The sequence below is a fragment of the Schistocerca piceifrons genome, chromosome 6 (assembly GCF_021461385.2).
Source record: "Schistocerca piceifrons isolate TAMUIC-IGC-003096 chromosome 6, iqSchPice1.1, whole genome shotgun sequence".
In the NCBI taxonomy this organism is placed as follows: domain Eukaryota; kingdom Metazoa; phylum Arthropoda; class Insecta; order Orthoptera; family Acrididae; genus Schistocerca; species Schistocerca piceifrons.
In genome coordinates this window covers 401,217,956-401,506,313 of record NC_060143.1, presented here as the reverse complement: position 1 = coordinate 401,506,313, position 288,358 = coordinate 401,217,956, and the positions used below count along the sequence as shown (strand labels likewise).

Sequence of the window (288,358 nt, the reverse complement as noted above, 5' to 3'; positions counted from 1 at the left end):
ATTGTGTGACGCAATAATAAAATTTATGAGTTACACTTTATATACCCACCAATTTTTATGCATTTTATTTAAGTATAGTAAGTGTCTATTCATCCATAAAGCACCATTTAAAAATACATGGGCATGATTGCAGTTGGGTTCCCTAACATTCAAGTCTCCTGTGTTAATCAACAGGTGGTTATTGCAGGTGAATAGCCTCAGCTCTTAGATATTTATTTTGCAAGACTTCCTTGGTGTCTGATTTGACACACTGTTTTTTACTGTGAACTAGGTGTTGCAATATCATTGGTTGATATTTAGTGTTGGCATGCATGATTGCTTGCTCCACTTACAATTCCCTTTTTTCACCATCATGCTTGTCTCCACATGCTGTTTGAGACAAAGCACCCCTTCACTTTCTTGTATTGTTTTAAATTCAATTTTATGATTTTTTTTAAATAGTAACAGAAAGACATGACATAATATAAATGCAGTGAAATAAGACACCAAGAAATAGTTTTAAAATAAAGGTAAAAAGTTATACATTACTGATAGGACAAAGTGTCTGTAATTCAAGTGCATCTGTTTGTGAGCTTGGTGGTGCTCACTGGTCAGCTGCTCAGCAGACGTCTGCTCATTCAAACCATGCACAGTGTTCAAACCAGACGAATTTTGATCAATCAAGGCCTTGTACAGTCTTGGATTGGATGGCCTGTATGTGCAGTTCATATGACTGCATTATCTTCCCCAAGTACTAACTCCCTCAACATTCTTTAAAACTAATATACAATCCTTAACATTATTAAAAATATCCTTCAGTCTTTTTACATGAATGATAATTAAGGGAAGGATTCTAGATAATATTCAAGATTCAAAATTCTATGCTATTATCCTCAATTGCACCCCAGACATTAGGCATCAAAAACAAATGAATCAGTTACAGTTAGATTTCTAGTGTTTCAGTTCCAACCATAGTCAAAAAATTCACTCATTTTAGTAGTGAGAGGTACGACTGGAGAAGGACTGATGAAGTCTGTAACAGAAGTGATGGAAGAAAACACTTTAAACATCATGCATTGTCAAAGCCAATGGTGTGATAACAGAGCCACATGAAATGAAAATCCACAGGAGTGAAGGCTAGAGTTTTGTAGGACAAGAAGTAAGCAGTGTTTATCTGTTGTGTAACCCACAGCTTGAACTTTGTACTTGCAGAAATGGCCAGATGTAGTCCAGAGGCAATGACATTTTTCAGCATAAGACAGTAATTGTACACTCTACTTTCAGCATCTACAGACAGGTGCAATATTCTCACTGAGATCTGCATGTGTCTTTAAATTACTTCAGAACAGATGTTATGTTTGAATCTCTCAGCACAAGACTTCCATCTGTCAGATGCCAGCTGGGAAAAGACAGTAAAATGCTCAGAAATGTTGCCAGAACAACAAGGGTTTATTTTCCAATCTGAAACACTGTCTTTAGTAAATAGTTTCCTCAGTACCTTTGAATTTGTTTTGTACCTTATCATATAGCATGACTTCTTAATTGCTGTAAATGGGGTCAGTAAAGTCCAAGATGAAAATATGCAGTTATACGTCACACTACAAGAAATAAAAATGTATTGAATGACTTCCTCAAAACTATAGGGAGACAAGGGTCACATCTGATATGTCAGCAGCAAAAGAACTGCTGGTAGCTTTAGGATGTGATGCAAACTAGCTGATGTAGACACATCTGACCTCATCTCAGAAGTAAAACTGTTGTGGATTCCAATTCCTCCTATGATGAAGACAGCACTGAACACACTTAAGTACTTAGGTCCACTCAGAGAATCATGCCAATATCACTGCAGCCTATTGCATTTGTCTGGTGGAAAGGAGACACAATTTGAGTGTTTGCTTTGTGCAAGGCATGCAAAGTTCCATATTTGTAAGCATACCTAAGGGTAATTGCATAGTTTCTGGCTGTTAAAGTTTAATTTGCTTAGTGCCAAGTATTTTACATACAGTACTGTACCTCATCATGATCTTAGTGTGATTTAAGATGTTGTTACTGATATCAATAAGAGTTCTACATGTGTGCAAGTAAAGTGTTTTAAGGCTTTAAGGAGCGAAAAATAACAGCACAGTTTCCATTTGCTTTGTTTAACCTGCTGTTAGCAAAATACCTTACATACCTATCACATTGTTCTGCAATTTTATGTGTTTAGAATGTAGAAATTGATGATTTTATTTGAAGTTTTGTTTAATTTGTCCAATATAGAAAATGGGATATTTTAAAGCAAGTTTTTCAGTTTTTGATTCTTGAAATTGAGAATAAATCTATACAACATGATATACTTAAAATGTGTTGAAAAGCAAACATTCCATCAACAAAACTAGATATTGTTGAAGTTAGGTCAGTTTGGAATAAATGTATACCCGGTGCTGGCTGTGTACCCAGTTCAGATAAACTTCATCAAGGATGTGTCAGACAGTCAAGTGACAAAATGAAAGAAGAAATGAAAGATGCTGTGAACGATGCTCCCATTGTGATTATTGCTGATGAAACTAGGACAAACATGGGAAGACTGTATTTTCAGTTTCAATTTGGATAGTGACTGTAATATTGGAACAGAAACTCTATCTGGCTTCCTGTAACCATTTTTTGTATTTTCAGTTTCAATTTGGATAGTGACTGTAATATTGGAACAGAAACTCTATCTGGCTTCCTGTAACTATTTTTTGATGTTGTTAACACAAGAACTTATTCCCAAGCCACAGTAGATGCTTTAAAAGACTACAACATTAAATATGAAAATGTTGTGGGTTTAAGCAAAACGGACTTAGCTGGTGACATCTTCATGAAAGAATTAAAAGAGCTAAATTTTATTGTCAGTAAGGTGAAAAGGCATTTCTGCAATTTTGCGAAATGAAAAGTGCATACCTTTAGTCCCTGGAAGAGAAATTTCCTCACCTGCCAAAAAGACTTTTTCCCAATCCAGTAATCACTAGGCAGAATTCCTGGCTGCAGTACATGGACACACTTATCAACAATTACTGAAGATTTTAGATCATTGGAAAACAAAAATTCTGTCACTGAGCTCATTTTTGATCATTTAAAAAATGAAGCTGCATCAGATTTAGTCTTCTTACAGTGCAAATTTGTGAGTGACACATGTGCTAACACTGTCAGGTTAATTACAACACTAGAATGTATTATGAGTAGTGGGAAAACCTTTGCATCACCCCACTCTGCACTGTTGCCAAATTTATTCAAGGTGGTGGATCCAATATGGTGGCCATAGATGTGGCAACATCACAGTGACAAAATGGTGGAAATTTCAAATTTTTCCGGGAAAATAGGTCAACTGGGCTACCTCCACTACCTAATCCCAAACCCCTACTCCTGTCTCTCCTCCCCACCCCCTTCCCCACCAGGAAACTGGTGTGAAAATGAATCACTCTGCACTAGGGTGCTGGATATGATGAACGTAAGTCTTCATTTAAATGCTGTCAGCTCTCCCCCTTCCCCTCTCATGATGTAATCCAAGATGGTAGCCTGGGGAAAAATGGCAGGAAATTCGCTCAGTCTGTATCTAGCTGCTGGACTGGATGTACAGACGTAATTGTTTACTGTGTGTACCATATAGTCAATGTTTTATGTTGTCTTGTTGTATCTATAGAGCTGTAGCATGGGAAGCAAGAAGAGGATGTTTTTTGGTGACCAGTATCCTCTTTCTACAACACAAACTGCATGCATAGATTAACTGGGTTCTTTATTCATAGACAAAGAGCTACTTAACTTAAGCTTCCATTTGCTGTAATACAAGATCTCCTGCATAGTCCATGTTAGCTTCACTGCTGGTGAAGTACAAAGACTGCTGGACATTATGTGCAACCTGATTGAACCTGATTGTGAGCTAGAGGCTGTGACTGTGGTTCTCACTCAGCAACATGCTGGAACTCACTCGGTGCAACAGACTTGAACTAACTTGCTCTCCGGTCTGTGGCAGTTTTCTAAATACTGGTGGCTGAGAGGGCATTGGCGGTGCATTTCCTGTAAGTCTGGATTTGGCCTCTATTGATATTTTTTGCAGCCTCTATGCCACACAGTGTGCTGACACTGGCTTACACCAGGACATTTCTCCCCCACGAAATCCCACACCATTATCGTATAGTGACACTGTGAACGACAACAGAGTGGAGGACAGGACACTGGACATAGAGATGGTCCGGGAGCCGTGACTGTGAAGGACAGCATACTCCTAACCATATCCCACCATCAGGCTTGCAAGGGAACAGAAACATCCTCCAGGAAACTGTTGCCAGGGCACACGTACCGGCCTGTGGGCAGAAGTCAGCCAATCACATGCTGACCTACATCTCTTCAGGATAACAATGCGACAGCAGCAGCAACTAGATGAAGAGGACATAAGCGTCATGCCTGACTTGTTGGACCCCTTTGATGGCAGCTTCAGTGTTAGCCACTTCATTATGAATCTTCTTGTAACATAGACTACTTTGTCATTTCTGAATTAGACTGATTGTTTTGTATGTCCCCTTTTGCTTATGGCACAATTATTGAATTTAAGAATTTTAATTGTCTTGTAGCAATAAAACTCATTAATATGAGTTGTTTGATTGTTTGTCTAGTGAACTAAGTATGCAGGATTCCTTGACACAAAAACATTGGCAAGGAGGATAGGATGATATTGGCAATGAAGGGTCTCACCTCATGCCCACTATCTGCTGCTACTGAAGGGTGTCATTACAACACTGTGGGACGACCACATGGAGATGGAGCCTTTGCCTCTTCTGCCTCCTTTCGTACTACCGATGGAGCTGGACCTGCCCACGCCACAGCAGCTGGCACTGTCTACATCCAGATATGGGCCTCAGGAGGTGGACTTGTACCCTTCTGGGCATTTTCTGGGGGTGTTTCCACCACCAGAGTGAAGGCTGGATGGCGGGGTATGACTGGAAGTCTAATGGCGCCTGCAGCCACAGCTGCATCAAAGCATCCACACTCCTGATTTAAGCCCCCCCTCCCCCCCCCCCCCCCCCCCCCGGTTGTTGTGCTCCATATATGATGATCCGTTGCTTTGGGAGGGGGAGGGATGTTATGGGATGTTATGGTGTAAAGTCAGTGCCGGCATGCCAGTCGGGAATGAATGAGAAGAGACGGATGTGAGAAGAAGTCAGCCAATTGCATGCTGACTGACCCACCTTGCCATGCCCAACTGGTGGGACCCCACTTCGTTAGCAGTTTCAAGGTTAGCCACTTCATTAGGAATCTCTATGTAGCATAGACTTGTTTGTCATTTCTGAAGAAGACATTATTTTGTATGATGCCCTTCGCTTGTGACACATCTATCAAAGTTAAGAAGGGTAATTGTCTTGTAGTAATAAAACTCATTAATAAGAGTTGTTTGATTGTTGTCTAGCAAACAGAGTATGCTGGATTCCTAGACACAATAGCAGCTATGGAGGATGGCAGGGGTGAGGGAAAATTGTCCCTCCGCTCCTCCTGGGGTGCCCTGGTGGCACCAGCAGATGGCTGTGAAGGCCGCACTGTCCCATGAAGCTGTGAATCTGGGGGGGAAGAAAAGCAACAGAATCACGGGGAAAATGACATGTGTGAATCTGGTTTTGCTGATGGCACTGTGAACCATTGGGACCTGCAATTAAGTATATATAAGAACCAATGTGTTCCTGGATTAAGCCTCTTTCCCAATTCCCACGGTTGCCATAAATCCTGAAAAGAACAAGATTCCATGGCACAAAGCAATACTTGCAGACCATTGGCAGTGCCAGATGTTGTGGTAGGTGTAGTTAGTGTAGCAGTGTCCAATGGCTGCAGTCATGCAGAAGTTCTGCCAGTGATAGTCCGTCTCATGGGTGGGACCAAGATGAGGTGACAAAGAGTTGCAGTGCCTGTCCCCATGTGTGGATGGTGCAAAGCTTGGCCATCTGTTGCCTGGAAGTGTGTATGAAGCACTATGCTTCTCCATTGGACTGCGGGTGAAACAAAGCACTTGTTAGATCACGAATGCCATTGTGTTCACAAAACTGTTCAAAATCACGTTAAGTGAACCATAGTCCATTGTCCAACACAAGTACTTCTGGCGAACTTTCTATGCAAAATATGGTGGACAATGCTTAAATGGTGCTATGTCATGTGGTAGAAGCCATAGACACCATAGAGAGGAACTTGATAAAAGAGTCTACCACTATGAGCCAATGAGTGTTCCAAAATGTTCCTGCAAAAGTCAATGTGCATTCATTGCCATGGTGATTGAGTCTTATACCAAGCTGAGTATGTCTATGGCAGGGCAGATTGGTTGCCCATGCATATGTGACACTGAGATGTCATTTGTTCAATGTGGGCGTTCATGCCCTGCCAAGTCCAGTGCCAGCACGCTAACTGCTTAGTGCGAACAATTCCCCAATGTCCTTGATGGAGCAATCCCAACAAATCCTTTTGTAACATTTTTGGAATAAGCAAGTGCCATTGCCCACTGACATTTTGAACTAGAGTCACACCTCGTTATACCGAAAGGTTATGCTGATACACAAAATACTGGCGCACAACTGAGTTCTGGATACTGTTCAACGAATGAGGCCAAGACATGTGAAGGCATTGCAACAAAATCTTGAGATCTGTGTCTGTATCTGTGGCTTGTGCAGTTCAGAGTCCTAAGTATTGATTTGGCAACAAGATGTGGCAGATGTATCAAAAACAGAGTCTGGACCAATCAGAAGGGGAGATATTGTGTCTGCATTGCCATGCTTTGCTGTGGGTCTGTAAACAATTTCATACTGATACTGCAAAAGCAACAAAGCCCAGCATTGCAATTTATGAGTGGTGCTTGTAGGAACCAGTTTTAATGGAATAAACAAGGACTGTAAAGGCTTATGATCTGTAACTAAATGGAACTTCTGACCATAAAAATAGTGATTGAATTTAGTCACACCATACATAATAGCGAGAGCCTCTTTTTTGATTTGTGAGTAACTGCATTGAGGTTGAGTTAACAACTTTGAGGCAAAAGCAATAGATCTGTGTTGTGAACCAATTCTGTGCTAAAGCACAGCACTGATTCCGTAGGAAGAAGTGTTGACTTGCAAAACTACCGGCTTGGCAGGGTCAAAATGTACTAAATATCTGTCACTAAAAAAAGCATTTTTGAATTTCTGAAATGCATCTTGACAGTCTTTAGTGCACACACAAGGTACATTTTTGAAACACAAGTGATGCAATGGAGCTGCAATCTGAGCGGCATTCAGTATGAACCGATTGTAGCATGTCATCTTGCCTAGTACTGACTGCAGTTCAGACACATTGCAAGGAACCGGCAGGTCACAGATTGCAAGCAAATGAGATTGCAGCAGGTGCACACCCTGACTGTTTATCACATGACCTAAGTATTGTAGTTTGGTTTAAAAAACTTCACACTTTTCTAGATGACATTTAAGTCCTGCTTCTGACAACACTCGAAAAAGAGTATGCAAATTGGCAATGAGTTCTCCTGGTGTACAACCTGAGATAACAATATTATCAAGGTAGTTTGAACAAAATGGCACTTTTTCAGTCAGCTGTTCCAAGTAACATTGAAAAATGGTGGGTGTGGAAGCACTGCCAAAGGGCAAACACAAATATTTGAACATTCCTAAGCGTGTATTGACAGAAAACACTTTCTGTGATTCTTCATCCAATGAAATTTGCAAATAGGCATCTTGCAAATCTGTCTTAGAAAAGATAAGTCTTGCACCAAGCCTGTCCATGAGTTACTCTGGGCAAGGTAACGAATAAGTGTCAACTACCATCAGTGGGTTGTTTGTAGACTTGAACTTGACACAAATGCAGATGTGACCAAAAGACTTAGGTAACAAAACTAGTGGACTTGCCCACTGACTTGCTTGAATGGGAGCAATTACACCATTATCTTGAAATTCTTTCAATTCACTGGCTACTTTGTCTCTTAAAGCAATTGGAGCAGGGCAGAACTGAAAAAATGTAAGCTGTGCATTCCCTTTCAATGTAACATGCACTACAAAGTTATTAGCTTTTCCCATTCCTTCTGAAAATAGTTCAGGAAACTCTTTAAACAAGCCATCTACAGTGTCTGGTGGTACAAATGTAGAGACTGACAATACAGTTTCATGGATGCTATGGCCAAACAAATCAAAGGCATCCAAACTGGAAATGTTCTCACTGTCTCTCGATTTCAAGGCAGTAAAATTCACTGTCCTAGTGAGAGATTTGCAAGTGGCAGGCAAACTACACTTCCAAGTGCTGGAATTTCCTGTGTGTTGTAGGCAATGAGGTCCTCGCTAGATTTAGGAAAGAGAGGCGAGAACAGCTGTTCGAACGTGGCATGATTAAGCAAAGCTACTGAGGCATGTGTGTCTAACTGACAGTTCACACGATGGTCAGCAATTCATAATGAGACAAATAGTTTGTTAGACTGTCATTGCACAGCACTAGGGTGAGAAGGAGGCACAACCTTAATCTTACTTTTGTCAGAACCTGTTATAGGTTTGGAAAATACAACGTTCACTGCATGTACACAAGCCTGTTTTTTTCTGGGAATGGGCAAAATTGGATTTTTTGTGCCCTTGCAAACAAACTGCCTCCACATGACCTTTTTTCCACATGTGTGACACATTGCGTTATGTGATGGACAGTCTTGTCTTTTACGGTGACTAAAACATTTAGGGCAAGACTACACTATATTCACATGTCTGTGTACATGTCTACACAGCTGTCCACACAGCTGTGTATTAGCTCACTGTTGTGGCCACTTGTGATGGTCATGAGCAAGTGGCGACTTGACCCAACAAATCAGGGCCTAGTCAAACTTATCGCCCGCTATGACACCTGATTCATATTGCCCCAAGATTTGCAACACTTGAGCATGTGAAGGATCAGAGTACTTTAGGATCTCTTCCCATATTCCACTATCTGGGACAGTGAAAGTTATAGTATCCCTAATCATTAAGTCACTGTAAAAGCTGCCACAACTACACTCAAATTTACACTTCCTACTCAGGCCCATTAGTTCTGTATACCACTGATGGTATGTCTGTTCCAGCTTTTTCTGCAAGAGAAAAAACTGTTATCTGGCTGCAGCTACTTGAACTTGCTGGTCATAGTACTTCATTAATGTAGTGATTACTTCATCATAACTGAATTCGTTGTGAGATGCAGGTGAGAATAGTTTTTGCATTAACTGGAACACTTGGAACATGCAGTCAAAAGAAAGTATTAATTCACTGTACCTTGAATGCTATGAACTGCACATTGAGTTTGGAATTGTGTCAGGTACTTGAGCCATTCCTCTTCTGTATCGTTAAATTGGTGGATCAGTGGTGTGCTGGTCTGCAGCACTTTTTGGGTGTGTTGGTCTTTTGGCTTTTGCTGTTGTGCAGCCGATGTTGTGCAACCAGAAGTTGTTTTACCATTGCAAGCAAGGTAGCAATTTGTTGGTTCTGAAACTGAAAAGCTCATGTCAGATCCATCACATTTGCCATCTGCAGCTGAGGCATGGGGTCAGGGGGTGGAGGGGTCGGGTCAGCAATGGTTTACACAAATAAGCCTCCGAAAAGAGGAATTTGATTAGGTCTGTGGCTCCCCTACTGGAGTACAAGCAAGAACACAACAAAAGTTCAGCAAGCACTGAATTATGATAACCCATGCAATCTGAAATACAAGAGAAGCAAGCAAATTTTTCTTCACTGAAGGATTCTCGTCATTACCTTTTATGTCATCTCATTGTCTCTGTAGAGCTGTACCATAGAAAGCAAGGAGAGGATGCTATTTGGTGGCCAGTATCCTCTTTCTATAATACAAATTGCATGCATAGATTAACTGAGTTCTTTATTCATAACCAAAGAGCTACTTAACCTAAGCTTCCGTGTGCTGTGGTACAAGCTCTCCTGTATAGTCCACATTAGCCTCACTGCTGGTGAAGTAGAAAGTCCATTATGAACACTCTTCTGGATGTTATGTGCTACCTGATTGTGAGTTAAAGGCTGTGACAGCAGCTCTGACTTGGTGACATGCTGGAACTAACTCAGTGCAACACACTCAAACTAATTGGCCCTCCAGTCTGTGGCAGCTATCTAAATACCAGCAACCAAGAGGGCACTGGTGGTGCATTTCCTCTGAGTCGGGTTTTGGCCTCTGTTGATCTTTTTGCAACCTCTATGCTGCATGGTCTGTTGGCACCTGCTTACACCAGCACATAATGAATGAGACATCTGTGCTGGAGAAGGAGGAGTTTAATGGGTATATTAGCTGTAATCATGCAGCTGAGAACTGTGCCCATAGCCATCTGCATGGCGTTTGGAAAGAAATGATGTTTGATAAATGAATGAAGGAGACAAATACGCTTCATCAAATAATGAAGATGCAGCAGGATGGGGATAAGTTACACTTCGCAACTCATGCTGAAATGGATGTGCTGTAACTGTAGGTCATTCGATAAAAGTCCAGTTAGTCTTCTGAAGCACAAGAGACAAGACATTCACCCACTCCAGAACGTAGCCTCTTCCAGCAGGGGTGGGGACTCAGGAGTAGGGAGGACAATGGTTTCACATCACCAGAACGTAGGAGTGGCAGGGCAGCCACCTGCGCTAAGCAGGAAATAGCCACAGCCTTCCTCCTTCCCATCCCCAGTGTATGGATACTCTTTGTCATAGAACATGAACTGCTTCAGGAGTTATTAAATCTGATGTTTAATCAATGTGTGGGATATTGTCAGATACATAACTTGAAGATATCACAGAAACTAAATGTAAAACTGCCCAAAGATGGTGAGAGAGCTCTGCAGATGATCCAAGAATATTTAAACGCCGGCCTAAGTGGCCGTGCGGTTAAAGGCGCTGCAGTCTGGAACCGCAAGACCGCTACGGTCGCAGGTTCGAATCCTAGCTCGGGCATGGATGTTTGTGATGTCCTTAGGTTAGTTAGGTTTAACTAGTTCTAAGTTCTAGGGAACTAATGACCTCAGAAGTTGAGTCCCATAGTGCTCAGAGCCATTTGAACCATTTGAACCATTTAAACAATTTGTGATTTAATTACACTTTTTTCTGAGGAGTACCACCACCACACTTGAACACAGACTCTGAAAAATGATCATGACACACTTGTGAAATGATCCTTGAGACACTTCGTGCGCTTTTGTGGGAAATGCCCTTGTCTTTGAGCACAAGCTGCTTCAGGAGCTACTAAATTCAATTGAATATGTCTCATTTTTGTCGTGTGTACTGCCACATTTGAACACAGTCTCTAAAAGCATCATTACACACTTGCAAAACCATCCCTGAGATATTTTGTGTGCTTTTGTGGGAAATACCCTTGTCTTTGAGCATGAGCTCCTTCAGGAGCTACTAAGTCCAATTGAATGTGTCTGTAAATACACTCTAAAAACGATTGCTGCACAGTAGTTTGCTCCAGTTTTGCAGTGTGTACCACCACACTTGAATGCTTGAATGTCTCTAACATTTGGGAAAAATAATTACATTCAATATATTATTCTTGTAGGTAGCATCAGTAAGCAAGATAAATGACCCCAAGGCAAAGATGAAATACCTGTGTGGATACATGAGATGGCGGCTGCTGCAGAGGAAGCTGAAAGGCAGCACCATCTCACCATTTCAGTAAAGGATGAGGAAATACTTGGATGGGTGGGAGAGCTACTGGAAAAAACTGACTGAACTGCTTAATCCTTGGACCCAGAGTGGAAAAGGTGATTGTAATGCAACTGTCATCATTACAGCATGTAATTACCATTATTCTGAAATGTTGTTATTTGTTTACAGCACATATTTTTTTAAAAAAATCCTGAGAATTGTGCTTAATTTCTTTTTCACTATTCGTTTGTTACTGAGGCACCACAGTCACCATCAGCACCACAAAAGCTACCTGTCACACATGTGCCTAGAGCAGTGGTTGTGGGAGCAAGAATGAAACACACACCTGAGTGGCATGCACCGCTGTGCATAAAGCACCATTCACGGCTGCAAGAGAGGTGGCAGCAATAGCTGCAGCCACTGCAGAATCTGCCCCTCCGCACCATCGCTTACCCCCTGGCATCAATGGGTGCTTCAGTTGGAAGAAGAAGAAGAAGGAGGAGGAGAGGAAGAATAACAGCAAGAAGAACAACAGCAGCCCCCCCAGGTTGGTGGTGGTGAAGGATCCAGCATGCAGCAGTAAGAGCAGCAGCAGCAGCATTTCTGGACACCATCACTGCAACCAGGGTGTTCCCCCTGGTCCTCACTGCCACCATCTCATCCTACTGCAGCTCTGAGTGTTCACCCTTGCCGGCAATGGATGGTATGTGTGCCTCGCACATACCCTGTGCACCTCAACACTCCATCATCAATAGGATGGACCTCATCATGCTGTAGTAGTAGTAGTAGTAGTATTAGTAATAGAGATATAAATGGAATTGTCGTGTGGCTACGCCTCCCATCGGGTAGACCGTTCGCCTGGGGCAGGTCTTTCGATTTGACGCCACTTCGGCGACCTGCGCGTCGATGGGGATGAAATGATGATGATTAGGACAACACAACACCCAGTCCCCGAGCGGAGAAAATCTCCGACCCAGCCGGGAATCAAACCCAGGCCCTTAGGATTGACAGTCTGTCACACTGACCACTCAGCTACCGGGGCGGACAGTAATAGAGATGATCCTGTGACTAGCAGCAGTTCCCTCTCTCATCCTTTTAGTAAAGGAATCAGGTCAGTGACACCATACCACACTTAGAATACTTGGTGATTGCAGGACAAGCATATTGTTCACCTCCTCCATTTCTCAAAATTTGCTGATGAGCATGAGATGCATTTAAACATGCTGCTCTTCTCTGAAAGTGATAATTATCATTATGTTTGAATACAAGACACATCCTGACTTCTTTCCTCCCAACTATCAACTGGTTGTTATGTAAAGCATATTTGCTTAAGGTGCCTCAGTTATTTTTCCTCAGACAAGTTATTAGCAGAGCATCTAGTAGATTGTGCTTCCAAGGATCTGATACATGTTATTTTTCCTACTGAGGAAGACAAATCATAAAGTTTAAAAATGCTCGCCACCAGGTGCAATGCCTCCTCACTCCTGTGACTCTCTGTGAAGATGATCCCACAACATCACACACCACTTTTTCAGAAAAACCCATACCATATGCAGCAGCATACCAAACTGTATCATCCTATGATTCAAGTCTGAACTGCTATAAATCTTATGTCAGGGATAATCCTGTGATTTGGCTGCTCACTGAGCTCCAAAAACTTTCATGGAAGGTTGATAAGCTTTAAAGCGACAATTTTCCCACAACCAAATCAAAGGAGAATGAAGATTTGTATGATGACATGTATGACAAGCATATTTGTGGGCTGCCTTTAGATAGAAAAATGGAAACTCCTCATTGGGATCAGTGTCATTTTTTGGGGAAGTTCCATGGTGCAGCTCATAATATGTGCAATTTGAAGTAGCAATTACCAAGGCACATACTGTTTTTTTCCATAGTTTAAGTGGGTATGACACTCACTTTCTAGATGAGAAACACATTTCATTCTATAAGCGAATGGTGCTGAGAATTATGCCCTGCTTTGTTGAAGTGCTACATTTTATGTAGGCACCACTCCAGAAACTCATTGAAACTCTACCTTGAGGGGATATGCATATCACCTGAGCTCCATTTCCCCATGAGGAAAAGTTTCAGCTTGTGACTAGGAAAGGGTTTTCCCATACAAGTATGTGTATAATATGGCAAAATTCAATGAAACCAGGCTACCCAACATAACTGCATTCTCCAGCAACCTCATATGTGATGGCATAATGGGTGCAAAGTATCAGTATGCTGTGAATGTCTGGAGGGACTCCAAAATCTCCACTTTACGAGAGTATGCACGGCTTTACATGGACACAGATGGATTCTTGCTTGCAGTCATTTTCGAGAAGTTCTGGAGTCTATGCATGACCACATATTCTCTGGATCCCACATTTTATTATATGCACTTGGGTTGTCTTGGGATGCAGTGCTCAAGGAAAGGAAGTGCAACATCAAATTATTGACTGATGCTGACGTGCTTCTTTTCTTTGATTGAGGGATCCATGATGAACTTTCCCAATGTGTCCATAAGCATGCAAAGGCAAATGGCCCATGGATGGGTGACAGGTTCAGTGCATCCCTTGATTTGAGTTATATAATGCACTTGGATTTAAATAACTTATATAGGCATGCCATGAAACAATCACTGCCAATTGGTGAGATTTGATTGGTGCCCAAAGGCAAATGCAAGGGATTAGGTGAAAAAATCATGGGGGGTATGGCAGCTGATTCAAATGCAGGGTATGTTCTTAAAGCAGAACTCACATACCCTATTAGTTTGCATGATGATCATGTTGATTTGCCACTGTATCCAGGGCAACTATTTACACAGGGAGGCTCCTTCTAGAAACTGATGACAATGCTGGGGAATAAGTGGAGATACATTATTCATTATTGTAATCTCCAGTAGTGTCTCAGCTTTGGAATGGTGCTGGTTAGAATCACCTGGGCCATCTCCTTCAAGCAGTCCCCATGTGTGGCCATGGGAAATATTTTTATGAATTAATGAATAATTCAATTTTCAGCAAAACAATGAAAAATTTGAGGGAACAATGTGAAATTTTGATTAGAACTTAATAGGATGGGCATTATGGCATAGGAAAATGCATTGCCAGACTAAATTTTGAGTGGGTCACTATATTCAATAAGAACTTGGTTGCTGTGGAGATGGTAAAGAGTGCAGTTGAGTTTACAAAAGCTATTTATTTGGGGAAGTCCATACTAGACCTATCAAAACTCAATGTGTGCCACTTTGATTATGAGTTTGTGAATACTCATTTTGCAGGTCCTAAATCACTTTAAATGGACACAGATAGCTTCATCTATCAAGTGAAGAACTGTGATTTATGTGAAGTAATAATTACCACAGTAATGTATCTGATATGTCCTCATACATGGCCGATAATCTTGATGGTACTGCTCTGCAGAACAAGAAGGTTATTGGCATTATGAAAGATGAGGTGAATGGATTGTTTATTGTGGAGTTTGTAGGTATATGATCAAAAATGTGTGCGTATCACACATTGGTGCCACCCAGAAACAAGCTAAGGGTGTTCATTGTATGGCATCAAGAGCCCTCTCTATCAAGAGTATTTGTGGTTACTGAACAGCGGTGTTTGTGATGCTGCACCTCAGCTGCCACGAATTGTATGACGAACTAGTATTTGACTGAGAGGACAAGAGTTGTACACTGTTCTGCAATCTAAAATCGACCTGTTGCCTCATGACAGTAAAAAGGTCATTTGTGATGATGGGATAGAAACTCTCTCATACTCTCACTACTCACTTGTAGTGAGAGAAGGGGTGTCAGGACTCTGATTGAGTGAGAGGGAGAGAATGAGCGTGTGTGTGAGAGAGACAGTGCGTGTGTATGCAGAGTAGTAGAATTAATTGCAAAAACTTCTGCTATTGGGACTGTGGTAATTAGTTTCTAAGTTACACAATCCATCATAATTATTGTAAAAGGTATGCTATTGGTACTTTGGAATTTAGTTGTAGTAGTAAAAAAAAGTATCTCCACATTGGTTTTTATGGTAGATTTACATATCTGGAAAAATTGTAAACACTCTCATCCTGTGTTATTGGGAAAAAAAAGAAACTCTCAACCAGTGTTGCTGTTGTAGTATGTGAGTTAAAAGTATCTCTGAATTGGAATAGCAGTGTAAAATTGTACCTCAAGAACTATATTGTACCTTAAGAACTAAACTGTACTGCAAGAACTGAATTGTAATCTGAAGAACTGAACTGTATTTGTGTGAACTGAATAAAAGAAAAAAAATTGTTACCTTACATCTTTATTGTTGTCATTATTTAAGGAAAAAAACTATCCCTTACTGCATTATGTATGTATGTATAAAGGCTGTGTATGATACAAATATTAGTTTTTCAGAAGTTGAGTGTTATTAAGAAGGTGAAGCTTAAGACACAGAATAATAAAATATATAGAACAGTTGCATGGATTTATGTGTATTGTGCAACATGAATTGGATTATGGGAGCAGGAGACACATGACCATGTCCACTTCTACAGACATATAGTAAACATATCCATAATTATATCTCCTGGCTTGAAGAAAACAACAGATGTAGTATCTTGATGAAACAGTATACTATCAAAATGGGAAGAGAGTGAAAATAAATCATACACATATCATGAAGCAAAAATTCGTTTATTCCTCATCCAAATTAAAAGCAATTTTACATTTTCATAAGCAGACACTACACCTATTTTCACAAATCTTATTCTTCTTCTTCTTCTTCTTCATCTTCTTCTCCTTTTTCTTCTTGAGTCAGTGAAGAGCAGAACACCTCTAGGATTCCAGGTCTTGAATAGCAGCAAACTTGAAGAAACGATGCATCCTTGAGATCTCCTTCTCCTTCATGTAGACGATGGTATCCATGTAGTCAAATAATCAAAGCAACGTCACCATATATTTATAGGGTATGCCAGGATCATTACAGTGAAAATTCAATGGCAGAAACATGTTAAACACTTCACACTCTTCCACGTGTTGGTGCACTTCACATCCTTGAAAGACCTCAGTGATTCTGTGTTTGCTGAGAATGTCTCCATTATTCCAGCATCTTCTAGGTGCACTATGTAAGCAATATCTTTAACTTCGAACAGAGTATGCTCATCATCATAGAAATCCTGAACACCTACAATGATGTTCAAACCTTGAGATGCCATTGTAGAATGCTCTGAGTATGGCGCAGCACCTGTTCATTTATACAGCTCGTTGCACAACACTGATGCTCAGTCACATAAAACTAGAGCATATGTTGCAGTGTGTTCTGGAAAATTTGCTGAAAATTCAAATTCAATTTGTGCATCTATAGGTCCAGACTTAATTATCTTAATTCTGTTTCAAGCAGTCTATTACAATGATTGGTGATAGCTCCTTGAATTTCCCTGGACTGAGTAGACACCCTCCTTCTTCTTCAGGACATTCATAGTTAGAAGCACAAAACCTCACATATATGTCATATACTAGGTGGTATACACTGCTGTTGTAAACTGTCATATGGGTAGAATTCTGAATTCAGGTAGACTCTGGCATTAGTTTACTTGCAGTTGTCAAATGCAGTGGAATCATTTGCTATATTCCCTCCCTTATCAGTCTCAATTGCAAATCTGATGAATCTAGGAGTCTCTAGCCGTGAAGGGGCTTTAATTGCACATGTTTTTCTACTTGCAGTCTGTATCAATGAGAACTTGAAAATCTCCCAAGAGCAGAATGTTAGTGATAGATACATACCTGAATTCAGAACTTCTAAAAGCTTCAAACTCTCCTCATTTGATGCACTGATGTGGGGCATTTTCCATATTATCTTCCTGATTGAGATTATATTTACCTCTTGATCACCTCGAATGTATGAGTTATTACCTATCATACTCTGTACCACAATGAGTTCCTGTTTAGCATTCATAGTAATCTGCCTCATGACCTCTAAGTAGGCCATCACCTATTTTAGAAGTATGCATGCAAAAATCATTTGTACTCTGCAACTGCTCTATCTGCTAGATCATCTATGAACCATCCTGCATTTTCTAAACCATTCAGATCTGTGGGTGATGCAGAGACACATGTTCTAAGTATGATATTGCAGTAATATAGGCACTGCAATATCGTACTTAAAACATATGTCCCTACATCTGCGACGGATTTGAATGGTTTAGAAAATGTGGGATGGTTCATAGACAATCTGGCAGATAGAACAGTTGCAGAGTACAAATGATTTACTGCATGCATACTTCTAAAATTGCTGATGGCATACTTTGAGGTCATGAGGCAGATTATTATAATGCTAAACAGAAGCTCATTCTGGTGCTTAGTATGATGGGTAATAATTCATACATTTGAGGGCCTCAAGCAGAGAATATGATTTCAATCAGCAAGATAATATGGAAAAGTCTCGTGTCAGTATCTAAGATGAGGAGAGTTTGAAGCTTTTAAATGTTCTGAATTCAGGTATGTATCTATCACTAACATTCTGCTCTTGGGAGATGTAGATTATGATCCAATTAAATGTATTCACAATTGTGAATAATGACAACCATCAGCTGCAGAATGGAATGAGGACAATGAAAGTTTTTCTGGTGCAGAACTCAAAGCCGGATTTCTCACTTATTGCAAGCAGTCACCTTACCATTTGGCTATCTGTGCATGACTTGTGGCCACACCAAAACTTCCATATGTTGTCAACTATGTGTCTAAGACCTGGACTTGTACATCCATTATGTAGCCTATATTCCTGTACAGATCAGATGTTATACTCGAAAGTCACTAGCTGAGTATTGGCAGAGAAATACGGTATTGCAATATCTTATTTCTCTGCCGATACCAGGCAAGTGACTTTAGAGTACAACTTCTGACCTGTATGGGAATATACACAATGGATGTATGAGGCCAGTTCATTGATGCTTGGTTGATGACATATGGAAGTTTGGGTCTGGTTGTCAGTCATGCACAGGTAGCCAAATGGTAAGGCGACTGCTTATGATAAGCGGGAAATCTGGGTTCGATTCCTGGTCCACCACAAATTTTCATTGTCATCATTCCATTCTACAGCTGATGGTTGTCATTATTCACAATTGCAAATACATTTAATGTATGTTTTAATGATTGATGTTATGCTAACATTGCACTTTGGTCGAGCTCAGATCCAATATTGAGTTCATATTGTGTCTCTTTAAATAGGAATGCTGAAGTGTTATGTTTAAACTTGGATCCCACTACAGCACTGCCATTGATTTTCTTGAATGATCTCTCCAAATAAGTGGAACTCTTGCATGGAAGCATCAGCTCTTCTTGGTGCTCGATGACAATCCTAATTTCATCATTCTTGTTAAATGTGGTTGAAGCATAAGGTTTATGTGAGAAGTATCCTGACATAATTCGCTCATCATACTCTGCTGGACTAGTTATGTTGAGTGAGGATGTCATTGCAGGGTTTCAAACCAACTGATTTAAGAAACTTGTAGTTCACAAGCGTTAACAGTTTGTAGTTCGGCAGTGAAGTGGCGTAGTGTGAATTGTGTACACTGGTTTTATACTCTACACCCATCCTGCCTTAGATGTAATTGTACAAATATTTCCTCAACACAAAAGTCAATAAGTTGATTATCCTGATCCACAATATGCAACTCCAAATAGTCCAATGTCCGAACTGTTACTGGAAGGTATATTTGCATTGGTGAGAGTCTCAAGAGTCTTATCTCCCATTGCAACTGAGGGCAAGAATCCATAAATTGTATGAACAAGACTTTCATTGAAATAGGAGTTCATTGCAATGTTACATTCAACTTAGATTATGCTGACAGGCAAGATGACCACAGTCTGATCTGAATTGTAATATTTACTAGGATCCTTCTTCATACCTGTTCTTTTGTGAAACCCAGAAGGTGCCCTACTGAACCTTTCTGATTAAAGTCAATCATTGCATTCACTGTGCTCATTTTAGATTTAAGTGTATTGATGTTTGCACATAGCTGTGTACCTTTTCCAGACTGTTTTAAGACTTTGTTTAAATTGTCAACATCGTATGCACCAGGTTCTATTTCCATGAGGTCTTTTTCACCATTAATATCCAGATGCAAATTGTTGCTAGCCTCACTGATATTTGGGATGCTGTTGTACATTTCCAGTTCACCAATGCAATACTCCATTCACCAATGCACAAATTAATGGGCAGAAAGTAATTTGCACATAATGAAGATAACTGTTCCTTTAAAGTCAAAGTGTATGACATTGCTTCTGAACCTCAATTGATGAAGGAACCTTTAAAGCTCTTCCTTATATATTCTTCTTCTTCTTTGTAATTGTCAAGAGAAACATGATGCCTAGATATCCACAGAGGTGTGTATTAAAGTCTTGATAGCACTCAAAATTATAGAACACACATCTTCTGTGAGCGAAGTATCATTGTAATTCTTCTGGTGGTTGCAGGTCACCAAATGAGCTAAAATAGTAGATGGTATTTGCATTTTTCATAATGGTGCCAGGACCTCCAGCAACATCTAAATTCACAATATCGCATTCACCAGTTTTCCATACAGTCCTCGGTAATGATCCTGTGTGAACACACCATGGAATCTTGGAATGTTGGCTTTTTTTCTAACAAACTTAAGAAGACCAGTATTCGTGTGTGGCCAGTATTGTAGGACTGCTAATGGGCTTTTTCTTTATTTATGAATAGATCAAGTGCTTTCCTGTATGGTTTCAAGTATAGTTTTTTTTCTGATGGCTGCAGCTTCCATCATGTGGTTACATCTTCTTGCTTCATCTAACTGTGCTTGGCAGTTTTGTGCATTCTTGAATGTTTGCACAATAGTTGCAGCACCACCAGTTATGGACCCTACCAATGAGAGAGCAGAGAGGGCTGGGATGAGGAATGGAAGAAAATCATAAGACTTCTTGGGTATTGGTAGAACCCAAGGTGCTTTTACTGATCCTCTTCTTGTTCCTGCACCTTTGTGCTTCAGGGCATTTTAGCTGCATACAGCACTGTCAAGCTACAATTCTTCAAACACCTTTGCTTCCCACCCTTCTTCTCCTTCTTTCTCTTCTTCTTCTTCTTCTTCTTCTTCTTCTTCTTGTTCTCTCCTAAACCCAACTTAATTTTTCCTCAGATGGTTTTACCAACTGCAAATGCTGCAATGCACTGACCATACCAATATCCTTTCTTCTGTGTAAAAATATATACAAAAAAACTATGATGCTTTAACTTACCAAACAAGAAAGTGCTGGTATGTTGATAGACACATTAAAAAACACACAAACACACACAAATTTCAAGCTTTCACAACCCAAGGTAGCTTCATCAGGAAAGAGGGAAGGAGAGGAAAAGACGAAAGGATGTGGGTTTTAAGGGAGAGGGTAAGGAGTCATTCCAATCCTGGGAGCAGAAAGACTTACCTTAGGGGGAAAAAAGGAGATATACACTCGGGCACACACACACACACACACACACACACACACACACACACACACACACACACACATATCCATCCGCACTTAAACAGACACAGGCAGACATATGTCATAATTAAAGTTAAACTTTCAAAATGCTGTAGAAATAACATCATTTGTCAGATTGAGATCAAATTGCAAAGGAATATTATTGGAAAAGGGGGAAAACGTATGGTAGAAGAAAAAAAAGTAAAGTGAAAATTGATCAATAGATGGCACTGAATGTGTCAGAATACATAAATGAAAACACTTGTCATCTGCATGACTCACTGAAGTTGGTATGAACACACAGGTACATGGCTTTTCCTCCTTTCACATCTGCAACATTCACCATGACTGTCTCAATGCAGGATAGTGCTCTGCTTGCAAAACTGTGTTACAAGAATGATGATTGTGCACACATTACTCTGCAGAATTTCCAGGCACTGAAGGGTTTGAAAAAAGGAGTTAGTCTGATGACTGCTGTGGGTCTGGGGAAAATGTTTCAGAAATCCTAAAAGATGTTTGTGTGTGTGTGTGTGTGTGTGTGTGTGTGTGTGTGTGTGTGTGTGTGTGTTTGCAACCTGGTGGAGGGAGGAAACGAATTGATTCAACACCAGTGAAAGCAGTGGCCACAGCAAAGTAGGAGGAGACGAGTGGTGGTGTGCATGGAGAATTGCCCGAACCTTGGACATACCTATGATCATGGTGCATAAAATCCTTCTTTGCTCTCCATTTAATATTACCCCTGTGCATGAGTTACTTCATGTTGACCTGCCAGCAAGAGAGACATTTGCTTTAGAATTTCTTGCTCACATGGAAGTGGACAATGACTTCCATCCCACAGGATATGTCAATTCACAGAATTGTTGAATATGGGCAATGAAAAATTCACATGCAAATCAACCAGTACCACTTCATCCTGGAAAGGTCACTGTGTGGTGTGGGTTTATGGCATCATTTATCATAGGGCCATATTTTTTTGAAGAGATAGGTGCTTCCAGTCCTCTTACCCATACCATCACTGGTAAACGGTATGAATGTCTTTTGTGCGATCACGTCATTCCAGCTCTCCAACAATGGGATCATTTTTATGCAAGATGGTGCACCTTCACACATTCCAAATCCAGTTAAGCAGCTGCTGAAGTGCCATTTGGAAACAATAGAATTATCAGCCACCATTTCCCTACAGCCTGGCTCAGCTGATAACCAGATCTTAATCTGTGTGACTTCTGGCTGTGAGGCTATCTGAAAGATGTTGTGTTCAGTGTTCTGATTGCAAACTTAGCTGCATTGAAGGCATGCATCATACAACATATTCTGAATGTGACCTTGAAAACACTTCGATCAGTTGTGGACCATACTGTTTCTCAATTTCCACTTGTTGCAGAAAATTCTGAATGTGACCCTGAAAACACTTCGATCAGTTGTGGACCATACTGTTTCTCAATTTCCACTTGTTGCAGAAAACGGTGGACAGCATATTGAACATGTTTTGCACCAGTCACACAAAAATTAATAATCTGATTTGATTTTGATTGATGCTTTTTATGTGGTTTTTGGCCTCAGTACATTTAAAATCGATGTGATTGATGCTTTTTATGCAGTTTTTGGCTCCAAGACAACTAAAAACCATTGCGATCTATGCTTTTTATGTGGTTTTTCCCCCAGAACAATCAAAAAGTGACATAAGTGATGTTTTGTATGAGATTTTTGGCCTCACAACAATTAAAAACCAATTTTTCCCATCCAATGTGATATGACCTTGCCATCATGGACGGGCTTACGTAACTATTAGTATCACACTGGTGTACCCACGCACAGTGACTAGTATGGTTTGTTTAATGTCAAAAGTACACCTTAGGCACTGTTGTATGATTCACTTGTCATTTGTAGTCAACCACTATTAAATTACGATGCTTACAGCTCCATCTATTGCTACATTTTGTAACTATTTATTTTTCTTCTGCCATACGTTTTTCCCCTTCTCTGATAATATTCCATTGCAATTTGACATCATTCTGATAAGTGGTGTTATTTCTACAGTGGTTTAACTTTAATTATAATCTCCCTGTATATATAGGTCAAATTGCAATAGAATATTATTGGAGAACGGGAAAACGTAAGGCAGAAGAAAAATAAATAGTTACAAAATGTAGCAATAGATGGTGCTGTAAGTATCATAATTTAATAGTGTTACACAAACACACACACACACACACACACACACACACACACACACACACACACACACAAACACAAACACACACACACCACATATTAAAAGTAACTTCATTGTTCATTTTGACAACGACTGCTGAGGGGTGTTTGAGGCAATTGTCTGCTGCTGCATGGTTATAGGTGCAGCATTGAAAATAATGATATTAATAAGTGTAATATTTGGACTATAAGGAGAGTGGTATGGAATAACACACAAAAACCATTTGAGATTATATATACACATTATTTATTTAATATTGTACAATGGATTCAGTATTTCAAGAAATCATCAGACTCTTTTATCTTCTTTGCACCTATATTTCCCAGATAAAGCTTTTTGGTATGCAATAAATTCTGTATGCATCTTCTTCAAACTAATGGGTACCTCACAATACTTTGGTTTTTCACACACACATTTAATCAGTTTCTCTTTACGCTCTGCATTCGTGCTCACACAAAGGTTCTGCTCCAAATCATCAACATGTACACTATGCACTCATAGAAAATTTACAACATTACTGTATGCAGAGTCTATGCTTGGCAACCAATGACTCAGTCTCTCCAATGCAAGGAGTAGCACAGTGTCTACATCATATAAGTTCATAATTGAGGTGTGCTGTAAATAATCACACTTGTCACCTGATCTCACACATAGTGCACATTCATCATACACTGTTGTAATAGATAGTGTCACACCAATAAGGTGAATTTCCTGGGGGATACGAGCTGGATAATATTCCATGGTCATCTGTTGATTGATGTAGTGCTCAGTATGACATATTTTGTCCCAGTCAAACTCAGAAATAGAACTTTAACACCCTTTGATGCATTTTCAATTTCTATCATCACATGCATCCCCAGCCATGATGTGCTGCTTTACCCACATTTACACATTTCATTAAACTGTATATAGAACTGGAAAGCATGGCCACATTTGATACCTTTGTATCCACAGTAACTGCATGCTGTCCCTGCACTAGCACAGGGATGTTCTGCTGGGATGGGTTGTTTGTTGATGACCAGTACTGTCCCCCATCTTGCTGTTGTTTATGATCACCAGTAGCATTCAAAGCACTGGAGCAGACCGTGCATCCTTGTCACACAAATTGATGAGTGGGACAGACAACAACTCCGTGACCTGCTCCAGCAAGTAGGCTATGTGTGAAAACTTCCTATACACAGCATCTGCACTCTGTCCCTCCACTACCACAGGGATGTTCTGATGCAACGGGTTGTAAGTCAGTGACCAGTACTGATCTCCATCTTGCTATTGTTTAGGACCACCAGTAGCATTTGAAACATTATGAACAGACCAGGCATCCTCATCACCCAAACCAATGGGTGGGATAGGCAATAACAGCTTCATGTCCTGTTCCAGCAAGTGGGCTGTGTAATCTACTGGATCCCATATGGTTGCTACAGGTTTGGACATGCTGGAGGTGGATGGGGAGAGGGAGAGTGGAGGGGAGGGTGTCAATGTTAAATTAATTGGGGTAGCCCAATTGACCTATTTTCCAATCAAAGTTTGAAATTCCTGCCCTAATGTCACTGCGACATTGCCACATCTAAAGCCGCCATATTGAGTTCGCCATCTTGAATAAATTTGGCAACAATGCAGAGTGGGGTGACACACAGGTTATCCCACTAATAAGGCATACAAATTTGCATGTTTTCTATTCGAGGAACTTGAGAATATCACTGGCAAGCTCTTCAACCCTGGAGTTCGTGGTGCAAAACTATATTTATGAAAGAATCCATTGGTTTTTTTTTCTTTTAAGCACATTTGTCATTCCATCAACACCTTGTTAACTGCTAGAGATGTGATGAGAAGCCTGATGTAGTACAACTTCTACTCTGTGAAAAGCTTAAATACAATGAAATTGAAAGAGCTGCTTTATCTGAAATTTGGGCACCTGTCAACAGTGTGGATGCAGAGAGATACTTAAACATACAATTTAGTTGAAGGTGACATGAGGAGCTCAGTAAAGCCAAACACTATTGATACAACTTCGATGATTGCATTCAACAGATAAATATTTGTATATAGGGTTATAATGCGTGTTAATTTGAATTAGAATGAATACTATCATATAGTGTTACAGAAATAATCAATTTCCTACATTTCTTGTTCAAAAAAGACAACTGAATAGTGAAAAAGAAAAAATCAAATTTTTAGGTAAGCATTTTGTACGTATATATTGTTTAGGGTCATTTAAGTGTATAAACACACTGAAAATTGTGAATGCTACAAAAATGTTAAATTCAAATTTCAAAATGCTAAATTTTCAAAGCTTATTTGCTATTGTCATGTAGCTCTTATTATAATCTTGTAAAACAAGTGGTATACTGTAACTAAATTTTAACTGATAAGCATTCTCAAATAGCTGATTGTCTGCTTCTCTGGTATAATGTGTACACTAGTTTTTGAATTATTATTAGCGCAGGATGATTAATAATTTCAGCAAAAATTCAGTAGGCAGTAATTTCTGCCACATATTAAGAGACTTCCTTTGTTTGTCACAGGTATAGCATTTGTAAGTGCGGATTCCATTGCAACGAGAAATAAATTAATTGTTGTAAGTGGCATTTGTTCAATCTTCATAAAATATAATGATGTGCATTACCAAAGCAAACACTTTCAAGGTCAAAAGCTGATCTACTTATTGCTTGGTGCAAGTTTAGAAGGATCACAGAGTCATTGTTGTACAGAGTTGTACAGAGTTCTTAACAGATTCAGCAATATTTCAGTCTCTGTTATAAGGAAACCTGTGTGACTTTTCCAAGTAAGCCTGGTGTCAACATAAACACCTGGATATTGAATTTTTTATTTCAGTGGGAACAGAGGGACACAAATGGACTTGAGGTGAATTGTATGTTCTTCAGTTTCTAATGAATATGACCACTGATGACTTTTCAGACACTATCATAAGTCTGGTTTGAAAAGCCCATCTATGAAGATAATTTTTTGGGTTATCAAGCTGTCAAAGAGTACAGTTATGTATATGGCAAATAACAGTGAACTGAGAGTTGGTCCTTGGCGAAGACCTAGAGATTTTATGCAGGGACCAAACATTATATTGTCTCATCAGCTTCATCTGATGTATCATATTGTATATGCCTTATATATACTGATCTAATAAATCTATGGCCTGCACTTTGTTGGTCAAAACTTGTATGGGGACATTATTGTAGCACCTAAAACATCAAGTAAAATACCTGTCAGGAAGCCTCATACTGCAAGTGATTGCAGAATCCAGCAATGGCATTATTAAGATTGTCTTCTGGGTCTCATGGACATCAAATGTGATGATGGTGCATAATTGTAATGTCCTAAGCACCAGGCAACTATCCCGGTATAAGTGTATATATACATGTGTGTGGCCACTTTATCATTGGATAATTATATATTTTTATTTTTATAATTATATTTTATGTTTTTGGTTGGGGTGGCTTTAAATATTGAGGGCTAGCATGAGACTTTTAATTAACCTATACCGCAATAACACTCGTACGGACATCGGCTGCCCCAAAGTACGTACGATACAATATTTTTTTAAACACAACGCACAATTCATTTCCTTCTAATAAATAGTTTGTGTGAGAGCTGCTATTTAGAAAAGAAAATTTGCATATTCTTACGCAAACTGTAATTATTAACATGGGTCTCAGGGGGCTACTGGTTATTTATGTACCAAACTACATAAGGATTAACTGAGATATTGTGGAATGTAATGATTTTCAATATTTCTTGTTCATGATTTGCAAGGCAAAACTGGAGAGAATCTCATCGGCCATTAGGCGGCCGAAATGAAACATACTGAACTTATTCAGTGCTGTAAATTTTGGTAACTGAAATTAATTTTAACTTCGAAATCAATGAAAGATCAAAATTGAGAAGTCTTTCGCATTTACATTTAATAACATGAATTGTCAGCGTAAGGGCCAACTAAATGCTACTAGGGGAGATGAGCTCCCTGCACTATGAAGTTCTACAAAAACTTTGTCAATTATAATTAATGGTTGTGATCATGCAATGTGACAACAAAGTCAATAATACACACTTTTGAATAACAATTTCTATTGTATTTTTCAAAATACAGGTAAAACTTACATTAATTATCAGACAGCACTACATTGGTGGCCTACCGCCTGACGAAACTAAACATTGTCTCTGATCTTCATGGCCTATGTTACACAGAGATTATACCAAAAAAACTGTGTTTTGTTAATTACATTGATATTTGTGTTTTGATAATAAAAACTTATGTTCTTCACTATTTGTTATACATCGTGCAGACGTACTTAGTCTTTAGATAATTTATCTTTCACAGATCTCATAGCAAAAACTTCTTTTCCCTTTATCCAAATGTCTATTTATGTGATGTAACGTCACATGGGCCCCCTAGTGAGGGTGTACTTAATGTGGTTTACCACTTTATGTACGGACTCACTACTGTCTTACATCACTATTTAAGTGTTCATGTTTACACGTTTAATATAGGTACATTTAATTCAATACACAGTTAATATAATAGAGGGAAACATTCCACGTGGGAAAAATATATCTAAAAACAAAGATGATGTGACTTACCAAACGAAAGCGCTGGCAGGTCGATAGACACACAAACAAACACAAACATACACACAAAATTCAAACTTTCGCAACAAACTGTTGCCTAATCAGGAAAGAGGGAAGGAGAGGGAAAGACGAAAGGATGTGGGTTTTAAGGGAGAGGGTAAGGAGTCATTCCAATCCCGGGAGCAGAAAGATTTACCTTAGGGGGAAAAAAGGACGGGTATACACTCGCACAGACACACATATCCATCCACACATGATACCTTCTCCTTTTTACCGTAATCTGCTATACAATTTTATCCCGCCTATATATACTCAATAATACGTAACCCACTTCCAAACCATAACCAAAAAATTTTTTACCGCTTTCAACACTACCGCTGCTATAAAATCCACTGTTTCTAGTTCACAAACAGTTCCTTTCACATTTTAAACAACCATTTCGGGTATATCTAATAACTTTTGCTTTATTTCCATTTCCGTTTTTCCCACATCACTGATAATTTTTAGCCGCTTCCCACAGGTTTTAACGTCATTATTTCTTCGTCAGACAATTGTTAGCCTCATTTTCATAATCTGCCACCATAAAACCACTCCTTTTAACACATTACACGCAGTTTTTTCGAAATTTTCCCGAATTTCTCCGTCCTTTAACGTGTTTTGGCGGCAACACAACCACCTAACCTTTGTGCACATCGTTGTCTACCAACCCAAGTCCAACATAGCCCAGCTGTAACCAACACCTTTTCGCCTTTTTCACACCAGATCTGACATGTGGATGGATATGTGTGTCTGTGCGAGTGTATACCCGTCCTTTTTTCCCCATAAGGTAAGTCTTTCCACTCCCGGGATTGGAATGACTCCTTACCCTCTCCCTTAAAACCCACATCCTTTCGTCTTTCCCTCTCCTTCCCTCTTTCCTGATGAGGCAACAGTTTGTTGCGAAAGCTTGAATTTTGTGTGTATGTTTGTGTTTGTTCGTGTGTCTATCGACCTGCCAGCACTTTCGTTTGGTGAGTCACATCATCTTTGTTTTTAGATCAATACACAGTTATATATACAATAATATAAATGATATATAGTTCATGTGTTTTAGGTATGTTTCGATCTCACTATAACAGGTGAGTTCATCTACTAGTTCCAACTCTATTTTTGAACAATCCAGTATCCTACAGACCTGGTACAAATTTGCTTATGCTCCCTCATTTGGGTCACAGGCGTAAGGAAAAATGGATCAGAAACCTCGCCCGGAGCTTTCAGATTGTTGACGTTCAGTCTCAATTTACATTGTTTATGCTGATAATAAGTCGATTTAATTAATCAACAAAGATATATATATATCTATATATACTGGTACATACATTATAACAAGCAATATATGTTACTTGAAATAATGTACACAGTACGTTTGTCTTGAACTATTAACTCATCTTTGCAGAAAATGTCTGTCTGTGCTTTCACATACACATATACATCACAATAAGAAATATATAGTCACTGTAATTACATATATCGTACATTTTATCCGACATAAGCAATCAGTTTCTCAATTTCTGTGTCCTTTGCACACTATATCTGTTACAAATTTACATTGTAGTCTGTGTTTATTAATACATTGTGAACCATAAATACATTTCAAAATTGCAATGAAGTAAGAGTCGTCGACGCTGGTGTATTGTTAAGCTGTCGGTGAATCGTTGTTGGCGACGACAGAAGTGTGTGCGGCAGCCTGCCACTGTTAGCAACAGTTCATTGACCTCCACTGTGACGTCCACGCAGACAGCTGATGATCAGTCAACAGGCGTGGGGCACCAGCTGTGCAGTCAGGAACACCTGCTGGCCGCTTGCCTCACACAACATGCAAATATTTGACCGCATATCTGTTCATCAGCAAAACAAGACAAATACACATATCGCAAGTGCTGAAAGAAATGTTATTAGTTTTCAAGCACTCCACAGTCATTCATGTTTACTGTTTCTGTATGCACTGATATAATGTACAAACGTATGAATTCCAGTTCTTTAAATAAGTTTCTGGCTCGAACTCACACATTTCACTACTCGCATTTAACTATTGTTTTTTGCTAAGTGATCACTACTCAGCATTACACACTGTAACTGCGGTGAGTGTACATGCTAGTACCTTGCTGTGACACTTTTCACTTCACTATATTTGGCCTGCGTCACTTCTAGCGTGCGTTTGTCGGCCCCAGAATCCACAGTTCACTGTGCGCTATCTGTAGCGTCCATTCACAGTCCACTGGGAGTATTCCATTCACAGAAACATTTTTCCACACTATGGAAGTCAGTATTATTTTGCATATTAAATTGTTTCTTGCGGAAGGCTCCACCATGTATACTGTTAATTTTATTTATCTTAGTTCACTGTACCCAAACAACAGTTTTTCACTGCTAAATACAGTCAACACTCAGTGTGTTATCACGCAGTTTACTGTTTACTTTTTCCATCACATTCCAGTTAGTGATTCAGTTTATCCATATTGCACTAACTAAGCATCTGGATAGTCTGAATTGTAAATTGGAACATATTTTAACACCTATTACTTGAGCTACATAAGAAATATGGCTCTGACTTTAAATGATCATATTTCATATGTTACACAAATCGGAGTTCCTTCTAGATATTTCTTATCACTCTGTACTAAGTGATTGATCTATTTGGAACCTCTTATTTAAAGTGTCGACCAATTGGTCTTTCTAGACTCATGAGTTCAGTAGGTTTTTCACATATGTTCTTTATATTCATTCAACACTGATTCACTGCTTTTATTGTTGCTGTGTTTGCAGTTGCCTTGCATGTATGGGTGTAACTGCAAGCGCTTCCAAGCTGGAATCTGTACAGATGTTAATTATCTATCATACCTTCAGGTATCATCCTGTTTATAGTATAAATCATCCTACTTCTCGCATTCAGTAAATGATCCACTGCTAGTATGCATTTCTGACAACCATGCACAATGCCATCTTTCATTTCCACTTTTCTGCAAAGTGCCAGTATGCGGATTCATTTACTAGTACTTTGTTTGATTGCACACATTTAAATGCATGACCTTCATTCACAACCAATTCACTCATACACATACTTAAAAATTGACACATACATAATGAGCATATACACAAAATCAAACATACATGAAATAAATCTTTACTACCTATATTCCTTTGGATCTCTTTTCCCATGGTTGGTCTTTTCGACCACGGCATAGAGTAGGTAGCACGACAGAATGTTTGATGGGGCTTCACATGCATATCAAATTTATATCCCTTAGTGATTCCTGGTTTCTCTGAGAACACTTTTACAAATTGATTTAATACTTGACTTAAGTCAGCTTGTTGTGACAGGCTTAAGTAAGATGATTCGGCTACTTATCTTTGATTTGTTGTTTGATAGTGACAGCTTCCGACTCCCAGTTGGGTTCCTGTTCATTACTGTTTTGATTAAGAATACAGTGATTGATATTCAATGTATCTGGATCATTCACAGTTACTTGGACTTTCCAGTAGCAGTTTATATACGCGTCCAGAGTCCTTATCAGTGCCAGGTCAATTTGCTGGTTGCGACAGGATAAAGTGCAGCTGGCCCAGGAGTGGTCAATTCTAGCCTTCATTTCCCGCAGCGCCTCAAGTCCCAGGATGGAAGGTACTGTAAGATTCTTAACCACAAGGAATGAGCATAATATGGCTTCTTTTTCCATGTCAATCTCAGCCTGCATCCGATTCCTTATTACTTGCACTCTGCCCCGTAGAGCACCTACGACCTTACAATTTTCCACTGGTAAACTGTGTAACTTCTTTACATGATCTATACATTTAAATAACTGCTCATTTATGCAAGAGGCACTCGCCCCTGTATCAAGTATTACTGTCACTTCTGTGCCATTTATTTTTGCTCTGAATGCAGCCTGTAAATGTTCTACCTCCTGTTGCTCTGCAGATCGCCGATCAACTATTAATTCTTCCCTCATATCGCATCTGTTATTATAACGGAGTAAATGCACACCCACATTCTGCCTGCCCCCCTCTTTAACCTTGCCGACCATCTGGAAAGGGCTTACAGAGTTGGCCAGAGTTTGATGGTCTGTCGCATCCTGCTGATACTTGGTCTATCGAGTCTGTGATTTTCACCCCATCAGTCACAGTTTGCAATGTACCATGAGCAATATACTCGTGCAGCTGACTATTTGGTGGCTGAGGTGGGGGCGGTGACATCGGAATAACGTTAACATGATTGACAGGCACATGACCTGTTGGCATGGCTTGTTGTGCCCGTCAATTCGCTGGACCTCTCTGTTGCCACTGCTCATTGTTTGTTCTCATATTTTTGTTTACGAAGTCAGGGTTTCCTCCCCCTTCGGTCCATCTCTTTGGTTATAATTGTCTCACCCCCTCCCCCCTTTTTTTTGGTGGAGACTGGTTCATGCTGGCATACTGGTTCACATTATAACCATTGCTACTCCAGTTGTTATTCACAGGCGGCCCATTATTCATTGAGTTCGCCTTCTTGTGGAGGTTCTCTCCATGCAAATATTAGTTATTTTTGCCATAACCATTTTTCGAGGGCTATCACTACCCTGATTTCTTGCTTTATTATTGCCTTGACCGTTATTTGAGTTCCCTTACTCATTCTGCCGGGCATCCTCATGTATTAAGTCCAAAGAATCTATTGTTCCCATGCACAGTTCCAGGTCAGTATCTGGTAAGTGCACTAATTTTTCTCTAATTGCTATTGGTAATTTGCCTTTTAGTATTCGTAAAACATCTCTTGCTGGCATGTGTTCATCCCAATACCTCGTCTTGTTCAAGTATCGTTCAAAGTATTTCCTTAGGTTGCCACAGCAAGGGTTAAAGGGTTCAGGGTTGTACACCTGTTTACGCAGCCTCTCCTGTACAGATCTAGACCAGTACCTGGCTAGGAATTTGCTTTCAAATTCCGAGAACGTCGGACACTGTTCCGCGATCTCCATTGCACACAGTGCTGCTTCACCCGTAATAAATGAAACCACAAACTAAATTTTTTGATGTTCAGTCCATGACACAGGTAACACATTTCTGAAACAAAAATCACAGGATGTAGGCTTTTCTTTTCATCGTTAAATGTTTGAAATTGCTGATCTTTGATTAACGATTCTTCATGTTTTACTTGTGCTACAGTTGGTAGTATTCCAGCCTCGTTTGCAGTGACAGTACCTGTATAATTCATCGGCAAGAGCGGTTTCATTCTCTCGCAGTCTGATTTTTCTACGCCACATATAAGTGGTACATTTCCATATTGCATTTTCTACCAGGTGTCATGCCAACCGATGACTGTGCCTTGAGCTCCAGCTGAGCTACAGCTTGTGTGACACAATCATCAATCTTTTGATCTAATGTGCATGAAATTTCGTCCACCATTTTAACAATATTTTTCACTTGATTTTCTAAGACACTATGTGCCTTGTCTAATTGATCTACGCATTCATCTAATTGTGTTACCTTTTGCGGAATGTCTTTGTTTTGTTCAACCAATTCTGCGACTTGTTTTATGACATCGATCTTTTGTGACAAATATGGCACTAGTGCCTTGTCACATTGTTCAAACTTTTCATTCATTTTTGCCAGGAACTGAGTGTCACACTCCTGTTCCCTGCATTCCTGTTCAAGGCGTTTCTGTCTTTCCTTTTCCTCACGTTCTGCTCGATCTACTGCTAAAATTTCTTTGACTTGTGAAATTAATGTCTGTTCGTGAATCATGCACTCTTGTCTTTCTTTTTCTTAATATTGTTTAACCATGTTCACATAAATTTACACTCACTAACTGGACACAAATATACACAGAAATCTGTTTCCTCCAAAATGTCACACACACAAGGAATACACAAAATATACAAAACACACACATAAATACTGAAACAATCTAACGAAATCTTACTAATTACTACAAATGAAGCTATCACCTATCCTTTTACACTCACTTTATGACATAATCCTTTCCAACACTTCTTGTGTCAGTACACACACAAGTGAACCTATCATTAATTTCACTGAAGTTTATCTGAAATCCACACAGCTGATTGTGTGACCTGTATTTCAAATACTATTCGCTGTCTAGCAAATTCTAGCACTGATTCACTCACTAGTATTAAGCTATAGTAAATGAATCTGACCAAATTTTCAATGTGGTAAAAGAACGTTATTCGCTTTATCTACAATATTATGACAAATTTGTGCCAAGAAAGTCAGCACAGTACATGGCCCCTGGATTCCTTCCTCTTCTCAGTTCCAGCCCAGAAGCAGATGCAGTTATACCCTTACCTTTAGTAATTAGTATTGCTTGCTGCTGAGTATATCTCGGTTGAGACTATTGTATGTATTGATTCAGCTTCAGGTCCATAAATCTTCACTGCGTCAGTCTTGTATAGGTGAAAGATTTTATATTGGGTACATGGAACAATGTTACATATATAGTATTAGTTCTTACATTATACACATCATTGCATACATATATGTATTTTTTACCAATATTTTTGTAAAATCTTTGATAAATACGACTATACCTCAGTTAATTTTATGTACTCAATATTTCTGTATATAGTGTTGGTATACAAAAATTCAAGCCCCGCATTCTTGGGCAGCACTTATCATGGTATAAGTGTATATATACATGTGTGTGGCCACTTTATCATTGGATAATTATGTATTTTTATTTTTATAATTATATTTTATGATTTTGGTTGGGGTGGCTTTAAATATTAAGGATTAGCATGAGACTTTTAATTAACCTATGCTGCAATAACACTCGTACGGACATCGGCTGCCCCAAAGTATGTACGATATAATATTTTTTTAAACGCAACGTGCAATTCATTTCCTTCTAATAAATAGTTTGTGTGAGAGCTGCTATTTAGAAAAGACAATATGCGTATTCTTACGCAAACTGTAATTATTAACATGGGTCTCAGGGGGCTACTGGTTATTTATGTACCAAACTACATAAGGATTAACTGAGATATTGTGGAATGTAATGATTTTCAATATTTCTTGTTCATGATTTGCAAGGCAAAACTGGAGAGAATCTCATCAGCCATTAGGCGACCAAAATGAAACATACCGAACTTGTTCAGTGCTGTAAATTTTGGTAACTGAAATTAATTTTAACTTCAAAATCAATGAAAGATCAAAATTGAGAAGTCTTTCGCATTTACATTTAATAACATGAATTGTCGGCGTAAGGGCCGACTAAATGCTGTTAGGGGAGATGAGCTCCCTGCATTACGAAGTTCTACAAAAACTTTGTTAATTATAATTAATGGTTGTGATCATGCAAGGTGACAACAAAGTCAATAATACACACTTTTGAATAACAATTTCTATTGTATTTTTCAAAATACAAATAAAACTTACATTAATCATCAGACAGCACTACAATGGCTGCCTACCACTGATGAAACAAAACAGGAGAGATAGTTCAATCAAAGCATTGTCTTTGATCTTCAAAGCCTATGTTACACAGAGATTATACCAAAAAACTGTGTTTTGTCAATTACATTGAGATTTGTGTTTTGATAATAATAACTCACGTTCTTTACTATTTGTTATACATCGCTCAGATGTACTTAGTCTTTAGATAATTTATCTTTCACACATCTCATAGCAAAAACGTCTTTTCCTTTTATCCAAATGTCTATTTATGTGATGTACCATCACACAACCTTAACTTTAGCAATCATTCATACACCTTTGCTACGAGAGATGATAAAGCTATTGGTTTATATGCAGAGGCATTACTAGGACCTTTCTCTCTATTTGACACTGGAGTAATGACCTGCATAATCCAAACTTATATGTAATGTCTCTATTGCTATATCTCCATTTAAGACCTGTTATTATGAACTTCACATTCTGAAGCAAATGGTAATCATCAGTTTCTTGATGTGATTGTATCCCCATGCAGTGTGGCCAGCCGGAGTGGCCGTGCGGTTCTAGGTGCTACAGTCAGAACCAAGCGACCGCTACGGTCGCAGGTTCGAATCCTGCCTTGGGCATGGATGTGTGTGATGTCCTTAGGTTAGTTAGGTTTAAGTAGTTCTAAGTTCTAGGCGACTGATGACCTCAGAAGTTAAGTCGCATAGTGCTCAGAGCCATTTGAACCCATGCAGTGTTACTGTATTCTCACTGTGGTACTGTGAAAAGAAAAAGGTGGTGGGTGGTTTTATAATACTATAAATCCTAACAGTACCATACATCATGAGCTGCTTGTGCTTGGTATGTTTTGCCGTGTTGGATCTTTAGCTCACCTTTATGTTATTTTTGATTATGTAAGGTCACTTTTATGAATTGTTCTGATGGTCCAGCTACTCTGTCCCACTGGCTTGTATGAACTTTCTCTTGTTATGGACTTGAATAGTTTGGATGGTAGTGCTGAAATACAAGGTCACAATGATTACTTTGAGCTACAAAATAAACTTCAAACTCTTGAGTTTCACTCTTCTATATTTTAAATTCTTCCTCTCTCTCAATCACATACACCTTTAACTACATCTTGAAAAAGTCTAAATCTTCAACACAATGTTATACATGTGGCCCATAGGCCTTACACCAAAGTTCCACCTTTTTTCATCAAAAAGAGATTCATCTGTTTTGAGATCCCACTGATGTTGTTGGTGGCCCCCTTACTGCAAGCCATCCATTACACTGCCAACTGGAGTGTCAAAGCATATCTATGTCCTTGGGCAGCAAGTGAGTGGCTTTTGTCACCTCATGACTTGCTGCTGCTCTTATTGTTACTGCTCCCAGACCCTCTGTACAAAATCAGGCCCAGGTGTACTGTATCTGCTTATTTATTTACTTAGATTTTTTTCTTGGAGTCATCAATATGATGGCTTTTGCAAATGTCAAGTACAGTTACAAACATAAAATACGTTTAGATCCTACTTTTACAGGTAGTAGTTAAACAGTAAATTGATGCTTGTCAAAATACATTACATATTATACATATTATACAACCAATTATTTTTATACATTATTTTACAGCTCTTAAACTTAACCATTTAAAATTCGTTGAGTGAATAGAGACACTTTTCAACTAAGAATTCTTTTAGTTTTGATTTGAATTGCTTTTTATTACAGTTTTTCATGCACTCTGGCAGTTTATTATACCATATTAGTCCATTAGTATATGGGCTCTGATCCATCGTTTTTAATATTGTTCTTTGTTGGTAGTAATTTTCTTTGGACCTGGTGTTTTGGTCATGTATCACTACAATTAGTTACTTCAGTTTCCTGTGAGACAAAAAAGTAATTAAATTATAAAGATACAAAGAGTATATGGTGAAGTACTTGTGTTGTCTGAAAACATTACAACAAGAGTCTTATAGCATAGTCCACATATAAGCCTTAACCCTCTTTTTTTTATAGCAATAGTCCTCTGATAAGGTGAATTTCTGCAACACAACCACATATATATATACATAATACACAGTTTTAAGAGTGTGAGTGGGCACCATTTGGGACAGTCGACTAAGAAGATACAGGGCATTGCTGACTTTTTTACATACAGTGTTAATGTGGCTAATCCATGGAGGTTTGAGTCCAGATGGACCACTAGAAATTTACACTCATTTGCTTCCTCTGCCACTGTGCCTCATACCTCACTTATGCATGAGTGGTGTGAGTCACCAGTTGTAAATATTAGCATCTGGGATTTATTTACATTGACCTTTAATCCTTGTGCATGAAAATACAAACTTAATTCTAGTATTCCATTACTTGCTGAAAATTTCAGTTCCTCACAATCTTTACCATGAAATAAAACTGAGGTGACATCAGCATAATTTACAATGTGTGAGTTAGTGGGATGTACAACATCATTAACATATGATAAAAAGAGAAACAGTCCAAGAATTGAGCCTTGAGGGACTCCCTCTGTCACTGTTTCATTTGTGGATTTAAAAGTTATGATCTTCTTCTCAATTTGATGTGTAAGTTTGGTACACTGTTTCCAATTCACCAGGTAGGTGGATAGAAGTTTCATTGATGCATCACTCGTATTGTATGTGCACAGTTTTTTTTTTTTTTTTTAAGAGAAGCTCATGATTTACCGAGTCAAAAGCTTTGCTTGGGTCAAGGAATATTCCAGCTGTGTGCATACTTCATTCTATATTGCTATATATTTCATGGAAGAAACTGGTAATAGCAGTGAGCGTGCTTAGGTCTTCCTATACCCATGCTGCGATTCGGTAAGCATTTTGTATCTTGAGAAAAATACTGTGAATTGTAATAGGATAACTGTCTCAAATATTTTACTCAAGGTAGGGATTAGTGATATCGGTCTATAATTTTAAACTTCTTCTTTCCTTTTTTCTACACTACTTAACATACATCACCTACCACAATCACCTTTAGCTGGTATGATTATTAATAGTGGAGCAAGGTATTTGATAAAATGGTTTGTTACACTACACCTGACTGATAAATGCCTTCTGGAAGGTTCAACTTTAACGCAGGATTGCACTCCATCCCATGTTGCAATATGTGTGACAGAGCTTCTGGGTAAATTTAGTGAGGATCATATGCTGAGTCACCACTTCCATCATGCTTGGTCTCCCAGGTCCCCAGGCCTCAATTCATGTGATTCTTGGCTGTGAGGTTACCTGAAGTCACTAGTCTACCATGTTCATCTGAGCTCAACAAGGATTTTAAAGACAAGATCCAATGGCAATTTCTCATCATACCTAGTGATGTACTGCACACTGCTGTTCACAGCATTGTCCCTTGATTACAGGTTATATTGTTATAGATTTTGCTATTCACACACATTTAATCAAATATAACAGTAATGATGATAATGTCTGGCAATGTTTGTCAACAAGATAAAGAATGCAACCTATAACACTAGACTGCATACTCGCGGCAGTTCTGCTTTGCTGTTTTTGGTATTACTTGGAAAGAGAGAAAAATTAATGGATGATGCCAATGCATTGGTTCTCGATTGTGTTCAGGAGACGTAAGGTTTGATTACACAAAGGTGGTTTCACGACTGACTTTGACCCAGATTGCCTTCACATAATCAGAATCTTTGATGAAAATACGTAAGGGACCTATTTGAATAATAAAAAAATGGAAATGAATGCAAAACAGTGAAATTTTGTAAAAAAGTTGTCAGATTGGAAATTGAACACATTAATGTCCTCCCAAATACAATCAATATACCACAATGAAGAGCGAACCTGTAACAAAGCTTACATACATTTAAAAAACCTGATGAGTTTAAAAAAAAGAATAAACAGAAATGTTCTCTAAAGTGAAGCATCAATATATTCTCAAGGAACAAAGGTGTTAAACAAATAGACATTAGCAAATATACAATAAATACGAAACTTACATTTTCATGTTTCTCTTATACATGGAGTAAGTAGTTCAACAATCATTGCTTTTGTCTGTCTGAGATTTCTTAAAATTAAATGTTCTGCTATGCGCATAAGTACATTTTAGCATCACACAGTTTACCAAAGCATTTTGCTTGGTGATTCACATGGTTTTTGACACTAAACAAAATATAACTTCTAGCGGTGCTACACAACACATCTTAACAAGTCGGCGACCAAATGTACAAAGGTAATGAAGTCCCTAGAACATTTCTTAACAAATAATGGATTGTTCTTTCAAATTTTTCGCAGCTTATTGCTATCAAGCACTACGGCAATGATTTAAATATCTTCACCCAGTGGGTCATAGTGTTTATTTGAAATATTTTAACACTGGACACACATCTTGGTGTAGGCACACATTATAAAGTATTTCGTCTCTTTACATATGCACTGAGATCCTTAAAATCTTTACAAACTACAGCCCGATGGCTGTTCCTTTCTTTTATGACAAGTATCTCATTTGCGAAGTATCTTAAATCCAATAATGCTACAAGGCATTATTGATTAATGATGGCCAATATGTTGAGCATTTGTTATAAAGAACATTGTCTATGCTAAAAATCAATTGTTATTCTAATTATTGATTTTGTATCATATGAAGAACCATATGTTGGTCATTTTGTGTACTTTATTTCTGGTTTCAATAAAATCACATGTCATTTCAAACAAGTCTATCAATTTTTACCTCTCCACCTACATTATTCCCTGAAGTATTGAATTTTTGAATGTTAGCTGACTTTTGAGTCACCCTGCAGTTATAGTCAGCAAATTAAAGCATTGTACCCTGCTTACTCTATGGCAGCTTCAGCATGAAACATAAATAACAGATCCAAACAAAAGAGAAATTATGTGATGATTTCTTTTCATAAAAGGAACAACATTTCCATTAAAGAATAGCAATGGTAGCAATAAATTTGAACTTTATTGTCACAAAATTATGTTATAACTTGCAGCTTAGGAGACCAAATGAAGATAGTGGCCACTACTGGACTTCCTTTCAACTTCCATTTGAAACTCTTGGGAAATACCCATCAGTTCTCTTGTACATATGCTCTAGGATATCTTGAGTTTTCTGTTAACCCTATATTCTTTAATTCTTCATAAAGATCATCTAGATTACCACTCAAGTAATATTTCTCTCTCTCAACATATTCTAATCACACAGGGATGAATGAGGTATTGTTAATAAGGTTCTACAAGTCACAACCGACATTACATATGTTTTTGTACTAAAACTTACTATTCATGGAAAATTTTAACATGAAAGAGACTTTTAACTATCATAGCAAAAAGGGTGTCTTGAGTGTCCAGCTTCATACCTATATTTTATAAAGCTAACTTATCAGTCATGAATAAGAGACTCCCTTTTCACATTATTTTATTACAAATACCATTTTATTTGTTTTAAAGTACTTGTTAACTGTATAATTTGATGCAGCATTGTCATATATACTAACCATGACCACTGCAGTAGTCCATTCTCTCTGCCATTGCACAAGCTGATTTTTCTAAATGAAAGTACATTCCAAAACAACAAACATATTTGTTATGACCACCTTGAACTGTGATTTACCTATTGCTATTATGGTCTAACGTGCTTACATAAACTACGAAGCGCAGTTAACATCTCAAACTACAGTCAGAAGTTAGTGTGGCCTTGGTGATACACCAGATAAGAAGTAAAGACTAGATTCTAACCTATACATTTTGCAGTTATTTACTTATTTATAATTTATATTAATATTTCTCATTAAACTTCTCTTCAACAACAGGTAAATGCAAATGTTAATATTGAAAGTTAGAAATTACAAGCATCTGATGACAATCTGATATTGTCATGAGCAGTAAATTACATTTCTTTACTTCTTTTATTTTGTGTTTGTATATGTTTATTAAGTATTTACGTTTGTCAACAACAGTGTTGTGTAAATACTGCTGTCAGAAACAATAAATGAGAAGTTCATGACGCCAAGGAAAAGAAGCATCACTCTAAAACTACAACCTCCTTCCTGGTCACCATGACCAACTATATCCTCAACCACAATTACTTATCCTCCAAAGGCAGCCTGCCACTGTGGCCAATCGGTTCTAGGCACTTTAGTCCAGAACTGAGATGCAGCTACGGTCACAGGTTTGAATCCTGCCTTGGGCATGGATGTGTGTGATATCCTTAGGTTAGTTAGGTTTAAGTAGTTCTAAGTCTAGGGGACTGATGACCTCAGATGTTAAGTCCCATAGTGCTTAGAGCCATTTGAACCATTTTTTTTTTCCAAAGGAATTACCTACAAACGGTGAAGACATCCTATCCACCTTCCTCCAGGACCTCAACAACTTCACCATTTGCTTCATCTGGTCCTCCTCAACCAAACAGGCCACCTTCCTTGATTTTGACCTCCGCCACGAAGATGGTTTCATCAGTACTACCATTCACATCAAACTTACCAACCACCAGCAATACCACCACTTTGACAGCTGCCACCCATTCCACATCAAGAAGTCCCTTCCATACAGCCTAGGCACATCTGTAGTGATGAGCAGCCCCTCTTTCAATATGCCAAGTGTCTGACTGAGGATTTCACAGACTGAAATCTCCCTCCCAACCTTGTCCAGAAACAGATCTCCCATGCCACATCTCCCCAGTCACTTACTGTGCTCTACATACCCATTGTCAAAGGAGCACTCCTTCATGACCTTGTACCACCTGGTATTGGAGTAACTAAATCACATTCTCCACCCAAGTTTTGAGGTATCTGTCATTGTGCTGTGAAATGTGAAAATGTCTTCCTCATTACTCTCCCTATCCCTCCTACAGTGGTATTTGACCACTTAGCTACATAATATATTTTTCTGTCCATACTCCACCTCTGCCCCCAAACCCTTGTCTCACAGCTCATATGCAATACACATAGGTGCAAGAGTTGTCCCATAACTCCTCCCACTACAACCTACTCCAGTTCTGTCACAGGGATTTCATACTTTAACAAAGGCAGGGCTAGCTACGAAAGGCAGGGCTAGCTGTGAAAGCCATGTGATTTACCAACTTTGCTGCAATCATTGGATCACAATCTTTGTGGGCATGGCAACTAACAAGCTATCCGTCCACATGAACAGCCATCAACCATATGGTGGTTTGCAGAGTATCTATGTAGATGTTGATGGTTGGCTCACCCAGTTGCAGAGCACCCTGCCAAACGCAATGTGCTTCACTTTAATGACTGTGTCAGAGCCTGTGTCACCTAGATTTTCCTCACCAACACCAGATTTTCTGAGTTGCACTGGCATGAACTCTCTTTGAAACTTTTCCTTCATTTCCGTTACCCCTGTAGTCAACTTTCACTCTATGTTCGCTTCCCTGATTTCTCCACTCAGGGACTGGGTGATTGTGTTGTCCTCATCATTTCATCACCAGCGTCATTCATGAAAGTGGGAGACCAGAACGAGTAAAACTTGGAAATTTCTATGGGTGCTGGTGACCATGCAGTTGAGGGCCCCACAAACCAAACAACATCATCATCATTATCCCCTCCCTTTGCCCACTCCAGTACTACACATGCATTCTATCCTGCCAAATCACCTACATAGTCCTTTCTCATTGTCTAGTTCTCTCCTTGACCCTTCCTGCTCCCACAGACGTCACTAGCATTTTCCCCCATCCTAACCAGCTCTCTCACCCCCTCCCCATGACACACTTACTCTGTACCCCCACTACCCACCCCAGCTAGACCGCTCCTCACCTCTCAGAAGCAGTCACAGTAAAGCCTTAGTTCTTAGAGACAACAGTGGCCACATTTGTATGAGTTGTGCTCATGTCAGTAAGTAAGCTTTCAAGTTATGATGGAGAATTCAGTCTGAATGCTGAATATTTCTAGCATTCTTTTCTGATGATCCTCTCTGAAATTAACTGTCTCTTCTATGCAGTAAATTTTAAAATGCAGCTTTACTGTATGATTAAATGATGATGGCATCCTCTTAGGTAAAATATTCTGGAGGTAAAATAGTCCCCCATTCGGATCTCCGGGCGGGGACTACTCAAGAGGACATCGTTATCAGGAGAAAGAAAACTGGCGTTCTACGGATCGGAGCATGGATTGTCAGATCCCTTAATCAGGCAGGTAGGTTAGAAAATTTAAAAAGGGAAATGGATAGGTTAAAGTTAGATATAGTGGCAGTTAGTGAAGTTCGGTGGCAGGAGGAACAAGACTTTTGGTCAGGTGATTACAGGGTTATAAATACAAAATCAAATAGAGGTAATGCAGGAGTAGGTTTAATAATGAATAAAAAAAATAGGAGTGAGGGTTAGCTACTACAAACAGCATAGTGAACGCATTATTGTGGCCAAGATAGACATAAAGCTCATGCCTACTACAGTAGTACAAGTTTATATCCAACCAGCTCTGCAGATGATGAAGAAATTGATGAAATGTATGACGAGATAAAAGAAATTATTCAGGTAGTGAAGGGAGACGAAAATTTAATAGTCGTGGGTGACTGGAATTCGTTAGTAGGAAAAGGGAGAGAAGGAAACATGGCAGGTGAATATGGATTGGGGGGAAGAAATGAAAGAGGAAGCCGCCTTGTAGAATTTTGCACACAGCATAACTTAATCATAGCTAACACTTGGTTCAAGAATCATAAAAGAAGGTTGTATACCTGGAAGAATCCTGGAGATACTAAAAGGTATCAGATAGATTATATAATGGTAAGACAGAGATTTAGGAACCAGGTTTTAAATTGTAAGACATTCCCAGGGGCAGATATGGATTCTGACTACAATCTCTTGGTTATGAACTGCAGATTGAAACTGAAGAAACTGCAAAAAGGTGGGAATTTAAGGAGATGGGACCTGGATAAACTGAAAGAACGACAGGTTGTAGAGAGTTTCAGGGAGAGCATAAGGGAACAATTGACAGGAATGGGGGAAAGAAATACAATAGAAGAAGAATGGGTAGCTTTGAGGGATGAAGTAGTGAAAGCAGCAGACGATCAAGTAGGTAAAAAGACGAGGGCTAATAGAAGTCCTTGGGTAACAGAAGAAATATTGAATTTAATTGATGAAAGGAGAAAATATAAAAATGCAGTAAATGAAGCAGGCAAAAAGGAATACAAACGTCTCAAAAATGAGATCGACAGGAAGTGCAAAATGGCTAAGCAGGGATGGCTAGAGGACAAATGTAAGGATGTAGAGGCTTGTCTCACTAGGGGTAAGATAGATACTGCCTACAGGAAAATTAAAGAGACCTTTGGAGAGAAGAGAACCATTTGTATGAATATCAAGAGCTCAGATGGAAACCCAGTTCTAGGCAAAGAAGGGAAAGCAGAAAGGTGGAAGGAGTATATAGAGGGTCTATACAAGAGCGATGTACTTGAGGACAATATTATGGAAATGGAAGTGGATATAGATGAAGATGAAATGGGAGATACGATACTGCGTGAATAGTTTGACAGAGCACTGAAAGACCTGAGTCGAAACAAGGCCCCGGGAGTAGACAACATTCCATTAGAACTACTGACGCCCTTGGGAGATCCAGTCCTGACAAAACTCTACCATCTGGTGAGCAAGAAGTATGAGACAGGTGAAATACCCTCAGACTTCAAGAAGAATATAATAATTCCAATCCCAAAGAAAGCAGGTGTTGACAGATGTGAAAATTACCGAACTATCAGCTTAATAGGTCACAACTGCAAAATACTAACGCGAATTCTTTACAGACAAATGGAAAAACTGGTAGAAGCGGACCTCGGGGAAGATCAGTTTGGATTCCATAGAAATGTTGGAACACGTGAGGCAATACTAACCTTACAACTTATCTTAGAAGAAAGATTAAGAAAAGACAAATCTAGGTTTCTAGCATTTGTAGACTTAGAGAAAGCTTTTGACAATGTTGACTGGAATACTCTCTTTCACATTCTAAAGGTGGTAGGGGTAAAATACAGGGAGCGAAAGGCTATTTACAATATGTACAGAAACCAGATGGCAGTTATAAGAGTCGAGGGGCATGAAAGGGAAGCAGTGGTTGGGAAAGGAGTGAGACAGGGTTGTAGCCTCTCCCTGATGTTATTCAATCTGTATATTGAGCAAGCAGTAAAGGAAACAAAAGAAAAATTCAGAGTAGGTATTAAAATTCATGGAGAAGAAGTAAAAACTTTGAGGTTCGCCGATGACATTGTAATTCTGTCAGAGACAGCAAAGGACTTGGAAGAGCAGTTGAACGGAATGGACAGTGTCTTGAAAGGAGGAACTAAGATGAACATCAACAAAAGCAAAACAAGGATCATGGAATGTAGTCAAATTAAATTGGGTGATGCTGAGGGAATTAGATTAGGAAATGAGACACTTAAAGTAGTAAAGGAGTTTTGCTATTTAGGGAGTAAAATAACTGATGATGGTCGAAGTAGAGAGGATATAAAATGTAGACTGGCAATGGCAAGGAAAGCGTTTCTGAAGAAGAGAAATTTGTTAACATCGAGTATAGATTTAAGTGTCAGGAAGTCGTTTCTGAAAGTATTTGTATGGAGTGTAGCCATTTATGGAAGTGAAACATGGACGATAACTAGTATGGACAAGAAGAGAATAGAAACTTTTGAAATGTGGTGCTACAGAAGAATGCTGAAGATAAGGTGGGTAGATCACGTAACTAATGAGGAGGTATTGAATAGGATTGGGGAGAAGAGAAGTTTGTGGCACAACTTGACTAGAAGAAGGGATCGGTTGGTAGGACATGTTTTGAGGCATCAAGGGGTCACAAATTTAGCATTGGAGGGCAGCGTGGAGGGTAAAAATCGTAGAGGGAGACCAAGAGATGAATACACTAAGCAGATTCAGAAGGATGTAGGTTGCAGTAGGTACTGGGAGATGAAGAAGCTTGCACAGGATAGAGTAGCATGGAGAGCTGCATCAAACCAGTCTCAGGACTGAAGACCACAACAACAACAACAATTTTAGCAGATACTTTCTTAAATACTTTTGTTCTTTTATTGATAGATATGAAGAACAGCATTCTACATTGAGCATTTTGAAATAAAACTATGGAGGCATAATATATTTGGCAGATCATTGCATAAATGTAGTATTTCATTACTTATTTTATTAAAGAAAAAATAAGATACAAAGCTATTTCGATATTTATTTTGGGTTGACAATACATAGTATGAAACTGAATACAATCCATAATTCAAGCTTCTTGCTTCCACAAATGCGCATGTATTGCTGAAGTCTGGTGTATCAGTTCCTATAAAAGAGAAAAAGAAGATGATACAAAAATTTTGATACCAAAAATAAGGACAAATTAGTACTTTATGAATAATCACAGGTACATTTTGTTTTACTTTTCATCCAATTTTGTGGATTATTTTCATGATTATAATACATGTGTTCTGTATAATGGATAAGTATTTCCCAACAGTAACTTTTACCTTCCTTTATCTCACCATCAGAGCAAAAACTTTTAACTTCCTTGACAGTTACCACTACAGATAACACTAAATACAAATACTACAATCAATCTCAGTGGCAACAGTCAGTTGCAGCTTATGTGATTTTAATTCTCCTCTCACATGGAATGATAGTTCATAGACTCATCTCACATTTATCCAATTATTACACCATTCAGAGGAAGAATCAACTTCCATTATCACCAGTAACATTAGTAAGTAAACACGACTACGGAATACTCACTGGCATCAATATAATTCTACCAGTTTATATATTAATTCTTTGTTTGGTGGTGAGACTATCGACTCTGACAGCAACACAAATAATTGCTCAATTTTTAATATTTGAAGACCAACAACAAATATGCTCTGCCTGGATAGAAGTGTTTACTTTTAGTTAAATCCACTGGAATCCAAAATTAAAGCAGCAAACAGCTATTTCCCCATCCTGTGTCTAATTCATGATATAATCATATGAACTTTCAACAGATGTCCCTACAATCATGTTCTGCATGGAAGGTGACCTTCCAGTCAATGTACAACCACACCAGCACAGACCTCAGGCACCTATCAAATGGGGTAGTGTTTTCCAGGTAGTTCCACACCCATTATCACTGTGTACATAGCCACAGATGGTGCAGAATGGCACAGAGAATACACCTACCAGACTGTCTGCAGTGTAGGGTCATAGGAAGAATGGAAGCAGGATAGTCACAAACTGGTGTGGCCCTACGGCTTAAAGTTAACAGTTCTGTTGTTTCTTGGATGTGGCGACAGTTAATAAAGACTGAAACTGTATCCTGAAGACCTGGGCAGGGCTGACCACATATGACATCAGAAAGAGATGAGTGTTTTTTGGCTGTAAGGGCATAATGAGACTGCCTTAGTACTGCATGGCTATTGGTATTGACATTGCAGCATCCACTGGATGCCCATATCAAGGCAAACGGTGTATAGAAGGATTTGGTGGAGTAGCCTTTATTGTTGGAGACCTGCTGTATGTCTATCTCTGTTGCATCTTCACAGAAGGGACCATCTAGAGAGGAACTGTCAACATGCCACATGCCAGTGGCCCAATGTTCTTTTCACAGATGAGTCCCAATTTGGTCTGGAGAGTATTTTTGATGGATTCGCAACTGGAGGGAATGTGGAATATGATTTTGGGACCCAAACATTGTAGAAAGAGACCAATATTGAGGAGGATCCATAATGGTGGGGACAGGGATTATGTTGACCACTTGAACTCCTCTTCATCAAATTGCACGGGTGAATTGGAACAATTAAACTGCTGTCAGTAATTTTCATGACATCTTGGAACCTCATGTGCAGTTCTTGCAAGGTGCTGTGGGCCAGACTTCGTATTGATGGACATTGTTGCAGGCTGACATTGTTAGTTTCATTTTCTGTCTTTTGGACAGTTTTTTCTGTGTGAATGTTTCTTACAAACACTACAGTGTTTACCAGTTTACATTTATGCTTTTGGTTAATAATGTTGTAGCATATATTCAAACATTCATGTGTGATACAATTTGTATTATTAATCAACACATTCCAAAACAGTTGTAGATAGCCAGTTGGCTGAAGTTATATAAGAAACATCATCCTTTCATATACATTCATTTTTCTATTTTTTGCAGTTTGCATGTGATGAGACCATCATACTTCCAAACTTGTCATCTTGACTTTTTGAGTACATGTTAACAACAAACCATCAGGATTATTCCGCAGTAATTTAATTACCATCACTGCACATTGGTCTTCCACTGTTGTCTAATAAGTTTAGTAAATAAATACAACTGCTTCTAAGTAAAAATATTGAAACATTTATTTAAGAATTATAGAGATTGATTTATCTAAGGATATTACAGAAGTGGATATTAACAGCAATTACCATGCCATATTCTCAGAATTCTGATAAATTATCAGTGGTAACCGACCAAGACAGATGCAGCAACAGGGAAGTAACTGCTTCTGTGGCATTTATGAGTTCCTAACCAGGAGCAAATTTTATTATAACATCTGTGTGCTTTAATAGTTTAGTTTCTTGAGATTCTGTGTTTAAATTTAATATCTAATAGCCACTGTTATCGCATTTTCATTTGCGTCAGAAAGTAAACTGATTTTGTGATATATTACAAGTTCCTAATCAGGGGCGAGTTATTTAGTTTCATCTGAGTGCTTGGGTAGTTAGGTTTTTTATCTGTGTATTATTAGACACATTTCCTGCATTTTTGTCAGGGTCTGCAGTAGAGTTGTGCAGCACGTGCCAATAGTCTGTTTATCTGCGTAGTGTAGTTTTCCACAGTCTTTAGTATGGACAGGGACTGCGATTGTTGTGTGCAGATGCGATCTGAGTCAGCGACACTTCGCTCTCAGCTTCAGGCTATGATGGGTCCGGTTACACAGCTTGAGGCTGCAGTGGATGGGCGCCACTGTTGTGGACCGGCCATGGGGATCCAGTGGACGTCCAGCATGTCCAAGTCCTCCAATCGGTCCTCACTGGTGGCCGACCCAGTTACTGCTTGCACTGAGGCTCACCCCTCACCTGTGGTCGAGTGGAAAGTCATGCTGGGGCAAAAAAGGCAATGAAAGATTTCCCAGGTGGTCACACATAAGGACTCCCTGGTTTTTCTGACAAACAGGTTGCAGGTGCTGTCTGTGGTTGACACTGTTGCTGAGCCAGATGCTGCCGCATGTCCTGTTTCAGAGGAAACCATTCACCCACCAAGATCTGGGCAATCACAGAGGGTGCAATTAATGGTAGTTGGGAGCTCCAATGTTAGGCACATTATGGGGCTTCTTAGGGACTTGGTTGACAAGAAGGGTAAGAAGACCAATGTGCACTCCGTGTGCATACTGGGCAGAGTCATTTCAGATGTGGAAAGGGTCCTCCCAGATGCCATGAAGAGCACAGGGTGCAGCCAACTGCAGGTTGTTGCTTACGTTGGTACCAATGATGTGTGTCACTTTGGATCAGAAGAGATTCTCTCTGGTTTCGAGTGGATAACAAAAGTGGTAAAGGCTGCCAGTCTTGCTCGCAAGATGAAAGCAGAGCTGACCATTTGCAGCATAGTCAACAGGACCGATTGTGGACCTCTGGTACAGAGCCACATGGAGGGTCTGAATCAGAGGCTCAGATGGTTCTGTGACCGTGTAGGCTGCAGATTCCTCGACTTGTGACAAACGGTGGTTGGGTTTCGGGTTCCACTGAATAGGTCAGGTGTCCACTATATGCAGGAGGTGGCTACATGGGTAGTAGGGACAGTGTGGCGTGGACTGGGCGGTTTTTTAGGTTAGAGGGTCTTGGGAAAACACAAGAAGGGCTTCAGTCACAAAGGGTGCAGGCTGAAAACAGGAAGAATGTAGATACAGGAACCATTGGTATAACAGTTGTAAATTGTCGTAGCTGAGTTGGGAAAGTACCTGAGCTCCAAGTGCTAATAGAAAGCAATGATGCTCAAATCATTATAGGCACTGAAAGCTGGCTAAAGCCAGATATAAGCTCAGCTGAAATTTTTGTGAAGAACCTAACAGTGATCCGAAAGGATAGGCTAAACACGGTTGGCGGTGACGTGTTTGTTGTTGTTAGAAGTACTTTAACTTGTCGCAAAATTGAAGTAGATACTTCCTGTGATTTAGTATGGGCAGAGGTCATTGTTGGCAACCAGAATAAAATAATAATTGGATCCATTTACCAACCTCCTAATTCAGATGATACAATTGGTGAAAGGTTCAAAGAAAACTTGAATTTGATTTCAAACACGTATCCGCCTCATACGATAATATTTGGTGGTGACTTTAATTTACCTTCGATATGTTGGCGAAAATACATGTTTCATTCCATAGGTACACATAAAATATCATCCGAAATTGTGCTAAACGCATTCTCTGAAAACTATTTCGAGCAGTTAGTTCATGAGCCCACACGAATAGTAAACAGTTGTGAAAACACACTTGACCTCTTAGCAACAAATAATCCTGACTTAATAAGGAGCATCAAAACTGATTCAGGGATTAGTGAACACAGGGTTGTCATAATGAGACTGAATATTGTAATCACCAAATCCTCAAAAAATAAGGGAAAAATATACCTATTCAAAAAAGGAGATAAAAATTCACTTTATGACTTCCTGAGAGACAATCTCCACTCATTCCAAATTAATAATATAAGTGTAGACCAGATATGGCTTCAATTCAAAGAAATAGTATCAGCAGCATTTGAGAGATTTATACCAAATAAATTAACAAACAATGGAGCTGGTCCTCCTTGGTACACAAAACAGGTTAGAACACATTTGCAGATACAACGAAACAAACATGCCAAATATAAACAGATCTAAAATCCCCGAGATTGGCAATGTTTTTCAGAAGCTCAAAATTTAGCATGGACTTCAATGCAAGATGCTTATAACAGTTTCCACAACTAAAATTTGTCTCAAAACCTGGCAGAAAATCCAAAGAGATTCTGGTCGTATGCGAAGTATGTTAGCAGCAAGAAAGAATCAATGCCTTCTCTGCGCGATAGCAATGGAGATACTGTTGAAGACATCAAAGCAGAGTTACTAAACAAGCCTTTCAAATGCCTTCACAAATGAAGAGGAAGTAAATATTCCAGAATTCAAATCGAGAACAGCTACCAACATGAGTAATGTAGAAGTAAATATCCTCAGAGTAGTGAAGCAACTTAAATCACTTAATAAAAGGAAGTCTTCTGGTCCAGACTGTATACCAATTAGGTTCCTTTCAGAGTATGCTGATGAATTAGCTCCATACTTAACAATCCTATATAGCCATTCACTCGATGAAAGATCTGTACCCAAAGACTGGAATGTTGTACAAGTCACACCAGTATTAAAGAAAGGTAGTAGGAGTAATCCACTGAATTACAGGCCCTTATCATTAACGTTGATATGCAGCAGGATTTTGGAACATGTATTGTGTTTGAACATTATGAATTACCTCAAAGAAAATGGTCTACTGACACCTAGTCAACATGGGTTTAGAAAACATCGTTCCTGTGGAACACAACTAGCTCTTCATTCACATGAAGTGTTGAGTGCTATTGACAAGGGATTTCAGATCGATTCTGTATTTCTGTATTTCTGGAAGGCTTTCGACACTGTGCCAAACAAGCGCCTCTTAGTGAAATATTATCTCAGTTATGTGGATGTCGATTTGTGATTTCCTGTCAGAGAGGTCACAGTTCATAGTAATTGACAGAAACTCATTGAGTAAAACAGAAGTGATTTCTGGCATTCCCCAAGGCAGTGTTATAAGCCCTTTGCTGCTTCTTATCTATATAAATGATTTGGGAGACAATCTGAGCTGCTGTCTTTGGTTGTTTGCAGATGCCACCGTCATTTATCGACTAATAAAGTCATTAGAAGATCAAAACAAACTGCAAAATGATTTAGAAAAGATACTTGAATGGTGTGAAAAGTGGCAGTTGACCTTAAATAACGAAAAGTGTGAGGTCATCCACATGAGTGCTAAAAGGAACTCATTAAATTTCAGTTACACTGTAAGTCAGTCTAATCTAAAAGCCATAAAGTCAACTAAATAGCTAGGTATTACAATCACAAACAACTTCAATTGGAAGGAACACATAGAAAATGTTATGGGGAAGGCTAACCAAAGACTGCGTTTTATTGGCAGGACACTTAGGAAATGTAACAGACTACTAAGGAGACTGCTTACACTACACTTGTCCATCCTCTTTTAGAGTGCTGCTGCGCAGTGTGAGATCCTTACCAAATAGGACTGATGGAGTACATCAAAAAAGTTCAAAGAAAGGCAGCACGTTTTGTATTATCATGAAACATGGGAGAGAGTGTCACAGAAATGATACAGGATTTGGGCTGGACATAATTAAAAGAAATGCATCTTTTGTTGTGATGGAATCTTCTCACAAAATTCCAGTTTCCTACTTTCTCCTCCAAATGCGAAAATATTTTGTTGACACAGACCTAAATAGGGAGGAATGATCACCATGATAAAATAAGGAAATCAGAGCTCGTATGGAAAGATATAGGTGTTCATTCTTTCCACAAGCTATATGAGATTTGAATAATAGAGAATTGTGAAGGTGGTTCAATGAATCCTCTGCTAGGCACTTAAATGTGATTTGCAGTGTATTCATGAAGATGTAGATGTAGATCATGTATAAGGTTTTAGCATCACAGAATATGGTCTACAGAAACAGAAGGTAATGAGAGCTATAATATGTATTCTATACATTTATTAATCATTGTTAATTACAAAAACTGATTTTCTAATTTGAGTTTTTATGATTTATGCCCAGTTAATGAGACGTCAGCTGGGTGAAGTGCAACTGTGTAAATTACAGACATTCTTTGGAGCTGGCCTTTATATGAATGCACAGTGTGAATTTTTAATTGCATGAAGACCAACTTCTTTGGCTTACAGTGTTGCCTGTCAGTTGACATAATTATGTCATTAACAGAAAAATAAATATTGCTTTTGATTTGCGTTGATGATCAGTTGCTGTTTAGTTCAACTGGTGAAAGGCTATTGTATTGAGCTCTTTTACATTTGTAATTTCAACTGTAATGGCTATTGCAACAACAGTTAGAAAGCAATTGGGGTGAGGGGGACAGGGGGGAGGGGGGTGAAGCAAGATTCACACTCAAGGAACGGTGTACATGTTACACATCAAGAGTTATGGTGATATTTAGTGAAATTATATATTTTAGTTATTGGACAGAAACACATCAACTGGGATAGTACAAAAAGTTTACCAGCATTTAACAAGCAATAAGTTCGAAAACTGAAACTTTGTGGCAGATTCACTCTGCCGCAGAGTGGAAATTCATTCTGGTAACAATCCTCCAGGCTGTGCCTAAGCCATGTTTACACAATATCCTTTCTTCCAGGAGTGCTGGTCCCACAAGATATGCAGGAGAACTTCCATGATGTTTTACAGTAGGAGATGAGGCAATGGCAGAAGTATGGCTGTGAGGGTATGTGACAATTCATGGTTGGATAGCTCAGCTGGAAGCAGAAAGTTTTGAGTCCCGGTCTGGCATGCAGTTTTTATCTACCTGGAAGTTTCAAATCAGCATAACCTCTGCCCCATGGCAAAAATTCATTCTGGAATTCAAAAACTGGTTTAAGTAAAATATTTATCAATTGTTCTTTGTACCAATGATCTAATTCAAATAGGGGCAGTTCATTAAATAATACTGCAACCATCAATGTATTAAGGTAAATCAGCTATTAAAAAGCAGTTGATGGGTTTTGAATTTTGAGAATCAATATCTTTTCTTTGGTTTATAGACAGTTTTTGTCAGTGAAAAAATAAAAAAAAATAAAATAAGAAAAGCGCAGTAGAACTTTTGTAGAAAAACCCACACTATAATTTTAATACACTCTTTCCCATTCCATTGAGACCAGAACAATCTGAATAGTAAACTGTTCTTAATTAAATCAGTGAGAATAAGTGGTGCCTTATCAGCATAAAACACCTCCACTCAGGAAAGATCAAACGACAACATTATATGTCAGTTGCTCTGCAACTCCGTATGTTATGAGGTTGAGTTAGGGCCAGTGCTTTGACATATTGCTGAAAATAATACACCATTCAAAGACAGAATCCTAAGAAGGAATGAATAACACCACAGGGTGTGCTTCAGTCACTTTGAAACATATATATCTATATTCACTCACACAAGTATATTGTGGAATATTATTATAAAGAAAATAGAATGGAGAACAGAGAATACAAGAACATCTGCCACTACACTCTTCGTTCACTGATTCACACATAGAGTTTTGTATTAATAATTATCCACTCACTCACAGCTACAAAAATATAGTGATGAAATTGGTCCAGAGACCATAGATCCCAGCTTGAGGGCATCTCTAAAATTAAATTATACATGGGTTTAAGGTGGGATTATATGTATTGAAAGATAATGCATAGATCAATGTACTTAATAACTATGACAAGCACTTATTGTTATTCTTAATGTAATTATTTGGTTATGATCTCCAACATTGCTTCACAATGTTTCTCTAATATTAAATTGGAAAGAATAAAATTCACAACAATGTAGTGAATCATAGAACACAATAGCAGAATGAAACACCTATTACACATTGTAGGACAAAAGTGATGGGGAAAGAAATCAACCATGACCTTATCCAGGATTACTAATTAAACTCACGAGTGTGAGAAAAAAAATACAAAATTAAAATGGCCAAACTGGAATTTAAATACTGTTGCTTTCAAATGCAAGAAATCACTGCCTTAACATTGCTCACTTCCCTTCTTGCCCTCCCCCCCACCCCAATTGAAACACATACTTGATCAAAGACACTTGATTTTGGCCAGAATTACTAGAAGGAAATGCTGAATTTCCTTGCAGTTTTTACCAAACATGTGTTTAAATTTCCCAAGCACATGTAGGAACAAACAAAATTACTGAACATTAAAATAAAGATAAGCAGAACTTATATCATTTATGATTTTATACAGATTACGATCATTTGCATATTGTTCTTCGCACAAAGTGTTTGACAGAGTGTAATAAGTATTATTTGCCCCTGAATTTGTTAATACTTCAAAGCAACAGACTACTACTTGTACAGATTAAATTTCCTTTACTTTATGTCTATGCTCACAAACTTTTTGTCAACAGATTACTGGTTTTAGCCTATAATGACCATCTTCAGATCTGCTCTAAAAGACAACGTCCTAATATACTGCAGCCATAATGGCATTGTCAAATGATAAATGAAAAATCAGCACCAGCATTGTCAAATATATATAAAAAATAACAAGTGCCACCTTTTCAGCAGCATTACTGTTCAAAACAAACTGCCATACAGTAGCCACAAGAAATGTGTGTCGTAAGTTCACCATATGCCTCTACTGTAGGCATACACAAGTCTTCAATGATTAATAGAACAACATAAAATAAAGGGGGGATACAATCGGTAAAGTCTGTAATTGACTTATAAGGTATAAGAGGCATTACATTAACAAAAAACAAAGAAATTAAAGAATGACGAAAGTTAGATTGTTAAAAAGAGGAAGAGTTAAGAGACAATAATTGACATATGCTCAAGTGTCAATATTATAAATAATGAAATAAATAATAAACAGTTTTCATAGTGCACCAAATAATATAAAAACTATAAAACAAATAGCTAAAGAACCCACAATGAAAGAAAACATACTGCCGCACATAATCAGTGACCTCTGTTAGCGGTAATGCCAGAATTACGCATTAGTGAGAAGTGGTTAGAGGAACATGACCACCAGAGGGCCCCTCATACCCTGCAGCATGCCTTTGCAAGGAAAGAATGATAAAACTCCATACCAGTGCATGAACAAGATTATCTAGTTAATGCATTATATTATATAAACAGAAAAGGAATAAGAAAATATTAGAGTTACGCGAACAAGATACGAAAATGGAGTAAATGTGTAAGGCACTGTATACTAGGTGAAACTATATATAACAGAGGCAGTCAGTGATTAAAATAAAATGTCAAACAAAGAAAAAGTAGGCAATGGGCATGAAATTGCTCAGCCAGTTAAGCAGTTTTGTTCGTTCTTCCTTTTTTGCTTTATAAATTTCAAGCTCCTTTAACAAATTAAGAGCACAGCCTTTTTCCACTCTGTGGAGAATACACATTCAGTTCTCAATGCTCCCTATAGAATGACCAGTTTCAGATAAATGCTGTCCTAAAGTAAAGTAAAAGAAATTTATTCTATATTTAGGTCACTGTTTTGTTTGCACAATGTCACAGCTTGTGAAACTTGTACAGATGTTGTGTACTCTACCAGGTAAGATCAGTTTTGCCAAATCAGCTGTAAACAAGACCACAAAAATCTCCAGGCCACTGAAATTTGTGAATCTTCTTGCTGTTGATAGTATTTCAAACAAACTTCTAAAATCTTGTGCCGATGTGATAATGGCCCCCTTGAGTTGTCTTTGTATCTAACTGACAAGAACAGGGGTATTTTCTGAAAGACTGAAGTAGATGTTAGAAGCACATGATAATAAAAATTGAGACGACCAGATGGCCTCAAATTCTGTGTCTAAGATGTGAAGGGCACATGTCCAGTCTCTCCAGTTCCAATGTAAGACTGATTTTGTAATATCCATACAGTACTTCATTTGTCTGTATAGAGCACCAGTCATATTCCAGCCAGCAGCTCATTTTGACAGTCTTACATGGGCATGCACCTTTGTAACACTACTGAAACGGACCATGGACTGAAGCACTATTAGCATCCCACATCAATAAATGAAATGTGTGGGTATTACAGATATTAAGTTCAGCAAAAATGTCATAAATTGCACTTTATCTCTTTAGTTCTCAGGTAGAGTGTTACAATCTAATGTCCCTTCCTTCTCATTTTCCCAAAATGTTCTAAGGATATAGTTTACCACAGAATACTGAAGCAGCTTTGTAAGAATAACCTTTTAACAATGGCTGTTTTAGACTGCTGTGAAATCTTCTCTGTTGGGAAAGTAATAAATGAGTTCACATATTCGGTTCTGCATGAACTAACAAGAAAAATATCTTGTTTACATTTTCTGTGATCTGATCAAGGCCCTTTTTTAGGGCTTACAATTCCACTATAGAAACTAAAGACATTCCCCAAGCATCTTAACAATATAAAGCAGAGGGCCGCAGTAACAAATGTTAGCACAGGAATAAGTCAAAATTCAGAGTGGGGAAATGTTAAATGTAGTATCCCACAAGTTTGGTGCTCAGCTCACTATTGTTATGGATTAATATAAATGACTAGCCAAGATGTTGGACGATTCTTCAGAAATGGCGATGTCTGCTGATGAGACAAGTATACTGATAAATAGGCATAATAAATTCAGACCAGACACCACCTGGAAAATAATGAACAGGTATACAAGTTCTTCACAGCAAACACTTTAACTCTTTATCAAACAAAGACTTATATAATGCAGCTCCAAAGAAGTAAAAATCCCATATAGATCCCAGAAATAGAGATCAGTGGGCACACATTTGATGAGGCTCCATGTATGAAATACCTTCGCATCCAAATTATTAATCCAATAAATAACCACCAGTATGTAGTTTAGTTAATAAAAGAAAAATAAACTCTGTTCTGACTGCTTTGCACTCAGAAATATCTCTCACTGTCTCAACTTGCAAACAGGACTGCTAGCATAATTTGTATACTTTCACTGACTTCTGTCCCATGACACAATCTTAAGGCAGCTGCAGCTAAGGCAAGAAAAATATTTATTCTAGAAAAGTGTGCAACAAGAATATTGTGAAAAGTTGATAAATGAACATTTTGCGGATGTGCCTTCACACCTAGGGATTCTTAGAGTTATATGCCAATGCACATAAACCTACTCCCTTACAGTATCTGTGGTTAACAATTAGGATGAGTTTTGGATGAATTCAGCAAGTAACAACCACAATATGAGAAGCAAAAATAATTTCCACATAGCCTAAGCAACTTCCTCTAGATTTTGAAATGGAGTTTTATAGTTCCATGCCAGTGAACTTCAGGCAGAAAACTGAAAATCCCCAAATATGCAAAAAGAAAGTAAAAGTGTACCCCATTAGCCACTCAGGAATATATATTCCACATTACTTAAATGTTTGTATTACAAAGATCTTAACTTTTCCAGTATATAGAGAGCTGATAGTGGTATATATAATGTTACATAAATGCTTTGTCAAAAGTCTTAGTTGAGAATAGGAGAGCTTTTGTAAGATTGAGCAATAAGCTGTTGGTTGTATACCAGTTGTAAACCTGTTCCAGTATTGTTCTGGTTGTGACTAATATGGGTGTGTTTGAGCCCTCTAGCAGTAGACTTGTCTCACCAGCAAATATTACGATTTTTGAAGAATTCCTCAGTGACAAAGATAAATCATTTATGTAGACCAAGAACAGGAGCCAAGCAAGCACTGAAACCTGTGGTGCACCATACTTAGTGTTTTCCCACTCTGAAATTAATCTTCTATATTTAGTATCATTTGCTAACATGACAATCTGTATCTAATGTTAAGATATGACTCCACTGGTGCAATGAGGAGAACTTTAATAGCCTACTATTTAAGTTACCCTAATAGTATTTTAGAAGGACTGACTCATCATACAAAAAAGTCAAAACAACATTCAGTGAAATTTAAAGCAGGGTTGTTAACATTAAGGGTGAAATGGGAATTCCACTGTTAAATGTAGAGGAGGGAGCTGATGGGTGGAATGAGTATAATGAAGGCCTCTTTGTCTGATGGCATGATAGAAGAAGAAACAGGAATTGATATAGAAGAAATAGGGGACCCACTCTTAGAGTCAGAATTTATAAGAGTTTTGAAGACTTAAGATGGAATAAGCAGGAAGGATAGATAGCATTCTGTCAGAATTTCTAAAATTGCTTGGGGGAGTGGGAACAAAATGACTGTTCATGTTGGTGCATAGAATATAAGAGTCTGGCATTATACCATCTGACTTTTGGACAAAAATCATCCACATAATTCTGAACATTGCAAGAGCTGATTAGTGTGAGAATTATTGTGCAGTCAGCTTAGTAGCTCAAGAATAATATGCAGAAGAATGGAAAAGAAAAGTGAGGATCTGTTAGATGATGGTCAGTTTGGCAATAAGAAAGGTAAAGGCAACAGAGAGGCAGTTCTGACATTGCAGTTGATAATGGAAGCAAGATTAATGAAAACTCAAAACACACTCATAAGATCTGTTGACCTGGAAAAAGCATTTGACAGCATCAAATGGTGCAAGATGTTTGACATTCTGAGGAAAATAGGGATCAGATTATAGTTGACAGGTAATACAAAATATTTACAACAGCCAAGAGGGAACAATAAGAGTGGAAGACCAAGAATGAAGTGCTCGAATTAAAAAGGTTATAAGACAGGGATGTAATCCTTTGCCCCTATTGTTCAATCTATACATCAAAAGCAATGACAGAATTAAAAGAAAGGTTCCAGAGTGGAACTGAAATTCAAAGTGAAGGATATCAAATATCAACAATAAGATTCACTGATAACATTGCTATACTCTGTGAAAGTGAAGAAGAATTACAGGAATTCTGAATGGAACAAACAGTCAAATCAGAACAGAATATGGATTGAGAGTAAATCAAAGAAAGAGGAAAGTAATGAGAAGTAGCAGAAATGAGAGCAGAGAGAAACTTATAATCAGGATGGTGATCACAAAATATGAAGTCAAGGAATTCTGCTGCCTATGCAGCAAAATAACCCATGATGGACATAGCAAGGAGGACATCAAAAACAGATTAGCACTGGCAAAGGTGTTATTTTTGGCCAAGAGAAGTGTACTAGTATCAAACGTAGGTCTTAATTTGAGGAAAAAATTTCTGAGAATGTGTGTTGGGAGCACAGTATTGTATGGTAGTGAAACTTGGGCTGTGGGAAAATGAACAGAAGAGAATTGAACCATTTGAGATGTGGTGCTACAGAAGAATGTTGAAAATTAAGTAGACTGATAAAGTAAGGAATGAGAGGTTTTCTGGAGAATCAGCAAAGAGAGAAATACATGGTAGGACATCTGTTAAAGCACCATGGACTAACTCCCATGGTACAAGAGGCAGCTGTAGTGGGTAAAAGCTGTAGAGGAAAGCGGTGACTAGATTACATTCAGCAAATAATTCAGGATGTAGGTTGCTACAGGAGAGGAATTCATGGTGGCAATAAACCCAATAACTCAAAGAAAAAGAAGTATTTTATTATCTACATTAGATTGTTCCTGCTTACAAACTGGAACCGCCCAATCTAGATAATGAAACACAGGAGGGTATGGATGGGTAAACAGCCAAAGTGATGGCAGTGAAGCTGGTGAGCCATAGCCTACGTGATGTTACTGCACCGGTAGAATGTAAGCGGACAAGGGTGGCCACATGCCTCACCAATACACAAAATGTGTACAGTTGGGTCACCTGGTGGATAGCCTATACTAGCTGCAACTGCCTGTGAGCAAGCTGAGGTTTGCCTGTGCCCTTTGGGACAGCTTTCACACAGTCTGATCTACACAGTCAAAGCCTCTGGCAAGATTACAGAAAATTCAAAAAAGTTAATTTTTCTTATTAGCTGAACCAGAACTGAATTTGTGAGATCATTTATTTCCTGCTCACTAGAAGTGCCTGTATAAAAGCCAAATTGAGCTGTTGTTAAAAGATTATTTTCAGAAAAGATGATACAGAATGCAGCTGTAAGCTATCTTCTCAAAAATCTGTGAGAACGTATTAAGAATGGACATCGGTTTATAATTAGAGGTCAGTCACTTATCACCACTTTTGTATATTACTGTTGCTACTTCATACTTAAGACTTTCAGGAAATGCACTGACTCATTAAAAAGCAGCTCAAGGATGGCACTAGCAAGTCACCACAAAAATTTAGTACTTTCACTAACAAACTATTCTAGCAACAAAAGTTACTACTTTTTAATGACCAGACCATGTTTGTGAATTCTCTAACAGTTGTTGTTATGTCCATCATATTGAAAACTGGTAAGCCTCTTCACCTCTACATAACTATTTTGACTGAAGCCTTTTTGCACCTGCTTACTGTACTCAAGTATGGTCTGCCTCTACAATTTTTACCCCCACACTTCCTTCCATCACCAAATTGATGTATCCTTGATGCCTCAGGATACATTCTGTGAGTCAATCCTTTCTTGTTACAAAGTGCTACAAATTTCTTTTTTCCCAAATTCAGCTTAGTATATCTCCTCTATTTATTCAGTCAACCTGTATTATCTACAACATTCTTTAAAAGCTTCTACTCTCTTCTTGTCTGAACTAGTTACCATCCATGTTTCACTTCCATACAGTGTTACACTCCAGATGAATATCTTCAGAAAAAATTTCCTAACATTTCAGTTTATACTCAATACAAACAAATTTTTCCTTTTCGGAAACACTTTTCTTGTTATTGCTGGTCTGCATTTTTTATCCTCTGTACTTTGGCCATTGTCAGTTATTTTGTACCCAAAATAGCAAAACTGAACTACTACTTTTAGTACCTCATTTCCTAACCTAATCCCCACAGGATCACCTAATTTAATTCAGCTACATTTAATTACCCTTGTTTCACCTTTGTTTATGTTCAGCTTACAACTTCTTTTTAAAACATCGTTCATTCCATTCAACTGATCTTCCAAGCCCTTCATCATCGATAGAATTTAAATTTCATCAGAAAACCTCAAAGTTATTTATTTCTTCTGTGTGAACCCCCCCCCCCCCCCCCCCCCCAGCTTGGTCACTGTACAAACTGAATAACATTGAGAACACTGCTTTCTCAACTTCTGATTTCCATTAATCTCCTACAATGATTATAACTGTAGTCTGCAAGTACTGAGACAGCATTATCAATAGCTTTTTCCAAATATATGAACACCAGAGACATAAATTTGCCTTCTTTCATCTCATCATCTACGATGAGTTGTAGGGCAAGTATTGTCTTTTGTGTTCTTAAATTTCTCTGGAAACCAAAGTGATCTTCCATGAAGTTATCTTCTACCAGTATTTCTCATAATCTGTGAATAATTTGTGTCAGTATTTTGCAACTATGACTAACTCAGCTAATGGTTCTGTAAGATCCATGCCTGTCACCACCTGCTTTCTTTGGAATAAGAATTATTGCATTCTTCTTGAAAACAAGGACATTTCACCGGTCTCATATATCTTGCAAACTAGGTTGTCCTAAGGATCTCAATAAATATGAGGGAATGTTGTCTACTCCTGGAGCTTTGAATCAGTTTTAGCTTTTGAGTGCCCTGTTAAATTCTTCCCACAGCATTATATTTCCCATATCATCAACATCAACTTCCTGTGCCCTTTATAATATGCATGGTGGAGCAATATAAAAGAAATACAATATGAATTTAAGTGCTTGCAATTTAAGATGCAAATCACTTGAAAATGACATGACATTTTCCTTCACGCACATTTAAAGTCATTTACAGAAGTTTGCAGGGCTGGCACTGGAATTCAATTAACTTCCTCCTAAATTGATCCTTCAGTTCTTGGATATTGTGTGAAGGGTCACAATTGAATATCTAACATCCTTTTCCTAATATGGTTGGCATATCAATTTGCACTACTATAGTGTATCTGTCCCCTATGATAATGTGTTCACTATGCTGTTCATAGTAGTTTACCAGCATTCCTATTTTCTGTGATATTATTATACATATTCCTGCCTTACCCCTATAAGATTTCGTGTTCATAACTCTGTAATCACCCGACCAGAAGTTCTGATCTTCCTCCTACAGCATTTTCATTAATTCTGACTATCTATGTCTTTTTTTTAAAATTCTCTATCCTACCTACCTGATTAAGGGAGCTAACACTCCACACTCCAGCCCATAGAACACCAGATTTGTTTTTCCTGAGGACAACATCCTCTTGAATAGTCTCCACCTTGATATCTGAATAGCGGACTATATTTCTGAATTGGGGACTATATTATCACCAGAATACCTTAACCAGGAGGTTACCATCATCATGAAGCCATAGAGTATATCTGCATGCCCTTGAGAAATGTCATGGCTCTATTTTTCCCTTGTTTTCAGCCATTCGTAGTACCTACCTAACAAGGCAGTGTTGATCAAATCATTAGGCCAGATCTCTCAACAATCCATACAGGTGACCCTGAGACTACTGAAAAGTCTGCTGCCCCTTTTGTGGAAGCATATTTTCATATGGCTCTCCGCAGGTAGCCCTCAAACATGGCTGCATCTAGGGTATGGCTATCTGTATTGTATATGCACCTTGCGTTAAGTTCACAGTTCGTTGGGAGCTCTCTAACAGGTGAGTTGACAAAACTGATGTCTTTTGATGGATATGCATTGCCTGTCACTGTAAGTTTACTGGATCTTCTTTTGATGGACAATTTTTCCACTATGTTTTCAGCTACTGTTAAGAAAAATCCATTGAATTTAGTAGTCAGTGATTTGAGCTGCTTGTCATCTGTTTCACTGTTACTGCTATCTGAATGTTTGATATCACTTGCCTTGCAAGTTTATTTGTATCATGGTCAATAATGGTCCAAAGTGTCCCTGCCTCATTCTTGGAATTTTGAATTTTTTTGAGCTAGGTACAAAAAATTTTTTTTTTCTCTTTTTGATGATATGCTGAAGAATCTTGCAATACTACTTTATTAAATTTTTAAATTAGAGCTAATTCTTTGTACTAAACAACACTCTCTCTTCATAGCACAAGATACTTTTATCCCACACATCAGTGACCCTTTTTCTTGGCTTCCAGTGTGAATGTCGCAGATCCCTTAATAAAGGAAACCTGATCCATAATGTTGGAACATTTTCGGGAAGAATTACATTTCTCATCTACTATATGCTCTTGGTAAACTTCTCTCCATTATTATTCATGTAAGTTCCAGCTGAATAATGAAACTAAGTTACCACTTACAACCCTAGGAAATTTTATTTTTCGTTTCTTAATTAAGCCTGATTGATGTGGATACTTTGTTGCTGATGTTTGACTATCATGATCAGATAATTTTTTTCCATGGGACTCACAGCTATTTTATTAAAGACAGTAAGATTTGAAAAGAGCTTGTTTCTATTAATCAAAGTTCATACCAGCTACTTATTTTTTGTGTGGACATCACAGAGCTAAATGAAATCATTTTACGCTAATGTTTACAAGTGTGCGTGCTTTGTTCAGAAGAAAAAAACTTAGGATGAAGAAAGGAAATACTTACTCAGGCTATCAAGCGTTTCCCTTTTGTTGCATAGAAGGCATTAGGTAGAGCATACGTTGGCTGCTTCACTGCCCTGCTGTATGGCCATAACAGTGAGATCAAGAAACTGTGCACAGTAAGTATCAAGAAAATTGAAATACTCTCATCTTAAATAATTGAAAGTCTGTTGTGAAAGAAATTAAGGGGAAAAAAGATATAAAATGAACAATGTGATCATTAGTACTGAATAAGAATAAAACTTTTTAACAAAACAAACAATGTGATCATTAATTCTGAATAAGAATAAAACTTTTTAACATAAGGTATCAACATATGTTTGGAGAGACTCAGTAAAATATGTTTTTGTTGCTTTTAGGGAACTAATTTTCATGTTATCCTTTAAGTTATAACAAGAAAAAAACAATTTGTGGATTTGTCAAGTCATAAATGAAATAGCTATCCCAATCTTTAACTTACATCTCCAGAACTGACATCTGTTTTTATTAATTTTCTATACTTTTATTAATTTTACATTAGTTTTCATGGGTTTAAATGCTTTTTAACTTAAGTGTTTTTTTACCTTACATCCTCTTTCTACCATGTTGTCAATTACTCATACATCTGAGTCAGAATACATTAGGTTGTTGTTTTTCTCTTTGTTCTTCTAACTATGAAAGAGAACCCCTATATATTTTCTCTCAGTTTTGTTAATACCTCAATATGTCTTCTCCATCAATGCACAAACATTAACTCAGTTGCTCATGGATGCATCCGGCACCTCCAATATCAATATCAATAACAGAATAAACTCTAAAACTTCTCTCTCTCCTTTACACAACTGAATTTAGAGGTATGAGCTCAGTAAATACACACATGCTATGCATATGCATTAGGGAAACCCAGTACCCATCTTGTAAATATTTTATTATATATTTTTTATTATAATAAAAGATTCAATGAACATAAAGTAATGTTATTTATATTTGGTGATCTGTACTGTTTGAGATTCATCAATACAGTATTGGTAGGCAAGTTACAAAAAATATATGGTATTTTTTTCCTGGGATCATATGAGCTAGAGCTACACATCCATAATGTGTGCAGAAATGTAATAGAAAGAAGAAATAGGTATTCACATGGAAGCATAGAACATTTTTTCTGTAGATTAATTGCATTAGAAAAGCACATGGTCATGTAACTTGAAACTGTTCAGAAAATTGTCTAAAGCTGATGTGCTCCAAAATTAATTGTATCTCTTGTGAGGAAATGGTGTTGAAAGTTATTACAGGAAAGGTTATCTGTACCTGCAGAATTAAATGATAGAAATTCCATGCAGTTGTAGAGCTAAATAAAACACTAGCTAAAAATTGTTACATTTACAGTAGATTAAAATAAGGAAAACATACAAGCACATCAAAACTAAATGAAAGTCAATTATATTTTGTTTCTGATTAATCCACACAACTATGCCAGCAGTTATTTCTGGAACTGGTGGAAAGTAGCACCAATAAACAATCTCTTTGGAACAGTCATTGGTGATAGAGAAAAATGAAAATGTAGCAAACATTTGGTACATTCACTTGCCTCAAATCAGCTTGTATGTTTGGTCTCTTTGAAGCAAGAGCCCATGATATAGCAGCCCCAGGACCCCTTTTTACAGTTAACACAGGATCCTCACCTGAAAACAGTACAGAGAAGTTCAGTGTAAGTCCTTTAGCATTTGCTACCAATTGTGCATTCAATGGAAAGAATTAATATGTATGAATACATACTCTCATGGTGATATAATTTAAAAATAATGCTCAGAATGGAGCAGTGACAACTTGACAATAGCTGGGGAGGACTTAGCTAAGACTTTTCAGATTTCTAATCACCTAACAAGGTTTTCTCACATTATCATAAGCCTGAATAATGTTAGAAATGGAAGTTGTTAATCCTTCCTCTATCTTTACTGATTACAACTGTGCTTTTTGTTTGACTTACCAATGTGTCCTACCCTCTCAAACTACTTGACTTTAATACCTTTATACTCAGTTTTTTGTACACAGTATAGAAGTGAGTAAAGAAAATGACATTTTTGCTCTTACTTTGTTTACCTTGGAAAATGTGCAACTCTTTGAAGCTCATAACATGAACATAGTACAGAACTGTCAATCTGGTATCCAACATCATTCTCTTCCCTACACATTCTTATTGATTCTAATCTCTAAGGGATACAACATAAATATGTCTAGATTACTAACCTTTAAAACAAATGAAAAGTGTCAGAACTCTGTAGATGAGAACTTGATCCTTAGCATGTACTTACTGATTGCCATTCCCTTCATGTTAGTCAGTAATAATTTAATTTGTTATTTTTCATCAGCAATTTGTGTTTTCTATATGTCTGTATTCTTCTCTTTCTTTTTTTGCCAATACTTTTCTTTCACAGCTCATGTTTTTCATCTTTACTAATCTACAGAGGCTACTTTGTTTGTCTTTGGCATGCTAGTGTAGAATGTGACACTAACTCAGCTAATTGCAAAATTCAAACATTTCACACATTTATTCACACTTGTAAACTGACTTCTGCTTGTTTCTCTATGTATGAGCAAGATGTATGTCACGTAAATTGGTTTTGAAATTCTAGATTCTAATTTTTTACACACACACCAAACATGTCAGTCATGCCATTTTTCCACTGTCTTTATGCAATTTTATAATAGCTTGTGTTATGTTGATATATCACATATTTCCTAATCATTATGAGTGCCACAGAACATTTGTATTAGATCATAAACTGTAAACTACGTTTGTGTTATTATTCAGGCAATCATTGCCTCTAATTTCAGTGTGTATCTACATAACTGAATGTACATTTTTTTGAGAACTCAAAAGCTTACGCGTGTTATGCATAACAGCTCATGAAATTGTTTATGGTGTGACATATCACCTTGGTAAAGTGCTGTGTTACCAAATGTCTATCTAACTGATGTGTCTAAATTAGTTGAGTAATTTAGGATTGCAAATGGTCTGCATGTTTTTGACATTATTTATACATGGATGACTATCGTGCATCTTCAGAGTGGGACAGTGGCTGCAGCTTTACCACAATTTATGGTATCTTCTTCATTTACTCTGTACTGTGGTGTTGGCTTGGAGAGTGGGTCACACCATGGAATGTAATACTATGTGACAGTACTGATGGCATCATCAAAGACAAGAGAAGAATCTCATTATTTGTTGGGTATGTATTCATTCTGTCGTTGTATCTAAAGTTGTCAGTTTGATGTCTCACACTGAGATTATTGTGATGTGCCCTGTAACAAGGTATTAATATTAACAGTCATTGTATTTGAGAGTATGAATACACACCACACTAATTTTAGATGTGTCATATTCAGTGGCTTCTGCAGAACCTGAAAAGTGAAATCCAAGCTTTTCAAGACTGGCAGGTGTGAATAAGTATCAAGGCGAGTGAATTAATATCCTGTAGTCATAGATCACGAATGAGCTGGTCATCTATAACCAACAGGAACACCACATGTTTCCCCTTAATCTATTCTACTACATAAACACATCGTCTAATATTGTTACCAAAAATCTTGAAAAGTTCTTGAGCAGTTTACTTCACATTTGTATACAATATACTAAAAAACACTTGGACTGACACATATAATACATAAACATACACATTATTTATAAAAGGGAAACATTGTTAGCATAAGTTTTCAAAAAATAGGGAAGCAGCCTACTCATGCCATATAGACTTCATATTCTTTCCATTGTGTGGCATCCTAGTCCACTCTAACTAGCTATGATGTCACAAATGTTACACAATACCTTAAAAGTAAAGTAAATGATCTGAAAATTTAATAGCATGTCAGGAGTGATGCTAAAATAATAATGTGTTAAGTTTCAGTTTAGTAACTCTAACAGATTTCAAAATTTGCACGTTTTATGTAAAAATCATCGGCGCAACAGGAAGGAGCTAGAAATGTCAAAATCTATATTCAGATTCCTTTTTCATTGTAAATTAATGGAAACAACATGCTGGATCTCACAAAGTAAAATTTTGGTCAAAATTCATTATTTTCTGTTTTTGTGTCCTAAAAGAACGGAAGTAAGATAGATTAAGTAAGTGATTAGATAAAGCTAGGATGTTTAGATTTAGGTAGAATTGAGATACACTATAATAACAAAGATGTGAGAAGTTTCTGAAAGGTAGCTATAAAAATATATCTGTAGTGTCTCTCCAAAGGGCAAGTTCAAAGCTCATCTATTGTGATCAGTGCAACTAAAATAATTCTCTCACCAAAAGTATTTAACCTAGCCACATCAGAATTTTATTACAGATACTTATCCTTGTGCTGATAACACAATTAAATTCAGAGCTTCATTGGCCTTCAGCGAATGAAGCAATTAATTATTTAGTAACTTGAAGTGGTGTTCTGCTAGCCCTAGTGACTAGTCAGGAAGGCAAATGTTGTCGGCTGCGCCTTCGGTGGTCCGCACCGTGGCTATATAAATAAGAGTGCTGCGAGCTAGAATCAGGCCCCAGTTCTTTTCTAGATTCGTATCAGAATGCACTCCGTGTTGGAAGCCACATCACATTTGTGCAGTTGCAAGGAACAGCCTTGGATGCCGTATTATGTAGCTTGGTATGCATGTAACAATGAGTTCGCATTGTGGTAAAGTGTTAATTGTGGAACGACTTCAGTGATTTATTATCAGTTTGCTTATGTCATATTTTCACATGTCGCCGCAGGACAGACCTTCTATCATTACTATTGTGGCATTTGATAGGTATTAACATCAAATTTTGGTGGATATTCACTTTGAACATTTACATCGATAACGATTATTGAACAGTTTCATTAGCTAGGGATAATAGGATCCGTGCAATAGACTCTGAACCACTCTGATTGTACAATAGCTGATAGTAGCATTGCTTGGGTAAACATTTGTCTGAAACTTTATTCTTTCTCGTTTTCAGAATATAGCGAAAATTGTTATAGTAAACTGCATTTTCTATGAATCCTAGACATAATGCTAAATCCTCAGCATAATGAACTTCAATGATCAATAACTTTATTTCTCCATCAGAGTGGGCACAGTGAACTTTAATTACAGGCATCATGTTTTTGCTAATCACTTTCTGGTTGCCAACACTGTAGTTAGAAAGCCTGTGTTGAGAATGGCAACAACTAGAAGAATTCTCCGTGCACCACCCCACAATAAGCTGTACATATTTCTTTAAGATATATGGTACTAGTGAGCATGGCAATGCTCCACAATTACTAGATATGTATGGGAATTGTATATTCATCCTAATATCCTTCTCCCACCTCTCTCTGTACATACTAGTAAACATCGCAATTCTCCACAACTGATAGATATGTATGGGAATTGTATATTCATCCTAATATCCTTCTCCCACCTCTCTCTGCCCACTTTCTCCTTTAGCATTCCCTCTCTTTGTCCATCACTTCCTCTTCCCACCACTGTATATCTCCTCCACCTCCTCTCTCTTACTGTCCATCTCCTGCTCTCCCCCAGTTTTTCTCCATCTCCTCATTCTATCTTCGCCTCTCTCTGTCCATTTTCTCCCCTTCCCCCTCTCTGTCCATCTCCTCTTCTGCTGTCTCTCTGTGGCAATGAGCCTTGTTTATTATTATCACAAATTAAATTTTGACCGTGAAATGAAGTCACTTAAAATAAATGGGTAACTGGTTGATATCATTAGTATAAGAGGTACAGGAGAGACCTCTCTACTTGCTGGATCTGTGACAATAGCAGCTTCAGTGACAGTATTTCTCATAGAGTAGGATTGCAAAGTTTTGGTCAATTCAGACTACAACACCGAAAATGCAGATAAAATATCCTCTGCACCATCCAAAATTTTCACCATTTAATATTCATTGATAACTTGCACTCTACTTTTGATTCTGAAGCCATATGCTGTATTACAGAAACTACAGGGTGGTCCATTGATAGTGAGCGGGCAAAATATTTCACAAAATTAGCATCAAATGAACAAAAAAGAAGAACAAATCTGTTCAAGCACGATGGGGGGGGGGAACAGATGGCACTATTCATGGCCCACTTGTTAAACTGGTAGAAACTGAATTTTATTTAAATAGGTACCCTCATTTTTATTGCATATTTGTGTAGTGCATAAATAAATGTGAATGTTTGATTTGGAACATTTGTTTCACTTTGTGGTGGATGGCGCTGTAATATTCCAACACTTATAATATACCTCATCCATTTAGATGAACAGTTGGTAACAATGTGGTTTTTTAAATTAAAACACAAAAAGTAGTTACATTTGGACTTTATTTCTGTTGTTCCAATGTGATTCATTTACTTTTGTGATCTTATCATAAATTATGGGAATGCATGCTGTTACTGTGTGAGCAACCATAATAACCCCATTAATGTAATAAATGCTCAAAATGATGTCCTTCAACTTAAATGCATTTGGCAATACACATAACAAAAGTCCTCTCAACAGCAAATAGATTGCCTTCAGTAATCGTCGCACATGCATTGATAATGTGCAGGCGCTTGTTTTCAAGTGTTGTCGGTAGATCATGATAACAAATGTCTTTCAATTTTCCCCAACAAAAGAAATCTGGAGATGTAAGGTCCAGTGAACATGCAGGCCATGGTATGGTGCTTCTATGACCAATCCACCTGTCATTAAATATTCTATTTAATACCGCTTCAACTGCATGCGTGCTATGTGCCAGACATCCATCAAGTTGAAATTACATTGCCATTCTGTCATGAAGTGAAACATCTTGTAGTAGAATCAGTAAAACATTAATTAAGAAATCAGCATATGTTGCTTCATTTAGATTGCCATTGATAAAATAAGGGCCAATTAGGTGTCCTCCCATAATTCCAATCAATACATTAACCTGCCAGGGTTGCTGATGTCCCACTTGTCGCAGCCATTGTGGATTTTCTGTTGCTGGTTTACCTTACCTCTGTTTGTGAAAGATGCTTTGTCACTAAACAGAACTCTTGAAAAAAACCTGTTATCATCTCGTAATTTATTTTGTGCCCAGTGGCAAAAACTTACACAATGTTCAAAATCATTGCCATGCAATTCCTGGCGCATACAAATATGGTAAGGGTGAAATATATGATGATGTAGAATTCCCAATTCCCTGTCAATTTGTCTGCTACTGATGAGCGAATTAGCCTCAACTGCAGCTAAAACATTTATTTGGACATCTTCATTTGTTTCAGTTCTTGGTTGCAGCTTCTTCTTTGGCTGAACCTTCCAGTTTCTGTATATACATTAACTATCAGACAAAAGGTCTTGACACTTGGGTGCTGTCTGTCAGGACAATGATCAATATACATAGACAAGCTTGTTGGGCATTTTGATCATAATAACCATAACTAACCCAGATAACCCTGACGTCCTTCTGGAAGGACGGCGTCACTCACTGTTGAAATTCTTTATTTTTGCAAATAATGCATTGTTGCAATGGACTGTGACGCATTGTTATATGAAGTAGGCAGAGTCAGTTGCGTGCTGCGACAGTCAGTTTGACTCTGTCGTTCATAGTGAGTGAGAAATGGTGTCTTGAAAATAGGGCCTATTTTACCACGGACGAACTGACCGACCTTGTCATCGATGTGTATGTATATTTTCTTTCATATTGCATCAATAATTCTGAAACTTGTCATATAATATTTTCAAGAATTAACATATATTATTTACGGGTTCATATTATGATTGAAACTTTTTGTCAATTGTAATTCAATAATTTTTCAACCATCCTTCCAGAAGGACGTCAGGGGAATATGTTGTCATTTTGTATTCACAGAAAATGATGTATACTGATGGAACTTTTGGACATGTTAGAATCAAAAGATGAGGAAATACCTAATACTGGCACATGTAGTAAGGATTATGAAACGAAAGGTATGGGGTATGGTGTGGTAATAACTTATGTTGACCAGTTACTTCCACATGTTCCATATCGAATATACTTTGATAACCTCTTTACCAGCGTTGAACTACTACATGACCTAAAAGAGAGGGGGGTCGAAGCAACAGGAACAATAAGAGGAAACAGAGCTAAGAATTGTACTCTATCGTCTGTAGATAAAATGATAAAAGAAAATAGAGGATCATATGAAGTTTGTTCTGACTCAGCATCTGGGATTTCCATTGTACGTTGGAATGACGATAATGTTGTTACTGTAGCCACCAACTTTGGCAGAGTGCAACCACTATGCTCTGGAGCAAGATTTTCCAGGGAACAAAAGGATTAGCATGCCTCAACCTAACTTCTTACACTCCTACAATACTCATATGGGAGGCATAGATCGAGCTGACCAAAATGTATCCCTATATAGATGCTATGTAAGAGGGGAAAAAGTGGTATTTCCCGATCATTGCACATTTTATAGACATTGCAGAGAAAAATGCCTGGGATCTTTACACACACAACAAAGAACCCATAGATCATCTGACATTTCGTCATCGAATTGTCACTGCAATTCTTGAAAGTAACAAAAGAGTCACTATCAGCAGAGGACGTCCTAGTAAGAGGGCAAAACTAGATTCTAGATTTGATGGAAGAGAACATTAGGTTGCTGAATTACCAACAGATGAGATAACAAAAAAAAAGAAGCAGCTGAAATGTCGAAGTTGCCACAAAAAAATTACTACTGTGTGTGTAAAATGTGACGAACCACTTCTTGTTTGTTGCTTTTTGTCTTATCATACTAGTGCATAAAATATGTGTATAGGTTATTTTCTTTGTTTTTTGTATTTATTACCTGTTTTAGCCCATAATTCAAATTTATTTGTGTTTATTTGAAAGTATAAAAACCAACCCCCCCATGAACCATGGACCTTGCCATTGGTGGGGAGGCTTGCATGCCTCAACGATACAGATGGCCGTACCGTAGGTACAACCACAACGGAGGGGTATCTGTTGAGAGGCCAGACAAATGTGTGGTTCCTGAAGAGGGGCAGCAGCCTTTTCAGCAGTTGCAGGGGCAACAGACTGGATGATTGACTGATCTGGCCTTGTAACACTAACCAAAACGGCCTTGCTGTGCTGGTACTGCGAACGGCTGAAAGTAAGGGGAAACTACAGCCGTAATTTTTCCCGAGGGCATGCAGCTTTACTTTATGGTTAAATGATGATGGCGTCCTCTTGGGTAAAATATTCCGGAGGTAAAATAATCCCCCATTCGGATCTCCACTAATTTCAAGTTGCCGCCACTCATACCTCACCTGTCATTCAACATCATCTTTGCCTCTGTACTTCCGCCTCGACTGACATCTCTGCCCAAACTCTTTGCCTTTACATATGTCTGCTTGTGTCTGTATATGTGCAGATGGACATGTGTGTGTGTGCGAGTGTATACCTGTCCTTTTTTCCCCCTAAGGTAAGTCTTTCCACTCCCGGGATTGGAATGGCTCCTTACCCTCTCCCATAAAACCCATATCCTTTCGTCTTTCCCTCCCCTTCCCACTTTCCTGATAAAGCAACTGTGGGTTGTGAAAGCTTGAACTTTGTGTGTGTGTTTGTGTTTATTTGTGTGTCTATCAACATACCAATGCTTTTGTTTGGTAAGTCACATCACCTTTGTTTTTAGATATATTTTTCCCACGTGTAATGTTTCCCTCTATTATATTTATATATATAAAACCAATATAATAGAAGGAAACATTCCACGTGGGAAAAATTATATATAAAAACAAAGATGAGGTGACTTACCGAACGAAAGCGCTGGCAGGTCGATAGACACACAAACAAACACAAACATACACACAAAATTCAAGCTTTCGCAACAAACTGTTGCCTCATCAGGAAAGAGGGAAGGAGAGGGGAAGACAAAAGGAAGTGGGTTTTAAGGGAGAGGGTAAGGAGTCATTCCAATCCCGGGAGCGGAAAGACTTACCTTAGGGGGAAAAAAGGACAGGTATACACTCGCACACATGCACATATCCATCCACACATACAGACACAAGCAGACATATTTAAATATGTCTGCTTGTGTCACACACATATGTCTGCTTGTGTCAGACCTGCCAGCGCTTTCGTTCGGTAAGTCACTTCATCTTTGTTTTTATATATATATAAAACAATGTACAGGTCTCCCATTAAAGCCAACTGTAAGAAGAAAACTTCTATGCTATGTTGTGCTGTGAAAATACATGGTTTTGTTTTCATTTTCACATTCAGTTTTAAAGATATCAGGGCAGTTTAATCATTTGACAAATTATTTCTTCTGTACATATTCTTTCTCCTTAGATGTAATTTTTAACAAAAGCTGTTTACATAACAATATGCTGTTTTGTGCTCTTCCTCTCACTTAGTTTTAACAGTAAACAGGAAAGTTGTGTTTAAGTTTCAACCAGTTATGACTAGTATAATACTACAGAACCTGTATCATCCAAAACTTTCTAAGCATGCCCAATCACAGATTAAGACTATATGACATACTGTCACTGAAGGTTTTATTTTCACAGATGCAGCCCCTGGAGAGGTCTCTTTCATACCCCATATACCCATCATCCTGAACAATTTACCAATTCATCTTAAGCAGCTTGAGTTCCCAATCAAGATTTTGTTTGCTGTAACAATGAACATGTCTACATGACAGAAAGAGGGGGAAGGAGATTGAGAGAGAGGGGGTGGGGGGAGGGAGGCGGGAGGGAGGAGCTGGACAGAGAGAGTATCTGGTGTAACATGCCATCAGATGAAAGATGTTCATGTAAAAGTATTGTTTAGGTAGTTAGCATGTAAGGAATTTTCCTCCGTGTACATGCAGGTTTGATATGTGTGTAGAGTTGGAGTGAGGTGCATGAGCACAAATGTTACCAAGGCATGACACCGACTGAGTGTCTCCAACTGCTGTGAAGGAACTGCTTATGCTTCAGCATCGTGGCTTCGTGGTGTTTTGGAATGCAGAGAACAAGAGGCACTGTCTACAGTGGCAATGATCAAAACAGTTGAAAGAAGCCAAAGGCAAATGTCATTGTCTCTTGTTCTACTCTGAGATTCAGATTGGAGATGCTGTTCTGATAAACAAGGTATGTTACCCAAATGTTGTAACTGTTTTATAAGAGCAACAAAATACAGAAGAGTTCTTCCAAAAGCAGTTACATCTTTTTGTAGTGAGTTGCGTAGATGTGAGCTCTCTTACAGCCCTTGACTCTCTGCAGTTTGAGAAGAAGACACACAATACAAGAAGTGGCACTCCATAATGGGTCCGCAGCTTCAAGAAACTATGAGAAGGTGACCATAATTAAGGTACAGCTTATCATCAGTGTGACAGATTGTTAGTGAAGGTGTTGACTCTGTTACAATCCGTAACTTGAGTTGCAACACTACATTTTGGAGTCCAAGGTGAAGGACACAGATAAGAGGCAGCATAATATGAGAGATCTTGTGATAGTATAAAGAATTTTCAAGAAATAACTGAAGACCATACAATATTGTCTAGAACAACTCAAGTAAACAGCACAGAAGGTATTGGTGAGCACATGCTGTAGTGTCACCCAATGATAAATGGGTTAATCAAGAAACATAGCACTGATGAAATGGAATATTTTGGCATTCTGATTTTGAGGTCATGAGTGCAGCAGCAATCTTGGAGATTGATGCAATAGCAACATGACTTCACCCCTCAGGGTGGTAGCCAGTCAGCTAACTATACAACAGCTGCACAGCAGCTGATCATGAGATCACTTTCCCCACACACTTTGCAGCAGCAGCATGCAGTGTGCATGACAAGGTGAGCTGTAAACAGTCTCAAGCTAAAACTTTTTTTTAGTGGTGATCTGTTCATGAAGTGTTGTCAATATTCTTTGAGTTGGTATCAAAACAGAATTATATATTTATATATATTTATTTATTGTATGCCACCTATTACACACAGCAGGGGAAACAATTTAGACAAAACATCAGAAAACCTAAAAACATTATATGAGCTGTCCAATGGCATTAAACTCAGGCGGAGAAATGAAATAGATTAGACAACTTAAAAAGACAATTGGAGGAGTTATTGAATAATATTTCAAGTTTAAATATGCAGGCATTAAAATGAATAACAAAAACAGAGGAAATAGACTCAAAACTAGATAAACTATCTAATGTAGAAACATTAATAACTAACAGTAATTAAAACTTCCGGGCTAAGAGGCCATGGTCCAATAGTAGAAATACTTCTCCCTGACATTTCGTTGCCAGCTGCGGGCAACATCATCTGAGGTGAGTCTACGACTGGCTGCTAGGCCGTGGAGGTCCTGTTTATATAGAGCGCGTAGAGGGCGCCACCATTCGTCATGTGTTGTCAACAGTAAAACTATCTCTGGCTGGCGTCATTACTCTCGATCGAAGGTAATCGATTGTCACATCTTTGGTGCAGAGTCGATCGCCATATCTTATCCATTAATTTGTTCATAGAACTCATTATTATACTGAAAATAAGTCGTGGAAAGGCAATGTCTAAACAATGGGTCGCCCTCTAAGTCCAGCCGTTGCTAATATTTTTATGGAATTTTTTGAACAGCAAGCACTGCAGTCAGCCAGAAAAAAGCCTTTGAAGTGGTATCGGTATGTGGACGACACTTTTGTCATATGAAATCACGGTAAAGAACAACTGAACCGTTTTTTGAAGTATTTGAATAGCATCAATTCAAAAATACAATTCACTATGGAGACAGAAAGTAATGGACAGATAAATTTTTTGGACGTCTCAGTAATTAAACGAGCAGATGGGACTCTGGGTCACAAAGTCTACAGAAAAGATATGCATACCGATCGTTATATTCATAAGGATTCAAACCATCATCCCAGGCAGAAGAGAGGTATTATCAAGACATTGGTGGACAGGGCTAATAAAATCTGTGAGCCAGCTTATTTGCAAGAGGAACTAAACCACTTGCGAACCGCTTTCCAGAAAAATGGGTACGCTGGCAAGGAGATAGATAGAGCACTCCATCCCAGAAGAAAAATGTCCGAAAACGTGCAACAACAACAACAACCATCGGTGGGGAAAGTTTTTCTTCCATTCATCCACAATATTACGGACCGTATCAGGAAAGTGCTGGCCAAGTTCAGAGTTGAAACAATCTTCAGACCCACCAAGAAGATTAGTGAATGCTTAAGATCGGCGAAAGATGCACGACACCCTCTAGCTACTCCTGGTGTCTATAAGATTCCGTGTAGTTGTGGGAAGGTTTACATTGGAACCACAAAAAGAAGTATCAATACTCACCTAACTGAACATAAAAGGAACTGTCGACTGGGACACACGGACAAATCGGCTGTAGCAGAACATGTTTTTGAAACGGGTGACCATGAAATAAAATTTAGTGAGACGAGCGTGCTAGCTAAGACATCGCATTATTATACACGTATGTATAGAGAGGCTGTAGAGATTTTTAAACACCACAATAATTTTAACAGGAAAGAAGAAGGCTTGAAGCTAGATAAGATATGGCGATCGACTCTGCACCAAAGATGTGACAATCGATTACCTTCGATCGAGAGTAATGACGCCAGCCAGAGATAGTTTTACTGTTGACAACATGTGACGAGTGGTGGCGCCCTCTACGCACTCTACATAAACAGGACCTCCACGGCCTAGCAGCCAGTCGTAGACTCACCTCAGATGATGTTGCCCGCAGCTGGCAACGAAACGTCAGGGAGAAGTATTTCTACTATTGGACCACGGCCTCTTAGCCCGGAAGTTTTAATTACTGAAGACGCCGGCCGTGAAAGCCTACACGCTATGATTAATAACTAAATTTACCTAAGCAGTTTCACAGTTACATATTGTAGTCCATCAACCATATTTGGTCTGAAACATGCAGAGTAGGAAATAGATTGCAGTAGTACCAGCCACAGGCAAATGTGGGTGCTATCACTTGCAAGATACAGCAAAGCCACCACAACATTGCGAGGTGAACCGAACTGTCAGTGTGGGAAAAGTTGACACAGCAGTGCCTAACTATAAGAAGGTAATCATGCACAAGGCACAACAAAGCACAAACAAGCACAGCCTGAGAGCATATAAATACGAAGTCATTCTGTGCCAAGGTCTCTCGGATTAGAATTACAGCTCTACTACCCCGGGACTGTGATGATCGCCAACTGGAATGCGTTTGTGTATTGTGGATTAACTTTATGATATGGTAGTCCAACTTGAAAACATGAGAGCTGGAGCTGGCACCACACAGGACAGCACCAGTCCTGGGAAGCAGTTTGTATGCCACCAAAGCAGGTTAGTGGGTCTTGGCCATTGCGTCACCGGCCTTTAGCCTGCTGGACAGCAGTGGCAGCAGGATCCATACCATAGCACTCTTGGCCTTAGCTAGGAGGCCGACAGGACCTGTGTCTTGCTGACAGGGGCAGCTGTGTCATGTACCACTTCTCAGTTGGTGCCATGCTCTGTCAGCATTGCTGGATAACAACACACAGGAAGCCACTGGACATCTCACCCACACTGCTGTTTCCTGTATAGAACCACAGTGGGCAGCAATAACAAAAATATTAGGAAAATTTCTGGCTGTTGGACTGGCAACAAATGGCACCCTTTCAACCCCAGGCCACTTAACCAGTGTCTGAGTATTGATATCACCTTTTCTGCACAGTGTCTGAACCTACAGCCTACAATACAGTGGCCCAGAAAATTTAAGAGTCCTCAAAATGCCTTGTTCATGGGAAAGAAGCTTGACTGCCTTGCCCTTCCTAAGATGAATTTTGTTAAAAATAAGGAACCAATGGATCTGTCACACTGTAGAGGTAACAGGAGTCACATTTATCTAGTACCTGTCAGATGTAAGCAATGTAGTTTGGAATTTCTTTCAGCACCATGTACAGAATCAGTATGAATAGTGTATATCACATGTAATCATTATGGGCACATGGCTAGACAGTGCAGAGAATCAAAGTGGCTGACAGTTAAATGTATGGATTAAGTTAATGTATTTTATTTTGTGTGTCTTGCAATTGTTGGTGTTTCAAAATGAGTATTGAGGAGGGCAAGGCTTTGCAAGAGCCAGGGATGCAAGGAATATCAGAACCACAGGCACTTGATAATATTATTGAAAATTAATGCAATTATGGATAACTCAGAGTTACATATCCTGGTAGAAGGGCAGTTGCCACAGCAAAATAGTGATTTGGCAGCTGCAAGTTTAGCTGCTCCTTTCTCTGATAAATCAATTGTGGTTGTGCAAGCTTTTTTGGAGGATCTTAGGAATTTGGAAAAGGTGGAAGTGTGGTCTGAGACAGAACTTTTGACACTAGGAAAACTGGAGAAGCAAAAGCTTATGTGAGCTCTACAGGGGATCTCAAGGATGCTGGAACATTTGAGGAATTTAGAAAGGGGTTAGTTCAAAGGTGTACAAAACAAAACAGTGCCAGACATTTAGAAAACAGTTGGGCATGGTAACAAAGAAGCATACAGAATGGTAGAAGAATTTGCAGACATAATTAGGTAGATGTATGCTAAGGGGATTGTCTGAAACTGCATTACATTAGAAAGTGAAGCACCTAAAGGGAAGAAATAAGAAACAAATGGAACAGTTGCTGTTTGTTATCTACACACATTAAAAAATTTTTGCTTCACCCTGGTTCCCAGAACTCCTGAAGACAGACATTGACTGTGGATATTGTATCACAGACACAGTCCCTTTCCCAAAGATGTAAACAACTATGCATGATCAGCACCTGTTAGATGGAGGGACTCCAGTCATTCCACCAGGAAGGAAGTACACAGCTCATGTTATCTGTAGTTCAACCATTTCTACATGGTTAATACCACAGGTCAATCACAATGGCATTGTTCCTTTGTGCCAGGAAGGACTCTCAGCAAGGGAAGTGTCCAGGCATCTCGGAGTGAGTGAAAGTGATTGGACATGACGGAGATGCATAGAGACATGGAACTGTCAATGGCATGCCTCGCTCAGGCTGCCCAAGGGCCACTACTGCTGTGGATGATGGCTACCTACAGATTATGGCTTGGAGGAATCCTGACAGCAACGCCACCATGTTGAATAATGCTTTTCATTCAGCCACAGATGTCGTGTTATGACTCAAACTATGCACAAGAGCAGGGCGGGCAGGAATCCTGCATGTGTGCGGTGCACTTAAACGCGTGCAGTTAACAGGTGTTCTGCATGCACACAGGGGCAAGCTGGCCACCCACTTATCTCCCCTCCCCACCATACCTTCTGTCCGCTCCTTCCTCTGCAATGCGTTTTGTTTCCTAGCTTGCTTTATTGAATGAAGGAATGAGATTAGTAGGAGTGCTTGAAAGATATCATGGTTTGAAAGAGTACCTATTAACTATGATATGTTTTATTTAATTATCACAGGTGGAGTGGAACAAAATAAAGTTAGTAGGAGTGCTTGAAAGATGTCATGTTTTGAAAGAGTACCTATTACCTACAAGATGCTTTATTTAATTATCACAGGTGGAGTGGAACAAAATTTCTACATACAGACAAACGCAAACAGTTACTTAAATTTTCATCACTGATGTTTGCTCTTAACCGACACTTACTAATTCGGCAAATGGTTTTCCAGCTTTCGCTATATTAAGCACAGTCTTATAACTTGCATGTACCACTGGGCTACTATTGTTGTCGTCCTGAAAAATTGAAAACAGTGCTCCATAAAATGTTAAATCAGTTAGATGAGAGACATGACGAAAGGAAGTCGCAGATCTCTCGTAACCACAGCAACTACGACAGATTTATCTAGTATCATCAGATCGCTCTTCTTAAGCTCAGTCAATTTCCCCATCTGCTCAGAATCTGACAATAAATTGTACTCGTCCTTGTGAAATTTGTTATAATGGCCTTCAATACTAAACTTCCGCTGACCAGCGAGAATACTGCCACATATTAAACATTTCGAATTTTCACGTTTTTACACAGAGAAAAAATGATTCTCCATTACTTTTTAAAAGATAGCAAATCTCCACTTCTCCTTTTCCTTGTTTCACTCTGCATTTTCCGGTTCTTGAACTACAACGTTCACTACGTAGTGGTCACTACACATCAACGTCCGCAGCTTAGCCTGGCACTACACTGCCGCAATCTGCCTGCTGTCACCACTGCCCCAGTCGACGATTGCATGCGAGCAGCACACGTGCAGCGCTGTGCGCTCATGAGGCGCATGCAACGTTTGCCCGCCCACGCACAAGAGGCTGCATGATGCACAACTTCATTCTCAGTGTCTATGGCGAGGTCCTCTTTGAAACCATGACACCATGCAGCATGGTACAGATAAGCCCAAACACATGCCGAGTGGACTGCTCAGGATTGGCATCCTTCTCTTCACCAATGAGAATCACATATATCTTCAACCAGACAATCATTGGAGACATGTTTGGAGGCAACCCAATCAGGCGGAACGCCATAGACATACTGTCCAGCGAGTACAGCAAGGTGGAGGTTCCCTGATATTTTGGGATGGCATTAGTGGGGCCAACGTACGCCACTAGTGGTTAGAGAAGGTGCCGTAATGGCTGTACGATATGTGAATGCCCTTCTCCAACCAATAGCGCAACCATATCGGCAGCATATAGTGAGACATTCATCTTCATGGACAACAATTCATGCCCCCATCATGCACATCTTGTGAATGACTTCCTTCAGGATAACAACATTGATTGACTAGAGTGGCCAGCAGGTTCTCCAGACATGAACCCTATCAAACATGCCTGGGATAGATTGAAAACAGCAGTTTATGGATGATGGGACCCACCAAGCACTCTGAGGGATCTACGCCATATCACCGTTGAGGAGTGGGACAATATGGACCAACAGTGCCTTGATGAACTTGTGGATAGTATGCCATGATGAATACAGGCATGCATGAATGCAAGAGGATGTGCTACCAGGTATTAGAGGTACGGGTGTGTACAGCAATCTGGGCCACCTCCTCTGAAGGTCTTGCTGTATGGTGGTACAGCATGCAATGTGTGGTTTTCATGAGCAATAAAAAGGGCGGAAATGATGTTTATGTTGATCTCTATTCCAGTTTTCTGTACAGATTACAGAACTCTTGGAACCAAGGCGATGCAAAGCTTTTTTGATGGGTGTATAATGTCAGTGTGGTACAATGTGCAATTTTATTTACAGCAAGTCACCATGACTTGGATGTAACTGTACTGAATATAGCTGCATAGTAGCTGAAACCAATCTGCAATGAACATATTAAAAATTTACAGCTAACACTGCCCTTCCTCCTACCTTGAATTTTATGGGAGGCTGAGGAGAGGGGTGCTGGAGGCACATACAAGGGTTCTGAATGATTTATGTGCAGCTGTCAGCAAAATGTGATGAAATTGACATGCAACCTGGCTTTCGAGCTAGATGGACAGTGTTTTCAGCCAATTTAAGGTGTTATGATGTGGACAGACTGGGCATGTGCTGAAGCAATGTCACAAACCAGAGGACAGTGGAAGTAGAAGCAGTAGTTTCAGAGATTGGTTGGTTGGTTGGTTGGTTGGGGAAAGAGACCAGACAGCGTGGTCATCGGTCTCATCGAATTAGGGGAAGGAAGTCGGCTGTGCCCTTTCAGAGGAACCATCCCGGCATTTGCCTGGAGCGATTTAGGGAAATCACGGAGAACCTAAATCAGGATGGCCGGACGCGGGATTGAACCGTCGTCCTCCCGAATGCGAGTCCAGTGTTTAACCACTGCGCCACCTCGCTCGGTAAGATGAAGAGAAAAGCTGATGTTAAACACCAGTGGGAATCTGAGGTCCAGCTATGGGCACTTCTAGTAAAATTAGATAGTGTGAATTCGTATGCAGGGTTAGATTGGGTGGTCAGAGGAATGGTAGGAAGGAAGAATTGCAGATGAAGTCAGACACAGAGTGCGTGTGATAACAGCCAGTTGGGATCTGGTGGATCATAAGCAGTGTAATCCACTGTGTATATGTATGTCACACCCTTGGGATTGGTGGACACTGATATTTGCTTGGAAAAAGTTCAGTTCAGTTTAGTTTAGAGAGTGAGCCACACATGCATGATAACTATGAGATAATTCTGGAGTTGCATTTATTGCATCAGCATTGTGCCAAAATCTATACCCACCATAGTATAGATTGTATAGGATGAGGGATAGAGATTTTATGCTGTTGGGGTCAGTGGACATAAATTTTTGCTTGTGTATGTTTCAGTTCAGACAATGTGTAGAGATTGCACCACATGTGTGTGAAAGGGCTATGATGAAATTCCAGGATTGGATTTCTTACATTACTATTGGGTCAAAATCAATCTTTGGTAGCACTTGACAGAGCTTGAAGGAAAAATGTTTCACTGTTGCAATGTCACAAGGTAAGCCTATCAAGTATGACAAACCATTTAAACTGTGAACAATCACACTAAGACTTGACTCACACAAATGACGTATAGCCTCAGGCATGTTGCTTAGTGAAGAGAGACCCTGTATGGTTACAGGAGGTAAATGGTGAATAAATGGAATCTGTGACTGCAGATAATTTCAGCACCAATGATTTAAGGTTAACTAAGGGATTGCTAGTCAGTAATGTGGTTATTCTGAATTATGGAGGAGGAAGGGTGGGGACACAAGGGGTGTTGGCCATGGACCATTACCAAAGGCCATTAAATTGCACTATGAGGAAAAGTGAAGCACCTACAGGGGAGTGATTAAGAACAAGTGGAAGAGTCACTATTAAGATTTAGGGACTTCTTTTTTCCAAAAGAGCCATTGCCAGCAATTCATGTTACACAGCACTGAATACCAACACGAAATGAACCACTGATTTACTGCAAACCATACAAAGTTCTGAGATACTTGCAGCCAATTCTGGAGGAGTTAATTGATGTCATTATTAAGGAAAGTAATAGCCCGTGGGGAACCAAAATTGTTGCATCCAAGAAATCTGCAGATGGATCTCAGAAATATAGGTTTTGTTGCAATTACAGACACCAGAATGCCTATCCTTTGCTGAATGTTACAGACACTGAGATATTTTTTAATGATGGACTTAAGAAGTGCTTACCATCAGCTATAAGTCTGAAGGACCAACTAAAAACAGCATTTTCTTCGCCATGGGGACAATCTTAATTCAGGAGGATGCTTTTTGGACTGAAGAATGAACTTGCGACACTTCAGGGCTTATTGGACAGAGTTTTCAGAGGACTGAGGCCACATCAATGCATGGTATATCCTGCTGATAAAATTGTCTTTGTGAGAATATGGAGCAGCACATACAACACCTAAGGGAGGTAGTCTGAGGCTGCTGGCTGTGAATTTAATGTTGAATATAGAGAAGTGTAATTTTGTATTGGAAGGGATGGCATAACTCCATCACATTATTAGTAATGATGGGGGTGGGACAGACCTCAAGGCTCATTAAAGCCATATGCGAATTACTGTACCGCAATTGGTGAAGGAACTACAATCATTTCTTGCAGTCACGAATCACTATAGATTCATAAAAGGATTTATGGATGTTGTCTGACTATTGACACAATTACTAAAGAAATATTCAAAATTGATTAGGTCAGCATGCTTTTGGGAAACAGAAAGAAGGTTTGACATCAAGTCTGATCTTGGTGTTTCCAAATTCCAGTAAGGAATTCATTTTGTCATGTGATACATTTAACCATGCACTTGGTTGTGTGATGTCTCAAGAAGTCAAGGGCATAGTACATGCAGTACCCTATGCATAAAGTCAAATGAGCTCAGTGGGAAGAATTACTCCATGACAGAAAATTACATGTTGAGCCATATCTATGGAATTATATGCTTCAAGTATTACTTCTCTGGGAAAAAGTTTCAAGTGATAACAGATCATGCAGTGTTGAAATAGTTGCTGCAATTGATGGTCCCAGCTCATACGCTGATATAATAGGCATTATGACTGGGTGAGTTTCATTTTGAGGGCATACATAAATCTGGAAGGGGAGAAGAAATTAAGAAAAGAAAAGAAACAGGGAAGCGAAGACAGATTAAGTAGGAAAGAAGTAGCATTAAAAATAGGTGATAATGAGCTTGAGGAATGACAGACAGTACCGAAGATGAATAGAAAATGTAAACAGTTTAGTAAGCAGTTGCAGTTAGTAAACAGAATGGTGTTCTGTGTGGATAAACTATGTTGGGGCCATAAGGTGTGGTGCCAGCACAGCTGACAGAGACAGTGTTACAGGAGACACATGATCATGTGTTAGCAGGTCATTGGAAATGTAGGTCTACCAACAGGAGAGTAGCACAGAGATACTCATGGAGGAATAGGAAGTTGGACATGGACCAATATGTACCGAACTGTATAAGGTTAGCCCAGGGAGTGGATTTGTATCAGATGAGAGTATCATTGTAGAGGTTACCTGATGTATTAGTGCCATTTCAATTGCTAAGAATTGATGTTTTAGGTTCCTTCCACAACAAATCTGCAGGGAAAGAATATGTACTCACAATTATAGACAACGTTTTGAGATATGAGGAGATGGTCATGATGGCCAACTAAAAGGCAGCAACAGAGGTGCAAGTACTAGAAAAAAAAATACATCTACATCTACATATGTACTCCACAAACCATCATTAAGGTTAGATTGTGCCAGAGCTAGTCATTTCATTTCTTGTTTGACTCACAAATATAGCAAGGAAAAAATTACTGTCTAAAAGCCAACAGTCTGCAGTAAGGCAATTTGTCAAATGGTTTCCAAACATCTAGGAATACGGAAATTAACTGTTGTTCTCCGTTCATGGTTTGTAGGAGATCATGTGAAGAAAGGGCAAGCTGAGTTTCACATGAGCAATGCTGTCTAAATCCATGTTGATTTGTTGATAGAACGTTTGCTGTCTCAAGGAAATTTATTATATTTCAAACTCAGAATGTGTTCAAGAATTCTGGAGCAAATGGATGTTAAGGAAATTGGTCTGTAATTATGTAGGTCAATTCTTTTACCTTTCTTATATGCAGGAGTCACATGCCATTTTTTCCATTCACTTCAGACTTTTTGCTGGGTGAGAGATTAAGAAGTGAAATTTAAAACTTCAGCTTTCCTTTTGCTGTCTTCTGTTGTCTCCCCAGACTGTTCACAGAGTGACTGGATAGAAGCATTCAACCCACTTAGTGATTTTATGTATGACGTGAATTTCTTGGGTTCTCTGCAAGATCTTTTGTTAAGGTGTGATGGGGGAAGACGTTGTATGCTTCACACATTGATCTTCTTACAGACACATCAATTTCTACTAACTTTTGCCAGTCAACATTTGCAAACTCTCTTTTGAGCCAAGAATGTGATACTCTGTGCTTCCTCGGTGATTTCTAACTTTGGTTATTAAACCAAGGAGGTTCCTTTCTATCCTTAATCCACTTACCTGGCACATACATCTCCAGAGCATGATTTACAATCAGTTTAAAGTTTGCACATAATCCCTCTATGTCCATCATACTGGAGCTAAATCATGTCCATTCACTCTCTAAGTGCAATATTAACAACTGCTTATTTGCTTTGTCTAGCATAAACGTTCTCCTGGCCTTCTTGATAGAGTTATTAACTTTAGTATCAACTGTTGCTATGAGCCGGCCAGAGTGGCCGAGCGGTTCTAGGTGCTGCAGTCTGGAACCGTGCAACCGCTACTGTCGCAGGTTCAAATCCTGCCTCGGGCATGGATGTGTGTGATGTCCTTAGGTTAGTTAGGTTTAAGTAGTTCTAAGCTCTAGGGGACTGATGACTACAGCAGTTAAGTCCCATAGTGCTCCCATTTGTTGCTATGATGACATCATGATCACTAATCACTATTTCTGTATTGATACGGTCGATAAGGTCCGATCCATATGTTGTGTGTGGATTGTCTAATTAGTTGTTCAAGGCAGTTTTCAGAAAATGTGTTAAGAAGTGTTTCATAAGACTGTCAGTATCATATGCAGTGAGTCCATAGATGTTCCAGGTTATACATGATAGGTTAAAATCACTTCCATCTACTATCAAATGACCTGTATATTTCCATGATACTGACTGTCCCTTGAATTACTCTTAAACTGTCACAGCAGAATTGCTGAAACTGAAGCTCAGGGTACCTGAAACGATAGTGACAGTTATTGGAAGCAACTTTACACTCTATTTGTTCATGGAAGTTAGTAAGATTTTGTGTGAAGAGCTTGAGACACGTCCTTTACATCCTCAAGCTAAAGAAGGAATGGAAAGAGAGCATAAAACTATAGGGAGTATGCTAGGATACTATTTGGACACATGCCATTGAAAATGGGATGTTTGTTTAAAGTATATGATCTCAGCATACAACTCTAAGCAGCACATGACTACAGGATTGTCACCATACGAATTTGTATATGGTTATAAGATGCCATCACCATTTGATATGTTTTAAAAAAAAAGAAGGGTTAGAGAGGAGAATCTGTTAAAGAGTTCATAAGCGTAATGAAGGTGATGTGGAATAGGATGCACAAGGTTAACACCAGGATGTTAGGAAACTAAAAAGAAGCAGCGAGCCCTACAATAAGAATGCTGCTATACAGGGGTGACCAATGGGTAATGTTACTGACTTCTTATGCTCCAAAGGAGAAGATGAAAAGTTTTTGCAAAGTATCAAGGGCCATATCAAATTTTGCAAACTACATCACCAGTGAATGTCAAGATTAAGTTGCCAGGGGGATGATAATTGTACATGTGGGGAGTTTGAAATCATTTCAAGGGAGTCCAGAAGCTATTCCAGGAATTATGGATTTGGACTAGAAGGGAAAAGTGAAAAATAATGTGTAGAGAGTGAGCATGAAGTTTTGGATGAACAACTAGATCATGTCCCTTAACATTAAGACCTATAAGATAAGAATAGATTTAGATTTGTGTTTGTTAGATTTAAGTGTAGCCTAACTTAGTAGACGAGATGAACTGCAGTGGGGCAACATGGGACGTTGGAAGTAGGAAAGGGTAATGGTTATCCCTGTTCTCAGGTCGAATACACCAGGAGACGAGATGGTATGGACCTTAGCTATGCTGCTGATCATCATCGGAGTAGAAGCATTGCTGAACCAGTAGCTGGAAAGACAACAGAAAGTGCAGAGCTACTATGAGAATTAAAACTGGTCTTGTAACCTGGCCTTAAGAACTTGCCTTACTATTTTAAACTAGCCATGGTAGAAGCAATGACCAATGGAGTAAATGGGTAGAACAAGGTACAGAGAGAAGGTTAGAACACCTAGGCAATGAAGTTACTGTTGAATCATAAAACAGAAAAGGATTGCAAAAAAGAGGTGGTTAGGCCTCAATTGTACTTGCAACAGGTTAATGCACTTCAGATGTACTCTATCTTTGATATAGTGATAGTAACAGTCAGTTGTTTTGAACAGGGGAAGCTCACAGTAGTGAAAAGGTTGGAGCTAGATCGAAGTGGATTATTAACAAATGAGACATTTTGTGAAATAATGGGGCCAACCTTCAGTCTACAAGCCACAATTTTGGGAATAGCCCATCTGAGCATTTCACAACCTTGAATGTATCATCCAGAGGAACCTATAGAGTTGTTACCATCCATGAATCAGACTATGTTATCAGACTTCAGGATCCAAGTTACTTCAGTACATAGACAAACTCATCAATGAGCAGATCTGACAAGTCTCCATGGAGAAATTGATGCAGCATATGAATCAGTACAGGAAGAGCCAGTAACAGAGGGAAACAATATTGACCATAATTTTACAAGTTACCACAGTGACACTTACTCTGTTAATTGTAGTCCTTGTTTACATGTACAAGAAACAAAACAGGAGACAAAGTTTAGACCCACCCACGATTCAAGTTCCTGTGGACTAGATTTCCAGATCCTAGAAGGCAGTAGAGGAAACTATAAGTTATGGTAAAAGGAACTGACAGAGCTTAGGATAAGTAGTGTATCAGAGAACATAATGATAAAAGCAGTCTTCAGTAAAAAAAACCAACCAGAGCCAACTGTACCAGCCACCAGAGAATTTGCCACTCTAGTTTTGCACAATGATAATCTAGTTTAGTCTTGTTCAAGAGGAGGGACATGTAGCTCATCAACCACATTTGGTCAGAAGATACAGCGTAGGTGATAAATTGCAGCAGCACCATATGAATGCAAGCATGAGTTTTATGCCTTAGAAAATACAACACAGATGTTGTAAAATTGCAAGGTGAGCCAGCCTGGGAAGGTGTGGAAACAGTTGACAACACAGCAGTACCTATGTGGAAGAAAGTGGAAGTCTTTCCATACTGGTAGCTGCTGAAGTGTTTAGCATATGTGCTTCTAGGCACAGCAAATCCCAAGCAAGTATAGCCTGAAAGTGTATAAATACCTAGCCGTTTTGTACTAAAGTCACTTGCATTATTATTGCAGCTCTACTAGCACAGAGCTGTGATGCTCAAGGTGCCATTTGGAATGTTGTTTGTGGACCATAGTTCGACTTCCCAAAAGGGCAGTCTGCCCTGAAACCATGGGATCTGGAGCCCCCACCACCTCAGGTGGGTACTGGCCCTGAGAAGCACATTGCCAGCCATCAATGCAGGGCAGTGGGTCACAGCCGTAACGTACCTGCCTGCCACCTGCAGAACAGTGCTGGGGTGTGAGTCATGCCACAGCACTCACACCCATAGCTAGGAGGCCATCAAGACCAGAGTCATCACTGACAGATGCAATTTTGTCATGTGCCACCACTCGGCCAATGCTACACTCCATCAGCATTGCTGGATGACAATAAACAGGAAGCTGCTGGACACCTCACCCATGCTGCTGCTTTCTGTATTGAATCCCGATGAGGAGCCATAATAAATATTTGGTAAATTTCTGTCTGTTTGACAGGGGCGGCATGGTGTCCTCTTGCACTCTCCCAGCCCAGACCACTTCAATACTAAGCTAGATAAGTATTCAACTAATAAATTTGAAAGGATAGATAACCAATCTCAGATATATGAGAATGTGAAAAGGCATTAGAATATATTAAAGTATTTGGTGAAGTATCTAGTGCCCCAAATACTTTGAGTAGGTTGAAGGAACAACTACAGGAACTAGCTGAACCAAAATAATGAAAAAATGTTGGGTCTACTAGCACTATCACCAATTCTTTGGGCAATATTGTATTACACCAGAAGTACTTTTTAAAGTCAAACCAAATGGTCTGGTACATACAGTTGCCTTTTTGAAGAAATTTAAGGAAGTGTTATCTAAGGGTTCGGCTGGTAACACTAAAATTAACTTTACTGTTAAACGTTGACAATGGAAAGCTGTAAATTGAAGTTCTGAATGCAGAAATACAGTTGAGTCTGTTTGAAGTAGTATTTAAGTGAGAGTTCACATGTCCTAATAATTATACTAAAGTATACGATGTTCATAAGCCTAATTTTGAAAAATATTTACGATATAATGATTATAATGATGACTATTTGAGCTGTTAAAGCAGCAGCATATCTGGAGACAGTACATGTAATAACATTAATGTGTGTTTGTGTTATAAGGTTTATGGCAATAAGTATGTGTGGCCTTATGGCTCACCTTCACATTGTAATTACATAATAGGTAAGTTGTTATGTCATTCATGATTAGTTGATGGATGACAATCCAGTAGTGAGCTCTGTGTTGTATGAAGAACCCTGCATTACATAGAAGGCATATTTTAATAATTACTAATAAACAGAGATGAAGGTGGGAAAGATTTATGATGCATTTTCTCTCTGGATTCAGAAGGAGGTTACAGTAGTTAATCTAGAGGACATTCGAAATCATTATGGATGTAATGAGCCTCACATTATCAGCCACAGAGTTGAAAAAGGTCTTTTATTTATTTTAGTTACCTTATTATACTTGCTTGGATGACTTATCTGCAGTGAAGTTAACCTTCCCCCTCCCATAAATAAAATGAATTCTTTGAAAAGTTCTCATATTTACATAACATAATGAATGTCATTATACGTTTTTGTCTGCTGTGACATAAGGTCTAGGGTCAAATATAACTGGTGGTTCAGCAGCAGAGCATGAGCTTAATGTTGTACACATCTTTTGCAGGTGCTAAGGTGTTGCTGCATATTAAACCTGTAATTCCCTTTATTAGAATATAATATTTTGTGGATACAGTAAGTGCTGAAGATTTATTTTAGTGATGTGTAAGGCACCATATTAATTTCATTTAGGTAAAATAGGAAAAATGACCTTATCTAAAGCATCACTGCAACAAGGAAAACCTATTCTTTGAGCATAAAGAACATATATTAGTGAACAATGATTACAAACTATCTGAGTAAAACAAATGCACTTTTGTATGTTTCCTCTTATCAATAATTGTTGGGTTTTGTACATCTCTTATAGGCCAGATTAGATAATATAAAATATTCAGTATGCAATGTAAGCTGTTAAGTGTACGGGTACTTATAATCAAATACATATGTTTCATAGAGGAGAAATACAGTGAATGACTAGTGACTTACAGATTGACTAGTTAACGACCAATTACTACCAATGACAGACATTTTGTTACCCAATTTCTACTGGCTGCTTATAGTGGCGCAGTTAGAATCAATTTTAGGGACCCGTGCAGGTTAAACAGGGAGGCGTCTGTTATGTAGGGCATGCCGACCACACTTCACCCTCCTGCAACTTGGTGAAGAACCCATCAGGCAGGATACGATGGGTTGGGGGATGGTATGGGAATCTGTCCTTTGGAGTCTATCTTCTTTATTTATTTGGTCCTAAGACACTTTCTTTATATTTTTATATTCCCTTTCCCTCCTCCCCAGGTGGAGTACCTGTTCTATATTCCCTCTCTCCAGAGTCATATGTTTCTATCACTGAAATCCTGTGCCACATACTGATAATTACAAGCTGTTTTCATAGGTGGAACCAAGGGGTACATGGTAACACACATAAGATGTATTACACAGACAATATTTTTTGTATGAAGCAGGGCAAATCAGGAGATTTTTTAATTGTGGTAAGATGAACATGTTAGTGACATCAATTGCTCGAGGGCTAAAGGAAGGGTGCTAACACTAGCCCTTAAAGAAGAAGGTGACATATTAATATGTACACAAAAATGGAATACTACAACATCCCAAGTATTGGCCAATGTTACAAAAGATGGCATTAGCATTATGTGTGATAAGAAAATGCTAATGATTTGCTTAACGGATTAGGAGCAAAATTAATCTAAAAAAACTCACATTATCTCCGAGAAGAGTGCACTAGTACCTGAAGGGTTAGTGTGGATACAACAAAAACATAACCATTATGGATATATTGTATCTTTTAATGTAAGAATGAAAGATTAAAGAGCTATTAAGTAGACATTTCATATATTTTAATTACAAAAACAATAAAATATAGATTAACAGCAAATGTCCTCAAACAGACTTGGGAGTCTATGTTTTAATATATGTACTGAGTATGTGCCTATATAAATGAAAGAAAAAGTAACAAATCCATATGGATATTCTCAGTACTTCTTCATAGATTTTGTTTTAAATTTTCAGATTACAATCACGTTAATAATAAAGAATAAAAGAAAATATGTTCTAATAACAAGGAAAATGTTTTTGATGAACATCCCTTAAGGACAAATGCATATGAGTGAGAGCTTTTTATGAAATACAGGGCTATTACAAATGATTGAAGCGATTTCATAAATTCACTGTAGCTTCATTCATTGACATATGGTCACGACACACTACAGATACGTAGAAAAACTCATAAGGTTTTGTTCGGCTGAAGCCGCACTTCAGGTTTCTGCCGCCAGAGCGCCTGAGAGCGCAGTGAGACAAAATGGCGACAGGAGCCAAGAAAGCGTATGTTGTGCTTGAAATGCACTCGCATCAGTCAGTCATAACAGTGCAACGACACTTCAGGACGAAGTTCAACAAAGATCCACCAACTGCTAACTCCATTCGGCGATGGTATGCGCAGTTTAAAGCTTCTGGATGCCTCTGTAAGGGGAAATCAACAGGTTGGCCTGCAGTAAGCGAAGAAACGGTTGAACGTGTGCGGGCAAGTTTCACGCGTAGCCCGTGGAAGTCGACGAATAAAGCAAGCAGGGAGCTAAACGTACCACAGCCGACGGTTTGGAAAATCTTACGGAAAAGGCTAAAGCAGAAGCCTTACCGTTTACAATTGCTACAAGCCCTGACACCCAATGACAAAGTCAAATGCTTTGAATTTTCGGCGCAGTTGCAACAGCTCGTGGAAGAGGATGCGTTCAGTGCGAAACTTGTTTTCAGTATTTTCAGTGATGAAGCAACATTTTATCTTAATGGTGAAGTGAACAGACACAATGTGCGAATCTGGGCGGTAGAGAATCCTCACGGATTCGTGCAGCAAATTCACAATTCACCAAAAGTTAACGTGTTTTGTGCAACCTCACGGTTTAAAGTTTACGGCCCCTTTTTCTTCTGCGAAAAAAACATTACAGGACACGTGTATCTGGACATGCTGGAAAATTGGCTCATGCCACAACTGGAGGCCGACAGCGCCGACTTCATCTTTCAACAGGATGGTGCTCCACCGCACTTCCATCATGAAGTTCGGCATTTCTTAAACAGGAGATTGGAAAACCGATGGATCGATCGTGGTGGAGATCATGATCAGCAGTTCATGTCATGGTCTCCACGCTCTCCCGACTTAACCCCATGCGATTTCTTTCTGTGGGGTTATGTGAAAGATTCAGTGTTTAAACCTCCTCTACCAAGAAACATGCCAGAACTGTGAGCCCGCATCGCCGAGTGTGGGAGGACCTTGATTATGGGCTTGATGTCTGCCGAATCACTAAAGGGGCACATATCGAACATTTGTGAATGCCTAAAAAAACTTTTTGAATTTTTGTATGTGTGTGCAAAGCATTGTGGAAATATCTCAAATAATAAAGTTAGTGTAGAGCTGTGAAATCGCTTCAATAATTTGTAATAACCCTGTACTAAGGTAAAATATTTGTGACTAATAGCATTGTGAAGAATGTAAGAAAAAGCATGTAAACAAAGAAGTCAAGAAACATTCATTTGAACTAGCCAGGTAAAGTCATTAGGGTAGAGAGAAACTTTGTCATTGAAAGTTGTAGATTTAAGGATAATTAGCTGTGTATACAGCTCAGATTTTTAAGATGGGATGGACCCAATTTCATGTAGGTTTGAGAGAAAGGAAGGACTGACAGACCCAGAAAAGGGATGGTCTAATCTTTGGTTAGCAAAATTCATGTAACGAATTACCTGTACCATATTAGGAATGTACCACGTACCATTTCTTTTATGTAGAGCTGTGAGGAAAGGGGCATTTGCATCGAAAAGATTAAAAAAGTATTCACACAGTGTCAGCCCGTAAGATAAGATGAGAGCGCAGTTCTCACAGAAGTATAAAGCTGTAATGTGACAGTTAGTCATGCTCATGCAGTGTTCTCCAAAGCAGTCAAAGTTTAATAGACTTAATTGATATCAAATTCTTTCTGTGAAAACTACTTAATACAGATGGTTCAAAGACCCACATAAGAGATTACACACCCTTGAGAATGTCTGCATTGAAACTAGTATCAGTGACCATGATACAGTTGTAGGAAAAATATTACTAACCCAAAAAGAGCAGCTAAAACACATATATAGATTTACATCTTCTGTAAACTAGATAAAGAGTCAGTAGTGTCAAATCTCAAATAATAACTTGAAACTTTTCTCTCTTGATATTAGCACGTACAGAAATAGAAGTTGATGTTTAGAGAAATAGATGACCAAGTACTAGATAAATACATATATGTAGTAGAACAGTTGGTGGTAGGAGGGAACATCCATGGTATACAGCAACTTAAAAGAAACTTCTACAGAAACAGTGACTACTGTGAAATGGGTATAAAACCAATCCTAGAGAGATCCTTAAGGACATGCATTTTCTGTCAAAAGAGCAGTGCATGAAGCAGAAAGCAGAAACACAGAACTCCATTTTCAAATATTTCTCTACAAAGGAAGATAAAGAAGTGTTCCCAAAGCTTAATTCTTGTAGCTCTGCGAAGATGGCTGATGAAGATGTTCGGTGCAGCTAGAATTATGACTGTCTGACTTTGAAAAGTGTGTATTTATTATGCTGAGTGGTAATGATTAAAGTATCACTCTCAAGGTCTGTGAAATGTAAAAGCTTTATTTATCAGAAGAAGCACACTCAAATATATAACAGCTCCAAAAAATGAACACAGGAGACATTACGCATGAAAGTAGAATCATCCCTGAATGTTAAACATTAGCTTGTAACAGGGAAATGCTGTAACTACGAACACATTACAATTCATGAAGTACAGCATGCAAAAGCTCAAAGAATAAACTGTCATTGCTGCTGCTGCATAGTGTTGATGGCTGGTGTATAATTGAATCTGACTGCTGCAGCAACGTAGTCTTAAGGTGTACGCATCTGTAGAACTCTGTGAGCTAGGGGCATAAGTCAGACTAGTAAGCAAGTATTGTTGACCATTAGAAAGAGGTAATGGTCCTACAACATCAATATGCATGTGCATGAAATGTAAAATTTTATCAGGCAAATCACCAACTGGTGCCTGCACATGATGTCACACTTCACTACATTGGCATTGCAGACATGTTCAATCAGTATTTTTTCCCATGCCAAACAAAATGGGAGATGAGATGTTGGATGGACTGCAGGGTGTCACAAGTTGTGTAGGCTGTCAAAGGCTTGTCTATGAAATGCAGGTGGTAGGAAAGGATGAGATCTTCCATGACAGACATTGCAATACAGCTTGACATCTTCACCAGGAACACTGATAAGCTGTAACTGTAATGCACATGTAGCACTTTTTAGGAAACTGTGGACCTTCTTGTCATTTTGTTATGCATTGGTGAGGTCTGTGAAATCAACAGGGCCTGATACACTAAGTATATTTGTGCAAACGTTTTTTTTATAATATACGAGGGCCGTTCAGAAAGTAACCTTCGGTTGATTTAAAAAAATACACCAAGTTAAATAAAAATATTTTAATATATACATCTTACAACTACATCTTTGCACTATTTTTCTACATAGTCTCCATAGCGATTGAGGCACTTATCGTATCTCTTCACAAGCTTTGAAATTCCTTCTGCATAAAAATCACCCGCTTGTGCCTGGAGCCAGCCTGTGACCGCATCTTTGAGCTCTTCGTCGTCATCAAACCGCTGTGACCCGAGCCATTTCTTCAAATGCATGAAGAGGTGATAATCACTTGGCGCTAGGTCTGGGCTGTAAGGTGGATGGTTGATAACGTCCCACTTGAAGGACTCAAGAAGGGCCGTTGTTCTGTGAGCAGAGTGAGGACGGGCGTTATCGTGCAAAAAAACGATACCGGAAGTCAGCATACCACGGCGTTTGTTCTGTATAGCCCGTCGTAACTTTTTTATTGTTTCACAGTACAAGTCTTGATTAATGGTCGTACCACGTTCCATGAATTCAACCAACAACACCCCTTTGGCATCCCAAAACACCGTTGCCATCAGTTTTCTGGCAGAAAAATCTTGCGAGGCTTTTCTTGGTTTGGTAGGCGAATTTGAATGTGCCCACATCTTTGATTCTTCTTTTGTCTCAGGGTTCACGTACTTAATCCAGGTTTCGTCACCGGTCACGATTCTGTTTAACAATGGTTCTCCTTCGTCCTCATAACGTGACAGAAAGTCTAATGCAGAGGCCATTCTTTGAGTTTTGTGGTGGTCGGTAAGAATTTTGGGCACCCATCGTGCACAGAACTTACGGTAACCCAATATTGCTGTCACTATCTCTTACAAGAGAGTCTTAGAAATCTGTGGAAAACCAGTAGACAACTCCGACATTGAGAAACGTCGATTTTCACGAACTTTTGCATCAACTGTCTGAACGAGTTCATCAGTCACCAATGATGGTCTACCACTCCTCTCTTCATCATGAACGTTTTCTCGTCCACTTTTAAATAAACGTACCCATTCATGGACAACTCCTTCACTCATAACTCTTGGTCCATACACGGCACAAAACTCACGATGAATAGCTGCTGCAGAATATCCTTTGGTTGTAAAAAACCTTATGACAGCACGCACTTCACATTTGGCGGGGTTTTCTATTGCAGCACACATTTCAAACTGCCACAAAAACTAAACTAGCGCAGGTACGACATTCACTCGACCACGGCTTGATGCCGACTGACCTGTTGAGTGCGTGAACGCACAGATGGCGTTGCTACTCCCCCCACAACCCGCACTGTGACCAATCGGAGGTTACTTTTTGAACCGCCCTCGTATCTTCTGGAAACAGAGACAGTTTTTTTTTTTTTTTTTAAATTTCTAGATTATTCATACTGGAAATGATACCTGGATGCATACCAGCCTGCAATCTTTGAGTATAACAGTGACATCACTGATGATTGTATTGTACTGCATTCTTTACCATGGTGATGGACAACATTTCCCTTTCTTCAGAAAAGAAGTGGTAAATGTCATTCTGTTCAAGTAGAACTAACATACCAATCAATTTAGACTGTTTCATAGGTAGTCATAGTGAGATACTGTGGAGATGCAAACTTAGACATGTGAATTGCTGCTGCTGAAAGCATCCGCCAACCACACATCTCAAAATAATCCACATTATTCACACCTCCCTTATGTCGTCAGTACTTAAATGACCAGTATAACTAGTGACCATAAAAAGGATGTCATTAAAATATATAAAATATGTTATAAAATTTTCCATTGTATTTATTATATTTTGTTTCCTTTGTTGCATGAAATGAGTAATATTTCCAAGAGAAAGAGAGGAAGGATCACGAAAGAGGGATATTCATGTATAGAGAATAAAAGTATATGGAAACTACCTGAAAAACAAATTATGAAAACCATGAAGAATGTTGCAAAATTCTAACTTATAGCTTACCTGGCTGCACTTTTTTCTAACAGTAGTAGTAGTATCTCTGCTCTCTCATCCTATGAACTGGAGCACTTTAAATTTTAGTAAAATAATGTATTTATTAAACATCATTTTTTGGCTGAGAATTTTGAGTGAGGGTAAATGCAACATCAATGAGTTCCAGTATATGTTTGCAACACATCACAGGAAAATTTAGAAAATTTTCTCGAAGTAATTAGGAAAGGAATATTCATTCTAAAATTTTGCAATTAGTAATTTACAATGCACAATACATGGAGCAGATGATGGTGATCTCATCGTACAGAGATATTAATATCAGTGGCAATGAGGAACAGCTGAAACAGCTAAAACTGTACAAGGCCCAGGGCTCAACATGATCCCTGTCAGATTCCAAACAAAATTTGCAATTGCATTAACTTCTCTGTGAACCATAATATATCACAGATCACTCAAACAAAAAAGTGCACCCAGTGGTTGGAAAAAAGCAAAGGATACACTTGTCTATTCAAAGGTTAGCAGCAGAAGTCATTCACAAACCCACCATTTAATATCATTGTCATACATCTGTTGCAGAATCTTAGAAAATAATCTAAGCTCAAAATTAATGAGGTACCTCCTCCTTGACAACCAGTATGAATGCCAAAAACATGAGTTATGTGAAAACAGCTACTAGTAATAAGATCTTCTTGGTCCTCTTAAAACTTTTCACTGGAAAATTATTCCTGTACTGTCCTGGGCTATGTTTAGAACATCAGACATCTAAGTTGGACTTGTGATATGTGACCTACAGGGGGTAATTTTGTGACAACTACTCCACAAAACTAGTATTTTAGAGCAGTTCCCAAATTAAAAGCATTTGAGGTTCTTTATTCAATTATTAAAAAGTTTATGAGCCAGATGTATGATTTAATGAATTAATGAGATTAAAAAACTGAAAGGAATTGAAATAGTTTAGGCATTCAACATGATTTGTTAATGTCACTATGAGCAACTACAGTTTTTTTAAAAGAAATAACTTAACACTAAGATTCAAGGCATTGAAAAAGGAAGTATTTTAATTTTAAAATCAGCAAATTTAACTATAAGCAATTGGAAGTAACATAATTATCACAACAAATAATATTTTCTATACCCTAATATTAAAAAAAATGTACTTGTTTATTTGACTTTTGAATTTTCTGCTAAAATGCTCTCACACCCAAACCTACAGAAGTCAGACACTCAGATTAGTACTACAAGTTATACATCAATAGAGTATCAACCCAAAAACCAATTTAGTTTGTTCTATGTGCTGTCATCCAGTAGAACATGCACAAACGGTAATTAAAAGTAGCACCAGAATGACAGAGGACAGGAAAACCATATCTGTGAATGATTGTATTGTAAAAGTCATGGGGGGAGTTGGTAGAGTGTAATATCATTGTACCAAGGGTTCTGGCTTCAAATCCTACTTAAGGCAATTTTTTTAACTGTTTATGCATGTAACTGTTATAAGGGGAAACATTTTCCTGAATGCAAAAGGACTTTTTGGAGTTTGTAACAATGTTCTTTTGGCAGTCTGCTTTCACTTCATTAGATGAAATTAGCAAGCTGCACATTTGTATATATAGTTCTGGTGTTCTGTCAGACATGAGTGACAGAACAGACACCACTCATGATGAAGTAGCTAATGTATTTGTAGTTTAACAGAATAAACATCAACAATCAGAACAGCAGAATGATATAAAAATTGTATCAAACTTGCAGAAGTATTATTAGTCCCATATAATGCCGTCCCATATAACACTTTCACACATAATACAGCAAAAAAAATTGTCGTCATTCAGTTTCAACCCAGTACCCCACATATGACGATCTAACACAAACTCCCCCAGGTAAGCTATGTGGACAAATTAATCACCATTATGGTTTTCCTGTACTCCACAGTTCTGGTGTTACTTTTCATTGAAGTTTATGGCCATTCTGCTGGGTAACAGCACATAGTTCAAACTAAATTGGAGTTTTGGTTGATCTCTGTCAAGATTCAATGTTTAGTACCAATCTGAGTGTCTGACATCTGGTGGTTTGTGTGCCAGTGGTTGTATGACCTTGCTGTGATGTTGTGAATCAGTAAACTATGTGCTACAAGCTACAGATCATAAGACATCTCATGTGTTTCCTGCATATCTTAATGAATGAAGTTATCTGAAAAACTATTATTCAGCTTCAAGAGTTCCAGAACCCATAGCTGGTAACAAGAAGTAAAGTACGGAAGAAACTCTTTCAACTCAGGTGTGACACATTTGGCTGGGAATTTGAGAGGAAGGATTCAAGAGCTGAATCCCAAGATCATTCGTATCAGCTGTAATCTGAAAAATTTAGCTGAATAACCCCATATGAAAGAATTACGTCTCTGTCTTTTATATTTATAAGAGTACCCACACCACATTATTGCAAAAAATACCTCTTTATATGAAATTCTTGTGGTGTGGGCCCCTTTGTTATTCAGGCACTAGGTTAGTCCTAGATAATCCTATGCCCAAATGCAGCCCTGGTACTGTCAGACTGCTTCTGAACTCCTAGAGTTATCTGTGCACTTTTGTTCACTGCCTCTAAAGAATTGAAGCTACTGAAGATAGCTAGGCTGAAGCCATTGTTCCTACTTAAAATGGAAGATAGAAGTGGGTGAGTTCAGTGTTCACTTGGTGGTAAGGTTATTAGGGGACATTTACAAACTCAAAATGGGAAATGACAGGGAAGGAAACTGATAATATCATTTCAAACAAATGTGCCAGAATTTGTGTTAAGTAATTTGCTAAAACCATAGAGAACCTAAATCTGGATGTACAGCTGTGTATCTGAACCACTTTGAGCTCAAGTGAGGGTACAGTATTTTAAGTACTGTGCTATCTTGATCACTTGTCAAATGACAGATATTTCTTAATACTTGAAAAGCTCTTCTGCTTTCACCATACTTTTTACTTCAGTCCCTTTGAGTTTTTCTTTATTCTTTACAAACTTCAACCACTAAAGGTCTTGTATTCTTCTTAGCAAAGTGATGTTAACAAGTTTTGACAAGATTTTTTTTACTTTCTACAGATATAAGTAGTGAAACTGAACTTCCAACACGGATGTCTTCTTATAGTGATAGTGTATTTACATTTGCATGTCAGTATATATACTGATTAATGATAACTAAAATAACTAAATGGAATCTTTCAAGACAATTAGTTACATTTACAGCCATGATATAAGACTAAACATAAATGTTATAAAAACTGATGTGCTGTAGATTTGGAAATTAAAGTTTTAACAAAATAAAAATTTAAATTAATAATCAAAAGGAAGAAGCAGGGTGTCCTCAGACTATCAGTAATCCATAGGTGGTATCAAGGAATGGTGGTAAAGTGATACAAAAAATACAGTCATTCCAGGTAAACAAAAAGAAGTGCTTGAGGCTAAAAAATGATTCAGAAACTTCAGTGACTAAAGAGAGTGCAAATTTCCATGTCAGTTTTGTGTGTGATATGAGGGCAACTGACAGATGATTTCTACTTGGTGTCTGCAAGTCAATACCTAGGTGCAGTAAAATGCTATTAATTCTACTCAAGATGGTGATTTCCATTAAAACCAAGTCTTTCTATGAACTTCTACAATGTCACACACAGGAATACACCTACAAAGTGAAGTTCAATAACTTTTAAAAGGTTTTGCCACTTATTTCAATGCTATCACATTAATGGATTCACTGCCTTCCTGTATCTGTAAGTGATGCCTTTATTCTATATACATGTTTATTTTATTCTGTCTATGATTCTTATTTATATACTGTTGCAATCTTCCCACCTGTCCTCAATTTCTATTAGTATCTTGATCATAATCACATTGATTAAATGAGAGGCCAAAGTTAATTATGTCTGCAAGTATGAGAGGAAGCTGAAGTCATGGTCAGGACAGAAAGCTATATTGCAGGTGCCCATTTTAGTAAGAACTAAAGGGGATCCAGTACAAACTCAACAGGGACAACCCAATCAATGAAGATAACGGCAGGACAAAAAGGAAGCTGCCACTGTCAGTTGGGAACAAATCAGTACTGAGGGCTGTTACTCATCACAAGGCACACTGTAGAATATTGAAGAAAGTAAATGCTTTATGAGAAGAGCATAACCACATCAGGAACAAAATAAATGCAGTGTGAAATACAGTGAAAGAGAATACTGTTAGAATCGGAGAAAACTGTTGGAATCAGAGATGAGGATTTATAGATAGGTTTAAGAGTAAATGATACACTGGTATCAGATGTGTGTAATGTGGTAAAGCTCTTCAACAACCACTGTATATCAGTTACTAGTAAGATGGGATTATCAGTTTGAGCAAATGCTGCACTGGAATATCAGAGGCTAATCATTCCAAGTAACAACAGTAGCATTAATGTGATCCTAGCTACACTATAAAAAGTAATGTCTACAATAAAAAGAAAAAAAAACAAAACAAAAAATAAATTAAATAAAATAAAAAATCAAAAGTAAAAAATAAAAAATATGGGCATTAGTATAGAATACTGTCAAACGTAATTAAAGAGAGTTCCTCTGAGTTTAGCAATGTTTTAAATTATTTTTACAATAAGCTATTTGTCACTGGTACCCCTTATGGCTGGTAGTAAAATTATAAATTTAAGTTTCTGCTCAAAGAAGGACATAAAGAAATGTCATCAGGCTTTCATCCCATTTCTCTTTTGTCAGCCTTCTAAACAAATTTTGAAAAGATAACATACGTGCAGCTTCTTAGCAACAAGATACAAATAGCATATTGTCAAAGACACAATTGGGATTGTTCAGGGGTTCCCATACCAAGAAGGCTACTTACAGTGAAAATGTAAGCAATTATGCATCACATTTTGGGCTACTACTATATTCTGTGATTATTCAATGATATTTGATTGCGCAAATTAATAATGTGAACAAGAACAATACACAAAGCCATAAAAATCACTTAGTGTAATCTACAAATACACCCATTATTAAGGTAGATATATTATCAATAAGCCACAAGAATCCATAAAAAATTTTCTACTAATAATTCTTGTTACAGCTAATGGCTGAATATCTTTAAAAAATATATCACATAATGTAAGTTTTGTGTAATAACTGAGTTCTATGCCCTTCAACACAGAAATGTGAGATGCATATATTAGCTATTGTTGTTGTTGTGGTCTTCAGTCCTGAGACTGGTTTGATGCAGCTCTCCATGCTACTCTATCCTGTGCAAGCTTCTTCATCTCCCAGTACCTACTGCAACCTACATCCTTCTGAATCTGCTTAGTGTATTCATCTCTTGGTCTCCCTCTACGATTTTTACCCTCCACGCTGCCCTCCAATGCTAAATTTGTGATCCCTTGATGCCTCAAAACATGTCCTACCAACCGATCCCTTCTTCTAGTCAAGTTGTGCCACAAACTTCTCTTCTCCCCAATCCTATTCAATACCTCCTCATTAGTTACGTGATCTACCCGCCTTATCTTCAGCATTCTTCTGTAGCACCACATTTCGAAAGCTTCTATTCTCTTCTTGTCCAAACTAGTTATCGTCCATGTTTCACTTCCATACATGGCTACACTCCATACAAATACTTTCAGAAACGACTTCCTGACACTTAAATCTATACTCGACGTTAACAAATTTCTCTTCTTCAGAAACGACTTCCTTGCCATTGCCAGTCTACATTTTATATCCTCTCTACTTCGACCATCAGTTATTTTACTCCCTAAATAGCAAAACTCCTTTACTGCTTTAAGTGTCTCATTTCCTAATCTAATTCCCTCAGCATCACCCGATTTAATTTGACTACATTCCATTATCCTCATTTTGCTTTTGTTGATGTTCATCTTATATCCTCCTTTCAAGACACTGTCCATTCCGTTCAACTGCTCTTCCAAGTCCTTTGCTGTCTCTGACAGAATTACAATGTCATCGGCGAACCTTAAAGTTTTTACTTCTTCTCCATGAATTTTAATACCTACTCCGAATTTTTCTTTTGTTTCCTTTACTGCTTGCTCAATATACAGATTGGATAACATCGGGGAGAGGCTACAACCCTGTCTCACTCCTTTCCCAACCACTGCTTCCCTTTCATGCCCCTTGACTCTTATAACTGCCTTCTGGTTTCTGTACAAATTGTAAATAGCCTTTCGCTCCCTGTATTTTACCCCTGCCACCTTCAGAATTTGAAAGAGAGTATTCCAGTTAACATTGTGAAAAGCTTTCTCTACGTCTACAAATGCTAGAAACGTAGGTTTGCCTTTTCTTAATCTTTCTTCTAAGATAAGTCATAAGGTTAGTATTGCCTCACGTGTTGTACATTTGTACGGAATCCAAACTGATCTTCCCCGAGGTCCGCTTCTACCAGTTTTTCCATTCGTCTGTAAATATATTAGCTGTGAAAATGATTTTCTTGTGACTATGCTTGGCTGCAATTAGAATTATCTTATGTACTTCAGTATGCATACATTTACATACTTATGCTAAGTGTTGTTAAGGCTGTTGTAGGGTGGGACAGATGAAGTGAACAAGGAAGTAGTGAGGGGACGGGAGGAACACATGGAAGGAAACAGTGAGAATAAAGAGACAAAGAGGTAGCAATGGAAGGGGACAAAAATCCAGTGCTAATGAAGCCTTGTTCTGGTGCCCATAAAATACAAATGTTAGAAATGTACTTTGTAAAATAATTATTAACATCTTCATTGTAATTCTCTTACTAAGTTCCAATTACTTGGATTGCACTGTGATCTGGACACTGGACCTCTTTGCACTGACCTTCATTACAGTATCTCAATCACTCAACACCTGAGTGCACTGAGACTGAGAAGAAAGTAGCTCTTGCAATAAAGATAGCAACCAAAGATGAGGAAGGATGTGTGTGCTATGTTTCAATGAATTGTATGATCTCTCTCTCTCTCTCTCTCTCTCTCTCTCTCTCTCTCTCTCTGTGTGTGTGTGTGTGTGTGTGTGTCTTATTATAATTATTATCATTTTACAAATTTGAGGGAGAGGAGGGCATATTTTATACAAAACTGGAATACCAGCCATTCCTGTCTAAATATTTCCACTGAGCAATGTGAACATTTAACAAACAAATATGAGGAAAGGCAAGAAAAAAAATCTGTAGCTCAATATGGGTGGCATGAGATCATCTGCAAGCATTTACGTCTGTATACATTCAAAATAAAATAAAGTAGAAAAACTATATTCAAAATTAGTAATGAGAGAGACAGAGACAGAAAGAGAGAGAGAGAGAGGGAGAGAGATAAAGAGAGAGAGAGCAAGAAAGCATGAATTCACAAGGTTATTAAAAGCAAAATATTTTGTAGTACCTGTGTTTGTGTCATCCGTTTCTCCATCAGTAATCTCTTCTGGTTTTTCTCGGTTCAGCATGTAATCTGGAAATGTAATATCTTTTGGCTGACAAACATAAATAAATGTTTGTGCAACAACAACTATAGTCACAAAGCAGTTCATAATGTACATTATTTTTCTTTTCATACAAAATAAATCTAACTACTCTGGATTTTACATTCATCATTTCAATTCTACATAGGTATTGATTACAATGAATTTTTTCTGTAAAGTGAAAATAACAGTTGAGACCATTAATCTAATCAAAACTTACGTTTAAAAACATGATCACTTGCCCTCTTCCCAATTTCAGTGAATGGTTGCTCTGAAATTAAAAAGATTGGCTCCGATTTATAATTTTTCATGAAAGATTTTATTTGCAATATGTAAAACTAAAAGAACTGCATCACTGTTTGATTTGCAGAAAGTGAAGCATGGAACACTGAATGCAAAACATCGTAATTTAGTAAATATGAGTATGTCTCTGAAACATTATGTAATGCAAATACCTTTTTCCAATAAAAATGAACTATTGTATTGATTAGCATTTGAAAACAGAACAACATACATGGAAAGTCAGTTGATAACACAATAAATTCTTCTCTTTAGAAATAAATACTCAGAAATAGAATATCGAACTCTGTAAAGGTAAATGGTAATGCTATAATACTGTTGAATCAAATGAGGAGGAAGACCATTAACAACTTTATTTTGAAGAGCAGAAAGACATATATGATGGTTGAATGAAAAGTAATGCCTCCACCTTCATTAATTGACTTTGGATAAGAATATTTTAATAAATCAAATGCAGAAATAATCCTTGGAATGTGATCATTAATTACCTGTTTTCACTTTCCACATAATCACCAGTCAATTGGATACATTACTGCCCACAATTAACAAGTTTTCTGAAGCCATCACACAAGAAGTCTACACTCTGTTTCTGCAACCATTGTCTCACAGTACTCTCAGTGTCCATCAGAAGCATAATAATGTCCCTGCAGATCGTCTTTCATTATCAGGAATAGATTGCAGTCAGACGACGCTAAATCTGGACTGTATAGAGGATGCTGTATGGTAGTGAGATTCAGTCTCTGAAGTTCTGCTGCAGTGGCGCATGAAATGTATGGTTTGGAATTGTCAAGCTGCAGGAAAACATTTCCCTTTTCCTTTCGGACCCTTGTTAGCTGTCATTTCAGATTTTGCAGTGATGTGATGTAACACTCTGAATTTATTACTGTTCCATGATCAGGGAAATCAACATGAATAACACCATCTGCAACCCAGAACACTGTGGGCATGATTTTTCCAGCTGAGGGATGCATCTTGAATTTCTTTTTCTGGGGTGAGTCTTGGTGTCGATATTCCTAGACTGACGTTTCGTCTCCTGATCATAATGGTGTACCCACATTTCATCTCATGTCACAATTGAATGGAGAAAGGTGTCACCTTTATTCCCATAATGTGAGAGAAGTTCTTGCAAATTTCAGGTCTGTGCGCTTTCATTTCAGGAGCCATCATCCAGGGTACCCATCATGCACAGATCTTCCAATAGCCAAGCAAAGCAATAATTTGACCCACATGTTCTTGTGAAATGCCGATTGTGCTTGAAATTTCTCTCTGAGTGATATGGCGATTGTCGTGAATCAATCTGTCAACATTTTGCTTGTGAAACTCCATGGTTGCTGTCACAGGATGTCCAAATCTTTGTTTGTCACACAGGTCAGATGTTCCCACCTCAACATCTTTAAACTCACTTGCCCAACAACGCACAGTACTCACATCAACACAATCACATAAACAGCTTTCATTCTCTGACGAATTTTCTTTAGGATGACACCTTCTGCTGTCAAGAATTCAATGACCTCACATTGCTTAAATCGCATTGACTGACCATCTGCGAAGGATTCCATACTTTACACTGTGACAACACAACCATTCAATGCTAAGGCTTCCCACCTGCTGGAGCTGTAGAGAAGAGTCTTACCGCATACCAGTGCTGCCAACTGTTGAAGATTTATGAAGGTGGAGGCATTACTTTTAATAAAACAATGGTAATGGAAAAAATGGAGGAAATGAGAACAAAGAACATTCTATGTGGTAACATGAATCAGAAACTACCAACAAAAATATACTGTGAGAAGGTTGGTAGTCAATGAGTCAGAATAAGCAGATAGGAAAAATGGGAGAAAAATTAATGATAAAAAGAAAGAAATAATAAAAGATAGAGAGGGCAAAGAAGAGATAATACAAAAAGTAGACAATGCCTCTGTTTTCTATTTTGCTTTAGCTGACATTACACAATTTTTTATTTTCTTTTTTTCCTTTTTTTTTTAAATACAAATCCTCTTGGTTGGACTATAGCTTCATACAACACTGCAGGCACAAAATTATTACAATATGCAGTAAATAAACATGAGACTGCATGACAAGAGATGTGAAGAGCTTGAATTAATGCTATTTAGTGATGAGCATGAGCTAAACACAAAGTGTATACTTCTCATCATATAATCTCTGAGATACATCTGAGGTGACTGTGCAGCATAGTGACAAGCATAAGCCAAACACAAAATGTATAATCTCTGACACGCATTTATTCTTTGCTTTTTGTAAGTATTCTATTGTTGCTCATATTTAGTCGCTTGGACTGAAAAATGTCAAGTCATAGTTACAGTATTTTATGTTGTGAAGAAAGTAAATGTTTTAAATCTACAACATTTTGGTGATCCCAATGTGATATCCAGTGTTACCATACTGCATCATGTGCTACATAAGGAACATCTGCATCAACCATGCCATGCATCTTCTACGTATTTCACCATCATAAGTTTGGAATGCAACCATCAACTGTTGACCAGCCTACAGGCACATTTATCCATCATGTTATGGTTAAGCCACTATCATTCTGGCAACAGAACTTGGTTTTATGGTTCTTGCATCTAGAGATTCAGTCTGTGCTAGCTCACATAACTGCTGATGGCACAAAATACAGCTACATTGTCACTGCTTTAAATGATGACATGGCTACAGAGGTGCTGGACATTCTAGCATGATTGTTACATGACCATCATGAATGCCTTCCTCATCTGCCCATCACAATCAGAAACAAAACAGCTAGAGAAGTTACTCTGCACTGAAGAAGTAAGTGTTTGCATTCCTTTGCAGTTACTGCACTACCTGTAGACTCTAGTGAGTAAAGCCATTAACAAGAACATTTTATAGAATATCTTACTGACCCATCTTCCACTTAATGCACAGAAGATACTGACAGCATGCACCAGCAATCTGGCCACATTCACACAAACTTATTGCACAAATTGCTAACCTGCAGACACAGTGTTTCAGTCACCAGTCCCATCATCACTGCACATCAAGGAAGTGCTGATGCTCTCATCTCACCATGAGAGTCTGTTGGTACCATAGATGGTTTAGTTCAGAGGTAAGGAAATGCAGTCCCCTGTGTGAGATGGGAAATGAATCACGAAGTCACTAATTATGGTGATTGGCTCCTCAGATGACAATTGTTGACTGCTCATCATGAAACATTACATGAAGTTGCAGTTCTTAGTGGGCACAAGTGCTGATGTGTCAGTATATCCATCTGGCCAGCTACTCACTACAACAGTGATGACAGCCACCTATTCACCACTAGTGGTGCCACCTTTCTGGTGTATGGTCATGTCATACTGGTACTATATCTAGGCCTCCTTCATAAGTTCAAGTGGCAGTTTGTTGGGGCAGATGTGGTATACTCTGTTCTCAAGCCACACTTTTTTTCTTTCTATGGACTCTTCCATGACCTCCATCATGGTTCCCTCCTTGACACTACTACAAACTTAGTTAGTCATGGATGTGTATATTTGCAGATGATACCACAGTGCGGACGTTCACACATGATTCTCTGTTTGTATAACTACTGAAGCAGTTCCTGGAAATCACTCAGTAACGCATTCGATGATGTATTACATACTGACCATGTTAGTATCGCCAGTACACACTTGACCTCATCGTTTAACAGAGCAGAAAAGTTGTAAGTAGCAAAGCAGGAGTTTCTTCATGCTTGCACAAGGAATTTGCTGCTTATCGAGCAGTAGCTGGGCATCTCCACTCCATGTAGTCCTGATGAAGAATAACAGATGGACCCATGTAGGGATTATAGACAGCCCAACACCAGGACTATCCCTGCTCATTATCTAGTGCTGCACATTGAAGACTTTGCTTTCAGTATCCATGGCAGAAGCATTTTCTCCACATTGGACTTGGTACATGCATTCTATCAGATACCTGTTGCTCCAGATGATATAGCTAAAACTGCTGTCTGCACCTCAATCAGACTCTATGAATTTTCCAGAATGCCTCTCGAACTATAAAGTACTGCACACATCTTTTCAATAGTTCATGGACGAAGTCAGGCATGACAACAACCAACACACTTACACCAAGCTTTTAGTTATCTCAATAGTTCATGGACGAAGTCAGGCATGACAACAACCAACACACTTACACCAAGCTTTTAGTTATCTCCATTCAACTGGATCATTTATCAATCTGTCAAAGTGCAATTTGGAGCAGCTGAGGTCCAATTCCTGGGTTATACCATCAATGCCCACAGAATATGGCCACTACAGGATAAGGCTGAGGCCATCACTATCTTCCCACAGACTTCAACAGTTTGAGAGTTGCAACGATTTCTCAGCAACATCAAATTTTACTGCTGATTCATCTGCAGCCACACATTCTTAGATACTCCTTCGAGTGACTTGCTACAAAAAGTAAATGATAAACTGCTGTGGACTAGTGAGGCCGAGTTGACATTTGCCAGAATGAAGATCACCATTGCAGGTGCTATTCTGTTAGCACACCCAGTTCTGCAGGTGCCTCTTGCTCTAATGGTCTACACATGTACCTCTATAATTAGTACCATACTGCATCACTGAGAAGATTTACACTGGCAGCCCTTTGAATTTTTCAGCCATAAGTTATCATCATCATAACAGAGCTGGGTAAACCATGATTGTGAATTACATGCAGCATGTGCCACCATTGAGAAGTTCTACCATAGGCTTGAGAGACAACAGTTTACACTGGTCCCAGATGACAAGCCATGATGCACCCTTTCAGTCAGTGACCAGGCGCACCATCACCATGCCAACTGTGCCACCTTTATTATGTAGGACAGTTCACCTCCTGCATTATCCATATTGAGGGAGAACTGAATATACCAGTGGATGCTCTCTCTTGGATGGAACTCATCACACATATGATAGCTTTTGAAGCACTTGCTTTGGCACAGTAATCTGACGTTGATCTATATGATTTACTGTCACAACCATCTGGTCTGCATCTCCATCATGTCCAATTACCATCAATAAGTGCATTGTTATACTGTTAGGTTGCTAAGCAAAACCAAGACTCTTTGTGACCAGTAACTTTCATCAGCAGGCAATAGCATAATTACACAACTTAACTCATCCCGGGGTTTGTAGTATGGTGAGTCTAGTGAAGTGTGTGTACATGTGGTCAACATGAACAAAAACTGTGAGACATTGTGCGCAAGTGTGTAACAAGTCAATGTAATAAAATCCATCATCATGCCAAAGAATCCCTCGACATATTTGTCCCACTGAACCAGCGATTCAACTATGTAAATCTGGGCACTGTCCATCCTCTCCCACCATTCAAAGGATGTACATGCTGCCTAACAGCCACTGACTGCTTCACTTGCTGGCCTGAAGTGTTCCCTATGGTTGACACTGACACAGAAACAGTTGTAACCACATTCTTTTATGGATGGATTGCCTATTTCAGAGTACTGCTACATATTACTATTGACCAAGGTGAACTGTTCACGTCAAATGTATTCAGAGCAATCACCGTACTACTGGGCATGAAGTGTGTTAGGACTGCAGCATACCATCCAGCAGAGAATGGATTAGTAAAATGCATGCACAGACAATTAAAATTACCCCTTCCTTGTCATGACTCGGACTAATGGGCAAAATCACTACCAATCATCTGTTTGGGCCTCTGCACATCAGTCAAGGAAGACCAAAAAGCCATGAATGCAGAGCAGGTCTATGGTCAACCAATTTGGCTGCCCTGCAGGTTCCTCAAAAACATGCCAAACAACCTCGTTGAGGCATCATATTTCAGCCACAGTCTGCATTCACAAATTTGGCAGCTAAGTCCCATTACCCTGAGGGGTGAACAGACTCACCACCTCAATCAAGTCTTTGTCTGACACAACACAGTACACAAGCCACTGCACCCATCATATGAAAGACCCTATCCAGTTATCAGCAGAGTGCAAGTGATGTTTAAGGTTGGTGTTGTGGGAATGCCAACAACAATCTCTATGGACCACTTTAAATCTGCCCTCAGCACCTGCTACAGAGATACAAAGGCATCAACAGATAGACCTTCCATTGATAGGACTGACTTGCTCGATGCTCCACTGCCCTCATGGACCAGCCACAACAGACTTCAGATGCTCACACTGACAACTCAACAGTGGCTAGCACAAAGCCTGTCATTATACAATCTGGAGGTCATGTCCATTTTAACAGAAGATACTGTTATCATTAAAGGAGGAGGGGTGATGTTATCATGCAATGTAGTGACAAGCATGAGCCAAACACAAAGTGTATATTCCACATCATTTGATCTCTAGCATGCATTTATTCTTTGATTTTCTTAAGTGTTCTGCTGGTGTTCATATCTAGTTGTTTGGACTGCAAAATGTCAAGTTATGTTATGGTGTTTAATGTTGCAAATAAAGTAAATCTGCTTAAACTCACAACAAGCTGATATCTATTTGATACTTACTGATATCAGATTAGTACATTATAGGAGGAAACTGCTATGATAGCATCAAAATTAAATAATTACTCTACACAAAAGTATTTCATTAGTCAATACCATAAAAGACAAATATCAATGAGGTGGTTTAATTGTTAATATTACAATTTGTATCAATGCAATATTAAGATGGATTACTAACATCTGAATTATTTTGATATCAGGAAAAGCTGTCAGCTTACTATTTTAATATCAACACCTGACATAACATTTCTGTAAAAAGTAGTTTTTCAACATAGATAACATAAATGTTATGAAAATGGTTTTCTCACTACTCTACCACTCAGAACTATTTTTGAAATAGTGCCCAAGTTATCATAGTCAGTTATCAAAATATTTTGTTATTTCCATTAATGAACCAAGTTCATTCTGAGATGTCAAAGACAAGCTGGTTTCTTATAAAACTTGTATATGTTCATTTACACATTCCTGAACACAGTTTCATTAGTTTAGTTCATTTGCATAAATTATTTCATGTATCTATTTAAGCACAGTGTTAGAAACAATAAAGCTTTTTCACCATTACTTCAATAAAATCATAAGGAGACTATTAGATACTCATCTGTAAATGCAAAACACCTGAATTTAAAATATTATAACCTGGACAATTCCATCTTATACTTATTTTATATGACTAATTCTGTGTTATTAGGTTATGTGTACCTGACTCTCTTCTGAAATACTTCCATTCCTTCACAATGTCTCATTTCACTGATAGTTATCTTTGAATTTAAGCAGATGTTACAGCTACTGACAAGAACTAATATTTTGTACCTTGGCAATGTTCATGTGTCCTATATCAAAGGTTCTTCACACAATTAGCTAGATACTTCATCTATAAACAACACTAAACAGTTATTTCCACTTGAAACTCAGTGCAATCACATTAATACATGTGTCATTATAAACTCGTAAACAGGTAAGTTCATCAACCTCAAGATGGGAAAATCACAGTAAGAAACCTTATCACCATTGCAATGCAATTGTCCAGATAGTGTTTGTTACTAGACAATGATAATGTTCTGATGACCCTAGTGAGGGACTCATATGTAGTAAAATGTAACCTTGTATACAAGACATAGGACCTACAATATAATTCACCTCTTTTCAACAAATATTATTCTAGACAAAAAAAAACAGTTGTCTTAATCATTTGGTAATAGGTAGAATTGCTTCAGTGTTTTTGTGCCATCAAACTGCTAAATTTGGCATTTTTATTATACTGAAATTTAAACACAACAATACAGCTAAGTCAGGTTGATAAAAACACAAGTTTTTCAAGTTTGAAAGAAATGAAAAACCATTTACTTATTTTATTTTTTATAAAAATAAATAAATAATAATAATAAAATAAAATAATAAAAAATATTTTTTTATAAATGAGAAGTTTGTCATATGTTGCAGTTGGGATAATTTCATGTGAAACTCAGTCAGAACATTTAAAATGTAGGACAATGGAATTGTGGAACTGTGGTTTATTCATCTAATGGCATATATTAGCAATCCATTTGGTTTGCAAACAACAGACAGTTCAAAAATTTACAAACCAGTTTGAATGATTTTTACACTAATACATGATAACACAACACTAAAATGATATTTACTGAGGTGTGTACCACATTGTATTGAGCTCATATTTCCAGTTGCTCTTGCATGAATTGATCCACTGAGAAATAAGATTTCAGTATCAATACCTCATTTAGCTTTCTTTTAAGTGAACCTAAATTCATCTGCATTAACTTATTCACTTTTAATTTTTTATGAATTTTCATCCCCATGTATTGAGGTCTCCAGGCATACAATTGAAGTGGTGGGTGGGAAGCATGTAATTTTCTTTGTTTCTTGTACATATGAGTGAACAATATAGTTCCCATCAAACAATTCATGTCTGATACACAAAAAGATAATAATCTCATAAATATGTACAGAAATGGTTGATTATTAGTTTAAGTTTTCTAAATAACGATCAAAATGACTGACAGGGCACATATTTCAAATGATTTTTTCTCTAATTTTAGTACACACACTATGTTTGTCAAGTCGCCCTGAAAAGCAATACCATTCCTAATAATAAATTCAGAGTAGCTTGTATATGCTACTATTTGGGTATTCATGTCAGCTGTGTTTGATAATATTTCCACTGCAAATGCAAAGCTGCACAGTTTGTTTGTTAGGTACACAATGTGTGCCTGCCAGCTCAAATTTTCATCTAGACTGAATCCTAAGATTTTGACTGAGGGAGCTTTTTCTATGTCTTGGTAGTTGTGACTAATTTTGATCTGCTCACTGTTCAGTAATACCCAACTAGTGTTAGAAATGGTATTGTAGAGTGCGTGGATGAAGAACAACCTCAGAGAAATGGAATCTGGGAATGAAATTGTAATTCCTTGATTTAACCAAATCAAAACAAGTACTACAATTCAAAGAAACTTTGTGGAGATTAATGTGAACAGCTACAACAACTCAACTCCAGGAGAATAAAGTTAATTTGTAACTTTTTATAAGACCAATTCTCATTGAATCTGGGGTAGAGCATATATAAATATTCAATTCCATTTGAATTTAATGTGCTAACAAACAATAGTTTTACTATCATGTGAGAAAAGAGCAGTTACAAAGTCCAAGCCCAAGAATGTCTCTACCACAGCAAATAAAGGTACAGTCTGATTAAGCAAAACAAATGCCGTTCAGAGTACAGCACATGCCATAAAGAAGGGCTCACCAATATTAGTATACTACATGAGCATGCACAAATACTGAAGTGCCCCTTGGTAGGCTGTGGCTCATAGTGCCACCACAATATGTTATAGCAGCCACACAGATTGATGATGTATTTTCCAAACAATGTCCAGCAAGGCTACCAATCAACATCACTAGTTGTAATTCATGCAGTTATTCCTTCAATTTGTTTCATATTGCCTGATTCAATCCAGATTTAATGAGAGATTCTAAAAAAGCAACTAATTTTCTCAGTCTCCTGAAACGACACAACTTTTGAAACAGGCTGAATAAAGGTAAAACTAGTACCATCCGAAAGTGATTTCTGCTGCCCACCGAAGTTAATTATCATACTTTGTAAAATAACATCCTGTACTTGAAACCTTTCCTTTCATTTATGTATTTCCATGTCAAAGGGAATTCCAGAGCAGACACAACAACAACAAGTTGGGAAAGGCACTTACTCTTCTGCAGTTGATTGATAAGCAACACTCACTCACATATGACACACAAAAATAAAGAAATACATTTGAAGAACTTCTTATGGTCTCATGAATGCAAACCCACAGACACCTAAATGTACACCTTCAGTGCCTAGGGTTTGGTGTGATATTGACTATTTATGAGCACCTGCTCTACATCTACATCTACATCTATACTCCGCGAGCCACCTTACGGTGTGTGGCGGAGGGTACTTATTGTACCACTATCTGATCCCCCCTTCCCTGTTCCATTCACGAATTGTGTGTGGGAAGAACGATTGCTTGTAAGTCTCCGTATTTGCTCTAATTTCTCGGATCTTTTCGTTGTGATCATTACGCGAGATATATGTGGGCGGTAGTAATATGTTGCCCATCTCTTCCCGGAATGTGCTCTCTCGTAATTTCGATAATAAACCTCTCCGTATTGCGTAACACCTTTCTTGAAGTGTCCGCCACTGGAGCTTGTTCAGCATCTCCGTAACGCTCTCGCGCTGACTAAATGTCCCCATGACGAATCGCGCTGCTTTTCGCTGGATCATGTCTATCTCTTCTATTAATCCAACCTGGTAAGGGTCCCATACTGATGAGCAATACTCAAGAATCGGACGAACAAGCGTTTTGTAAGCTACTTCTTTCGTCGATGAGTCACATTTTCTTAGAATTCTTCCTATGAATCTCAACCTGGCGCCTGCTTTTCCCACTATTTGTTTTATGTGATCATTCCACTTCAGATCGCTCCGGATAGTAACTCCTAAGTATTTTACGGTCGTTACCGCCTCCAATGATTTACCACCTATGGCATAATCGTACTGGAATGGATTTCTGCCCCTATGTATGTGCATTATATTACATTTATCTACGTTAGGGAAAGCTGCCAGCTGTCGCACCATGCATTAATCCTCTGCAGGTCCTCCTGGAGTACGTACGAGTCTTCTGATGTTGCTACTTTCTTGTAGACAACTGTGTCATCTGCAAATAGCCTCACGGAGCTACCGATGTTGTCAACTAAGTCATTTATGTATATTGTAAACAATAAAGGTCCTATCACGCTTCCCTACGGTACTCCCGAAATTACTTCTACATCTGCAGATTTTGAACCGTTAAGAATGACATGTTGTGTTCTTTCTTCTAGGAAATCCTGAATCCAATCACAAACCTGGTCCGATATTCCGTAAGCTCGTATTTTTTTCACTAAACGTAAGTGCGGAACCGTATCAAATGCCTTCCTGAAGTCCAGGAATACGGCATCAATCTGCTCGGCAGTGTCTACGGCACTGTGAATTTCTTGGGCAAATAGGGCGAGCTGAGTTTCACATGATCTCTGTTTGCGGAATCCATGTTGGTTATGATGAAGGAGATTTGTATTATCTAAGAACGTCATAATACGAGAACACAAAACATGTTCCATTATTCTACAACAGATTGACGTAAGCGAAATAGGCCTATAATTATTCGCTCTGCCTGATTAGTGCACAGGAGAGGACAGGCTTCTGCCAACAGGGGGAGGAGCAGACATGTATGGGAAGAAATGGTCAAATTCACATTCTTCTCCTCTCTTCCTTATTTGAATTATGGAAAACAAACATCTGCTCATATTTATCACAACATGCTGAGCAATGGGGAGACAAATAAAAAGGAAAGATAACTACTTTATTATTCTTTCAAACTCTCATTCCTCTTTATAACTGAATGTTTAAACTCATAAATTTGCACATGCTTTGTGTATTACAGAATAACTGGCATAAATGTGTGTCTAGTATGTGAAAGGATGGAAGTTACAAAATGTAAGTAACGGGGAGATGAACAGATAGTGAAAGAGAAGCATGGTAGGAAAATCAAGTTACAATGATAATTCCCTAAGTTAAATATTGGTAGGAACAGTCCATTCAGCAGAATGAGAATGGGAGTAGTGCAGAAATGAGATGGAGAGGAGCCAAGGAAATAAATACCAAATGGCAGTAAATAAATATAAAACGAAGTGAATTAGGACTAATAAATAGCAAGGAATGGGCAAGAAGTATTACTACAGTTTGAGGACAAAAAAACGAGTAGTGGAGTAGGAATATAAAAGGAAAATGTAAATAGTGGAGCAGAGAAGGGAAAGTGGAAGGAATCAGAGACAGAAGGAGGAGTAAAACTAGTGGAGATGTAAGTAAGGGGAGCTGAGAGGTACCAGGATACATTTAAGAAACAGTTTCCATCTATCCAGGTTAAATAAGCTGGAGATGATGTGAGACACATTCCCAGAGCAAGCCTCAGTGCAAGTGATCTTCATCTGAGCTGGAGACCCAGATAAACTCATACAGATGGTGTTGATAGGGCAGAAAAGCCTAGCTAGTTGTCATGTCCACCTGGAAAGCACTCCCCCAGGTGCTGTACATCAAGCTGGATGGTCCGTCATAAGGCAGACTGCCGAGTGCCAGGATGTTGAGGTAGCAGTGCTCCAGTGCCTACTGCTGGATTTTCACAATTGGTGGCCAATTTTTGGTTGACTCTAGCTGATGCCAGAAAGTTATGTAATCAATCCACTTAATACCCAAACAAACTGTTACACCTGAGTAATTACATGATGTAATAGTCCTTGCTATATCAGCAAGCCATGAAGTGGAACATCAGTCAAAGTTAGTGCATTTCAGGTTTTAGAATTTATGAGAGTGGTTTGAAAAGTTCACGGAATCACCAAGAGAGGTCAGCGCTAGCATAACGAGTTGTTCACGTGATATTCAGTGGACTGTTGCCTGTAAACGCGTGCCACGTCAGCGTTCTTGGAAGAGAGGTGTGGCAGTAACATGGCTCTGTTGTTGTTCCCACATAGTGATTTACGAAGATAGAAAAAAAATCGATATTCGAGCAGTGATTAAGTATTTTGTAAAAAAAGGTATGAAAGCAAAGGACATTCATGTCTATTTACAGAATACACTGGGGAACTCTGCTCCTTTATATTCAACTGTTGCCAAGTGGATAAATGAATTTAAATTTGGTTAGGAGCGCTATGGTGATGATCGCACAGTGGTCGGCCAAGAAGTGTCACAACTACAGAAATCATTGCAAAAGTGCACAAAATGGTCACAGAGGATCGCTGACTGAAAGTGCATGAAATTGCTCATGCTTGCCAGATGTCATCTGAAAGGGTATATTATGTTTTAACTTAAAAATTAGAAATGAAATAGTTATCTGCAAGATGGGTGCCACAACTCTTGATGCTGGATCAAAAATGCACGAGAAGGGGCATATCAGAAAAATGTTTGGCACATTTTCGGAGAAACAAACAAGATTTTTTGTGATGACAGATGAAACTTGGGTGTGCTACTATGCCCCAGAGACAAAAAGACAGTCATATCAGTGGAAACATGCTGATCCTCTGCCACCAAAGAAAACAAAGCAATTCCTTCAGCGGGAAATGTCATGGTATCAGTTTTCTGGGAGGTGATGGTATTCTGTTTGTAGATTATCTCCCCACTGGGCAAAAGTTACTGGAGAATACTATGCTAACCTCCTGGAGAAATTGCAACATAAGATATGTGAAAAACGCCCAGGTGTACCAAGGAAGAAAGTCATCTTCCATCAAGACAAACCCATCTTATTCACCTGATATGGCTCCATCAGACTTCCATCTCTTCCCAAAACTGAAAATTTTTCTTGGTGGATGAAGATACAATTCAGACAAAGAATTGATAGCCAGAGTTGACATCTATTTTGCAGGCGTGGAGGAAACTCATTTTCAAGATGGATTCAATTCTCAATTCACTGGAACATCGGTGGAGCAAGTGTATTAAACTACATGGAGATTACATTGAAAACTAAATAAGTTTCAGTGATGTAAGTACTTTTTTTCTATTCCACCTCAAGAACTTTTCAAACCACCCTTGTACCATTCTTGCACTATACAATAAACACTGGGAAGAAACAATCAGAGACAAAGCAATTATCATTTGTTTTTTATTCTTCTTTCCAGTTTGTTTTCCAAGATCAGGTTTGTTATGTTATGACTCAAACACTTTTTTCTCATTTATTTATGCCAAAACAGCTTTTTAAGAGAATCATCACATCATAATGAGAATGAGATTTTCACTCTGCAGCATATGCCAGGCTGAGGCTCAAATTTGAGACTTTTGCCAAAGTTTTAATCTGCCAGAAAGTTTCATATCAGTGCACACTAAGCTGCAGAGTGAAAAACTCACTCTGGAAACACATCCCACAGGCTGTGACTAAGCCATGATTCCACAATACCCTTTCTTCCAGGAGTGCTAGTTCTGCAAGGTTCACAGATGAGCTTCTGCGAAGTTTGGAAGGTAGGAGACAACGTACTGGCAGAACTGAAACTGTGAGGACAGGTCGCATTTTGTACTTGGGTAGCTTAGTTGGTAGAGCACTTGCCCATGAAAGGCAAAGGTCTCAAGTTTGAATCTTGGTATGGCATACAGTTTTAATCTGCCAGTAAGTTTCACATCAGTGGCCACCCTGATGCAGACTGAAAATCTCATTCTGGAATCATCCCACAGGTTGTGGCTAAGCTGGGTCTCTGCAATATCCTTCCTTCCAGGAGTGCTAGTTTTGCAAGGCTCATGAAGAGCTTCTGTGAAGTTTGGAAGGTAGGAGATGAGGTACTGGCAGAATTGAAGCTATGAGGACGGGTCATGAGTCATGCTTTGGTAGCTCAGTCAGTAGGGCTCTTGCTCATGAAAGGCAAAGGTCCTGAGTTTGAGTCTCAGTCTGGCACACAGTATTAATCTACCAGGAAGTTTCATCATCACCCCTTGTTTACAGAATGAAAACCAATATAAACTGAGATGACTCATAACATTTTTACAGATTAAAAAACACACACACAGTCACAGAAGCAAGCACACCCCTTGTACACATGACTACTATCTCCAGTAGTTCCAGCTTTAAAAGTAGCTGTAGTAACACTGTTCACGTTTACGTCACACTTCACTTAGTGTAGACCGGGACTGTGTCCTAGGCACGCCCGATGTTAACTGACTGGGCACGGCCAGTGCTGCCTGAGTTGTTGTGGTTGTTGTTACGCCGCCAGAGGTTGCGTCCAAATTCTCGCTTGCCCTCTGGTGGACAGGACTCTACTTGCGGCAACTACCGTCCGTGACGCGCCATGCCGATGTGCGCCTCCCGCGATCTTTCTGGTGGCTACTACACTCCTCCTCCTTCGGGGGGTGAAGCCACTGTGATCCACTGCATCGGAAGGTGGAGTGTCGGGCAGGCACGATGACCTCCACATCCATTGGAAGGCCGGAGTCGAGGGGATCTGCCAACCCTCGAGCCGGAACCTTCGAATACGGCTGGAAGTGACCCACACGAAGAGGCCCCCGTCGTCCCACCACCAGAGCCCGGGACAGAACGGGCGACAAGCTGTCAAACTCCAGATCCTGTTCCACCTCAGGAGGGGCAAGACCCAGTGGCGGGGACGATGGGGAAGGGACGACCACAGGTGAACCAACCTCCTGAGAAACCGGGCCTGCAAGGGGGGCCAGCTCTCGCTGGGGCATTTCGAACGATGGCAATGCCAGTGCTGGAGCTGGAGCTACTGGAGGCTGCCAAGGCTGAGAACCATCGCAGTGCGGCAGAGTCACAGCGGGGAGAGGCGGTAACATCCCCTGAGAAACCAACACGGGTACCAGCAATGGGGAAGCTGGTGTCCGAGAGGTCAGAGGGTGGGTGCCCAAACGTGGACGTAGCTGATTTTGGTGACGACGTACCACCCGGTCCCGCGCCTGCAAGGTATAGAGCCGGCGGCCATTTCGGCACAGGACCACTGCCGGTATCCAACGTGGATTGCGACCAAACCCACGTGCCCAGACCGACATACCCAGTGGAAAGCCAGGCACTCCATTTTGTGAAGATTGGCGAGGACCAAGCCAGAGGAGGTGCAGCAGAGTCCTAAGTTGGCGCCCATGGAGGAGCTCTGCGGGGCTGTGTTCTCCCATTGGTGTGGTCCGGTATGCCGTCAGGAAAAACGTCAATGCCTCCTGCGCAGGAAATTCGTGCACATACTTTTTCATCTGTGTCTTAAATGTGCGCACCATGCGCTCGGCTTCCCCATTCGATTGTGGATGGACGGGGGGTGAGCAAACGTGCCGAATACTGAAGCGCCTACAAAAATCCTGGAAGGTCTGTGAAATAAACAGCGGTCCATTGTCCGAGACCAGGGTGATTGGCAGACCTTCCACAGAAAAGATTTCTGCTAGTGCCTGGATTGCCACTGCTGAAGTGGTTGAGGAGCAGCGAACCACATATGGGAATCGGGAATAAGCATCAATGACAATGAACCAAAAGCCATTGAGAAACGGGCCCGCAAAATCGATGTGAACACGTTCCCATGCTTGGGATGCCAGCGGCCATGAAGAGAACACTGCCCTGGGAGATGCCTGTTGGCTCGCACACTGGGAACAGGCGGCCACCAAGTTCTCAATTTCTCTGTCAATACCGGGCCAGTACACATGTCTGTGAGCCAAGGTTTTAGTACGGGAAACGCCCCAGTGCCCCGCATGTAGTAATGTGAGGACCTCCCTTCGTAAACTTGCAGGAACAACCATGAGAGGAGCTGTATCATCGGTAGCCAGAAGGAGAACTCCTTCCAAGACCAAGAGGCGGTCTCGTAGAATAAAATAATTACAAAGAGGGTCCGAGGCCTGGCCTGGAGGGCGGGATGACCACCCCTGCTGAATGAGGCAAACTACTTGCCAGAGAACCGGGTCAGCTGCCGTTTCCCTGGCGACTCGAGAACTAGTGATCGGGAAGCCATCAACTGCTTGGCGGGATGTCACATCCAAATGAAAACACATAATCTCCTCTCGATTGAAAGCAGGATCTGGGCCCACTGGAAGACAGGAAAGAGCATCGGTGTTGGCATGCTGTCCGGTAGGGCGAAAATGAATGTCATAATGCTACTCAGAGAGGAACAAGGCCCAGCGCTGTAGTCGGTGGGCCGCCCTATCCGGAATCTGAGAGGTGGGGCCAAATAACAATATTAACGGCTTATGGTCAGTGATTAACTGAAACTTCATCTCATACAAGAAAGGGTGAAACTTGGTAACAGCGTAGACAATGGCGAAAGCCTCTTTTTCCACCGGGAGTAATGAGCCTGCGCGGGGCTAAGAGTTTTAGACGCAAACGCCAGTGGTTGCTCGGAACCATCTGCATTGCGATGGGCCAGGACCGCCCCCACCCCATACTGCGAAGCATCTGTAGCCAGGACCAACGGCTTATGGGGGTCAAAAGTAGCCAAACAAGGCGCTGATGTGAGGAGGCCCTTCAACAAGGTGAACGCTCGCTCGCATGCAGGCGACCAATCAAAAGGAACACCCTTGCGCAGAAGGCAATACAGGGGGCGGGCTATGGTGGAAGCCCTGGGAATGAACCGGAGGTAATAGGCTATCTTGTCTATAAAAGCTTGTAATTCTTTCAGCGAAGCGGGCCGAAGAATGTCGACGATACCTCGGACCAAACTTCCTAGTGGCTGGACGCCATGCTGAGAGATGGTGTAGCCCACATACTCAATGGACGGTTGGAAGAAGTTTGACTTATGCAGGTTGCAACCCAAGCCCACAGACCTGAATTTGAGAAAGAGGGTGCAAAGGTTGTGCAAGTGTTCCTTCGTGCTGTGGCCTGTGACAATTATGTCATCCAGGTAATTAATACAATGAGGGATTGTCGAAGTGACGTGCTCAAGATAACGCTGGAATATTGCCGGGGCACTGGATATTCTGAAGGCCAACCGCTGGTATTGGTAAAGACCAAACAGGGTGTTGATGACCGCCAGCCGTTTGGAGTCCTCATCAAGTGGTATCTGATGATAAGCCTCCAAAAAATCGATTTTCGAAAAATATTAGCCTCCCGCCGCGGCGGAGAACAATTCATCAGCACGAGGCAAAGGATAGGTGTCCACCACCAGTTGGGAATTAATGGTGGTCTTGAAATCGCCACAAAGACGTAATTTTCCCGAGGGCTTCCTTACAATAACGAGGGGCGAAGCCCACTGACTAGAAGAAATGGGAAGAACGACCCCTAGGGCTGTCAGCTGGTCTAGTTCTTCCTTTGCCTGAGCGTGGAGAGCCAAGGGGATCTGCCTCGCGCGTAGAAAATGCGGGCGAGCCAACGCCTTCAACGTTAAGTGAGCTTCAAACTCTGAAACACGCCCTAGGCCCTCCTCAAAGATATCTGGAAAGTCTGAGATCAAAGATTCCAATGATTGATAGGAACATCTTCGGAGACCAACTGTACGGTGTCAGCGATAGAAAAACCGAAAGCTTGAAAGGCACCCAGGCTAAAAAGGTTAGCGGAGCTCGCATCACTGACAACAATAAAAGTAATAGGCCGAGTGACTGATTTGTAAGTCACGTCGGTAGTGAATTGACTCAGTAGGGGAATGAACTGTTTACCATAACTGCATAGACGCCGGTAAACTGGCGCCAACGGGGGCGATCCAAGGTCGGAATAAGTTTGTGCATTCAACAATGAAACTGCCGTGCCCGTATCTACTTGCAGTTGTAACCGGCGCGACCGAACTGACACCTCGATAAAGAGTTTGCGTGCCGATGTGTCGGGAGCCTGGCCCGATGAAACTTCCTGAATGTCAACGTCCATGTCCTCTGTACCTGCTTCCTTCGATTCTTTTGATGCTGAGCGGCAAACTTTAGCAATGGGACCTTTTTTATTACATTTGTGACAAACAGCCCAATGCTGGAGGCACTCTGACCGATCATGATGTATATAGCATGACGCACAGGACGGCAACAGTGGCCGGCAGCCGGAATTCTGTTTACGCGCCGTGCGGGATTGTACCCGCTCGCACGTCATCCACCCCGGACACAGTGGACGCGGCCGCGCCGCCCTGAACCGCCGTGACGTCGCACCACGCTTCCAGCTGTTGACTTGCGGCGTGAGAGACTTCATATGATTGAGCAATGGACAGGACTTCCTCAAGGGAAGGGTCTTCTAACTGCAGGGCCCATTGCCGGACCTCCCTACCAGGGGCCGAACGAACAATGACGTCGCGTACCATAACATGGGCATACGACTCTCATGACTGCTCCGTGACAAAATGACACTTGCGACTAAGACTGTGCAGGGTAGTGGCCCACACCCGGTAAGACTGATGGGGCTGTTTCTTGCATTGATAGAACTCGACTCTAGCCGCCACAACATGCGTGCGGCGGCGATAATATGAAGACAGCAATGAACACAATGCGTCAAAAGACAAGGACGGTGGGTTCCTGCAACGGCGCTAGCTGCCGCAAAACTTTATACAGCGAGGGAGATATCCAAGACAAGCAGAGAGCACGACATACCTCCGCATCGGCAACATGAAACACCTGGAAATGCTGCCGAAGGCGATGTTCATATGCGCCCAAATCCTCCGCCGTCTCGTCATACGGGGGAAAGGGAGGAGGGAACGGCGCTGGAGCAGATTGCGTGGAGAGCAACGCCGGAAGCACTTGTTTCATGGTGGCCATGAGCTCCATCTGCTGCTCAACCAAAACCCACATTAAATCCTCCATGCCGTGGAGAAGCTGCGAAACCGGAACAACGACGCAACACGCGAAAGAACGACCCTACTCGTCGCCAATTGTGTAGTAACACTGTCCACGTTTACGTCGCACTTCACTTAGCGTAGACCGGGACTGTTTCCTAGGCATGCCCGATGTTAACTGACTGGGCACAGCCCATGCTGCCTGAGTTGTTGTGGTTGTTGTTACGCCGGCAGAGGTCGCATCCGAATTCTCGCGTGCCCTCTGGTGGACAGGACTCTACTTGCGGCAACTACCGTCCGTGACGCGCCGTGCCGATGAGCGCCTCCCGCGATCTTTCTGGTGGCTACTACAGTAGCTTTACCTCTTCTGAGAATTATATTATTTGCAATTTGTCTCCATCAGTACCTGAGGCACATGCAAACTAAAATTGACTTTTTTTGTTGACTTCCCCTTCTCATCTTCAACTGCTTCCAATTCGTCTTTGAAATACCACACAAATGCCACTTTATCTGGTTTATTTTATTTAACATTTAAACCATTCTACTTGTTTTAGTTATCATTTGTACTCTGTTAATCAATATTGTGACAAATGTCTCACAGTTGACATTCTCAAAGAGGACAGGTATATTAGCTGCTATTTGATCAAATATATTTCCATCATCAGTGCCCTCTTGAACTGTTTGTTATAAGTAGTTGTCACAGAATGCATTTACTAATGTTTTGCAGGGTCTTTTGTCATGCTCAAAACTTACTAAGCTGCAACTATGCTGATACTAAAGTTGAGGAACATATGTACTACTGACCTGAGGGTGGGAGGGTTATGGGTGGTAAAACTGCAAAAAATATTTTTGAAGTGTATTCTGTTTCAGTGTATTAGTTATTTACTTTTTCTTAAGTATAATTTAAATAGGTTTCCACTGGATTGTATAACCATGTAAATTTATTGCATGATCATGAACAATATTTTCTCACTGTGGAAGCATATTTAATACTGAAACAAACTAATTGCTTGTCTGTATGAGGTGATAAATGTCGTGGGATATCCCTTATATCAAGTCAGACCTCCTTCTGCCCAGTGTAGTGCAGCAACTCAACATGGCCTGGACTCAACAAGTTGTTGAAAGCACCCTGCAAAAATATTAAGCCATGCTGCCTCTATAGCTGTCCATAATTATGAACGTGTTACTGTTGCAGGATTGAACTGACCTTTTGATTGTGTTCTATAAATGTTTGATGGGATTCAAGTTGGACAATCTGGGTGGCCACATGATTTGCTTGAACCGTCTATTTCAAACCAGTTATGAACAACTGTGGCTGGTGACATCCATTAAAATTCCATCATTGTTTGGGATCATGAAGTCCATGAATGGGGACAATGGTCTCCAGCTAACCAAACTTATCCATTTCCAGTCAATGATCAGTTCAGTTGGACCAGAAAACCCAGCCCATTCCGTGTAAACACAGTCCACACCACTGTGGAGCCATCACCATCTTGCACAATACCTTGTTGCCAACTTGGGTCCACAGTATTGTGGGGTCTGTGCCACACTCAAATCCTACCATCAGCTCCTACCAACTGAAATCTGCACTCATCTGATGAGGCTGCAGTTTTCCAGCCATCTAGTGACCAATCGAAATGGTCATGAGCCCAGGAGAGGTGCTGCACGTGTTGTGCTGTTAGCAAGGGCAGTCGTGAAAGTTGTCTGCTGCCATAGCTCCTTAAACCAAATTTCTCTGCACTGTACTAATTGATATGATCATCATACATACCATATTGATTTCTGCAGTTATTTCATGCTGTGTTGCTTGTCTGTTAGCACTGACAATTTTACACAAATGCCACAGCTGTTGGTCATTAAATGAAAGCTGTCGGCCACTGTGTTGTCCATGGTGAGACATAATTCCTGAACTTTGGTTTCTCTACACACCCTTGACATTGTGGAGTTCAGAATATTGAACTGCCTAATGATTTACAAAATGGGATGTCCCACATGTCTAGCTCCATCTACCTTCTGATTTCAAAACCTGTTAATTCCCATCATGCAGCCATAATCACATCAGAAACCTTTTCACATGAATCACATGAGTACAAATGACAGCTCCACCAAGTACTGTCTTTTTATAAATTGTGTACATAATACTACCATGATCTGTACATGTGAATATCACTAGCCTATGACTTTTGTCATCTTGTTTATGCCCTGGTGTATAATTTTCATTGTTGATTTTCAACATCTCTTATTCTGAGAGGCTTCTTCCACCATCCACACAAGTTCAAAGCTCTGTGCCATGCTTGTGATGATGTAAAGGCATCTGCTGGTAAACTCTAACTGTTGTACACCACCCAAGGAATACCTCAAACAAATATTAGTATTTATACATAATATTATGCTCTTAAAATTTAAGGCACATGTGTGCATAGTTTTAAGATGTGTAGAATTTAACATAACATTAATAAAGAACAAAATCACTCATTTACATACTTTACACATCTGACTCTTAAGGGAAAATATTGAATTTAACTATGCAAAAATTCTGTACACTCACAAGGGTTTGTCAAAATTTTGTGGTTACATCAGGTGGCGATCAGATGGTGTAAGTTAACTTTGTAATTTTTAATAATACATTGGGGAAATATAAAGCACTTTTGGTAATGGACAGTTAACTTCTACAGTTTGCATCACTTGAATTTGGTAGTGGTCTCCACTCTTGTTGAAGAGTATTTTTATTTGCCTGACATTCATCTCTTGTTTCTCCATTAGTCTAATTTTAACCTTACTTATTTTATGATAAAATGGGGCTCAAGATGATAAACAAACATTTCTGACAAAGGTACATTTTTCATCAGCATTGACTGTTTTGTAAATCTCTTCCTGCTGCTCTTGCTGTAAATTTTGTCTAAACACCATGACTGAGATATAATTCACATTTTGTTAAAGACATTATGTGTTCTATTAATCTGAGGGACAGTCTCCACCTATGCAGTTGGAAGCAGATTGTGTTGATGAAAAGACTCGACACAGGTTGATTCATGACATATAAACTGAGACTGACTATGTTCTGATGATCACTATGACCACAAAAGATTGGATTAGAGTACTTTCTGCTGGAAGAGAGAGAGTTCTACCTGTTTCAGAGGACAGGCTATGATCAAGATTAGAAACTTCCTTACCACCAGTACTGAAAAATCAGACATTATGTTATCACCACAGCAGTTTAGTATTACTTGATCTTACAATAGCTAAATGTAAAGTTCCTACTTTGAAAAAAAATGGTGTTGGGTCCTTAGTTACTACAAATAGCTTCTGTTTATCTCCTGCTGGTAATTTAATATTTGCATGAGTACAACAGCTTTTTTGAAAGAAAAAGGTGATCACATTTTACTGCTACTTGTCATTCAAATCCATAATGAACACTGTTACTTTAGAAAAACTTGAATCTTGACCTATCAAAACGGAGGAAACAAAATATAACAGGTACCTAAATGTAAGTTGCACATGTTGTTGGGTGCAATCTGATATTTAGTGATGCATAAGAATTTTTGCAGCCATGATCATGTGTTGAAATATTTTTATTTCCTCAATGACCAGCTTCAACAGAATCTAGCTGTTATTTTCCCCTTCTGGACATAATATCACTGTACTTGAATCATGTAGCCATAATGAGAGCACACACTATTTATAAAATAAAGGCACTTTGGCTTGTCACATACATAAAACAGGATAAATAAAAAGTCCATGGTACTAAAACTGTGCTCAGAGTGGAAGCAAGTTTGTCTGTGGAGCCATTATAACTACAGCTCATCACATAAGACTGAGCAGGCATGCAGCAGATGTGTTGAATGTACAATAATATTTCCAGAAGATGACAGATTCTATTGAAACCACTCACTGAGGGTATACAAATATTTCGGCATGTGATCTTTGCTGCAAAAATTCTTATTTATTGACAAAAACGTAAATAATGCTATTTGAAACTAAATCACTAGGATGCAGTGATATAAAAGTAATTTGCACTGATCAGGGTATCACAGAGGCAAACCATGAACATTTCTCAGTCCTAAAAACCTCATAAAACTTTCAATTGAAAGGTCCAAATTCACTACCTACCAAATAAACTGAATAACTTATCATTTGTGACATGTATTTTGTCAAGTGCCACAAACATGGTCACCAAAAAGATAGTGTATCACTGCTACTTCAAGATGGTTTTTAGTTATGGGATAAACTTCTAGGGAAATTCAGAGAATGTCAAGAGGCTTATAATATTAAAAAAGAAAATAATTTGCAACATGAGTCTCCCCAAACAAAACCATTATTGAAATAATTTAAAAACAGTAACCATTCCCTCCCTCTACATATAAGAGGGGTTGATTTTGTTACACAGAAACTAACAACACTTCACACTTTCTGTTTCCACAACACCTATGGCAACCACCACAGAGATAATTTTAAACTTCTGATGCAGTGGTTAAAACTTTAGCCTAAATTCCAGAGTATATGAGATTTAAAATTTACAATAAAATGAGGTATTATATTTAACATGGAGCTTCGTACACTGGAAAGATTGCTCTTTACTCTTCTGTTGGAGAAGTGTTATTTTTCTATTGAAGAATTAATTGATGATGGTTTCACAGCTTGAACAAGGGAATTATGTGCACGTTTCCAACATGAAATCAGAGCAGGACCAGTAATTTGGATAGCAAATTCTTTATTGTAATTAAATCACAGTTGTGTTTTATTATGTAGGGGACTAGTTTCAAACCACCCAGTTCATTTTCAAGACAGGCTTATTGCAGCTGGACTAATAGGCAATGATCAAAACACTTGCATGTGAATTACACTAAAAGTGCTTGATTTGGCAGCAGTCAGTTCACCTATTAGTGAACTGACTGTCATCTAACCAAGCACTATTAGAAAACTATTGGACAATATCCCTCCTTCCAGCATTTTATAAAATAATAGAAAAATTAATGAAGCACAGAATCAACAAATATCTAAATGACCATAAGTTGCTAAATAGAAATCAGCATGGCTTCCAGGCAGGTAAAAATACAGAAAAACCTTGAATGTGCTACACTGAACAAATAATCAAAAATCTATAAAAAGACAACAGCATGGCAGGAATAAATTTAGATCTCTTCAAAGCATTTGGCACTGTCAATCATGGCATTCTTTTAGAAAAAATGGAAGCATTAGGTATTCATGGGGCAGGGAAAAAGTGGTTTGAATCATACCTACAAAACAGAACACAGAATGTAGGACTGATGTCAGATTTCTCCAACCTCAAAATAAATTTAGTATCAGGTGCAAAAAAATGCAGTGGAGTAAATAAGTCCCTTACTGTTCCTTGTCTACATAAATGACTTCCGCACCTCAGATGGTGCAGCAAAGGCCATACTATTCTCAGATGACACTAGTGTGATAATAGGTGCATCAAAGCAATTGCTCCAAACAACTACTGATCAAGTAATAAAGAATGTCCACACTTGATTCAATGCACACGGGTTGACATTAAATGCAAAGAAAACGAATTATATGCAGTTTTGGAAAATATGTCAAAATGAAAAATCTTGATCTGTTGTTAGGTGACAAGGCCATAGAACAGGTGGCATCAACAAAATTTCTGGGGATTCATGTAGCTGAAAATCTTAATTTTAATGACCATGTAATGAAACTTGTGCAGAAACTTAACTAGGCCTGTTTTGCTCTTAGAATAACTGCAAATGTCTGTACTGCAGAGAATGCCAGGATGGCATGTTTTGGCCATTTTCAGTCTCTTGCAACATAAGGAAGAATATTTTGTGATTCCACCACTTGCCGTCTAAAACAAATCTTTCTGTTACAGAAGAGAACACTCTGAATAATAACACACAGTCATCCACAGACACAATGCAAACCATTATTCAACAAGCTTAAAGTTCTAACAATACCTTCCTTATTCGTCTGTAAAGAATTCGCGTTAGTATTTTGCAGCTGTGCCTTATTAAACTGATAGTTCGGTAATTTTCACATCTGTCAACACCTGCTTTCTTTGGGATTGGAATTATCATATTCTTCTTGAAGTCTGTGGGTATTTCGCCTGTCTCATACATCTTGCTCACCAGATGGTAGAGTTTTGTCATGACTGGCTCTCCCAAGGCAATCAGTAGTTCTAATGGAATGTTGTCTACTCCCGGGGCCTTGTTTTGACTCAGGTCTTTCAGTGCTCTGTCAAACTCTTCACGCAGTATCTTATCTCCCATTTCATCTTCATCTACATCCTCTTCCATTTCCATAATATTGTCCTCAAGTACATCGCCCTTGTATAAACCCTCTATATACTCCTTCCACCTTTCTGCCTTCCCTTCTTATTGTAAATCTTAAAATGTTGTAATGGAATACTTGGCATTTGCTCTCAAAAGAAAGCAACAGAACCACACAATACATCAGCCTTATTTCAACTTCTGTCAATCCAAAGTTAGCCAATATGCCTCAGCTAACTGACAATAAAGTGATCCCTTATGGAACTTATCTTTTTCAACATATTCCTTCCAGATTATAAAATGAGACCCAGCACAACTGATACCATTCATTAGAATAGACAATAAATTAAATTCACACATTAAAAAAGAGAATGAAAAATGGTAGAGTACAATAAAACAGAAGCTTTTGAAATGTGGTGCTACAGAAGAATGGTGAAGATTAGATGGGTACATCACATAACTAATGAGGAAGTATTGAACAGAATTGGGGAGAAGAGAAATTTGTGGCACAACTTAACTAGAAGAAGGGATTGGTTGGTAGGACATGTTCTGAGGCATCAAGGTGTCACCAATTTAGTATTGGAGGGCAGCGTCGAGGGTAAAAATCGCAGAGGGACACCAAGAGATGAATACACTAAGCAGATTCAGAAGGATGTAGGTTGCAGAGGTACTGGGAGATGAAGAGGCTTGCACAGCATAGAGTAGCATGGAGAGCTGCATCAAACCAGTCTCTGGACTGGAGACCACAACAACAACAACTATAACACCAAAATGACAAAGGCTGCCTCATAATAATCAAATTATATTTTCTTGCTTTTGTTATTATTCCCTGTCCACACATTTAATTACAGTATACAATATTCAAAAAATCATAAACTAACAGCAACCAATCGCAACAAATTATGAAAAATAAAACTTCAGATAATGACCTATGTCCTCTCAGTTTCTTTCGATTCGTACCACTCTTTGTCACTCTTTTCCTCTTCTCCCCTAATAGTCCACTCCACATTCCTACTCAGTCAACATCAGTGAATCACTCTCATTCATTGTCTAGTGTGGTCCTTCATTGACACATACAAGAGTCATCTAAGTACAACTATGGAACGTCTCATTTCATTACATTTGTCCCTTTATTTTTATAAGGGTCACATTCTGGATCACTGATGGAAATATCCAATTCAAACAACTCTATTTACTTTGCTCAAAAATTTTACCTTGATACTTCATGCAATATCATTTGTAGTTGAAATTTATTCACAGTTGTGAACATGGATGACCATCGGTTATATAATGGAATGCTGACAATGAAAATTTGTGCCAAACCAGCATTTTATCCTGGATTTCCCATTTATCATGAGCCAAATTTCCACATGTCATCAAGTGTGCGTCTGCAACCTGCACTTGCACATCCATTATGTATATTCCCGTACTGGGGAGAAATTTTAATTAAAAGTTGCTTGCATGGTTTCAGAAGATAAATACAATATTGCAGTGTCTATGTTGCTCAGAAGTACAATGCAAAGTTCCTTTGGACATGCATGCATGTAATATGCATGTATATAATACGATGTGCATTTTAGCATCAACAATCACTGCAATGACAAATGTCAAATGTAAGTTGAATTTGAGCTAAGGGTAAGCATTTACTTTCTTAACATATTGTTTCAGAAGAAGTAAATAAAAGACAGGCTTGGAAAAGACTGAATGGAACTAACAATGGTGATCTTGACAAAATAGTTCTGAAATGTCAAAGCTCAATAATGTGCTAGAGGATTTAAGGCTATTATATGAGTATTTTACAAGAAAAGGATCATGTAATGATAGTGGGTAGGATGGGAAAAGTTTGTACAAAGATAGGATCTTATAATCCCACCAGACATATTAATGGATGCCGGCGTCCTGTCAATATGCTGCATACCTACATCCAGTGGGATCACTGGAAGTGGGGAAAACACAGTATACCTGTATGCAGCCAGCAGTTCACATGAGCCCACCAGCTGGCAGACTTAAGGTCAAACAACCCATCCGGGGCTCACTTCTGTCCTCAAATGAATGTGTTCATCTCCATGGCCAATTGAAGTACTGACAATGATCGTAAGCTACTCCAATTGTTCTTTGGCCCATACATTTTACAACTGGACCTGCCTGATTAGGATCTCAGCATTGTGATGACCACCTATCGCTATTAACTCTACTTCAGTGAACTGTTATACCATTCAGTTAAGTGACTAATTTCAGCCTCACCTGCAATTTAAGTTGTGCTACTACAAGTTCTTTTGACTTGTAGTCCTAGAAGACAAACAGGTTACTGGTCACGCCACATTTAATTGCAATTGTAATGCTTATAGTACCATATTTTGGAACATTTTGTGTAACTTATAAGCTATAGTATGTGTTTCTGACACAATTAAATAAATAAATAAAAATAGGATAAGAGACTCATGTGGACTTTCCATAATAATTCTTTATTTCAGTGTGTTCACGCACATATTAATAAATGACTTTCATGATCTGATTGGAGACTACAAAACAGGAGTTGAAGGAGATTCCAGTTCAATTTGATATGATGACCAACCATGGTTGAAAAATTTTTGGAATTGTGACAATAGCAGCTTAATAAACACTACGTGTTGGTGCAATATTGAACCAGCTCAGCTCACCAGCAGCTACAAGTCCTGCCAGATGTTTTGGCTTTCTACCTATTTACTGACCCATGAAAGCATTAGGACATTTTTCTTCAGAAATGGTTGCCACTACATTTCCATGCAAGTGACATTCAGTGCCCACCATGAGAACAGGCTCAACCTTCAGTCATAATGTCTTGTGTAGAAATTGGTACCATTGTTGGAATCTTCACAGTTACCTCTTCCAGACATTTATGCCTTGTTGACAAAATATTTTTCTACTAATGGAAAATCCGGGATGGAATAATGACAATATTACGAAAAGAGCAGTTGCTACTCACCACATAGTGGAGGTTCTGAGTGACAAATAGGCATGACAAAAAGTCTGTCAAATCAAGCTTTTGGCAAAACAGAACTTCATCAGAACAGACAACGCACAGACACAAATGCTAGCTCTATTGGAATTTTTGCACCCTTGTAAATCAGATGCTACAGAAGAATGCTGAAGATTAGATGGGTAGATCATGTAACTAATGAGGAGGTACTGAATCGAATAGGGGAGAAGAGGAATTTGTGGCACAACTGGACTGTAACAAGGTATCGGTTGATAGGACAAGTTCTGAGGCATCAAGGAATCACCAATTTAGTATTGGAGGGCAGCATGGAAAGTAAAAACCATAGAAGGAGACCAAGAGATGAAGACACTAAGCAGTTTCAGAAGGATGTAGGTTGCATTAGTTGCTTTGAGATGAAGATGCTTGCACAGGATAGAGTAGTATGGCGACCTGTATCAAACCAGTCTCTGGATTGAAAGCTGCAACAAAAACAACAAACAATGTAAACCAGACTTAAAAAGAGTTGAAATGTCAGTTCAACCACCTATTTACAGTGTAGAAAATACTAAAATTTATGTGCTACAAAGGTCAAGCCTTCATCATCAAAATTGTTCTTCATGAATCCCTAAAACAGATCAAAATAACATAAAAAATATCAACAGTAAAATAATGTGTTCAGTTCCCTTGCAATTGTGTTTTCTTAGGATTTACAACTGCATCACTACTAATAAAACAGACTAGAATAAAATGACAACTGTCGTCCTGAGTATTGGCAGCAGCATCATACTAAGAGCCATCTGTGTGCATGGTCCTCATCTACCATGAAAGACAACACTGTACAGCAGTTCTGATGATGAATGTTTGACCTTCAAAATGCATAAATTTCAATGTTTCTTGCACTATGAAAAGGTACTTGAGGCAACATTTCATCTCGGATTGTTACAATCATGGCCTCATACCCATTACAGACAAAATCAGATAAAGCTATGCATCATGGATTGTAAATCTTCAAGAACTGAGTAGGGAGTGTAAATTTACATATCCTTGTGGCTGATAATATGCAAAATGTTTAATCAGAAGAATTTTAACTCATCTTTCCCTAATTAACACATACACATGCAAGCCTTATGTCAGTCAGATCCACTGTTAGCAGAGGTGTTGCATATACCTTACACTTTTCTTATTTCCCAATCTACCCAGCAAATGTTTTCCAATGACTTTGAAGTACATACAATGGCCCTTACAAGAACAAACAAAGTGCGATGGACCTTTTCTACCAATCTTGAAATGATAAACATGTATTTTGCACAGTAGCTGCTCACCAGTTTCATTCTACTACATCCCATATGGTTCAGAGGCATTGGATGCAAAAAAATTTATGGTCATTGCCTGGCGGTCCTGATAGTTTCACTTGCAGTCCACAATGAGAGTGCCCTCATTATGGCACTGAGTGTCAATGGCATTTATCTAAGGGACAAATAGTGGAAGTATGTCAAGTCTCTGCACATTTCTAAACAGCAGATCAACAACATTACAGAAAGTGCAGTGGTTTCACAAAAATACTGCTACATGCAGAAATGATGAATGTACCTATTACATTCCATGATCAAGCAGTCAACATACTTTGGTATTCATGCTTCACCTTTGGACATTGTGCATTCCAAATCGTGTGCTTTCAGACATCAAGAAATTATGATGTTAGGCCAGACAAAGCTCTCTGTGTAGTATAAACAAGTAACAAGGACATTGTCTTTTCTTGTGTTGGCCTACGGAAAACATTTTTAGATTTCATGGCTATTCTGCTTTTCGTTTTTCTATAAGTTCAGTATCTTGCTAATAGTATTCAGCCTTCAGTGCAATGAGCAGAAATCGATTCTTTATGCTCCTAATTTGCAGATACTTGAGCCTGATCTAGAGACAGCCTTCAATTTCTAGGCACATGTTATTTTAAAACTTTCCACAGTGCTACCAGATTCAGTTAGCCCTTTGGGGCAAAGTAAAATTAGAATTAGACAGGTTGGAACAATATCAGATGCTTTTGTCTATTCCCTTTAATGAAGGAGTCTCTCTCTTAGTGGTTGAACATAAGCCTGTTGTCACCATATGTCTGTACAATGACTTTAAACTGACTGTCAAAATCCAAGTGGTAGTAGAATCCTACTCCTTGCCCCAGCACAACAAACACTTTGCCAAATTAGCTGGTTGCCACTTCTTTTCAAAAACTGATCTGGTGGAGGTTTATTACCAGCTTCCATTGGCTGAGCAGTTAAAGAAAATCTTCATGTTAAATACAATAGGTTGACATTTTGGATCATGGGTACACCTGCTACTTTCCAAAGGTTTTTAGAACAGTTGATAGCAGATAGTCCCCAGTGTGTCAAATATCTTCTGAGCATCCTGGTTATAGGTTGTGCAAATAAAGAGCATCTGCACAATTTGTGTCGGGTTGACAGGGCTCATTCAGAAAAGTGCAATTTTTCTAAATGTTCATTTTTCAATTTTCTGTCAGTTACCTAAAATCATCTTGACAAAGAGTAGTTATAGGTCACACAGGACTATGCTGAGACAATAAATTTCAGATCCCAGATCTGTGAAGGACCCCCAGGTGCTTCTCAGCAAGGTTACCTATTATGCAAAATTCATTATTCTGGCAGCTTCCACTGATAGCCCTTTGAATCAGTTGCAGTTCAAGAGCATACCTTTTCAATTGTCCATGGCTTAGCAACAGGTGTTTCACACTTTTAAAATTTTCCTACAGTCGGTCCTTTGTGCTACAATGTATCAGCTTCATTTATCACTGGGATTGGCAATGGCAGCCTCTACTTGTGGCACCAGGACCATTCTGTCCTGTAAGTTCCTGGATGCTTCTGAAAATCCTATAGTATTCATTTACAGAGCCTGAAATAAGGCTCAAGGACGTTATTCACACCTGGAGAAGAATGCAGTAGCTATCATTTTTGGAGTGCATAAATCTGGTGTTTTCCTTTATGGCAATAAGTTTCAGTTGATTACTGACCACAAGCTTGTGCAATCTTTGTTCAGGCCCAAGGCTAAACTGTGAGAATGTATGGCCCACCATCATTGTTGGGCCTTGTACTTATTGAGTTCTAGTACTTCATACATTGCTACCCATCCCACCAACATTCTAAGCATATGCTTTCCAGATTCCCAATGCTTCCAGGTTTGGAATTCGAGAGACAAGAAGCTGTTGTTTTCAGATTGACTCCAAGGTTAAGCAGTCTCTGAGGCCTTTCTGATAAACTCTAGGGATGTCACAGGAGCATCCTAGCAGAATCCACTATTGTGCTGTGTTTTCCAGCAGGTCAATGTCAGTTGTCCCAGCAAATAACTGGCCCAAGAGCTACCAGACTTCCACCATTTTTCTATGACATCACCAGCTCCAGACTCACCAAAGCATCCTGATGCTGAATCCAGAAGATGACAGATTTTAGTGGGATCTGTGACTCTGCAGCACCAGGTGCTGCAGCTCTCCTTCAGTCCCACAAGGAGACCTCCCACAAAAAAGAGCTTGCTTGCCACTGTTTGTAATGGCCATAAATGGACAATGATGTCACATAGGTAGTGAACAGTTGTTTAGCCTATCACGTATGCCATCTAGCACCTCTGAAATCACATTCCCCTTGCCCAGCCATGGCATTGTTTGTGTGTGAATTTTGTTGGGCCTTTATTGGGAGTCATGTGGCTCATCCAAGTCAATCCTTTTTCCCACTTTCTTTATATTGTAAGGATGTAGGAGATGGATACGGCTACTACCACCAGAGCCCCAAAAAACATTTCTATTGAAAGTACCACCACACCTTGGACAAAGATAATGGACAGCAGTTTACTGCAGCTTCCATCTGGCGTTTCTGCACCCAGAATAGCATTAAACATGTAGTGACTACTCATTTCATCCCACCTCCTATGGCTAGACAGACAGTTTTGCCCACACCTTTAAGACCGAATGTCAAAGATTCTGAGGCAGCCATGTCTGAATCAGCTCTCAGTGCTTTCCTAGCTTTTTACAGTGTGACACCAATTTACAGTCACAATCCAGTATAGTTGCTGCAAGAGCATCCCACTGGATGCTACTTGATCTCTTATGACTGTCACCTGCTAGAGTTCAAGAAGAGGCAATGCCTTTTCATGGATGAATTCCTGTCTTGCTGTCTACATTTGTGTGGACCCTGGGTTGGATTCTAGAGTCAATTTCAGTGCAACACAACTGCCAATTGGTTGTAGTGATGACTGCATTGACATTGGTCTATCACTTATTCATATGATTTTAAAATGTATCCCTGTGGGTTTTTGAACATTTTTGAACACATTCTAAGTTGATTTCTGAATGAATCATAAGTCAATTTTTGAATCCATGCATAGAGTACATGATGTCTCTGCCAGCAGAATCACCATGTCATCAAGAAATAAAAAACTTCCTCACAGACCAAATAAACCTGAACAGGTGAATACCAATCACTCTTTGTTTATGTGGTTGATTTGGTGTGCAAATGATAAGCACTGTTATAATTACTAGTGAAACCCATAGACTCAGACTACCAGAGTGGAACTAAATGACAAACAGGAATAACAGGTAAGAAAGTTTACATGTTACCTTCTCAGTGTACCCAAGATAATGAAATTTCAACAGAAAATGTTTGCCAGGTCGCTGCACTACTAAGAGCCATTTGTACAGTCCTCTGTTAGCAACCACTTAAGCTCTATTCTTGGAGTAGCATGAAAAACACATTCTACTCCAGTGATGAATTTCTCAGTAAAACCAACTGATTTGTATGTGTGTGTGTGTATATACATGCTTGAGAAACTGGAGCTTATGAATGAAATGTGAAACTATTTCCTAACATAAAATTTTTTGCTTGTAATAGGCCTAATAGGCATTTGATATTGTCACTTTGTGAATTATATTCTGTCATGTTATTTATGTAAATGAGGTAGATAAAAATGACCATTTGGGCCAAAACAGTCTTGCCTATTTCACTTTATCTAGCTGACAGTGATAAAATAGACATAATCAAATAGAGAAACCACACCACTCTTGGGTGCTACTCGTATTAAGAGCTGTTTCCATATTGGACAGCAACATTTTGATTTTCCATGTAGCAAAAGGTTTGACATAATTCGATGAGGTAATAGATTTTTTTGCAGAAAGGAAAGCATGCTGTGTAAAGCTGTAGCAAAATTAGAGAGAAAAAATGTGCTCGGACCTAAGGATTGAAGAAATGTGTACTGTCTTGTTTGTTTCCTGTGTTTAATGGTTCTATGTTCTCTACATTTAATTGTATGTCACACAAAAGAGAAAGTTATTAGCTAATAGGCAATAAAGAGCACAAAGTTTCTGAAGAATTCTTGTTCTCCCAGTCACAAATAATCCCATCCAGTATAAATTTTAACTTTTTTTGTAAGGAGAGTAGGATGTTAAACAGACTGACTGACTGACTGGGAGTAGGAGAGGGACCACACGACATTTTAATTTATTCTGTCCTGAATACAGGTCTGATGGTTTCTACTATAAAATATACACATTTGAATTCCACATAACAAAACACTGACTGGGAGTAGGAGAGGGACCACACGACATTTTAATTTATTCTGTCCTGAATACAGGTCTGATGGTTTCTACTATAAAATATACACATTTGAATTCCACATAACAAAACACAGTGACGTGCAATAGAAGAACAATGTGTGGAGAGGCATGGGCTGCACTTTGGCTCACTTAAGGCCAAATAACATGTCTTACATTTCCTTGATCATATGTGTTTTACACGTCAAACTTTCAGAAACATGTGCACAACAAAATGAATATATTTTTTTTAAATCGATTTTTTTAAATTTTTGACATCCTATCTCAAATATCAAGATTTTGCCCCAGTTTCGAAATATCATAGATCTTGAGCTGGTCACATGAGGCCACCAGCATGCTGAGTTAAAGCCAAGTGGCAGCCAGTCCAGTCTCACTTCTGTCCTCAAGCAAATGTTTTCATGGCCAATGAAAGTATTGAGAAAGAGCTCTGTGGTACACCAGTTATTTTTTGGATTATTTGTGTTTTGGCTGGGCCTGCTTGCAACTTGAGTAAAGCAGCATCTGTCTACCACTATTGGATCGACTGTGGCACCTCTTGACTAAGTATCTAATTTCAGCCTCATCACCACAATATCAGTTGTGTTTCAGTCTATTCAGATAACAGATAATAAATTACTTTTGAGATCTAACTGGGACTGAAAAACAGGGCACATAACAAGATAGCCTCCCTGACTTTTGTCACCAGCAGGCACTTTGTCTGGTTGTTTCTGTGTCACAGTCAGCCATAACTTAATATCACTGTGAAACAGTTTAATTCATGATTGGAAATAGTACCAACAGCTGACTTGTCTGTTCTGCTAGAGCAATTAATCATTATCAATAGTTGGCATTTCATTATACACAGCCTACACCTAAACAATGCTGGGAAGGGAAGGGAAGCTGTTTAGTGAATGTACAGGGTTGTATTACAGGCCTTTAGTCATGGTTAGAAAAAGTAGGTTTTTTTCAGAATAAATTCAGACAACATGTACCTCTACAAAAAAAAAAAAAAAAAAAAAAAAGGTCAGTTTAAAAACTTCTACAGCAGCCCACATAAGTTAGACTCTGACAATAAAACATTAGTGAATGTAACCCTGGATATATCACACACTTAAAATCCTTCATTAAAACATGCAATAATTAAAAATCTGCAATAACAAGTTAAATTTCAGTCTTCAGACTGCACAGTAATATGTGTCACATAATGCTAGTATAGAGAAATAGATATCCAACACATTGTATTATCTTTGTAACAAAGGAGGAAACTCTTGCTATAGAACCATTTCATATTCACTGCACAGTAATATGTGTCACATAATGCTAGTATAGAGAAATAGATATCCAACACATTGTATTATCTTCGTAACAAAGGAGGAAACTCTTGCTATAGAACCATTTCATATGGTTTCATTCATTTATTCATCATATTCTGTAGATATCATCACAAAGGAGATGTGAAACAAGTCACAATATACATTAACAAAAGTCAAAAAAATTATAGAAATTTAATCTTTATACAACAAGAAGTTCAAATGGAGTCAACTCAAGGACAAACTAATCAAGAAGCTCAGTTCAGTGAGTTATGTCCTTTAGAAGCATCTCTCATTGTGTTGGTCAAAAGACAATAGTGTTGGTTTATTTTCTGTATTTCCAGTCCCCCTGTGGTATTATCTTCTGGGGCAGAGCTCCTGAAGCAAATACATTGTTTGTTCGGCAGAAGTGAGCACCGCAAAGAATGTTAAAATAGATAACCATACATCTTGTAGAAACCTTGTAGAAAACTTTGTAGAAAACCATTTCAACTGAACACACAGTCACAACACAAGACATAAAAACAGTTTTCTGACTGAATAAATGGTCACATTACAAGATGCAGAAAAAATTTTCATGTAGACTTTCCTCCTTGTCCAGCATTCAGAATAGTGCTATGTACTCTGATGGTTAGAATTCAATAATCTGCTATCCAACACAAAGCAAGAAATTAGGAATCTGTATCACTTCAAGAGAAAATTTAAAAAACACATAATATGAGGGAAAAGCACCCACTCACCTACAGCAAATCAATGCATGGAGCACAGTAACACATAGGACAAAACAGTATTCACACTACCTTTCAAGTACTAGTTCTTTTTCTGGCAATAGTACACACAGAACAACACAGACACAAATATTTGTGTGTCTGTATGGCTGTATGTGTGAATATGTATTTTCTGTTATATATTACTGTGATCCAACCATTATGCTTGAACCATTTGCATATGAGTAGTTTGCTTTTCGCATACTTTATGAACTGCACTCTCAAGGAATTTCCATTACAGAGAATTAAAAGCATACCACATTAGCCACACTTCCTACAAATTACCAGAATATCTAGATTCAGGGATTCAAAGGTTCTGTAAGATGGATGGCAAGTAGCAATGTTAGTTATAAAATTGTGTGACAAGTAATAACGTAGTATATACAGGGCTTAGTATTTATACATTGCCCAGTCACATTAATGTGACCACTGTGCATGTTTGACATCAATGTGCAACAACAACCCACAGATGGCAGGTGGCAGCACAAGCAATTGAGGGTACATAAAGCATGTTGGGGAGAAGCAGGAACCTGTGCAATCATCATAATGTGGAAACAGATTGATTTACCTGATGTCCAAAAGGGCATGACCATTGCCTTTTGGACCAAGGATCGAAGCATTTCTGAAACAGTTAAGTTTGTAAACTGTTTGTGTGCCACCATGGTTAAAGAATACTGTGCACGCCAAAATGGCACTATCCAAAACCAGCTCCAAGGCAACTATGTTACACCACAGGCCATAGATGACAGGGGTGAACAATTACTGTAGAGATGTGTATGGAAGAATATAAATGAAAATGCTCAGCAGCTGACCACTCAGATGAACAAAGCTGCTACCAACAGTATCTCCTCAATGACTGTCAAGCGAACTTTGCTGAGTATGGGCTTCCACAGCATGTGTCTCATTCATGCAAGCATGGCAGTGCTGTTACTGGACATCCACTAAGTGGTGGTAACAGGAGGACTTTTCAGATGAATCACATTTTATGCTCCATCAGATAGTTGTCTGCTGGCATGCATGATGTGGAACATCTGAAAGCAAAGGGTCCAGGCTGGAAAAGGGGAGCATCATAATCTGGAGAACATTTTTGTGATATTTCCTGGCTAATCTCATCCTTCCAGAAGACACAATGGATCAACATAAGTGTGCATCTGTTATGAGGGTCCATGTCCATCCCTAAATGCAGTGTTTTTTTTTTTTTTTTTTCAAAACGATGGCATCTACCAGAAAGACAAAGCAAAGTGTTACACAGTTCACAGTTTACATGTGTGGTTCAAAGAGCACTAGGATAAGTTTACCATACTTCCTTGGCCACAAAATTTCTGGATTTAAAGCTAATCAAGAATCTGTAGAACCACCTCAATTGGGCTGTTCACACCAGTGAGCCTCAATTGGCAAACCTAGCACAGCTGGCCACAGCACCGAAGTTAGCATGGCTCCACATTCCTGGTAGTACATTCCAAAACCTCACTGACTCTCTTCCTACATGTCTTGCACTGCAAAATGTGGTTATTCAGGCTTTTGACAGGTTTTCACTTTAGTGTGACTGACAGTGTAGACGTAAAAAATATTTTATTTGAGAAACACCATTGTAAACATGTCAATATTAAGCTACTAATGGTAGATAAACTGCATTAAATCTGAGGAACAGCAGCTTTTTTTGAAGTAGCGGCTTTGCTATTAATTTAGTCTTGATAATTTATTTATGGGGATAGTTTATTGTTAATACAGTACAGAGAATAAGTTTCTGTGTTGTCTTTGTCTCATGTTAATGTATAACTTGACTCATTCCACAACCTTGAATATTCCCCTTCTCAAGGGGATCTACTTAACATGGCATAAGAATGAATGAAGGAAGAAAAGAATGAATGTTTATTAACAGCAGATTATCACTACATCAGATCATGCTATTCATGCTGGTAACAGCCAAATATAACTGAATAAATTACAAAGAAAGCTACTGTTTAAAAAAAATCTGTTGTTTTCTGAGTTATGCTATACTATACTATACTGTGTAGCTGCTGTTTACCTACAATTGGTGGGTTAATATTACTTGATTACAATTTTATTTTTCACAGAAAATGTGGCCTATCATCAGTACATTCTTTCTTGTCATGCAAGTTTGCAAAGCACACAACTACTTGCCATGTACACCATGTAGATAAAAGAACTTATCAATCCTTCAATCTAGATATTCAGATAATTTGCAGAGAAATTCGCTAATGAGGTACACTTGTAATATTCTTTTGAACTGGTATGAATTCCCATATTATTGTTTAATGTTGATTCCATATTTCTAGATTTCCAGAAGGCTTTTGATGCCACTCCTCACATGATACTTCTGATCAATTTTCACAGAAATTGCTTCAGTTGTGCAACTGGATTCATGATTTCCTGCCACATAAGTCATTGCTGATAGTAATGGAAAATGAATAAGTAAAATAGAAGTGAAACTTCCTGGCAGATTAAAACTGTGTGTTGGACCAAGACTCAAACGCTCGTACTTCATCTTTTGTGAGCAAGTTCTCTATCAGCTGAGCTACCCAAGCAAAACTCATGACCCACCCTCACAGTTTTACTTCCACCAGTATCTCATCACCTACCTTCCAGACTTCACAGAATCTCTTCTGTGAAACATACAAGACTATCACTCCTGGAAGAAAAGATATTGCGGAGACATGGTGTAGCCGCATCTGGGGTGTTTCCAAAATGATATTTTCACCCTGTAGCAGGGTATGCACTAATATGAAACTTCCTGCCAAATTAAAACTGTGTGCCAAACTGAGATTCATACTTGGGACCTTTGCCTTTTGCAGGAAAGTGCACTACCAACTGAGCTACCCAAGCACAACTCAAGACTCATCCTCACAGCTTTACTTCCACCAGTACCTCATCTCTTACTTTCCAAACTTCACAGACGCTCTCCTACGAGTTTGAGTGTTGGTCCAACACACAGTTTTAATCTATCAGGAAGTTTCATATCAGTGCACACTCCGCTACTGGGTGAATATCTCATTCTGGAAACAACCCCAAGCTGTGGCTACACCATGTCTCTATAATACCCTTTCTTCAAGTAGTACTAGTCTTGTAAGTTTTGCAGGAGAGCTTCTGTGAAGTTTGGAAGGTAGGTGATGAGGTACTGGTGAAAGTGAAGCTATGGGACAGGTCATGAGTCATGTTTAGATAGCTCAGTTTGTAGAGCAGTTGCCCAAGACGCCGATAAAGGCTCCACATTCGAGTCACAGTCTGGCACACAGATTCTGCTGCAGAGTGAAAATGTGATTCTTAAAGCAGAAAAATTACCCAACATTTCCCAAGGAAGTATTATACATCCTTTGCTGTTCCTAATCTATATAAATAATTTAGAAGACAATCTGAGCAACCCTGTTAATTGTCTGCTGATGATGCTGTCACTAACAGTCTAATACAATCATCAGAAGAGCAAAACCAACTGCAAAATGATTTAGACACAATATCAATACGGCACAAAAAGTAGAAACTGTCTTGGAACAAGAAAAAGTGTGAGGTCATCCACATTATCACAAAAATAAATATATTACATTTTGATTATACGGTAGTTCACACAACTTTAAAGGCTGTCAATTCAGTTAAATACCTAGGGATTACAATTAAAAACAAACTTAAATTGGAATGATCACAGAGATAATATAGTGGGGAAGACAAATCAAAGACTTTGTTTTATTCGCAGAACACTTTGAAATTGCAGCAGGGCTACTTAAGTTACTGCCTGCCCTTATAGGGTTGATGGAGGGCATCAGAAAATTCCAAAGAAGGGCAGCTCATTTTTATTACCATGAAATATGGGAGAAAGACTCATGGATATGATAAGTGCATTGGGCTGGCAATCACTAAAACAAAGGCCTTTTTTGTGTTGCAGTGAGATCTTTTCATGAAGTTACAATGAACAAATTTCCCCTCTGATTGTGAAAATATTTTGTTTTCACCAACCTACTTGCGGATAAATTATCATTGTAATCAAGTAAGGGAAACCAGGACTCACACATAAAGATTTAAGTGTTCATTTTTTCCATATGCTGTTAGAGAGTGGAATAATAAAGAAACAGTCTGAAGGTGGTTTGAAGAACCATCTGACAGGCATGTAAGTGTGAATTCAGAGTAGTCACATAGAATGTTAAATGGTGGGACCACATATTTATGACAGAAAAGGAACACAGCTTAAATTAAGGCATGACTTCAGCAGAGTTAGAGAAGACAAACTCATTGAAACATCAGCTGCATAATTAATAGGGCTTGACACCAGAAAGGAATTGATCATTTTGTGTATTTAAATCACCTAGTTGTAGCATGGTTATTTTTTCAAGTAGTATAACAGAAGTTAAACATAAAGTGTCATCCAAAACTGTTAATATAATTTTGCACGGAGATATAAAAACAGAAACAAGTAGTATAGGTAAAATGAGTACCCTAAACACCATTCACAGTTTCAGCACATCCCAATCAGGCAACAGTGCAACATGGGTATCTAAAGCTGCAGAAAATACAATTAAGCATGTGGCAACAAATATCAGATCTATATAAGCGTATATAACCAGTGGAAAGATAGATACTGCCTATAGGAAAATCAACAAAGCCTTTGGAGGAAAGAGAAGCAACTGTATGAATGTCAAGAGCTCAGATGGAAAACCAGTACTAAGCAAAGAAGGGATAGCTGAAAGGTGGAAGGAATATACAGAGGAACTGTACAAGGAAATGAACTTGAAGGCAATATTATAGAAATGGAAGAGGAAGGTGCTGAAGATGAGACAGGAGATGTGACACAGCGAGAAGAATTTGTCGTAGCACTGAAAGACGTAAGTTGAAACAAGCCCTTGGAGTAGATAATATTCCCTCAGAACTACTGATATTCTTGGGAGAGCCAGCCATGACAAAACTATTCCATCTGGTGTGCAAGATGTTTGAGACAATTTTAGGACAATTACATATGGAAACACTGTAGTTTTTTTATTAGTTATGTATCCTTGTCAATATTGTATTTTTTGTCATTTCCTTGCTACTATGTAGCACACAGATTCAGTCAGATTTTGCAAAATTTTAATGCATCGGAATTCTGGAAGGGGTGAGTGAATGTATGTAATGGTACAGATTAATGCAACAGTTGGTCCTTATGCTCAGTGTACAAACCAATGTGCAGGTCATAAGTAAGGAAATGTTTCATAATCACTGTTACCCTTTATTACTCATAATTCTGCTGTTTCACCAATTGCAAACATAATTAGATTTAAATAAATTATCTAATGTCAAATTACTGTTATTTCACATAAAACAGCTGCAGGAGAACATATTGGAAGATACCACGATAAATTGAAATTAACTTAAAATTATATTAAATATATTCCCAAAATATCTATCTGTAATAACTTGTTCATCATATGTCCAATATTAAGTGAGAATGTTAAAAACAAAAATAATCACAGAACTAAAATGTAAATTAGAATTATTCTGGCATTATTGTTTGCAAAATACATTATATAAATTTTCATGCTGAGGATGTATTTCTACTAAAATTCTGCTTGTGAAAAATGTGTTAGCACATTTTATAAAAATCAACTCTGCACCAGGATTTGTATAGGATAACAACCATTAATTGTTGTTGTTGTGATGGTAGTGGTCTTCAGTCCAATGACTGGCTTGATACAGATCTCCACACGGCTCTATCCACACAGCCTTCTCATCTTTGAATAACTACTGTAACCCATATACATTTGAACCTGCTTACTGTACTTGTGTCTTGATGTCCCTCTGTAATTACTACCCCTCATACACGTTCCCACACTAAACTAGTGATTCCCTGATGTCTCAGAATGTGTCCTAAAAGCCAAACTAGGACTAAGAGGGGATGCTGACTGTATACAGAGAGAGTCAACATGAACAGTCACAGTTGATGCAGGGGAGAGTGTCACAGAGAGACATAAACTATCCAGAAAAGGTCTACTTATGAAGTCCCAAGAACCAGTTTTCAATTATGACTCTAGGAATATACTACAAACCCCTACATATGAGTTCCATAGGGATCATAAAGACAAGATTAGATTAACTACAGCAATCACAGAGGCATTTAAACGATGGCAATGTCAGACATGAAGACTGACACAAGTCAAAATGGTGTGAGCACTAAAGTTTAAGGATCTCTGTGTGCTATCTTGGTACCTTTTCCTTGACAGTCAAATTTGGTTCTAGGTGTTGTACTGTGGAGTTCATACATGTGTTCAGTAAATCTATATTTACTGTGAAAGCTAAGTGTAGAGTGCATTCACATCCAAAGTACATCATTTTATTGAAAATGAAATCCTAAATTTCCCACAGTGGTGATCCTGAACTGGATGATTGTCTTCTATATGTGTATTGCTGCAAACCGTTCACGATATGGCTTCCAGCAACTCCACTTCTGTAAAAAAAGAACCTCAAGCTCAACAGCAAGATTCTACTACAACACCTGTGGTGATTGCAAGTAATGTCAATAAGATGGTCAACAGGAATATCAAGATTTCTGCCTTTCAGCCACAAGTCCTCAGTTGTGGTTAACGCAAGTGGAAGTTATCTTCTATTCCCACAGCGTTATGTCAGACATGGAACAATTCAAGATAGTTATTGCACAATTGCACTTAAATGACAATGAGCAACCAGCAAACATGTTCCACCTTTTGCAGTTCTAAGAAAAATAATTTTGCAACATTTTGTGCTGCTGTCAGAATCATGGTTGCATAAGATTGTTGACACTGAAGAAAGTGCCAGGGGTTCCCTCCAAAGTGTTCCATTTGCTGCATGTGCTGGATTAACTGGGCCTACTACCATAACAATCCCTCAAATTGTTTTGGTTCCATCATTTACTTCAGCTTGTTTTGGCTATTTTATCAGCCTTCACAGATCTGCCTAAAGATGAATTCATATTGTAATGTAACGGACTACTGAAACTACCAATACCAACTGCTGGTGAGGTGTGCGATGCCATCAATCAACTTGAAGGAGCAAGTGAACTTTAACTACGTAAACTTAAAACTGAAATATTATTGTTTTGTTACAAAACTGTCAGTATGAGGACAATCATGAGGTATATTGCCACATAACTATATTATAAACACTTTTCATTTTTCATATTATGTTTTTCATAGATGTATACGTGCAATGTGTAAAATATTGATATACAACCAAGGTTGGCAGTACTGCACAGTTCGTAAGGTCTGTGAACAGGAGCCGGTTGTTGGCGGGTGTAGAGACAATGGGCAGTTGGTGTTGAGACGTCTTGTAATATACTTGCTTTGAGAAGGTCAAGGATAGAGGGAACGAAATGATGTATTGGAAAAGCTGTTACATTGAAAATTATTGAATATCATCAAGATCAGCATTTATAAAATAAAAGTTGGAAGTTTAAATATGTGTCAGCTCTTCCGCAGCAGGATACACACCCTGGACCTCAAATTGATTTAACAAACAGTGGATGGCGAGATTCATCACTAGACCACGAGCGTGCAACAATGACTAATAAAGGTAAGAAAGTTATATTACTCTAAATTCAGATTGTGATGATACCTTTCTTTCTCCATGTCTTCAACCCTGTATGTACTCTGTTGTTAGAGTGAACAGCATGACAGAGACTTGTGGTAGGCTAGGCACACCAGGGAGACAACACAGGTTTAAAATGATAATTTGTAGCTTAATATACTACTACTGATAATAATTAATATTTGCCCCTGGAGAAAGAGGTGCATTACAATATGCAAAGCTGATGCTATTGTTATTGCCTTACACAGACGTAAATGTGAGAGCAATGGTGACAGATGTTATGGTGGGCGACCCTCAACCACATATAGCAGCAGCAGTTGCTTTGGGTGGATCCACATCATGCACTAAAATGCTACCGTCTCACTGGAATCATCTATGAGGAACTTGTCAGTGAATTAGCTTACCTCAATTCTAGATTGCAGAGGCAGGAAGAGGTAGCAAGTTTGCCCGTGCATGCCACATATGGAGGTGGTTTCGTCAACATTTTGGTAAGGCTGTAAGACAATGTTCCAAGTCATGTGCCTATCCAAACTCCAAAGACAAGTGGCAGTACATATGCACACTTGTCTTCACCAGTTGAAGCACCTCCAACCAATGTGAAATGACACGGTTTCTGCAGTGACAGGTTTGGCTACACTTTTTGTGAAAGACTGAGTAACTGGTGATCTTTTCCTAATTGATACCAGGTCAGAGATAAGTGTGGGCCCAAAATCACAAGCTCTGCACCCTTCTTTCATACCAGTACCTATTCTAACAGCAGCCACCAAATCACTGATTGCTACATTTGGAAGGATAAACTTGACTCTTTATATCGACAATAACTTCCCCCTACATGGACATTCACTGTGGTGGATATTAGCATGCTATCTTGGGTGCCTGTTTCTTACCTTATTTCTCCATTATGGCTGATTTACTGAAACAGTGTCTAGTTAGAATGTCACACTCTCCTGTTCACTCTACGACACCAGGTTGCATGTTGTGTGATGCTACCAGGTCACATCACACAAAGATTTTCATGCTAACTGCACCTTATGCTTCAAGCTAACAGTGTTAGCTATTACATTCACTTCCATGCAGAATGCACATGAGTGTATTAAGCAAGAAAAATCTGACATATCTCTCATTGTATCGGCAGATCTCCACCCATTTCCAAACAACTGAAGCAGCCCTCACCCAACTATATGGCCTTTGTTGCATGATCCTTAGCTGGGACCAGTATCTTGCCACCACGCCCTCTCCTCTAGTCAATGGTACAATGATGGATGATGACCTTGGCCTGTGAATACTATGGGAATTTCCAGCACTTACATACCCAGTCTTGACTAGGTGTAACCGGTGCCATTCAACTGAGCATATCATTCCCACTACTACTGGACATTCTGTCACTGCAAAGCTCAGATGCTTGCTTCTGAATAAACTGCATGCAGCTCATCCAGAATTTAATGAGATGCTTTCCAATGGTCTAGTGTTTTGATCTCACACCTGGTAAAAAAGAGGAATGGCTACTGGAGGTTGTGGGACGATTAAAGAGGGTTAAATGCATGTACCATCTTAGACAGATACCCTGTGCCAAATGTGACTGATTTCAACAGTAACATGGCTGATGAAAGTGTCTTCAGTGTTGTCAGTTGCATTAAAGCTTTTTCTCAGATTCCAATGCCTAAGAAGGACAAACATAAAACTGCCATTACAACACCATTCAGACTTTTTGAGCACAACACTATGCCTTTCTCATTGCATAATGCCACAAAACTTGGTAGTGCTTCATGCATGAGGTCTTCCATAGGTTGCCATTCACCTTTTGCTATGTGGATGATATTTTGGTCATCTCCAATGGCCATGAGGAACACTGTCATCATTTATATCAAGTGTTTGAGAGGTTACAGAGTTTCAGCATTATGATAAATACTGAGAAATGCACATTCACCAGGCAACACATTCTGCTTCTCAGATATACTGTCTTGTGTGCTGGTATTATGCTGCTGCCTTAATGAATGACATTATGGAGCTGTCAACACTGACCACCCCCAGAGGTCTCCAATGTTTCTGGGGAATGATTAACTTCTACAGACATCATCTGCCTCACTTGGCTGTGCTTCAAAAACCTTTTAGCCTCTTACTAATTGGCAAAAACATGTCAGGCAACCAACACATCCTGTGGAATCCCACAACCAAATCTGCTTTCAACTCCATGAAGACTGTGCTTGCTAAAGCTACATTGCTCCCACATCTAGCTGCATGAATGATGCAAGCCAGATAGCCACCAGGGCTATTTTGTAGCAATGTGTTTCCTCTACCTGGCAACCTCTGGCATTTTTCTCATAAGGTTTGTCCTCTCATTAACAGTGCTGGAGCATCTTTGATAGAAGGCTGTTGGTCATCTACTTGGCCATCAAGCAGTTCCAGCCATGGCTTAAGGGACACTCTTTTGCTGTATTTACAGACCATAAGCCCCTTATGTCAGTGTTCCACTGAGTCAGGAAGCTCAACTCCCTGTGTCAATGTCAGCAGGCAGGTTTCATTGCTCAGATTACAACTGACATCTGACACATCTCTGGACAGGACAATGATGTCACTGACTGTTTTGTCTCTGGACTGAGTATTGGTCAGAGCCATTGATTGGAACACTCTAGCTGTTGATCAGTATTTAAATCCCATCCTTCTTTGTTGTCACCAGGCTCCAACATCAACTTGTTTGCATCTTGACCTCCTTCCTCTGCTAGGTTCTGACCAAATGGTATATATAGTGTGGCACATCCTGTAATCAGGTTTGCCCCCTTATTGCAACTAAATGGTGTCACCATATTTTTTACATTTTTCTCATCTTATCTAACCCAGGTTTCAAGGCTAGCATTAAATTAGTGGCTGATAAGGTCTTTTGGGCTGGGCTGCAGAGGGATTGGGCAAAGTGTTGTCACCACAGTCAATATTCAAAAATTACCAAGTGTCTGTTCTCATCTCTTCATTCCTCTCATATCAGGGAGATTTTCACACATGCACTTGGGTATTGTTGGCCCCCTTCCTCCAACTTGTGGTTTCCACCACCTACTGACAATGACAGACAGATTCACAAGATGGCCTGAAGATGTTCTGGTTGCAGACATTTCTGCTCCCTCCATTGCCCAGGCCCTGATTACTTCTTGGTTTTCATGATTTGCATCACTCAGATTATTATTATCAATAGAGAGAGATAAACGATTTGAGTGCCTTTTGTATGACCAGATTATGCATCTCTGTGGCCATAGTCACATTCATACTATGAGCTACCATCCCGCCAGCAACAGGATGGTGGGTCACCTACATCATACTTTGAATGTGGCCCTGACATGTTATTCTGTTCCTTGGCCTGATGCCGTACCTATGGTTCTTCTGAGCCTTCACACCACTGTAAAAGAGCATACCAGGTGCTCTACATCACAGCATGACTATGGAGAAACATTGAGCATACCAGATGACTTTTTTTCCCCCACACCTCTCCCTAATCTTGATATTGGAGACTCTGGACTTTTCTTACAGAAGCTGCAATTGCATAAGAAATTCCTTCCACTGTAGAATCTTGTATATCACGGTACAAAAACTATTTTCTGTTACAATGATTTATGTACATGCTCTTTTGTTTGGCTTTTTTCCCCAACTCTATTCAGTACTTCCTCATTAGTTACACAGTCTACCCATATAATCTTCATCATTCTTCTGCAGCACCACATTTCAGAAGCTCCTATTCTCTTCTTGTCTGAACTTCTTATCATCTGTTTCTTTTCCATGCAATGCATTCAAAAAAGACTTCTTAACACTTAAATTCATTTTCAGTGTTAACAAATTTCTTTTCTTCAGAAAATCTTTTCTTGTCATTGCCCATCTACATTTTATATCCTATCTACTTCAGTCATCATGAGTTATTTTACTGCACAAATAACCAAAATCACCTATTACTTTTAATGTCTCATTTCCTAACCTAATTCCCTCAGCATTGCCTGATTTAATCTGACTGCATTCCATTGCCCTTGTCCTTTCAAGATACTGTCCTTTGCATTCAACTGGGCTTCTAGGTCTTTTGTTGCCTCTGACAGAATTAGAATGTCAAACTTTAGTTATAAGTTGAATTGTGTGCACTTTCCAATAATACTGTGAAGTATTCCAACAGTAATTGTGATTATAATCATGGCTCAGCAATGGGGCCCACCCAGTTAATTGAGGTTACACCAAATTGGTAATGGTTAGTCTGCAATGAATTGTTTGAGAGTACTAGGAAGTTATAGACAGTGACTTTACTCATCCCTATTTGAAATTCATTTTAATCAGAGAACTTCTGAAGAAAAGTTTTGTTGTAATCTCATGCTAATAGAAGTGCATTCAAAAAATTTTCTGGTTATCATTTTGCATGCAAAAATCCAGACAAGAATTAAGTTATTATCCACAGACAAGTATGTTTTCTCTGTACATCAACATTTTGTTACCTGTCTGTGATATGCATTGGCAATTTGTTCCAATTAAATCGCCTGGCATTTTCAAAGTCAGTTTATGTTAACGATTAAGATCACTCAGAATTATTGTATGGTTACATTACAATACAAAAGGAGTGTATGAGGGAAAAGTGCACACCAATTGAATACATCTGAGGAGTCGTACAAAAGCTGCTGAGCTGTAAGCAACTCTTGGCAGAATGAGCCATCATAGGTGTTAAAAGTTGTGGGAACAGACCCAATTAATAAATGGTTCCATATTATGTAAATAGAAGGGAGAGGGGGTAGAAAGGAAAGGAAAGGGTAGGAACTAATGATATCAGCTGCATCTAGGCTTTGTTTAGAACCAGTGGTGACCCGCAAAAATATGTGACAGATTGAGATTTGAATCCAGGATCTCCTGCTTACTAGGGATTTACATTAATCACTGCACCACCTGGACACAACGTTTATCACAAATGTGTGGACTATCTTAGCACACTATTCAGCTGACTCACACTCTCATTTAGCACCATCTACCCCCAGTCCCCATTCATGTTCTCCATGCTTGCTAATTTTAGATTCCCACTGTAGGTCAAATGTAAATGTGCATCCGCAATGAAGGTTGCAGACTCATTGTCCATCAAAGTGAACAAATTATATGAATGCAAGGTTTTTAAAAGAACAGACACCACACAGGATCTGCATCTGTGATACATAGAGTGTAAACTGAAGGAGGGGGGAAAAGGAAAGGAAACAGAAGGAACTAATGATATGAGCTGCACTGGGACTTTATGTGAAATTAACAACGATGTGTGAAAATGAGAGCTGCACCACAATTCAAACCGCATAGATGTCACTGTGAATAGCTGTAGATCTACTGCCCTATCTCTTATTACATGATTGCCACAAAGTCTGGTATCAGGCACTGTGGAGTTTGAATGCCCAACAGAAGAGATGGGTTCAGACAGCCATTAGAGGGTACTTATGCCATGCAGTGCTGTGCTCACATGGCAAGATGTGAGCATGCCAGCCAGTATCATTCCACGTAGCCAGTGTATAGGCAGCTGCCCAGTGAACAGCCAACAGATCAGTGCCCATCCTTGGTACTTTCAGATCTATCTTCACTGTACTAGGAGTGTTTTATAACTACATTCCTTGTCAACTGGTTACTCTATCTAGTCACATCTTGGATTTGTTTCTCTGCTGCTCTTGGCTTTCTTGTCATCACTGTAATGACAGCTTTGCATAGCATCTTGCTGTTATATCCTGGTCTGTCATCTTGTCTACAGTCTATCTGTCGCATGTCGCTCACCTAACATTGGTTTGAGTTACTCTTCCAAGATTGTCTTGCCACCTAGTGATAACTTTGTGTAGCATCTTGTTGTCATATACTGGTCTGTCATCTTGCCTGCAGTCTATCTGTCACATGTCATTCACCTACCATTAGTTTGGGTTACTCTTCCAAAGTTGTCTCTGCCACCTAGTGGTTTCATCCATTTCTCCAGTCTTCCAGAACTCCAAAGTGTAGATCGATATACGGCTGTCCACGGATATAGCACAAAGTTCTGTCCTGAGTCCTTTAGATACGTGAATTATCTACCTAGTTCTTTCCTATAAAAAACAGTAATATAAGCTCATGATACATCTACATCCACACTCCGCAAGCCACCTGACGGTGTGTGACGGAGGGTACCTTGAGTACCTCTATTGGTTCTCCCTTCTATTCCAGTGTCGTATTGTTCGTGGAAAGAAATATTGCTGGTATGCCTCTGTGTGGGCTCCAATCTCTCTGATTTTATCCTCATGGTCTCTTCACGAGATATACATAGGAGGGAGCAATATATTGCTTGACTCCTCAGTAAAGGTATGTTCTCGAAACTTCAACAAAAGCCCATATCGAGCTACTGAGCATCTCTCTTGCAGAGTCTTCCACTGGGGTTTATCTACCATCTCCGTAATGCTTTCGCGATTACTAAATGATCATGTAACAAAGTGCACTGTTCTCCGTTGGATCTTCTCTATCTCTTCTATCAACCCTATCTGGCACGGATCCCACACGGGTGAGCAGTATTCAAGCAGTGGGTGAACAAGTGTACTGTAACCTACTTCCTTTGTTTTCAGACTGTATTTCCTTAGGATTCTTCCAATGAATCTCAGTCTGGCATCTGCTTTACCAATGATTAATTTTATATGGTCATTCCATTTTAAATCACTCCTAATACATTTGTAAGATGGTGGCGCGTGTAGACGTACTAATAAACCGATCCGCGGAAAATTACGAGTTTTTAAATCCTGTGTGTGTAAAATGCAGTAAGAAGATGAAATATGGTGTTAAATTATGTTCGTGGTCACAGAAATGGATCCATCGTAAATGTTTAAATGTCTTAGAGGAAAAAAACATGACCTGTGACTGTGGAAATGTGCACTGTAACTATCGTCATATCGTGTGTTTACAAACGGAATGCGAAGAAGAATGCACGACTTCTTCATTAAAATATAATCTTATGTTAGCTAAACTATATGTAGAGAAGCTTGAATCAGTGATAGATAGTGTACAGAAGCTGAAAGAAGTGATAGACCATTCAAAGGGTAGTGAAACGGTTGTAAACGAACAAAACGGTAACTTTATTAGGCCTAAAAAGTTTTGTCGTGTTAATCGTAATGAAAACAACTTTCGTCTCCCACAAGCAAATAAGTTTGAATTTTTAACGTGTGATGAATATGAAATATGTGAAAAGAGCCAAAGAAAGGAAGTACTTTCATCAAATGCAGCGACCACAAATCATTTCAGTAGGCCTACGAAGTCCTGTAATAATAAGAAAGGAAATACCAGAAAATACATGGAACATACTTATCGTGCAAACAAGATATCTACCAATACAGGTAAGAAGAAAAAAGAAGATATTTTCGTACTTTCAGACAGTCATGGAAAGGGCTTAGCCGACATTTTGTGTAACATGCAAACTATATTCAAGGTTAGTGGAATAACAAAACCGGGTGCCCCTTTGCGCGAAGTTTTAAAAGACTGTGAACATTCTTTGAAGCTTGGAAGCAACTGTCTAATAATAGGAGGTGCTAATGATGTTTATAGGAATGAAGGCAAACTCGCCACAAGAGCTCTAAGAAGTACATTACAGAAAATTACAGATGTTAACTTCTTCATTGCCAGTATCCCACAAAGACATGATCTTATAGAAGAATCCTGTGTCAACAAAGAAATCACAGTTACTAATAGGAAATTTGAGAAAATCTGCCGAAGCCTCCCAAATGCCACATATGTGGACGTACCATCCGCAGAGAGAAGTCATTTTACAAGGCATGGGCTACACAGAAAAAAACTCGGAAAATCATTCATTAGTCGAGAAATCCTTAATGCAGTGAAGGCAGTTAAGGACAAGAATAGCACGACCATACCACTTCCACCACCAAACACAGCAACTGAAAATTTCCAACAAGAAAATGAAACTGAATCACTGACAACAGGTCCAGCACTAGAATCTCCACTTTCGTCAAAAACAGCTGAGATAAATGATTCAACTAGGACAGAAGTTTCCAAAGCAGCTTCAGCAGAAGCAGCTACATACTACGCAACTGCATCATTAACAAGAAAAAAAGCGCCTGATGTGCCAACAGCCAATGACCTTTCATCAGTATTGGCCGCTCCTCAGTCTTCAACAGTAAAAGACTTTTCACCAGCTTCACCATCATCAGCAGTAACAGAAGCAAACAGAAGAACCACAAAAACCAGGAAACTTTCAACTCTGCAGGATTTTTGGTACCCGGCCTCAGTTACAAGACTAACATAAGGCAGATACCTTCAGATACACCAACTTCCAAGTCAAACCAGCAACAGACTCACCTCCACTGTCATCAACAGAAGAATAACCATGCCACCAGCTCATCTGAAGGATTTTTTAGCATCAGGTCTAAAGGGAAAGGCGCCACCAAGATAAGTGAAAACAAATGCCTAACAGTGTTTCACCAAAACATTCAAGCCATAAAGAACAAAGCACAACAGCTAGAAGTAGAATTGGAAAAATTTGATAGTCAAATTTTGTGTATCACTGAACACTGGTGCAAAGGGAAGCAAATTGAACACATTGCATTAGCCTCATTTGACCCTGCATGTTACTGTAGCAGAATCTCAATGAATGGTGGAGGTTCATGTATCTATGTAAAAAAAGGTATGTCATTTAAAGTAAAATATGATCTTTTAGATCTAGGTGAGGACAAACATTTCGAACTTTTCGCTGTTGAAATAATAGGACCTGGCATAGCAAAAAAATTAGTCATATTTTGTGTGTACCGCTCTCCTAGTGGAGACATTGATATATTCTTCTCAAAACTGAATCAAAGCTTAGACAAGGTTTCTGGACCAAAAGCAAATGTAATTATCTGTGGTGACTTAAACATTAATATGCTGAAGCCTGATAAGGCTAGCAACATATATGTGAATATTCTAAGCTGTTATGGAATATCCTCCCTTGTTAATTGTCCAACTAGAATAACGAAAGAATCCTCCTCATCTATAGATCATGTAGCTACAGATATTGATAGTAAAAAATGTCATATTGTTGTCCAAAACCTGGGCCTAGCAGACCACCTCTGCCAGATCTTAAAAACTAACATTCATGTAGAAACTCCTCCTAAACTTTGTACATACAAAAGAATGTTTTCCAAATCAGCCCTGCATCAGTTTAAATCCCAGCTATAATATGAAGACTGGAGGGAAGTCTATGCAGAAACCAACGCAAATCAGAAATTTATCAAGTTCATGTCAATTTTTAAACTCAGATTTGAAGAGATGTTTCCCAAAACTCTTTATCAAATTAAAACTACAAAGAGAAATCAGTGGGTGACTACAGGTATCAAAAAATCCTCAGAAACTCTTAGATATCTCAACTCCATAAAAAATAATCAATATAACCCAGAAGTTCTGCAATCCTACAAAAAGTACAGGAAAATTTACAGAAAGGTGTTGCTAGCTGCAAAAAAAACTTTCAAACAACAAAATATTACTTGAAGCTGAAAACAAGAGCAAAGCAGCCTGGAACATCGTCAAACAGGAAACATCTAACTCTGCTAAAAAGGACCTCAATTCACATATTAAAAACAAAGATGTACCAGTAGGTAACCCTAAAAAATTAGCTGATTTTGTAAACTCATATTTCAGTAGTATTGCAAAAAAATTACAGCAGAAATTTCCAGATACGTATGATTTACCTACCCAGAACCGGCCAACAAACTCAATGGTGCTCTTGCCAACTACAGAAAGGGAAGTGGCACTAGTAGTACACCAACTAAAAAATAAAACTTCAGTAGGACTTGATGAAATCCCAGTCTGCGTAATTAAAGACTGTATAGACTCCATAAAGGGCCCATTAACAGACATAATTAATGAATCTTTCGAATCTGGATACTTTCCGGAGTACCTAAAACAAGCAAAAGTTATACCTATCCTTAAAAACGGAGATGTGGAAAATGTAGAGAACTACAGGCCAATCTCTATACTGTCTATCATTTCTAAAATAATAGAAATACTAGTCAAAAAGAGACTGCTAAATTACCTGAATAAATATAATCTTCTTTCCAATGACCAATTTGGTTTTAGGCCCGGAAAAGGCACACAATATGCTATAGCACAGTTCACTAAAGTAATTTTAGAAGCACTGGACAAAGGTGAAAATGTAAGTGGTATCTTTTTAGACTTGTCCAAGGCCTTTGATACAGTTGACCACAAAATCTTACTTCATAAATTAGGGCAAATAGGAATAAGAGGTGTGACAAAGAAGTGGTTCAAATCATACTTGGAAAACAGAGTTCAACGAGTTGAGATATCACAAGTTTCAAACAATTCCCTTATAAAACACCTGTCTGACCCAGAAAATGTGAATATAGGCGTCCCACAGGGAAGTGTATTAGGCCCAATATTGTTTCTTATATACATTAACGACTTCCCACAAAGTATCAGACATGGTGAAAAAATACTTTTTGCTGATGACAGCAACATAGTAATAACAGGTGAAAATCCAACACAACTGTCAGAAAGAGCAAACGAGGCTCTCAATGATGTCCACAACTGGTCATTAAAAAATAAAGTAACCTTAAATGTAAAGAAAACTAACTATATTAACTTCCAATTGAACAAAAAACACAATGCCACTAGAATAAAAGTTAATAATAATGAATTAGAATGTGTAACAAGTACCAAATTCTTAGGGATGAATGTAGACAGCCAACTGAAATGGACAAACCATGTCAACATTTTGGCAAAGAAATTATCCACAGCATGCTATGCTCTTAGAATCCTTGCACCGGTATGCAATAATACCTATCTTAAAATAACATATTACGGATATCTACACTCAGTCCTCAGCTATGGGATCATGTTTTGGGGAACAAGTGCCAGTAACATACAAACTGTGTTCAAAGTACAAAAAAGAGCCATAAGGATAATAACAAATAGCAACAACAGGGCCCACTGTCTAGAATTATTTAGAAAGCTAGGAATTCTAACTGTTTCTTGTGAGTATATCTTTCAGAACATAATGTTCATTAAGAAAAATCTCAACATGTACAACACAAACAGCTTAATACATGACCATGAAACAAGAGCTTGTCACCACCTCCATCTAGATAGAAAGAACAAGGCAAAGACGCAAAAAAGTATATTTTACAATGGGATAAAACTGTACAACAAATTACCACAAGAAATTAAAGAAATAAATGAGCCCCTCACTTTCAGACAAAAGCTTAAAACCTTTTTAGTAAGTAAAAGTTGTTATACTGTAAAAGAATATTTAACATAGATGTAGATTATTAGCAACGTATGACATTATCACCAAAATATTATGTAACTATAAATATGTGTATGACTAGTTATAAAAACTACACAAAATATGAGAAACCTGTTTAATTGTAAATGTAAATGTGTGCTCATGTGTTGTAATCTGACGACATCCATACAATATTTATTGTTCCACAGATGAATAAATAAATAAATAAAAATAAATAATGCGTACTCCCAGATAATTTATGGAATTAACTGTTTCCAGTTGCTGACCTGCCATGTTGTAGCTAAATGATAAAGGATCTTTCTTTCTATGTATTCTCACCACATTACACTTGTCTACATTGAGATTCAATTGCTATTCCCTGCACCATGCGTCTATTTGTTGCAGATCCTCCTGCATTTCGGTACAATTTTCCATTGTTACAACCTCTTGATATACTCCAGCACCATCCGCAAAAAGCCTCAGTGAACTTCCGATGTTATCCACAAGGTCATTTATATATATTGTGAATAGCAATGGTCCTACAACACCCCCCTGTGGCACACCTGAAATCACTCTTACTTCAGAAGACTTGTCTCCTCTGAGAATGACATGCTGCATTCTGTTATTTAGGAACTCTTCAATCCAATCACACAATTGGTCTGATAGTCCATATGCTCTTACTTTGTTCATCTACCTGGGAACCCATGTCTATGGGTCTCTGAGTCTCGTGGATGAATAGCGCGAGCTGGGTTTCATACAATCATCTTTTTTGAAACCCATGCTGATTCCTACAGAGTAGATTTCTACTCTCCAGAAAAGTCATTATACTTGAACATAATATGTGTTCCAAAATTCTACAACTGATCAACATTAGAGATATAGGTCTATAGTTCTGCATATCTGTTTGACGTCCCTTCTTGAAAACAGGGATGACCTGTGCCCTTTTCCAATCTTTTGTAACACTACACTCTTCTAGAGACCTATGGTACACCACTGAAAGAAGGATGGCAAGTTCCTTCCCATATTCTGTGTAAAATTGAACTGGTATCCGATCAGGTCCAGGGCCCTTTTCTCTTTTGAGCGATTTTAATTGTTTTCTATGCCTCTGTCATCTATTTCGATATCTACCATTTTGTCATCTGTGCAACAATCTAGAGAAGCAACTACAGTGCAGTCTTCCTCTGTGAAACATCTTTGGAAAACGACATTTAGTATTTTTGCCTTTAGTCTGCCATCCTCTGTTCCAGTACTATTTTGGTCATAGAATGTCTGGACATTTTGTTTTGATCCACCTACCGCTTTGACGTAAGACCAAAATTTCTTAGGATTTTCTGCCAAGTCAGTACATAGAACTTTACTTTCGAATTCATTGAACACCTCTTGCATAGCCCTCCTCAGACTACATTTCGCTTCGTGTAATTTTTGTTTGTCTACAAGGCTTTGGCTATGTTTATGTTTGCTGTGTAGTTCCCTTTGCTTCCGTAGCTGTTTTCTAACTCATTTGTTGTACCACAGTGGCTCTTTTCCATCTCTTACGATCTTTCTTGGCACATACTCATCTAATGTATATTGTATGATGGTTTTGAACTTTGTCCACTGATCCTCAACACTATCTGTACTTGAGATAAAACTTTTGTGTTGAGCCTTCAAATACTATGAAATCTGAAACTTCCTGGCAGATTAAAACTGCGTGCCTGACCGAGACTCGAACTCGGGACCTTTGCCTTTCGCGGGCAAGTGCTCTACCATCTGAGCTACCGAAGCACGACTCACGCCCGGTACTCACAGCTTTACTTCTGCCAGTATCTCGTCTCCTACCTTGCTTTTTGTCACTTTTGTTAAACAGAAAAATCTTCCTATCTTTTTTAATATTTCTATTTACAGCTGAAATCACCGATGCTGTAACTGCTTTATGATAGCTGATTCCCTGTTCTGCAGTAACTGTTTCAAATAGTTCAGGTCTGTTTGTCACCAGAAGGTCTAACATTTTATCGCCACAAGTCAGTTCTCTGTTTAACTGCTCAAGGTAGTTTTCAGATAACACACTTAAAAAAATTTCACTGGATTCTTGGTCCCTGCCACCTGTTATAAATGTTTGAGTCTCCCAGTCTATATCTGGTAAATTAAAATCTCCACCTAAAACTATAACATGGTTGGAAAATCTACTCAAAATATTTTCCAGATTTTCCTTCAGGTGTTCTGCCACAACAGCTGCAGAGCCATGGGTCCTATAGAGACATCCAATTACCATGTTTGAGCCTGCTTTAACTGTGACCTTCACCAAAATTATTTCACATTTCGAATCTCTGTCAATTTCCTTTGATACTCTTGCACTTTTTATCACTATAAACACACCTTCCCCTTCACTGCCCAGCCTGTCTCTGTGGTATACATTCCAATCTGAGTTTAGAATAACTGTTTACATCTGAAGCGAAAAAGAAAACACTGACAGTGATTGATTGGTTGATATATCTACATATAGGCATTCCAAATGGGGAGTCATGCTGAAGGCAATAAAAATATTAACTTTATCTTCTCTCTATATCAAAGTCTGTCTCCTCTCAAAAAAAAAGCCGGAGACTTTAACTTACAGAAATTTTTTCTACAGCTATGGAAATAACATAGACTTACAACATAGTAGATTAAAGATGGCCCAAAATAGTTTCAAATATACTGGCATAAAAGAGTATAAAAAACTACCCCTAGGAGTAAGAGAACTATTCTAAAGGTGGCAGGGGTGAAATACAGGGAGCGAAAGGCTATTTACAATTTGTACAGAAACCAGATGGCAGTTATAAGAGTCGAGGGACATGAAAGGGAAGCAGTGGTTGGGAAAGGAGTAAGACAGGGTTGTAGCCTCTCCCCGATGTTGTTCAATCTGTATATTGAGCAAGCAGTAAAGGAAACAAAAGAAAAATTCAGAGTAGGTATTAAAATTCATGGAGAAGAAATAAAAACTTTGAGGTTCGCCGATGACATTGTAATTCTGTCAGAGACAGCAAAGGACTTGGAAGAGCAGTTGAATGGAATGGACAGTGTCTTGAAAGGAGGATATAAGATGAACATCAACAAAAGCAAAACAAGGATAATGGAATGTAGTCTAATTAAGTCGGGTGATGCTGAGGGAATTAGATTAGGAAATGAGGCACTTAAAGTAGTAAAGGAGTTTTGCTATTTGGGGAGCAAAATAACTGATGATGGTCGAAGTAGAGAGGATATAAAATGTAGGCTGGCAATGGCAAGGAAAGCGTTTCTGAAGAAGAGAAATTTGTTAACATCCAGTATTGATTTAAGTGTCAGGAAGTCATTTCTGAAAGTATTCGTATGGAGTGTAGCCATGTATGGAAGTGAAACATGGACGATAAATAGTTTGGACAAGAAGAGAATAGAAGCTTTCGAAATGCGGTGCTACAGAAGAATGCTGAAGATTAGATGGGTAGATCACATAACTAATGAGGAAGTATTGAAAAGGATTGGGGAGAAGAGAAGTTTGTGGCACAACTCGACCAGAAGAAGGGATCGGTTGGTAGGACATGTTCTGAGGCATCAAGGGATCACCAATTTAGTATTGGAGGGCAGCGTGGAGGGTAAAAATCGTAGAGGGAGACCAAGAGATGAATACACTAAGCAGATTCAGAAAGATGTAGGTTGCAGTAGGTACTGGGAGATGAAAAAGCTTGCACAGGATAGAGTAGCATGGAGAGCTGCATCAAACCAGTCTCAGGACTGAAGACCACAACAACAACATATGTATAGAACTTATTAATCGACAGATGTGTTTACAAAGTAGAAGAATTGTATAATAGTCTGGCATCCTAAACCAAATGTTTAATTGTTAATGTAAAATTTAATTACTGTGCCCATACCAAAACCCATATCATGTACACGATCAATGTTGATGAATAAATGAACAAATGAAATGTTCAGAAGAGTCACGTGTGAGCTGTTTAACTACTGGAACTATGTGGTTGGTACAGCTAGTGACAGTAATGAACTGTCTCCTCACTTCGATGCCAGCAGGCCAAATGTTGATTTACTATTGTAATGAAAGAGCCAGTCTTTAAAAGGTTTCTTTTTCATTGAATGTATAGGGTTAACTTAAATGTATCGTGGACATTGAATTATCTGGTGTATATTAATTGGAACAGATTTTTTTATTCAAATCCTTCATTGTACTTAATTGTCATGTTGTTGAGTATCAGCTAGGGCTTCAGTTCATTTTTATCACTTCAGAATTGTGCATGAATGATTAAAGCAGTTGTTCCATAATTGACCTTTTGATTCAGAGAGTATTTGTAATCATGAGGTCAAGATTCATAAGTTTCTCTTTATTAGTAAAACAAAAACAAGTTTGAAACTTCCTGGCAGATTAAAACTGTGTGCCGGACCGAGACTCGAACTCGGGACCTTTGCCTTTCGCGGGCAAGTGCTCTACCAACTGAGCTACCCAAGCACGACTCAGGCTTCGTCCTCACAGCTTTACTTCTGCCAAGTTTAATTTTGCAGTTACTTTCTTATATTAGCTTGGCGCAGTATATGTCAAACATGTGTAGAGGAGTGCTACAAACCCATTATGCAATCTTTCTTTATATACAGAATGTAGATTGTTTTACTCCTATCTAACTTGTGTGGGAGGCACTAAAATGCTAATGATTTGCATCTCTATGTAGTACTCTTCATGCACACTTGATATTTGCTGTACAAAATGTTTATGACATTGATGTTTTAATGGTCATTAGTGTAGATTGAAACAAGTTTCCACAAAGAAATCAGCTTGCACAGCCTTTTACTCAAAACATGTTTATTGAGGTTGCAGTGGATATTATGGACACAAATGCATTAAATCAAGTCACTGAAATTGAAATTTTTATTATTATCTACCTCTACAAGTTGCATGAAACCTATAGGCATCAAGCTTGTCTTGTAATGTTGAGCATTATCACTGCTAGAGTACTTGATTTTGTAGACACTGTGGTTATCAGTGTCTTGCTGAAATGCAGGAAAATACACTTATGTTCAGCACATTCCCTCCATCCCCTCCTCACTCCACCTGACCACACCGATCATCACGTGTAACTGTTTCTTCACATGTGTCTGACTTTACAGTATCCAAAACAGTGACATAACTCTGGTAGCTTGTTGTGCTGTCTTTTCTGATATTGTCCATTAGTCTGATTAGACCAGCTTCATTATCTATGAAATCAACTACTATTTCTTGTTCATTGAAATCCTGAAAATGTGCAGAATCGTCTGTTTCTTCTGTGACTTCTATATACAGTTGCCGCTACACTGCAGTCAGTCAGGACACTGTAACATTGCATTTCTCTGTGCAAATGTGTGTGTGTGTGTGTGTGTGTGTGTGTGTGTGTGTGTGTGTGTGTGTGTGTGTGTCTTGCACAATTTACCTCTGAAGAAAGACATCCTTTAAAGGCTCAGCAATATTTTCAGTCTCGTTCATTTTATAAATGAAATAATTTACAAAATTTATCAATAGTAGGATACATTAGACACAGGAATGTTAATAACATATAATTCATGTAATTTAAATTATAAAGCCATCAATTTTGAAAAAGTTACAGTTGTTGGAGGAAAGCTAGTACTAATATTTATTCTAATTATTATGGTCAAATGTCAAAACCCAAAGTAATTACAAAATAATTAAAATATTTGATATGGCAGTAGCCTGGCCATTCCATCAAAAAGAGAAAAATGATGGGAATCCTTATTGTAATCATAATCATTTAAAATCTCAAGTAAATTTTAATGTTACTCCTGTAGCAAACTCATTTGGACTATGAACTTGTAATTATATATCAGTCTTAAGTAAAAGGTATATTTTGTGTATTGTTAAGATCTTAAATGGAACCACAGGAGTCAGTCTGTCTGTCATGTTCAGTTCATTTCAGTTTGTCTGTCAGTGAACATCAGTAAGTTTGATTCGCTTGTTACAAAGAGTAAGAATGAATAAATGAAGAACTTTAGAAAAAGGAACTGAGTTGTCACAAAGATTTTTACACAGCAAAATGCTCGCTATAATATATAATATGATACTAACCAAAAAATCACCTCAACACTCCTGCAGTGAACATGAATAATATTTAAATGTGGCCATCAATCACTGTCACCTCCAAGTTAACAAGATAATATATTATTTACATAACTTTTCCGCCTCCAAAATTCATTTCCTCATTTTGCAAGACTCAGTATAACATGATGTGAATACTGTAAATACGTAATATATCTGAACTAAAATGTTACCTTGATTTTTCTTCCATATGTGAGGAGGAGCAATATAAATGGAAAGTAATCTCTGCCATGCACTTCAAAATGATTCACGGAGCATGCACATAGACATTGATGCAGATGTTGATGCAGATGTAGACACAGATACAGATGTGTATGAAGCTATTAAAAACGGCTGTGTTGCTGAACGTTTTTGTAAATTAAATAATAGTGGCCTGGTATGAACTTTCATCCAGCTTGAAGCCAGTTGACTATTTATATAATAAAATAGGCTGTCTGTGCTACAGTGCCCTTCAACTACAAGGAAGTTGAAAGTTATTCTAGTGTTTAATGAGCATATACTTTTATTCTCACTGTAAACATTTAATAAATATTTTCTTTGTCAGTAAAAGGACTCACCAAAACTATCAATGCCACTTGGTATGCGATAAAAATCTGAAACAAAGAAATAATGACAATAAGTACGACACATTCTTGGTCAATATAGAAATAAATTTCATTTATTATGTCCATGCCAAGATGTAAGACATGTTGTCATATTTACAGTAGCTGCCTAACACAAAGATAGAGTTTTAAATCTGTAACAAAGATCTGTGGTGGTAGGCAAATTATATACAGGGTAGTCCATTGATCATGACTGGGGCAAATATTTTACGAAATAAGTGTCAAAAGAAAAAACCACAAAGAACAAAACTTGTCTAGCTCGAAGGGGGAAACCAGATGGCGCTATGGGTGGCCCGCTAGATGGCGATGCCATAGGTCAAACGGATATCAACTGCGTTTTTTAAATAGGAACCCCCATTTTTTGTAACATATTCATGCAGTATGTAAAGAAATATGAATGTTTTAGTTGGACAACTGTTTTGCTTTGTGATAGATGGCGCTATAATGGTCACAAACATAAGGCTCACGATTTTAGACGAACAGTTGGTAACAGGTATGTTTTTTAAATTAAAATACAGAACGTAGGTACGTTTGAACATTTTATTTCAGTTGTTAAAATGTGATACATGTACCTTTGTGAACTTATTTCTGAGAACTCATTCTGTTACAGTGTTATTACCTGTAAATACGACATTGATGCAATAAATGCTCAAAATGATGTCCGTCAACCTCAATGCATTTGGCAACACGTGTAACGACATTCCTCTGAACTGCGAGTAGTTCGCCTTCCGTAATGTTCCCACATGCAATGACAATGCGCTGACGCATGTTGTCAGGCGTTGTCGGTGGATCATGATAGCAAATATCCTTCAACTTTCCCCACAGTAAGAAATCCGGGGACATCAGATCCGGGGTATGTGCGGGCCATGGTATGGTGGTTCGACAACCAATACACCAGTCATGAAATATGCTATCCAATACCGCTTCAACTGCATGCAAGCTATCTGCTGGACATCCATCATGTTGGAAGTACATTGCCATTCTGTCATGCAGTGAAACATCTTGTAGTAACATCAGTAGAACATTACATAGGAAATCAGCATACATTGCACCATTTAGATTGCCATCAATACAATGGGGGCCAATTATCCTTCCTCCCATAATGCCGCACCATACATTAACCCGCCAAGGTCGCTGATGTTCCACTTGTTGCAGCCATTGTGGATTTTTCGTTGCCCTATAGTGCATATTATGCCGGTTTGCGTTACTGCTGTTGGTGAATGATGCTTCGTTGCTAAATGGAATGCATGCAAAAAACCTGTCATCGTCCCATAATTTCTCTTGTGCCCAGTGGCAGAACTGTACACAATGTTCAAAGTCATCGGCATGCAATTCCTGGTGCATAGAAATATGGTACGGGTGTAATCAATGTTGATGTAGCATTCTCAACACCGACATTTTTGAGATTCCCCATACCATTCTCATGTAATTTGTCTGCTACTGATGTGCGGATTAGCCGCAACAGCAGCTAAAACACCTACTTGGGCATCATCATTTGTTGCAGGTCATGGTTGACATTTCACATGTGGCTGAACACTTCCTGTTTCCTTAAATAACGTAACTATACAGCGAACGGTCCGGACACTTGGATGATGTTGTCCAGGATACCGAGCAGCATATATAGCACACACCCGTTGGGCATTTTGATCACAATAGCCACACATCAACACAATATCAACCTTTTCCACAATTGGTAAATGGTCCATTTTAACATGGGAAATGTATCACGAAGTAAATACCATCTGCACTGGCGGAATGTTAAATGATACCACATACTTACACGTTTGTGACTATTACAGTGCCATCTAGCACAAAGGGAAAAAAGTGGTCCAACTAAAACATTCATATTTCTTAACATACTACATGAATCATCATCATCATCTTGGACAGTTTCCAGCCACTGGCTGGGTCTGTCGGGAACACAAGCCTCTCCATCGTGTTCTGTCTTTCCACCATTCCCCCTCTTCCACCTTCGTCCAGTTCTCTCCTCTTCTCGTCACACATTCCTTCACTCCTTTCACCCATCTATCTCTTGGTCTTCCCCTGGGCCTCTTCCCCTCCAGTTGCAGATCAAACATCCTCTTTGGAATTCTTCCCTCATCCATTCTCTTCATGTGTCCATACCACTGCAGTCTTGATTTTTCTATCCTGTCCTGTACTGGTTCCTCCTTTAGTCTTTCCCTCACATACACATTTCGCAATCTGTCTCGTCTTGTTACACTCAACCTGCTCCTCTGGAACTTCATTTCACTAGCTTGTATTCTACTTTTGTCACTTTTGTGCATTACCCATGTCTCACTTCCGTATGCCAATATGGGGACAAAGTAGGTTCGGTATATAATTCCCTTGGATTTCTGTGGCACCTCCTTGCTCCAAATAAGCCCCCTAATGCATTTGAAGAACTGCCCTGCTTTTCTGCACCTTTCATTTATTTCCATTGCGTTTCCCCCCTTACTTTCAATCATGCTTCCCAGGTACTTGAAGTTCTCTACCACTTGTAGTTTTTCCCCTCCACAAGTTATATCCACATTTGGCCTATTCTTCTTCCTTGTTGTGACAATTATTTCACTTTTCTTTGCAGAGAAATGCATTCCATATTGTGGCAGCACTACATGAATATGTAATGAAAAATTGGGGTTCCTATTTAAAAAAAACGCAGTTGATATCAGTTTGACCAATGGCAGTGCCATCTAGTGGGCCAACCATAGCGCCATCTGGTTTCCCCCTTCAAGCTAGATGAGTTTCGTTCTTTGTAGTTTTTTCATTTGATGCTTATTTCATGAGATATTTGGCCCGGTCACTATCAATGGACCACCATGTACCAGTATATACTTGAGAAGAACCAGTAGTGGTACAGCAAAAATTTACCACAAAAATATAAGAAACCTTGGCTTCTGAGAATTGGTTTTATGCTTTAACAAAAAGAAGGACAAGGCTCTAGGAATTGGAAACATTTTGTTATTCATTAAGAGTTCTATACGAAATTGCAGTGCCTGTGTTATTCCAGGTAATGGTGCAATGTTTCTTTGGACATGCATGTATGTCCGAAAGATTCAGAATAACATTGTTCCAATAAATTATGAGCGCATCACTGTAAATGCACTGTAAATGTTCAGCTCTTTCCTTAGAGCTAAAATGTAACACCAAATGCAAACTGAGGAAAATGTGTAAGTGCAAGAGAATACTCCCTGCAAACTACATTTTTATATTATGATATACTAAGACAAGATTCTTGGTAACTAGTAACATATCATTGTGGAAAATGTTCATAATATTTCTAGCCAAAAATTAAAAAGTGAATGTGTATAAGAATCCACCATTAAAATTAAAATGTTTCATTAGTTATTACAATAAAAGAGCTGAAAGAAAAAAAAAGTAGATTAAATGTTGTAACGTGTCAAACCTTAGGTTAGATTAAGTTCTAATTCCAAGGGCCAAAAAATGAGATGATTCTCATGGGTGTGGAACATGTCAGAAAGTATAGCAAAAAAATGTGAATTTGAATATAATACTCACTTCCCTGATTGTTCATCAGAAGATAGTCAAAATATGTGAACACATTATAGTAAATTGGCACTGTAAATATTTACAGAATTAATACACTGTCAGAATGAAACATAGTTATGCCCTTTTAATAAACCTATCATACACAAAATACTTAACCTTGATTGTTGTGACCAAGTGCTATCAAAACTTAAATATAACAGACATTTTTACTTAAGCTGGTCTAACAGTCCCTGTTAAGATATTCATCTATAGAGTATCTATAAAGGCTTCCAAACTCTGTTTAAACTGTACTTTATCTGAAACCAATTTTTTAACAGTTTCTGGGAATTTATTGAAAATGTGTGTTCCTGAATATTGCACCCCATTCTGGACACAAGTAAGTGCTTTTAGGTCTTTATGTAGATTGTTCTTATTCCTAGTATTGATACCATGTATTGAGCTGTAGGTAGGAAATAGAGACATATTATTTGCAACAAATTTCATTAAGGAATAAATACACTAACGAGCAGTGGTTAGAACACACAGTTCCTTGAAGAGGTTTCTATATGATGTTCTTGAACTTACACCATAAGTGAATCTTATTACACACTGTTGCACTCTAGAAACTCTTCTCAGTTTACCCTAGCTTATGATCCCATGTATCTGCTACATCTGACATCATTCACATTGCAAATACAGACTTGCTTAAGCATTTCAGCAATTCTATTGTATGCCCTTCCCAACAGAATTTATTATTGACCTGTAATTCCAGAAATTTAACACTGTCAACCTCTTCTGCCCACTTGTTTTCAAATGTTATACACATGCTGGAAGGAAATCTCTTACATGTTCTGAACTGCATATAGTGGCTCTTTTCATAGTTTAATGACAGGGAATTAACTTTAAACCATTTATTAATGTCAATGAAAATTTGATTAGCAGCCATTTCTAAATCTGTACTTGACTTGCTATTTATTACATTGCTTACTTCATTTGCAAACAAAACAAACTTAGCATCTGTGACATAACAGATGATAGGTCATTAATGTATGAGGGCTATTCAGAAAGTAGGGAACATTCTGGCATTAAAATAAAACTAAGCACAAGAAATACATTTTATTATATACACCTGAAAGAGCGACTGACGTATTACTTTTCCACATAGTCACCAAACACATTGAGGCATTTATCATAACGGTGGACAAGGTTTGAAATACCTCCATCGTAAAATTCTGTTGCCTGACACTTCAGCCAGTGAATCACGCCCACCTGGAGTTCTGCGTCATCATCAGAGCACTGTGTTGCAACCAGTTCTTCATCTTGGGAAACAAGTGGAAGTCGTTTGGTGCAAGATCATGGCTGTAGGGCAAATGAGGGAAAATTTCCCATTTGAATGAATTAAGAAGTTCTTTAGTACAGTTTGCCATGTGAGGTAGGGCACTGTGATGCAAAACAAAATTTTGGACATCAGCTTTCCTTGGCATTTTTTTTTTAACTGCTCTTCTATGGCTGTGCAAAGTTCGACAGTGTTGTTGTTGTTGTGGTCTTCAGTCCTGAGACTGGTTTGATGCAGCTCTCCATGCTACTCTATCCTGTGCAAGCTTCTTCATCTCCCAGTACCTACTGAAACCTACATCCTTCTCAATCTGCTTGGTGTATTCATCTCTTGGTCTCCCTCTACGATTTTTACCCTCCACACTGCCCTCCAATACTAAATTGGTGATCCCTTCGACTACATTCCATTATCCTCGTTTTGCTTTTGTTGATGTTCATCTTATGTCCTCCCTTCAAGACACTATCCATTCCATTCAACTGCTCTTCCAAGTCCTTTGCTGTCTCTGACAGAATTATTATGTCATCGATGAACCTCAAAGCTTTTATTTCTTCTCCATGGATTTTAATACCTACCCTGAATTTTTCTTTTGTTTCCTTCACTGCTTGCTCAATATACAGATTGAATAACATTGGGGACAGGCTACAACCCTGTCTCACTCCCTTCCCAACCACTGCTTCCCTTTCATGCCCCTCAACTCTTATAACTGCCATTGTTTCTATACAAATTGTAAATAGCCTTTCGCTCCCTATATTGTACCCCTGCCACCTTCAGAATTTGAAAGAGAGTATTCCAGTTAACATTGTCAAAAGCTTTCTCTAAGTCTACAAATGCTAGAAACGTAGGTTTGCCTTTCCTTAATCTAGCTTCTAAAATAAGCCGTAGGGTCAGTATTGCCTCACATGTTCCAATATTTAGTTTGACAGTACCGAGCACAATTTATGGTTGCTCCATGTTCAAGAAAATCAATAAGAAGCACACCTTGCCTATCCCAAAACACTGTCACCATCAACTTCCTTGCTGACAAGGTTTGCAAACATTTTCTTGGTTTTTGGGGGGACCTTTTGTGCCCCCAGTCCATGGACTGTAATTTTGTCTCGCATTCGACATGTTTCACTCAACTCTCATCACCAGTTATGATTTGATCCAGTAATGAATCACCATGTTTGTGGTAGGCCTTCAGAAATGTCAACGTCCCCCCTCCCCCCCTTTCACTGTTCTCTACAGTGCTCTGTAAGCATGTTGGCACCCATTGTGCACAAAATTTGTGGTAGCCTAGCTCTTGAATGACAATTTTAAACAACAAAGTCCGTGAAACTCTGTAATTGTGAAGTAACCATTTTTACAAATCGTTTCATCAACGTAGGCAGCAAGATCGTTAGTCACAATGCTCAGGTGTCCACTCTTCTCTTCATCATGAACGTTGTTTCCACCATTTTTAAACTGAATGCACCATTTCCAGATGGAACATTCACTCATTACATTGTTTCTGTACACTTCGCACAGTTCACGATAAATTTCTATGAGTTTTAGGTTTTTTGCCAACAAAAACCATATCACAGACCGCACCTCACAACTGGTGGGATTTTCGATTGTAGCACACATTTCAAATTCGAATATAAAAAAAAAAAAAACAGACACGCAGAGACATTCCCGCTCTCATGGATATATGCTGACTGAGCTGCCAGGCATGCACATACCAAAATATACATGATTGGCGAGTGGCTAGTGGCGCCCGACAGGAACATTCCCTACTTTCAGAATAGCCCTCGTACACAAGAAAAAACAAACTGACCCAAGATGCAACCTTGAGGAACACCATATGTAATTAATTCCCAGTCAGATGAAAACTGATTGCTTACTCCACAGGTATTTTGTAATGACACCCTTTGTTTCCTATTAGTTAGGTAAGACACAAACCATTTTTCAGCACTACTAGCGACGGCATAATATTCTAATTTACTTAAGGGAATGCTATGATTCACACAGTCAATGGCTTTGACAGTTCACAGAAAATGTCACTAGCCTCTAATTTGTTATGAATTAATGAATTAATTATGCATAAATAGCCTTCTCTATATCAGAACCCTTAAGGAACCCAAACTATGACTTGAGCAATATACTATTTGTGGTCAGATGCTTAAGGAGATGCCTAAACACAACCCTTTCCAACATTTTTGAAAAATTCAGTAAAAGTGAAATTGGTTCATAGTTTGACAGTTCCTCTTTATCTCCCTTCTTGCAAAGATTCTTAACTTCAGCATATTTTAGCCACTCTGGAAATGTTCCACTGATACGAGATTGATTACACAAATAACTTAAGGACAAGCTTAACTCACTTGAGTACTCTCTGATTAACTTGATATTAAGGATTTTACGAGGGATGCTATTTCTTTGGGAGAAGTGAGTGTCACTTCCACTTCACTGAAATTATCTGTAGAAACTGGTCTCAGATATTCCATGGCACTGCTTACTGAAGCTGATAACTGCAAGCTCTCAGTAACAGAAAGAAAGTAGTTGTTTAAGAGGTTTGCAACACTTCCTGGCAGATTAAAACTGTGTGCCAAACCAAGACTCAAACTCAGGACCTTTGCCTTTTATCAACTGAGCTACCCAAACATTACTCATGACCCATTCTCACAGCTTTACTTCCACCAGTACCGTGTCTCCTACCTTCCAAACTTCACAGAAACACTCCTGTGAAACTTTCAGAGCTAGCACTGCTGGAAGAAAGGATAAACTTGAGACATGGCTTTGCCACAAGATGGTGTAATTATCTTTTTCTCATAATAAAGTTGCTTCAATTTCTGGGTTGTTATTGAAGTTGTTGTGGCCTTCAGTCCAGAGACTGGTTTGGTCCAGCTCTCCATGTTACACTATCCTGTGCAAGCCTCTTCATCTCCCAGTACCTACTGCAACCTACATCCTTCTGAATCTGCTTAGTGTATTCATCTTTTGGTCACCCTCTACGACTTTTATCCTCCACGCTGCCCTCCAATACTAAATTGGTGATCCCCTGATGCCTCAGAACATGTGCTACCAACCGATCCCTTCTTCTTTCAAGTTGTGCCACAAATTTCTCTTCTCCCCAATTCTATTCAATACTTCCTCATTAGTTATGTGATGTACCCATCTAATCTTCAGCATTCTTCTGTAACACCACTTTTTGAAAACTTCTATTCTCTTCTTGTCCAAACTATTTATCATCCATGTTTCACTTCCATACATGGCTACACTCCACACAAATACTTTCAGAAACGACTTCCTGACACTTAAATCTATATTTGATGTTAACAACTTTCTCTTCTTCAGAAACGCTTTCCTTGCCATTGCCAGTCTACATTTTATATCCTCTCTACTTTGACCATCATCAGTTATTTTACTCCCCCAAATAGCAAAACTCATCTACTACTTCCAGTGTCTCATTTCCTAATCTAATTCCCTCAGCATCATCGGACCTAATTCAACCGAGCGAGGTGGCGCAGTGGTTAGCACACTGATTTAGGTTTTCCATGATTTCCCTAAATCATTTCAGGCAAATGCCGGGATGGTTCCTTTGAAAGAGCACGGCCGATTTCCTTCCCCATCCTTCCCTAACCCAAGCTTGCACTCCATCTCTTAATGACCTCGTTGTCGACGGGACATTAAACACCACTAACCTAACCTAACCCAATTCGATTACATTCCATTATCCTCATTTTGCTTTTGTTGATGTTCATCTTATATCTTCCTTTCAAGACACTTTCCGTTCTGTTCAACTGATCTTCCAGGTCCTTTGCTGTCTCTGACAAAATTAGAATGTCACTGGCGAACCTCGAAGTTTTTTTTTTCTTCTCCATGGATTTTAATACCTACTCTGAATTTTTCTTTTGTTTCCTTTACTGCTTGCTCAATATACAGATTGAATAACATCAGGGATAGGCTGCAACCCTGTGTCACTCCCTTCCCAACCACTGTTTCCCTTTCATGCCCCTCGACTCTTATAACTGCCAACTGGTTTCTGTACAAATTGCAAATAGCCTTTCGTCCCCTGTATTTTACCCCTGTCAACTTCAGAATTTGAAAGACAGTATTCCAGTTAACATTGTCAAAAGCTTTCTCTAAGTCTACAAATGCTAGAAACATAGGTTCACCTATCCTTAATCTATCTTCTAAGATAAGTCATAGGGTCAGTATTGCCTCACTTGTTCCAATATTTCTACAAACTGATCTTCCCCAAGGTCGGCTTCTATCAGTTTTTCCATTTGTCTGTAAAGAATTCGCGTTAGTATTTTGCAGCAGTGACTTATTAAACTGATAGTTAAGTAATTTTCACATCTGTCAACAACTACTTTCTTTGGGATTGTAATCATTATATTCTTCTTGAAGTCTGAGGGTATTTTGCCTGTCTCATATATCTTGTTCACCAGATGGTAGAGTTTTGTCAGGTCTGGCTCGCCCAAGGCTGTCACTAGTTCTAATGGAATGTCTGCCGAATCACTGAAGGGGCACATATTGAACATTTGTGAATGCCTAAAAAAACTTTTTGAGTTTTTGTATGTGTGTGCAAAGCATTGTGAAAATATCTCAAATAATAAAGTTATTGTAGAGCTGTGAAATCGCTTCAATCATTTGTAATAACCCTGTATTCCTGGGGCACTGTTTCTAGTTAGGTCTTTCAGTGCTCTGTCAAACTCTTCACGCAATATCATATCTCCCATTTCATCTTCATCTACATCCTCTTCCATTTCCATAATATTATCCTCAAGTACATCGCCCTTTTATACACCCTCTACATACTCATTTCACCTAGCTGCTTTCCCTTCTTTGCTTAGAACTGGGTTTCCATCTGAGCTCTTGGTATTCATACAAATGGTTCTCCTTTCTCCAATGATCTCTTTAATTTTCCTGTAGGCAGTATCTGTCTTACCCCTAGTGAGATAAGCCTCTACATCCTTACATTTGTCCTCTAGCCATTCCTGCTTAGCCATTTTGCACTTCTTGTTGATCTCATTTTTGAGACATTTGTATTCCTTTTTGCCTATTTCTTTTATTTTCTCCTTTCATGAATTAAATTCAATATTTCTTCTACTATCCAAGGAGATTTCTGGGTTACCGGCTTCATTATTTTGCAGTATTTTTTTGTAATGGGCTATAACGCTAACATCAGAGCTGATCATAGATAGTGGATACAATTCGCTTTTTGCCCCACATGATATCTTTATTCCTTATTTAATCCATGCTTTACTTTTAGACTACTGTTTGATTTGAGTTGCACTTAGGGGAAAGCAATTTTCGAATGAGGAAGTAACTTTATCAATGAATGCTTCATATTTACTGCATCAGAAGTATTGTAAACACCTACCAACTTCATGTTGTAATACCACAACCCCTTGAGACCCAGCATCCTGTTCCAATCTCATCTCCACTCTCTCGAAGAGGGCATGTATATAATATTAGTAATTTACACTAATTTAAACTATTGTTTTGACACTGTTTACATTGGGCCACACCAGTATATAGAATTAAGAAAACATGTTGAATTAAAAACAATTGTACCATGATAATTTACACACAATACAATTTGAGGAATATTGTAGAAATGATTTTTCTATTGTAATTATGGAGTAATTAATAATTACTGTTCCGATATTTCCAAGTTATAGAGAGACAGCTACTTTTAAGTTTTGGAAACCAGAAATTATTTGAATCCCTAATAAAAATATAGGAAAAGAGGAGAAAATGCTATGCACAACACGGGCAGTCACACCTCATGTGCTGCATTGTTGCACCGCTCACCATGTGCTGGGTACTGAATGCTTTTCGTGCACTCACCATGCACAATGCTTCCAACACACTCACTGTTTTTCAGCTTTCTATATCTAATCCCGAAGTTGTGGTGAACTCTTTCAACAGTTTCTTTAGGAGCATAGCTGAAAAATTGGTGAAAAATAATCCTAACACAAACTTCCAACCAGCAAACCAAAAATATCACACATGTGCTGAGTGTGCAACACTCATCTTGAAAGTAATATTAGGCTGAAAGCCACACACATGAACTTAGAAATCAGACTCAACAATGAATCTATATCTACACACAGTGTTGATTTTCATTACTCGGATCACTATTGTCGGGTATAAGACAATTGAGAAGAAGCAGATCCTGACAAGCACCAACATCAGCACCTTCAAAACTAAATTATCAGAGGAGAAATGGGACACTATTTACCAAACCTAAAGGTCAGAAAACAAATGGGAAAATTTTATAGGACACTACTGAAGCATTAAATTCTTTAAATATTTAAGTCTCCAACTATGCTAAGGTCAGTGGGGTCTGGGTGTCTAATTGCCCTGTTAAGTCTATCAAGATAGTATAACACATCTGTATTTGGTGGGTGGTACATACCAATAACTTTATGTTTAGCTAACCTGCCGAATAAGTGTTTATGTGGACCACAACACCAGCCATTTCAACTGTTCCTTCTTTGCAGTATTGTTCAAAAATGAGATTTTTTTAAATGGAAAATGTTCATTTACAAATATTGCCACCCCACCCCCATTTGCGTTGCCTGCAGTAACTATCTGCTAACACATAACCATCTAATTTGTAATACTCAATTTCATTGTCTTTTAGTACATGTTCTGTAATTACTAACAGGTGTGGTGAATTCTCATCCACAAATACTTGCAGCAAATTGAGTTTATTCCTAAGATACTGCACATTCAGATGTATTATCCTAAAGGGCACTGATATTTTACAACACTTTATGACATGGTATTCTGAATCAGTCAAATTATTACACTGTAATGACAATTTTCTCACTTCCAAGTTGGTTTCTTTGGCATGTGAAAAGGTTTCTTTCCAATCCAATGGGTTAAGTTCTGCTTGAAATTGAGACCAAAAAGCTTGTTGGTTATAATCTAAGATGATTGGGTCTGTGGTTATGGAGCTCCTTACAAAGTTATGTTATTTGGTTCACTAAGTTGAGCTTTCCATTTCTGTTTAAGAGAAGTCTGTGCCTGGTATGTTCTTTACGTTTCAGTTTGCTTATGTCTAGCAAGTGCACATGATTTAGTTTTTTGTGTAGTTTCTGCAGTTCTAAATTATAGTGCTCAATTTCTGTATTAGCACACGACCACTGCAGGAGATAATGTCACACTGGTATGTTTATTATGGTAACATTTGTGTTGTACAGTTTTGAAAATAGCTTCCCATAAACTGTGAATGCTGACTTGCTCTTGTTTTTTGACAGCATCCTTGGTTCAAATAACTTGACGCCATATGGGCATATTTTCAAGAATGTCCATACAGTACAGCATATGTTAGCTAAACTGCACTTTTTTTGCCTGAAGACCCCAAAACTTGGTTTCCCGTTGAAGACTCTGTGGCATCAGCTCACAAATCATTGATGATATGGCAGAACTGTTCATTAGTGTGCAACATCAGAGATCATGCATCTACCACAAGTGACATTATTCTGTCACCACCTGCCTTTTGCATGTTCAAAGTGGCTAATGCAGCATTGTTGCAAATATTATGCAAATCACCTGAGCAACAAGGTTGTCAGGGAGTTTAATCAGAACAGTTAAGTGGAAGGACACTGCACTACTGCAACATCCATTTTCTGGAAGTCAGGAAGAAAATAGGTTTTCAGAACTGTGATTCAAATTCTGGTCTGTTTCATAGTAAACCCTTTGAAAGGAAACATATGGTTGGTGGTCCTTTGTAAGATGAGTGAAAGATCCCATAGCAGGATGCAGAAACCAAAACAAAAGATCAATATCTGCCATGGCTTGAACAGCAAAATCTCCAAGTAAAGAAGCAAAAGTAGTAAGTTTCAACATACTGAACAACATTTTCTAATATGTTTGGATTGTATGACAGGATATAAATTTTATTTTCATTTTCACAATGTTTGAAGAATTATATTTAAAACATTTGAGGTAAATCCATTCAGTAGTTCTCCAGCTAGTAATTGAAAATAATAACATAATGTGTTTGTATTATACTGAGATATACACATGGAAACTGACTGATACTTGTCGCTCTAAAGCTACAGAAGGTTATAATGTTAAAGTTACTAATGTACACAGATCTATAAAATTAATGCAGATTTTGTTAAAAAAGTCATGGAAACTGTCAAATACATATCATTTTTCAGGAAACCACAGTAATTTAAAACAGCACAGTGGACGCACATGGTTTAACCCTTTGACTGCAGCCGACTGCTACAGAGGCCAAGCGTGCAGTGCCTCAGGTGCTGCCGACTGCTGTAGGAGTTCTGAGATATTCGCTTGCTTATTGTTTAGCTGTGCTTGAATAAGATGTCTACTTGCAGCACTACTGGCAGACTCTCGCCACATCTTATCATTTGCTCTAACCCTAACAGATAGTGTTTCAATACACGGAACATGACTACATTTGAAGTCAATGTCAGCACTTTTGGCAGACCCTCACAGCACTTGTATGAGTAATTTGCTTTAGACACAACAGATGATGCTACTGTGGTTTCTATCAAACTGTAGTTTCATGCCCTTCTGTGAGACTATTCTTGGTTCAGACATCAGTTGCCTATTATTCACTTATGTTTGCATAGAGAATTTATGTATTGTGATGGGATGCAAAAAACTCCTCACCTCCGTAGAGATAATACAGATATAAATGGAGAGCGACTCTGACAAATCTCTGTGTTCATCAATAGGCAGTGATTCAGGTGAAGATGATTCTCTTGTGAATAGTTTACTATCTACAGACATTGTTGATTCATCTCCATATGTAATTACTAGTGCAAAGCCTATGACATCAAGAGGTAGTCCACAGCTGAGTACATCTATTCAACGCTCATCATCTTCAAATGAAGATGCACAGCAACCCACAAGGATGACAGAAAACAAATGGAGATGTGAAAACATAAATCTAAAGAAGCATCAATTCAACAAATCCTCATTAGGAATGAAAGCTCATGTAAGTGAAAATGAGAACTGCCTCTGTTTCTTTCAACTTTTTATAAATACAGGCATTGTTGAAAAGATTTGCCAGGAAACAAATAAGTATTATACATATCAATCAGCCAATTTCAAATCAAAGACAAATTCTAGAATAAACAAGTGGAGAGACACAAATGTGTCATAAATGTATATTTTTATAGTGTCTTCTTTTCTGATGGCTAGAGTAAAAAAGTTAAAACAGAGTAAATGTTGGTCAACAGACCCTTTGCTGGAAACACAAATTTTTTCCAAAGTAATCTCTGGAGACCGATATTTTTTGCTGTTGAATTTACTGCATTTCCATGACAAAACTTTGCCCCTAAATGGGGATTACTTGTCGAAACTTCGGCCTATTGCAGAACATTTTTGGAAAATGTTCAAGGAAACTTTCTATCCTTATGAGAAACTCTGTATAGATGAATCTCTGATGCTGTTCAAAGGCCACCTGAAAGTAAAGCAATATATTCCAGCAAAGAGAAATAGGTTTTCAATTAAAATTTTTGTAACTTGTGATTTCGAGACAAATTATACGCTATTTTATTGTTTATGTTGGCACACAGACAGACACTGATAATCATGGTATGGTAGTGTGTGGAAACACAGTAGCCACATTACTCCAAACTTACTTGGAGAAAGGACATTCACTGTTTGTCAACAGGTGGTATACCCGCCCAGATCTATTTTGTTGGTTGAATGATAGGGCAACAAACACATGTGGTACAGTTAGGCAAACACAGAAGGAAATGCCAGTAATGGAGGAGAAACTGAAAGAATGAGAAATAACTTTCCGATCTTCAGAATCAGAAAAGCTAATCTCTCTGAAGTGGCAGGAAAATAAGGAAGTCTGGGTGCTATCAACATACCACATGGCTGAAATGCATTTGACTTCAAAAAGAGGTCACAAGAGTAGTTATCTGAAAATGAAACTGAGTGTGATAATAGATAAATCGGTGGGACTAGTTGACCAAAGTGACATGCTAATAATAATAGTGGAAAGTACATGGAAGACATCTAAGTGGTCAGAAAATAGTTTTTCGATAGTTCGGACATGGGTAATGGTCAATGGCTTTTGCTTATACCACAAATATGGGACAAAAATGAAGTACTAAAAGTTTCATCTCTATGTAATCAGAGAAAATTCTGCAACTTTTTATGTTGATCACAAGAGAGCAGGTGGCGCTAAACGAGAAGAGTATCCTACAAGGCTAAATGTGTCGACACATTTACCAGATCAGTGGGAAAAGTACAAGACATGCATAGTCTGTGCTAAAAATGGTGTTAGGAAACAAACTAAGTTGTGCTGTAAGGAATGCAATGTAACTCTTTGTGCTTATCCGTGCTTCAAAACTTATCACTAACCACTTCAGCAATAAAAAACTGTTAAATCTTGTTTTGAGAGAATGAAGAAGTTTATCACTCTTGTAAACATCTTTATTTGTATATACAATGCCTGTTTAAAAAGTATCCGACCTTTGGCCCAAAAAAATATTTTGAATACCTGATGGGGTTGGGACACTAATCCCCTTCAAAGTAGGCCCCTTGTGCTTGCACATACTTAGCCCACCGATCCTTCCACTGCCGTAAACACCTCTGGAAGTCTTCTTTTGGAATGGTGTTCAGCTCCATTGTCATGTTCTGCATTATCTCTTCTCTACTCTCAAAACAGGATCCTTTCAGGGGCCTCTTCAATTTTGAAAACAACCTGAAGTCACAAGGAGCCATATCTTGACAGTAGGGAGGTTGGCAAAAAGCTGTAATTCCATGTTTTGCCAAGAAATTTTGGATCAAGTGGGATGAATGTGCAGGGGCATTGTCGTGATGAGTTGCCAGTTTTTCTCTGTCTACATATCTGGTCTTTTGTGCTTAACTGCATCACGGAGTCACCAGAGAACTTTTTAATACTTCTCTTTGTCGCTGTTTGCCCGTCTGTGCATTTTCATGATGCACAATTCCACAGACGTCAAAGAAGACAGTCAGCATCACCTTGATTTTACTTAGCACCTGCCACACTTTCTTCGGCCTTGGAGACCCGGGATGCTTCCATTGCGATCACTGTCTTTTTGTTTCTGGGTCATACCTGTGCACCCATGACTCATCTCCAGTTATCATAGTGTTCAGAAACCCAGCATCAGTGTTGGTGGTGTCCAGAAGGTCATGTGCAATGTCAAAATGGAGGTCTTTTTGTTCCGGCGACAACAACTTGGGCACGAATTTTGCAGACACTCAGTGCATGTTCAAATCATCATGCAAAATTCCATGTGCAGAATCTTTACTCACTCCAACCTCTTGGGCAATCTCCTGCATGGTCAAATGATGATCTCCCATCACCAAATTTTGCACCCTCTCAACAACAGCTGCACTCTGAGCAGTTTGGGGCCTGCCACAACACTGGTCACTCTCCGCTGATGTGCTGCCATTTTTGAATCAGTTGAACCACTCCTTAATTTGTTTTACACCCAAACCTTCTCCAAACACCTGCTGAATCTTACGAATTGTTTCACTTTGAGAATCTCCTTAATTTGTTTTACACCCAAACCTTCTCCAAACACCTGCTGAATCTTACGAATTGTTTCACTTTGAGAATCACGAAGCTTTTGACAAAATTTGATGCAGTATTTTTGCTCAACACGTTCAGTCATCTTGAGAGAATCGGTAATCCAACGAACACACTGTGTAGCACCTCACTCAGTGACCAACAGGCAGCGACTGACACAATGGAAGGTGGGAAGAAAATTCACACATGCACATAAAGTTCTCTACCTTTATTGTGTACTATGGCACCACTCTATCATCTCTATTTTGCATGGGAAAGTCAAAGGTCGGATACTTTTTAGACAGACCTCATATATTATAATAAAAATGCACCTTACATGAAAATGAAGTGTAAATAAATACCTCCAATTCTTCCAAAGCCAGTCAGAAGACCAGGACAAAATAGAAAGCTGAAAAACAGTGAGTGTGTTGGAAGCATTGTGCAGGGTGAGTGCATGAAAAGCATTCAGTACCCAGCACATGGTGAGCGGTGCAACAATGCAGCACATGAGGTGTGACTGCCCGTGTTGTGCATAGCAGTCAAAGGGTTAATTTATGCAGGTGTAACAAAAATGTAGGTACAAATTGCAAGACACATTCCTCACACATAGGTGTACAAATTATGTTATATGAACATGGATGTTACAACTCATTTTCTCTAATGAGTCTCAGTGAGATCAGATTGTAAATGTCCACAATCAGCATGTATGGGTAGACATCAATCCCCTCACAACTGTTGAAGCAAGTCATTAACAAAGATTTTTTGTCCATGTTTGAGCCAGCATTGTTGGTGACTGTTTGGTAGGGGCTCACTTTCTTCCACCCTGGCTCTACAAAGTCAACATAATTTCATAGAGAATATTCTACCTGATCTGTCAGCAAATGTGCCTTTAACTGTGCAACAAAGCATATACATAATGCAAAATGGAGCATTCCCTCATTTAATTTCAATATCCATCAGTTTCTAAATATCATATTTGATGACAGATGAATAGGTAGGGAGAGACCAATTGCCTGGCCTCCACACTCTCCAGATCTAAACCCATTGGACTTTCATTTGTAAAGCATTTGAAAGCTCTTGTGTACGGAACCCCAGTACAAGATGTTCACAGTCTCCATGCCTGTATTATGAAAGGCTCTGAAACCATATGTAATACACCAGGGATACATCAGTACATCTGAGATTCACTGTGACAGCAAATTGATACACGTATCAATGCCCATGGAAGGCATACTGAACATCACCTGTGAGAAAGAGTTGCATGTGGTATGCTGGTGCATTCTGTTTGTGTGTACCATATTTCTTGTGATTTCTGAGTTGGAGAAAATGAGTTGCAACATGGAAACAAAGCATCTCCAGACCCACATTCATATAAAATAATTTCCTCATCTATGAGGTGAGGAATGTGTCCTGCAATTTTTGCCATGCATTTTTGTTACACCCTGTATATTGGACATTCATATATTGCCAGACAGCGCCCCTTCAAGTCAGAAAGACAAACAGACCTGGAAATGGCCAGCTTAATCAACCAAATCTGATCATGAAATAGGTATGAGAAGTGCTGATCAAAAATAGTTAGCGAGTGGAGTGTGACACAAAGAGCCAGTTGTGAAACTGGAGAGAAGTTTATGTTTCTCTGAGATGTGAGTTGGACTAGATGCATTAAAAGGTGTCTAGCCTTAGATGTGTGCCTTTTCATCCCTCAGTGATTGGACTTAGGAAAAGTACAAGCAAACCCTTTGGATATAGAAGAGTACAGCTGTACTGTTCAGTTATCCTGGAACTATATGCAGTGAGAGGATAATATGGAAAAAAGAGTGCCATGTTTTACACTGAAACCTTGACTATAACATTCATTTGGAGAGTTACACTGCTTGCCAAGAGAAATTTCCAACATTGATTCAGAATGCATGTATGGTTCAGAAATTCTTCCTGGTCTGCTTAAAGAAATGTTACAGTATAGATGAACAATAATGAGAGTATAGGGCTCAATCTCTCATCAGTGCTTATGAGAAGCCTTGAAATAAAATGAAACAATAATATGGGTTACAAGTGTACACAATATGCACTTTAATGAATCCTTCTTTATTTATCACAATCTACTTACCCACATCCCAACAAATGAGCACAACACAGGCACATTTTCACACCTAGACAGTAATACAAAGAAGAGACAAATGATAATAAAACAAAAGATGTAACTTACAATATAACATTTAACTTTTTGGTTGTTGACTACTGCACTCATGTCATTAGCTCCCCCATCCCCAACCCACCCCCCTCCATCCCATTTTGGAGACTATCCTCAAACAGACAGGACACTGTCACTCTGGGAACCTGGAGTGCCCTGGACCTCAGGGTAAATGCATTTGATACAACAGCCAAAATGGGTCTGAGGAGTTGAAGGAGAAGGGATATCTGGCACAAGAGGCTGAAGAAGATTGGCCAGAGAATCTACATGTTGGGGGAGGGGGGGGGGGGGGGGGGTCTGTGGTAACTCAGTAAACACCAGTTTCAGGAGGTCAACTGAGACTGTAACATGTTTTCCATTCTTATCAACTATGAAGGTCTTGATGTTATGGGAAATCACAGTGCATGGTCCTAAATAAATAGGAGCCAATGGGGGCCTGATGGTGTCATCCCTGATCTATACCTAAGGGGAGCAAAGAAGTCTTTGGGGAGAAAGAATGTTTGAGAACCATGCCACAATGGTGGAGGAAGCTGTAGTAAGTGCATTGCAGCCTGTAGCTGATGCACAAATTGGTCATAGTCACTCGTTCCCCTGTCCCTCAAAGGGGATGAAGCAAAACATTCACTGGGTACCTTCAATGTTTCACCATAGACTAACTGCATTGAAGAACTCCCAATATTCTCCTTTAACACGCTATAGAGTCCAAACAAAACAACAGGCAAGGCAACTGTTCACACCCCATAGTGGCATGCCAAGGCACCCTTCGGAGTCCAGATCATACGTTCTGCCATCCCATTCCTACAGGGATGGTAGATCATAGTTTGCAGGTACTTGCAACCTGTCATACATAGCAATTCATTAAATCATTGGGAATCAAACTGATAGTCTCTGACAGATGTAATTACTGTAGGAATAACAAACCGAGCAAACCATGTGTAAATGATAGCTCAAATAACAGTGCAAGCAGAAATTCAGATACTGGGTACACCTCCAGCCACCTCATAAACCTGCCAATTAAGGTGACAACATAGCAAAACCCCTCTGAGCAAGAAAGGGGTACTACAGCATCAACATGAATGTGGGGAAAACGACCTATCGGGGTGGGTAATGCATCCATGGGAGAGGTCGTCTGGCAATCAGTTTAGTTTTTCTGACATGGTATGCAATTACACGCCCAGTGCTGGCAATCTTTCCACATTCCCTACTGCACCATTTTGGAGCCCACAAACTTAGCAGAAGCACTGACACCAGGATTGGACAAGGCATGCAAAATGTCAAAGATGCTGCATCTCCAATGTAACAGAATAAATGGGTGCAAAACATTCAGTGAAGTGTCACATCGTAGGCAGGATTGGGAACCCTGTTCTGGCACACATTCAAGTTTCAGACTAGTGGATGCAGGACAGAGCTGATGCTGTTGTAAAAATGAATCTGTCCAGACTATACATGCGAAAGGTGCACAATAGTGTGATAATCAATTCGTGACAATTTTGTTGGACCCAGAGATGTGGCTGACATCAGTGGAGTAGTCGGTAATAAATCACATGTAAAAGATTTGATGTTGGGAGTTCAAATCAGACACCTGCTGAAAAAGTGAAGTTAAGGGTTTGTGGTCTGTGTAAATTTTGAATTTCATGCTTTCGAGGTACTGTCAAAAATGTTTGATAGAGAGATATATAGCAAGGACTCTCTGAAAAATGCACTAAAGTTTTTTTGCTGAGTAGATAAACTTTTTGAAAAGAAAGTCAGTGGCTGACACACTCCTGATACCAACTCTTGGAGTACTGCTTCCACAGCCGACTTGCTGGCACCAATAAAAAGATCCACCTGTGTACCAGAAATTGGGTGAACCAATAAGACAATTTCACAGACTTGAAAGCCTCCTCAGTTGGACCTGTCCTGGGGAGTTTTCTGACACCAGAAGTGCATTTGCCCTTTAGCATCTCACTGATAGGTTTTTTAATATCTGCAAACTTTGGCAGTTGTTGCTGGCAACCATTGACCATACCTACAAACCAGCATAACTCTTTGAATATGACAGAAAGGGACATCTGCAAAATATCTTAGACCCACTGAGGGGTAGGAGAAATACCTTCCCTTGACACAAGGTAGCACAAGAATTGTACTTTGTCCTTAGCAAATACACACTTGTCCTTGTTAATTCTGATGCCACATGCATCAAGCTGAGAGAAAACCAGATTCAAATGGGAACTATGGTCACTCATACTATCAGAAAAAACCAACATATCATCCACATGTCAAAAACCCTGGCTTGAAACATGTAGAATCTTGTCTATAAAACACTGCTGTGTCTGAGTGGCATTATAAAGACCAAAAGACATGGCATTGTGTAGAAATACCCCAAAAGGTATTGTGACAGCAGTTTTATGCTTGCCTGTCTCCACCATAGCAATCTGTGCAAAAGCCTTAGCACAGTCAATGATGCTGAATACAGAGGCACCTTCTAAACTGCTTGTGAAATCCAACAAGGTTGGTACTGGGTACTGGTCTTGCATAGTGTGAGAGTTCAGTCCCCTACAGTCACTTCACAAATTCCAAGACTTATCTTTTTTGATAACCTTTTGTAAGGGGGCAGCCCAGGCATTGTTAGAGTCAGACACTGTTCCATCATTTAAAATTGGTTCAAAAGCAGCTTTAGCCACCCTTAACTTACCTGGAGGTAGTCAGAATGTGCGGAAAGTGACAGGCTGTCCCAGCATTGTGTGAATTCGGTGGATGGTGGAATGCTGGCACTGGGTAAGTGTCAATACTGTATCTGTAATCGCAGGTAATTTTTGAAGCAACTGCTGTGGAATGTTGTTGGCCGGCTGATCAGTGCCAATGGGCACCATCATTGAACCTCATAATTCTGCCTGAGCCTCATACAGACCATTCTCTATTTCAGTGACCCATTGCTTGAGTATATCATTATTGTCAGTTAGGCCTCTTGCAGATCTTTTCTTTGAGGAAAATTTCATTGAGATGAGTAATCTGCTGCTGTAGTGAAGTGCATTGCTGTTGAAATGAAGCCCACTCCATATAGTCATGAGGAAGATGCAATGCAGTCTTCTTGCATGATGCTAGCACATGCTCTCCACAGCAAGGGATTCACAGAATGGGCAGTAGTTGTTGTGATGTGGGAGACATGGAAATCTTCATGCCTTCCAATTGGAGGAACAGCATCTGGTGTCCGACGAGGAAGGGAGTGTCACTACTTCCAAAGGGTGCAGAAGAATGTGATTAGAGAGGTCCATAGATAATGAAAAAAATTAAATAAAATCAGCACCCAAATGGGGCCAGACACATTGGCTACAAAGAAACACCATGAAGGTGAGAAAACATCCTGCAGATTCACTGTCATATGCCTTGAGCCATGTGTATTAACTGAAGATTGATTTGCTGTCATTACTGTAGGGTTACCAGAAAACTGAGCTGTGTTTCTTGCATCTCATGGAACTACACTTATCTCCCAACCTGTGTTGACCAAAAATTCTATCCTAGCTGTCTTATCCAATATGAATAATCATGAAGATTCACATTCAGCAGAAATTGTGGCACTGTACATTTCAGGTAGGTAGTTACTGGTTCTAGAACAGACATGTGCCTCTATACACATCCTTTGTTGTCATTTTGGAACTCGCACATTTGTGAACATCATCTAGCATTGCACCCAAAGACTCTATGGGACCAAAATCATCCAACTTTACATAGTGGCTACTTGGTGTGCCGTATGCTCCTTGGGCTGCTGTCTGCCAGACTGGCACTGAATCTTGCCATTTTGCTAAAGTTTTGCTCAGTAGGTGGTCTAGCATTGCACCTAAAGCATCTATGGGACCAATATCATCCAAATTTGAATAGCCGCTACTTGTTGGTGTGTTGTATGCTCCTTGGACTGCCATCTGCCAGCCTGATGTTGAATCTTGCCATTTCAGTGAAGGTTCGCTACATAGGTGGCTCTAGCCAGTGCGTGAAACTTAACTTGGCATACCAGATGTGTGCAGTTCAGGGCTGGGGCCCACTGGGGCCTATAACATCATCAATCACTGTGTCTGAGCTAACCATTTAATCACATGCAAGTGCCATAGTGTCTGCCTTGATTGTTGTTGTGGCCTTCAGTCCTGTGACAGGTTTGATGCAGCTCTCCGTGCTACTCTATCCTGTGCAAGCTGCTTCATCTCCCAGTATGTATTGCAGCCTACATCCTTCTGAATCTGCTTAGTGTATTCATTTCTTGGTCTCCCTCTACGATTTTTACCCTCCACACTGCCCTCCAATACTAAATTGGTGATCCCTTGATGCCTCAGAACATGTCCTACCAACTGTTCCCTTCTTCTACCCAAGCTGTGCCACAAACTCCTCTTCTCCCCAATTCTATTCAATACCTCCTCATTAGTTATGTGATCTACCCATCTTATCTTCAGCATTCTTCTATAGCAACGCATTTCAAAAGCTCTGTTCTCTTCTTGTCCAAACTATTTATCGTCCATGTTTCACTTCCATACATGGCTACACTCCAAGCAAATACTTTCAGAAAAGACTTCCTGACACTTAAATCTATACTCGATGTCAACAAATTTCTCTTCTTCAGAAATGCTTTTATTGCCATTGCCAGTCTACATTTTATATCCTCTCTAATTCGACCATCATCAGTTATTTTGCTCCCCAAATAGCAAAACTCCTTTACTACTTTAAGTGTCTCATTTCCTAATCTAATTCCTCAGCATCACCCGACCTAATTCGACTACATTCCATTATCCTCGTTTTGCTTTTGTTGATGTTCATCTTATATCTTCCTTTCAAGATACTGTCCATTCTGTGCAACTGCTCTTCCAAGTCCTTTGCTATCTCTGGCAGAATTACAATGTCATCGGCGAACCTTAAAGTTTTATTTCTTCTCCATGGATTTTAATACCTACTCTGAATTTTTCTTTTGTTTCCTTTATTGCTTTCTCAATATACAGATTGAATAACATCAGGAAGAGGCTAAAACCCTGTCTCACTCCCTTCCCAACCACTGCTTTCCTTTCATGCCCCTCAAATGTATGAGACAGGCAAAATACCCTCAGACTTCAAGAAGTGGGCCAAACTGCACAATAACCCTCGGTTCGGTGTGGGATGGCGGTGGGGTGAGTGGACTGCTGCAGACTGTTGGCCTGTTGTGAGGTCATGTACCACTGAGAGCTATGGCGTGGACAAAGCCTCTCCATCATTTCTAGGACCCCAGTTACATACATACATACTCATTTGCAAATTAAAACTATGCAAAATACTGTCATTGATTCATTATTCTCACAAACCCAGCAGCAGGAGAGGTCTCTCACACCCCATATACCAATGGTTGCAATTGATTAACCTACTCATCTTAAGCAACTTCTGTTCCTATTCAAGCTTTCATTGACAAGAACAATAAACAAGGCTCAAAGTCAGAGTGAAGGGGGAAGAGAAGATGGACAGAGAATGGGGGAGGAAATGGACATAGAAAGGGGAAAGGAGAAGAGGGACAAATGTTCACAACCAGGGAAAGATCTGGTGGCCTTTCTGGCCATAGTAGGTTTGGCAAGCACAAAGGCAAGCTATAGAAACTCTCTTCATGTGGACATTATTGTGCTGAAATGTAAGCCCAGGATGGTTTGGCATGAAGGGCAACAAAATGGGGCATAGAGTATCATTAAGGTACTGCTTTGCTATAAGGATGCCACAAATGACAACCAAAGGGGTCCTACTATAGAATGAATTGACAGCCTGGAGCATTACTCGTGGGTGGATGGCGGTATGGTGGGTGACAGTGGAGCTGGTATCCCACCACTGTCTGGAGCATCTCCAGACAAGTTTTTGACCTGGATTCTTACTGGCTGGAGTAGAGTTGTCCTCAGTAATATGTCCTGCTTCCAGCAGAGCCCCAATGACCAGTAAAGATCTGAAGATATGTGTGGAGACACCACAGACAATTGAGAAATACCATCCTGCTACCAGTGGCCAGATGGTCTGACAACAAGCAATCATGGTCAGAGTTGTCATTTATTTTTATAGCAGGACCCCTTTGATTGTCATCCACAGCACCCTTACAGCACAGCATTATGCCAGTGGTATTCTATGCTCTGTTTTGTTGCCCTTCACAGCAAGCCATCCCTGGCTTCCATTTCAGCAAGACAACACTCACTCACACAAGGCGAGAGTCTCTTTTGCCTTGGCCAGCAAGGTCTCTGCTTCTCCCCCCAATTGAGACAATTTAATGCATCAACTGGACAGATTTTGGCATGATGTCCTTCAGGAAGACATCCAACAACTCTATCAATCAATGGAAATCCAAATAGCTATTTGCATAAATGGCCAGAGGTGGACCAACATGTAGTTGACTAGCTCAATTTCTGAAGCTCTTTTTCTTGAATAAATCATCCACTTTTTCTGACATTGTAATCACTTATTTTTCTGTACATGTACATCATATCTACCAATTTCCATCCCATTCAGATAATTTCTGGATGATGCACCAGTTTTTGTGTCTTTGAATGTATATTTAGTAATTGTGAAGCATTGCCAGGTTTGCTACTATATCTGTTATGTATATGAGGTGGACTTTATGTATGTAGGTGTGTCCACGATCTCCTCCCAAGCCTCTGAAATGATTTCAACTATGTTTGGCATAGATAAAGCAGGCACTTGAGTTTCAGCACTATGGGGTTTATAACATTCTGGCTCAAATATGAGGAAGATGTTTTTCCATCCCATGGTGTATAGGCTGCCTTGTATGACAGGCGTGTCATGTGAGAATATTATCATCCAGCTTTGCATAACAGTCTACACATCAGGGTCAATAATTGGTTTTTCAACAGCAACGAGCCATCTGGCCTGCAGAGCAGTGATGGTGGAGTAGTATCAGTCTTCTTTATTGACCTGTTTTGCCTGGCACCCTATGAGTCAGGGGCAAAAAACACTTTTCAATCCCATAGTGTGTAAGCTGCCTGGTATGACAGGCATGTTCTGGGAGTAGTATCAACCTGCTTTATCGACCTGTTTTACAAGGCTACTTGTGCAGATGGACATGGCTGGGGGAAGACTGAGATGGATGGAGGAAGGGTTAGACAGAGAGAGGGGTTAGGGAGAGGATAAACTGAAAGAGAAGGAATGAGAGAGGACTTAGAGAGGGAAAGGAGAAGGTAGATAGGAAGAGGGGGAAGAAGACGAAGGACAGAGAGTTTATGAAGGAGGGTGAGGCAGAGGAGGTGGTGGACATAGAGGGGGGAAAGGGGTCTGATAGAGAGAGGGAGGAGAGGATGGGCAGAGAGAGAGAGGAAGATGAAGATGATGGTTTGGGAATGTGGGAAGGAGGAGATGGGTAGGGAGAGGCAGTCCAGAGGAGATGGACAGATAGAAAGGGTGATTACATGGACAGAGAGACCAGGCAAGAGGATAGGTTGGAGGAGCTGAAGAGAGAGAGGGAAGAGGAAGAGATGGATGGAGAGACAGGTGGAGGAAGCGATGGAAAGAGGAGACAGACAGAGAGGGGAGGATGACATGAACAGAGGAAAGAGGATGAGAAGATGCATACAGAGAGGGGGAGGAGGAAATGAGCAGTCAGAGCTGGGAGGATGAGATGGACAGAGAGATGGGAGAGGAAGAGGTGGACACGGAAGGAGATGGGGGAACAGGAGATGGGTGCAATGTATGTGTCGAATACATACATGGATGAAGCCATGGGGGGAAAGGCTAGTACATGTATAAGAAGGCTGCATGCATGTATGGATGTATGTACGAATGTCCAAGATCTCTTCCAAAACTCCTGAATCAATTTCAACCAGATCTGGCAGACAAACAGCAAACTTCATGAGTGTCAGTGCTGCAGGGGTTATAACATCCTAGCTCCAAATGTTATTTTAGCCCCTGCCATATAACCTGCCTGCACGACAAGTGTGTTGTGTGGGAGCAGTATAGTTCTGCTGTAGTGATTTGCTTTGCAGGGCAGTCTGCATATGATTGGCATGAAACAGCTTACAGTCCCTTGAAATGTAGGCTGCCCTGCAAGGCAGGCATGTTGCGGCAACAGTATCGGCCTGCTTTATTTACCTGATTTGGAGGGGCTACACATGTGCACGGGCATGGCTGTAGGCAGGCTGAGATGGATGCGGAGGAGATAGGTAGAGATAGGGAGGCAATAGGGGATGGATAGGAAGAGAGAGGGGCAGGAGGTGGACAAATTGGATAAGCGGGAGCAGTAGGGGGTGAACAGAGAGACAGTGGTGGAAGTGATGAGTAAACACACAGTGGTGACATGGAGAGGGTAGGCAGAAAGTAATTGACAGGTAAGCAGCATGGGGGAGGTAAGAGAGGAACATACAAAGGGAGGGGGAGGAGAGGATGGACAGAGGGAGTGGTGAATTAGGGATGGATAAAGAGATGATGGAGGAGGAGATTAAAGGTTGGATGATAAAGTGAAAAGGAAGATGGGGAAAGGAAGAGTTGGATACAGAGATGGGGAGAAGGAGACATTTGGAATATATGTGTTGAAAACGTGCATGGGAAAGACACAGGGTTCAAATGGCTCTGAGCACTATGGGACTTAACATCTGTGGTCATCAGTCCCCTAGAACTTAGAACTACTTAAACCTAACTAACCTAAGGACATCACACACATCCATGCCCGAGGCAGGATTCGAACCTGCGACCGTAGCAGTCGCGCGGTTCTGGACTGAGCGCCTAGAACCGCTAGACCACCGCGGCCGGCAAGACACAGGGAAAAGGATACTGTATCGTAATATGATATGATTCTGTGGGTCATAAAAGAATGCAACAAAGGTATTTAAATTACAAAAGAAGCCAGTGAGGATAATAGGAAACTTGGCACCCAGAGCTCATAGCAGACCTTGCTTCGCAAAAATAAAGATTATGACTCTATGATCATTATATGCAGTATCTTGCAACGTGTGATGTAAATCAAGGAGATCTATTGCAGATATCAGCAGTATGACATGTGTCATAAGAGCAATGCCAGGAACAAATGCGACATAATATAATTTCTTTGCAAGTATTAAAAATATAGAGGTGCTTTGTGAAATAATAAATTAACTCTTCAGTATCATACTTCAGTACATCAAGGAATAACCAGACCAACAATTCAAAACAAAATTGAATTTATGGAATTAAAACATGATAATAAATTCAGTTGGGAACGCCATACCACAGAATTGCTGAAGCACCTAAACAAGTCTGTATTTGCAGTGGAAATGATGTCAGATGTAGGAGATATAAATATAAAATAACTTGCATACTTTTCTTATTTTCATTCTAAAAAAACTAAACTCTCCCCAAACAGACCATGAAGACCCAATGGTACTGACTGGCTGCTGTGTCATACTTAGCCCACAGCATCACTGGATGTGGATTGGAGGGGTATGTGGTCAGCACACCACTCTCATGGCCATATGTCAGTTTACAAGATGGGAGCCGGTACTTCTCAATCAAGTAGCTTCTCAGTTTGCTTCACAAAGGTTGAGTGCACCCCACTTGCCAACAGCATTCAGCAGACTGGTTGGTCACCCACCCAATTTGTCATCCAGCCTGACAGCACTTAACTTCGGTAATCTGACAGGAACTGATGTTACCACTGCGGCAAGGCCACTGGCTACTTTCATTCTACAATGTCGTATTATGGGTTTCATACTTATGGGTAACTTGTCAAGCCAAGAAAACGTTTTTAAAGTGCAAGAACATGTAATATGCCTCAATTATGGTGTAAATTCAAGAACATAATGTAGGAACCTGTTCACTCAACTGGGTATTCTAACCACTACTTCTGCATATATTTATTCCTTAATGAAATATTTTGTAAATAATATGCTTCTATTTCCACCCAATAGCTCAGTACATAGTATCAATACTAAAAATAACAATCTACACAAAGACCTAAAATCACTTACCATGGTCCAAAAAAGGGTCCAATATTCAGGTACACACATTTTCAATAAATTTCCAGCAACTATTAAAAACTTCATTGCTGATAAAGCACAGTTTCAACACCTTTTGGTAGGCACCTCCTCCTACCCTCTAGTTGAATATCTTAACAGGGACTGTTAGACCAGGTTAAGTAGAGATATCTGCTGGATTCCAGTTTTGACAGCACTTGGTCACAACCCTCAAGATTGGGTATTTTGTGTATGATAAATTTATTAAAACTCAATACCTATGTTTCATTCTGACAGTGTATTATTTCTGAAAATATTAGCATTTCCAGTTTACTGTAACACATTCACATATTTTGACAAACTCCTGACAAATGATCAGGGAAGAGAGTGTTACAGTTAAATGTTCTATGGTCTTTATGTCATACCTTCTGCCTTGCTCCACACTCATGAGAATCAGACCCATTTTTGGGTCTGTGGAATGTAAACTGAATCTAGTCTAATCTACAAACATCAGCATGAGTGGGCCAGGTTGTAAACCATAATCTCACAAGATGACAGCAATAAAGAAGGTGAATCGCCCATTTGTGATGGTAAAAATTGCATCAAAAGCCCAATATTTGAAATTTTACAGCAGGTGTCATACTGAGAACAGTATATAAAGGCTTGTATGTAAAAAGCAGTGGAACAGCTGAAAATTCTTGTAACCATCATACATACTGTTCTCACTACAATATCTGATGGCCAAGTAGAAATAATGGGCTTTTGACCCAATTTTTACTAATGCAAATGACCAATCACCTTCAATATTACTGACATATTGTGAGATTATGATTTACAACCAGGCTCACTCACAATGATATTTGCAACTGCATAACGTCATAGTCTTGTTGACCCACAATACAAATACATGCAATTGCATGATTACGGCTAATGATGATAGCTTTTATTGCATATTCACTGCTTTTTATGTTTTGGATGATCTGAAGAAAGCAACCAAAACTAGTTATCATGCTGTAATTGTTTAAGGAAAAAGAGTTTGTGATCTAGGCATTAAAAAAAATTTTAATCAAAAATTTTTGATTTCATGTATTTCTACTACAACTGAGTCCTTAGGAAGCTGATAAATTTTTATTTGAGAAAGAAAATGGTATGACTGTAAATTTTTATAACAGCACTTGTAGAATTAGGATATGACCTACCAGTAAAATGTAACATAATGCATTCTTTATTTTAAGGTTGTAAATATTCCAGTCAGTAATATGTTGAGATATGCAATGCCACAACGGTTTGTGTATATTGTCACTCTACTGATGCCTGTAATGTCTTGGACCTCTTAGGTCTTTACAGTAATAAAATTAGATTCAATTCTGTCATCTACCAAGAGGCAGTCCGATGTCTTATGTATCTTTCAACGACAATTCATAGAGGTGTTGGATGTCTTCCTGAAGGAAGACCAGTTTGTTCAGTGATTAAAGTTGCTCAGGCCATGGATAAACCACATAATGGAGACTAGAATCAATTGAAATAGATATCCTGATATTGGAACTACACATCCATTTATGTATTATTTATGAGAGAGAAGATTTGAGAATTTACAGTGATGCTGATTTGGCAGATCACAAGTGGAGAAGCCAGTCAACAACCAGCACTGCGGCAAGGTAGGCCTACACTGGTGGGGAAATATTACTGACAAGTCAGTTGCAGAAGCTAATGACCACCTTTACAACTGAAGTAGAAATTATTTCAGCAAACGCAAGAGGCAAAAAATTAATTTGATCACGTTGTTTACAGTCTGAATAGGTTAAAATGCCAGAACTTCCCCCAACACTTTACATTTACAAAGCTGATGCATTAAGACTAGTAAAAAATGTTGAATATCAATGACAGTCAAAACATATAGAGGTCCAACATGTCTATATTTCTAAAATATTTCTAAACTGCAAAATTATGTTGAAACATATCAATGCAAAAAATCAGTTGGCTGTTCTTCTGACAAAGATCATGAAACACATTCAGTTTAATTTGCTACATAGAGAGACTGATGTGCAGAAAATGAGGCAGGATTCCTTCACTTTTTTATTTGGTCAATTTTCCATTTGAAGAAAATGTTGTCATAAAATGAAAAGTTGTTGAGGATTCACTGTAACTGTTGTGTCATTCCACAGTGATGTGAAGTATTCTTGATTTTATAAAAACTCTTTGTAATTCATTTGACATTGAATCATTTGTATTCTATGAACAAATCATTCTTAAATAACACTGAGTTGGTTGAATTTAATATTTCAATAATGACATCTCTCTTTCTACAATAAAAACCTTTGATTTCAGACATTAGCCAACCACTTTTTCAATTTCTTTTCCAATTTGACCTAAAACTCCTAAAATGAAAAGTACATTTGGGGTACTATAACATCATATGTAAGGAAAGATTTCATGTTCAGATTGACTGCACTTTCAAATTTTTTCTGGCATATTTATGCAATTTTTTATGCTTGTAGACAATCCTTACCAACTAATCCAGAGACAATAATGCCATTTATTTGCAGAAAAGTCATTGCCACTGTGAAGTAACCACAAATACTACTCCCAGTATCACTCATTGTCACAAATGGCCTTGAAAGACGCAACTACATACTTTGCAAGGCCATCAACTAACTCTCACTAACCTCTGAGATGAGGGGTACCCTGTCCAAAATCCTACACTCATCTCAAAAGTAGTATTCAATCCTGCACCCAGTCAATAAAACATTTATGGTAATCCCCATTCCACCCCTATCCTCAGCCCTGCATCCCACAAACCAGTCCCCTCAGGATGACCAGAAGATACAAGGCCTGTCCATCAGACCCATTCACCACTTACCACTACAATCCAGTCATAGTCATTTCCTATCTAATCGGTGTTACAGCCATGTATGAAAGCAGCTGCATTGTACATTAGGTATTATGCTGTTGCTGTGTAGTTCTCTATGTGAGTATGACAAATAACAAGTTGTCTACCCACAGGAATGGTCAGTGCTGAACTGTGGCAAAGAGGAAACTTGAGTACCACTTAGTGAACAGGACTGACACCACAACACTAATGACTTCATCCTGTCTTCAGTGCCAGCTCCTCCAAACTGTACAGGCACAAATGGTCCCTCAAAACATTCCTCCATTATCACTATCCCTGTGGCTGAAATCTCTTTAATCCCCATCCCTTACTTGTGCTCTTCCTACTTAGTTACTCTTGCACTTGCCTTTCCCCTCATTTCCACCAAATCAGTAGTTATTTTACCTTCAAAAGCCATTGTTATCTCCTGTCTGCCTCCATATGATTCCCTAACCCCTTCTTTGACAGCACACCTTCAACCATCTCCTCTCCTGTAGCCATAGTTCTTTCTGCAAGTACCCCATTTGCCCTTTTTGGGTCCTCCAAGGCCCATTCCCCTGGGAAAATGCTCAAAAAGAGTCAATGAGACCAAGGCCACAAGTGTACCTGTGCCTATGTGTGTGTCTGATCAGTTAGCTGAGGTATCCTTTTTTAATTTTGGTTTGATTATTCCATACCAAATTATCTGTTAGCATAATATTAGGTTACTAACTATGATTCTTTTGACAAGCACTTTTTATTATTTCAACTTATACTTTGAGTAAAATAACTTCCTGATTGATGTTTCAGTGAGTCAAATGGTGGAGGAATGCATCAATCACAAATGTTTCTCAGGTTACACAGTCTTGCTGTATCAGCCGTCATGCAGGCACAACCAGCAGAACTTTGTCAGGTCACTCAAGTTGTATGGTATTTCAGGAGGTGAGGCAAGGTCAGAAGGGGAAGTCAGGGTTATCGTATGCACTGCTATCCCTACACCTGTAGTGGTCACCACCACTATCTTTCCCATTACCAACAGACAGTGAAATAGGTTGGCATGTACTTTTTGTCTGTGTGCACAACTATCAATTCCATGAGCATGTGGCATGTAGTGTATGAGCCTGTAGCTCCACTCCCACTTAACGGCATCAGTCAGTCACAAAGCATAACTGAACTGTATCACTTATAGAGGAATGCCTGATTGTAAACTGCTGCATACATTCGTGAAGATTTATAAGGTAGGCCTTAATTATGTCCTGGATTTATTCTAACTCAAAAATTGGTGGAACATGTTGACAGAAGAATAAAGTCTACATAATCATGCAATAATTCTGGAGTGTCATAAACTTAAGACATTTCATTTATGGACCTTTACTACTCATTGACAATGTTCTTAAGTTCTTATATTAGCTAATTCAAGAGAGATTATCTATGATTACTCACACATTAACTTAGGAAAATGACCAGGTACAGCTATATCTTCCATCTCAGATGCTTCATTTGTTTTCCCACGCAGCATGTCTAAAATATAGCACATATAGTACATAAACAAGAAAACATTACACTCCAAGATTTTATTTTAATCTATAGAAATATTATACGATCATTTACATACCTTGATTTCAATCTGAATTACTCTGACTTGTCTTACTGAATACAAGTTATGTACTTCTCATACCAGACAGATCATACATATAGTGCTGTATTAATATACACTCATGTTCAGAAAAAAATGCAGAACACCTTGAATGACTAGAGGTACAAAGTTCATATTCACAAGACAAGTAAATTAATATGTTCTGTAGAAATTATTAGTATTTGAATCATAGCAGCCTGTGGGTTCAAGGTCAACATCGATATCATGAGACAACACCACCTACGGATAAAATGTGTCTGCAACTCTCATTGTCACTATAAACTGAAGGTAATGGATAAGTACAACTTGAGCAGTCATGCAGGATGCCTCACAGATGCATGCACAAACTGTACTGTCAGATTAGTGAGTTTGAAAGAGGGCATTTTGTTGGCATGAGAGAATGTGTTCCATCCAGCCAGAAAATTGCTGCTCACATGGGACAAAGTGTTTTGGCAGTGCAATGGATGTGTGTAGATTGGTTCACAGAAGGCCACAGAACACAATGAGATGGGTGTCAGGTCGCAACACCCAGACCACCCTCATCCCCCCGCCCCACCAAGAAGATTGACACCTCATCCGAATGGCATTGCAGGACAGATCTGCATCCTCCTCAGCTTTAGTGGAACAGTGGAATACATTATACACCATCAGGGATGACAGTCCATCTCTGTTTGTTATGGCATGGTTACATGCATTTCGTCCACTTCTCCACCTACATTTGACAATGTGGAGAAATATGCTAGATGGTAGATGGCAATGGTGTATGGAACGACATTACTGGGGACAATAATGGCATCAGACAGTGTTTTAGGATGAATCCTGGTTCCATTTATTTGAAAGTGATGGGCTCTTTTTGGTTCGCCACAGACATGGGAGTGCTGTGGAAGTGGAAGCAAATCCATGTCAGAGAATCAAGAAACTGTCAAACCCTCTTAACCAACCTTGATCAACAAGTCAAGAACATTTGCAGCAGATTGATAAAGACAAACAAAGCTAAATAATTCACAACATGCAACTTACTGCTTCAGAGATGTAATACTGAAGTATTTTCACAAGTTATTTTCCGTACCTTCCTGTGCCACACAAACTTGTACCTCATCCTACCAAACCCTTCCCACCTCACACTCCCTCTCCTCTCTTATTCCAGTTTGCATGTACTAATTTCACTGATCTAACCAGTCTGCTGTCCCTCTTCTTCAACTTATCCACCCACAGATCTGCTACCATCATTACAATCTTTTTATTTTTTATATATTTATTTATTTATTCGATCTCTTTATGTTTTCATGTCGATTTCAGTTTGTTTTCGCCTTTCACTATCGGGCTAATCCCAATTTTCATCTTATTTCCCCATTTTTCATCCATTTCATCCTTTTCGTGATTTCTCCCACGATTTTTGTGTATTTTTGTGAATTTTTTGCATGTATTTCAACATTATTTACGTATTTTTACACGTTTTTATCCTCTACCATGGATCAGTGCTCCTTCCATCTGTTTCAATACAGAAAAGTTTCTGTAGTCCTACCCAGAACCCAGTCCCAGATCACGTTCCTGTGTTGTTGCTTGTCACATGGAATCCCCCCAAATGGCCTTACCATCAAATTATCCATCTCTGGATGCAATCCCTCCTTCCACAATGACCCATATCTGTTCAGATTCTACCAGTCCTTAATTCTCATCAACACAGTCCTGCAAAACCATGTTAATCAAGCCCAAACAATGTTGAAATACCTCCTCTGCATCCACAAAATTCTCCTGCTATCCAATCCCAAATCTCTGGATTCCATACCACACACTCAAACTCTTGCCCTCTAGGAACTAGAGCAGTATGCACAATGCCACCTCAAAAAACTCTCCACTGTGTTCACTTCTTACTCTGACCTTGGACTACCACAATCCACCACCCACACAACAACCTCAAAAACTACCCCACATTCCAGTCATAGCTGACAAACCCTGCCTCACAGACATACTATGCTTACCCCACCCTCAAAAACTCTCTCCCACCACCATACAGATTCCAGTAACATAAAAAGACCCAAAATGCCATCATGAACCTTTCCTCCCAAAGCCTTGGCCCCACAGATGTATTAAGTGATTTCTGGAGGCCTCCCCTTTTACCCTACTCCCAAATTCAATCATGCAGGACTTGTTAAAAACCTTCTCTCCTTCTCCCAATCCCTACAGTGGGAACACTTTTTTGCCATCAACTCTACCAATCAGACTCACCCAAAGACCAATGTTGCACCCTGCCTGACTCAGTTCACTCATCCATCCAACTGCTGACATCCACTAACACACACTGACAACCCCCCCCCCCCCCCAACATCATCCCCTGTTAATGTTCCAGAATTTCTTAACCTCAAACATTGCCTCACCCTCTTTCCCCAAATCCTTGAACATGCAAGCTTACCTTACATCTACAATCCACCACCTAAAAGCTGATCCCAACCTCAAAATCCTACCTGATGACAAAGGCTTCAGCACTGTTATTTTAAACTGCGATGATTTTTGGGCAGAAGGACTCCTGCAGCTGTCAGATTCACCCATGTACAAACTCTGTCATGATGACCCCATTCCAGGAATCCAGCTGGATCTCTAGTCACTTCTAAAAACCTTGGAACCATCCCAGGACCTCTTCCTGGGGTCCAGCTTCTCCTCACACCTACCAGTCCCTGTCCTCCTACTTTCTAGATGCTTCCTAAAGTCCATAAACCCAGCCACCCAGGACACCCTGTTGTGACTGAGAGAACCTCGGCCCTCATAGACCAACACCTTCAGCCTATTACCTGAAACCTACCATCCTAAAAAAAGATACCAACCATTCAACCATTTTTTCCATCAACTCTTCACAGTTCCTGTTCATTTACCACTTGGTGCCCTGCTCATCATTGTTGATGCCAACTCTCTTTACACTAACATCCCTAGTGCCCTTGGCCTTGCTGATATTGAACATTACCTTCCCCAGTGCCTGACAGAATACAAACCACAAATGCCTTCCTGGTTGCCATGACCAACTATATCCTCACCCACAATTATTTCTCCTTTGAAGGCATCACCAACAAACAAACCATGGGTACAGTAATGGGCAGCCACATGGCACCATCCTATACCAACCTATTCATGGGCCATCTAAAGAATTCCTTTTTTACCACCCAGACTCCCAAACCTCTCACCTGGTTCAGATTCATTGATCTGAATCGAGAGTGAGGACACCCTATCCACATTCCTCCAGAATCTCAATACCTTCTCCCCCACTGGCTTCACCCAGTCTGCCTCAACCCAACAAGCCACCTTACTCAGTGTTGACCTCCACCTCAAAGTACCTCCATCCATATCAAACCTACCAGCCACTAGCAATACTTCCACTTAGACAGCTGCCACTCACTCCATATCAAGAGTGCCCTTACATACAGCTTATACACCTAAGGCATATGGAGTGATGAGCCGTCCCTCTCAAAGTATATGAAGGGTCTCACTGAAGCATTCATAGAACAAAATTACCCTTCCAATCTTGTACTTAAACATCCCCTGTTCCTTACTCTCCAGTCCCCCACCATGTCCAGAAGTCTTACCTTCTGGCCACAGAGGGGCACTCCCCTTATTAGTCAGTACCATCCAGGACTGGAGCAACTGAATCACATTCTCCATCAGGGTTTCGTCTACCTCTCGTCAAGTCCTGAAATGAGGAATGTCCTACCCGCCATCCTACCCAAACCTCCCATAGTGGTGTTCTGCCGCCCAACAACCTACACAGTATCCTTTTCCATTCTTACACAACCCCTGCTCCCAACCCCTTGCTCATGGCTCATTTCCTGTAATAGACCTAGATGCAAGACCTATCTCAAACATTCTCCCACCACCAGCTTCTCCAGTACAGTCACAAACATCACCTATCCCATAAAAGGCATGGCTACCTGTGAAACCAATCATGTGATCTACAAGCCAAGCTGCCACCATTGTGCTGCATTCTATGTGGGCATGACAACCAACAAGCTGTCTGTCTGAAAGAATGGCCACTGACTAACTGTGGCCAAAAAACAATTGGACCAGCCTGTTGCTCAGCACACCACCAACATGATGTTCTTCACTTCAATGACTGCTTCACAGACCATGTCATCTGGAGCCTTCCCACCAGCACCAACCTTTCTGGAACATGCAGGTGGGAACTCTTCCTGCAATATACACTCCTGGAAATTGAAATAAGAACACCGTGAATTCATCGTCCCAGGAAGGGGAAACTTTATTGACACATTCCTGGGGTCAGATACATCACATGATCACACTGACAGAACCACAGGCACATAGACACAGGCAACAGAGCATGCACAATGTCGGCACTAGTACAGTGTATATCCACCTTTCGCAGCAATGCAGGCTGCTATTCTCCCATGGAGATGATCGTAGAGATGCTGGATGTAGTCCTGTGGAACGGCTTGCCATGCCATTTCCACCTGGCGCCTCAGTTGGACCAGCGTTCGTGCTACACGTGCAGACCGCGTGAGACGACGCTTCATCCAGTCCCAAACATGCTCAATGGGGGACAGATCTGGAGATCTTGCTGGCCAGGGTAGTTGACTTACACCTTCTAGAGCACGTTGGGTGGCACGGGATACATGCGGACGTGCATTGTCCTGTTGGAACAGCAAGTTCCCTTGCCGGTCTAGGAATGGTAGAACGATGGGTTCGATGACGGTTTGGATGTACCGTGCACTATTCAGTGTCCCCTCGACGATCACCAGTGGTGTACGGCCAGTGTAGGAGATCGCTCCCCACACCATGATGCCGGGTGTTGGCCCTGTGTGCCTCGGTCGTATGCAGTCCTGATTGTGGCGCTCACCTGCACGGCGCCAAACACGCATACGACCATCATTGGCACCAAGGCAGAAGCGACTCTCATCGCTGAAGACGAAACGTCTCCATTCGTCCCTCCATTCACGCCTGTCGCGACACCACTGGAGGCGGGCTGCACGATGTTGGGGCGTGAGCGGAAGACGGCCTAACGGTGTGCGGGACCATAGCCCAGCTTCATGGAGACGGTTGCGAATGGTCCTCGCCGATACCCCAGGAGCAACAGTGTCCCCAATTTGCTGGGAAGTGGTGGTGCGGTCCCCTACGGCACTGCGTAGGATCCTACGGTCTTGACGTGCATCCGTGCGTCGCTGCGGTCCGGTCCCAGGTCGACGGGCACGTGCACCTTCCGCCGACCACTGGCGACAACATCGATGTACTGTGGAGACCTCACGCCCCACGTGTTGAGCAATTCGGCGGTATGTCCACCCGGCCTCCCGCATGCCCACTATACGCCCTCGCTCAAAGTCCGTCAACTGCACATATGGTTCACGTCCACGCTGTCGCGGCATGCTACCAGTGTTAAAGACTGCAATGGAGCTCCGTATGCCACGACAAACTGGCTGACACTGACGGCGGCGGTGCACAAATGCTGCGCAGGTAAGCCATTCGACGGCCAACACCGCGGTTCCTGGTGTGTCCGCTGTGCCGTGCGTGTGATCATTGCTTGTACAGCCCTCTCGCAGTGTCCGGAGCAAGTGTGGTGGGTCTGACACACCGGTGTCAATGTGTTCTTTTTTCCATTTCCAGGAGTGTATCTTACATTCCCATAACCCTCCTGGTCTCAACCTTTATTAGACATTATCCTTTGCCCATCTATCCCCTTTCCTGTTCCCATTCTAGCACCGCAGAGTCTTCTATCCCACCAACACAGCCAGAATCTTTACTTCTCTCATTCTCTACTGACCCTCTCTCCCCACCCTCTGTCTAACCTCTTGACTGCACACAGCTACCCTACCCTGTCTCCACCTCAACCCTGTAAATGGCCACAAGAGCACTTTATTGTCCCCCACCCTTACCCTGCTATCCCTCCCCCTCCCTGTCCCAGCCTCCTCCTTACCCCTACCACCCAGACCACTTCGCCAGTCATGTACTGCTGTTTGCAGCCCAGCCTCAGCAGCCAGAAACTTTGCTTATGTGTATGTGAGTTGTGTTTGCATGAGTGTGTGTTTGTATGTGGCTTGATTCTGATGAAGGCCTTTTTGGCTGACTTGTTTGACATTCCTTTTGTTGTGTCTATCTGCAACTCACCATCTCATCTGTATGGTGAGTAGTAATTTATTCTTTTCTAATGTTGTCATTATTTCATTCTGGATTTTCCAGAAATGATTTTTGGTCATCTTATCACTGAAGATGACAAATGGATCCTCTGTGATAGTACAAAACACAAAAGGCAGTGGTTCTATCCAAACAAGTAGCCATGAAGTACAGATAAACCACATTTACTACCCAAAAAGGCACTTTAGTGAGTTTGGTGGAGTATTTGCAGGGTCATTCACTTGAAGTGCTGGAAGCTGGACAAACTGTGAATGCAGATATTTACTGTGAACAACTGGATTGAGTAAATAAGTTTAACTGAAACATGCACAGTGATCGTCAACAGAAAAGGCAGAATCTGCAATGCAAGATGTAATCACAAGATGAGCACTTGAAAAAATTAATGAATTACCATGGGAGGTATTGCCTCATCCAACTTACTTGGCTGATATTGCTCCATCAGATTTCCATTTATTCATATCATATGACATTTTCTAAGTGGAGAAAAATGTGAAAACATGGATGATGTTTGAAATGCCATCTCCAGATCTTTTGCCCAAAAACCAATTATTTTTATCAATCCAGCATTGAAAATTTGTAAACTAGATGGCAGAATGTTAATGATAACAAGGGCATTTACATCACTGATTAAAATGATAACTTGTTAAAAATTTATGAGTTTGGATGTAATGTAAGAAAATGACATTACTTTCCTCTCCCCCCAACATAGCTGACAAAGCAGCAGCTGCTGTCAACAGAAGTACAGTTAGTTGCTGAGCATGGAGGGTGAGGTCATCAGAAGACAGTTTGGGCCATTAAAATACACCATTCTTGGAAGACATGTTGAGGATGATGATGAGGTTATTCACACAGTTAAATACTGGCTCCACCAGCAGGACAAGGATTGGTATCGAAAGGGCGTACACACCCTTGTTCCACACTGGAGGAAGGCCATAGAATGGGATGGAGATTACATGGAAAAGTAGGATGTGTAGATAAAACATGATTCATTTGTGTGTGTAATTCTCATTGTGTTCAATAAAGAATTATTGAAGAAAAAAATGCAGTGCATTACTTTCTGGGCAATCCTCATACGATCCATGCAAGAAACTGAGCCAGATTACAAGCTAGTAGCACAAGCCAACAATGAGGTTGTTGTCAGTTAGTTAGTTACATTCATGTTCCATGGATCATTTTTCATGCTAAATCATCATGATGTGGAGCTAGCCATTTTAGATTCATTCATATGACATAATTAGTAATTGAAAAACCAGTTGGATGGGATCTCATGGAACTGCAATGTTTAATGCTTGATGTGAGTGATTACCATGTGGTAACATCTGGCCATGGAAACAAAGCAATGCAATCAAAGTTTATTTCATTATTGTTTGATTAAACAGTGTTTTTATTATTTTTCATTTTGTTTTGAGTCATCAGTCTTCTGGCTGGTTTGATGCAGCCCACCACGAATTCCTCTCCTGTGCCAACCTCTTTATCTTGGAATATCACTTGCAACCTATATTCTCAATTATTTGCTGGTTGTATTCCAATTTCTGACTTCCGCTACTTTTTTTACTTTCTACAGCTCCCTGTAATACCATGGAAGTTATTCCTTGATGTCTTAACTTATCCATTACCATTCTGTCTGTTCTTCTTGTCAGTGTTTTCCATATATTCCTTACCTCACTGATTCTGCAGAAATCTTCCTCATTCCTTACCTTATCAGTCCACCTAATTTTCAATGTCCTTCTGTAGCACCACATCTCAAAAACTTCTAGCCTCTTCTTTTCCAGTTTTCCCACAATCCATGTTTCACCAAAATACAATGCTGGCTCTAACATGTACTATATACATTTATTTTGTAGCTGTTTAATTAAACTAAGATTAAACTGTGATTCTGTGCTTACATATTTACATTGGTAACATCATGCCTGCTCACATTATGGAAAATGGCACACCTGCTTGAGGGTTAAATACAACAGGTGAGATAACATTATGTGTATTGCTAATGTTTATTTTTGCTCAGACAGTATAGACTAATAGAAGTTTAAGAACAATGAGGAATAGCTCAGGAGCTAGGGCAATTATCAGGCATAAATATTAATAAAACATTTAATGACAACCAGCATCGGGTGTGCATAGTCAAAAAGCAGCTGAAGAACAGAACCCAACACCAGATGATTAAGACACAATCACAGACACAGAGTCTTTTGGTGTTGTGTTACATAGTGAACTCAGTATGACTGAATCCAAGAAATTTTCACACATAGTTAAAGATGTGTCATTGGATGGAAGTGATTCTTTTGAAGGATTTCAGCAAAACAGATGGCTTCATTGAATGGTGCTAGCATATCAAAGCAATGCAACAGAGAAGAGTATGCTGAAGTACATCCACTGGACTCCTGAGAATAGGACCTATGGCATTCTTGAAATACCATCAAGATCTCAATTCATTAACATAGCAAACAATAAGACAAAAAGTATGAGGGTTTGTTACATCTGTCAATATCAAATGCAGATGGTCTCATGTAACAGTATTGATTGTTGAATCCAGGAGGAGGGGGGGGGGGCAGGAGGGGGGGGGGGGGCAGAATCATTAATTCCACAAGAAGTTTGTCAATCATTGGCACTGATGTTTGCAAGATGAACCAACAACCAACAGTAAGGAATAGAGTTACAAACCTCAGCTAATGCCAAACCAATAGATAATGTCCAAAACTCTCAATGACGCAGATAGAACCAACTCTACCACCAATTTGAACATTTTCATTATGACTGCTCTCAGAAAATCATGTTGTTGTTGTTGTGGTCCTCAGTCCTGAGACTGGTTTGATGCAGCTCTCCATGCTACTCTATCCTGTGCGAGCTTCTTCATCTCCCAGTACCTACTGCAACCTACATCCTTCTGAATCTGCTTAGTGTATTCATCTCTTGGTCTCCCTCTACGATTTTTACCCTCCACACTGCCCTCCAATACTAAATTGGTGATCCTTGATGCCTCAACACATGTCCTACCAACTGATCCCTTCTTCTAGTCAAGTTGTGCCACAAATTTCTCTTCTCCCCAATCCTATTCAATACTTCCTCATTAATTATGTGATCTACCCATCTAATCTTCAGCATTCTTCTGTAGCACCACATTTCAAAAACTTCTATTCTCTTCTTGTCCAAACTATTTATCGTCCATGTTTCACTTCCATACAGGGCTACACTCCATACAAATACTTTCAGAAATGACTTCCTGGCACTTAAATCTATACTCTATGTCAACAAATTTCTCTTCTTCAGAAACGCTTTCCTTGCCATTGCCAGTCTACATTTTATATCCTCTCTACTTCGACCATGATCAGTTATTTTGCTCCCCAAATAGCAAACTTCCTTTACTACTTTAAGTGTGTCATTTCCTAATCTAATTCCCTCAGCATCACCTGACTTAATTCGACTACATTCCATTATCCTCATTTTGCTTTTGTTGATGTTCATCTTATACCCTCCTTTCAAGACACTATCCATTCCATTCAACTGCTCTTCCAAGTCCTTTGCTGTCTCTGACAGAATTACAATGTCATCGGCGAACCTCAAAGTTTTTATTTCTTCTCCATGGATTTTAATACCTACTCCGAATTTTTCTTTTGTTTCCTTCACTGCTTACTCAATATACAGATTGAATAACATCAGGGAGAGGCTACAACCCTGTCTCACTCCCTTCCCAACCACTGCTTCCCTTTCATGTCCCTCGACTCATAACTGCCATCTGGTTTCTGTACAAATTGTAAATAGCCTTTCGCTCCCTGTATTTTACCCCTGCCACCTTCAGAATTTGAAAGAGCATTTTCTAGTCAACATTGTCAAAAGCTTTCTCTAAGTCTACAAATGCTAGAAATCATACAAGACTAAAAAAAAGAAGATGAGTGTTTGGCAATCATTATGCTGGAAGATGTCAAACAGCAGGGCACTTCTATGCATGCCGGGGATCTACAGAGGACTACAGCCAACCTGTGGGATGAAGTCCATCACCGTAACCTCATCAGTGCTACTCTCCATTTTACAAGAATGCAGCCATAATGGAAGAGACTTCTTGGAGACATCACAAGCAGTCACAGATTGTGAAATGCTGGCGCTACAGTTTAATACACCTACTCCAACAAGTTCAAGCAATAATGTTTTTTCCTAGCAATTGGCTACCACTGAAGATGCACTTATCTTACCATCATGACCAGGACATGAGCTAGTCAATTGCGAAGTTCCAGTTGAGTACAAAATGCTACACAGCTTCACAAAAGAATTCTTAATACCAGTGATGATCATAACCACCACAAATGGACAAGGAGAGCTCTGAGTAATCAGCTGCATTGAACACTTGGAACTCAACATGATGTTACCACTACAAGAAGAATTTTCTATCTAGCTGCCAATAGGTCAAGCCTTGGGACAATGTAGTGAGTGTTGGCCATTCTGACCAATTTTCAGGTGCATTTATGATGGAGATGAGGAAAACCAGACAGCCAAATCTGAAACACCACATCAACAATAGGGATCATCCTCCCAATAATTAATACTGCTATGGAGTGTCCCCAGCTGAATGCCTAATAATTCTGAAGGAATGGGGAAAATGTGTTTAGATATCTCTATGACTTTCTGCATAATTTCCTCTTATTGAATGGTGCCTTCTTCCTCATCTAGATGCTGTTTCAAACTGTCATATTTTACACAATCTATTAGTGACTACTTCTACATCTACACCTACATCGATACTCTCCAAACCACCGTGATGTGCATGGCAGAGGGTATGTTCCATTGTACCAGTTATTAGAGTTTCTTCCCATCCCAATCACATATGGAGTGCCTCTGTGCATGTAGTAATTATTCTAATCTTATCCTCATGATCTTTGTGTGAGCAATACATAGGGGGTTGTAGTATATCCCTGGAGTAATTATTTAAAGACAGTTCTTGAAAATTCATTAATATACTTTCTCAGGATAGTTAATGTCTGTCTTCAAGAGTCTGCCAGTTCAGTTCCTTCAATATCTCTGTGACACTCTCCCATGGATTAAGCAAGCCTGTGGCCATTCATGTTGCACTTCTCTGTATTTGTTCAATATCCCCTGTTAGTCATATGGTATGGTTCCCACACACTTGAGCAATATACTGGGATGGGTTTGACGAGTGATTTGTAAGCAATCTCTTTTGTAGACTGATTGCACTTCTCGTGGCCTTCTCCTGTCATAGATAAACAGATGTTCGGAAATGCCTCTGTATTCTCTATAGTTTTCTTCTCTTTAGATATAACTGTTTGCTCTCTTTCACTCTTCTCAATCTCCACAGTATTTTCACCAAAATCAACCTCCACTTGATGTTCATTCATCTGGTCTGTTTCTAATATGCCATCCACACGCAAATTTAGTACTACTAAAGTCTCCAAAGCATACATTTCTTTCTCTGTTTTGGTTACACTATGATCAACCACTTGTATATTGCTCTTCTCTTTCAAACAGTCTTCCTGACTTAAATATGTACTCAAACAGATCTCTTCACCCTTATCTGCAGCTACTTCAGTTTGGTCTTACTCTTGTAACTCTGTGTCCAGTTTAGAAATTCCTGCTTGATTGTTAGTCTCTAAGTCCTTACATTTCTGTATATCTTCTTCTGGCTTGTAGGGTATTTGTTCAAAATTTTTTTAAATTATTTCTGCAATTTTTGCATTAATGCAAAGAGATGATTTAATATTCTTGATTCACTTTTAGTCACTTCTTTTTGTTGACTTTCACATGATACTGAACAAGGTGTGCTGCTGTACATGACATTGTCTCTGGTTTCACACATGATAAATAATTTCAACAGTTCAGTCTTAACAACTTGAACAAACACGTAAAATACTGTTCTAAGATCATTCATTATCAATCATCACCCACTATTCCACACTCCAAAAGCACAATTTTCTCCTGTAGCACTACCTGACAAAACTGCAATTTTTTTGCTGCAAATTTACTTTTTGTCATCTTGAACTGTTGCTGTTGCATATTTTTACATCTTCTTCAGTACTCATTTCTGCTCCGTTGTGTTCTTGTAACCTCTTCTGTCACTTCACTTTTGCAAATACTTTCCACCGATGCAATTCACCATTTGAAAATTCCACTCCAATTTTGTGCACAGTATGCTATGATGCCTCTCCACTCAATAATATGTATCCTCCCTGCCTACTGTTGGCATTAGCCTCCAGTTCCTTTGCAATCCTAATTTTAGTTTCAGTAATTCTCTCAGTTTGTCTTCCCCATCTGCTGCTTCACCAAAGATTGTCCTGCCACAGTCACCACATGCAAGGTCCTAATCAAAATGGAGAAGAAGTAAATATTGGTTAATAAGTACAAAGTCACAAAACTTACTGCTCATCAGAAAGAAGTTCTTCACAGGCAGCTCTTGTACCAAACTTTGTTTCTTACATTGAAACTGGCAGTTTTTCTCAAGCTAAGTACACATGTATACACTCTGTCCCAATATTAGCCTTGTACTGACTCACTTGTTAAACCTAAGACAACAATAGTAGAAAATGTGATCAACAGCCCTGAAAAACATGTGCCATGTAACTGCGCCCCACTCCTCTGTCCGCCAAAGATGATCACAAGGCAAAAATACCTTACACACTTAAAGGTAGATACCAATATCCTGCAAAAGCCTACTTACAAAGTTTAAAGAAACAGTATTAAGTGAGAAAAATCTAGGAATATGCTACAACCTCTACATATCACTGTTGCAGGGACTGTGAAGACAAGGTTAGACCTATCACAGTATGCACAGAGGCAATCTAGCAGTCATTCTTCCTGTGCTCCTTATGTGAATGGAACAGGAATAAACCCCATAGATGTTAAATGGGAAGTGTGCTCTACCATACACCTCACCCTGGTATGCAGAGTATGGAAATAGATGTAGATCCATTAGCAGAAATATCAAGATGGCTACTGTAGCTTCAAGAATACAACATCACAGTAGTATACAAAATTGGTTACTGCCTTTCATGAACCCCGCTGGAGAAATACTACAGCACTAGTGGCATTTGAACTATTGAAACTCTAATAAACATTGCAGCTGAACAACGGGAAGATCCACTATTACTTAAGACCAAAGGGATCTTGTAGAAGGAAGCAGCTGTCAAAGGGGAATTCAGATAATAGACAGAATGTTGTGTAAAAGGAATTGCTTTCCAGTGGGATGGAAGTAGTTATTCCCCTGCAAGCTCACTTATGGCTAGCGATAGTAAGGTAATTTCATGATGCTCCAACATCAGGTCTTCTAGGATCTGCAAATACCCTCGATAGCTTCAGAATCAGTTTTCATTGGCCTGATCTCTGCTGATCTGTCAGATATCATGAAATTCTCTGGAAGAAATGTCAATAACAGAAGCATGTCCCTCAGCTATCCCTAGCACATATACTGCCAATACCTCCTGCAGCTACTCCATTTCACATAGTTGTAACTTATCTCTCGGTGAAATTGAGATAAGTCCATTGAATTCTCTTTTTCTCTCTTTTAGTGAATCTAAGGATGATTGCATGAAATTTATCTCTTAAAATATAGTTCTTTGTTGATCATAACCTCAATTCTTGCATTGTAAAATTTGGTATCTGTGAAAAAAACAGCTATTTTTTTGTTGCAACAAAAACTGGTTGTAACTGTCCATATCTTTTCATATAAGTCTTTTTGTCATATTTACTTTATCGGTTTTCAACATCTGATTCAAGTTTTCACATTTGGTTTTGCTCTTTAGAAATGATTCCCAACATTACTAACACTTATTGAGATTCAGACCACATCTTATATGGTTTTGTGAGGGATAGATTCCATGAACTAATCCTATGAAGCAAGGTACAAGAGAATTGTTCAACTTCTTTTCTTTAAAATGCATTTTGAAGGAGTTGAGGTACCACAACCAAAGTATGAGGTCATAATGTCTTAATACGCTCTTTTTTTTCATCTAAAAGAAAATATTTTAATTAATAATAATTAATTAATACACTGTTCATGTATTTTACAACTTTCCATTATGTAATAGCTGAACTCTATCTTTGCATTCATTGACTGGTAGTTGCAGTGTAATCTTTATCATATGTGTGTGTCTTTTGAAAAAAACATGTATTTACGAGTGTGTAAATGTTCAGTTTTGATAGAGTAAATGCCAATACAGTATCAGGCCCTGTGCATGTTAAAAGCGCACTTGCAGGAAAATGAAAACATAACTTTGTGCTACAAGGAATTTTTAAAGTTATCTCCATGAAGCTGAGTGTTTTAATTTGTGAGGATACTGATCCCGTGCAACCAATGATAGATTCAACAAGAATTATTAACACTGGACTTCTGGAGGGGGAACAAAGAGGAATACTTGGAAATACAAAATAATTATTTATCTTCAACGAATTCCTTACCTTGTGGAAGGCAGGTTAGTACAACCTCCTATTTTAGAAAGTGCAACCACTGAATTAAGGATGGCATACAGAAGTGTGTTAGAAGTTTTCAATAAAAGAGACAGCAACATTTTTACTTGTTTTAACCACAAATATGTTGGCAGAACCTTTTCAGAAAATAATGCATCTGAATACATATTATGAAGTTTAGACAGAACTGCACAAAATTTTTGATGTTGGCAAAGTTTACAACCTTTGTTTGCAATTCTTTAGCTACAAGAAGACTCCTGAAGACGATATTCACGTTATTCCAAAACTGAAAAATCAGTGGAGAGAACTGAAATGGGAAATGGCTAAAGATTCAGTAAATAAGCCATAAATGCCTGATTTGTTGTTTATTTGTAAAATATTAGGTACACAGCCAGACTATTATTTTTTGTTCAAATTTAGTTGGATGTTAATGTCTAAAGGCGACAGAACAACTGACAATTTTACAAATCAGCTGTATGCATGTGAGAAAGCTGTGAGGATAAAGGAGCATGATTTTAGTAGACAATAAGCTCTCACTACAGATTCATCAAGTAAGTCATCTCAGCAGGTAAATCCAAAGGAGAGAAACAAGAAAAAGAAATTAATATGTAATTAGTGTAAGAAACCCAACCATGTGATTGAAGTGTGCAAATATAGGCAGCTGCTGGCAAACCTCCAAAACCAGCTAACACAGATACAAATATGACACTTTTTGCTGTTACATCCTCTGCAATAAACTCTGAATGTAGAAATGGTGACTGGTACATAGACAATGGTACAACAAGTCACACTGCAAATGACAGAAATTGTTTCAAGATTTTTGATCCATTTTCAACAAAACACTCAGTAACAACAGCTAATGGTGACATAATTGAATAAATATGAAAAGATGCAATAGACACTGAAGCAGCAGCTGGATGAAAATGGAATCAAATTACTCTGTCAGATGTATGGTATGTATCTCAGATTCACAAGAATCTATTCTCTGTTTTTGCAGCAAAGGATAAGAATTCAGAAAGTAAATTCAAATCAACTGCAGATATTTGTAATTTCAATGTTGATACGGTCACTAGATTGGCTTAAGTCCATGAATACTTTGGAGGACTTTTTAAACTGGCTGCCCATCTCCTAGTGAAATCAATGTCACTAGCAGAGACAACCTTTTGCAACTTTATCATGAAAGATTTGGAGACCAAAACAAGCACCATGTGAAATCCACACTTAGCAGTGAACTGAATGTCAGTGTGTAAATGTGTGTGATAGGCATATTTATGGCAAGGCTCATCATTTACCATTTGGCACCAGCAAGAGAATAATGGTGCTAGGCAAGCTTTTTCACACCAACCTGTGTGGTCCACTTCACAATTCAGTGTTGGTATGTCTGTATTTTACACTTTTCAAAGATGAATATGCAAAGTTCAGGGCAGCAGAGTTCATCAAATAAAAATCTGGAGTTGCAGAAAAGTTAAGTCAGCTGAAGCAAAAACTGCTGGACATACCATTAAGGAACTTCTGAGTGGCAATGGAAAAGAATTTTACAATGAAAGAGTTAAAGAAATTCTTCAGAAAGAAGTTGATCAATGATCTCGATCTCACATTTTTGTACACTCCAGAACAGAATGGATGCAATGAAAAAGAGAACTGAACAGTCTTGGAAACTGCCAGAGCCATAATGCAAGCACATGGAAATAACTCACAAGATGGGCAGAGATGGTGAACACTATAGCCTATATCCAAACAGAGCAGGGCCTTCCAAAATTCCAGGAACATTGTGTGAACCATGATATAGCAAGAAGCCAAGACTGAAACATTTGCAGGTGATAGACTCCACTTGCTAAGCTCATATTCCAAAACAACAGAGAAGGAAGATGGATCAGAGACCAGTGAAAGGAATTCTTAATGGATATAATCAGTGTGAAGGCTAAAGAATTTATTGTGAACGGATGTGCAAACTCATATCATTAGATGTCATCTTTGAAGAGATGCCCCTAAAATGTGACAAAAGTTTAATTCTCTAGTGACTGTTTTTGATCATCAGGATCCAGCACATCAAACTGATGAACAATCGCTTATTGATATTTACAGTAACAAGGATAACAGATCCTTGAATGTAGATGAAGATTCTGATTAGGAAGAGCAGGAAGATATAAATGACGAATCCTTACCATGTACGCATGATTGATCAACTCTCAGAGCTTCACAAAAGTTTTAGGATAATGTGATGCATCTTCCAACATTTCCCCAGGAACCAGAAAGATAGAGTGAAACCATGAAGTCCATACAGAAGAATTTCTGGAAGGAAGCCATGGATTGCAAAATAAAAGCTCTTCAAGAAAATAAAACACAGGACCTGGCTGAACTACCACCAGGAAAGAGAGCCATGCCCCACAGATGGGTGAACAAAATTAAAACAAATGTTGATGGATCAATTGATAAATTCAAGGCAAGACTGGTGACTAAGGATTACTCACAGCAGAGAGGAGTTGACTATGAGCAAACCCTTAGTCTTTTAGCTAGAAGAGCAGAGCTGATCCCTGTACTTTCATGAGATGGAGAGGCTCTAAGAAAATTTTCTTTGTGCCTTATGTTGATGATGATTTAAATGCAGCTCACAATGAACAGGAATGTCAAGAATTTATCAGTACATTAAGAGAATAAATCAAAATTACTTCAACACCTGCATCATTTTTGTTATGTCTGGGAACTGACCAATAAGGAGACGGATCTGTTTGTATAAGTCAAATGCATTATACTGAGAAGGTATCAGAGTGCTTCAACATGAGTAACTGGAAGCTTGTAGCTATTCCAGTTATAAAGGACAATGATGCAGAAGAAAGTCCTCACAACTCTTGAGTTTCATACAGGCAGATTGTTGGTGCACTAATGTTCTACAATATCTGAGAGGCAGAACAAATCATGGGCTGGTTTACAAAAGCAGTACAGAAGGGGGATTTTGGAATGCTACTGTAGTGTATCAACTATATTTGGTCAAAAAATTTTCCAGAGAAGAAGTGAGTTGCAATGGAGAGTGTTATGCATTGCAAAACAAACAATGGCTGACTGGTGCTGTGACGCAGAGCCAGCTGAGCATGGTATAGCAACAGCTGACACTGCAATATGCTAGCAGAAGGATGGAAGCCTTTCCTCAGATGCCACCACCGAAGTGTTTAGAGCACATGCCTTAAGCCCTTAATGAACATAGTCTGGAGCATGTAAGTACTCAGCCATTAATGTGCTAAATCATTTTCGTCTCAGTATCACAGTCTACACCATGAGTCTAGACGCCTGGAGTGACATCCCGGAATGCAGCATGGATTCTGCTGTTCGACCATGAGACAGGGCAGCCTGCTCTAAGTCACAAGGGAGCTGCCCACTTGCTGGAGGAAGTTCACAGCCATCGTCAGTTGTGCCACTGGGCTGTCATCACAGTCACAGCTAGAGATGTCACTGACAATAGCATTCGAGTGATGGCACACTTGGCTTTGTTCTTTGCACTGTCAGCAATGCTGGACATCTATTATTTCACATTAGAGTCAACCGGGTGTCTCCACCAAGCTGTTCCCGAGAAATTAACTGAACAAATCTACTACCATTCTAATGTCTCACTTCACTCTCCATGCGGGCAATCTAAGGGTCATTTAACACTATAGTGATGCTGATCATGGTGGTGATATTGACTCAGGGAACTCAACATGAGGTGTTCTCTGTATATATTCTGGGGTACTTATCTCCCGGATCAGTTCAAGGCAATCTTCTATTGCCATACCCACAGCTGAAGCTAAGGTTGTGGTTGCCAGAGAAGTTGCTCAAGAAATAATCTGGATCAATAAGCATTTGACAAAATTGGGCCAGTTGAAAGTAACATTAAATTTTCAGATAGACAGTGAAGTTGCTGTCCAGCTTGCCCACAATCCAGAATTTCATCGAAGAACTAAACAATTCCCCTAAGGCAATTCATTCATGAATTAGTTAGTGCTGGTGAAATTATACTGTCAGAAGTTGATACTGAAGGACAACTTGCTAACATATTACCAAAACAATGTTTTCAGTTAGATTTCAATGTTCATTTAATAATAATGAAACCTGCAAGTTATTAAATAAGGGGGACTGTAAATGTATTTTACATCTTCACATTCTTTAATAACTGAACTCTGTATCTTTGCATTCAGCAGTTGGTAGTAGCAGCATAATCTTTGCCTTTGTCTCCGTGTGTGTGTGTGTGTGTGTGTCATCCGGGTAGTATGGTTGATGTTACAGCACTTCCTAGTCCCATCAACTGAACAGAGCAGCCACAGCTTGCGCTGTATGCACCCGCGCATTGTCGTGCTAAATGATGGGTGGGTTGCACGGAAAGTGTTGCTGCTTCTTTCACAAGGCTGGTCACAAGTGATGCTCCAAAAACAAACAGTAATATGACTTAAGTCCTTGTGACTTTGATTTGATTCTGAAGATGAAGGAACCACTTCATGGCATTTGCTTCAGAACTGTTCCAGAGATTCAACAGGCAGTAGACCACTCTATTCGCACCATCAACATAACAGGCTCTGCTAATGGTATACTATGCCTTCCACATCTCTGGCAATGGGTTCTACACAATGCTGGTGACTACTTTGAAGGACAGTAACAGTGCAAACACATAACTCTTTTGTATTCGTTGTGAATAAATAGTTCCCACTATTTAAGATCCAACCCTCGTATCTTGTTAGAGATGTCATCTATTCCAACAGAACATTTATTTTTCAAAGATTTAATTATTGTCCTTATTTCACAAGAGGTTTTTAGATTAAATTTAATCTGATTAGGATTTCTCAAAACTGACTCTTCCATGTGCTGCTTGGCTTTTTCTTTTGAACTATTCTCACCAATTATTTCACCTACACTTAAGAAATTGTTGTTAAATACATTAGCTACTTGTGTACTGGTGGTTAAGATGCTCATATTCTCTTTAATAGTAATACTACCTACCCCAGTGGTTACTTTTCCTGTCTCTCTTCCATACTGACATTCCATACTGATTTGATTTTACTGCCCAAGTTGTTAATTTCATCTCTAATGTACACATTTTTTGATTTTCTGACAACTTTTCTCAGTGTGTACAATAATTTTTATGTAGTGTAAAATTATTTCTGGGTCTTTATTAATTCTTGCTGCCTTATACAATTTTCTTTTCCTTTCTGAAGACAATTTGATACCTGTAGTGATCCAAGGTTTCTCCGAAAAGTGTTTGGTGTTACATTTAATAGTTTTTTGGGGCAACAGTGTTTTAAAAGGGATACAAATTTATCAAGAAATCTGTTGCATTTATCATTGGCATAATGCTCATTATATACATATCCCCAATTAACATTTCTTAAATGTTCTCTGAAATGCTCTTTAGATACCAGGTTTACCAGCCTTACACTTTTACTTAATGGTTTCTGAACTGTACACCCTGCTAGGTTTTGTAAGTTAATCAGTTGTGCATCATGGTCTGATAATTCATTTATCCCTGGGAAAGCATGTGTTAGTTTTACAACCTCTTGCTGCACAAATACATTATCTATTAGAGTGCTACTGTTTTGAGCTATACATATAGGGAAATTGATCACTGAGTCTATCATAATTGCTTAGAAAGTTTACATTGAAATCACCACAGATTAATAACTTCTTTTTGTCTGACAGACAGCATAATAGGGAGGCAAACTTTTATATGATTAGCTCCCAATCTCCTAATGGGGACCCATACACTGTTGCTAATATCAACACTACATTATCTAGCTGTAGTTCACATGCTCAAGCTTCAAAGTGCTGATTGACACAAAATTTCCTTACTTCTACAGTTTTGTACTGATGCCCTTGTTTTGTGTAAATGGCAACTCCTCCTTTATCCATGCTAGATCTACAAGTGTAAGATGCTAAATTATACCCATTTATACTGACACTTTTCATTCCCACAGGTTTTGGTGTTCAGACAGACAAAGCATATCAATCACATTCTTATTTTTGAAATCATCTAAACACACTAACAGCTCATCTACTTTATTTTTTATTCCCCTGATATTTTGATGAAGTAAATTGATACTACCCTTAGCTTTATTGCTATATTCCTATCTACTTTACATGAAGCTTCTTTTATTCTATTTTTCTTGGTTATTGTCTGTCTGGACTTTGGTTTTAACCTAAAACTATCTGCTGCCTGGGTCCATTAACCACAGGGACCATCCCTTGTGTGACTGAGACCCCCCTTACAGTATCTGCTAATAGAGAAGCTAACTTATCTTTCCCCTTCCTATTTAAGTGCAGGCCATGTGTAGTGCATGCCCACCTACCAATAGCATCAACTGAAACAACACAAGTAAAACTGATTTACTAATGGAATCTCTTAAGTTTCTTCAACAGTTTCCCATTTTTGCCCTTTGCTTGCTATCTTTTCCCAGTACCCCATCTGTTTTTCCTCCCTTCGCCTACTTAATTCCAAATTTGTGTTTTCTAATCCAGCCTTAAGGGCACATATCTTTTCCTCCAGTTCAGTGATTTTTCTGTCCTTTCTACATTGCCATGGAAGAGCCTCATTACCAACCCCTGTTTCCTTGCTGCTACATTCGCCACAATGAAACCATAACTACAGTTTCCACAGAACATCCCCTCCTTCAGATTTCTATGGCAACCACCACATTTGTCACACACAGTTTGATAGAAAAATTTACACAAGCTTTACACAAATGCAGAGAATAACTTGGCACAATATCACTGAAGTTTCATAGCCTGTACTAATACATAACTAAACGCTAATGTAAACATATTTTAAACTTACTTTTGAGAGTTCTAATTAGTTACCTAAACTCTGTATGACAGACATGAATTAATTTAACTTTGAACCGCTAAATCTAGTCAAAAAATAAAGATCTACACTCTCCCAAAATGTACACCTAAAATGTAAACAAAACTAATGACTATCAGCCTTTACGAAATATTTTATTTATAATCTGTAAATGCTCAAAAAAGCAAATTCTGCAATAGATAGCCTAGTGAAGAAGTAAATGCACTAGTCTAAAATTTAATATTAACTAAATTAGCTCTTATTTCAATATTAATCACTTAACTTAGCAAGAGCTTTGTGGACATGCTTCTGTCAGAGATATTTAGTCCCAAGGCTTTATCACTTTGTAATTCTGACAAATGGCTTGGTGTACCCTTTCAGCATGATATCATAAGCCACTACTATAAAAGCAGCTGCCTCAGCAGAAGGCAGTAGTTTTTCAGTTTGTTTTGGCAGTTAGTAGCAGACTGAAAGGAGCAAAAAGTGGATGTTTGTTTTCGTAGTCACAAATGACACTGTGTATATTCAATTCTGGATAACAGTATGGTGGCAAAACTGATTCTGACCTCACTAAAGTGGAGCAGATGCATGTTCTTTTTATTTTTTTATTTTGTGCTAGCCATTTAAAACAACAAACGAACATTACAAATAATAAGAAAACATTACATGAAGTTTTCATTTGTCATTTATTATACAAAGCTGTGTATGCTGTTGTGACTTGCATACAGCATAGCAGAGCAAGACACTTTGTTTTCCCTGATTCTCTGTGATGAAACTGAAACAGCAATCTATCAAGCAAGTCCCAGAATGATTACTTAAAGCAGCACTTCACAGCACTTTTAACTTTTTTTCTTTCATTACTGTATCACCACACTCTTGCTTTGGCTGGCTGTAGATTTCTGCATGTTTCAACTTACATGCCCTTGAAAATTGAATAACATTTTCTGCATCACAGTCAGTAGGACTTCGTATCAGATAGTTCAGTTTTAAACCATATGAGAATGCACACTAACAATTTGTTTCAACTAGTAGTCACCCAAAAAAATGACAAGATGTTGAGGAAATGATTCAACTTTTGACTGAGGTATGATATTGGTCAGCAAAGTGGTAATGAGCAAGAGATCCATACTTCCTGAATTTTCCTTGTATATTGTGTATGAAATAGAGTCAATAACTCAAGTGTATACCTGAAAGCACATTATTACTTGCAAAGTCCTTTGTGGAAAGACTTATCTTAATCCTGAGGTGCAGATCAATAATGATGCCCTCAATGGCAGTAACTTCATTTAAATGTTGTAGTGACCACAAGAACTTGACAACAAGATCAGAATGTGAACAATGGTGTGAAAAGGAAAGATTACTCACCTCAAAGATGACACATTGAGTTACAGACAGTCACAATGAAAAGGAAACACACATGTCCACACAAGGCAGCACACCTCAAGAACACATGAGCTCCATCTCTGGCAGCTCAGACTGGTCCGAGCTGCCAGATGTGGTGGTCATGTGTGCTTGAGATGTGCTTTCTTGTGTGAATGTGTGTGTGTGTGTGTGTGTGTGTGTGTGTGTGTGTGTGTGTGTGTGTGTGAGAGAGAGAGAGAGAGAGAGAGAGAGAGAGGGGGGGGGGGTGTTTTCCTTTCTGAAGAAGGCTTTGACCAAAAGCTAAATGTGTAACAAACTTTTCATTGTGGCTGTCTGCAACTCAACATGTCATCTTTAAGATGAGTAGCAATCTTTTCTTTTCCTAATGTAGCTGATATTCCAACCTGGAATTTCCATAGCTTGATCAGACTGTAAGTGTCTTCGGTACCAGTATAATAAAGTCCACTGACTAAATACAGATTCAGGAAGCTGTACTCCATGCTGAAACTATGGGTTACTGTTTTGCAAGAAGTGGAAGCCTTGTCGCATACTGTGTTATCTGCCACAGTGTAGTGGTTATAGATGGTGGGCGGTGACATGACGAAACATAACAATGTCGAAGAGTTCCATTTTGTCTGATATTGTTCCTTTGGAATTGGGCACCATGGAGGTTGAATGCCCACCAGAGGAGATGCTCTTAAATAATTGTTATGGAGCACTATGGCTGCACAGTGCTTTGATCATGTGGCTAGAGTGTCACCATCCTGTGTAACATGATTACTGCACCCAGTAGCATTCTGCACGACCTGTATAAAGGTGGCCACCTAGGGCACAGTCAGTCAGTTCAGTGCCTGTGCTTGATACTGTTAATTCTGTCTTTGCTATAAAAGGATTGCTTGATGACTAACTTGCTTGACACCTGGTTACTATCTTTGGTTACATCTTGGATATGTCTCCCTGTTGCTCTGAGCCTTCTTGTTATCATTATGGCAAAGGCTTTTCTTAGTGCCTTGTTGTCATCTATGTCATTTATCCTTGTCCTGTTCTGTTGTTTTGTTTGGAATCTGTCTGTCATGTTTCACTCATCTACTGTTAGTCTGGGTTACTCTCCCACAGATAGTTCTTTTGCCTGATGTCTTCCTCTGTTTCTGCACGTCTTACATGGCTTTGATGTATGCACTGATATCTTGTTACCCAGAGGTATAGCAATTTCTACTACTGAAATTCGCACCACAAATATTACTTCCTTTATTTTTCCTCTTCTATTTTCATGTAATATATCTGTTGTATTTTCATAAAATATTGAAATTCTTTTACAGGCTGTATTTTTACCTTGGTGTCCATTAAAACTGCTACACCAGGAAAGTGACATGCAACAAATATTAAAATAGTATGATGTGTACTAAACACTTAGATATGTAAATGATTAATATTTCAGTATAACCACACAAAGCATATAGGTGTAACACCACCTTTGTTCAGTATGTAAGGGAAGGTTGTGCAGCAGGTTTCCCATTCAAAAATCACATTTGATTGTTGTTTGTGAGCAGATTGTGTTATGCCTCATGTAAGAAAGAGAAACATTTACCAGGATGTGTTGAAATTTTAAAGTAGGAATATGCTGGCATAGGGAGAATGAAGTTTACTGTTCCATGATCAGCATCTCATGACTGCCATGTGAATATGGAACTGATGGATTCAGGAGGGCCATGCTCAACACTATGTTAAATCCAACAGTCTCACATTATTAGCACCCAATGGACAGACATATTGTTCACTTTGTCAGGCAGGACTTTAGTCACATCACATACATCAAGTCAGCAAATGGGTTCGTTCTCAGCAAGACAAGTATCTACATTTAAAGTGAGATGATGCTTGGAGGACTACAGACTGACAGCAAGGTAATCATTATTGTGGCTTCCCTTGATGCAACAGCAGAGAGAGGTGTGCCAACTGGGTACACCTAATGACAATATAAGTCAAAGGATTGGCCCCACCTCATCTTTCCACATGAGTCCTGCTTCTATGTACAGTATCACATGGACATGGTTGTGTGTGAAGACTCCAAAGAGAATGAACGTTGCCAGTTTGTGTTCATTCTTCTCAAATGGGGTCCATGACCCAATCAACTTCTGGTTCACACAGCCAGTAATTTCAACAGCAGACATTATATTTCTGACATGTTATGGCTGGTGGCTTATCTTTGAGGTCTCCATAATATCAGCTCTCAACAACATAATGTATGATCACAGGTTGCCTGTGCTGTTCTAACTTACATTAACACTGACAGTGTTGAATTGTTGCCCTGACCAGCACACTGAAAGTTTAAACTTTGGTGGGAGTAAGTTTTTGTTTCATTGTCAGGTACATATGCTAATCTGTGCCTAGGCTTTACAAGGAGAACCACATACCATTTAAGCTCCTCAATCTCCAGTTGGGTCTATCAGATTACTAGCAGGAATGGATGACTCTGAGCCTGCACATGTCTACATTATCATTAGACACAATTAGCATCTGCTGTCACCAAAATCACTAAGATGTTGTGTGATGTTGTGGGACTAAAGAACTACATTCTTCTCTCCCTTCTTCTGTAATAGTTTTTTTCACTCTTTCTTTCATCTTAATATTTATACACCTGTACACACATTATTGATTAAATTTCCACTCCTTCATCTTCTCTTGTCATAGTCTCTTTGCTTTCTTCCCATGTCTCACTATTCACTCTAACATTTTTTTTGTACGTGTGAAAGTTAAATGTAAACTGAACAACTGGAGACATAGAAGTAATATATTTTCAAGAGGCTTTGAATGAATTGATCCACTGTAGCCCTGTAAGTTGAAGTAAGTATGAAGTATATTTGTGTTGACAAGGTATGTAATGATAAGATGAAGTACTGAGAACAAAATGATTAACAAATATGATACAATGTGGAGATGGTGAATGTGAAGATAGAGTGCAATATTATTGAATAATGAGGGTATGTTGTTGACCCAGTCTTTATCAGTTCCTGCACAGTGAGTTCCAGTATAAGTAATATGTTTTTAGTATCTCTGAGCAACTTTTCTGATCCCGATGAAACTTCCTGGCAGATTAAAACTGTGTGCCGGACCGAGACTCGAACTCGGGACCTTTTCCTTTCATGTGCTCTGATCCTGTTGTTGTAACTGAATGAGTCTACTCTTAATGTTTAGAGAATATTTGTAATTTCAAAGAATGAATAAAAGGATGGGGAAGGTAAACTCTTTTTGTAGTAAGTAAGTAAAAAGATAAAGTTTTATATTCTGATCCTAGATGGATCATTCAGGCCTGACTGACCACTATGACATCCTGCAACAATGACATCATCAGATGCAATATGTAGGGGCATGTGGTCAGCACACCATTCTCCTAGTCATTCTCGGGTTCCCTGAATTTGGAACCACTGCTAATCAGTCAAGTTGCTCCTCAGTTGGCCTGATGAGGATGAATGCACCCTGTATCAGTCTTCCCACCAAGTGCAAATTTCTCACAGTACCAGGAATCGAACCCAGGTCCCCAGCTTGGCAGTCAGTCACAGTGACCACTCAGCTATGGAGATGGACTTTTATATTATGTAATACTTGATCATTTAAGTCAGGTTTTATGCTGAACTGAAGTAATTTGTTTACTATTTATTGTTCTTGACTGCTTTACCCCGTATCATGAACATTGAGGGCTGAGTTGAGCCTTACTCATTGTATGCTTTTAGCCTGGATTTGAAATTAGCTACTTCTTAGTTAATTTTGCTTTAGTGTTGTGTTTAACTTTGTAGGAAGACAATTCTTTGTTCAGTATTTTGTACTTGACATTGCCCAGAAACTATCATAGTGTGGATCAATGTACATGTCAGACATTCGTACTTACAAATCATTTGTTCCATGTGTGGCGTTATGCAACTAGCTCCCCTATTTTGCATTAGTTTTAAGTGGTCAGTGCTGGTTTTTATTTATTCCTGAGAATTGAATGGATGCGTTAAGTCCACTTTTTAGAAATTTAACTTATAAGTGGTTACATTTTGTTGTCAAGCCTGCTCCTGTTGTGCTGGATCTATTCTGTATGCTTTTATTTTCAAGACCTAATGTGAACCACTGCATTTGGAATTTTCACTTAATTCCTCATACCTTATGATACATCGCTCTGTCATCAAGCTGAGTTTGTCTTCTGTTTGGAAACATCTGTTTCTTCTCTTTTCTTCAAGATGTTATTCATGAAGGTTAAAAATATTGTGCAGGTTTTTAATGTTTATGTCCACCAGATTAACTGTTTCCTTTCTGCAATTCTTAATAAAATACTCCTGCCCCGTGTTTGCAGACTGCCTATAATATGCTTGTCTGTTCTCTTTTAGAATACTGCTGTACAGTGTGGGATCCTTACCAGCTAGAATTGATGGAGTACGTCAAAAAAGTTCAAAGAAGGGCAGCACCTTTTGTATTATTGCAAAATAGGAGATAAAGTGTCACTGAAATGATACAGGATTTGGGATCGACTCATTAAAACAAAGGCATTTTTTTGTTGTGGAGGAATCTTCCCACAAAATTCCATTAAGTTTCTCCTCCAAATGCGTTTATATATATAGACAGACTTGGTGTGACTTTGTTTTAGTTTTTATTAGTTTTTATGTATATGACAGTTTCCTAAGCTGAGAGGCCAAGAAATTCAATGTAGAGATGCAGTAAGTCAACACAAAATCCTTAAAACAGAGACACGTCCTTTCATCTTATTCCTATCATTTGCATTTCAAGCTGATACAAAGTCTGTACTGCAACTCTGAACTATGCTTTGCTATTCTCTGTTTTGCCTAATACATTTGCTACTCTTTGCCTTATTCCAGTTTTTGAGTTTGCCCGTGTGAATCCATGTCAAGGCCTGGTCTTCCACTATCTAAAAGTTACGATCCTTTAACTCAGGCAGAAAACTGGTATCATTCTTACAAGATTGATACAAAATTTGTGAAGACTGTTATTGGTATTTCATCCTCTGTCAAATAATGTTGGCTTACTCTGTCTTATGTGTAGCTGGTGCACACCTCCAGCTGTGTGTTAAAACATATGCTTTCTTTGACATTGTTTTGGCAAACACCCACACATCTGCAGTCACTGGGTGCATACCCCTGCCCCCTCTCTCTTTATCTCTCTCTTCCTCCTCCCCCCCCCCCCCAACCCACCCCACATGCATCTTGCAGTACTGCATCCTCTCCCCTCTCCTCCCACCTCACACTTTGTAGTGCTCCAACCACTTCAGTAATCTGTTTCCACTCAGACCCTCACCACAATGATTTTTCTGATCTTTGCTGATAATACCTCTGTTTATCTTACAACTGAAATTTTTGTTATAGAGAAGATACTGGAATGCCCAAGTTTTTCAGCTTCTTAGAGAAAATACCACAAAATTCAGCTTCTCTGGTTGTGCCTTAGAGGCATGTTGTCTCAGATTATTATTGTAGGCTTATGCCTTTTCTTCACTACAAACAGAATACTGTAACACTACCATTTTGGCTACTGTCAGTCACATTTGAAGTGAAGCCACCAGAATTATTGAATATGTAGTTGGTCTGGTTTTTAACATTGTAAAATTGTTCATATTCAAGTCTTTTAAGAGGCACTCTGATCAATGCCACATTCAATCTCTGTTCAGTAGCTGTCAATTAGTCACTGCCAAGCCACATAGAGTACAGCCAATTGTATCGAGTCAGCCTCTGCTTCAGCACTCACTGAAAGAGGTTACAAGAGTCAGCAATTAGCCACAATCGAGTTAAATCAGTATGAATGAGCCTACGTTCAGCCACCATTATAGACAGTTCTTGTGGAGTATTCAAGCAGTACAGATGCTGTAGTCACTTTTCTGCTTAATTATGTTTGAATAATACTGCCATCTGTACAGCTTATTTTTAACTCAGTATAGTGTATATAAGATGCTGACCTTAGCAAATTTTGAAACTGCAAGCTGATATGTATATATCACTGTGAAAATAACTGTTCAGAGGTCACTCTTTAAATACTTACAGTGATGCCTCAATTATTTTAAACTGTTGAATAAGAGAAAAGATGTAAATCAAGGCAATTTGAGGATGATATACTTACAGTGTAGGTCACTAGTTCTATTCCAGCCTCCTGCAATTACTTATCATTTAATGCATATGATTTCGGGAAGTTTCTACAACTTATTTATGTGTGGAATTTTGTTATTTATGAGAACATTCTTTTTATATATAAGAGTGAGGACTCTTAACTGAGGCAGCCAGTTCCACCCCACACATACTTTGTACATGATTGATAAATGTGCTTTCAATGTAAAGTCTTAATTCTTGTTAAGAACACTGCTCCCATAACTGGTACTCAAGATAATGGACATACTTTGCCAAAGTGATTTTTTTAGTGATACCCAGCAAGCTTGTCACTGGTAAAAGTATTCACTGCATTTGTTCCTTAAGTGTATAAGTGAGATTTTAAATGCATGAAGGAAAAAAATGGAATTTGAATACTGGTGGTGGAATAAATTTTCACCATAGTTATTCAAGTGATAAGGGGAGGAGAGGTAGTGACAAAGTTCCCCACCATTAGACTTTGTGCCATTGTCTTGTATTAAATTCCAAACCTCTCTGTGGTAGGTGAGGGAGTGATGTCATTTGACTCTGTTGGAAATGGAAATGCCGTGTGGCTAGGGCCTGATGCCACTTCAGTGACTTGCATGTCAATGGTTATGAAATGATAATGAAAGGACAACACAACACCCGGTCCCTGAGCCGAGAAAATCTCCGACTCAGTCGGGAATCAAAAAAGGGCTGTTAGGTATGACTTTCCATTGCGCTGACCACTCAGCTACCAGGGGCAGATATTTGACTCTGTTGATTGTGATCTGCCCATCAGATGGAGACATTAAACTCAGCAACCCCCATGTTATTTGAGAGGGATAGGCCATGTGCCAGTACTGGGTTTCACCCTCTCTCTTCTCTCATATCACATAACACAGACATAACAACACTATACACATATTGATTACCATCACCTACACTCGACAGATGCACTTATAACACAACTCTCACACACCACAAGGAAATGGGTCATTTTAGACAGAGCATGAAAACCCTTTTGGATTAGGCAACAGAACGGCTCCCCAAGATCTCCCAGTTCACAAAGCCATACAAACCTTTTTTCTCTTTAGTACAATGTTTGTCATCACATATGATTATGTTTTAATTAAATTGTTTACGAAATATGACAATTCATTCACCTAAAATTTGGAGAAGTTATCCATTATCACCAGGAGCTTCAAGAATGATTGACGACTGTATGAACATCAATTTTATATTGGTCTGGATTGTGGAGTGAATTGGTTTTCCAAGCAAAATCTGTTATGTAATCCAAAGTACACACCTTCAGTGAGAAGAGATAGGATGTTCATATTCACAGGACATGTACATTAGTATGTTCTGCAGAAATGATTAGCATTTGAACCATGTAGGCCTGTGGGTTCAAGCTCAACACTGATATGGCAGCACAACACTGCCTTTCAGTAAAATGTGCCTGCGGCTCTCATTGTCATTATAAACTGAAGGTAAAGGATCAGTGTGACTTGAGCACATGTGCACGATGCCTCATAGGTGCATGCACAAACTGTACTGTCAAATTAGAGAGCTTTAAAGAGGGCGCATTTTTGGCATGAGAGAATATGATGTGTCCATCCAGGAAATTGCTGCCTGTTTGGGACAAAGTGTTTGGCAGTGCAACGGGTGTGTGCAGAATGATTCATGGAATGCATTAGAACATGAGGAGATGGGTCAGGATGCACCACCCAGACTACCACTCGAGAAGATCGGTACCTCATCCGAACGGCACTGCAGGACAGATCTGTGTCCTCCTCAACTCTGGCACAACAGTGGTACAGTGTTACACATTGTACACTATCAGGTGTGACAGTCTGTAGCCATTTATTATGGCAGGGGTTATGTACACTTCATCCACTTCTCCATCCTGCTAGATGGCAGTGGTGTATGGAACAACGTCACTGGGGAACAGGAATGGCATCAGATAATGTTTTAGAATGAATCCAGGTTCCATTTATTTGAAAATCATGGCTGCATTTTGGTTCACCACAGACATGGGGAGTGTCATCCCAGTGACTGCGTTTGCACAAGACATACAGCACCACAACAAGGCCTTATGGAGTGGAGGAGTGGAGTGCAATTGGGTACAACCACAAATCACAGTTGGTGCAGGTCCAGGCCAGTGTAACCAGTGTGACCTATGTGAATGACACCCTGTGACCTATAGCAATACCCTTTCTGCACAACACCTCAGATGCCATTTTTCAGCAAGACAATGCACGACCACATGTTGCTGCATGATCACATGCCTTCTTGGTGTCACAGGATGTTAGGATGTTAGTCTGGCCCACCAGATCACAAGACTTGTTGCCAAATGGGAATGTGTGGGACATGGGGATATGATGGGTGGAGCACTGTAACCCAATGCCAACCACCACAGATGAACTTCGGAACCAGGTAAATGCTGCATGAATGGTTATACCACAGGACACAATTCATGTCATATACACATCAATGCCATTGCTTTTGGAACAAGTTAGCAAGGCCCATGGAAAACACTGTGGCTGTGAGGCAACAGGACACAGGCCAAACCGAGGTGAATGAAATGCTAATCGTTTCTGCAGAACATATTAATGTACATGTCATGTGAACATGAACGTCCTATCCCTAGTCATTCAAGGTGTTCTTTGTTTTCTGAACATGAGTGTAGAATACATTCAGTTAGGATTGTCAAAGAATATATATACTAAATCTGTGAAACCTTTGGTTAATTATATTGATAACAACTCAACTGGGAGAGAGATATGAATTATACCTGTGGAAATATCTCTTTTATAATAGAGGGAAACATTCCACATAGGAAATATATATCTAAAAACAAAGATGATGTGACTTACCAAACGAAAGAGCTGGCATGTGTCTGTGTATGTGCGGATAGATATGTGTGTGTGTGTGCGCGAGTGTATACCTGTCCTTTTTTCCCCCTAAGGTAAGTCTTTCCGCTCCCGGGATTGGAATGACTCCTTACCCTCTCCCTTAAAACCCAAATCCTTTCGTCTTTCCCTCTCCTTCCCTCTTTCCTGACGAGACAACCGTTGGTTGCAAAAGCTAGAATTTTGTGTCTATGTTTGTGTTTGTTTGTGTCTATCGACGTGCCAGCGCTTTCGTTTGGTAAGTCACATCATCTTTGTTTTTAGATATATTTTTTCCCACATGGAATGTTTCCTTCTATTATATATATACACTCCTGGAAATTGAAATAAGAACACCGTGAATTCATTGTCCCAGGAAGGGGAAACTTTATTGACACATTCCTGGGGTCAGATACATCACATGATCACACTGACAGAACCACAGGCACATAGACACAGGCAACAGAGCATGCACAATGTCGGCACTAGTACAGTGTATATCCACCTTTCGCAGCAATGCAGGCTGCTATTCTCCCATGGAGACGATCGTAGAGATGCTGGATGTAGTCCTGTGGAACGGCTTGCCATGCCATTTCCACCTGGCGCCTCAGTTGGACCAGCGTTCGTGCTGCACGTGCAGACCGCGTGAGACGACGCTTCATCCAGTCCCAAACATGCTCAATGGGGGACAGATCCGGAGATCTTGCTGGCCAGGGTAGTTGACTTACACCTTCTAGAGCACGTTGGGTGGCACGGGATACATGTGGACGTGCATTGTTCTGTTGGAACAGCAAGTTCCCTTGCCGGTCTAGGAATGGTAGAACGATGGGTTTGATGATGGTTTGGATGTACCGTGCACTATTCAGTGTCCCCTCGACGATCACCAGTGGTGTACGGCCAGTGTAGGAGATCGCTCCCCACACCAGGATGCCGGGTGTTGGCCCTGTGTGCCTCGGTCGTATGCAGTCCTGATTGTGGCGCTCACCTGCACGGCGCCAAACACGCATACGACCATCATTGGCACCAAGGCAGAAGCGACTCTCATCGCTGAAGACGAAACGTCTCCATTCGTCCCTCCATTCACGCCTGTCGCGACACCACTGGAGGCGGGCTGCACGATGTTGGGGCGTGAGCGGAAGACGGCCTAACGGTGTGCGGGACCGTAGCCCAGCTTCATGGAGACGGTAGCGAATGGTCCTCGCCGATACCCCAGGAGCAACAGTGTCCCTAATTTGCTGGGAAGTGGCGGTGCGGTCCCCTACGGCACTGCGTAGGATCCTACGGTCTTGGCGTGCATCCGTGCGCCGCTGCGGTCCGGTCCCAGGTCGACGGGCACGTGCATCTTCCGCCGACCACTGGCGACAACATCGATGTACTGTGGAGACCTCACGCCCCACGTGTTGAGCAATTCAGCGGTACGTCCACCCGGCCTCCCGCATGCCCACTATACGCCCTCGCTCAAGGTCCGTCAACTGCACATACGGTTCACGTCCACGTTGTCGCGGCATGCTACCAGTGTTAAAGACTGCGATGGAGCTCCGTATGCCACGGCAAACTGGCTGACACTGACGGCGGCGGTGCACAAATGCTGCGCAGCTAGCGCCGTTCGACGGCCAACACCGCAGTTCCTGGTGTGTCCGCTGTGTCGTGCGTGTGATCATTGCTTGTACAGCCCTCTCGCAGTGTCCGGAGCAAGTATGGTGGGTCTGACACACCGGTGTCAATGTGTTCTTTTTTCCATTTCCAGGAGTGTATATATATATATATATATATAATAGAGGGAAACATTCCACGTGGGAAAAATTATAAAAATCCTCAATCTTTCCTCTCCCACATCCACACCTGTTGTTCAGAGCATCCTCCTACAGGCCAACCGCAAATTAGAACAGCATGCCACCCTCCACCTTAAAAAACTATCCAATCTCCTGGTTTCCCACCTCCGGAAAGGCAACTCACTCACCCTTCACAACCTTTCCAGCAAACCTCAACCTCCTCTCATTGCACACAAACCCAGTCTCTCCTATCTACTCAATCTCCCACTTCCAGCTCCACTCCCTCCAAAACCCCAAAATTCCAATCAACGCAATCTGGAACCACAACACCCCAATTCAGTAGTTAACCTTTCCTCCAAACCTCTCTCCCAATCCGAAACCTCTGTCCTATCCAAAGGCCTCACCTTCAGCCCCACTCCCAGATTTAACCAAACAGCCCTCGTCAAAGATTTACTGTCCTACACCCGTACTCTCTGCTGGAAATATCACTTTGCCACGAAGAAAAATGATCCTAATCCTACTCCTAATGATCCAACTCCCCAAGACACTATCCAAATTGAACCATACCTGGAACAGTTCCGTCCTCCGTCACAGCGGGACCCACCTCCTCTTCCTCCAAATCACCCTCTCCTAACCTTCCAGGAATTTCTGACTTCCAGCCTTGCCTCTCAATCCTTCTTAAAAAACCTTAATCCTACTCCCAACATCACCACTGCTGAAGCCCAGGCTATCCGTGATCTGAAGGCTGACCGATCCATCGTCATTCTTCCGGCGGACAAGGGTTCCACAACTGTGGTACTTGATCGTCGGGAGTATGTGGCTGAGGGACTGCGTCAGCTTTCAGACAACACTACTTACAAAGTTTGCCAAGGCAATCCCATTCCTGATGTCCAGGCGGAGCTTCAAGGAATCCTCAGAACCTTAGGCCCCCTACAAAACCTTTCACCCGACTCCATCAACCTCCTGACCCCACCAACACCCCGCACCCCTACCTTCTACCTTCTTCCCAAAATTCACAAACCCAATCATCCCGGCCGTCCCATTGTAGCTGGTTACCAAGCCCCCACCGAACGCATCTCTGCCTACGTAGATCAACACCTTCAACCCATTACATGCAGTCTCCCATCCTTCATCAAAGACACCAACCACTTTCTCAAATGCCTGGAATCCCTACCCAGTCTGTTACCCGCGGAAACCATCCTTGTAACCATTGATGCCACTTCCTTATACACAAATATTCCGCATGTCCAGGGCCTCGCTGCGATGGAGCACTTCCTTTCACGCCGATCACCTGCCGCCCTACCTAAAACCTCTTTCCTCATTACCTCAGCCAGCTTCATCCTGACCCACAACTTCTTCACTTTTGAAGGCCAGACATACCAACAATTAAAGGGAACAGCCATGGGTACCAGGATGGCCCCCTCGTATGCCAACCTATTCATGGGTCGCTTAGAGGAAGCCTTCCTGGTTACCCAGGCCTGCCAACCCGAAGTTTGGTACAGATTTATTGATGACATTTTCGTGATCTGGACTCACAGTGAAGAAGAACTCCAGAATTTCCTCTCCAACCTTAACTCCTTTGGTTCCATCAGATTCACCTGGTCCTACTCCAAATCCCATGCCACTTTCCTTGACGTTGACCTCCACCTGTCCAATGGCCAGCTTCACACGTCCGTCCACATTAAACCCACCAACAAGCAACAGTACCTCCATTATGACAGCTGCCACCCATTCCACATCAAACGGTCCCTTCCCTACAGCCTAGGTCTTCGTGGCAAACGAATCTGCTCCAGTCCGGAATCCTTGAACCATTACACCAACAACCTGAAAACAGCTTTTGCATCCCGTAACTACCCTCCCGACCTGGTACAGAAGCAAATAACCAGAGCCACATCCTCATCTCCTCAAACCCGGAACCTTCCACAGAAGAACCCCAAAAGTGCCCCACTTGTGACAGGATACTTTCCGGGACTGGATCAGATTCTGAATGTGGCTCTCCAGCAGGGATACGACTTCCTCAAATCCTGCCCTGAAATGAGATCCATCCTTCATGAAATCCTCCCCACTCCACCAAGAGTGTCTTTCCGCCGTCCACCTAACCTTCGCAACCTCTTAGTTCATCCCTATGAAATCCCCAAACCACCTTCCCTACCCTCTGGCTCCTACCCCTGTAACCGCCCCCGGTGTAAAACCTGTCCCATGCACCCTCCCACCACCACCTATTCCAGTCCTGTAACCCGGAAGGTGTACACGATCAAAGGCAGAGCCACGTGTGAATGCACCCACGTGATTTACCAACTGACCTGCCTACACTGTGAAGCGTTCTATGTGGGAATGACCAGCAACAAACTGTCCATTCGCATGAATGGACACAGGCAGACAGTGTTTGTTGGTAATGAGGATCACCCTGTGGCTAAACATGCCTTGGTGCACGGCCAGCACATCTTGGCACAGTGTTACACTGTCCGGGTTATCTGGATACTTCCCACTAACACCAACCTGTCAGAACTCCGGAGATGGGAACTTGCCCTTCAGCATATCCTTTCTTCTCGCTATCCGCCAGGCCTCAATCTCCGCTAATTTCTAATTTCAATTTGCCGCCGCTCATACCTCACCTGTCTTTCAACTTCATCTTTGCCTCTGTACATCCGCCCCGACTGACATCTCTGCCCAAACTCTTTGCCTTTACAAATGTCTGCTTGTGTCTGTGTATGTGTGGATGGATATGTGTGTGTGTGCGAGTGTATACCTGTCCTTTTTTCCCCCTAAGGTAAGTCTTTCCGCTCCCGGGATTGGAATGACTCCTTACCCTCTCCCTTAAAACGCATATCCTTTTGTCTTTCCTTCTCCTTCCCTCTTTCCTGACGAGGCAACCATTGGTTGCGAAAGCAGAATTTTGTGTGTATGTTTGTGTTTGTTTGTGTGTCTATCGACCTGCCAGCGCTTTTGTTTGGTAAGTTTCATCATCTTTCTTTTTATATATATATATACAAAAACAAAGATGAATGCACAAAATTCAAGCTTTCGCAACAAACCGTTGCTTCATCAGGAAAGAGGGAAAGACGAAAGGAGGTGGGTTTTAAGGGAGAGGGTAAGGAGTCATTCCAATCCCGGGAGTGGAAAAATATATATATATAATGTAAATTAAGAGATACTGAAACAGTATGGTGTGTGTGTGTGTGTGTGTGTGTGTGTGTGTGTGTGTGTGTTTGTGCCTGTTTGTGCCTGTTTGTGTGTGTGTGTGTGTGTGTGTGTGTGTGTGTGTGTGTGTGTGTGTGTGTGTGTTCTATTTCGTTGGCACCAGTCCATGTCAATAGCTCAAGCACACTCTTTGATTCCTGTGTGGGTCTAGGTAGTCCCCAGATCAGCAAGAGGGCAATGAGTGCAGTGTATTTAGAGGCAAGCACAGGATGCTTGAGGAAGTTGTTTACCAGCCAACAGAAATGAGAGCTCTGTGGTCCAAGTGAGGTGTCAACACTGAATGTACACAGTGGCCTCACTCTCAAGTGTCTTGAACAGGTGACACCCGGCAGAATTCTATGATTTATACATCACTCTGTGGACAGAAGGAAGGTCAGTCAGACTGATGACCATAGATGTTAAGTCCCATAGTGCTCAGAGCCATTTGAAGGTCAGTCAGATTGGCTGTGACTGCAGTTCTTCTAACCAACAGTGAGACTCAATGTGGGTAGCTGAGAACTGTTTCACATGGGAATTACCCAGCACATTCTGTTCCCACCTTCATTTTTGTTCAGTTAATGTTCTCCTCTATAATTCTGTATGAGCTTTTGCTTGGAGAATTTGTATAAATTTTGGCTTTTGAAATTTTTGTATTTACACTGTCATCTCTTGGTGTCAATGGTGATGCTATGAATACATTTTATTGTGACCAATCTATGGGCCATGGCAGTTTCTGTTCTGTGTAAAATGCAGATTGGGCCACCTGCTATTTATTGTATATTGGTGCACTATGTTTTAGTCAGAGGTCTAAATTATGACATATTAATAAATTTTTAGTGTGGCCAGTCTAGGGGCTGTGATATTAGAAAAACTGCTATTCTGTGGGTAAACTGGAGATTTGATCAGTTTTGATTAGTTTTGATTTAGGTGTACTAATACACTTTGTTTCTGCTAGAGAGCCTTACCTTGATATACTGACATGTTTTAGTGTGAGCAATCAATGGGCCATTTTATGTGAATAATTGCTGTTCTGAGCAAATTACAGATTTGGCTGGCTGGTGTTTATTGTTTGTGGCTGTGTAATAATTCTCGCTATTCCACCCAGTGACTTAAGTTCTGGTATAAACACGCTTAATTAATTAAATATCTACATAAATACTTGTATATGAATACTTGTTCTAAAGAGGACTCTGGCTAAGTTGAGAATTGTACTATCCTGTGCAGCATCACTGATTCTGTATTTAAATCATAATCATGGTATCTGGATATGTTACCCTTCCTTTAATATCATTTGCTGGCCAGCGCTCTTTAGTTCAGTCACATACCTAGTGAGCTTGTTCTTTTACTTATAAGCCTCCTACAGCCACCTAACATAGCATAACTTTATGCTGCTTGAAACCTTTGGAGCACTGTTGATTCTTGGGTGTGCCTCTACCCATGTTTAAAAAGGATAAAGAAAAACAGAAGTTCTGTTAAGTAGATCTAGTTAGAGTAATTGTTTGCCTAAATCAATTTTCACCTTCCTCATAAATATTAGTTGTGCAGGAAAGGGAGTGATTCATATCAAATTATTTGTATGGTCACATGTGACCGACTTCACTAAAGTTCCTTTTGGCAAAATTATGTACATGTATTATGATTAATTTGTTTATGGGGATAAATTAAATGAGATCACCTTATCTGATACCTCTTGACTTGCTACACTAGTTGGCTCAAAATAATGTGCAAATATAATGCCAAATTGTTCTAAAGGGACTACAGCTCTTAGCACTGTCTCATACAATGTTTAGCCCTCTCTTGCAGCCTGACTTATAATATTTTGCCTTTGTATTTCTTTAACGTGCGGTGACCTTGTCTTTATACTTGGTTCACTCTGTGGAACATGCGAAATGGAAGAATAACTCGCCAGTTGCTCCACAAGAGGATTTATTTTGATGTATGGTACCTGCTTCAGCAGAAATTTCACAGGCTGTATGCCTTATCACTGTTGTTCAATCATTTTCATGAGAACATTAGTGAGCAAGTACATTTAAAATACCCCAAGACCTAGGTAAATTGACTTAGTTTGTGTGTTTCTATTGTGAATGTTTACCCTGTGCAACAAAGAAAATTCAAATGACACTTGCTATTATGTTGTAAAACATTTATTAATCTGACAGAAATATTTTTTTCTTGTAACAATAATTTTGAATAATCCTTGTAATTTGTCAAAGCCATTGTGTTACTGTATCAGATCACTTCAATTTGCAAATTGTGGCTCTGGATGTTCCTTATAAATGAGATTGATTTTTTTAGCAGTATACCTCTTTCTGTTCACTGGAGTAGCTTTGGATTTTGATCGTAACTGTTTTTCTGAAATTCATACTTGGCTGACATCCACTTGTACTGTTCAGTTTTAAATTGCGCAGTTGTATTAATAAATGTACTGAGGGTGACTAAATTGAATATTTGTTGTTACTGTGGTCTAGCACCTTATGGCGCCAAACACAACCCGGCTCCCTACCACTACACAGTGATTATCTATGTGTAATATACTTTTACCTTCTCCAATGAGTTATTTTATAATGCCTGCTTGTATGGGCAAATTTTCCTTCCATTGTTAATGTATTAACATTATAAAAAGAGTCTCCAGTTTACCATGTTGAGAATATTTGTGGTTATGAATTTATAAATCGATGTCTCACTAATAGAAATTCCAAGATCGATACAATAAACAAAAATGTAGTTTGTTAATCATTCACTAGTAGTTTATTGATGATTCATGCATAACAATATACAACAATACAGAGACAGTTTTAGCTTTGAAACTACTGCTCTATTTCTAACTGCAGTGAGACTGACTTTGTGTGGGGCTGCTCGGTCTGAGGGGAAAGTTATGTGACAATTTGGACGAAGGTAGTCATGTTATTTGTTACTTGCTGAGGAAGTAACATGTACTCTTGTTCCAAATAACAATGTCATCCAAGTTAAGACCTTAATTACTCACCCCTGTTTCTATTCACAAAACCCTTTTACTGTGTGGCAGTATTTTCCTGCATCTTATTTCTGAGATGGAAACTGCTGCCCCCCAAAAGCTTGAAGAACATTCCCAACCACACCTGAGGGAGCTATCATAGCTCTTCATCTTTCAGTCCTGTATGTGAGTATCTCCAGCCAGCAAATAACCTGTCAGTCCCCTCCAAAATCCTCCATCACCTCACTCAGCAGTCCCATTCTCACCCCTAGATATTGCTTTGCCAATCTACTCTACCTTCTTCAGCTCCTGAAACCTCTTTCATGCCTTGTAAGTTACAATGATCTGAATATCCAACACTCTCATCAATTTAGCTTTCTAAAATTCGCCCCCTACAGAAGATTCAGTTCTCTCAACAGGCCCTAGCGCAAAACCTGATTTAACCAAACTGGACTAGTGAAAGGTCTATTTTTCCTTACTTGTTCCTATGAGTAGAAGGAATTCTTTACTTCCCATATTACTGACCACAGACAGCTGAAAGAGCACAAAGAACATTGTTCTGAATTGTTCTCACTTGCCTTAAAAATTGTCCAAAATCCCTCCCACACAGTCACACTCTGACAACTATGCAAGGATTTCTCACCCCCAGTCTGGCTTCTACTTTATTCCCTAAGTTTCTCCTCACTATTCCAACATCACAGCTACAGAATAAACAGTTGTTCATGACCTTGAAGCCAATATTTAGCTTATAATTCTTCCAAAACACAATGTTCGTGACTGTGGTCTTGGACTTCGGAGAGTCTGTCTCTTACTGAGGATATCTGAAAACTACCCACCACATCACTTAGCAAACCTCTACATTTTCACAGCTTTCACCAATCCCATTTTTCAAAAATACCATCTCTGGGGCCTTACTGCCCATGAGAGTCAGTTCTGCAATGGGACGTAGGAGTTTGTCAAATATGACACTAAATTTGCCAGAGCTTTGCGAACAGTCCAGAAACAGCTTTCTGTGACACCAAAAAAGATACCATCAGTGTGAACCAGTCCCTTAACAGTACACCTCGTATCACTCAACAGTATCCAGGCCTTGAAAAGCTCAAGCACATACTGTGTCATGACTTCCTATTTCAACTCTTTTCTTAATCTTTCTTCACACAGGTCATTCACCTGTGGTCAACACAAGTGGAACACAAAATAAGAAGAATCACATGTGAAAGAAGCCATGCAATATATTGCAGTAAATATCAATGAAGGGATAACAACTAACTAACTGTTTACAAACCAACAAACAGTGGCTAACTGCAAACTCAAGCACCTAGTTTCTCAACATGCTCTACACCACAAATCTATGATTTCAAGAGTTTGATGAGTGCAGTGGTGCAGTCATTTGAGAGGACAATGGTTCAAATCCCTGTCCAGACACCCAAATCTAGGTTTTCCATAATTTCCCTAAATTGCTTCAGACAAATGTCTGGATGGTGCCTTCAAAAATGGCATGGCCAATTTCCTATGCCTTTTGTATATTGAGCTTCTACTCCTTCTCCAGTGACTATACAGTTGAAAGAACATTAAACTCTGATCTTCATTCCTTTTTCTCAGCAGCTACTTCAGTGCCCATGCCATTTTGATGCTTCTCCTAGCAACAGCTCCCCTGAAATACATAAGTAAGAACTATTCCTCCAGTATACCCTCCATTCTGAGAATCCCTTTGGTCCCAATCCTCTATATGTCCCTTTTCACATTTTTTAACTTATCCTTACTTTTTCCCTCTTGTCATTTTCTACACCATTCCTCCCCCGCCCAAATCCTTCACTTATCTTTCCCTTTCATTCTTTCCTCCCTCTCTCACTCTGTCTCTACTTCTTTTTCAGTTTTGTCATTATTTTTTCAGTCATTTTGCTATGGTTGCTGAGAACCACCTGTCTCTCACTCTATCATGTCTCTCATTGACTGCCGAGTCACTCATAAACAGTCAGTGTTACCACAGTTTCAGAAGATTATGTTTGGCTGTCTGTTTGATTATGTGTTTATGTGGAACATTTAAATTAGACAAAAACCTGAAGGCTAGTAATCTCTCAGTGAAGACATATGTTTCTAAGTCACTCAGCTATGAATGAATGATTGTGTTTCTTTATTTTTGTTTATGAAATCTATGTTAGAAATAGTTGTTAAAGTTTAAGCTCACCATCTGTCAGAATTGAGGTTAATTCGGATATATTAAGGTAATAACTGAAAATTCTGAGAAAGAGGATGCTCTCCAAATCTATAATAAATAACAGTACTGAAGAGGTCTTTGATAAGCATATATTTTAATTGTATTTTTCAGCCTCATATCACAAATAGGTATTATGCTTTGTTTCAATTACTTGGCAAGTAGTCTAAGGTGATTTTCACCAGTCTGATGATAACTTGTTAAGAGATTAAAACTGTTTATAACACTGTTTATGTCTCTAAAGACTGAAATATACATTAAAAGAATTTTGTTTACAAGATGGTCACTGGGTTCCGCTAATGCACTATATCTAGTCTCTGATATGCACAATGGTGATATTTGCTTTTAAGACTTTTATAGTACTTTACTTGACCACTATATTATTATGTCCCTCTAAAAAAGCCTAATCCAATGCAAACCTTCAATAACAAAAGAGCATTCTTGATTAAATTTTAAGGTTCCACTTATAATTCACACTGGACCATTTGTAACAGCATAAATTTTCAATGAAATTGCTTACCTTTGTAGATATTGTGTCCATTTGCAAGGGCAAGAACACCAAACTCACTGAAGGAAGCCACCAGTAGCAGCCAACCAGAGAGAAACTGCAATAGCAGCATTCTTATTTCTGTAAGGAATTAAAAATTGATATGCTCTTGAATGCATTATATACAACCAGTTAATTAATAAAAAGATATAACAGTGATAAAGTAAGCAGTTAGTAAGAGATTATTGTGTTTTAATGTTTTATGAGGTGTCTGGATAGTGCCACTAAAGACTGTATTTCAAGAGATTAATATGAGAAGAATGACATTTTTAACAAAATAAACTGGGTCCTTTCATAAAGAAATCTTTATTTTACCAAATTTATCCCTATTTTCATCACCATGAGTTAAATTTCTGAATATGGTGCAACATCTCAGTAGCATAGATACTGGTTACAGCAGATTTTGATGCAGTATATATTTATGCAGTTTATATTAATAAAAATAACTATATCTGTGTATGTACACTCCGTGTCTCCTCCTAAACCACTGGATTGAATTCAACCAAACAAAGTACATGAATCACTTACTATCTGTAAAGAAGCTCTGTTGGGATAAGAACCACCTATCTCCCACAGAGATTAAGTCAGAGCTGTACCAAGGTGATCCAGCACCCCTGATAAAACTGACAAAGCTGCCTCCATCCCCTCCCTCCTGCTGTAAAATTGAGTTTCAGCTATTTTTCTAAACAGATTTAACCAATATTATTGTAAGTAGGTTTAATACAAATGGTGAAACTGACTGCCCTGTGAGATTTGATACAACAACTACACTAGTTTAGTGCGTGTCAGAATTTCAGTCACATTAGAATAACAACAAAATACCTGCTTTTTATGGTCTAATGACACTGGATGCTTGAGCAATGTAGCTGATGACCAGTGAGCACTATCTGATTACATGAGGGTTCAACTAGATGAACATAGTGTAGGTGTCTATAGACACAATGGCTAACAACTCTAGTAATATTAGAGGGAAGTGCTCTAATCTAGACTCCCCCCCCCTCCACCACCCACCACCCCCACCACCACCATCCTCCTACAGCTTGCCCTGAATTCTCCTGAACTTTAGTGGGACCAAATGTAAATAGCAGTTTAGGCTTCTGCCACTCTTTAGCAGCATGCACAAGTCAAGTCCCCTGCTCCACTTGTTGCTTATCAGTGCGCCACTACATGTTTTGACAATGGAAACAGTTTATATGTTGTACTATATTTTTCTTTATTCCTGCTACATATTGGCGGGTGAGCCTTTCAGTCTATACGTATTCTTGAATGGCAAGGTTTAAACTTACTTTTTATGACCAAACCATTTGATTTAGATGTTTGGTTAAAAATTTATTCTATCAACAAAATGTAGGCTGAAACCTGTAAACTGGACTCCCTTCAGCTGCTTAAACTACCCCCCCCCCCCCCCCCCCCCCACACACACACACACACACTTTTTCATGTTTAAAGTCTGACTGTATTATGAGTACACTCTCTTATTCTCTTGGAATCCCTTTTCAGATTGCAAGATGATACTAAGGAAGGCTGATCACAGAGACTGGAGACCATCGGAAATGACTAAAGTGATTGATCCAATTTAGAAGAAGAATATGGATTGGAAGAAGGCTGGTAATAGCTTAATGTTCCAAAAGCAACAGAGCTTCTTTACAGATAGTAAGTGATTCATGTACTTTGTTTGGTTGAATTCAATCCAGTGGTTTAGGAGGAGACACGGAGTGTACATACACAGATATAGTTATTTTTATTAATATAAACTGCATAAATATATACTGCATCAAAATCTGCTGTAACCAGTATCTATGCTACTGAGATGTTGCACCATATTCAGAAATTTAACTCATGGTGATATTTTTGAAAATATTTTTATAAGAGCTTTTCATTATATTTTGTAAGAGTAAAATGTAAATGTTACGTACCATTATAAAGTAAATATTAGATGCTTTTAAAACATAAGTTTATTACTATTTTCAATTTTTTCAATCAAAAACAAAACAATGGTCTGATACTGGGCATTTTCCTCTATTCATCAGTCACAGAAGACTTATTCTTGAATTATTTTTTTAATTATGCTGCAGATCGTACCAACCAAATTTGTGGGCACCAAAATCACTAACTGTGGAGGCAAGCAAATTAGATATCACTTTCACCATTTTTGCTTGTTTCTTCCACATATGGACCTTGCTTCCATCATCGTGCCTCGCTCCGTTACTCAGTTGGCAGGAAAAGGCAAAAATCAGAAACCTTTAGTAAAATAGAATATTTGCTTCTGCACACAAGTTCTACAACTGCTTTGAGGTCCTACAATACCATAGCACAGGAGCACAACAATTCCACTGTTGGATATGAACTAGTTGTGTAGGCAGGAGCTGCATAAACTAAGCACTTGTTGCCACATAAAACAAAACAATTTACTAACATAAGTATCTTTGGTAGTAATCATTTTTTATGATACTATGTGGGTGAAATGAGACAGAGAAGTAACTGTGACAAAAGCACATGTTTATAATCGCAGGCCAAGGTAAAGGCTATTTCTCAAAAGCAGAAGATAGAAACACAACAGGCAGGAGAGAATCTCATGATTATTTCTTAAATCATCCTTTTTTATGTTTTTTTCTGATAGATTTTTGCACTCTTTCTGTGCTGCACTCTTTCAGTGTGGCCCCGGGTGAGACTGAGTGTGAAAGACAGTGACATAAAGCCATAACTTAGGAAAGTCAATCAAATTTATGCTTACTATCTGTACTATTTGTAAAATGGTTTATTTAGGTATAAATATGGGGGAAGGTAATACACCTGTGTCACCCCTATGGATGGAAAAGGGGGAAAGAGAAGTTGTGATGTATAAAAGTATTCAATAACAATCATTATTAGTATTGAATTCATAGTTTTCAGGGATGCTTGGTTCATTGGTTACAGTACTGATGACGCTTCAATCCTATGAGTAGGGGGTGGAGACAGTAGGGAACCAAAGACATTGACATATCAGCATAATATCTCTGTAACATCTGAAGCAATTTCTACTAATTTTGGTACTGATCACCTATTATCTGGAAAAAAATCATTGTGGCAGTAAGACACCTCTAGCACCATCATGGCAGTGTGTGGAGGTAAAAAGAGGTGACATGAAAGCACAACTCAGGATTGTCCAGTGCAATTTTAACCAAATTGTGTACATGAATCCATCATTATTTGTATAAAAATACTGTGGGAGTAAGGTCAACGTCACAATTGTAAGTGGGCACATACCGCCAAGTTCTTTGTAAATTTCACTTGATTTTGTAATCACTGAAATAACAAATAACACCCTTGAAGTTCCATTTTGTTTCCACATCTCCTTCTGTAGCTTCATTTACTTTGTCAGGCATTGCATATGTGATATATGTATATGTGAGTGAAGCCACAGATAAAAAGCTAGTCTGATATAAATTAACTAGTCCATATCTTCCATAACAAAAGAGAAAAATGGATGTTAACAATATTTGACAGAGAACTGCCCATTTATTAGCCATAAAAATAGAACAATATCAGGCAAAGCATACAAACAAAAATACGAATAAGTAATTTCTATCTTCCAAATACAAACATAACTTGAGTAACCTAAGCAGTGAACGAGTACCTTACTTACAAACATTCCATCCTGCAGCTTGATCAACAATAGGATATTTTGTATTGTTGAGGTAGACAATTTGATTGTGACTATCCAGTTACACTGAGAACTTTATAGAGGTCACTCAAATGCAAAATTGGGACAAAATTTGTGAATCAATTGAGACACCACTGTGGCTGAGGGGTCATGCTGGGGGGTGGAGATGGGAGGGGGGGGATTTCATGTCTTACCAGCCTTGATTATTTAGATGTTATAAGTATTTGTACTGGAGTAAACTAGGAAGGAGCACAGGGACTGTTTTACAACAGTGCAGTTCACAGGGATAAGATATACGCAGCCCATTCCTTGTGTGGAATGGTGGGCTTCACTACATGCACTGTGTGCAACTCTGTCCTGCTCCTTAACTCTGACCGCATTAGAGGAAACAGGAACAGTTTTTGACATCACTATTCACATTTCTGGGACTGAAATAACATTTCATAATGCTATTCTACAATCGGACCATACTGCCAAACACTACTCAGTAAAACCATGGCCTCATAATCATATAGCATATATGAGGGCTGTTCAAAAATTATCTGACCTTATTTTTTATTGTGGAAACCAACAATGGTATTGGGGTGTATGCCCAATCTCTATGTTTGTAGGCATATGTAGTGCACATGCCTGACTTTTCACAGCTGGGAAGCAACCAGTCGCTGGCTAGCCATTGACAAGTGAACATGTATAAGTGGTAATCACTGGGTGTTGGGAAAAATGACAGAAAAAGTGTGACAACATTATTGACTCAAATATTGTTTTAAACTTGGTGGTTCTCAAGCTGAAGCAATCTGCAAGATTCAAGAAGTGTTTGGGGATGCAGCAATGGGTATCACACAGATAAAGGGGTGTTGCAACCACTTAAAGATGGCTGCTCATTAGTGAAGAGTGAAGCACATTGAGGGAGGCTCTCAACATCCACAAATGAGGTTGTTATTGATCACATTATGACCCAGGATAGAAAAATCATGACCAGAGAACTTGAGGTTAAAATTAGTGTTGGATCACTCATTCCTTTTCAATGGAGTATTTGGACCACGGGAGAATCTCAGTAAAATTTGTGCCAAAGTTGGTAACAACTGAGCAGAAGAAATTTCATTCAGAGTTTGCAAAGGACAGGCTGGATACTGTGAACAGTAATCCCAAATTCCTTAACACACTGTTGATGAGTCCTGGGTTTATGGATATGACGAAGAAACAAAGTTCCAGCCAATAAGAAGTACTACCAAGAGGTTCTGTGTCACCATTATGAAACACTGATACAGAAATGGCAGGAATTGTGGACAGCAGGCAATTGGCATCTTTACCACAATAATGCACCCACTCATAGTTATCAGCTAACTGAGAACTTTTTGGCCAAACACAACACTGCTGGTTAACCTTTTGGGATGTGAGGTCATGGTCCAAGAAACTCTTCCCTTCCTGACGTTTCATCCAGGACTGTACTGGACATATTCAAAGGTGCTCCTCCACTTAGTTTTGCTGAATGACCGGTCAGATGTACAAGAGCAACATATATGTCACTCTCAGACGTTCAACCAGTCAGTCGGCAAGACTCAGTGGAGGAGCACCTCTGAAGATGCCCAGTGCAGTCCTGGATGAAACGTCAGGAATGGAAGAGTTTCTTGGACCAAGACCTCACATCCCGAAAGATTTACCAACAATGTCATCTGGTCTTGAAAGCCTTCATTCTACAATCAAACACAACACTGCTATGGTTTGTCAGCCTCCTTATTCCCCTTACTAAGTGCGTTCTGGTTTTTTTTCCTAAACTGAAAAAGACTCTACAAGGGATCAGATGTCTGAAAAGGGAAGACATTATGCTGAATTTGACACAGCAAATGCACGCCAAACTAAAAGAGTCTTTCCAGCGATGCTTCAAACAGTGGCAGCAGTGTTGAGACAGGTGTGCAGGAGCTAAAAGGGACTACTTTGAAGATGACTAGTGTCAAACAACTGTATCTGAACAACAATTGATTTTATAAACAAAACTTGGATACTTTTTGAACTGCCCTTGTACATAGACAACTATCTAATTTACAGCATACATCGCAGAGCAGCAAACCAAGCCTCTTCTTCCTCCTCCCTACCCTCGTAATTTTCCATACCACTCATTTCTTTGGACAGCAGACAGTGTGACAGAAATGCCTGATGAGTTATGTTAGAATGCTGTTTGCAATAATGTGCTGACATTCAAGTATCACTAGTAGAGACAACAGCTGCTGTCAATAAGACAGTGACTAATCTTGGATTATTTCATCAGTAATCATACTGCTTGTAGGTTTTTGTCTCAGCATTTTCAGTTGACATTTGTTCATTGATTTTGCTGATGTTTTTCCAATCAACAATTTAACTCTTAAAAAAGCATTTGGGCACAAATGATGTATGAGAAGTTTTTCTATTTACATTTTGTCAAAAATCAATTAAAAAATACACACTGTATTATATTTCAAGTTATCAAAAAGTTTAAGAGTGACATGAATAGAACCTGAAAGAATGATACTGTACCACTTTTAATGAATGCCAGTTACTATGGAGGTAGACTAGTCAACTGGAGAGAAGTTACGATATATGACGTTGAATAATATTGAAAGTAGAGAAGATTGAGGCATTTTATAAAGCTCTATCTATTAAGCACAAGAGCATCTTGGGCACACTCATCAGACTCTAGTGATGAGGCTGTGTGTACCACAGACAGGTTTAAATGTTAATATTCAGAATACATTCCAAGAAGAGACAGGCAACATAAGAAGTCTGTTCAGAAAATTCCGGAACTTTGTCCACAAAATTTTTCTGTGGTTAACTTTTACTTATTTTGCATGGTCCCCTTCAAAATACTCTTCTCCACAATTGATACACCACTCCCAACACTGTTGCCACTTCCCAAAGCAGTCATGATATGCCTCTTCCTGGATTGCATAAAGCACTGCTTGCGAGTTCCTCATCCTTTTCATCAGGGTTTTGAACTTTGTAAATAAAAATAAGTCTGCAGGGGCCAGGCTTCGAGATTATGGAGGATGTGGCAGCACAGTGATTTCGTTTTTTATGCAATAGTCACACACCAACAGGAATGAATGTGTGGGTGCATTATCGTGATGCAAGAGCAACGAATTTTCTCACCACATTTCAGACCATTTCTTTCTTGGGACTTCATGACATGATCCAACTGATATGTTACATTCTTCTGCAATCTCTTGGTCAGTCAGTATTTCATTGGCACTCACAATTTCATTGATGTTCCTGACATGAGCATAGTCAGAAGACATTGAAGGACATCCTGAATAAGGGTCATCTTTAACATCCATCCAGCCATTTTTAAACCATATGAACCATTCATAACACATAGTATGGCTTAAGCACTCATCACCATAGGCTTCCTGCATCATTTTATGTGCCTCTGTAAAGGTTTTCTTGAGTTTTGTGCAAAATATAATCCAGACATGTTGCTCCTCCAACTCTGCCAACTCAAAATTCGCAAACTGAGTGATGCAACATTCTACTCAATACAGCACTGAACACTAACTAACAGACATACAAAAATGAAACTTCTGGCAGTTGCACATTAAACACAGGTGTGTGCAGGGATGCTAGTCACATTTTGCTCCAACACTCATTGGTACAACATTACAAATGTTCCAGAAATTTTTGAACAGGCCTCTTATTACTTCCTCACACATGTTTCACGGAAAATTATCATGCCAGCAAAATCAGAGAAATTCAGGCTCACTGAAGTGCTTACCAAGACTTGCCTTTCAGGTGAACCATTTGTGAATGGAACATAAAAGTGGGGAAATGAAAAGTGGCACAGGAAGTACCATCTGTCAACATAAGCTGGCTTTCAGAGTACATCTGTAGGTGCAGATATTTTATATTGTGAGAATAACTATATTTATGCAGTCTCAGAATATCTACATATCTACCTCACAAAAAAATTATTTTACAGATATGGAAGCACACCTTAAAACAAAACTTATTTTCTTCATACCACAAATGTATTGATTTATTGCTGTCTAAAAGGTACAATGACATCCAGCAAAAATGCAACATTATCTATTAGCCAGAATATCAAAAGATAACTAATTATGAATAATTAAATTCACCAGCAGTCAACAAACTTAAAGAATTTTTAAGTTGAGTTAAAAACTTCCAGAAAGGGATCAGACTACAAACCAGAGCTAATGGAACAGTTTACTCTTTATAGGAGTGATTATATTATAACAACGTTCTGAAAAGGATAGTTGCTACTCACCATAAAGCAGAGACATTGAGTCGCAGATAGGCACAAAAAGTCTGTCACACATTAAGCTTTTGACCAACAAGGCCTTTGTCAAAAATGGAAGACACGCACACGCAACACACAACACACACACACACACACACGCACAACTCACACCCACATGACCACAATCTATGGCAGCTGAAGCCAGACTATGAAAAGCACTACATGATGAGAGATGCAACTGGGTGGGGGTAAGAAAGAGGTTGGGGTGGGGAGGGAGATGGATAGCAGGGTAAGGGTGGTGGATGGTAAAGAGCTGCTGTGGGAGCATATAGGAATGAGGCAGAGAGAGGGCAGGGCAGCTGGTTGCTATCGAGACGTTACATGGAGGATGGGGGAGAGACGGGTGGGTTAGTAGAAAAGGAGAGAAGTGAAAAAGACTGGGTGCATTGGTGGAATAGAAGGCAGTGTAGTGCTGGAATGGGAACAGAGAAGGGTCTAGATGGGTAAGGATAATGGATAACAAAGGTTGAGGCCAGGAGGGTTACAGGACCATATATATTGCAGGGAGAGTTCCCATCTGCACAGTTCAGAAAAGCTGGTGTTGGTGGGAAGGAGCCAGATGGCACAGGCTGTGAAGCAGTCATTGAAATGAAGTGTGTAATGTTGGGTGGCGAGCTCAGCAACACAGTAGTCCAGTTGTTCTTTGACCACAGTTTGTCGGTGGCCATTCATGTGGAAAGGCAGCTTGTTGGTTGTCTTGCCCATGTAGAATGCAGCACAGTGGTGGTAGCTTAGCTTGTAGATTACATGCCTGGTTTCACAGGTAGCTCCGTATTTCATGGGATAGATGACATTTGTGACTGCACTGGAGTAGACGGTGGTGGGAGGATGTATGAGGCAGGTCTTGCATCTAGGTCTCTTACAGGAATATGAGCCATGAGGCAAGGGGTTCAGAGCAGGGGTTGTGTCAGAATGGACAAGGATATTGTGTAGGTTTGCCAGGTGTCTGAATACCACTGGGACATTTCTCATTTCAGGGCATGGCGAGAGGTAGTCGAAACCCTGGTGGGGAATGTAATTCAGTTGCTCCAGTCCCAGGTGCTACTGAGTCCTCTGTAGCCAGATAGTGGGAATTTGGGAGGTGGTGGCTGACTGGATAGATAAGGCATGAGAGATCTGTTTTGTACAAGGTTGTTGGGGTAATTATGGTCCATAAGGACCTCAGTGTATCATCAGTTTTTTTAAGAGGGCTTGTTCATCACTGCAGATGCAACTGCCATGAGTGGCTAGGCTGTATCGAAGGGATTTTTTGGTATGGAATGGGTGGCAGCTGACTAAGTGGAGATATCGGTGGTGGTTGGTAGGTTTGATATGGACAGAGGTACTGATGCAGCCATATTTGAGGTGGAGGTCAACATCAAGAAAGGTGGATTGTTGGGTCGAGCAGGATCAGGTGAAGTAAATGGGGAAGAAGGTGTTGAGATTCTGGAAGAATGTGGATAGGGGTGTCCTCACCCTCAGTCCAGATCAGGAAGATGTCATTAGTGAATTTGAACCAGATGAGGGTTTAAGGGTTCTGGGTCTTTAGGCAGGATTCCTCTAAATGGTCAATGAATAGGTTGGCATAGGATGGTACCATGCAGGTGCCCATACTGTATCCTGAATTTGTCTGTAGGTAATGCCTTCAAAGAATAAGGAGAAGCAATTGTGGGTGAGGATGTAGTTGTTCATGGTGACTGGGGTTGGTCTGGAATCTGTCGAGCACTGGAAAAGTAAGTGTTCAATAGTGGTAAGGCTACGGGCGTTAGGAATGTTAGTGTTACAGGAGCTGGCTTCAATAGTGATGAGCAGGGCACCATAATGTAAAAGAACATGTGCTCGTAGACCAGCACCTTCAGCGTATTACCTGCAGCCTATCCTCCTAAATTAAAAATGCCAACCATTTCCTCTACAGACTCTGTACAGTTTATGTTTCTTTCTTCTCCTTAACTTTTTCCTTCTCCTTAGGAGGCCCCCTCAAAATACACTGAGGGTCTCACTGAGGCCTTGACAGACCATGATAACCCCACCCAACCTTGCAGAAAAACAGATCTCCCATGCCTTATCTCTCCAGTGACCCATCACCTCCCGAAGCCCCACCATCTGGCCGCAGAGGAGCATTCCCCTCATGACTCAGTAGCACCCAGGATTGAAGCAACTGAACTACAGTCCATACCAGGGTTTTGACTACCTCTCATCATGCCCTGAAATGAGAAATAGCAATACCCTTAACCCGCCTCCTCTCCTACAGTGGTATTCCAACCCCCACCAAACCTACACAATACCCTTGTCCACTCCCGCACAACCCTGACTCCAAACCCCTTGCATCATGGCTCATATCCCTGTATGAGTCTTGGATGCAAGACCTGTCTCATACATACTCCCACTACCATCTACTCCAGTCCAGTCACAAACATCAGGCATGGCTACCTGTGAAACCAGTCATGTGTTCTACATGCCAAGCTGTCACCACTGTGCTATATTCTACATGGGCATGACAACCAACAAGCTGTCTGTCTGCATGAGTGACCTCTGACAAACTGTGGCCAAAAAACTGGACCACCATGTTGCTGAGCATGCCCCCAACATTACATTTTTTATTTCAACAACTGCTTCACAGTCTGTGCCATTTGGATCCTTCCCACCAACAACAGCTTTTCTGAATTGTGCAGATGGGAAGTCTTCCTGCAATATATCCTAAGTTCCCTTAAAGCCTCCTGGCCCCAACCTTTGTTAGTCATTATCCTTACCCATCTAGCCTCTTCCCTGTTTCCATTCCAGCATACACAGCCCTCTATTCCAGCAATGCATCCAGTCTTTTCTCTTCTCTCCTAGCCCCCTCTCTCTCTCTCCCCTGCCCTCAGTCTAACATCCTGCCTGCACCTAGCTGCCGTAACCCCTCTTCACCTCATCACTGCATGCTTCCACAGCAGCACTGTACCATCTCCCATCCTTACCCTGCTATCCCTCTCCCTCCCCACCCCTGCTTCTTCCTTACCCCCACCCAGCTGCCTCCCACATAGTGTGGTGCTGTTTGTAGTCTGGCTTCAGCTGCCAGAGGCTGTGGTCACATGTGTCTGTGTGTGTGTGTGTGTGTGTGTGTGTGTGTGTGTGTGTGTGTGTGTCTTTGTTGTCTATTTTTGACAAAGGCCTTGTCGGCCAAAAGTTTATTGTCTGACAGCTTTTTGTTGTGCCTATCTGTGACTCAGTATCTCTGCTATATGGTAAGTAGCAACTACCTTTTTCATACTATTGTTATATTCCATCCTGAATTTTCTATTGTTTGATTATATTTTAAATGCTTCTTATTGATTTTCCAGATCAAAACTTTCACTATAAATGAGATAGATTATGCTTGGAGCAAAGTAACTTTCAAACTGTAATCTCTCAGGTTTTCTCAGTGCAGTTGATTAATAGTGAGCTTCCAGTGGTTCTGCCAAGTTGGTACAATTTCATGCTTAATATTTTGATGATTCAGCCAGTTGCCTTCTTCACAGCTGCTAATTTTGCTGTTAAGTGTACTCGCTGCCTGGAATTCAATAACGTACACATAACAGATAGTTTTGCTGTTACGTGTGCTCACTGCCTGGACCCCAATGAAGTACACATAACAGAAAAACCTGCAGAATGCAAAGAAGATGGCTGGGCTGGTCATGGAAGTATTGAGCATAAAATGGAAACAACAACTTGGCAGAACATTTGGAAGCACACTACTAATTTTCAAACTAATTGAAATATAGTTACTGATACAATCTTCACATGAAGTTGGTACAACTTATGATGTGATAAAGTGCTGAATTGTTTTATTAAACAATTTACATTTTCCTCACAATTAGCTGTAGCCTACTCAACACAGTTTTATGCCAAATGGATAACTTCTCCCTGAAAAGCACTATAACAAGTTTTGAAGTAATATGTAACATCTTCCATTTAAAATTCAATAAATAAAAGATTAAAAAATTAAAGTAACCAGTCCCTGATGGAAAGTTACATAAGTTCCACAGAGCAAAAATCACAAGTTTTAATCACATTAATGTGACCACTACCGATGTTCAATGTCAATGCACAATAACCACTCACAGACGGCAGGTAGCAGCATTAGCAGTGGAGGGGATATAAAGTGTGCTCGAGGGATGCGGAAACTGTGCAGTCATTGTCTTAACGTGGAAAAAGAGTGATGAATCTGATATACAAAAGGGCATGATCATTGGCTTTCCCAGTAAGAGTGGAAGCATTTCTGAAACAGCTAAGTTTATAAATTGTTCAAGTGCTGCAGTGGGTAAAATATACCATACATGGCAAAATGGTACTTTCCAAAACCAGAACTGAGGCAACTGTGATGCACACAGGGCATAGATGACAGGGTGAACAATAGCTGCAGAGATGTGTATGGGCAAAAAGACATGCAACTGGTGAGAAAATGACCACTGAGATGAACCAAGGGGCTGCCAACAGTGTCTCCACAGTGACCGTTCACAAAACGTTGCTGTATACGGGCCTCCACAGCAAGCACCTGGTTCATGTACCCATGCTGACTGCTGTTCCTTGGTGACAAAGGCTGTAATTTCCACAGCAATACCACAACTGGACATTCATTAAATGGTGACAAATGGCCTTTTCACAGATGGCACTGTTGGACAGATGGTCTTGTACAACAAGAAACATCTGATCTGATTTTACTTATTATAGGAGAGGGGTTGACTGTGTTGCATTTGGAGTTATTAGTTGGGTATTTTGAGCACATTTTCCACAGGGGTCGATGACAGAATGAACTGTACGATGCAAGATTAAGAGTACAGTTGAAATAGGGATAGACAAGGATATTGCAGAGATGGAGTGGATTGTGGGCAACAGAATTCTGTTTTGGACAATGAGGGCAGGATTATGGGTAGAATAGCCCTTACCTTAGGATGCAACAATAGTTAATGGAAGTCATGATGCAGAATGTGACTGAGCTTTTCAAGGTCTGAATACTGTTGAGTGAAACAAGGTGTACTGTTAAGGGACTGGTTCACAGTGATTATACCTTTGTTGGTGTTGCAGAAATACATGACATTGGAAAGCTGTTTCTGAGATAGTCTGGCAAGGAACTGACTGTTTGCAAAGCTTTAGAAAAGTTACTGTCATATTTGGCGAACTCCTATTACCCACTGCAGATCTGACACTGATTTGTGGTAAGGTTCTAGGGGTGGTAGTTTTGAAATGTGAAATGGATGAAAGCTGTCAAAATGTAGGTACTAGGGTTTGTAAGTGATGGTGTTGGAAAGCTGGCAGAGATCCTCAGCCAGGGATGGACTCACTACAGTCCAAGACCAAAGGGAGGGAGCATTGTGTTTAGGAAGAATGATAAGCCTAATATTGGTTTCAAGGTCTTGATCAACTGTTTATTCTATAGCTGTGAGTTTTGACTAACTAGGGAAAACTTAGGGAAGAAAGGTGAAGCCAGATCGGTGGCGAGGGATTCTTGGATATTAAGGATGTGAATGCGTGGAAGAGGTTGTGGATCATGTTTTAAGGCAATGGGAGCAATTCAAGAAAAAGTTATTTGTACTCTTTCAGCTGCCTGTGGTTAGCATGGTGGGAAGCAAGGAATTCCTTCCACTTATAGGAACAAATGAGGGAAAACAGGCCCTTCACTAATCCAGCCTCAGTACTTTTATAGATGGTCCAGTCAATTAAAATCATCATTACCCATGTTCAATGTCAATGTACAATAACCAATCACAGACAGCAGGTGGCAGCACTAGCAGTCCAGGGTATATAAATGTGTCAGGGAGATGCATAAAACAGTTCAGTTGTTGCCATAATGTGGAACTGGAGTGATTTATCTGATGTCCAAAAGGGTTTGATCATTGGCTGTCGAGCCAAGGGTAGAAGCATTTCCGAAATGGCTAAGTTCATAAACTGTTTGTGTGCTGCTGTGGTTAAAGTATGCTAAGCATGGACAAATGGTGCTATCCAAAACTGGCACTGAGGCAAACGTGTTGCATCACGGGCCGTAGATGACAGGGCTGAAAAATGGCTGCAGAGATGTGTACAGATGAATACACATGCCACTTTTGAGTTACTTACCATCCAGATAAACCAAGGGGCTACCAACAGTGTCTCGTCAATTAGCATTCAACAAACATTGCTGCATGTGGGCCTCTGCAGCAGGTGCCTTGCTCTTGCAGCCATGCTGATGGCACTTCATTGGCAATGAAGGCTGAAATCTGCATGTCATTACCACAACTGGATGCCCACTGAGTGGTAACATGTGGTCTTTTCAGATGAACCACGTTTCATGCTGCATTGAAAGGATGCCATTTGGCATGTACAATCATTGGAAGGGTCTAGGCCACAGGAGAGAGAGTCATTGTCTGGGAAATGTTTTCGTGGTATTCCCTGGGTGGTATTCTCATTCAGGAAGACACAATGGATCCATACAAGTATGCATCTATCCTTGAGAATGATGACCACCCCACATGCAATTTGTTTTTCCCCAGTGCGACAGCATCTACCAGCAGGACAATGCAATCTGTTGTACAGCTGGCAGTATATGTTTGTGGCTCAGAGAGCATCATGATGAGTTTACCATATTTCCCTGGCCACCAAACTCTGTGGATTTAAACCCAATAGAGAATCAGTGGGATCATCTCAACTGAGCTGTTCATGCCATGAATCCTCAAGCGAGAAAGCTAGTGCAACTTGAAAAGGCACTGGAGTCGGCATGACTCCACATACCTGTTGGTACCTTCCAGAACCCCATTTATTCATTTCTTGCATGTCTATCAGCAGCTCGCACGGCAAAAGGTTGTTAATCAGGCTTTTGACAGCTGGTCACATTAATGTGCCTGGACAGTGTACATACACAAGCCAAAACACTATTACAACCTGCTTAACTGTTCGTTGGTCCACCTTTGGAACACAATGCAGCATGGCTTCTGCATGGCATGAATTCGACAAGGTAGGTTTCCATAGGTATATGAAAACAGATGCATTAATGGTGAGACAGGCCACAGCTGTCGACTATTACCACAGATCCCATGGAAGACCATAGCATCATACTTCCCCTTCTTCCCCAGGCCCCACACTGCAGCAGCCTTTTGCCTGAATGACAACTTGTACGAACAGTCATCAACCTGGTGCAACAAGAAATTCATTTCATCTGACCACGCAACACATTACCATAGACCCACAATCAAATCTCGAAGATCTCATGCTGGCTGCAGTTGTGATTGAAGATGTCGTTGGTTCGACAAGGGAATATACAGGGGTCATCTGCTGCAGAGCTCCATGTTCAATAATGTTCCTGAACAACATAACCCGAAACACTTGTGCCTGCACTACGACTGCACTCGGATCTAGGGTTGCCTGATACACTGTTTTTTTCCGGCGATCTAGCAGTTATTGTATTACAAAAGAATCTATTTAATCACATTCCTTACTGCACATGAGTAGCAACATATGAACAGAAACGTCCTTATAAAACACTTTCGGAAAACGTTACGTCCATGTGTCATGTCTTCCGTCGGTGATCGGTTATGTGGGATGGGCGTTGGGAGCAGTGTACAACAAGAGGAAGAAGCGCTGGGGGGGGGGGGGGGGAGGAGAACACTTCTTCCTTTTCATTCTCGTCCCCTCGCAGCAACAATCGCTAGCCCTATCCCTTTCTTTCCGCACGTCATTGGCGCGGTTAAGCACACAGACTGCAGCAGCCACAAACCTTTGTTGCGAAGCCTATTATTAGTATTATTATTATTAAGCGTTAGTGTCAGTATTACCAGTTTATTTACACCTGTAGACAGAACGAGATGCATTTCCGATTCACTGATTTTCTTGCGGGAGCAACTGGTAAGTACACATTCCAGTATTTTCACCATCAGTACTACACAAGGCAGTTTAGTAGTAGTGTACCAAAATGGCTGTTTTACTTAGTTTTAGAATGAGTGAATGTGGAATTTAAGATTCGCACAAGACTCTCCCAAAGAAAAAACAAATCATAACACACTCAAGTGTATTTGTAGATTTGGAAAAATGTGCTCCCTTGGGTTAAACCGGAAGCGAACGAATATCGGACGTTTCATTTTTCGTACTGAAATGATTTTAGCATTTCTCACGGCGTATGAAACGACGCGCCACAAGCAGAATGTAAGGGACATGTATTAAAAGAAAAGATGTAGTGTTGAATCAAAGAAACGGCAGAATTATTTCGCAATTAAAAAGAATACAACGGAAAATAATAATGTCGCTCTAGCAAACTGGCTTTGGTGTATCATGCAGTGAAGCACAGCCACAGTTACTTCAGTTCGGACAACGGAAATAAATTCGTTTCACACATTTTCAAGGATTCTATGATGGATTTAAAGATTTCTTGTGGGCGAACAAAAACGGAAATGTTGGTGAAGATTGTGCTGGCTCTTAAAATTGTGGATGACTTTTTACACATTTTAAGAGGCTCAGAAAGACCTCAGTCTTTCTTTTTTTTTCATAGGCAACAGACGTATCAAGTAAGGCCAACGGAAAGATGTTTCCTGTTTGCATTTGCTGTTTTGACCTACTGAAAGGAGTACACAACAAACTTTTGAGTGTCACTGAAAATGCTGATGAAACCTCTTCCGGAGTGACTGATTTGCTACTGCAAAATTTAGATATCCACAAGCTGAGAGTAAAAAAAGGTTTCTTCATACAGAGCTGAAGACGAAAGCGCTAATTTTGGCACAAATAAATCAGTTTTCCAGTCACTTCTCAATAAGAGTAAAGACATTATAAAGGCGAATTGCAGTAATCATATACTCCACAATGCAATTAGAAATGCAACTGATAAATTAGATATCGATATGGAAAGCATAGCTCTAAAAATTTATAATCATTTCATGGTTTCTGCAAAACGATGAGAGGAAATTAAATCTTTTTTCCAGTTCGTGGAACTGGAATGGGCAGGGACACTGAGACAGGTTCGTGCAAGATGGCTTTCTTTAACTACAGCTGCAAACTGGATTCTCCCGAACTGGGATGTCACCAAGAGCTATTTACAAAGTACTGATGAGTGAACAAAATTTTTGATGTCAGTTTTTCTGAATGAAAACCCTGAGCAAGGCATCATGCCAGCAATATTCCTCCATTCTGTGAGAAATGTTGTAAATCTGTTGGATGCAGTTAACAGTGCTTTGAGTGTCTTGGCGACCTTTAAACAAATGCATTGTGATACCTCCACCCGGGATCTCTGCCGGACAACACGGCCAGCGGCCCAGGAGAAAGCCAGCTGGATCCCATTAGAGATGGGCAAACTCGTTCATCCTTGCGAACTAGTTCACTGGTGATCGTTCTTTTTTGGGAACCGTTCATTTTTACTCGTTCACCGGTCCTTTGTGCTTGGTATATGGTTCTTATGAAAAATTGAAAACTAGTAGTGTGATGGAGGGCACCAAGAGGGGGTACTTGCCTGCCCCCCTCCCCCTGGAGTACAGAGTTTTTATTCATTACAGAATTCTCACACACTTGTAGAAGTAATTTCCATGATTCTGCAGAACCTCTCATTTAGCCAACTGTAGCGTTGTGTGGCTGATAGCAGGGAAATAATATAGGGTGGCGCACGGAAAACCGGCCCCGAGTACAGACTGCTCGCCAATTACGCAAGATTTGTTGCCCGTTACGAGCAGATACAACCAACAGATAAACATGTAATAATTAGGCACAGAACAAATAACAAATAAGCTAATGCAACCAACAACGGCGAAACAATAGATGACGATTGTTGGGGGACAATGGGCAGTCTAGTACTCGGGGCCAATTTTTCGTGTGCCAGCATGTACCACTTTCCACGTAGAAAGGAGCTGTGAAATTTGAGCTCAATGGGATAAGGCCCTTTGGCCATAAAAATTTGAAAACCTTGAAAAAATATTAAGTCCACCCAAGCATTATTTCTGCACGATTACATGATAAATTGATTAATTGCCTAATATAGACAAATTGTTTACTTAGACTTTCTTGGCTTCGTAGTATTCGTGTGACGGGCCAGTGACTACAAGCAGACAAAGATGTTACTCGGTGGTCACATGGTCAGGTAAAGACTAACAGATAGTCTGGCAGGCTCAGCGCGAACGGAAGTACGGATTTACGGAACTGAAACCTGTCTACGACCCAGCACAGCCACCCCAGAACATAGTCGCCTTTCCTTTACGAGGGAAGGTAGTAGCAAGTGCAACGTCTTTGTTTTCTGTTCGTTTACGTAAAATAATTCACATTCGCAAGGGAATTACTCGCATTAAATAACTGGCCAGTAATGAGTCGTCCATCAAACGAACATTAATAGTTTTCTTTTGCAATTTGCTGGCGTCTACATCACATTGTCTGCGCATCAAACTGCCATACTAACTGTGCGGGAACTGAAGATTTCTTTATATAAATCATAACTTCCGACACAGGAGCTGAGAAACGGCATACTAAAATCAGAAGCTTTGTGTCAGCAGCAGCGGCAACTACGTAAGGATGCTGGAATATCGTCTTAACTTTATAAGTGAAAAGAAAGAAGATGGGGAGAAGGGTTCGTGAATGGAATCAGTCATTAGTTATTTGAGAAAGAGAACTTCTGAGCTAGCAAGGGCAGTCAGGCAGCCATTAACAGACGAGAGTGAAACGAATATGAAATTTTACAATTACGTTTTACTGTACTTAATATAAACTTTACACAAATGTATATGAAAATAAAATAAAAGCGAAATCTATTACTGGTTCAATGCTGATAATTGTGTTTAACGTAATATGGAAAAGGTTTAAAAGTCACTTCTCTACGTTTTTCTTTAATAAGTGGAAAACCGTGGCCTCTAGCGAAAATGTATCTCGATATAATATTTAACTACATTAAATTTCCTACAAAAGAAGGCCCTATTCATTTTTTCTAGCCTTAATAGTTTGCGTGTGGAGAGCTGGAGAAGAGATCATGAAACTCTCACGCGATGCGCATGGGCTATAGCTCATGTAGTCTTGTAAACCTGTTGGTGGCTGTTTCCCAACTTAATAGACCACAAGTGTCTTGTATAAACTTCTTCGTCTCGACTTCCTCCACACAGCTATGCTACGTTGTAAACGATAATCGATTACACCCTACATATACTTCACGTTGTCTCTGAGTTCCTAGGCGAAGTAGTGACTTTATGGAAGAATAAATAGTTTTAAAATAAAATGTGGTTTTCTCATTATACTTGTCTCACACGCTTAGTAAAAATTAGGTTTTTATGTTGCATTATTAAAGTCAATGCAGCAATAATAACAATGAAGTACGCAGTAATAAAGTTTTTTGCTTGAAAGCTCCTTCTGAACAAATGCTTCTGAAATAATAAGTAAATACGATTTTATGGCAATCTACGTCTTTTTTTTTTTTTCAAAGAAACCAAACTAGCAGATAATGCAAATTGAAAACAACCAAACCTACAAATAATTAGAGCCTTCTTAAATGTAATGTTTTGTATATGAAAGATACACGAAAATCGTTTTATATGAATTTTCTTACACTACAAATTAAGCAAATTATTGAAAGTTAGTTGTCAATGAATCAAAAAATATATGAATAACAAAAAAACCTGCTTTGTTATGTCTTTCGCTGTTCTTCGATATAATGAAGTGAGCTAATATGCCCTTTTGTTACCTGAAAAGACGTGCCTATTACATACAACGTAGTTTTTATGTAATTTACGTAACTATAAAATACTTTTTATTACCGGTCGTGGACGCTGAATAGCCAGAACTAGGTGCAAGAAGAGTTTGAAACACATGTAAAATGGACGAGCGCAGCGAACGATACTGAACGAACTAGGGGCAGTCGGCAGTGGAAGTGCGACCGGCGCTCATTCGAAGAACGACGGGTGCGGCAGAGGGAGACCGAGACTGAGACGAGCACGCGACCGAGGCTGGAACGAGAACTGCCGAAAGTGACCGCCGCGACCGAAGTGAACTAGTGAACTATGAAGCGATCGTTCCTCGTTCCCGGGAACTATAAGTAGACCGTCGCGACCGAAGTGAACTATGAAAGACAGTTCATTGGAATTCGTTCCACGGTCCTTTCGTTCATCTTTGTGAACCGTTTCTTTGGACCCGTTCGTTCACGAACTACCCATCTCTAGATCCCATGCGGCGCGCCCGAAAAGAGGACACTGCAGCCATTCTGCAAAGCACGCAGGGGTAGGTGGTGGATGTCCTAGCCTCGCTTAAGAGGGGATACGTTGCGAAGAGCCTGGCTGACAATAAAAAGCATGCCGAAAACTATGGACCCCTGCACTCATTAGGACGTACCTAGGGTGACCAGACATCCGGATTAATCCGGACATGTTCCCCTTCTTAGCTTTTTGTCCGGGGTCCGGGCGGATTTTTACAGTGTCCGCCTTTTCGCAAAGTTGAGCGTAATACAGTTAAATTTACAATTCGTCCCGTTCTATTGGCTCCTTTCTTAAATACTTTAACTATTGGCACAGCCTTCTTGATAAACATGCACGAAGGTGGTGTTGGTAGGTGGCACCAGGATCGTCGATGTTATCGTTGATCTACCTATAAGCGAATGCAAATATCGATTATTTAAAAATTTTCATTTCGTATCTTCGCTTTGTTTGGCTTGGCTTCCTGTAGTGCACGTGTGATTTGTGAGTGTAATTTTTAATCGAGTGAGTTACGTAAAATATTTGGCTATGCCCAAATGAATGTGTACATTTTCTGATATCCTTTCCTGCAAATATCCGGCTTTAAGAAAGGGAGAAATGAATTTGAAGCGGAATGTAAGATATGTAGAGCTGGAACGTACGTCTCAGTGGCCAGTAAAGGTAAGAAATAACTCGACAGATTAACTGTCATGGTTTTATTTCATTGTTTCATAGCCATTAAATTTATTTGTATTCGGAAGGTTACAGTGCAGTTTACATGTCGTCAGCTGCTGCTTGAATTGTAGATGTTGGTAGCTGTGCGTCGAATGAAGGGAGGTGAATGGTCTTACGTTTTTCTCTTTGTAAACAATTCCGTGTTGTTGGCATAACAAAACAATTGACGCCACACTGTCACCACAATCAATGTTTTTAATTTTGTTTTTTTTATATTGCTCAGTTAAGCACCCGCACCCCTGACCTTCAGTAACAATTAACTACTAGTTTTACCGGTAATTCCCGGCAGTCACGTGACTTGTCCAAAGCTGAGGGAGAAGCATACAGAAAGCACGGAGAATTCACGCAGGGAGACGTGTGAAAGAAGTCAGCTTTCTTAACATGTTTTTCTCGATGGTAAGGACGTTCCTTGTAAATCACGGATGCCAGCAGACTCTGAGACGAAGCTCAAACATAAGTCTGTGGAGTAGACTCGGCCACTGTTTCTATGTTTCGATACAGTATATCGATACGTGGAACTGTTTCAGTGTTTCGGAACGGCTGTGGTTCACTGTTTCGAGACAGTGGTGTTTCATTCCGCCCCTGTCTCGGATATCCGGACCAGATTCGATCTCGAGCCAGACACAGAAACTGTATCGTTGTTTCAAAATAAAGCTGTTTCAGTCCACCTGTGCTTGGAATGGACTGATTGTATTGAAACAGTGATGTTTCATTCCGCTCTGTGTCGGACGAGATTCGGGCTCGGCACAGGTACTGAAACACAACATACCACTTCGTGAAACACTTTCAAGAGTGTCGAAATCGTTTTGACAAGCAGTAGCATGAAGCTTAAGATATCCGAAAATAAAGCTTCGTTACTAGATGACTGTCCTATTCCGAAATGGCGTAACATCTGCTTTATAAACACTAACCAAACAATAAAACTACGCATACTATTCACATTCAAAATCATAAATATGTGAAAATCATTCAGCTAAATTACACTTTTTTTTATAACATACGCTTCTCTGTTCATGTACAGTAATCATATTAAGAAACGCAAGTAAGCCTACAACATTTTGAATAAAAAAAGGCGTAGAGTGACAGTTATTAGACATATACATAAATTTGATATAGGTATAATTGGAAGCAATCTGTTTGACGTATCACTGATAGTGTAATGGTGAACAGGAAGGGCTGGGAAGCATGGTGAATTTATAGTTACGGTTCGAAACACCCTAAAAGACAAAAATTTTTCTGTTATATTTTGTTATTTATTCGAATTATTTGGCATTATTTGTGAGTCTATAGTCACTGTGCCTATTATCCACAATGATTCCCTTTGTGTGCATGGGAATTAGCAGGATGGGTATATTCCCATACTAGCGGAATGTGGGAATCCCAGTACCATATCCATTGTTTCTGCAGTTCGCTCCCACCTCCAGTTCCGTTCGTGGTGGTTCTTCTGTCTTCAGCTATGGCTGTCCTCAGCCAATTGAAAAGTATGGAAGTCACACGACACGAAAGCAGCGCATTTGCTGCATGAAATACGAAACTGCCAAGACGCCTAAGTGATAGTTTCATACTTTCTGCGATATGATTAGCGCTCTCGCACCTCATTTGTGTTTATATGGACATACCTATACAGTAGACATTCAAGATGATAAAATGTCTAGGTTTATTAGATTACAAAACACAAACTGTTTCACTATTTCGAAACAGCGTATCGAAACATTACATTGTACTATTTCATTTGTTTCGAAACAGTTACGTGTTTCAGTTTGCCCATCCCTACTGTGGAGGCATCACGCAGAGATAGCAGTTACAAAGAAGTGTAGCGTAACTGCTCTCACAATAGCTTCAGAATGCAGAAAAACATCGAAAGAATGTCAAATCGTGAGAAAGATGCCAATTCCCGAGGCACACACCAGATGAAAATTTTCCACCCAGGACGGAGAGGTGTGGCCTTGAAACGATCAGCCCGCATCTCGTGGTCGTGCGGTAGCGTTCTCGCTTCCCACGCCCGGGTTCCCGGGTTCGATTCCCGGCGGGGTCAGGGATTTTCTCTGCCTCGTGATGGCTGGGTGTTGTGTGCTGTCCTTAGGTTAGTTAGGTTTAAGTAGTTCTAAGTTCTAGGGGACTTATGACCACAGCAGTTGAGTCCCATAGTGCTCAGAGCCATTTGAACCATTTGAAACGATCTGTCATTGGGCAGCACTGAAAATTAAGTCCGCCAACGACAACGCCGAAAGGAAGAAAATTACTTAAGGGTAGTTGAGCTGAGAGATGGACGAGGAGCGAAGAAGGGAGTTGGCAGGCCAGCGCAGAAGCGAGAGGACATGGGCGCTCTTCCATCCATTACCAACATCCACCTTCCAACATTGTGATATCATAGATTCGGCCACGCAGCCGACAACAGACAGACAACACGGAGATCGTTCTGGGCCTCGCTGCAAAGCCGCGATTGCTGATGAGGGCAGTCGACTCGCGCCGCACAACACCGCGGCGACGCGCTTTACCTACTGCTTGCTCACAAAAAGAAGAGCCAGGTCTCCCTAGTTCTGAGTCGTTAAAATTCGGTCCACATCGGTTCAATCGTGTTTAGCGTCCGGCCGCTGACCTTTTTTTTTGCCGCTTGAGGGCTTGCATTACCCTTATCAGCCTTTTGCTGTACAAGTACATTCATTTATTTATTATTTAAGTATTTTTTACAAAAGTGCATTTGATCATATTTACAGTATAGAGTATGAGGCAGTACACAAAAATATAAAATAAAATAAAGTATATTAAAAAGAAAATAAATTAGAAATTGAAGTTTAAAGATTAAAACTTTTAAGTCATATTGAAATACAGTGTAAGTTTTACAGATTATACAATATTTTCCATCATGATTATTCCATAAATTGTCTTTGACTACTTTAGAATACAAAGAGGTTGTAGCATACGATAGAAATACAGTACAGTAACATACAGTGTGGATGTGCTCTGAGCGGACTGATGTTTGTGCATTAGTGTGGTGTTGCTTCATTTTATGTGTGGGAGTTGTGGTGGTGTTATTTTATGTTACTACTTAAGTGATTTATTTATTGATTAACTGCATGTGTGTAACTGATAGGGTGTCCATTCGTCCCGTTTTTCCCGGGACAGTCCCATTTTTTACCAAAATGTCCAGCTGTCCCGAAAGTTTTTTTGGGGACGCTCAAATGTCCCGTTTTTTTTTATGATTCAGCTTGGCTAGAGTATTTTACGCTACTGGTTGTTTGACTTTCTATTAACTGCGCGATTATTTATGCTAGGAAGCGTGTGATGATTTTCAGCATACCCCAAACATGTACCGAACTGTCAAAAATCGCAAGTAATTTTAAACGTACTATAGGTTACAAATAACAACGAAGATTCTTCTCTTCTAAATCGTTCCACTGAATCCGTCCTTTCGGTCCAGAGGTACTCTACACCACTGATACTTGCTCTCTGGCTTTCGTCACCACACTGTTAATGTTTTGCACTGTGCAATCACTGTTTCATTATGCCAAAACGAAAGTGTAATTTTAACAGCAATATAAAAAGCGCTTTTCTTTTATCACTGGTAGTGGAGAAACTGTAGAATGTACGTTGTGCAGATCAAAATTTGCTATTGGTCATGGTGGAAGGTCTAACATTGTGAATCACATTAAGACGAAGAAACATCGCATGAGTGATCAAACGAAAAGAGCAAATAAATGCGTGAGTGACTACTATGCGAACTTAAAATCAGTAACAGAAATGGATAGGTAGTTGGCAGCACAAGAAGCTACGTTTGCATACCACAGTGCAATGCATAACCATACCTTTAAGTCAATGGACTGTACTACGGCAGTTGTTAAAAAACTAATCAATCCTAAATTCACATGTGGACACACAAAATGTAATGCAGTCATTTCAAATGTTATTGCACCGTATGCAGCTCAGTAGGTTTTAAATGAACTGAAAAGTGCTCGATTCATTTCTGTAATGATTGACACATCGAATCATCTGGATTTGAAGTTGGTTCCTCTCCTTATCAGGTATTTTCACCCTGAAAATGGCATCACGGCGAAAGTGCTCGAATTGGTTAATTTAGCTGGAGAAACTTCAGATTTACTTCAGAATTATGTGCTGGAGGTTTTAAAGGAATATGATTTGTGGGAAAGGTGATTGCAGTTTCTGCAGACAACACGAACACCAATTTTGGTGGTAAGCAGAGGAAAGGAAAAACTATTTGTTCTATAAACTGCAACAGAACACAGTGAATAATATAGTAGGTGTTGGCTGTCCAGCTCATGTGGTGCACAATTCCTTACAAACTGGCTCAGATTGCCTACCCATCGACTGCCAATTAATTGTAAACAAAATCTACCAGCATTTCCACATAAATACAGTAAGGGTTGAATCTCTGAAGTCATTCTGTAAGTTTACTAAAACTGAATACAAAACTGTACTTGGGCACAGCAAGACAAGGTGGCTATCTCTGCTACCAGCATTGGAAAGAACTGTAGAGATATTTCCTGCTTTGAAATCATATTTCATTTCCCTTGATAAGTGTCCTGTTATCCTTAAACAATTCTTTGATAACCCTGTGTCTATTGTTCTTCTACATTTTCTTGTTAGCCAGCTAAAACCTTTCTCCACAACAATTAAACTTATTGAGAAACAAGAAATCACAATAGTGGAAGTTTAACAAGAAATAAACAAATTATTGGGCAAATTACAATGTAGAAAATCTGAAAGATTTCTCACATCCTTTGTACATGAGACTCTAAGAAAGCTGGAAGAAGAGCGTGAAATTACTGTAGAACAATTTCATATTTATGCTGACATCTTCTATGACTCTTGCACTGAGTATATTAGAGAATGGTGTTTACCATTTCTCACACCTTTTAAAGCATTTGACTGGGTTAATACTGAAAAGGAGCCGCTACAGTGGAAGAATATTCAGGACTGTTGTGTTGTTGTTAAAAGTATTGTACCAAATTTTCCTGTTGATGAAGACGAACTGTTCGATGAATTTTCATGTGCACAGAACTTCATAAAAAATGAAGAAGGAGACAACGAAAGTGTTAGTGCAACGTGGTGTAAAATATTTGCTTATTTCAAAAAGTAAAAACATTAACGTGAAAAACATGATTCATTTGGTGGAGTTTTGTCTGGCAATTCGTGGTTCAAATGCTGCTATGAAACGTGTGTTTTCGTTAGTGGACTCTTTGTGGTCAGATGAAAAAAAAAAAAAAAAAAAACAGAATGAAAGTTGAAACAGTGAGGGCCTTGCTCATTGTCAAAACACACTTTGATGGTGTATTGTGTACTGACTTTTATGATACAATTTCAAACGAAAATGCACTTCTTAATAAAGTACATAAAAGTGAAAATTACGGTGACAGTATGGCAGAATAATTGTAAAACGTGATTTGGGATCATCTGAGTGCACGTTGTAAAGGTAAACTTGTATGTGTATTAAATTTAATCAATACAATATTTATGTCCCGTTTCTTTCTTCATTGTCCCAGGTTTTTCTCTAATTTATTTTAAATGTCCCCTTTTTCAATGAAAATGAAATGGACACCCTAGTACGTATATGTGTATAGATAGATATGGGCAGATATGCTTAAACATTAGCGTTTAACATTAACATCGATATTGACAGTGCCACTTTTCTTTATATTGCCTGCTATAGGTGGGAGGTTTGGATAGTTTGGCGTTATACAATTGATTTGAGTTAATTGGGGCCGGCCAGTGTGGCCGTGCGGTTCTAGGCGCTTCAGTCTGGAACCGCGTGACCGCTACGGTCGCAGGTTCGAATCCTGCTTCGGGCATGGATGTGTGTGATGTCCTTAGGTTAGTTAGGTTTAAGTAGTTCTAAGTTCTAGGGGACTGATGACCTGAGATGTTAAGTCCCATAGTGCTCAGAGCCATTTTTTTTTTTTTTTTGAGTTAATTGGGTGCTTTCATGTTTACATCAAATCCTCCAATCACCTTAGGGGGATGACTTTCGTGGCAGTGGTATACAACTGCATAAATTTTATGTCTATCGTACTTTTTATGTCTAACTGAGGTCTATCGCGCGCGCGCGCGCGTGTGTGTGTATTTTCTGGGGTTAGTTTCTGCGACTTTGGGTCAGGTGTGGGGGAAGTGGGATGCCTTGGATTAGTGGTTCCATAATGGGAGCGAGGTCTGGGTATTCTTGGCTGGTGTTGTGTGCTACTGTACGCACTAGTTGGGTGTATTTAAATTTTGGTCTCCTGTTCACTCGTGGTCTTGTCAGAATGTCTTCCATGTCTGGGCGTTTCGTTAATATGTGTCTCCCGTAATTTGCTCCGGGTTTAGTCAGTCTGTTTTGTAGCGGCTCCACGCCTGTGATGTCATATACGTCGTCACTGGGCGTGAGTCTTGGCAGTCTACAGACGCTGCGTGAAAGTCGTCTTTCGGTCGAGTTAAGTCGTTCTGCTACCGGTTTGTGCAAGCCCCCTAAGGGGGCTGCTGCGTATTCTATCATTGGTCTAATGTACGTCTTGTAGGTTTGGATCGCCGTTTGGTCGTCACATCCATGGAATCGTTCTTGTACTTGTCTTCAAAATGGTTCAAATGGCTCTGAGCACTATGGGACTTAACTACTGAGGTCATCAGTCCCCTAGAACTTAGAACTACTTAAACCTAACTAACTTAAGGACATCACACACATCCATGCCCGAGGCGGGATTCGAACCTGCGACCGTAGCAGTCGCGCGGTTCCAGACTGTAGCGCCTCGAACCGCTCGGCCACTCCGCCCGGCTTTGTACTTGTCTGATTAGGCATTGTCTTTTTCTCGTGTTGTTTAGCAGGTAAGTGAGGTGTGTTTTCCAGTTTAAGTACTTGTCTAGGTACACTCCTAGGTACCTGGCAGTGTCGTTAAGTCTTAGTGATGTGTCCCACAGCGTCAGCTGTATGTCATTTGTGTTTTGTTGTCGTTTTTGGTCAGGTGTCTGTGTCTGAATAAAACCATTTGGGTTTTGGTTGGGTTTGGGCGGATTCTCCATTTTCCCATCCAGGTTTCTAGTCTTTGTAGGTAAGCCTATGTCTTTCGTTGTACGGTTGTCGTCTTCAATTCTGTGCACCAGTAGGCGGTGTCGTCAGCGTACAGTCCTACCGTTTCTTTGGGGGTCATTGTCGTTGGTACGTCAGCCGTGTAAAGCGCGTATAGAAGCGGGGTTAGGATACCTCCTTGTCGCACTCCTGCTTGGGGTGTGAATTCTTGGGAGGAAGCGCCACCGACATGTACCTTGCACTTCCTGTTTGTGATGTACGTCCGTATTTGTCGTATAACCTTGGCCGGGAGGCCCAATTTGTCCAGTTTGTTGAGCAGTCCTGTATGCCAGAGCTTGCCGAAGGCACGCTCTATTTCTGAGAAGACTGCGAGCGTGCAGTGTCCTCTGTTGAAGCATTGCGTTATTCCGTTGGTCAGTCTGATTAACGGGTCGTTGGTGGAGTGATTTTGTCGGAAACCTGATTGTGTCAAAGGGAGGATTTCGTTGCGTTCTACGTACGTTTTTATGCGGTCAGTTAGTATCCTTTCCTCCCTAAGACGTCGAGTAGCGATATCGGTCTGTAGGATCTTGGGTCAGTCTTTCGTTTGTCAGGTTTTGGTAGCATTATTGTTTTGCTAGTTTTCCAAGTGGTAGGTAGTGTTTCGTTTGTGAGACAATAGTTGTAGATGAGGGAGAGGATGGGTCTCAAGAGGTGGGCTGGGGCTCTCTGGAAGTGTATACGTCTTATGTCATTTTGTCCCGGGGCTGTGTTACGTCCTGAGTAAATGGCATTAATTATTTCCGCGTTGGTGATCTCTGCAGTCAGCGTGTTTTCGTCTTCTGTTTCTGTCGTTGGGGTGTTTAGGGTTATGGTTAGTTGTTGCTCGACGTGTTGTCTGAAGTTGTCGTCGAATTTAGCGTCTTGTGCGAAAGAGTATACTTGCTGCAGTACTTGTCGAAATGCCTCGGCTTGTTCTGCTTTGTCTGTTGTTGGCTCGTTGTCCACTAGTAGTGTAGTGTTTGTGGTCTGTCGTTGTCCCGTTAGGTGTTTTAAAACGTTGCCAAAATTTCCCTCCTTCCCGGTAGTTTAGTCTTCTGCATGTGTCGTCCCACTATCTTTGTCGGTATTCAGATATGATTCTTTTAGTTCTGGCATTCAGTCTATTCCATTGTCTAGGTCTGGGTTGTTGTCGTGTCTGATTTGTCTACAGAGTTGTTGTTTTTTTTTTCTAATTAGATTGAGGGCTTCCTGGGGGATGGCTTGTGTCCAATTTTCGACTACTATGGTGGGAATGGCTCCATCTATTGTTTGATGTATGATAGAGTTGGACAACACGATTCTTTTTCCAGATTCGATTCCTACGATTCAATCTCACATTGCGAATCGATTCCTACGATTCGTTCACGATTCATTCTAGTCTGCGATGGCACGATTCTTACGGAATGTAAAAAGTTCTACATCTTACTCACAGATGGCAGGACATGTCTGAAATTGTCAATGGGGTTAGAATCGAACTGTGTCATGATAAGATATGCCAGAAATAGTTTATTTATGAGTAAACATGCATATGACGTTAAAAGTGTGATTCTCGATTTATACGTGTAATGCCTTAATTGATGAAAGGTCACGTTTGATTTGATTGCATCTATTGTTTTATTTCAGTATATCAGGAAAGAGGAGTCGATTTGTGCGAAAGGTGGTGCAAAATTACGTGGTATGCCAGTTTGGTTGTGTGGCTTGAACGTGTCTAACTACAGACGTCTGTTTTTTAGTAACAAAATCTAGCAGTGAGGCAGACGTGGTTTGGCTCATATCATCCTACGTTTTTCTGTGCTAAGATGTCTTTCCAAGTCCACATCACCCTTGTAATTCATAACGCAGCTGACAGCCCTCCCACACAGCAGATTTAGCTTAACTTTCATTTCTTCTAAATACAAAGTATAGGTATTTTGCTTTTAATTTGTCTGAGAACGTGCCGCTGTCACTACTATTTACGTGAGAAGACGACATACTGCTGAACAGTAGGATTCAATCGTATACAGCGACATTACTTCACTAAAATTTAATATGAATCTGAACACGATAACATTCGAAAACTGGAACTTGAAATTATTAATTAAAAAGCTTTTGTTTAAAGACGGTATTACACGGCAATCCACCAAGAAAGGTATTGGTTAGAGAGCCTATATTCTCTCTATATAGGCTCTGTAATATTGGTCTAGTGCGACAGCCATTTAGTGGCAGCACTGGTGGAACTAACAGAATTAGCAAATTAACAGTGAAGTAATGTCGCTGTATACGTGTGTATCCTACACTTCAGAAGTATGTCGTCTTCTCACATAAACAGTAGTGGCAGAAGCATCTAGCGGTCGTAATTATTCGGCACGACTCGGCATGATCGGAAGTTGCCTTCGAAGCATAGCGAACTAAGAATCGAATAATCGTTGGAACTTGGAATCGTCACGACTTGGAAACACGCAATCGTTCTTACGATTCTTTTGAACGACGATTCGTCCGTATCACGATTCGATTCTTACGATTCTTTATTTAGAGTCGTTCAAATGAACGACTCATTCACGAATCGCCACAACTCTTAATGTTTGACAGTCTCTATTCTGTCAGTGGCGTGTTGGACGTCATCATCGTCAGTTATCGTCAGTGGTATTGATAGTTGTTCTGTGAGTACGTCTTTATATTTGTCCCAGTCCGCATTTGCGTATTTGTGGATCGTTCTTCTTGTGGATATATGGTCTGGGGGCAGGGTGGCGCTGGTCGAAAAAAGGATTGGTAGGTGGTCGCTCGTTATAGAGGTGCCCACGACAGCATCTGACATTGTGTCGCTAATGTTGTGTCCATACACTACGTGGTCTGGTGTCGAGTAGCTTCGGTGTCCTATGAAAGTCGGTTGGTTGACTGGTAGCCGATCCATCGGTTCTGTCGTCAGGAAGTCAAATAGACTTCGACCGTTTCCGTTATCGGCTGTGTCCCCTAGCATATGGTGTCGTGCGTTAAAGTCTCCTAGTATTATGTATTTATTGTACGTCATCATATGTCGTAGGAAGTGCAGTGGTAGGGGCGTTCCGGATGGGTTGTATAGACAGGCTATCGCGAGAGTGCGTCTATTTTTGTCTCTTATCTGTACTATAACTACTTCTACATTATTGAGTGGTGCCGGGAGAGGGATCTCCTTTGCTGCAATCGTGTTCTGTACGAGTAGAACTACTACTCCTCTTCCATCTAGTCTGTCCTTTCGGAATGTGATGAATTTGGGGATGTTGAAGGCGTGTGTGTTCCTTAGCCATGTTTCGGTGATGCCTGCAACATGGACACCTTCCTGTTGTATGGTGTGTGTTACTAGTGAGCGTTTCGGTTTGACGCCTTGGGTGTTTACCGATACTCGTAGTAGACGTAGTGTGTCGGCCGTCGTGGAGGTGCCTGGGAGGGAGCGGGTTGGAGTTAGGGGGTGGGTGCCTGTTTAATTCGTGTTCTGTAGTGTGTGTTGTGGTGTGTGCTGTGGTGTGGCCAACCTCAGTGATGTAATACTAAACTGTGAGTAGCCATTGTAAAGTGACTGGTGAGCTTCGCTACGTTCCTTAGTGAAGTTTTACACTGCATTATGAGTGACAAAGAGGTTCCTGGCCCATCGCGGGCAACGCCAACTACTCCATCCACTCCTCAGAGAAGAGCAAAGGGTAGCACACTACGGAGTCGAGAAAGAAAAATAATTAGTAATGTCGCTAAATGCTGTGAAGAGGCCGGCCGCTGTGGCCGAGCAGTTCTAGGCGCTTCAGTCCGGAGCGGCGCTGCTGCTACGGTCGCAGGTTCGAATCCTGCCTCGGGCATGGATATGTGTGATGTCCTTAGGTTAGTTAGGTTTAAGTAGTTCTAAGTTTAGGGGACTGATGACCCCAGATGATAAGTCCCATAGTGCTTAGAGCCTCTCAGCCAATAACACGAACCGTTACTTATACAGGGGTGAGCGTCAGTTCCGTGAAAAGAATGCGTAGATTTTCTAAAGACAGCCCTGGAAAATCACCAGAAACTCCCGGCAAAAAACAAGGTAAATTTCAGTTCAAAAATTTTCAGTTCGACATTGCTTTGAATCTGCCTTACCGTTTGTCTGAATTACTGTAGTCGTTTTGTTTTTATGGTGTGAAAGAATTTCTTGTCCTCCAATAGGCATATAAAATTGAGTCTAAAGCTGTAAATTAGTCACATCTACGCAATTCGCTTTGTAGCGTAGCGGTCACTGTGCTGTACCGAAGGTGACGGGCACGAATCCTGTTACACCGCAATTTTTTAAATATTAATAGCAAGGACTGTTATAATCATTTTCACTCAATTCAGTTAAATGTGACTGCATAGTACGACACCAGGGACCATAACCTACTACACTACCTAACACTACTCTGTAAGTGTTTTAAAAAAGTAGATTCTTCACCTGGAAACGTCTCCTTGTTACTTCTAACTATACATTTTTACAGTCTTACTCTCTAACCCTTTTTTAAATTCCCTTTTACTTAGGCCAAGACCTACTGGAAAAATCCAGTTAGGTAATTTCGACAGGACTGTCGTAAAACAAACAATCGAAGATTTTTATATGGTACAGAAGATTGCTCCCAGTCTGAGAACACTTCGTCCTGTACTACAAGAAAAGATCGGCTGGACGTGGGGTATTACTTCACTGCGGAATATTTTGTTATCCATGGGATTCACATGGCAAAAAGTACAAAATAAGCGGTCTTTACTGCTAGAGCGTGGAGACATTGTTGATTGGCGGTCGCGTTTCATTGTGTAAATGAAACATCTGAGGGAAGCAGCCACAGAAATATTCTATTTGGATGAAACGTGGATCGACAGCCATATGACAGTACGTAAATGTTGGCAGAAGAGTGATATTGTCGGCGTTGAGAGTTGGGGAACGTCCTCCAAAAGACTGATTATTGGAAGCGTTGGATCAAGGAAGGGATTTGTCAGGGAAGCCGAACGAAAATTTTGGGCTAAATCAACTAAAGGTGACTACCATGGTCAGATGAATTTAGGAAATTTTGAAAGGTGGTTTTCAAGCATGGTGCTCCCGAAACTTCCTCCGAAGTCGGTAATTGTGATGGAAAACACCCTCATGGTATCGCACCAAAGTGAGAATGTTGGAACGGCTTCAAAATAGGCGTGTCGCCTGTAATGAGAGCATGAGAAAGCAGGTTCTGTTCGCTTTAATACAAGAGCATAGACCTGCTAAAAAAACATATGTAATTGACGAAATGGGGAAAGAGAAAGGCCACATGGTTGTACGCTTGCCTCCCTACAATTGTGATTTCAGTGCGGTAGTACTGGCATGAGCGAAATTAAAACGGTTGTTTAGGGGGCGCAACATTTCAGTTAACCTTTTTGCGACAAGTGAATCCCTTTTATCTGTAACTGCCGATGACTGGGAAGGGTACTGCAGGAAGGTCCAACAACTAGAAGAAGAATATTGGAGGCGTGATGGTGTTGTTGAGCTAGCAATAGACGATATCATTATTAACACTGCCGAAACGGACAGTAGCGACGAACATGAAGCACACACAGAAGAGGAGTACAATGAAAGTGATTCTGAGTGATGTATTTGAGGGTACAATACAGCGTAACAATTGTCAATAAATTTTCCAAATTTATTCCTTCTCTTTTTATTGCCACAATGTAAGTTTTTCTAGTAGTTCTGTATAATGCCAAATTGTCCAAGAGAATTGTTACGAAATTAGTAGCAATAGGCAGTATATTCAGTATGAAACTTTCCATTTCACTTCATAACGGCCAACAGTCGAAACTGCAATATTGGGTTTTACACATAAATAATTTCACGTATCCTGCAATTATTTTATTATTCCGCTGTCCGCTTTTGCGCTAGTATATGCGCAACATTAACAGTTCTGCTGCGGCTAATAGATGGCATTGTGTATACAGCTTGGAGCACAACTTTTATGTGGATGCCAGAGTGTAACGTTAGCGTGACTTATTATCCCGCCAATATGCTGTGTGCCGGTGGGCGGAGCTTACCTCCTCTATCCTCTATACCCTGCACACCCCCCCCGCCCCCCCCCCCGCCGTTATACCCTGCACCCCCCCCCCTCTGAAACCAACAATTGGTATACCACAGCTTTCCTTAACAATGGGAGCGCGTCGCTGCAGAGTATTATTAGTATCGCCAGGGTTGTGATATGTACGAGAATTCTCGTACGCATACGAGAATTTCGTCATTTGTACGATGTACGAGGCAAAAGTGAATATCGTACACGAACATACGAGAATTTTGCCTAAAACTTTTTTTTTTTTTTTTTAGCGTTTAATCCGATCGATAACTGGAGTCGTTACAGACCATTTGTTTGAAAAATAATCAATTCATCTGTTATATTTTAAAAATGATTAGAAACTGTTCCGAATCCATGCAGTCTCTGTCAATGAACAAATTTCAAGCAGGAGAGAGAGCACCAAACTACCGACATGACAAAACGATTAAAGGTCGAGAATGAGGCTTAGTTCAAAGCCTGGCCCTGGAAAATAAATTAAATGAGCTAACAATAACGAATCACTTTGCTTTGCATGACATTTCACTCAGTTCGAATTGTTAAGATTCAGAAATAGAGCGGCCAACGAATCTCAAAGCACTAAATGGAACTTTAATCGACTATTATTGGAAAGCAATTAACAGTAGACCTAATTACCCTACAATACTGTGGAATTGTTAAGTACAAACGAAAGACATTTCATCAGACGGTATTGTTTCTTCTTCAACAAACGATACTCTTAACAATGCGGTATTTCGCGTGTAGTCATTACGAGTACGTTTAACTGAATTCATTTACTGTGTAGTTTCTTTTTGTAAGTGTTTCGGGTTACTGTGTGTTACTGTGAGTGGAGAAATGGGAAGTGACAGTGAATATGAAAACACAAGCACGAAACTCTACATATGCCAGGTTTACGTAATTGGCTGGTGCGCGATAGCGATCCGCTCAGGCCGCGATGCAGATATTGCAATACCAGCATGGTTTCCGAAATCCAGAATATTAAAAACCATGCTAGAAGTAAGAAGCACCTAAACATGGCGCAGTCTGCTACCGTGCGACAGCCTTCAGTTGCTCAATTTGTCACAAACGCACAACCAGTTAAGAGGAAGGCTGCTAAAGCTGAAATCAAATTATCAGCATTCTTAGCAGAACATAATGTGGCATTTTTAGCTGCTGACCATTTATCCGGTTTGTTAAATGATATTTTTCCAGACTCAGATATTGCAAGGGCAATGACTCTTAAACGGCACAAAGCACGTGCCATTGTTTCTAATGTTATTGGGACGTCACACAAAGAAGTGTTGGCGAAAAAACTACAACACGCAAAAATTTTGCATAATGACGGACGAGTCCACCGATATCGGAACTGTGAAAAATTCCTGCGTGGCGATCCGCTCTTATGACAGAGATTCAGGTGAGTAATAATAAGAGCTAGTTTTGAAATAATAACCAAATTAATTCTAAAATAAATTTTCCTGTTAAGCTACCACTTTGTATCACTTCTCCTTTTCAGGTTGTATTGAAAGTAAGTTTTGGGAGCTATATAAAGTTTATGAAGATGGAGACTTAAATGTTGAGAAAGCTTCTACTGCAGAATATCTCTACAATGGTGTAGTAAAAACGTTTCAACAGCATAACATTCCATTTGCCAATATTATTGGCTTTGGAGCAGATGGTTGCAATACTATGATGGGAGTTCGTAATTCTGTAGCAAGCACGTTCCGAGATAGCTGCCCGGGAATTTTTGTAATGAAGTGTGTTTGTCATTCGGTGCATATATGCGCAAGCGAGGCGTGCAAGAACCTTCCAAGAGCTTGTGAGGACCTCGCGAGGAATATTTATGGTTTTTTCAAACTCAGTGCGAAGAGGCAGGCAGAGTTCAAGGAATTTCAGGTATTGTAGCATTTTATATCTCATAGACTTTATTTTACGTCCGATCGTGTGGAAATTGGCTAAACATTATGTTTTATTCCAGGTATTTTTAAAATTTGAGCCACACAAATTACTACATTCTTCACAGACACGTTGGCTGTCGATGATCGCGGTTGTTAGGACAGTGCTGGAAAACTGGGATGCTCTATTGCTGTTTTTTAACCAAAAATGGCTTTCTGAGCGAGTTCTAAGTGCTGAACGAGTTTTGACTGTTTACATGACTCCTTTGCAAAAATGTATTATATCTTAGAGTGGATTCTACCAAAATTTACTACTTTCAACGAGTACTTCCAGCCTAGAGCAGTAGTAATTGTTGACCTTCATGACAAGATTAGAGCTCTCTATACAGAAATACTTCTGTATTTCATGAAACGCACTTATGTCATGGGAAAAAATCTCAGTGGTGTTGACCCAAAAACTGCAGCTCATCACCTGGAAGATTCACAACTGTATTTGAGTGTGAAAATTCTGAAGAACGTTGGCACACCAGAGATAAAGAATCACCCACATCTTATCAAGGATTTTTATCTTCGATGCAGGAACTTTCTTGTGGTGAGTACACCTCGTTTGCCTGAAATCATATATAATTTGTGTTTTATTGTTTTTATACATTTGTGTGTTTATGTGTGGCATACCTAATGAGAGCTATTAATTCTCAAATATTACAGACAGCTTCGTGCCAGATCAAATTACGGTATGACATTGAAGATAAAGTGCTGTCCAAACTAGCGGCACTCAAACCTACAAATGCCCTGTCACAAAGTTTCCGAGATACAACACTTTCACTCATGCCTTTAATGGAACTGTTGCCACGTATAATTCCTCCCTCAGATCTCGATTTAGCACAAACTACAGATGACCAGTGGAGGCGTCTGCCTCTGGTTTTGGCTTGTCTCCCAGAGTCACTACAAAAGGAACAATCACCGGATAAAATGTGGAATATATTAAATAACGAACCTGAAGAATTTAAGGAATTGAGCGTTTTCGCTCTCTCAATCTTGAGTTTACCTAATTCAAATGCAGACTGCGAAAGAGTTTTTTCTAAGGTGTGTAAAGAAATGTAGCTAATAACTAGTTAATAATATGATTTCACACTTGTCAGGTTATTGAAGTTTCATGTTCAACTTCAGATAAACCTCATGAAAACCAAAATTAGGAACAGACTCCAAACCAGTACAGTGAATGGAGCACTTCCTGCCTCTGAATGCATTAAAGAACGACCAGGAAACAACGGAACATGTGTAACTTTTGAGCCAACACACGAAATGTACGAGAAAATGACGTCGGACACTCTTTATAAAACGAAACAGGAAGAAGAAGATGTAGACATCGAATTTGTTTCATAATTACAAATTCTTGTTCATAGTTTTATTCATTTGTAAATAAGGTTTTGTAAAGCTGTATATATACTATGAATAAAAAATTTTCAAAACGTATGAGAATTTTTACTAAAATACGAGAATTTCATGAGGTTGGTACGAGAATCGCGCTGTCTGGCTATCACAACCCTGAGTATCGCATTAAATTCACTTTGTGAGTGGTCACGGCGTAAGCAATAGGTAAAACGTACTTTGTTAATAAGAAAATGTTTATATTTGATAATGTAGATTGTACCAGTGTAATAATATGTCAGTAACGGATGTAACACATGACTAGAATAATGTTAGTGGGTTTTCCTGGTGTAAAAGTAGAATAAATATGAAGTAAAAGTTAAGAGTGTTACCTGTGATTCAGTGGTTTAATGACCCCAGTAAAAGAAAAAAAACCGAATTAACGTCCCTTTTCATCCTTTGTGTGAGCTTTGTAGTCAGCAAAAAGAGATTGGGAAGGTGACAAGATGTATCGGTCAATTTGCAGGTGGCTTTTAAACGTTTATATTTCTTGTTTCTCGGCTTTAAAGTGTCATTTTTTGTTCCTTATTTTTGTTGTTTCCTTACGAGAGACTCTCCAAAGTCTTAACTGTTTTCCGCCGTTTCCCTATAAAATATTTAGTGAAGCAGATAGTTATAGTTCGAGTGTTACAAGATGCCGAATTTTTTTTCCCTACAGAACGGAGTGCCACCGCAGTCGTACCTACATGAACAAGAATTTCTTAACAATGAGCCTCCTCAACAATGGATGAGCACTGAGGGCCTCATGGCTTTCGCAGTGCTCCATTGGCCTCCAGGGTCGACTGACCAGGTGGTATGTAACACGCCTTTTATGCGCAATGGGTTATGAATCACTTCATCTCTTTGTTGGGACTTTCAATAGATAACAGCTGTATACAGTCGAAAAGGCAATGGAAACGGATAGAGAATGAAGTGATAGGCTTACCAAGTTGCAATGAATTTGCATTGGTGGAATGTCACACCACTGAACCATGTTGGTTCATCTTGTCTGATCAATGTTGTTAAATTTTAATGCTTTTTGAATAGGTGATACAGAAAGTCTGTGGCATAGTTTCATTTGTCCTGTTGTTATTGTTGTTGTTGTCTACAAATGAACGTTATGTTAAATACGCTGTGTGCTCTATTGTTGTACTTCTGATGAATAAAATATCAGTTTACTTTAAGCTGCCTGTGACATTCTAACATGTTAGCAAAACATTGTATCCCTTAGTATATCAAAAGTTTTGCGGTAATGATGTGCGAGAGTTTTAGGCACTTTTGATGGTGGTGACGCATTATGAAACATCACAATAATCGACGACAGCAGTCGAAAAGCAACGGATTGAAAAGCTGAGTGTCGAGGAGAAGTGGACAACCCGGCGAATTATTATGAAAATTACACTCCTGGAAATGGAAAAAAGAACACATTGACACCGGTGTGTCAGAACCACCATACTTGCTCCGGACACTGCGAGAGGGCTGTACAAGCAGTGATCACACGCACGGCACAGCGGACACACCAGGAACCGCGGTGTTGGCCGTCGAATGGCGCTAGCTGCGCAGCATTTGTGCACCGCCGCCGTCAGTGTCAGCCAGTTTGCCGTGGCATACGGAGCTCCATCGCAGTCTTTAACACTGGTAGCATGCCGCGACAGCGTGGACGTGAACCGTATGTGCAGTTGACGGACTTTGAGCGAGGGCGTATAGTGGGCATGCGGGAGGCCGGGTGCACGTACTGCAGAATTGCTCAACACGTGGGGCGTGAGGTCTCGACAGTACATCGATGTTGTCGCCAGTGGTCGGCGGAAGGTGCACGTGCCCGTCGACCTGGGACCGGACCGCAGCGACGCACGGATGCACGCCAAGACCGTAGGATCCTACGCAGTGCCGTAGGGGACCGCACCGCCACTTCCCAGCAAATTAGGGACACTGTTGCTCCTGGGGTATCGGCGAGGACCATTCGCAACCGTCTCCATGAAGCTGGGCTACGGTCCCGCACACCGTTAGGCCGTCTTCCGCTCACGCCCCAACATCGTGCAGCCCGCCTCCAGTGGTGTCGCGACAGGCGTGAATGGAGGGACGAATGGAGACGTGTCGTCTTCAGCGATGAGAGTCGCTTCTGCCTTGGTGCCAATGATGGTCGTATGCGTGTTTGGCGCCGTGCAGGTGAGCGCCACAATCAGGACTGCATACGACCGAGGCACACGGGGCCAACACCCGGCATCATGGTGTGGGGAGCGATCTCCTACACTGGCCGTACACCACTGGTGATCGTCGAGGGGACACTGAATAGTGCACGGTACATCCAAACCGTCATCGAACCCATCGTTCTACCATTCCTAGACCGCCAAGGGAACTTGCTGTTCCAACAGGACAATGCACGTCCGCATGTATCCCGTGCCACCCAACGTGCTCTAGAAGGTGTAAGTCAACTACCCTGGCCAGCAAGATCTCCGGATCTGTCCCCCATTGAGCATGTTTGGGACTGGATGAAGCGTCGTCTCACGCGGTCTGCACGTCCAGCACGAACGCTGGTCCAACTGAGGCGCCAGGTGGAAATGGTAAAGCAAGCCGTTCCACAGGACTACATCCAGCATCTCTACGATCGTCTCCATGGGAGAATAGCAGCCTGCATTGCTGCGAAAGGTGGATATACACTGTACATGTGCCGACATTGTGCATGCTCTGTTGCCTGTGTCTATGTGCCTGTGGTTCTGTCAGTGTGATCATGTGATGTATCTGACCCCAGGAATGTGTCAATAAAGTTTCCCCTTCCTGGGACAATGAATTCACGGTGTTCTTATTTCAATTTCCAGGAGTGTATTTTGGAGTGTGATGGGGCTTTTGAATTTGACACTGGTTCAAGTAAACCATAAAAATGTGCACAAGGTGATACGCTGCATAGGTGAAGGCTAACTCCAGTGCTAAGAATCGTCTTACAATGTAGCTCGTTGCTTTGGATTGGTGAATGTGTGACTGCTAAAGATATTTAGGAAAAGCCGTAAAAAATCTACAACGTGCGCTCGGCGGACAGTATTGATTTACGTCAACATCATCTTCACAACATCGAATGGAAGGCACCCAGTGCCTTGTAATATCACTTAGATATATTAGATGATGAACGTGTGGTCTTGAGTCTGAAGTCTGGTTCCGTGCGGTTCTCCACTCAAGACTATACTGTGCAAGCCTATTCATAGCAAGCCTATTCATGTCCGAATAATTACTGCAACTTACATCTAACTGAACCACCTCAATGTATTCAACCTTTTGGTTCCCTCTACAATTTTTAACCTCCACACTTCCGTCCAGTAACAAACTGACAGTTCCTTCATGCCTCGTAATGTACCCTATCAACCGATTCCTTGTTTTAGTCAAGTCGTACCAAAAATTTCTTTTCTCCACAATTCGATTCAGTACCTCCTTATCAATTACGCGATCTACCCATCTAATCGTCATCATTCTTCTATAGCACCACATTTCAGAAGCTTTTATTCTCTTGCTGTATGAAAGGCGTATCCTCCACGTTTCACTTCTGTATAATGTTACACTCCAGACAAACACCTTCAGAAAAGACTTCCTAACACTTAAATTTACATTACGTGCTAAAAAAACCTCTTTTTCATAAACGATTTTCCGTTATAGTTAGCCTGATTCTATAGCTTCTCTTCTTAGGCCATCAGTTATTCTGATGCCCAAATATTACGCCTAGTGTCTCATTTTCTCGTCGAATTCCCTCAGCATCGCCTGGTTTAATTCGACCACATTCCATCACCCACGCTTTGCTTTTGTTTATGCTCATCTTATAACATCTCTTCTTAAAACTATCAGTATCGTGCTAATGCTCTTCCAACTCCTTCGTTGTCTCTGACAGAACTGTAATGTTATTGTCATGCCCAGGCTTTTAATGGTTCAAATTGGTTCAAATGGCTTTGAGCACTATGGGACTTAACTTCTGAGGTCATCAGTCCCCCAGAACTTAGAACTACTTAAACCTAACTAACCTAAGGACATCACACACATCCGTGCCCGAGGCAGGATTCGAACCTGCGACCGTAGCGGTCGCGCGGTTCCAGACTGTAGCGCCTAGAACCGCTTGGCCACTCCGGCCGGCCGCTTTTAATGTTTAAGACGCTTAATTTTCGGTCATTTTGCAAACTTTTCCAAAATAGTTTTAATATATTTACGTTAAGTGGCACTGGTCAGCTACTAATGATAAAATATGGATTAAAGTACAAAGACATTTGAATTATAAGTTGAGAGTGACAGGTCGAGATGACGATTTTACTGATTACGTCACAGCCATGAAGTCAAAAATTTAAGATGATCATTCTCAAAATAAACAGCAACGAAAGTTGAATCTGAGACTGATCTACCGAAAAAAGTCTAATTTTAATAAGAGGCAAAACATTGTAGAACTGGATTCGTTTGTAACAGATACAAAGGAAAATGTCATAGGTCAAATGGATGTCCTAGACGAAACTAAATAAAAGATTATGCAATGTTGTCTTGTGAAAGTTATGTGGAAAGTTTGAGAACTGATAACAATACAAACATGCATAAAAGAGAAAAGAAGGTTTTAATGACGAGAAACTGTAATTCTTTCATAGATATAAATATACTGGACTGTGACGAATGGAAAATTTTAATACAATTAGTCATGTAGCAAGACGCGAGACAATGAGAGCTCTTTTGCAAATTGCAGCATAATATGACTGGTGTATGAAACAGTTTGATGCAAAAACTGCATTTCTAAATGGTATTTTGAAGGAGGAAGTCTACAGGCGTCAATGCCATGATTGTGGTACAGGACGTGTATTCGTGAAAAGTTTGTATCGTTTGAAGCAAGTCTCAAAAGCCTAGTACGAAGTCTTACTAAATGTCTCAAATGAATGTAATTTGTCAGAGAGATGTTCTAATCCATGGTCTACAGTGAAAAACGAAATAGTTTTTCATTTTGATGGATTGATCGTGGTCTCTACCGACTCAAAGACTGAACGTATTGAACATCTGGCTAATTGTTATTTCCTTCCAATATCAGTCACAGTTGTGATAATAGGCGTTTTCTTGTAGTGATTAGTTTCAGACCACCATGTCCATTTTCATACCATGGCCTTAGATGTAAGTGAAATCGTGCAGTTCCATCAATGTACATGTGAGTAACCAAATATTCATTATTCCTCATTAGTGCGCTCGAATGGAAAGAAAACGCATTACATATACATATGAAGTTTATCATTTTGTATTTATGTAACGATTATTAATGAGGAATAATGAATACTTGGTTAATCACATGTTCGATGGTAGAAACTATGATTATATGATTACAGTCAGGTCTAAGGCCACGATTTGAAAATGGACATAATGGTCCGAAACTAGTCATCACGAAGAAATGACTATTAACGCAGCTGTGACGGATGTTGGAAGAAAATAAAATTTAATACCCAAATAGGTAGTCTTATCCTCTATCACTATGTTCGAACTTCATAAATTTGGCTAACTATTGTAAGATCACTGAGACGATGGTTACTGGGATTACAAATAAAGAAATTCGACAACTGTATGAAAATAAGTCTGCATATATGAAAATTTTACACAAATACGAGTCTAGTATGTTGGCTGCAAAAAAAAATAACTTTACCAACCGAACCAGTATAGACACTGCATGAATCACCTTTTAATAACGCAGAGAAACAGTATGCAAGACCAGATTTATTGTATGCTGTCAATGCTGCGATTGTTGAAGATTAAGCAGAACAATCGTGTATGCTTTGCAGAAGCAAATACTTACGTGCAGGGTGATTCAGAAGATTGCACACAAATTGAAGGAAGTGATACAGAAGTCAAAAATACAATTTAAATTGTATGACCTTCAATGTATCCTGAGCCACTGAAAGCTTTGAAATGCCGGGAACACCAATGCTAATCAAAGCAAGATCTGCGAACAACTTAAAAGGCGCCTTCAGATGTGGAAGCAACTAGGCGGAGCATCTGCACAAGTATGTGGCTTGCACAGTGCCACGGTGTTGATCCGAAGGGGCGATCCAATAGCATGGCAATCTCGCTCCCCATATCTGACGCTTCTTGATTTATTTAATATTGGCTACATATTAAAATCATGTACTTGATACCAGTTCCCGACGGAGGACAGCATCTCGTCAAGATATTTGTAGTGTCTGATGCGATTTGTTTGATGCTTGGTATATTTGGTAGAGTTCGCCATAATTTTCTACAAAGGTGTACTGAGTGTGGTATTCGCCATTTTAAACGCCTTTTATAATGTACAACCGTGGGGAGTAAACAGTGCAGTATCTTTGTTCTACTTAAGGAGCGTGTGCTTTGATTGCCTTTGATGTTCCTGAAATTCCCAAGCTTTGGGCGGCTCAGGATTACTTCCAGAACCACAAGTTTCTATTCAAAAGTGGTTGTATTTCGACACCTGCATCAGCTCCCTCAATTTTTGCGCAGCCTTCTGACTCATCCTCTATATTAAATTAACGAGTACAAATGACGGTAAGTTTAAGGAGAGAGAAGACCCTAATATTGAAGCTTATAGTGATACCGATTGTTGTGGGAACAAGTACACAAAATGATCAGCAAGTGGCATTCTTCTCCAGTTTCAAGGTGGAGCAATTATGTGCAAAACTGAACTATAGTGAGTTGTTGCTCTTCTTCAGTGAACATGTGGCTGCGTGTAATGCGCCCAAATAGCTTGTGTAGTTAGATCATCTTTTGAAAGAAGTTACTGCTGTGACAGAGTTCTCACTTCCTAATCCACAATTAAATATTAAAGCGCGATCCAAATACAGAAACATGATATTATTTTAATCAAGTAATTAAGGAGAGTATGTTTAGGGTGAGCTATACATCAATCAGCATACATGCAATTGATTTTCTTACATTTTTGAGGTTCCAGTCGATGAAGGTACTCATTGACATGATGTCTTACTTCATAACGTAAAGCCTTGCGAACGAGAGTGAAAGTATTTGCTTGAACAGTGTTATTATATATTAACAATATTTGTACATGTGAATTGGAGATGTACGAACTCTTTGTTGTAGTATTTGTTCTTCTATTGCTGAGAAACGTAGGTCGTGTCAGCAGCGTTGCCAACTTGACGGATTTCCCGTCAAATTTTACGCAATTTCATGTGTGACGGGTAAAATTTAGTTTTGACAGTTGACAGATTTTTTGAGGGGGTTATTAAAACTGTGAGTCTTATTTTGACGGATTTTTCTGGTTTAATTTAATTTTGAAAAAAAAAAGAATTTCTTTGATAAAACTCTCACGAACGCAAATCTTTGTGCACCTGCAAGACAGTTCCATGGATGTACTGTACTAAAACTCTGTGTTGCAAAAACGGGCTATATTTCTGATTCGTTCATTCAGATGAAATACATGTAGGATATAACCGAAAACTGAACTGAAATTAACTCCTTAGATTTCCTTCCCAGTGAACAATGTACATGGCTATTTTTTAGCTAACGGTATCAGACATCTCTGATGACTGGCAAACTCAACAAAGCAAACATAATGCAGTGGCAAATGGCTCTAATCTCTGTTGTAAGCAAAGTAAGTAAGAGTCCCAACCTCACGAACTGAGCGTAGGGAGCAGAAGCAGGACTACTGATACGCCATCTTGAGAAGGGCCCGAGTGGAGTTGGTTCGCTATTGCCCTCCTCCGACCTGTTACGAAGTGCCGAGCGTGTTTTTGTACGTAGGGGATGACTGTGGTGAGTGCTGATGCTGTGCAGTTTCGTGTTTGTTTTATTATGGATGTGGAAGGAGAGGCTGAAACTCGGTGCTGGCGCATAGCTTAATTCTCTTGAAAAGCACCAAGGTGACCACCGATCTTATCATCCCCTTCTGACAGACGAATCACCACCAACAGTATCACATGTCCTCTCTTCATGAGAAATTGTGGAGGGGTTTGGAATTTAGTCCAGGACATTGGCGCAAAACTGGCGATTAAGAAGTTTAAACTACCATCTCTCCTCCCCCGGCCGACCAAATACTGGCAGCGAAAGTATCATCAACCACCAGGATTCGAACTAGCTCCTTTAACTGCTGTGGACGTGTTAACGCGCGCACCTTTGTACCTGCCCCTCTGTGCTCTGAACGTGTTTACGCGCGCCACGAGTCCTTCTACCTGGTACTCTGAACTTGTCTACACGCACCACCAGTCCTTCTACCTGGTACTCTGAACTTGTCTACATGCGCCACCAGTCCTTCTACCTGGTACTCTGAACTTGTCTACACGCGCCAGCAGTCCTTCTACCTGGTACTCTGAACTTGTCTACTAGACACGTTCAGAGTACCAGGTGGAAGGACTGGTGGCGTGCGTAAACACGTTCAGAGCACACAGGGGCAGGTACAAAGGCGCGCGCGTTAACACGTCCACAGCAGTTAAAGGGTTAAATACCGATACGTGCCTCTAACACCAGCAGCACACTAACAAAAATATGCTTTGCTCTATGAGTTAATGCCGCTAATTTCAGATAGTGAGCGCAATACATTAGTGTACAGTACTTCTCGCAAATTGTATCTTGGCATTTGTCGGGCGGGGTTTGTGGGCAGAGGG

The 288,358-nt window shown here is 39.6% G+C and overlaps 1 protein-coding gene across 5 annotated transcripts; it reads right to left on the bottom strand.

The window, feature by feature from the left end:
• Window positions 1–46,350: 46,350 nt before the first annotated feature.
• On the bottom strand, window positions 46,351–242,760 carry LOC124802999. 5 transcript variants are annotated; one of them, XM_047264102.1, is made up of 8 exons: window positions 242,658–242,760; window positions 200,155–200,232; window positions 167,410–167,445; window positions 105,872–105,922; window positions 105,576–105,641; window positions 65,976–66,069; window positions 64,413–64,518; window positions 46,351–46,475 (listed from the first exon to the last, which is right to left on the bottom strand). In XM_047264102.1, the coding sequence occupies exons 1-7, from the start codon at window positions 242,755–242,757 to the stop codon at window positions 64,413–64,415; spliced, it is 531 nt and encodes a 176-aa protein (XP_047120058.1). In that variant the 5' UTR covers window positions 242,758–242,760; the 3' UTR covers window positions 46,351–46,475. The 5 variants fall into 5 exon arrangements, with proteins under 5 accessions (XP_047120058.1, XP_047120059.1, XP_047120060.1 ...); XM_047264103.1 differs by having other exon boundaries at window positions 64,413–64,488; XM_047264104.1 differs by having other exon boundaries at window positions 64,413–64,485.
• Window positions 242,761–288,358: the final 45,598 nt, after the last annotated feature.

Bases quoted from the DNA above. Each gene is read 5' to 3' on its own strand.
- LOC124802999 (XM_047264102.1), bottom strand. From the start codon at position 242,757: ATGCTGCTATTGCAGTTTCTCTCTGGTTGGCTGCTACTGGTGGCTTCC. The intron at 200,233-242,657 runs GTAAGCAATTTC...GCTATATTTTAG, and splicing joins TGGACACAATATCTACAAAG to ACATGCTGCGTGGGAAAACA. The intron at 105,923-167,409 runs GTGAGTCCTTTT...TTTTAATTTCAG, and splicing joins AAGTGGCATTGATAGTTTTG to AGCAACCATTCACTGAAATT.